Below are 288,358 nucleotides of genomic sequence, written 5' to 3' on the forward strand. Positions count from 1 at the left end.
TTAGATATACAAATTAGATGCAATCATTTGAACTGCGATTGTTATCCATTTGCTCGTTGCAAGTGTAAGGTATGCCAGGATAAATGGTGGACACACTGTGAATATGAATACCCTCCGATAGGAGTTTGCACACAGTGTTGGAAAACCCAAAGAACTCTCACTGAGTGGAAATTAAAAACAATTAGAGTCGGAACAAGAAATTATTCGAGGATCCCATGAATGGTGGAAAGTTTTGCCAAAGGAATAAACCCTTAGTATTATTGTTACCATTCCAATGAATCAATCCCCTTTGTGGTTGAAATTTTGGCTACAAAGTGCAGAAGGGAAGTACTAGCTGTGTCTTGCTTAGTCCCATTAGTTAAAGCTGCAAAGTGGGAGGCCTATATAAACAGGCAGAAAGCCCGAAACAGCTGTTCTCCTGAAGATTTCCCTTGCTGCCGAGAAGATGGTACACCCCGTGGCTCGAAGCAACCGAGTCGACGGGCGAGGCAGAGGAGGAACAAACTGTGGAGAAAAGAACCAGAACAATGAGACGCAAAAGCAGCTATGGTCGAACTTCCCCAAGACTGGTAAGAGTGTACTTAAATTGGAAAAATTGACAGACACCCTTTTTCCTGGTATATCGTTAGTTTTATTATCGATAATAGCCCAAACTCCGGAAAAGGTTAGATCAACGTAAAAAAGATCGTGAAGCGGGCAAGTTATGGTATGAAAGCTGGTTTAATGTTTCACCTTGGCTAACCACTTTGTTGTCTGCTTTAGCAGGACCGCTTATTATGTTGATTCTGGGACTTATATTTGGACCTTGTATATTACGCTGTATTTTACATTTTATTAAAGAACGGTTTGACCCAGCTAAATTGCTTATTTTGACTACAAGGTCCGAAGCAAAATATAAGAGTGTATCTATTAATGAAGATGACGATTGTTGTGAATGCATTATGCCACATAAGAACTATGATTGTAATTGTGAGATATTACCTTGTGAGTGTTATGATAAATGTCGGAATTGTGGAAGAAGATTTGCCTGCAGTGCCGAAAATGAAAGTAGTGTCTAATAAACAATAATAGGATAAAAAGAAAAAGGGGGGATTGTGAGAAACTGAACTAAGGTATTGTTTATTAAGACTTATGTTAAGCTCAATGTAAAGCATGCGAAGAATACCTCCCAGGCGTGCTTATGCAAGATAACCATCAGATGTCCAAACTTATCGACAGAGATAAGACAAGCAACCCCATATCACCAGGAAGCAGGAAACGACCCCCTAACAACAACTGAAGCATGCGAAAAGTACCTCCACTATCTCATTGAACATGGAAGTAAAGATGTATAAAGAGAGACTGTTTGAACTGCTCAGTACGGCAGTTGGCGGAGCGCAGACTCCCCTGCCGTCCAGCGCTGTATTTGCTCATATTCTACTTGCTACAATTAATAAAATTCTAATTGGATTATGATCCATTGTGGTCTCAATTTATGACAAGTATTAAACTGAAAAGATGGAAAACCATGTGAAACATAAAAGCTAAAATGCACAGGGGTGAAAGACACATTAAGATTGTAGATCACATGCAGCAATGTATGACTTTTTTTTCAGCATATATAGTGTGATATATCATGACAAATATCATCAGTGAAATAACATCTCATCTTCTCTTCTGATTTTTTAAATATGATATTGGAAAACCACAATGAAAGCATATAAAACTAAAAAGGGATATATTTATAATACAGTTATATATATATATTTTATATATAGTTAGTCAAAGGCTAACATTTAAAGCAACAACAATAACCAGACTTTGTAGTTTGGGTATTCAGTACAAAATGCTTTAAAATGGTCTGATTTCTTTCTTTTGCAATGGTTTATGATGACGTTTTTAAGAAATCTCTGAGAGATTGAAATAGGTGTGAAAAAGCTAGTCAGAACCTGGGAATTTTAACTTAGTATTCCCAGGAATTTAGTGATTAGCAGAAATAAGTTCATTAATGATTCAGTCAAGATTGACAAGATTAACATAGAGAGACTGTGTTACCTCTTTCTAATTTAATTGTATACTAGAAATGTCAATCACTTTTGTAGGCTGTCCAACGTACAAAAATTTGTGTACCTAGCGTGTCCACAAAAGTTTTCCAGTGAAAATTTTATTGCACTTGGTTACATCTCATGGTTGGTTTTTTCTGCACTACTTGAATAAGTGAGAGTGTTAAAGTTTCAGACCAGTTCAGGTGAAATTCAGATGGCCAAACTACAAGCAGGTACAGGCTGCTCAGGATTGCTCTTCACTGCAGTGTAGTGATGTCATAAAAAACTTAGGTTCGTGAAGTCAGAAGCTTTCATTTGCTTGAAAGGCTCCCAATGAGACTGGCAAATCACAGATGAAGGCATCCTTTCAGCTTTTTTCTCTAATCATTATTATCTACTCGTGAATTCCTTGTCCTCTTGCTAGTAATAGTACAAAGCTATGCTGAAGGTCAACAAGCAGTGCCAAGAAAACTTTGGAATTGATTTTGATATATGTTACTGTTGCAATATATCCCTCATACTTATATTCCTCTCTAAAACTCTACTGTGGGACTAGTTACAGTGATAAAAATCTATCTTAAGCATATTGTATGATTATCTTGCATTTTCTATAGACATTGCTGAAGGAGGCTTATTCTTTGCCCTTGCTTAAATCTCAGTTCTTAGTCAAGTAGACATTTCTTTGTTGAATTTTGTATGTGCGATGTTTCTCATAGTGTGTTTAATTTTTTTATTTCGTGTAAGAATTCTCATTCTCCTTCAGCTGCTTCTTTGTAATTTTGACATGACCTTCAAAGAGGACATGCACAGATGAGGCAGCATCTACAACAATGTCTGTTGTTGAAAGCTTGCTGAACAGAGATTGTGGTCAAACAATTTTCCTTTGTAAAATCTGATAACAATATAACTGCAGAATTACAGGATATTAATCACTAGAAACATTTATGATGGTCAGTATGTCTTCTGTGTATATTGTTATTTAGATGTTAGGGTCATTAAAATATAGTAACTAATGGCTAGAAATGCTAAAATACTCTTTTTATTCTCCCTCAGAGTAAGTTTCTAGTATGTATAGTTCTAAGTCTTGTGAAAAGTAAAGGTCGTTTGGGATATTTGAGAAAGAAGACTTATCTTGTAGAGTACATTTTATCTTATCACAGATCATAAAAAAACACCTAGAGTTCCCAATTCCAGATAACTTGAGACCCATATGTATTATTGGAACTTTTGAAAAGTTATTTATGATAAGGCATAAGATTCTTAATCTTAAAGAAATAGAGTTTTGTTGCAAGATAATGAAATGTGATATAAATTCAACTTTTAAAAAATACGTTATAGCTTTTTTCTTTAAACTAGAAATACTTAAAGGAGATAATGTCTGTTGTATTCTTTATATATTTCAGACAGAATATTTGGATATGTAAGTATTTAAGGAAAAAATGGCATAATGATTGCATGTCTGTCATAACAAGCTCTTCTCTTTTGCTGCATGAATGTACAAAAATCAGTTCTTAAAAATGAAAAGCACATTTTAATATCCATGTGTGCTGTTGTTATCCACTACCTGCTGTTGGAAAAAAAAGTTTGCAGTTGAACTATTTCCTTTCTGTACATAATGCAAGCATTTCAATAGTGGACAACTGCAGTAGCGAGAAAGAAAAAAGTAGTTTATTCAGCTGGAGTATCCTAGCAACTGGGAAATATCAGGATTTTAGGCTGACAGAAGAAAAAATGATACTGATTGAGACACCCATTATAGATTTTGAATATATTATAAATATATTCTCCATCTGTTTGCTTTTTTATTGGTTAACTTGTCGCAAAGAAATCCTTATTTTCATTGAATTATGTGTCATGGGATACTGTTATTGGTGTGGAAAAATGTTTGTTAGCATATAAATGGATATCTCTCTTCATTCTAAATCATACTTTCTTCTAAAGTGTCCCCTCTTAAGCAAATGGAATTACTGAGAAAATAAGCATCAAGTCATGACAATAGATATTTGTGTATATCCCAAACTTTCACTTTGAAAGAGAGGAAGGATGAACCACAACTTTAGAATTACTTGAAATGGATTGAAAGGGCCATCAGTAAGAATAGTAAACTCATTTAAAATTCAGAAATGTTGAACGACTACATTTTTTGTACATTTTCCACATCAGTTTTCTCCCTTTTGGGCTTCATTGAATATTGTTGAAGAAATTATTGGTTTCCTTATGAAATCAGTGGAAAGCTTCTTATTGATTTAGATGGGTGTTGGATTGTGTGGCAGCTTGTGTCTGTATTTCCGTGTCTTTGTGAAGGCAGATCCAAAAAAATCAGTCTGTCATCAGCCATTCCAATTCATAGGTATGACCTGGATTTTAGAGTGTGGTTCAGGGGAAGTATTTCTATTAGTCTCAGTAACCACCAGGTCTTGGACCTTCTTGTTCATTAGGTATTTGACTTTATTTCTCTCCAGCTGAGACAAAACAGAGTTTTAAAAGAAAAAGACCATTCGGACAATCTGTTTTTTCAGTCAGCTTCAGACAATAATGTTTTCTTCTGCTCTCTTCTTTTGATTACTTTTAATAATAGAATGTTTAAAATTCATTTATTAAGCTACATGAATCTGAGAAAGATCCATCAAAGCATAGAAACTATAAAAGTAATCAACAGTCCAAATATTTTCAGTGCCTATTGGCAATTATGGTAAATATTTGGATATAAGGGAAAAATAGTTATTATGATCTTTTTTTCTTTACACCAACCACCTTAGCTTCCAGTTGTTTGAAAAAAAGATATACAACATTATCTCACTGTTTTACAAATTATTCTAGGGATATTCTGCTTAGTGTTGAACACAACTTTTGTATGGTCCAAACTCATATAAAGATACCTTGAAGCAAAGAATATTTTCATAGCACATTACATAATAGACTAGGTGTGAAATTAGTTTTATGGTGAATGGACACCCTGAAGGTTGTTAGCCTTTTATTATGTACAGCTTTTCTTATATGGCTACATTAGTATTTTTTTCATAGATAATAAAGTACACTTCAATGAATGAATTATTCTTAAAGTATATACAGAAGTTCCTAAGTATCTCCTCAGCTATTTTCACACTGTTACATTCACAATAATTTGTTTACAAATATTAAGATGTCAAGAAAAAGATGAAAATTTGTTTTTGTTAAAGTCTAAGTTTTACATTTGTATTGGTTCTATGCTTAGAGTCTCAATATCTCTCTGGTATATCATTTTAGTTATACTGAAAAGGGATCAGAAGAGTTTTCTAATGTTCTAACGTTATATAGAGTTTTTCTAATGTTGTTATGGGACCTCATCTGTGCTGCTTTCGAATATATCTTCCCAAGTTTCTCAGTCCCAGGAGAAATGATTGTGCTATCTGTGTTGTTCTGTAAAGCTGAATTTCAGCTGTAGGCACACATAAGAAGGCACCTATGTAATGTTTTAAGTTGTTTAAACTGGGCATTCGTGTACAGTGTAGTTTCAGATAAAAGTATTTAATCTGAATTCTGATTATATAGCATGAAAAACTGGAAAAGCTCAAAACAAACAGAACATTCCTCTCCAGACAAAGACCAGACTTTCTAACTGATGAGATTGCTTTTTGCTAGAACATATCTATTTGCTAGGACAGAACAATTTCCTGTAAATACACTAATTTTAGTCTAACTTTCTTAGCTTTAGCAGCGTAAGCCTGTAACAAATCAAATAGTTCAGTAATTGGAAATGAATCAGTTATGTGGCAGACATAAGGTTTTTTTAATTCTCCACCTGATTCACTTCTAGGTTTTAAACCACAGCTCATCCTGGCATCTTCTGCCACTTTTTGTGCACCTCTCCCAGTACTGATGTTACATCAGCAGAACTCCTATCTGGTCACAGCTTAAACCCTGTAACAGAATGGATTCAGATGGCTTTTATTATATGTAAGCAAGGTATATACATGTGTGTATATATGTCTTTTCTGAATGTAGATAGATATCTGTGTGACTATGGCATCAGCTGTGCAGACAGGACACCCCACAAAGTGAGGTGGGCTGGCAAGGTGAGTGATGCTGCAGTTGACATAGGAGCTGAAAGCAAGGCTTGTCAAGCCAGTCTCAGTATTTTTAAGCATCGGACCGTTCTGTGATGGCACTTGAAATGGTTTGATACTGCTGTAATGGGAACACTTAAAATCTTAAATTCAACTGCTAGACAATAATTTCTCATGGATTTCTGTTACGCATTTTAGCTCCTTGTCCTAGATTTATATCCAATTTCCAAGTGATGTCAATGCAAGCTCTGTCTGAAGAGTATGCAGAGAGTATGCACTCAGCATTTTAGAATTTTTCTGTATGGATTGGTAGCCAGGCATTAAGTTTGCCTTAGCAGTTGCAAAATAGGTCATAGATAATAACTATAAACCATAACCATTTCTATTTAGGTCATGTAATATCCTATTAAGGTGCTGGTTGAGTGGTTTCATGACATGTCTAATCTTTAATTGAAATATTTATTGTTAATTTGGGAGCATCTCTTGCTGTAAGATGTTTCATGTTCTTTCTGTAATTTCCCTATACCGACATAAATCTGATTATAGGAAAGTCCTGCAGAAAGTCCTCTGGGGAAGACTTGAACAGTCAAAAGCAGCGCACTTCTCTACCTTGAGAAAAATTGCAAAAGGCAGTGCTGTCCAGAAAGCAGGAGTAGTTTGGGCTTGTACTCAGTCAGTGCATACCTTTTGACAGCCTTTGCCTCAAGGGTTACTGTGGAGGCTCCAGTGGAAATTAAAACTGACCCTGACCAGTGGAAGTCCTAAGAAAGGAAAGACAGATTTCTTTTCTGTCTTGAGAATGATTTGGAGTTGAGTTGCCTTTGCACTTCCCTGTACAAACTGCATGAAAATTCACCCTGTGGTTGTAAACTTCAATTCAAACACTTTAACAATTATCTGAATTGAATTTCTCTTTTATAAAGGGACTTTCATGTTGTCTAAGGTACCCCAGTAAAGTGGATGCATGTAAAAATGACATTCCGCATCAGCCTTTCGTATGCTTTTTTACAAGAGCTGTTTTACCATTTTTACATGGTGGGGAAAAAACAAACCAAGAAACAAAAAAAAAACCCACCCAAGCTTTTCTAGGGATTTGGACTTTTCTCTCTGTAGGAGTGTTTGTATGTTACAGAGGACAGTAAAAAAAATCCCAGGCCTAGATATCTACTTTTAAAATAAGTTAATATAAGCTATCTTCATAGAAGAAAAGTGGATCTGTTCTGGCTAGTGCATTTGGAGGGACCATATAATATACTATGTAAAGTGATGTATTCATATAATTAAAAAGCTCTGATGACACAGGGAAAAGAGGTAGGGAAGACTATTTTCATCAGCAGTGTACCTGTAGGAGCTGAAGTTGCCTTTTGAAGTCTTAAAATCTCTAGTCAGAAACTTAAGAGGAAACAAAAAGATAAAATAAATATCTCATTTCCAGCTTTATTGAGAGAAGAAATAAAAAAAAAATGTCTGCAGAGATATGAAAGTTATTTATGAAATATCTTTCAGGAAAAAAGTGATTATACAGGTAAAAGTAATTAATTTAGTAAGTAGCCTAGGAGAAATATATAACAAAAAGTCTTGTTACATTGATCCTTTTGAGCAGCTGCAAAACTGCAGTGGAATTTGCAGGCTGTGTTCCAAAGATGGTGCAAGCTGGGGAAAGAAATTAATATGGTCACTTTAAAGGGACTGGATAACCATTTTGCATTTTTTCTGATGGTTCGCAATGGAGATACTGGTGATCCAGCTGCAGCCTAACTGTAAATCAGCACTCCTTACATAGAAAAGAGCAACTTTCCAGGGTATCTGCAAGATTTTCTAAGTATAAATCTGAAGACAAGACATGTCATGATTTGTCTGGTGTAGGTTTCTATTGACCGGTATTTCCTGCAGTCTCCTTAATTCAGGTCATAACGCTGCTCTTCCTGTTTCCATCTCCACAGCAGATAAGAGTATCTGGAGACTCATGCAGTCTAGTCTCTTTCTAGCAGTTTAAGAACATAATTCCTAATATGGAAACCTTACTAGGAATCTGGTTCTAATAAGGAAATCCAATTCTCTGATTTTATATCATAATGTTGCTACATAAACATTTCAAGGGTAAGACTGATGTCTTTGTTTGAAAAGAAGAGTGATGGAAAAAAGCCATAAAGAATGAAAACTCAATCAGTTCATTTAAGGGAAGGATAATAAATTTTGTTTTAAATAACAGGAAGGCAACTAAACCAAAAAAGTGATTACAGAATTTAAAGCGTCATAGCACAAAACCAAAGAAGTAAAAATCAGGGAAAGAAGCATTAATAATAATCAGGGGCAAAATTAAACTAGAAAGATTTATACATAATTCAGTTCTCTGAAAAAAGGTCCAGTAGAGGTGAAGGTTCATAAATTTTCTTAGATAATTTATAGTATTTCATTTTAAACTTCTGGTGTGCTTAGAAAAAATAGAACAAAGAATTCTTTTCTTTCTTTGGCAGTGTCTGATTTTGGAATTTCCTTTGCATAGATGACTTGATCTCATGTAGATGCAATCTTCCAGTGCAACTTTTACTGCATATGTACAGTTGCACACTGAGGACTGAAATCCTGTATTTCATTATTGTGATAGGAACTTTACATGTACAAAAAAGATGTTATTTACAGAAATATGTAACTTAGACCACCAGTTCCATCACAAGTAAGTCTCCTCCAAGTTCTCTTACTGTCGATATATTGCACAAGCAATATTCCAGTCCCAGTTAGACTTTCTAAGTGCACATGTAATATAAATTGTTTATGCTTCAATATAAAATAAACGATGGCTGTTATGGGTTGGGGATTCTGTTAACTAAGATAAAACTGCAGGAAGTTATATTTCTACAGTTACTGCAAAGTTCTTCACCCTCTACTTATTTTTAAACTAGTTTATTCTCAAACTAATCTTGAATTACAAAGCTCAAAGGATTCATGTGTGTCCTGAGGCTGTTGACCATACATGTGTGATCAGTGGCAGGTTTTCCACTTCAGTGTAAGCTATATACGCCCATTAGTGGGCGTATGTTCTTTATGTCCATACAAAGATAAAGTCAGTATGCGCCATTGTGTACAGTAACACCTTCTGAAAGACTGGTATTGTAGAAAATAGTAACAGTCCTTGCATAGAGTGACAATATTAAAAAGGGAAATTAGTATATTTGCAAGCAGTTTTATTTAGTAATTTGTGGTATGCATGTTACATATGTTGGACATTAACAAAAAAGTTTTTGGTTTTGTTTTTCAGTTCTTTTGTTTTGTTGTTTTTAAATGGAAACTCCATAAAGTGGTGACAAGAGGCTGAGCTTGATGAGATTCTGCTTCTGTTCCCGAGTTTGCCACTCGTTGCTGGATGATTTTAAAATACAAATGTGAATTTATAAACTTCCAATATTTTTAGGAAATACATTATTCTCTGAAGTATGTTTTGAGTTAGATACCCACACACTGTGTTCATGTCTTTGAACTCATCTATTGCAGTGAGTTTAAAACTAGATTATAAATCATTAACTTTCACATCAAGCAGCCAATGCTCAGGATTTCTGAGAATTAGGGAAGATTCTTACTTGCCTAAGGATGTCATTTGAGGCAACTCTTAGAAGGTGGAGAACCACACTAAGGGAAGATCCTGATTAAAAACTTAACAGACTCAAGCATCACTGCAGAATTGAGGTTTTAACCATTTAGTGAAAAAGTTAAAGATGCTTCCAATTGTTGACCAAAGTGAGAGAAATTTTCAGTGCACAATTCATTGTACTTTAACTTTATATAACATCCTTTTTACAGCAAATATGGGGTTTGGGCCTGAAAAAAAAGCCAGAGATGGGGGGAAGCACCAGATCTTATAATTATGTCTTTGATAATTAGACCAATTACTTAATTTTCCCTAGGAGAATGTTCATTGCCTTTAGCTTTGAATATGTTATTCAAGCCAAAATTACTGCATTTTTTAGAAGGAGAAAGTTTAATAAATACAAAATTTAATAATATTTGTATTTCTGTGTGTTATAAATCAATAAGTCCTCAGGGAGAATGCTATCACTAACAGAACTGGTAATAAAATAAAAGAAAAATAAATTAGTTGGAACTAAAACTCTGTAATTTATTCTATCCAGCTCCTTTTCATACCAAGATTACAAACTTCCATTCACATTTTGGATATGAATTTTTCACACAGTAAACTGAAAAATATGTTTTACTTAAAACCTTGTAAAACTCCCTGGAAGTCAGCCCAAAAGAACGTGAGGCAATTTAAGGTAAACTGTAGCACTGTGTACTTAGCTGTGGAGGTCTACAGCTCAGCCTTTTCAAATGTTCACTGTGATCATCCCATAATTGGAGGTTTGATTGATCTGAACCACTGTGGGGCAACATAACCTACTAGTAAGTGAATATTGTGCTCATGCCCTCTCTACTTGATAAACAGAGGGGCAACTGGAAAGCCTCGTTCATTAATTTAAGCAAAGTATCACTCTCAGCACTGCTGTTCCTGGTTTAACCAAGCAGTTAGCTTTTGCACAATCACTCTTTGTTAGACTCTGTACAGACTACTATTGTGAAGAAACACAGGGTGCTTTCTGGGCTACTTTTGTTCTTTGTGTGGTGTCATTTGGGCAGAAGAGGGTTATTCAGACTGAAACTACATTTGTTCTTTGTGTATGAAGAAGTCGGAATCTAAACTAGTAACTTCTAATAATATCTAAGAACACATACTGTGAGACTGTGAAGCCAGTCATGGGAGACTAAAGATTTCAATAAAAATGCAGCGCAAAATTCCCAATAGCACATCAGGTATAAGGGAGAGCAGAGAGAACTGAGTTCTGTAGTAGAGGAAATAATAATGATTAAGGTGACTGTTCTGCTAATAAATAATAAATCAACAAGATAGTTCACAGGTAGTAATACTATTAAAGAGCAGAGAAGAGATGCTACCTCTCTGTAAAGTAAGGATTTTGCACAATGTGAACAATTTAACACACCTCTGAAGACTTTGCTTTAGTTGATCAAAGAGAATTTTATGATCAAAGGTGCTTTCTAGAGATGTAAAGGAGCAGTGAGAAAATAACCTTTATTGAGTGAGCATAAACTCAATACGTAATTCATGACCTCTAACAGCAGAAAATCTTATATTGTGGACAAAAAAACCCATTATGTAGTACATACTAAGGGGAAAAAAAGACTCTTATAGGGAGAAAAGGAATGGGATAGCCTTGGAAGAGATGTACGAGAAAATGTATTTTAAGTGACTGACAGAAGCTACAGGAAAAGAGAAAAGCAGGGGTTTGGGGTTTGTTTTGGGTTTTTTCACAATTGATGACCCTTCATAATTTGAAGGAGGAAGAGGCTGTATAAGGTGACCTGGTAAAAGCTCAGCTTCCTATTAACATGGGTGCTCAGAAACATACAAGATAAAATAGTGCTGTTGGAATTTTAAAGAAATCCTTAAATAAATGAGAATTAACTGGCTTCTCATGAAAGTTCAAAGTTTGGATGATGATTCTTGGTGCAGCACACTGTAAGGAAGTGCCCTCTCCAAGCTCTGTGATACAAAAAGCACAAATTGTTTAATTTTAAACAATATGTTTTAGGATTTCATTTTCATTTATTCTAAAACTAATCACTTATCAAACAAGCAAAATAAATCTCAGGTAATCTCCTGGTAAAATGCACCTACAAACAAAAAAGTCATGGACCAGATAGGATTTCTTTTCAAATAAATAAGAATCCATCCATCTCCTTTATATAACCTAGTATCAATAACCAGGTACAGGTTACTTTTATTCGTGTGATCCAGGTCAGATTAGATGTAAACCTCCTGTACATATTAAAAGAAACTGTGTTACCCCATGCATTGATGCCCTTAATAATGCACTGCTGAATTCCCCAATTCCCTTCTGGCATTTGTTATTTGTGCGGTAGGGTTATTCACACATGCCATGTTATTGTCAGAGGGGTCTGACCCTGCTGTTTTCTGTTCCTACACATGCTCTGCTTCTGAAGATATCTACTCACACCTGGACTCTTGGGAGGTGGCAGGTGGTTGAAGATACAAAGAGACACACACTTGTTCCTCCTGCAGCCCTTCCCCTGCTCCAATAATAATAAACTAAATAAACAGAAAACCCTGCCCTCCTTCCTGTTGAAGCCACTTATTTAGTATTTATTACATGGCCAATAATATTTCATCATATTTTTCTCAGGCCTTTTCACATAATTTATTTTTATTAACAAGGTATTGATGACAGAACGCCGAGTCAGAACCAATATGAATCAAGAAAGCTATTTTCTCAGCTTACATACAGGCAGAACCTGTAGATATTCGCATCCTTGTGTAGATTTAACTAACGTATAGTTACAAACCCACTCTGTGGAACATCATCTTAGTGTGAGAAATATTTCTCCATTAATTATCCCCAGGTAAATTTTTAGGAGAATTGATCCTCTTAAAAAAGTTCAAAAGAAGAACTCATAAATGTAGAGTAGCTGTTGTTTGTAAATGAAAAAGTATCTAAATTTTTATATTTTTATATTTTCAAGCCTATTGTAGTAATTATTACAAAATAATGTTTAAGAAAATGTGCTGGCTATCTCGACAGAAGGATTTTAGGGATTTCATTGTTTTAATGATTTAATATCTTACCAGCTAAAAGGTCAACATCACAAATTATCTAGCAAAGAAACAATGCATATTCTGATTTGTGGAAGGTCATTAAGTGCCAAATCTTCCATTGCAACTTCATGACTGAATAAATTACAAGGACAGGTTTGGATCATGGGAAGAAACAACAGTAGCGGTGTGTGGAAACACAGGCCACCCGTTTCCTGGGCAGGTCATCCAAGGGAAGAGAACAGGTGAAAGACTTCAGTCATTAGCAATGCCTGGCTGACAAGCCTAACACCTGTGGTATATTACAAACTCAGATCTCACCAGTTTTCAATTAGATAAAAAGTGTATATATTAAAAACATGAAATTAGAAGTCCGTATTTTTATATATCTTTATGAAAAGGTGTGTTCATATTTTTCTCTTTTTCTATTCTTTGTTTTTTATCTGTGGGTACATAAGTCTTTAGTAATCCATTTTAAAAAGTAATAAATTGCTAAAGAAATAGACAACAGTTACTCTATGTTAAAAGTAATGCTATTCCAAATAAGTTATTCTGAAATGTCTTAAAATCATCTCTATATTACAAAGGAATGGGATAAGAAGAATGAGGTACAATAACCTGCAGTTAAAGTAAAATTGCCTGATGATATAAACAGAGTCAATTTCTGTGTTTGCTCCTAAATCTATTAAAACTTTTCTCATTAGATACACTGTGTAAAAATAAGTGAATAAATAATCCTGGAAGAAGGAACCCTCCAGCTCCAGGGGAGTGCTCTAACCACCGGACTGCAGAGTCACACCTGTTATTGTGCTCCCCCTCTTTCCAGCCCAATAATTTTTTTAATTCTTTGTTCCATTTTGGCACAACTTCAATATGAGGGTGAAGAATGACTCTGTACTTCTGTGGAGACCTAGGGTGGAAAATTCCTATAAGCCTGTTAAGAAAACTCATGGCTTAAAAGTGAGAGGAAAGACTGAGGCATTAGATCTTCTTGGGCTTTTAGCCACTGGAATATGTTGTTGCCTAACCATGAAGATCCTGTACAAAAATTGGCTAGTGGCAGATATCACTGCAGGCTTCATTGTAAAACAAAGCAGCTGCACCATCACTTTGTGAGGAATCTTGCCCAGTTTGTGTGCCAATCATGCTCTGGAGATAGTTTACTGTACCGGTCATGAGAATCTATTTTCCAGATCTCAATCTGGAGAACCTAGGCCATTTTAGAGTAGGCTGGGCAACAGTGAGTTTTGAAACACTGAATAGCTACTAACTAGGGGTTGTTCAAGTTCTATGACTAGCTTCTTTAGCTTTGAGTCCTATTTCCATCTAGACCAGGGTTATCTTTTCCAGAGAGCGTCTATAACTTATGTGTAATGCTGAATATGAGTCCTGCTTTAGATCTAGTAGCATCGTTTTTGCTTAAAGTACAGGCAAGCAACAGCATCAGCAGCAAGTCATTGACTCACTTTCAAAAGAGGCTGCTATATTCTAACGTGGAGAGAAACACCTGTGAGCTAGGAGAAACTCCACAGTGCCAGTCACAAGTCTCAGCTGAGAGCACAAGGTCCCAAATAAATCTGATACCTGCCTGTGTGAAAGTTTTTTCCCTGTTCCCCTGTCAACCTCTTTGACTCTCAGAGGAGTAGTACCAAAAAGTGTTTGGTCTTAGGTGAGAGGTGTTAAATGTCAGATTCTGCTTGAAGGCATTGCTCTTAATTGTCACTTCCCAGCCCGGGCCAATACTTTGCTATATAAGTACCTTCAATTTGTCCAAATTCCAAGTGAAACAGGTTATCTTAAGCTAGAGCTCCAAAACAAGTAGAAAAGACACTTGACAGCTGGCATGAGTCACAGTGATGATGTCGCAACTTAAAGCTTTGCTTTTGGCAGGCTTGTTCACAGACCGTAAAGACCTGAGCTCTAAGCTGCTTGGCTCCACTTCTGAGTGAATGCCTTAATCTCTGGCAACATTACTGAGAAAGAAAAAAGTGAGCAGTTGGAAGACTGACATGGGAGAACTATGCCCATCACGAGTGTAACTAAGGACCTTCCTTGCAAAATGCATTTGCTGAATACCCTCCTGTCCTACATGTGTTAGCAGAATATCAGTCCGAGAGCTCTGTTGATTGTCAGTTTTTCATTAATATTTTGATTTTTTGTAAGCTCCAGAACTCTGTGTGTAAAAGCCTGTTTTTTATCATGTGCTGGAATAAGTAAGTAGATTTGCAGGGTTTTCTTCATGGAACCCTATGGAGCAAGTTTTTTGTTTCACTCCTGCCATTTACATCTTAGTTTTTAGGATAACATAAGAGATTTTATTTCACTACTGAATTTGGCTCTGAATCTACTGAAAAAAGGAAATGGAACCATAGCAGATCCTTGAAAGATCATGGTAAGTGCACATGAAAATGGACTAGTTTGAAGTTTAGAGGGAAAAAAAAACCCTGCAAGTTAATCAGTGATAAGTATCTTTAATGGAAGCGGAGATAGAAAGGGTCAGCTGAGAAATCTAATAAAAAAGAAATGTCTGATTTAGTTCTCTCTCCTAGTTCCACAGTTTTTGCCCCCTCCCCCCTCTACTAAATTTTATCTTAAAGGTGTAAATTCTGTAAATTTGTGGTAGTGGTTTTGCTTATATTTATACTGAAATATGCGTCATTTTATCAACTCCTTGCATTCTAAACAAAAATGTGTTTATAAAACCATCTATCAAGCTGAATATCTATATATATCCAAATTCTCTAAAGAGTTACAGACTGGGATTCAGACTCATTATTTTTATTCCAGAAGAATAAAATTTTAAGTATAGGGTTGTAAATGGAAAGCAATGACTTTAATTAAACCTAAGGATTAGAAAGAGGACTGAAGGTATTAAACAAATTTGAATGTATTACTGAAATGCCTGCTCGAATTTGGCTCAGTCCATAAGTATGTTCTCAGAGATATTTTCATACTGTAACTGGCAATAGAAGATTTGGAATAGCAACAGTAATAGAGAAGCTGCATTAGAAAAAATATATGAAAAGACATAGCAGCCATTGGTCAACATGGTAGTTCAGAAGAGAAAGTCTACCTGCTTAAAATTAAAGATATGCAGCTGTGACAGTGCTAGGAAGAACACATTTCCATTCAGCTCAAGGCTTAATATTAACATGCAAAGAAGCTGAGGGATGTCTTTTCAATGCATAAAGATTTATGAAGTAGATGGAAATGACTCACAAAGGGTCAAATCTTGCAAATGCTTCAGTTCAATAAAATTATAAGGGGAGTGAAATTACTCAAGGGTGTATTAGAGGACTGAGCCTAGTGAGTGGGTACGCAAAGGACAGACAGGATTGCAGTGGTTGTGGAAGTTTACCTCTCCACTGCCCTCAAAATTGCTATAATTTTATTTTGATTCAGAGAAAGCAAGACAGAAATCTAGCATTGTGATAAGCATCAGCAGAGGAGGGATAAGGCTGGATATTGACTGGTTAATTACTCCACAGCTTTGAGTGGAGCACCACTTCTGTGTTGATAATATTAACTTTAATTGCACATATATGGTTGATATTTTCTTTGTAACATTTCTTTTATAAAACTGTGACTTTTGATTTCGTTCCTAGGTGACTGATTTCAGATGAGGTAATAATTTTGTTATTTTGGTCGGACACAAGGGTTCTTACTGGTGGGGTTTTTTCCCTTTTCTTTCCTTCCTTCCCCCTGTAAGATGGAATAGCTAAAAATGGATTGGCCATTAAAAAAAAAAAAATATTTCTAAAAAGAAATATGTCTTACAGTATGATCCTATAACTCTAAGACAGGCCTGGGCTCCCTGATTCCGTAGTGATTAAATACTACTCTTTCAGTCTGACTTTACATGTTGTTTTGTTTACAGCTACTTGTATAATGAACACTACCAGAAAACCCCTGCATTTTGTTGAGATGATTGTCGATGTTACTGAACACTCCTCTGAGAGATGCTCAGATGTCTGTTTTAGAACAGTTTAAAACCTACAACTTAGTAGATACATGTGCTTTCCTGTTTGATTCAGCTGGTTATTAAACATGAAATTAACATGGAAATATCATACCCATGAAATTTTAAGTTAATAGATAGCAAGATGCATTTTTACTTCCTGGTGATTACCAAAAGGACACAAAACTGGAATCCCTTCTCTTCTTAAAACTGAACAGATGTTTAGAGGTTGCCCTTCTACACAGAAAAATCTTTGAATGTTCCTACAATATTCTGATTTTCTTGGATGTCTCCTTTTAGTCAGTCTTCATTATTTTGAGGGGGAGAAAGGGGAGTAAAATAAAGGGCTTCATCACTTGTTGTGGCATTGGAAAGCAAAGCAACAATCTTCTAGTTACCAGCACTTGATCAAATCTCTCTCTCTGTGAAAACTTTGTTTTAGCTTGTTTATGTGTACTTGCATTTTATCATCAAGATGATTTTTACAATCATGTGTTCAAGATCTTTCTTGTAGTTATATTATTTGTGCAACATTTTAGAAAAATAACAGTATTTATATTTGTAATAGGATGCTTCTGTAAAAATATATACTTCTATATGTCAGTCATAAGGCATACCAACACACTGTATATTTGTTACCGTATTTGCCTTCTGCTATTATAATAATTGGGTCATAAAGAAGCAGTACAAAACCATCAGACTCCACCTGTTATCAAGGAAACTCCAAAATTCAGTATTTTCAAATATTTAATTAACTGTTAGAATTATAATAGTTAAAACATTGAGCAGATACTTCGTTCTTCATTCAGTTTCTTAAGAGAGGTTTTAAGCTGTATGTATCCCAGTAGCCAGGACAAAACAACTTTAAGCCATATCTCTACCAAAGAGTTTACTACAGGGAAGGTAAAAACAAGAAGAAAAACAGATTACAAACTGTAGAAAAGAGAACTATTTAGACACAAATCACTGCAGTGGCATTCAAATTGATTATTCAGTGTGCTGGTCACGTGAAAACATTTTAGGTTGACAAAAAAAAAATCCAATTTTCTTCACAAAACAGAATATTAGATTGTGAAGTTAATTTGGATTGAACCGAATCTTTAATTGAATTTACTCATTGTATCCTGTCCCTTCCCAAATACTTTCTAGGATTTTTAAAATTAACTATTTTTTTCTTCAGTACCAGACATGATAAAGATGAGAACATGAATTACTGGATTTTTAATGTAAAGAATAATGGCACAAATTTAAAAAAAATACTTTAAAATTTTAGTTGAAATGTGCAAAATTGAATATGTTTAATTGTTCCAAAAGAAAAAAAAAGTTAAAAAGTGTTCCCCTAAAAATGTTTAACTTTGCTTACTTTCCTCATTTTTCCATCCGTCAGGAAGGGAATGGGAAGCTAAAAAAAAAAAATAAAAAAGTTACTTAATTTAGGAGATGGAAGGAAAAGATGGTGTCATGAATGCATACGTTGTATTTTCTTTCACCTTTTAAATATTTAAGAAGTAGTGTAGGTAAGAGGGAGGCATATAATTATTCACACCTTACCAAGTATTGTTGAATAGACTTCTTGGTTTTGTCTGTTATAAAACAATAATTTATTAGATAATATTTCCATATAGCTATCCACTGTAGGCAAGTCAATAAGAAGTTTTATACATATATCAAAGTACAACAGGGAGTGGAAAGGAGAAGATGCTACAATTCTACAAGTAAAATGAAATAATAAAAAATGTACTGAGGTACAGATGTGTGTGTGTGCGTGACGTATATGAGGAGCCATTTACCTGTCAGTAATGATCTGAAAGGCAATTTGGACACTCTTATGAGTTATGCTTCAATATTGATAATGAAAATAACATTTGTTACAATATTTTGACCAAATACTAATTCCACCGAGAGGTAAACCTATTTGAATTAATCAGTCTGTTACCCATCAATAGATAGCTCAGCCTGAACAGGAATTCCTCAGGTTTTTTCAAGACAATGGGTGAAGAAACACCTGCACAAGTGATTGAAAGAATTGTTTATTAGAGTAAAGGAAGAGGCAATGAAGTCCAATTCTACATTGCACCTAAAATTCTGGTTTAGCACAATTTAAAGAGTAAGATTTCAAGTAATTGGAAATCAAGGCATATGATTTTCAAAAATATAGATTCCCAATTACATTAACTTCTTACCTGAAGATGCTAGCTCACTTGCCTCTTAAACCCTTCTCTACAAGGCCCTGCCTCATATTCATAGAAAGAATTTCTCAGGTTGTCACAAATTTGTAGGTTAGCATTTGTAGGTTCACATCATCAGTCAAAAATGGTTAATTCTAACTCTCATAATCTTCTAAATTCTGCTTGTGTATGGATACTTTGTGGATAAAAGGGGGTACAAGTACTCAAAATATCATTTTGTCCTGATCTCCAAATATTTAACTGAGATTATTCTTATTTGCTGTAGGTGGGAAACATCTGAGGTAGATGCGTATTAGCTCTGGCACAACTTTTTTTATCGCACCTTTACTGAGACCGAAACTCTAGCGTTTGCTCTTGCTGCGATGCTATCTTGTATACACGTGCAAGTTTGTGCTGGTGCTAGATTGATGGGGGAAGAGACAATGCCTCTGTGCCATCCTCATTGTTCACGCTAGCAGTACCCTTCCAACAGTGTTACCATATTAAGATGGACCTTTCAAAACTTTCTCAGCTGAGGGGAACACCGTTTTTGTAAATAATAAGATAAGCTTAAACTTTATGGGGAGAAAAAAAAATGGAACTGACCTTTAAATGTTCCAAACACCAGTAGTTGTATGGCATTACAATTTATTTAACCTTTGAGAGAGTGTTCATTTAAGTCACTCCAGCTTTATTTAACCGTAAGAAAATGAATATTGTCACAAAAGGTGCTTTTATTCTTATTGGATAACAAACTTCACTGCATTTCATATTTTATGCCATTCGTTTACAAGACGTGAATGAGTCATTTGGTATGTATGTCTCATAATGTTTCTTTTATTTTTAAAGATACTATTTTTAAGACTATGTTAACAATATTTTCTATGCATTTTTCCTCCTTCATGGCATTGCCTCTTAAGATTTCTTCTATAAAAATGCAGGGCTTCGAGAGACCAAGTGACTCTGCTATTAGCTCAGTGCTTGCTTTATCTCTTTACTATAAGATTAACCATGTATTTAAATTGTCACAGTGCTGCCTATCAAAATATTAAAGTAATAAACAGTAACAGTCATAAGGAGACCTATAAGTCAATGTTCTGCCTCCTTATTCTTCTAGAAAAGGGTCTTTTTAATCTCCATTTCAAGTGCAGTGCTCAAAAGGTCCTATTTCACGCACAGTATTAAGCTATTCTTTCATTGTGTCCAAGAAAAGTTCCTTCTGAAAAGCCAAGTGGTGTTTATTTACTAGAAAGAAAGCTTTTAAGCTGAGAAACGATTTGGGGAAGAGGGTAAAATGGTGCTCCTTTGCAGTGAATACATTGTCCTTTCCTTCTGAACAGGAACACCTGGACCTTGTTGGTGAGCAGCACAATCATCCCTCTGGACATTTAGAAATAATACAGTGCTATTGCAATTATTGTACAGGCTTTAAAATGGCAAAAACAACAACAAAAAAAAGCCAGTTTCCATGAACGCAAGAACTAATTCAGGAGCCACAGGATGACTGTGTATGTATTGTGTCTGTGCACCACATCTGCTCTGAGGTCCTTCAGAAGAGGGATTTAAGCCATCCTTGGGAGCATCTAATTTGTAGAAAGCATGTTTTCTGCATCTTTGGCAAGATTTTGAAACTGAGACAATTACTTTCATATTAAAGGCCATGGAGAGCCACGTAAATTTGGGTCAGAGGCATGTAATAGTAAGTATTAGATACATTGTGAAAAATGAGAAATCTCAAGGTAAGTGTTGAAGTAGTCTTCTGTTATTGCCCATGGGTGGTTGGCTCTGGAAGTCATGACATACAGAGCTGCTTGCCTACCTGATCCTATCCCTCAGCTCTTTTATCAGTCTGTGTGGCTGGACTATTATTTGACAAGATCCATTGAAAACAGTGGAGAATTTGAAGCCAGCTGCGTCAACAATTTCAGCGTGTCTGTAAATCCATCTTTTCATGAGCATAATAATGTATGGCTCCAAAACCATCCCTTGTCTTTTTTGTTTAGACAGACAATCACATAACTTCCTTTCAAATGTAGACCTCTCTATGAACAGCTTGCCACTTTAAATTCTCTTAATATTATATGCTTTCCACAAGTGTATTGCCTAAGTTAAATGCTTTTAATGACAATAATAATGTATATTTAATGAATGGGGATTATAACACACTTTTAGATTTTAGCTTGGTCCAATATGTCTGAAATAACTCTGAAATGGCTTTTATCACATGTTTTTTTACACATTCAAGCCATCGGTTATGTACAGTATTTGCCAGAATATACTGGTAACCAGACAGATTTATATTAAAAGAGAAGTATAATAGGACTTTAATTGGTTAATAATATGCCTACACAATTATCTTTTGAGTATGTATAAGTAATATTCCTGACAAAAGAACATACTCTACTAGGTACTTTCACTCTATCAAGTATGTTTTTTTCTAACTTCCCTTTTTATTTTTTACTTTCTATTTTTGCCATTAAAAACAAAAAATCCAATAAATAATCTCAGAACCCTACCTACAATGCAATTCTGATATGCCAAGTGAATATATAATCATGGCATCATTAAAAAATGTTATTTTCTTGCTTTGTTAAGAAAATTTGAGATGTGATAACAAATCTTCTTGTTATTACCTTCTTGTTATTCCTTTAGTAATTAACTAAATTTTTCATAAAATCCAAGCATAAGTTATGTTATTGGATGGACGATACAGCCTTTTCATAGTTTCACATAGAACTGTTTTATATTCTATATTTTATAAAAAGATAGCTGAAGATCAGAAGGAAGACTGCCTATTGGTGCTATGAAGGGTTGCTGTATACTGCCAAATACGAAAGCCTGCAAAGGGAGGAGGATATTGCTCTTTCCTTGAAAATAACAACAACAAAAAAAAAATGCTTAAGGAACTTTCTGGTTCGTCTTTCACAGGTACCAGTGGAAAGATGGTGAATGACACAACGGTACAGAATCCAGCATAAACATGGATCACACTATTCCTGAAAGGAGCAAGAACTTAAGTGCAATGGACAGAAGACCTGATAGCCTCACCACAGCTGTGATACCAAAAGGGCTCAAAGGCAACTCAGTGGAACTGATTTGAAAGTGCCTCCTGCCCTATCCAAGTTCAATCAGGTAGGCCATTTCAGGACAACAGTAAGAGATGGACAAATTTCTGCAGTGCTTGTTCTCTGAGCTCTTCTAAGGTCTCTGCTTCTACTCAGTGTAGGTGCCTGTGCATAGCTAACATTTCATTGCCTGCATTACTGCTTTCTCGCTTCGGTTTTCTGGTTTTAGGCTGGAGAGTATGGTAGGCTTCTCTTTAACACATCCAATTCTAATCTCAGTGGGACTGTTTTACAAACAGATCTTTGTTACTTTTTCTTCTCTAGCTTTCTAACATCTAGAGTAAGGATTAACTCTCTCCAGTGTCAGGCTGTACCTGTCTCTGCAAGAAAAAACTTTTTGTTTAGGAAATATAGGTTGCATATGTAAAAAATATAAGAAATAAATATATGTTTCCTTTAGCTGACTTCTCAGCCTTTTTGTTCCCTTTGTTAACTCACACAGTTATGGCTCACCCTAAAATTATCAGCCTTTTCCTCCGTCCCAACATACTGGTACGATATCTTTCATTGAAAATTGTGCTTTCAGGGGTAGTTAATATAAAACTGTTTAAATCCTCAGAGGAAGCCTGCTTCCACTATTTCACCACCTCTTCTGTAAACCACCTGCTGACATGAGACAACAGACTGGTAAGCAGTACTTTGTGGATTATCTGTACTATTTTCTTTTTTTCTGAACCTTGAGCAATAATACTCTGGGATTATCTCAAATTACTGCTGGAAGCATGACTTCCTTCACTGTTGGTACATGCTTCACTATCTTACAAATTCATGATTGAGTACGCTTATAGAGCTTCTCCTTTCACTAATTTTGGTTTGTTTTTCTCCCTACACTCAACTTCATGCAGCAGACATGACCTTTATAGACTTCAATAAAACAGTTATTACTAGACCCTTTTTCAGTTCTGGAAAATGTTTTCGCACCCACCTGGACCATCAGAATTCCAAACAAGTTTATCTTTCTGTTATCATTTTATAAGGTGGTATAACTGTGTGTATTTGCTACAGGAGTGTCATTTCCAGCTTGAGTCCCTTTGTTTCCAGTTTCAGCTATAAGCTGCCCAGGTTTGTATCTGTAGCCTGTTATCTAATAGCTCATACCTGGGCTTTTGGGTTGGCAGCCACTCACCAGAATTGGAGCACAATGCACTTAAGTAATTTACTAAATCTTTCCTGTGTGATCCTCAGCCAATGCCTCTAGGTAAATTCAACTCACATGTCCCAGCTGTGTTAATCTCTGCCAGATCTTCGGCGGAGCTCTTTGGTAGGTACAGATCACTATTTTGATTTTGTCTAAACAGATCAGAAATGGCATCAGAGGGGTTGGGCTGTCCTTCTAAAAATACTGGTTTGTCTCCTTGCTAGACTTGCTGTTGCTCTACTCTCTTGTTTCTTATATCAACCATCACAGGTCTCCCTATAAAATTGTTCAGGAAAACATTGTGAGCTTAAAAATACAGAATTTGTGAAAGAGTTAAATTTTCCTCTGTTCACATTGCCAGTGTAAACCTTAAGCTTTGAATAAGCTCTCAAGAAAAAGGCTGCAGTTTCTTCCAATTTAATAGCTGTATCACTATTTTCAGGGGAGCCATGCCAGTTTGTCCAGCAAATACTTCACCTCAGATGTTTGAGGAGAAGAGATGCTTGCTGTAGTGCAGCTGTGTGACTAAGAAAAAAGAGCTTTAAAGAGACTTTTTAGCTTCTTAGAATTCCTTATTGAAGAACAAGTTGTTACATATTTTGGGGAGGGAATAACTTATTTTCTGCAAATGACTTTATCAGTTAATAGAAGCAATAAAAGATCTTCACTAACACAATTAAAATTAGGTGGCTAATACAGAAAGAGATTTCCATCTGGCATCTTATTATTAGAAGAAAAACTACAACAATAAACAATTTCACTAGACTGATGTTTTCTTCCCTTCTTTGAATCTCAATACTAAATGTAAGTAGGTTGTCTGGGCTCCAATGACTAATATAAATTTCTGTCTTCAGCTTTCCTTTGTGCAGACTAATGAAGACACCTTTAAGTAAAATATTATCTTCCTTGTCTGCTAGAGAAGTATTCTAGACTTTAGCTTCATGACAGGCATAAATCAACCATCAGAATACTTTATATCCTCTGAATATCCTGAGGAAAAAGAAATTCATCAGGAGTAATACCATTAGTGAATGCCTGGAGGGCAGCTATCTTATTCTCCTAAACCAATGAATAAACTGCAAGTATACAATCAGAGTTTTAATTGATCAGTATTTGCATGGAAAAGGAAAACAAAAAGACTATTGTCACGTTCTTTTTAAGGTTTGAAAAATATTCTGACTCCAAGCTTTTATTACCTACATGTATCATACTTTTTTTTATCCTCCTGTTTCTGACAAATATTTTGTTCCTAATTTCGCGTGTTTGTTTATATACTCATCATATACTTAATAAAAATACATTAAAAAAAATAAGAGGGAGAGATAAGTCCTTATACAAAAGACAATTATTCATTTTAATCTCTTTCAGGACATAAAAATACTTTATAGGGTTTAGATTTGAGTATTTGTCGTTTTTTTTCAGTATTGCATGAGAATTACTTCTATAATCTGTAATTAAAATTACTTTAAGAAACTGAGGAACAAGATATGACGATTCATGCACTTTGCACTTGTTTGTACTTTCTGTTTCAGCATGAAGAGCTATACTGTTGCGTGCCAGGCTCTGATTTGCAGATACTCTGGATCATATTTTAAATGTAACTTGAGATTCTGACTTACATCAACCTAAATATATATTTATGCTCAGATACATCTGTGTGTTTATATGAGCTTTTGCTCACTCCGTGATTAAAAATTTAAGTATTTTTAGTATCAAAAGCTGTCACAAATTTCTGTTCAAATTTTCATTGCAAAGTCTTGTAATACATCATTACTATTTTAATTCATCTATTTAAATATCCAGAAAATAATAAATTGGCTCATGTTTAGAATTATATTTTTCTGTAATCTTGTAGAAATAAATGTAAGGCTACAGTCAGACTAAACTCTTGCAGTATTGTTATTCTACCTTCTCCAAGATACTTCCCTGTTATTTTATCCACATTACTTGACTGCAAAGATGTTATTTACTTTTGCAAGAGAACTCAGACCTATTAACAATTCAGGCTCATAAAACACTGAGAAAAACTTTAGGTTCTTTTTTTTTGAGGGAATCACATGATTTTAAGGGACTTATTTTCAGACATTCTTTTGGTAAAAGAGGTTACAATAGTGTGCTCTAAGGGGATCAGAAATTCCATGTTGCAAGATCCAGCTCTGCTTTAAAGTAATTATAAAGCATGAGAACTAGTCAAAATTGAGAACACCTATTTTTATCAGTGCAGCTATGAAAACATAAAGCACAACTAAAATGAATGGAGAGATGTCAAACTGATCCATAAACCAACAAAACTGTGGGATAAAAAGTTACATAGAGGTCCCACTTTCTGATTTTAAATTCACATGACTGCTCAGTTAGGTAAAATGTCTGTTGCTTCTTTCTACTGCACTCTTGACTCCTGAGCCAACTCAGTACTCTCCATCCTAACACTTTTCTCTGGAAATATTTATTCTACTTTTCTGTGTACCATGGTTTTAAAGCAGTTAGTTTGACCACAAACAAGTCTCTCAAAAAGTGGTGCCTTGAGACTGTAGGAACTGTATAGGGTGTATTGCAGGGAACCTGAGGTGATCACTGTTTCCTGCTCCAGAAGAAAGGTAGAGATTGCTGTATAATCTACAGCTGTGTCTCTGGCAAAGTTTGTAAGTGATGTGGTGCAATCAGATTAGAAGTTCACATTTTAAAAATTATTATGAACTTGAATAATAGTATTATAACAGAATGGCTTAATTAAAAGTAATGTTTTAAAATGCATAATGGAGAAGAATGAGGGTACCTTCATATAGTGCTTCCTAACTTCTGACAGCGTGTGTTTGTCTTTCTAAAGAAAAGAAAACCACATCCATTCTGATAACATTTCTGCTCTCTTTGAAATGCCCATGAAGTATCAAAATGCTGCACTTTTCTCCCCTACCACTTACAATAGTGGATGAAAATTCACCTAGCTCAGAATGTTTAGGCTTATGAGTGATGCCTGTTGGAAGAGGGGCTTCTTATATTCCCCAGACTAATAAATTGGGATTTGGAGCAGCTCAGGGTTAGCTGTTCCTGGTGAGATTAATCACATTAGTCTTGGTTTCTATTCTTCATCAAATGCAGGTCATATACTTTAGCACTGCCTCTTACTCTTTCTACCAATTATATCTATATGCGCTCCCCCCCCCCCCCCCCCCCCAATATCCTTTTCGCTATAAATACTTTTTAAAAAGGCCAAGAAGAGATACTTGGTGTTGGACAGAACCTAGAGATTTAGTATAAGCAAATGGTGACATCTCTTGTTACATAGTCTGTCACTGTTTTCCCTCTATTGCCTGCATAGCCTGTGCAGATAATATGAATGATATTTATAATGCTTTTCAGTGCTTCTCAGAGAAATAATTTAAATACATGTAAAACACATATGAATAATCATGATTCTTCTTGGTAGTTTCTTTTCCTATATTTATTTTATGTCCCTTTGAGTGTACCTTCAATTCAAAGCACGAATTTTGGGTGCTATATAAATTCAGTTGATACACCCATTAGTTTTCTTTCTATGGTACTTAAAATTATTTGTAGTTTAAAATTCAAAATGGCCTTGGGAAAGAGGATAGTCTCTGAAACCAGATCAGTGTACTGCTTTTTGAAGTAATTGAACTAAGCCCTTAAATATCTCTTCCATCTTTAAAATAAAATACATAGATACTTTATTAGGTATTTGCTGAATAAAAATTTAAATCTAAATACTATCACAGGCACTTACTTGGGAAGTTTTTAAATGTGTGAGGCAGTGGTAGGATCAGAATGAGAAACATTCTAACTACTGTATAATTATTTCTTTCTCCTTCTGAGACTAATGTACTTTCAGAAACACATCACTGAAGTTCTTCCCTGATCTATGGGACATCCAGCAATGAAGCTTCAGGGAGGAATAGGATTTTAATGGATACTCCTTCCTATCAAATGACATCTAAATACAGTATTTCTTTAATTTTAATATGTTCTTACTCTGTCTATAATTATGCTGTTCAGTCCTTTGGTTTCACTGTGAAAACTGAAAAGCTGTAATATGCAAGAGTCTTGGTAATTAAGTAATTTGGAGGAGGAAATTCAAAGACCTCACACGATCGGAATGATAATGGTCAAAGCAGGTGAAACCTGCATTTGTAACCTAGCTAAGCTCCTGCTTTGTAAAACTTGTTTGTATTGTTTTTCTGAATGCAGTTTCCTTTGGCAATGAAAAATTACAGTATCTTGTCAAAGGGGAGGGTTATAATATTTTGTTCTTTTTTCCATTCATTTAAGACCATTACTTAAAACATTAATTTGCATATGGTAATCCTAGAAAAATTGTGTGGTGACTTTTTGTTGCCCTTAATATTACTGAAAAGTTCATTTATACTTTTCAGGCAAAAATATGCCATGAAACCTTTTAAATAAATTGGTTAAAAATTGCACTGCATTGATTATTCAACCTTACTTACCCGAGACATGATTATATGAAATAGGGTAATCTGTTCCCTGGCTGCAACTTAGCTAATAAAGTATCTAATAGGGGTTGCCATGGCAACCAAAGTTAGAAAAGTGCTTTTTCAGACAGGAATTCAGAAAGTAGAGAACTCCTAATATTGTGATTTTTCTGGAGGAGAGGTCTGCTTCCAATGATTTTTAGAAGCTTGTCAGAAAAAGTAGTGTGATTCTTAAAAGCTTCACATTTAATGTGTTCTGTCCAGAAATACTTCTAAATATCATGGTAATTACTCCTGCCCCTATTTTAAACCACTCTTATTCTATGTTCCAGTTATCCTGAGTTGCAATATTTTTCTCGACATAGAGGAACTAAAAAAGACATAGGACTAAATCAATAGATTATGAAGACACCTAAAATTAGGGCACTGCAGTTCTTACTCCCTTGCTTGGAATCAGGAACACTGAATTGAGGAATCTTGGCTTTTTACTTAGTATGAAATACAGGGGCTATAGAAACATATATCTGGGTGGTACTTTAGGTACCAATATTTTCATCTGCTTTAAAGTTCAGATTGTAAATAGTAAGGTCAGCAATCTCTGTGTCTCACTCAAGGTTGCATCTCACTCAACTTGTTGGAAATTCCCAGTGACAATATCTCTCCTGAAGATATTGTACTTCCCTATTTTTATGAAATAGAACCCACAGTTAATATGATAATATGTAATAATATTTCAAAAATATAGACCTAACTGAACTGCATTTCAGCAACAGAGAGCTCAGAAGATTTGCAGTGGAAAAGTAAATGTCAGGCAACAAGTCTGGACTTTTTGTCTCAAAGAGAAAAATGAAGTGTAGGAAATACTGCTTTTAAGAAAAGCATAATTACAAGACCAGTGAATTGAAAGCATACATGTAATTTAATGTCATTAAATGTGAGCAAAAGATTATGATTTTCAATTAGGGAGAGGCTATGGTGCTTTGTGGACAAATAAGCTGTGGCAGAGCCCACACTTGTAGAGTCATTATGAATCTAGGATAGGAATAATTTCTGAAAGAATGAAAAACAAAAATAAACAAACAAACAAAACAAACCCAGAGTCACACAGAAAACAAAGAACAAATCAGCCAGATGTAACAGTTTTAGATACCATGCCACTACATCAAAATATTTCAAGACTCGGGGTTTGTAGAAAGATACAACACTGGAAGAATGTTATCTGCTCTTTCTAAAGGTAAAGAATGACTTTTCAACACTGTAAAAATTATTTTAAAAAATCTACAGAATCATATAAACCTGCTAATCATAGTCCACAAGAATAGATAAGAAGTATTTACAATAGTTGCTAAATTGACCAATATTCATCTATTGTACGCTGCATATAATAATATTTCAAATTCTTTTGTACAAATGTTTCTGTGGATCTTAAGAGAAAATTACCAATAATCGATTAAACATTGGGAAAAGAATATCAGTACATGAATGAACAATCAATGTCAATTATTTTTTTAATCTTTTTCTAAAAAAAAAATAGCTCTGCTTCTTGTTCTGCTTCAGAAATATTTTGATTTAGTTATCCAATCTCACAGCAATAATAAAGAGCGAATAGGAAAGGGAGCAATTCGTCAAGAACTTACTTGCTGAACTTTGTTTGCCTACATGATTTAAGCAAATATTAATAACATTCAACATCTGTTCACATCTGGTCTTGGGCAGAAAGCTGGACCAAATTCATCAGACTGTAAGTAGTAATTTGTCCATCTCTAATTAAAATCCACTAAAGTAGTGATCACAGAGCAGTGTTGTCTTGGAATTAAATAGAAAAAAATAATCTTAAACATAAACTGTGAGCATCTCTTCTCCCATTTTGCTATACCAATGAACTGAATCATATTCAACATCAAAAGATTAACATTGTTCTTCAGTTTGTAGGATTTCTTTAAATGATGAAGTGAAAAATGTTTCCTTTATAGTTAACATAAAAGAGACATTAGGAGTGAAGGACTCAATATTCCAGGCCAGATTCCACTGAAACAGCAAGAACTACATTTAAACACTGTATGTGGCATACAATATAATAACGGCAAATGACAAATACCCTACTTGATAATATATCATTGTGAGGTGTCCAGGTTTTGATCCATTTAAAACATTTGCTATTTAGATTCACCATTTCTTTACCTTAATATACAGGTATGTTTATACCAGTAAATTAGACAAGTCTTGAAGAGTTCTTGGGAAGTGAGGCCACCTGGCATGGACAATCTCTCATTTATGGAAGTTACGTGAAGGGTCTTAGCCACCACAGCAGAGTGGCCGCATTCCAACTGCCTATTAAGCATGGTCCATGGAACATTTTGACTAACATATCATATCTGTGAATTCTTTGGGAGACCACTAATTGGCAAGGGCCATAAGGCTACTGGAAAAACACTTAAAGTTTATTAATTTGATGGTTACATTCCAGTTGTTTGGGGGTGTTGTTGGGCATTATCTAATTCACTAACATAGGTAAACTCTGCAAGGTTTTATCTTAACTTATTCTGTGGTAACTTGTTTGCAGGCTGTCTAATTTAGGAATTCAAAATGGTGAGTAATGCCTAATAAGTCCTGCAAAACATACAAACTTAAAGCTCACATGTAAATAAATATATAGACTCTATAAAACTTATTCCGTTTGCTCCTCTCTTTTCAATGATTTACAATAATACATTCTTTTACAAAAGAAATTTTGGTAATTTAGTTTTATGATATATCTTCACACAGTAAAAATATATTAAATTAGTGAACTTCTTTAAATCAGGATTTTTAAAAGGGTAACTCAATTTTGCAGTCTGTTCAGAGTGAACATAGCAATTTTTTCTTCAAATTTAACACTGAGATTCTATTAGAAGGCTCTCTACAGCAATCTGCATAACCTAGAAAATGAGTTGAAGCCTCTACTTAACTCAAAGAATTTTTACTTCATCTTTTACTTATGCTTAAACCAGCTAAGAACTGTTTTGACTTCTACTTCTGACAGGCATTAGTACTTAAGTGTTGACCTTGTATATTCAGTACATAACTAAAAGTGCCATGCTTTTAAAAAGTCAAAAAAATTTAAATCTCTTCCAAAAAATTAAGTCCATGTGATAGAAGATGAGGAAAATTTAAAATAGGTTAAAGGTCACTGTATTTAGTGTCATGGTAATCATTAATAAAATTACTGGAAATATTCTTAAAAATAAGCCATATTCGGAAAAGCTTATGGTACAATGTACATTCGTTAGCAGTTAAATAAATATCCAGGGTATATTTCTTGGATAGGGGTTGGGTGGAAGGTTGTGTGTTATAAGCTGGATTTGATTCTTACCGGTGGGAAGGAAAAAAAATATTTCTCCCTGTTGTTTTTGTTTGGTTGGTTGGGGTTTTTTTTTATATCTACTTCAGGCCAAATCCTCAAGTCCCTAGCTAGTCTTTGCTGCTACAAAACTCACATTATCAGGAGTATTTCTCTTGATTAAAGAATGAGTCAAGTAAATTTGCCCCACTATTCTAATTAGTAAATGTGTCACTTGCTGCAAGGATATCCCAATAGTAACATTACACAGCTCTGTGATTAGACTTGTACATAGCGCGTAGCAGGCAAACGACAGACCGTGGCAATGAAAGTATGGGATTTTAAATGGTAACTATGCTTAGGATACCTAAGCATTTAAGGCTTTATAAAGCCTTCAAGTTAATTTGACTTGAAATGTCAAGCAAAAGGAAAGGTGTGCTATATGTGTACATACATGTCCTACAACCGATAGATGTAGGACAGTCTTCCCCCACAATGTTGACAAGAACTTAAGGAGACAACGCAGAGAAAAGTAACAACACTTGTGTGTAATTAAAACTCATTAAGCTGGTGAGGTGAGGGATGTAAGTGAGGAAGGCACGAGCAGAGCTGTATGCGTACCAAAACACCATGGGTTTTGAGAGGAAGGAAACTGTTTGAGAAGATACTAATATCAGTTTTTGTAACAAAGTTCTCCAGCATCCCTGACTGCTTTGAACACATTATTTTAGGCATGATACTTTTTAGAGATATTTCCATATCCTTAACAGCTACTGTAACTTTCTTAGTACCTTCTATTCTTACTAAGCCAATAATGTTGAAAGATGTTTAGCAATTTCAATCTATTCATAGGATTAAGTCATTTAAAAATACAGCTCAAGATATGTTTTCTTCTTTTCCCTGTCATAAAGCCTTTTTAAAAGTAGCAACTGATTGTGGCATCAGTCTTGTAGCAGTATAAAGGACCACAACCAGTCAAAAGGGATGCAGTCCAGTCCATATATTTGTACACCAAGCAATAAATGGGTAGGGAGTGCTCTGGCAGTTCCCAACAGCCTTAACAGTCTGTATAGGCTTTACAAAAACTCTCTCAGAAGGACAGAAGAGCAGGGGAACTTTAAAGATGTCTTGATGCACACAGTTGTTGTTTATTTTCCCTGAAAATTATTCTGCTATAGCTGAATACCTGGCTCCAAGCTTCCTGCCCCACTTAGCTGACAATCCTGACTTTGTGATGGCCAGTACTGCACTGCCATGAACCTCCTGAGTTACCTAGCTAAGACAGTAAATCTGTTGAGAACCAAAAAATAGGCACTAGAAGGTTTTAAGGGTTTTTGAAGAGGTAAAAGAGAAACAGAGGAGTTCCAGGAGATGAAGACCTGAAGGACACCTGGACTGATTTCAAGTGTTAGCAATTTGCAACAACTGTATATCAATTACTAGGTTGTTGCCAGAGCTTAGCTTTTGGCCAGGATGAATGAGATCTTTTTCATTCAGGTACTTTAACTTAAGCCTAAGGAAGCTTTGTTGACTTGGTGTACGTGTATTTAGAGGTATAATTGGTCAAAATATAGGATAATAAAGCTTTGGTAATATTAAAATCAAGCACAGAAGTAGGACTAAAAATAGTTTCCCTATATTTATTTTCAGACATGCCCACCCTCTCACCCAAATGTTTCTAAATAGTATCTAGTATTTCAAGGCAGAACAGTAATGCTTATCAAATATAGAACAGTTTGCTTTACTTCTGTTTCCTTGTATTACCTCTGCTTACAGACTTTATAACTCAGTCACATCCAAATATCTCAATTTTACAATCTGTCCAAAATATAAACCTTTCTGATGCACCTGTTCTTCCATCCATTATGCATTATAAATTGTCTCTCTTACTCTATCGTTTATTTTAGTTTGGAAGCTTACCCACTGCTCAAAAGTTGTTCCTACAAAGTTATAGCAATGAAAGAAATATTGAATAAAGGCTGTACTACAATTGTAAACATTTTAAACGAATATTTCATCTAAAATCAAATGTACAGTTCTTATTGCATTTGGTTGCTGCGCAGATTGCAAGACTCATGTTCTTTCCCAGCATAACATCAATAAGCTATTTTCTCCAGCAGCTGCTCACAAGTTTGGTTTGTTGTGACTATTAACCATAGAAAAGCTACTTCAGTATTGAATCTTGCTGATGAAAAGACTCAAAGCAGCTTAATTTCTTGCAGTTATTGTTGGGCATTTTCTAGTAAAAGATATTTTTATTAATAGAAATTTCTTTGCCAATCTCTAATATCTATAACTCAAACAAGAATTGCAAAAATTTTATATTGATTTTCATAATCAGGGCTGTAATTTGTGTCATGATTCTGCTTAGGTTTGGAGGTTTTTTTATAAAAAGATTGATGAGGGAAATATTTTTCCCATAGTGACATTTTTACTAGATTCATAAATATGTGTGTATACATCTATGTGTAAATCTACATGTACATACACATATATACACATATGAAGATATATGATTTCCGTTCAATACTTATTTGAAAGGTGAAAATGACCGAAGTGGGAAATTCCGAAACAGTAAAATCATTGATAGCATAGCATTGACTCTAAGAGCATGTCAAGCCTAAGGTGTTATCCCTGGCTTGCAAAAATTTAATGTGAGCCTCTCATGCAGGGGAAATACTCTGGTAATCCACCTATTTATTGTTGCTGAGTTGTTCTCTGGTTTTGATTCAGAATTCTACCTAGGACCAAGAAAGCTCCTGTAATGAAAATTTTCTGGCAAAGCTTAAAAAGATCTTTTTCCCACTAAATGTCACTGCTGTCAAAAGTGCCCACTGACTTACACTAATCCATGTAGTTCAAGGCTATGCCCAGCACAGAGTCACATATACATAGGTTGTTCTCTGTCCTATAAAGGGTCACTTGCAGACACAACAAAATTAGTCTTGGAAGCTGATGAAGCTTTTGATAGTGCAGGGAATGTTACTGTAAAGTGCTGAGAAATGCCTGAGTTTATTCAGTTCCACCTGGTTCAATTCCTTTGAATGTGGTCTAAACACTCCTTATGTGTAAGAAACTGTAGAGGAAAACCCAATGTTATTGTTGAGGGTGAGTAATATGGCAGACACTGACTCTTAGGTAGCACACTTTCCATGCTGTTTGTTTCAGCCCTATCATCGTTGAAAGTTCTGCTTGCTGAACATCTGTCTTTTTTTCCTCTGGAATTACTCTGGTCAGTCCAAAGGCTGAAATACTCTTTTCCCAGACAGAAAAATATTTCCATCAACCAGAGCTTTCATTTTTAAAGGCACACTTCTTATGACAACTCTAATTCCAAATGTTAATAGTTCCCCTTTGCTTCCTTATCATTTTAGTGCACAAGTGTATAAACCCTAACAATTTAATATTTTTTTCCAAGCCCACCAGTCAAAGCAGCACTTAGGATGCAGCACACTTGCATTGGCTGAAACGTAAGAATATATTAAACTCTTGCAGAGTTCCTATATTATTACAGAGTTTCCTACTAATCAAATAACTCTTTATCCCAACTTTAATAACACAAACAAACTTCACTTTTGAGTGTGACATCACCAAGAGGATAATCACAGGAAGCAAAAAGCAAGAAATGTCCTGCTGAGAGGTAAATTTCCTTCTGTATTCTTAGGTTTTGTTTTCATCAGTTGTTTCATGGGACATGTACAGATAAGTAGAGGTATTACGTAGGACCGTTTACAGACTGGAGTTATGTTTTGGATGCTATGTTTTAAGAAAGGCACTTTGTCTATGGGTTTGTCAAAAAATGAACTTTCTAACAATGCATTTGGAAACTGGATCTACTGCAATATAAACACATTTACATTTGTGAATGTCTGAGAGAAGTCTAGACTTCCACTTTATGGAAGTGTCAGTGAATTCTCGTCAGCTCATTGCTGAGAAACTCCTGAACCAGGAGTTACTGTAATGATCAAAATTCATTTAGAATCTTCTCAGCTAATAGGATTATTTTGCTTTTAAACTAATACAACACTTTACACATTTTTATTCTCACAACTCATATATACAAATTAATTTTCTGACTTTAAAAAACACTCTTCCCCCCATACTACAAATGCAGTTTTATAGATCAGAACAGATCAGAACAGATGGTGGTTTAGAGTGAAGATGTACTAAACTCTGAAGGCATAGTTAGTGGGATACTGCGTGGTGACAGATGCTGGTAAGAGCTTATAAGTTTGGGTTTTTAGATTTTCTTTATTGTAGCTTTGTAGTGCATTTCATGCAGTTTGAAGCAACATAATCCTATTTTCCTTCAGAAATTTCCAGTTTGGGTGTTGGATTTTTGCTACATAGAGATTCTTGGATGTTCCCAAGTTTTCAACCACTCTATTATTTATATTTGCCTTTTCTAACAAGTATTTGAGTGCAAAAATAAGATCTAATAATATATACCTCTATTTTTATTCCTGCAGAAAAGAAAGGATATGTCTAAAGGCAACAGGCAGAAGGGTTCCAAAGATAGAAACGTGTGAGAGCAATGGATCTTTGTACCATGCTCAGCAGGCTTGGAGTGTGACAGAGCATAGGGGAAAGAGAATCCTTAACTGTCAAATCTTTACTGAGAATGAACCTGTTAAACAGAGTTTTAAATCCAGGCAGTGTTAGCTGGAGTGCTCCAACTGACCTCAACGTTTTCCTGATAGCAGAGGAAAGTTTTTAAGGGGTTTCCACAACAGAGCTGAACCGAATCCATAAACGCACAGGAAAATGATGCATTTCTTGCAGGACATTTTTGTCGGAATCAAATTATGCCTAGCAAACAGCCAGCTGTTGCCTCAACATAGACTAAACAGGGAACTCTATGCAGAAAAATTTCAAAAATGCAAGCAAGCTAGCTATAAGAATGGTGATTTTGGGATACTGGTTTTGCAGTGGGGGGGCGGTTGCAGGTTTCCTCAATGCAGTTTTGTATTTTCCGCTCTGATCTGTGATCACTAGATCACTCTGATCTAGATCCCCAAATAGCATTGCCAACCAAGACTCTCTTGAGCCAACTTGTCAGGCAGGAAAGATCTCCCAGGAAAGTGGACTAAGTCTCAAGTATCATATTCTCTGCAGTTTTCAATTCACTTAAGCTCCGAGAATTGCAGATAGCAGCAGAAAGCATTCACTTTAAAGAGAAAGGTACAAATGGATGAAGCGGGAAAGGATTTTTCTGACTGTGAGATTTGCCCTGAGAAATAGAAGATGGGTTTCTAAGGAAAGCAAAACAAAGGAACTGCCTCAGAATCAGCAGGATCATGGACTGTAAATGTGAAACAGAAATTGAAGATGGGCTATAGAGACACGATAGGATTTGATGGATGTAAGAGGAAGTTCAGGTAGATTTGTGGGACTGAAAATTGCAAACACATTCAAATTTATGATTTAGCATATGGAAAGAAAGTAAATTTTTATAATGCAAAGAGTAGTCTTTGTCCTGGTTTTGGCTGGGACAGAATTAATTTTCTTCAGCGTAGCTAGTATGGGACTATGTTTTGGATTTGTGCTACAAAAAACAGTGGTGATAATGCTGAGGTCTTTTAGTCGTTGCTAAGTAGTTCTTACACTAGTCAAGGACTTTTTCAGCTCCCCATGCTCTGCTGGGTGCAAAAGAAGCTGGAATGGTCACAGCGGGGTCAGCTGACCCCAACTGGCCAAAGGGATATTCCATACCATATGGCATCATGCTCAGCATGTAAAGCTGGGGGAAGAAGGAGGAAGGGGAGGATGTTGGGGGTGATGGCATTTGTCTTCCCCAGTAACTGTTACATGTGATGGAGCCCTGCTTTCCTGGGGATGGCTGAACACCTGCCTGCCCATGGGAAGCAGTGAATGGATTCCTTGATTTGCTTTGCTTGCCTGCACAGCTTTTGCTTTACTTATTAAACTGTCTTTATCTCAACCCAGGAATTTTCCTCACTTTTACTCTTCTGATTCTCTCCCCTGTCCCACCAGGGTGGGGAGTGAGTGAGCAGCTGCATGGTGCTTGGTTGCTGACTGGGGCTAAACCATGACGGTCTTACAAAGAACAAAACAACAAATAACATTCACAAAAATATGTGTATGCAGTAGAAGGATGAGAGGTGATATTATCAGACAAAATGAGGGACAATGTTTAAACAGACTCCAATGGGAGAGCTGAGAATGAACTGCCTTTAAACTTTTTAAGCTTGTCTTCTTTGTGGACAGTTCATAAGTATTTCTTGTACTCAGCGTCGTAGTCATCTCTATAATGCTGTCATTGTGTATGATAATTGCGTCTATAAAAGGCAAAATGTGAATGCAAACACGGTTTTAGCATTAAACTCTAGACTAGTAAAATTGTATTTTGCTCCTATGTTGGTCATAAGCTGACACTGACCAGCCTAATGGCATTGTTGATATTGCTATTCATAGCACTATTTCATAGCTTAGAAATAAATCCCTGTATCTACCTTTTCTCAGTGAGACTGCAGTTTTAGTTTTGGCAAAGAATCAACGAAGGACTGCAACAGTAATTGTGAAGTTTTAGGCGAAACTTCAGCCATCTAAGTAAGCATCCAGTAAGTATTTTCTTTCAAAATTGTTACACACCCTACAGATCTGGAACTCTGGCTGCAGCGCAGATTTGCACTTGCATTCTTCATTAGTGTTTTGCAAAAGTACATCTTTGGTGGTATGCTTAATGGACAGATTGTGATTCTAACAGTGTTCTTGCTAAAAACTCATTAAGTACCAGTAAATATGAGGGGAATGAAAGAAAGCAGAAAGATTAAAGGGGCAATGATGATCCAATAGAGGAAAAACGTATTTTCATTCACTGTGTAAACAGAATTGCAATTGCCATTTTGGCACTTCCGTATCAATGGCAAATAACTTGTCTGCAAGGAGAGCATTTTATATCTGTATACTGTAACTTTGTGGGCATGCAGGCAGTGGATGACATGCAGCAAGTATTAAATGGATAAATATGCATAGAGATTTTATTTGGCTGGGCAAGATACAGAAGTCTGGCAGAGGGGATCTTGGTGACACAACACAGCAAGCTCTGTGTGTCTTGTTGGATTAAAGACTAGATTTCTGTCTTAGCCAATATAATGTCGTGTTGAGTTATGTAAATCCCATCACAGAAATGCAAACACAATGCAGCAGCAGCATTCTTTGGCATGGGCTCTTCAGCTATTTTCCTGAAACCAATTTGATGTCTTGCTACAGATTGTTTTTCCCTTGTGGCACAACCACGCTGTTAGTTGAATTCGGTTCTTTCCTTGCTGAATTATTATGATGTAAACCCCATAGTTTAATAACTGCAATGTTTATTTTTCGTAAGTGCAATTCCTTAGGACAACTAGAAAGTTGATATCATAGTAAATAATGAAAACTATATTATGCAGCTGAGGAGGCAAGTAACATTCAGCTAACAAATATTTAATGTTTAAGGCAAAAATCCTGACTGATAGTAGGATATAAGTATTCACATAATCAGACAGATTTGTGTCTGTGGCTTGCAGAGACTGAAAATACTGAAGACTAGCATTAACCAGTCACTGAGCTCAGTAATACCATTCCTGAAACAATCGAAGATCATCTTATTTACAAGCTCAGACTGGTTAAGAGTGCATGGAGAAGGAAAAGCAGTGCATGGGCTTATTTCACCTCTTTTCCTAAGTGGATAGCAAGAGGACAGAGCCAGACAGATGATGGAAAAAGACATGCCAGTCCTCGTCTCTGTGCAAAGCAACAAAAAAGGAAATCTTCCAGTGGGAAAAAAGGGGTTGAGGAGCAGAATAAGAGAGCAGTTCAGAATAACTCTGGGTGAGTGGAAACCTGTTCTCTGATGAGGTGTGCTGCGACTGTTAATTTCTCCTTTGCTTAAGGCATCCTAATTATGGTTCTAATCCAGCCCGAAGTACTAGAGCTGTAATACTAAGGACCCAGCCCTACCACCCTGGCATTCTATAACAAACTCTAAAATCATTTTAGGGATTAAGGCTCAGACCCTGAGCACAGCTTTTGGATGCAAGCTTAAATGATGCCCTCAAACTAAAATGCCTACAGGTGTCTTCCTTTTACTTTGTAATATGTTAATATTAAGCCTAATGTAGCTAAAATGGTAGGGATTTTTCTTTTAGGATAACTTTTTAGGGCCTACGCTGTACATGATAGGTGTTTCGAACATCATGAAAAAGGATTTTTTTGAAAATGTCAACTTTAAGCTGTGCAGTGCATCCAAAAAAAATTTAAGAGAACATCAAGATTATAGCATAATGCTCTTAAGTTACATATACAGGAGTTTATTTTCCTTTTTAATATCTTTTACAATAAATGTGAAGTCATTTATCAGTGTGAAAATGTGAGCTTAGCAGCATTTAGTTTGCTAGCACTCTTTAATTTTATAGAGCTACTTACATTTACCTCTGTGTTCAGGAATATTGAATAGCTATGTGGCATTTATAACTTCTCCTTCCCAAACCACTTTCAGTTTATAGTAAAATAAAAATTAAAATGTTATGTTGGGAAAGTCAGTATTTTCCAATGGCACTATAATTCTCGTCCCGTAAATCTTCCTTTTCAGAATACATTGGTTTAGTAGGTTGGTTTGACACTAATCATACGTAACAGTTATCTGCAAATGTGCAGCAACACTGTCTGTTGAGATCTGTAAAAGCACTGATAGCTTCCGGAACTGTTTGCTGCAGGAACAGTAGGTTGATTGCAACTGTTGGCAGTGATGAAAATGGGCACCAAGCTGAGACAGTCCAAGATCGTCCTGATGTTAAAGGATTATCCACCTCCACAAAAGAGAGCTAATTAGAATACCGGATCAATGCTTTGAAGTCACTGGTTCAGGCCACAGGTGAGATGATTTGTCTTGCCTGTAGACAATAGTTCACATGAACCCTACATAATTTAATGGTCCACCACAAAATAATAATATAGTCCCAATTCATACCTGCATCAAGAAAGGTCTCATTACTAGTTTATCAAAGCAATTCAAAGGTGTATTAACATTATCTAGGAATTGACTAGTGCTTTATAAAAGTGAATTTGCACTCCCTTACTATGACAAACACCTGGTATTTCTGGACACATTATCACTTCAAAGACAATGTGCGCAATAGCATCTTCTCATGTGCTTACTCAGCCTTGTGAGAAGGTGAATGCATTCAAATGAAGACTGCCACATGGATCTGAGAGAATATTTTGCACTTAACTATAATAGTTGCAAACTACATGGTATTGCCTAACTTAAGTCAACATTTAATTTGAAATATGTACCTCCGTTACTAATGTTAAACATATACATGACAACCAAACTGAATTTCCATTATTTTTATATATTTTTGAAGTTTCTATTAAGTTTAAAATCAGTTTGTGTGTAAAATATTGTAAAGTCTAAAAATATAGTAGTAGATGCATTGATTTTTCAAGAAAATTATGTCCTAAAGCAAGGAAAGCAAAACCAGAAAAAATTAAAATCCCTGTGTTTCAACTCCCCCATAAGTATGGTAAACTTTAAACGGGTATCTATTAGTCAAAGAAAAATAAAATTCAGAGAGACAACAGGCATTTTCCAGCAGGCCTAAAGAGTAAGGCACCCCCTGTGAAGTACCTGAGTCACATACATAGGGATAGATGTAGCTACCTGCAGATGGGATCCAGAACTACTGAGGGCAACGACTGGATGCATGCTCTTGGCATGGTTTTTCATAGCAGGAGCCAGCCAGCAGATGTCACTGAGGTCACTGAGGTCAGTGAAGTACTTTATTGAAGAGCTTTAAGTACATGGATCCATATAATCTGAAGCCTGACTGAGAAAGTAGGCAGCCTTTCTTTTCTGGACAGAGCTGGCCCTTATCTTCAGAAACTGACAACACTCTGTTGTGTTCACATTCTCCTTTGCTAAAAGGACTTAGCGCTTCTTGGAAAGGAAGATGAAGTTGTGGGTTCATTTACATCCTCCTTTATGTCAAACCTGTAGCTCTGAGGGCGTCCAAACCACTTTTCCCTTCAGTGTCTGAAACTGGAAAAAATCAAATCAATTCATTTTTTGAGGAATCAACTCTATCAGTTACATTCTGAGAATCGCTGCTTAAACCCCAGGAGACATAACAGAGAAATCCTTAGCTCCTTGATCTTTACTGGGAAAAACACAACATGGAAACTGAGCTGATGCTGAAAAAAGAGAGTCATGCCTGAATAGTTGCAGAAACAAAACTGTAGGCATTCAATAGACTTAAGTGAGTTTTCAGGTACTATCAAGTGTACTACCCATGTTAGGTAGGCACTGTAGGGTTGCAAGTATTAAAATTCAGATTTAGATGACAAAATGAAGTCCTACTTTAGAAGTTTGACTCTTTTGATTTATTTTAGTTGAATATTTTCTCATTTTTGTGGCTCTCTAATGTAGTAATGGAGAAAAAACAATAACAGAAATTAAGACCGGGACTACAAGTTAAAAAATTTGACAGCATGAGTTCATACAAGTTATCACAGAAAGAAAATCAGTTATTTCCTTGTTGGTTTAATTTACTTAGTTTTAAAGTGACAATTAGGAAAGTTAGGAAAATCCAGGGGAAAAAAAGTCATGAGGGAATCTCTTCTTCCTGTTTTGCTAGAAATTGGGTGTGTCAGGATTTTTTTATAGAAATCCGCCAAATTTTCATTTGCCTTCTCAACAAGAAAAGTATCAAAAATCTTTTAAAAATTATATGTTAAAAATAAACATTTGTTTATTTTTATAATACCAGTTTATCTTACATTATTTAAAAAAATAAAATAGCCATAACACAAATGCAGAAAAAATAACAGTGTTCAAGGACAGAAAAAGTAAAGATTTTCAATGTCATGAGCTTCACACTTTTATGACATATCACTGTTGGTTTTGGGTCATAAGAATGATAGCTTCACTTGCAAAAGAGCAATGAATCATATGTAGAAGACTTGGGGAAAAAATGAGCTTTCACCTGCACATTACTTTACTATTAACCAGAAAAGTTATTGCCTTATCTTGGAAACCTCCACTCCACCTGGAAGCTATTCCATGGTTGAAGGATCTATGAAGATGTGCTTCAGTGGAAGGAATACATTTATGTGAAAGCATCATACCTGATGTACGATGCACTAAGCTTTGATTTCATGGTCTCATGCAGATTGCACAAATATCACTCAGTACAGCTTTTACTGGGAAATGACAGTCAGGAATGGATGAATAGGAGCTAGATATCCTGTAATTTCAAAAGCTTACTGACTGTATTTTAATTCACTCAGTTGTTTGGAAGTGTTACTTCTCATAGGATTAAAACCTTATTCTAAATGACAATATAATGATACACTTGAATATTTACCTCAGATTTGTCTTTGGTGAAGGGTGATTTTAATTTCCTTGAAAACACAGGCAGCAGTTGGATGCTCTAAAAATCTAGATATTTAAACCCATGCATGAATGAAGAGAGTGATGCTTGGAGTTAACAGCTGAACTACATTAAAAAGAAAAAAAAAAGAAAACCAAACTAATCTGGGTCTAAGGATATATCATATTGATAGGCATTGAAGGTATTACTGAACTGAGAAAAAAATTATAGCAAAGTCTGTAATAGTATATCAGATAATACTTTCACCCAGCTCCCTCGTGAACATTGATTTCAAGCTCTACTGTTCTGTCAAATTTTGGGTGACTTTTCACAGGATTGACACAAGCTCCCCTTTGACAACTGCCTGCCATATTTCAGACAAAGGATTAGCAAACCACTTCTTTTGAAGCCTCATAGTACATTGTATCCCTGTCTCCTTCACCAGAAACAAAGGAATCATCTGTATAGAAAATGCAAGTAACCTGGATGGGCTTATTCAAACAGTGAAACTTAGAAGAGTTGCATGCAACCAAAAAGAAAAGAGTCTTAAAAATGGGAAGTGCTCAAGTACAGTGGTTTGCCTTATTTAATTATCATGGTTACTACACAAATTTGGCAGAATAAATTTCTACAGATGCACTTCAGGACCAAAATCAACACTTTGGGCCTGGCATGGTTTCAGATCAGGACGTATAGATCCATGCTGTATACCTCTCTTGTTCAAACAAATGAAGCAAGTTATTAATTCTTTATGTGGAACTCTTACCAAATCAGATAAAATGTACATTTTGTGCCTCGCTCACTTGATTACTCATTAAATATAAATCAAATACTGAAGCTATTCCTATACTCTTTTTCTAGAAATAAAAGCTAGAAAGCTTCCAGAAATAATATATAGCCAAGATAATTTATCACTAAAACATTGCTGTTGAAAGACACTGTAACAAAGCAATTAAGGCTTGGTTACATCACTGGCTTGGGGCCAGTATTCACAAGCCTTCCGATACATCCTTTTATAAACTGTGCTACACATTTCTTGAAATACAAAGGAATGTTGCTTGGGTTACCTATAACAATATAATGTGATTTCTCTTAACAGCCTAGAAAAGAGCTTGAATTTGAATCTGTGGTCTTTATCTTACTTTCAGACTAGCATTTCTTCTCAGAATTGAAAAGGATGAAACTTACTGTCTGCCCTACCTGGAGATCAAATTTCATGCGGAGCCTTGAATAAGTTCAATAGAGGTACAGTATACAAACATACTAAAACATAGAGTTTAAGGTTGCAGCTATTATCCTTCTAATTATTTTATTCCGGAAAGTAAAATTAGTAAAATTTCAACAAATACATTTAATGTTAGAAAAATATTTTTCTTATAGAATAAGTCAGTTAACTGTGACTGTAATAATTTTAATTTTTCCTGTCTAAAGTATTGAAATGTGCTTTTCCAGTCTTTTCATGGCTTCTCTTTAGGCTTTATCTTAAGAGAAACATAATCAATAATGCAGTTACATCTGGAAAATGTTGTCTTCACTGCTATTGATAAGTCACATATGGGTGGCAGCTGGTTCTATCATAAGATTGTATCTGGTTTGCTGCTACTAAAACTGTGATTTAATATCTCAGTCTATCTGACTTGACTGAATCTAGTTAAAGATGGGCAATAGCTTTTAGCCAAGCGCATATACTTCCTACAAAGACTTCGTTGTGATAAATTCCTCTTCAGTTTTTTTCTATAAACATATGGTTTCATCCTGCGATGTGTTGGCTGTCAGTTGGAATTGACATCTTTATAGGTTGTGCCAGCCATATGATGTCTGAAAACCAGTTTTTCAGCTTTTGTTAACATCACATAAAAACACTGAAAATGTGTTTAGGGAAAATTAATGATGATATGAAAAGTGTTCAATCTCACAAGGAGCATTTACTAAGAAAAAGCTCATAGGTATAGCAAATCTTCCAAATGAGAAAAAAAATATGAAAAATGTAAAACACTCTATGTCTTAAAGTGCTATTGACTTCGTATAAATTTAGCAATTTATTTTTTTAAAGCAAGATTATAGTTTCATATGCCAGACTAACAGAGCAAAGTGGCAAACACACACTGTACATATGCTTAAACTGATGAATTAGTTTAAAAAATACTAACTTCTTGGTGTTAAAGGTATTAATTTATATATTGCTTAGAGTGGAAACAGTGATATAGATCAGTTTTGTCTCTGTTTTCCTTATTCTGTCATAATGCCATGCCTTATATTTTGATTTTTCTAGTGAGTATGGAGAATGACACAAGTCTAATTGATTAATTAAGTCTACTGGAAACTTCATCAGTTATGTTTCACTAGTAGAAAATAGAAAGAAGTAATGTCAAGACTATATCACAATTATCATAATATCGTAATTACTTTCTGTAAATGTTTTTGATAATATTTTGTGCTATGTTATTGTAACATGATAGGCTATCAGTTGAATGAAGTACCTTGTGGAAGAAATAAAAAGCTGTGATAACATTCAGAGCCAGTTGTACCTGGTTTTAGTACCTGAAATCAGTTATCACCCTTTTTTCTAATAGACAATACACAAGCTTTCCACAGTTGATATGTTTATTCATACATCTAAAGAGGCCTGGCTAGAAATTTAACAACAGATTATTAGCTTTACAAGTACAAATTTGTCGGATCTGAGACTTTTTTTTAGTTTCAGCAAAGCATTCACCAGGATCTCACTGGAATCTCCAGTCAAAGTCAGAAGCATACTGATAGACTTCAGTGCTCTCATCCTGTCAGACTGCCATGGACACTAGCCTTTTTTATCTGTGTCTGTCCTCTTCTCTCTCCTTTTAACACTCTCTTCCATCCAGCCCTGCAACTGAGAAGTGAAGGACCAGCCTGAATGAGCTTTGAAGCTGAAGTAACCTCCAGTTCTCAAAGGCAACGTTTGGTCACTTCACCTCTGTGTGCCTGTTTACCTTCTTTTGTTTAGGTAAGCTATTTTACAGGTGGTAAAACACTTAGCAAACACACACCCCTTTTTCCTACTCAGTCTGGAAGTAATATAAGATCTTTCCCAAAAGGTATTTTAAAGGGCATAAGATCTCTATCATTCATCCTTAAGAGTGTCTAACAGATCTGGATGTCCTTTAGCCCCTGAAGAAAAGGAACAGATCAATAGCATCTCCCTGAATGTGTGCAGGCATTTTCTAACTACTTTCCAGTTGTGATCGATAAATAAACTTCTTATATTCAGTCATCCGAAAGTCAAGCAGCAATAGTATTGGATCTGCTATTGTAAGGTGCTAAACACCCTTAGTTTCCTGTGGTGCTAAGCACTTCATTGTTTTAAACAGATTGATTGCAGCCCATTAGCTGCAACTAAGTTTGAAGGCACTGCTGTATGAGAAACACTTTGTACTATAATAGTGAAAGATTCTTATTGAAAAATATCTCTCTATTGTAAAAAGTGGATAAAAATTTAATAGAAGTTGTTTTACTGGTATAGTGAATTACTGGAAGTCCAGTTTGCCTTTTACCTGGATGTGTATCCTATAATCAGGAATATCCCATTTGTAATTCTCTTTTACATCACAATTGCCTAGCATTTCATGGAATGTTCTGTACTCTCATTGCCACAGGGAAAATACAAAATGCTTCAGCAATAGAAAGTCTAGTAGTAATCATTTTTTTGTTTGGGGAAAACATGTGTAGGAAACAAAATCAAATTCCTATTCAACATAACTGACCATCAAAGCATTTATGCAGATTTAAGGTAAGGTAAATAACATGACCAGCTAATAACAGTCTTCCTGGTAACTCCTTTTCCAGTGCTTCTTGAACAACTTTAAGAATTATTTAATATGACTTAAAGCTTTTAATTAGGTTATAAGCAAAAGGAAGAGAACACTCTATCTCACAAGGAATTCATATGCTTAGTTAGCTGTTAAACATTTTATATACCAGAACATATGGTAGATAGCTTTTGCCTTCATAAATTTGTTGTCATCTATTAAGAAGCAATAGTGCCCTATAATAACGAGGTATTGTGTGATGAGTCCTGCTTTTTGGCACTAGATGGCTGCAGTCTAAGAACACTTCCAAGTCTGTAATACTTTATCATTATTGATATTTTTATTTCTTCTGTTTTGTAGCTAAATCTTTAATTAAACATTACTATGCTTCATCTCATAAGGAAAATTTCTAAGCAAGCAGCATAGAAGTAGTAGATACAAGAAAACTATTCTTCACTAAAGAGAAACAAGACACATTCCCCTTGAAGTGGAAAATTATTGGTTTTGTAAGATTCTTTCATGGGAGTCATATTTCCTTGCATTTAGAATATATATTTTTTCAAATATTTTACAGTTCTTTTCATTTATGAAATGAATTTTCATATTCATTTGAAATTTTCAGTTATATGAAATCAAGCAAACAATTAAAGAATGGGTGAGAATGAGTCCAAGATTACTTACTACTCTAAAACATGTGAAATGCAATAACTATAAGCATAAAAACATAACATTATACAAGCACAAACAATAAATTTATTATTGTTTTATTATTTTAAATAATATAAAGTACTGTTACAATAGACTCCAAACATGTTGCAGCTGAGAACAAAACCTGAAAAAAACCACCCTAAAGTAAGTAGCATGTTGTTGAACATGGAAAATTAAAAGCTAGGAACCAGAAATCAATGCCTCAGTTATCACTGTGTGCATAAGTGTTAAAGTTAATTAATTATAATTAATTTAACTTTAATTTATATTGAATAGCTATTATTAATAATAATACAAGTTCTTTGAGTCAAATTAACATAATGCTCATACGTCAATAAACTCAAGAAGGCAAGAAAGAAAATACCAAGGGAACTGTAAAGTTTCATTATTTTCTTTCTGAAGGCAGACCATAAATTTCAAGCATTGGTACTTTGAAAGATTCTAGCTGTGTTCACTTGTTTTGTGCTAACTTTTGACATAAATATCAGTCCCATACTTGCTGGCCTTTCAAATGCAAAATACTACTTTATAATTTCTGTTGTCAGGCCCTTAACAGCTGGAATAACTTAAAGAACACTTAGTTGTAGATATTCTTGTAATACACAGAGTACATGGCTTGCCTTCTTTCAGACGATCTCTGCGATGCACAGTGAACACAGCTAATCAGCATTGGCTTCAGACAGCTTCCCCTTCCCCGCTCTAACTGAGACATGTCAGAATCAAAAAAGTTACTATCATCTCCATTTTTTAAAAGCTACTGAAGCCGTCTTAGCCTAAACTGAGGTTAGGAATAGCCTTAATGTAAAGGTTTAGCAAAGTAACCTATAAGGTAAGTGAGTTTGCTATGAAAGAGTTGCTCCGCTTTTAGGTTCAGAAGAGAATCTGCTAATTTAGTTGCTGAGAAAATCGGGAGTGTTCCTTCATCTTACCTTGTACTATTTTTCAGTCTTGGCTTAATGTGAAGTTTTGCTTAGCATGTGCATTGCTAGCTAGCACGGTGTGAAAACAGAGTAGCACTAGAAACATTTTCCCTAAGTATGTTTTTGTAGTGAGCAAATGATCATTGCACTTCTTTCTGCAAGCTTTCTGCTCACTCTTGGAGAAGTTACTGTTACCATGTCACTTGGAGTTCAACAGCTCATTGCGTTGACATGTGTACAAGAGTAGCAGCAATGGAAAGAAGCAGTGGTGTGGCCAGGACCTTCTAGATTATCGTAGTTTCTTCTAATATTTTTAAGATTACAAGTTACTTCAGTTACTTAAATTCTGCATCATTCTTTCTGGAATCATTGAATTGGATCTCAGATAAATGCTATCATTTGTATAATAAATAGGGCTTGGTAAATAACATGTACATAACTTGAATGGAAATGCTTAGAGGAGAAACCCTTTATTTACTTTAGGACAGTTGCCCTTACATTACACTGTGAGAAAATAAGAAATGCCATTTCCTTGGGAGACACTGAAGGGTCCTTAGGTCTCATCTTAGGTAGAAGTTGGGAATGCTGTAAGTGTTACATTTAGTAAGACAAGGATTTAAAATAATTAGTTTAGCAGAAATAATTTAGAGTACCTTTCAGTAAAATTCAAGATAGAAAATTACTGTGAGAGAGTCTGCAAAGTAGTTTTAACACAATAGCTATTAGATTAATCCATGAAAAATAAAGTATTACATTCTTGCAGGTTCCACTGAACCAGGGCAAAGCCTAGGGTCAGTGTCAGGATGATGGTTAGGGTAAAGTAGACTAGAGATTATGGAATCATGACGAACCTGATATTAGAGAGTGTACTCTGACTTGATTTTAAGACAGTATTCAAGAGGGGAAATAATTATGGCTCTTTAGCATGCCAGCCTGCCTAAGATTGCCTTCAGATTTGGGGTATAAAGGATAAGGTTCTGTAAAGGAACATGTGTGAACTGTACTTAAGAGTCCCATTTTGGAAAGGACCAATAACTCTTTTTAGGCCAGTTCCCACTAGGTTACTTTGCAAGAAAATAAGCAGAAGATTTTCAGACAGGTAAAGTATCCTATATGAACTTCTTACTGAAGTGCCAGTGGGAGGAAAATCACAATAAAATCATTAGGCTGTGTTCTTTGAGAACATAATGAATGCCAGTATTGTGCCTTAAAACATAGTATAAATACACAGTTTGGGCTTCCAAACAAGATACAACGGAGTAAAGAATAGTCACTAATTTTCAAAGCATGGATATAAAATTTGAGGCTTCTTAAATGTTCTTGAACCTGCAAGTCTTACCTTGCAGACCTTAGCCTCAGCAGATTTTACAGTTTTAGTAAGAAGGAAAATCGAGATGTAGGTTGAAGAGCATCATTAGCATGCTCTGAAAGAAGGGTGGGAATTCCTTTTTCTTAGGTACAGCTGATTAAGGGCTGTGTCAGTTGCAGTCAGTTCATCCTGTAGCCAAGCGAATATGTGTAACTGGAATTCCTGCTTAACAATTGCACTTGATTTTTCCCTTTTGCAGGTAACACTGTTTCTCAGTTCACTATCATTCAGGAGGTTCTCCCTATCACAGTACTGTGAATTTCAAGCTAGACAAAAGGCTCCACTTCCAATAAAAGGGACTTCACAGAATTTTTTTTTTGTGTGTGTGTAGGAGAAATGTTACACTGTTTAATGTTGCAAAATGTGGACAGGCCAGTGTTTGGCAAGGTTTATGCCAGAGCATCTCTGTTTCCCTTACTGAATGAACACTGTGCTGAGAAGGATCTGAGCCTAACAGTTTCTTCTTCACTCTGCAGTAGCAGGTGCTGCACTGGGCTGAGTTTTTATGATATCTTAGCGTAGGAAAAGGCTAAGATATCATAAAATATCAGTGAGTAAGAGTGGCCACTGGAAGGGAGAGAACCAGTTAGATTTTGGGCATCTCCCGTTGGGTTACTCCCAGAGAGAATAAAGAATGCTGTGCCTCTCTTTGCCGCTGAACTCCACCTCAGCCTAGGGATAGGGTTTAGGGAAGTGTGAACTATGGAGTGTGAGAAGGCTTTGGAGGGAAGAACATACTAATCACTTTGGGACCTATCCCATTAGATTACTGTGAGAGAAGTACAGAAACACTGTTTATTCAGGTATGATTGAATCTTGTCTTCTCAGACTTCACGTAGGGATAGAAATAGGATGTCTAAACCAGACACTGTGGCACGACATTGAGGCTGATGTAAGGAAATCTACTCCCAGACAAGTTTAGTACAATATTCTTTATATTTCTTAGGGAGATAAGGAATTGTGCTTTTCCTGTGTGCTCAGTTTCAGTTTGAAGTCAGAGTGTTCAAGTTCATTAGAATATATGGAGTGTAAGTAGGTGTAACACGGTTTAGGCGCCATCATCGTTCAAAGTGTGAATTGCAAATGCCATTTGAGGCCGTATCCTTGAACTTTTTTTCTATTGTGGATTAGGATTTAATAAAATGGTAATGATCAATTGATAGTATGTACCCCAAATTACTGTAGGACAGTAGTCAATAGTTTTCTTGGGGGAAAAGTAGATGTATAGCTTCTCAGCCTAGGGTAGATTTGGGGTCTTCTCCTTGAAGTATCTGTCTTTTTGGAGGGTTCCCCACCACATCTGTACTGCTGGGAGTGCTCAGAACTGATGGGGGCTGTATTATGCAGATTACGCTCTCTGAATGGGTCAGACTCCCGCTTACCAGGCACAGTCTAGCTCGATTACTAGTAAAATAAGTAAAATAAGAGGGCACATGGCAGGGTCACACCTAACAGTCCGTCCCTTCCTACTTTGACTGCAGAAAATCTTAGTCACAGTGTCACTATACTGCCATCTCTCCATGTTCTGTGGCAAGTAGAGGCCCAGGCACCATCCACCAAATTAAATGCATCCTGTCTGTCAAACGGTTTCAGCTCTCTCCCAGGGCACTTAGTGCTCACCATGAAGAAGGGCCTCATACAATGGCATATGACTTAAGAGGATTTCTCCAAGCTTCAAACTGGAATGAAGGGTTCTGCTCCTTTGATGAGGCTTTGAACCTGCAACTTTATGCTTGCAAAGCCAGTGCTAGCACCATCACCTCCTCCCCATGCTATGGGTGTGCTTCAGGGAATGTTAATCCACATTCTCATTCCATGAATTTGAAACTAAGGGGGGCTTGCAGCAAGCGTTAAACTTTACCTTAGGTATTCAGTAGTAAGAGCATCCATATGTCACTCTGGTTCCAAAAGTAGATAAGGCACTCAGCTGCATTCTTTAATGCAAATCCCTCTAAAACCTTATATGCTATTAGTAGTCTGCTAGTTATTTGATGAAAGAGAAAATTAACTTTTCAAAGAGCAAGGCAAAAAATAGAACTGAGTCTATTACACCAACCAATCCAATATTCTGCACAATGAGATAGTGTTTCTTTCTACTCATTATGCCTAGCAAAAGCAATCAACAGAAGCCTGAAATGATAATTGTACAGAAATGAGATCTGATTAAAAGTAGAGATCAGCAGGTATTGGAAATAACGCACCTATCTCTGAAAGAAATTGCGAAGTCTATACAGTGCAAGTGTTGGATTGTTTAACTCAACATTGCAGGCCTGGTTTTCTTTCTAGCTAAATTTGCTGTGGATTAAGACAACTGTGGTTGTAATGGACACGTGTCAGTTTAAAACTGAAGTAAATAACATGAGAATTAAACCCATAATGTTCATTCAACTAAAAGACTAAAATGTACATTAATGTTGTGATCTCTTTGCCAGTTTTTCTACCCCAAAGTATTCAGTAAGCTACAGTAAATCAGAAGCTAATTCTGGATTACACCAAGGTTAATCAGAGAAGATTAAAATGCTATTGGATTTGCCCATAAATTCTGTAGCAACAGTTATTAACCATTTGGTGTTTATCTAAAATTACTGGATAACACAAAACTCTGCCTTTCAGGATCCTCTATTATACTTGCATTGGGGAGGGGAGAGGAGAGATATTTCAGATACTGTTATTTGGGAATTCCTGGTGAGTGGCAAACTGTCAGATAAATTGCTCCTTTAAGAATAAATTGGAATAAATGGGAAAAGATAAGCGTGAGACACTTTTGTGTACTTTTTCACATACCCACAAGCAGGCTGGAGACTCAGCATGTTCAAGATTAATTTGATAAATAGCAGCTCCTTTTCCAGCACATGCCACACTGAATCTGCTGAATATAGGGAGGGATGGAGGGAAAATTCATCAGAGGGAAAAGACAAGAGGCTAGATCTAAAGTGTACCTAACTCCTATCTTCCATAATGCAAGATGATTTATTTACATTCCATCTGAACTATATGCAACGCCTCTTCTCTCTTCCAGCACAGTAACTGCATTTGGAAATTATTTTTGTGTTCATATGCTTTTTTACTTCTCCTTCAGCCTGCCTCTCCCTCTTCCTCTCTGCTTCATACAAAGCAAACCTTTTCCTTCTTGGGTCCCTACTGCCTTATCTCCACATTGCACAGGGAGTAAATTCCAGTTTGCTTCCAAGGGAGAGGAAAGACCTGAGCTGAGGGGTCTTCATCAAGAAATCATGGGGGATATGAGAAAATTCTCAGACAGCAGGTTTTTCAGGTGCTGAAGAGCCTGAGGGTGGAAGAATTGTAGGAGCATTGTGGCTAAGAGACTCCATATGACTGCAGCCTGTGTAGCCATACTGGTTTTCAGCAGCAACAGCGAAAGGGTTGTGCAAGCTGGGGGAAAGGCTTTTCAAGTCTCAAAGGCACAGCAAAATCAGGTAGCCTGTTGGCCCCTACACGCTGGTGCCAAAGGCAGCTGAGTTCTACACCAATTCTTGGTGCCTGTTCTGGGACTGACCCATCCCCTAGGTGGATCTTCGATAAAACTGGTATTGCTGGTGTACAAGAAGGGTACAATCCAGGCAACCTCTTTGCTGCGACAGCTCTGTATGGTTACAGTGGAGACCTGATTTATTACTGGCAGCAGAGAACAGATATTTGTTTGAAAACATTTGTCTGAGAGAGAATAATAGCATTAGCTGTACTGTAGAGTATTATTGAGCTGTAATATAACCAAGACAACTGTGGCCACAAGTGTATGATTGCTTTTTTTGTACGCAAGAAGTGTGTAATGGAAAGTATTCAGCTGAAACTTGACTTTAAGAAAACAAAACCTCAAAGTGAAGATGTTTCTGTTAAAGAGAAAAGAAAAATGGGAAAATGCTGCTTATGGAGGTAGAGAGACTGAAGTGCTTAGTTTAAAAAAAGGTGGAAATTTTCATTATATATCCTATATTTTGGGGAAAGTGCTATAGAAGGTAAAAATACTAGGAAACTTCTCACTAGGTAGAGTGTTATTTACATCACATGTGACAAGATCTGTACATAATTACTCAGATACAGGAAGGCTTCCCCTATCTATATGTTGCTAATAATTTCCTTGAAGACGTAACACTTAAAAATATTTAAGTAAAGAGACTAGTCAGGGGAAAGCTGTGAATGTAGCTGTAGTGACAATCAACAGTAGAAATATTCTACAGCCAACAACTCTGTCAGTGAAGCAGCTGGAAGAACGGGCATCAAATCTAGATAGAGACAAGATGGTTGACTGTGCTAAAGATGACAGAAAAATAGATAAAGCCCTCGTTTTCAGAAAGCCTCGAGGCAAGCAGGGATTTACCTGCACAGACACTTGATGTAGTGTTCATGCCTAAGGGCTCCCAGACCATTGGAAGCACCATTTTTGATGCATAGCTATCTACCAACCCCAACCAACAGCTCCCCACCACCACAAAAGCAGCAAAAGCAGCAAATAGGGGTTGTAATCACATGAGGTGTCCTACAGACTCAGGCCAATGATCTGTCAGTGGTCCAGTCTGTTTTTCTGCCTTTGACAGTGACAGTAAACGGATGCTATTTAGGGAGGATACAAGTCAGACCACTACCTACTCTGTAGAGAAACACTTCTTTTGATCTGTTTTGAACTGATCTGCTGAAAGTTTCATTGAGTGCCAATAGTTCTTCTCTTTTGGGATCTGGGAAGCAGCAGTTCTGTCTTCACCTTATAAAGCCATTTGGAAGAAATGGCCACTGTGCATATGGAAAGGCAGTCAGCTGGTAAGATATAGCCCAAGTGGCAACTCCAGGCTTGCTCTACATACGCAGCATATCTGCTTTGCCATGTGCAGGAAGTGAGAGAGTCGCAGAAATTTCAGGTAAGCTCAGTTTCTTTAGATTCTGACTTATTGCCGCAATGAGGCCCATCTCAACATTTTCTCACCGTTACTGCTATTCTTCCTTCAACTTTCATCCCAAGTAGGTTATGATAAACTTGATTATTAATAGAAGTAATTTATTAATTTTTACATGCCTTAAAAATTTTTAATGGGCACGCTAAGAAAATTACTTTGTAACATTTGTATTTACTGCTGTCCTTTGAAATTTTATGTTTTATTTTGGTCTTTAGGGCAGCTGCTTAAAGCTGATCATCCATGCAAAACACTGGAATTAGGCCTGTGAGAGATAAGATAACAGAGTGCAAAAGGGATGTCAGTGGTACCAAATAAATGCTGTTCCTTACAAAACTGCAGGAACTAAGGCACGCTTCCCATAAATATTTACTGAGGACCAAAATTGCACAGTACTTCTGCTACAAGGGACTTGTATTCTAGAAGCAGCATAGGAGAAAACTTCTATGCATTTTTCTGTCTTTCTCGTTCAGACTGTACACATTCACGATGACATCCATTTGCTACATTACATTTAATTTACATATTTGACTGCTTCATCTGCATGAATCTCAGTTATGAATCTTCTCTGTGATGACTTGCTTCATTCCAACTCTTCTGAAGGAACTATAATTTTAAGAAAGAAAGAAATGGAGGGGGAAAAAAAGGTAAATTAAGGTTCTAGGGTCCCAAATGGCAGAGTAATCCTGATTTGACATTCAGCATCAACAATAATCTTTTACAGGCTATAATTTTAAGGTTACACAGTTTGTGTCCTTTTGTCCCTTAGAGGTGCGGATTTTATATTGCTGTAAATAAGAGTCCTATATATGCTGCAATACATATCTGTGTGTGGTACTGAGATATTGTCTATTCTACTCTCATTGCTTCTATATGCCTACCATCTAAATTGTACTGGATGCCTTTTGACAGACATGCAAGGAGGTAGAAAAGAGTTGTTTTAAACTGTTTCTGAGGTTTCTAGAAAAGATGAGAACTTAATTGCCTGAAAGATTGTACGTATTTTTGTTACTTTTCCCCCCAAACATGCTTTTTGCTGAAAAAAAAATAATAATCAGGTTTTATGTGAGTTATAACTCTATTCCCACTTGAGGTCTGTAAAAATAAGCCAACAGTAATTATTCTACCTGCTTTTAAAGGGAAAATAATGGAGAAAAAAGTAACAGAATTTTTTTTTTTAGATAAAAAAATAGTTATACTGTATATTTTCCTGTGTGTGTAGCTTCCAGAATATTTTAAACAAACAAACAAATCCCACATACCACTGAAAAAAAAACCCACAGAAAGTGTTCTGAAAGAGTCCAGATTCCAGAATTGTTTACCCTCTTTAACAAAGGGGAATTACAACACGTTACTGTATCCTACCATCTGTCACCTGTTTGTTAGGGTCATGAAAAAGCATAGGAATGAAAAAAAATAATCTATTTATTTTATATCTTGGTGAATACTAATTATTTAATACTAATAGGATTTGCTATTCTGTTCATTCATTATTTGAGTACTACAGCGGGTTTTATAATTATTAACTGTGAGAAAGAGTAACTTGTCAAAGTTAAATACTTATGTCAGAAGTGGGCAATTACACCTACAGCTTCTGTTTCCTTTTCTCCAGAAATTGCACATAACAAATGGGTACAGTCTGCCTAGTCAATCTCCAAACTCTGCATATCTATTTTAAGTCCACAGGTTCTACAACTTCTTGCTGCAACCTTTAACCTTTTCTTGATTTTACTTTTCCCTGAAGAAACAACACAATATAATTTATATTTTCACTAGCAGTGCTTTTTAACCTAGAGTTATTATTGAAAGGAAGACTAAATCAGCCCATCCTACCTCCAACCTATGCCAGACCTACATAGTACTACAGGAAATATATTAGGAATGAGAAATCATTCCTTACTTATTAACACAAAAATAGACCTGGAAGAGGATCATTTCAGAACCCTAGACCCTACAATGCAAAGAACTACCAGCTGTGATAAATGTATTTTAAGATGTATCATGGTTTCAGCTGGGATAGAGTTAATTTTCTTCACTCTAGCTGGTATAGTGCTATGCTTTGAAATTAGCATGGAAAAAACCTGTTGAGATAACACACAGATGTTTAGGCTGTTGCTGGGCAGCGCTGATACTAGTCAAGGACATGTCTAGCCTCCCATGCTCTGCTGGGTGCACAAGAAGCCGGGAGGGGAGGGGGCACAGCTAAGAGAGTGGATTCAAACTGACCAAAGGGATATTCCATATCATGTAACGTCATGCCCAGTATGCTACCTGGGAGGGGCTGGCCGGGAGAGGGAGGGAGCAATCGCGGCTCGGGGACGGGCAGCGTCGGTCGGCGGGTGGTGAGCGGTTGTATCGTTCGTGTTTCTGCGTTTTTGTTCCCTGTTTTCCCTTTCCTTCCTTCCTTCCCCCTTTTATTATATTAACATTACTGTCATTATTATCATAATAATTTATCATCATCATTCTATTGTAGTTATTAAACTGTGCTTATCTCAACCCACAAGTTCTTTTGCTCGTCCGATTCTCTTCCCCATCCCACAGGGGTGGGGGGGGGGGTGAGCGAGCGACTGCGTGGTGTTCAGTTGCCAGCTGAGGTTGAACCCAGTATATATATTATACCCAGAAAACATCAGGATGTAAAGACCATAGACAGAACAGCCCGTAGAACAGCCCACTGATAACTCGATAACCGTCAGAAGTGTTGGCAGCTAATGTAAAAGCAGAACAATTTAAAGTCACCTCTTCCTATGCGAGATGCTGTGCCCCATTACATGACACTCTAGAACTAAGAAAGTGGGTAAATAAACAAGTAAGCACCTACCTAAGTAAACCCCTCCCACATATATCTGTGTATCTATATAGAAGTATGCAAACACATATGTCAAGTTTACATGCATGATGATCAGGCCAAGTCTATTGGCACTCCTAAATTCCATTTCTTCCAAATTTCCATGTATGTTCACAAGTAAGCAGTCAGATTCTAAACCTAATATATGTTTTGTGAAAATAAGCATTTTCCAAGTTGCTGTTGGATGCTTCAGAAAAATGCATTATGATATGTTTTTTCTGCAGAAAACTGAGGGACACTGCTGCTTACAGGCAGTTGCATTTCAATGTAATAGAGGCAGCCAACAGGGAGCAAGGTCAGAAACAGCCATTCCAACTTGCAAGGCCAGTTGCCAGCTGTAACAGATTTGTCTTTCATGGGATTAATGTTCTACAATCACTTGTACCAAAGCAGGTAATTGAAAATACTTTTTTTTTTAAACTATTATTTTTGGCAATGCGGATTCCTATCCTAGTTTTAGTTGGCTGGTATTCTATAAACATTTTATTTTTGTATGACACATCCAGGATTAAGTGAAAATAAAACAATTTTCTATGACATTAAAGTACAAAAGGACTTTGCTAGAAAAGCTGTGTAAACATTGCAACAAAGATGGTTCCTGTGCAGGAATGGCACAGAAAGAATGCATGAATTAATATGCTGTGTAGTAGTCTTCTTGCCAAAATAGTTGGGGAAAGGTGATAAAAAGGGTAAACTTGAATACTTTTCTGCTTTTAGTTCTGATTGATACATATTAACATATATGTTAAGGTCTTCAGGCTACTTTGAGACAGCACTGCCGAAGGACTGCTGCCGAAGTGTACTTTATTTAGGCAGCATCCTTGAGCTGCACTCTGTGCAATGAAATAATATCAGAAAATCTGGCTGTGTAGGCTGTATGTTCTAGAAAATCTTGATTGCACTGTCTCTTCACTGACCACTCGAAGTTGAAAATAGCTTATGCAAAATCTTATTTTGGATACTCAAGGGGAACATGGTTAAATATGATGAATCATAGAGTCTTAGCAATTACTGTCAGTGTCTTGTCATTTTGAAAAGAGACGTAAAATACATGCTTAAATTTACAAAAGAAAAATAGAAATGGAAAATAAAGAAAAAGGCATTTCAAAGTAGTCTGAAATCAAATAAAAAGAACATAGAGGCAACACCAAGAGTGATGGGGTTTTCTGCCTTCTTTTCTTTGCTATGAGGAGGTCCATAGCAGTTTAAACATGCACATCATGATTCAGTCTTAGTTTCAAAGAGAAATCAAGGAGAAAAGATAATGTATTTCCAAGTTAAATGTAGAATTTCATCCTCTAGCCCTATGGTTTGGATAGATTAAGGGAGCAGGGAGGACACAGCAGGTGATATGCAAGCTGTGGGCTTTAGAATTAATCTGTCATCCTGAACTTTCTGTTTGCTACTCCAGCAACATAAGTGCTCCAGAGATCTATGTACATAAGTATGTTCAGCTTTAGATGTTCAGTTTCAGAAGAGGTGATCATTGCAAACAGCATATGCATAAAGCTGTTTTGTTTAATTTTTTTTTTCATATCCAGATCCCTTTAGATGTGGTTTTATTTTTAAATTCTGCAGTTCAGTGCTATCACGAAGTCTGATTGTGATTTCACTGCACTGTTGTAAACTAGAAATAATGTCATAAACTAATTTGAGTTTACAGGAAAATCCTGCAGCTGAGATTAGCTACGGAGATCAGAGCTACAAATGTATGGAGGCAAGCTTGTACAGATACAAGATTTAAGTCAATAAAGCAACGTGACACATGCTGGCTGAGGGAGAATAAAACCAAGGACATTTCTGTATCCCAGAAAACCCTACCATGGCAGTAGGAAAATCCTGAAAAAGCAAACAGGACCAGACATTAGCTTAGTCAAACTGGGAAGCCTCAGGTCACCTTATCCAGGGGCAGTCAACTACTGTACCGCACGATGACAAGTAGTAAGGCTGTCAGCCTTCTTGATGTGGTACTGAAAATAGCCACTCATGCAAAAGCTGAATGTCCAAAGATCAGTCAGTGTGATCAGAATTTGAGAACCTAAAATTATTTGGAAAGATGCCAACAGATATCAGTGCCACTCACACAAATCCGTTTGTTATCTAGTGCTGACAGGTCGGGAATACATAGGATGGAGGACCTAGGGCTCTCTGCATGTCCTGGAAGTGAATTGGATCACAGGCAGAAGCATGTAAATTGTTGATAAAATGTGGCTTAATGATTGAAATTCCATAATAAGAAATAACTGTGGTCGGATTCTCTTCATGATACAAACACTCATCATCACTGTCAGAAACCATTTATGCAAGAGAAGAAATTAAGAAGGAAGTGAGGAAGGTATTTTGTATTTTCTGGCAAGACAGGTGTTTCATGGGAGAAGGGCATAAGAATGTGAGGACTTCATCCTAGTTCATATGTCAGCACCGCCTCTGAGAAAATGCCAAGTCTTCACTGAGGCACTGAGGTTGTGTACAAGCTATGCAAAGGGCTGCCCTTTGTTTATTCCTGTGAACAGTTTCTACCATTTATTATAAATATAAAATACAAATTAAAAAATAACAAATGTTTCTGGTAACAAAACTGATGTTGTTAACACTAAGAAGACATACAGCCCAACCAGAAAATGTAAAATGTAAAATGTTTTCTGAGACGCATGTGAGTGGTTGTGTCACAAACATTGGTTTTTATCTTTTCTCCTCTTTCTCCAGACCTGTTCATGTTGGGGATATTATCCTTTCTACTTCTTCATTTGGACATGCAACAGATTTGCAGTTCTAGTGGAGGCAGGTAAGAAGTCCTGGGAGATGATATTCTGATTTTCAGCACAAATCCATCTCTAGATTACATTAAAGTTTTAGGGCATTTTTTTATGGTGAACTGTCTTTCAAATGATCGCGTCTATTGTCTCTGGTTGCCAGTGCTGGGTACAAAAAGAAAATCACTACGTTTCAGTGAAGTAACAGTATTTTGACCTTAATTTGAGATTGTTTCTATAGTAATGAATGAACCATATGAAAATTGGAAATAATAATTATATTTTTACAAGGTATTTGATTTACAAAAGTAGATCTGAAAGGCTCCAACTAACACTTTATGGTGTATGGTCAATTATTAACTCAGCTTCCTATCCACCCTGGAGGTTTCATTGCATTTTCATAAACTGTCACATACTGATTCTACTGGTTGTAATTGATTCCTTCACTTTTTAATGATCCCAAATGAGTTGCATGGATCTAAAATGGATCTGAAAGAGCTGTTCATTGCTTTTATCTTTGCACACTCTCAGATATAATATCTCAATCTATTAAAATGGTAATTTAATTTTTTTATTAAACATAGATAGAATGCTATACTCAGAAATGGGAGATGATGAAATACAGAATAAATTGATAAACCTCTGTTTAAGATAGGGGATAGGGGTTCTTTCTGAATGGTATTGATTTATTCGTTTGCAGCTGGATTTGGTGGTTTGCAGTGACAATACTGGTGAATATTTCTTGGGTTACTGAAAATTAAACTGCAGTGAAAGGAGTCCTTAATAGGGCTCTGCTCATAAGAATATTGAATTTATGTTAAAAGGAGGAAGGAATCTATATCAGGAGAAAATTATGTGAACTAGCTACAAGATGAGACTTCAAATGTGTCTTTTAAATTACTTCTCAAACTTGGCATGAAAAATTTTAGCTCAACATTTTAGATTCTTTTACAAGGAATCCCTGGGAATATGCATAAAATATTTGAAATATCAGATCTTTAAATTTTAAGCACTTCAGACCTTTAAATTGTAAGCAATTGAAATTTTAGAAGAGGATTTCCTTTCTTTTCTGTGCATAACAAACAACAGCAGACAATACTTCTAGTGCCAAATGCAACATATATAATAGTAAAACACCTTTAGATTCAAAGACCATCATTATCTGTCCATATTTAGATATCTGGATAACCAATTTGACTAAAATACTGAGCATTGTGTTTTCTTGTAACCAGGCTGCATCTATGTACTACTAAAATGAATTCTGACACCTAGAGATGAACATTTTTGATTATAATTTTCAGAGTTGCTTAAAGCTGTGAGTCACTGAGGTACTGTGTTTTGATACACTGGATTTCCCTGCAAATGATTATGTTCTGGTTAAATATAGTATTAAGACAATATAACTATGCAATTGTAGATTATGTTAAAGTTGAACCTGGTAATATCAACTCACAAAAACATTTTTTTTTTCATATATAGGCAGATAGCCCACTACTCTGTAGAAAGAAAAAATTATGTTAAAGTAGGTGCTGTACACTAAGTACTATTTATATTCTAGACATTTGCAGCAGAGTTGTTATTACTTTGGGGATCCTCCAGTGACCTAGAATAGGACAAGACAGTGGAATCGACCATTCCATAGAGCTCTACTTCCTACCTTGTTTCACAGAGACCACATCAGGAACAGACGCTGATGATGTCGAGAGAGTTGAAAATTACACAGAGTGATGTTAAGTTCTAAGATAGATCTATCTCCATTAGCTATGTTGGGTTATAAACCTCCCCTTATCAACTGTATTGGGGCTGCACACCTGAAATTCAATTGATGAAAAATAGATCTTTGCAGCCAGTACTCTTGACTGAACTACTTGAAGGACTAAGTTTTCTTTTGCATCTTTTATGCATTTTAAAATGGAGAATATATCTGCAATTTACAATCTCAAAAGAGAGGAGATTTTTTGTTTAATTTTATTTTTAATTTTAAAAATATACAAGCCACTACAGCTGTGAAAATATGACCTTTCTAGTATGAATGTCAAGACAAATTGCAACTAATTAAATTAACTTAAGCTATTTCTAAATATATTTAAATAAATAAATAAAAGCATGCATTCCTTTACTGAATGTTAGGATGAAAGAATGCTGTGTCTCAGCTAAGACATCAAAGCCTTGAAAGAGTTTGGAGAAGAAATGGAGTGCTAATTCTTATTGAAAGCAAAAGTATTCCTAAGGGAGCTACTTCTTCTAAACCTTATGTCTTTGACATAAACTGGCAATAAAGGAGAAAACTACTGCTGAGAATGTGAGAAATGCAGCTGAAACACTTGCTCCCTTTCAGAGATATTAAAATAATTTGACCTCATTGGAGATACATTGAGCATCCTTATTTTGAGGCTCATATAATCTGTTGAATTGAGTTTGGCACTATTCACACTGTTGGAAGAAATGGAATACGTTTGAAAGTAAGCTATAACAATAAGATTATAGTATTACTAACTGGAACGAAATCATCAGCAGGGTTCACTTGGAGTTTATTTGGCACGTATTCTAAACGCAGGACTCTGCAGCATTGTGGTGAATTCCCCAATCTGGGTCTATGTGTTTTGGTCTATTACGTGTAAATGTGGCACTTAGGGACATGGTTTAGTGGTGGATTTGGCAGTGTTTACAGTTGGACTCGACAATCTTAAAGGTCTTTTCCAGCTTAAATGATTCTATGATTCTGTGTACATCCTAACTCCATGTGACAACTAGATGATCAACCACCCTTCCTCAGTACTGTGGTTACTATTTAAAGGTACAGAAGATTTTGGTTCTTTTCTAGGTCTGTCATACAGTTTGAAAGAGATTTAAGGCATACCCTAGCCAGGACCCTTTTCTCAGTGTTTGGGTTGGGCATACCCAGACACTGGGATTATTTCCTCCAGTATACAATGGCAGGGGTCTCAATTTCTTTTCACTGGTATGATACAAGAAAACCTCTTCTGGGAAATGCTTGCTGCTGCTCTGTGAGAAAGTGCACCTAGAAAATAACATGCAATAAATTCAGTAAACAAAAAAGATGTATCACGAAAAAAGAAAGTTTTCTGCCAAAAGCTATAGAGCTGTAAATAGTAGAGGTTTAAGAGTTGAAGATGTATCGTATAGTTAAATTATCACATTTCTCTGGCCTTCTAAGTTTTATGACAACACCTATTACCAGTTTCTAACTTGTTAGAACTGCAACATTGGCCATGAACCATTATGTGCATTTGCGGCTGAAAGAGGCAGCAAATGATACATCCAAGGAGTGGCTTTAGTTCCTTTCCAATTTCTGGGTAAAAACTCCAGAGCAATTATATTTTTTACATTATGTTTACATTTTAATATAATTGAAATCTAGGTAAAATCCTTATCACTGTACTATTTCTGCTGCAAACACTCTTACTCATTGGGTAAAATGCAAAATCTTCATTGTTTTAGGGACCTGAAGACAGTTTTCCTCCCACCCCATTAGAGAAATTCCATGACCAGTTCTGTTTATACTCCTCCTTTCACCCTCTGAAGCTTGAATTAATTTCTGCAGAGTAGAATAACTCTAAGGGAATCAACTTATTCCTTCTCTCTTGGTAATCAGCCCATAGCCTTTCGGTAAGGGTGCTCATCTTAGAAATAAGATGAATATTGGAACTCAAATATATAGGCAGTAGCCATGAGGTTTCTCTGTCTACTCAGCCTTGATTTTAGCAGGAAATGGCAGTTCTAACTTTATTTTGCCTGGAGTTTAACCTGGTGGGCCTCCATTGACAATGTCTATCATACCAACCTCCTTAGAGTATGGAAGAGTTCCTTAGCCTAATTTTTAAGAATTCAGGGATGGAATGATCTGAAAGATCAGTCAGAGTACAATCTTTTTACTGATTTACAGTAGTCCTGCTCACTAAATCAGCTATAATGACATTTGTTTACAATTTATGAATGCACAGTTTATATATATTTAGAAAAGTGTATGATTTGAGTGTTGTAAGAGTTGTTGTTGACTGCTTAGGACTCCTACAAATATACAGGACTGGTTTTGGTTTGGTTGGCTTTTTTTAAAAATGAAATTCAAAATCTAGAATTTCCCACTGATCCTATGGATCTATGTGTGCCAAATCGCTCCTTTGTCGAAAGGTATATAGTAAAATGTATTATGTAAGAGATGAAATAAATAAAAAAACCTCCTCCCTTGCTTTTGCTCTCACAAACTTCCTTTAGGATTACACTTTTTAAAAATGGAGTTATCGAAGTCTTTCTTGTAGCATTTGTCAAAGCTGCAATACTGAATTGTTATGCTATGATGCAATGACATAGATAATACAACACCCTGCTTTCTCAACTAATTACCCATGTTTCATTTCAGATGAGAAAATTGCTAAGTAACTAAATGGATGTGCTATTCCTATACAACTTTGATAAGCTGAATTAATTTTATCTTTATCAGTACAGTGATTGGAAAACTTATTTCTTCTTCCTCTGACTACCACCTTCTGTTTTGTAAAGACAAATTGTCATATTTTCCTATTATCCAAGAGTAACTAAAGCAAAGATACTCAAATGAGTCTATCTTTTCAAGATTGAGCCCACAGAGCATTAGAAAGTAGGGATGCCTTCTACTGGAAAAAAAAAATTAAAATAACTTACTTTTAGTTACAAAAATAATTACTACTTCTGATCTACACCTTATCAGACTCTTAATTAATTCATATTTTTATAGTATTTGAGATTCTTGAATAAAGTTAGGACAGAAGCTGAACAGTATTTTCAAATGTTGGACTGACTACGTTTAAAATATGTTGTTATGACTTCTTGTACTTTGAGACTGTGTGCTTATTTTGAACCTGAATCAAACAGACCAGCTGGAACTCAGGAGCAGTAACCACTCTGGCCCCAAAATGGAAAAAAAAATGTGTTGTCACTTGAGCTCCTCAGTAGCATGTTTTATACAGCTATAATCATTGGACAAAAACAATAATTAAATGACAGAAAGCCTAGCAAAAGCAAAGTCAAGGAACTGAAGAGCTTGTATCTGTAACAGAGAAAGACTTGAAAGGAAGTAAAATTCTTTTTCAATTCATATTTAAGCGAACTCCACCTTTTTTGTTCGCAACTTTAGTAAAAAAACATTTCTGTTTCAACAGCTAAAAAGGCTAGTAGTTGTCCTAATTTTTCACTCTTCTAATTACGATTATTCTCATTTCACTGAAAAAAAAGGTGAGGCACAAATAAGATTACGGGGGCAAAATAAGACTGATTAATTTGTTACATTCAAATCCTTGTTATAGGAAAAAGGAAGCACAGCTTAAATATCAAGTCAAAAACTACTTCTTAGTTAAACTAATGCTGAAATGATCTAATAAAAAGATACAGCTACACATTACTATTATTAGTCCACCTACAACACTTAGCAATACAAATTAGGACCAGCATGTACACTCACATCTTCAAATCTGTCCCTTTTCCCTGATGTTATGCTCACTGCTCAAGAGTCCCCTGGGTCCTTCAGCTTTCAGTTGTCCTAAGGGAGAAGTTGGGGGGGGGGGGGGGGGGGGGGGAGAGAGTGACAGGCCATCATCAGTAATCCGAGTCCTACCGCAGGAGAAGTACAGCTCACACTAAAGGTTTCTTCCTCATCAGATTTGCGTCTGCTTGAGGGTATATTTCTGTTTTCTAGCACAGCCTGTTTACTTTCTTCATCGATTGCCAGCCGAAGTTTGGCTCTCTTCACCAGTTGCCTATTAGACAAAGTATCACAACAGCCTCCCCCGGCGCCAGCTAACAGAAAGGGCTGCAGCTACTTACTCTGTGGCTGTGCAGGTTTGTTACACCTCTCCTGTTTGTATTTGATATTTACGGGACCAACCTAGAACAAGTTAGCAGCAGTCACTGTGCTATCCCTGCTAAAACAAGCTAAAATCAGTCTGCCTGAGGCAAGCTCAGATGGCTTTGGATACTTGGCATGATCAGGTCAGTACAAATGGGTGGTTTTTCACTAGTGATGGCAAAACCACATTCACTGGGCTACAAACTTTCTACTTCTCAGACCAGCTATCTAATACTTTATCTGACGATTTGTAGGGAAGCCAAAATGTCCCAACTAAGCTCTGAAATGGAATTTTTAGAGAAAAATGTTTAGGACTTGTTTCTTCTTTTCAGAAAAAAAAAGGTAGAAGTTGTTAATGGCATGTTATTTTTTGCTAGAAAGAAAGATCTTAGTTGTTGAGCACTAATATGCATTGTAACAACGTGAGTGTTGGGAACAGAATTCTAAAACAGTGGATTGTTCGGAGTGAGTGCTAGTTCCCTTTGTCCCTCCAGCATGCCTGTTCCCAAGACTTAAATCTACATGTAAGTGGTGTAATTCCCCACTTAATAATGCGAATATAAATAAAAATAAATACTTACAAAAGTTTGGAGTGGAGGAAGCTTCTAAGCCCTTCCTGCATATTTTTATTCTTTTCTTGAAAGCAAGGCAAATTTCATAGATTCTAAATCCTGAAGTGAGCCTTAAGGACATTAAAAAGCCAAACTGAATTTTTTCTCTTTTGAACGTTTACTTCATTTCTTCCTGGGCACCCCGCAGTTGATGCATACTTTTTCATATGAACTTTTTCTGGTGAAAGGCAACCAGATTTTGTGTAATTCAAAATTTAGTAGTGACAAGTACTGATTAGAATTTAGGTCTCTACCTGTGTTTATGGAAGACTACCATGAACTAGTGGGAGAAAAATACTGGTGCATTTTTTGTTTCTTCGGTGCTATTTACTGGTAGAAACAGGCTGTTGGTTTGGTCTTTTTTTGCTTGTTTGTTACAGGGGTTTGGTGGTTTTTTTGGTGGTGGGTTTTTGGTCTTGTTTTGTTTAGAAATTCTGTCTAGCATTTTAATATATTGCTATATTGTTTTAAAGAGCTGTACTTCAAAAAACTATGGTCTATGAGTAATATTTCTTTAAAGAAGGGCTAAAGTAATTTCCTTTGTAGCTTGAGATCTGTGTTCACATTACAGTAACTTTCAGAATATTCATTAAAAAAACATAATTCCCTTTACTCTTCCCAAAGTCTTATACTTTCAACTGTTCCCAACAGTAAATTGAAACCCAATGAAATCTAATTGCCTGGTGCGCAACCTGAGAGATATTTAAAGAGAAATTAGAAACTCTAATTATCTGCTAACTTTCCTCCATTTATGTTATGTTTGCAAATTTAACCTCCCATACCTTTAATTTTCTGTCTACTGCTTTGATTTTGGCTTTTCATTATTAGTAATGCTAAACTGCTGTCTAGCTGCATCAAAACACTGCTAAATTTTCCTAAATGAGCATAAATCGGTTTATTTTCCCTGATGTTTATGTTGCAATCAGAATTCTCAGAGGCAGTTCGTTTTATGTTATTATAGAGAACTTTGTTACAAAAAGATCAAGTAAAATGACCCATGTATTACTAGAGCATGAAGGGATGTACTCTTTCCTGCGCAGGATTGAAGGTAATTGATTTTACCCCCAAAGTCTGTTTGGCTCTTCATCCTTTCAGCTGTTGCTATAGTTAACGGGACTCTTATTTTTCTCAGTTTACCACACACTGCAGAGGGTGTTGATTTCAGACAGATTTACTTCAGTTGCCCATTATTTAGTTTGGATTTTGAATGCAAAGTGTGATGTACACTGAACTTATAATTTTTAATTAGCATTCCAGTAGTATTTCCCATGTATATGGAAAATATTTGAACTTTTAATATCTTCAGTGTATGTATATAGGTACATATCAATCTCTGCGGAACACTCAAAGCACTAAATTAAAGTACTTCAAGTTTGTAAGGTCAAATTGTAAGAACACAAGACTGTCTGTCTTACCAAAAGTTCAGCTACCAAAGTTCAGCTAGCCAAGTATCCTGTGTCTAACAGCAGCCTACAGCAAACGCTTAGGAAAGAATGAACAAGACAAACTGGGGGTGTTCCTTTCCCCAGCTATCATCCTGGCCTCCAGAAAAGTGCAGTTCAGGGATGAGTTCAGCCACAGAGAGCTCCCTGTGTTCCACAGCCCTTGGTTTATTTGTAGTAACTTTCTTCAACTTCTGTAAACTTTAAATGATCACAAAATCCTGTGGCAAGGACTTAGAAGAGTAATTGCAAGTCGTTTGAAGATGTGCTTTCTCTAGTTCCTTTTGAATTTACTACCCGATAATTTTATGTGATATGCCATTGCTCTTTTATGGAAAAGAGTATAAACGAATCCCCTGCTTATATTGCAACCTGAATGACTCACCCTCTCAGATGAACCTTGCCTATTGGGTGTGCAGCTGTTGGATTAGAGTATGATATTGGAAATAAAGCTGTCTGGGATTTAGTCCTGTGTTTAGGAGGTGTTTTCCTTCAAATTGTTATAGGTTACATTTACAGAGAGAACAGAGAAGCTTGTTGTGGTGGTCCTGTTCAGACAGAAAAGGTAGAAGAAATAAATATTGTCTTAAAATCAGTCTGATCTGTAAGCACATGGCTCTTCCATGACACCACAATAAAGTACAGTTAATGTAGCTTTTAGGATAAAGTTAGTATGTTTAGCTCTTCTCTTCTTATGTCAAAGTTAGTATCAGCATATTTAGGCCTACCTTAATTCTGAATTTCATCAATTTTTACATTCATCATAACATTGTTTTACCCTTTAATTCTTGCAGTCTCCTATATTACTTGTACATAGTTGGGTTTTTCCTTATTTAGAAATATTTGTGTTTCCATGCAGTCTGAACCGTTTAACACTGAAGGGCGAAGCATTATTGAGCCAAATACCCATACTCTGTGGATAGGTGTGCATTTCTTTGTTCATTGACTTATTCATTTCAGTAACTATGTTATGCCACAGCTGCGCTAAATGCTGAGACCTCTGAGCTGTTTCGAGCTGAGCTTGCTCTAGAACCACCAAAAAAAAAAAAGCTGCCTAGTGAGGCAGAGCTGCTAAGTTTAGATGTAGTGCTCTGTTAAGCAGCTAAACTGCTATATGCATCAAGCTACTGCCACTGTACAGAATCTGTAATGTGGATGTGCATGGCTCTTTGTATGGAATATAAATGCCCTAATTACTCGTTTGCCATATATGTATGAACACTTTATATAGAAAATGATTTAGTGGCTGTTGCGTGTACACAGATGTCTTTATTTGCTTTTATTGAAATCTCTGTTTCTGATGATCCTGAAATTTGTTTCTGCATGCACATAAAATAACTATATATCTTCTGCTTTTTATAAGGTATATCAGATACATGAACTATCTATAAAAGGTATTATTTTTAGGACTTGAAAATCTAGATATCTCCCATGATGTTACTGGAAGTACACTAACAGAAAGTAATGCCTTATTCTACAAAAAATTCTTTTTTATTCATAGACAGTTAAATCTGCAAATTGAAGCTATATCTTTCAAAGTTGTTCTGTTTCAAAATTACATTTCTGCTAATCCATACATGAGCTGTGAAAATAAGATTTCAATTTCTACTCTTCTTTTTTCCTTATGTAGTTTTTTCAAAAAGAATTGATTACATGACCGTGTGCTAGAAAGCTTGCCTGATTGTTCCCCATTATATCAGCTGGTCTAATAAAAGATACTGCCTCTGCCAACAAACCTCACTTCTTCCTTCTGAAACTGATTTAGAAACATCTCTACTTGCTTGAAAAATATCAGAGAAATTATGATTACCCAGTGACCAGTTGTCTAAAAATGATGCACCTAATGCTAGAAAACATATCAAACATGAACTATGCTGTAAGTTTACATCAATAACTGATGTGATTTTTTTACAGCTTAGTGATAGGAAAGTTAAGTATTAATAAATAACAATTCCTGCTTACAGGGTTAAGGAACTCACAGTGACCAGTTATACACTAAGTGAAATGCCTTAGCACATAAAAATAAACTTGATTTCTGCGTAGGTATTTATTAGGTGCCAATTACCAGCAAATAGTGTACTAATACTAATACTAAATACAAATTTAATTACATTAATGCTAGGAGATTAATTCTGTAAATGCTACATGATATAAAATATACTTTCAAAGGATTACTTCAGTTTTTCACTCATAATTATTACATATAACCAATGTCAGATAATAAATTAATAGGACAAAAGCATGTGGTAAAAACAAAGTGGTCATCCCCACAGGCTGTAGGCTGAGAGTGAACTCTGGACAAAGTGAAGGTATGTTGATTTACAGTAGAATCTGGCCTCCATATCTTACATTTTGATTCTGCAGTCTCATCTACTACGGAAATCTCCCCCACTAAAGATTTTACATCCTTGTGTTGAATATAGATCTGGATGACATTACTGGAGCTGGAACATCAGGACAAATCTGAAAAAGAAAATAATTTAGACATGTCTGATTTTTAGGTATGCTGTACTGCTATTAAAACCTCTAATTTCTGAGGTCTGGTAAATATCACCCACACGAGTGAGAATTTGTGGTTTAGCTGGGATCTAAAAACATGTCCTAAAAAGAAAGCAATGACAGCAGCCAGTCTTTTAACCAACAGTGCAGTAGTTCAAAAAGCTATTCAAGAGCAGAGATCAGGGGAGGTTTAGACTGGAGATTAGGAAAAATGTCTTTACTGAAAGAGTGGTCAGGCATTGGAACAGGCTGCCCAGAGAGGTGGTGGAGTCACCATCCCTGGGGGCGTTCAAAAAATGTGTAGACGTGGCACTTCAGGGCATGATATAGGAGGCTTGGGGTGTCTTTCCAACGTTAATGAGTCTATGATTCTATGAATTGCAGCTCTGCTATGCAGCACCTGGCACAGGGCCATACCTCCCAGCCCGTCCCGCAGCAGCCACAGCTACCCCAGGTACTGCCCAAGCACCCATCTGGGAAGGCAGCGTATAGGCAGTAAAGGTCAGCTGGGTAAGAAGCATATTTTTTATTTGATGCACCAAATTTTAATTTGATTTGTTCTGATTTAAATTCAAAATCTTTCCTTGGCCTTGTAAGATTTCCTACATGTCTTGATCTCTGATGGTATCTGTCTATAAGCTAAGCATTCCAAGTGCCTGTTGTAATCAGTAGAGTTCTAATCAGTATCATCTAAGGTAATTATTTGCTTCCTGAAGCAGGTATCTAAAAGAGGCTAAATTAATTGCATCTTGAAAGTGACTATTTCTTGCCGTTTGGCCACAAAGAAAATACTACATGACTAATTTAGTGTCTGTAATCTGTATTAGAGAACCCTAAAGTTAGCTGAAATGAACTGCATAATTTGTGCTGTAAAGCTGCAAATAATTTTTAAAAAAATATTTAGAAGTCTTTTGAAACTGATTTTTGTCACTACATAAGTAATTGGTATTACTTCCTTTTGTGGACCCTGTAAGCCTCCATAGATGCACAAAAGAATTTGGCTTGGGGATTTTTTTCTGTCTTGTTACCAAAACCTAATTTCAAAGTTATCTGCAATTTCATATGTGAGAGTGAGACTGGCTCTGAACTGATTACAATATTTCAGTTCATGTTGCAATTACACCAGTTTTTACAACTCTCAGTACCAGATGCACCGTAGCGAGACTTTGTCTTCTACTGGGACCTCCACAGAGAAGTGATGCCTGGAATGAAGTTTAGGTGCACTCTCTATTCTACTTTACAGTGATCTGTGTACTTTGCCTTTTATGATCTGGCAGTATCATCAAGTAGCATGTCCCTTTTGCTTACACTGGAGAACTTCAGTGTGCTTTGCTGCCTGTCCCTGCTCTTTAGGAAGACTCTGTAAACATCATCTTAGTGGGAAATGAGTTCATCCGGGATTCTTGCTGCTCTTAGTTATACACAGGTTTCAGTTTAATCTTTTGTGGCTATTAAGCCAGGTTCTCTCAACAAAAGCCCACGTTGCTTCATTGTGATGTTTGTGTCAAGCGAAGGACCTCAGGCTTTTTCACCTGTGAAAGCCCTGTATTGGAATGTCTGGCGAAGTCTTAATGTACATAGAAACTAATCTCAGCATTGTATATTTATGTTTGTCATAACATGGTTTCAAGGCCATGCTGTGTCTAAGTATTAAATGATGACTCTTAACTTCCTCTCATGGGCATTTTTTTTTTAAATATCCATTCCCTTAAGAATAAAATATTTTTCTACTTTCATTTTATTTACTTACTACCTTTCCAAAGGTCTGCTACTGAGTGAGCAAAATACTTTCCTATTTCGCTGCGGCTAAGCACTGACATAGCCCAAATTAAATTGTTAGTCCTAATACTTAAGGCACAAGGATGCTGTGGTGGCCAGCTGTTATTTCTAGAAGTTACAGAAAATATGGGTGGATAGGTCAACAAACTCTTGAGTTTGTTTATTCAGGCTCACAATCATCAGTGAAAAATACAACATCATATTTTTGCAAAGATAGTGTGAATTCATGGGTCTGCTTTCATCTTAATTTCATTTGCATAATTAAATGTTCCCTTTTATGGGTCAGTCAGGGCCTTACAGCCTGACCCTGCTTTTCCACATTTACACTGACATCTCCAGTTATTCGTGAATAGTTCTAGAAGAATTCACAATATATAATTATGTTAACAAAACGGTGTTAAAATAATCAGTATTGAAATTCACACAAGCCAACATGTTTCTTCAGCCAAGGTCCTTTTTTTTTTTGAATGCTAAAGCGTTTGTTTGCTACACACATCAAAAAAAAGTGTTATTTGGCCTAAAATTCTTCCTCTTCTGGAGGCATTCTTGAGGCTGAAAAAATGGCTTCTTCCAGGGCTTTAGGAAAACATTAATTTTTCATACGAGCAAGCTATTTTTTGGTGTATTCTCTTACATTTGCTCTAGGAACCTATGTTCTCATCTGTATGCATATATACATCAGGGGCTTTACAATTTAAACGTATCTTTAGGCAGAGCTGGAACTATAAAATAAGGTATTTTTCTAAAGTGAACGAAGTATTCTGAAGGTTTGTCCACACTTCTTGACAGAAAAAGGATTAGCACGTCAGCTGAATAGCATGCCTTGCTGCGTGGTTTGCTGTCAGCCTACCTTGCTCCCTATACTCCTCAGTAGCTTGCTTCGCATGCTATAAAACTCCCCAATACCTTGCTGTCTCTGTACTGCACACCTGGCTTGTCTGACTTCTGATCTCGGGATGTTGTTGACTTTGTTATTTAACTACTTAAGATTTCCACTCCATCAGAAATTGTGTGGTTTTAACTGTTCGTCCTGTTTCAGAATTCTTTCTTTTCCCTTCAAAAACCTCTTCTTTTCTGAGCTGAAATTCTGCTTTAAGGTCAGTTCTGAGTTAAAATAAAAAAGCAATTGCACTTAAGCAATGCATTTGCATTCTCTGCTCATTCTTAAGCTGGAAACTTTTTGCAAAAAATAACCTCATTTAAAAAAAAAGAGCATAAGTGAACTAATTTCTTCTGGGATAAAAAGAGACAAAAGATTCTAGAGTCAGTTTGGAAGCCACTAGGTCAGCAGTGTGGCAGCTGTTAGCTCAGTAAAGGCTCCATAGACAGAGTACGAAGGCTTGTTCTCTGTTTCTGCTACTATGTATTGCGAGAGAGGAATTACAATTGAAAGTGGAAATGCCAGCATTGTATTTGCTTTACAGTTACAGAAAAATAACAGGTATTGTATTGACTACAAGTTCATAGAGACAGAATATTATTTCTGTTTGTTTTCTATATGCTGACTTCCATTAGAAACATGGCACAGGATTCTGTGTTGTCTAGGTGCTTTTTTTTTTTTTTTAGAAGCTTCATAGTATGTGTGATTTTTTTTTTTCACTTTGTTTTCACAAGGGTATACTACATCTTCAGTCACCTTCTGAACTGTTCACAAACTTAGCATCTAAGAAACTCTGAGGCTACTCCTTCACTTCTGCTCTGTTTAACGTAGAAAAAAAAGACAACATTAAAAAAAACCCCACCCAAAACCAAACAGGTAAGTATACGGTGGGAGACAGATGTAAAAGGGATGACAGCAAAGTAGTGTGCAGAAGGGCTTTCAAGTCTTCAGCTAGATCCTCAAACAAGTATGAAATATCTTAGGTTTGTTGACCTGGAGAATTTTTTGAAAGGCTCTTCTGTTTGTCATAAGAATCTCGGGTTTGGATTTTTGTTCTGCTTCTGCACAAGAGTACTGAAAATGAATACACATGCAAAAGCATTTCCTTTTTTTTTTGTAATTAAGCAATAGCTTTTGGCCGTCTGGTTAAATGCTTTACCTTTATAAAAAGAATAAGGTACGGCTTTCTACTCTGTCATTAACGGTGAGTATAACGTATGGCAGCGCAAGTTTGTGATAAGACTGTAAAAGAGTAAAGCTGCAGAGCTATTTAAATTTTTCAATGTTTTGAATGACCTTGGAAAAGTCCTTTAATTTCCCTAATTAAGAACATGTGGGTCATAGAATATTCTTTCAAACACAGTTTCTCAATGAAACTGTAGCTTTCTTGAGATCTGAAGAGATTTAGAAAAATTAAGCACTAAATGAAATGATTCTAAGAAACTGGCTGAAAATCAGTACTTAAACTAGTCAGAATTAAATTCAGGGAAAACCCTAAAGAACAGTACATAAGTGTCTGATCATGTATAATGAGCATAGATATTTCTTTCAGCTTGAGATTGTCAGCTATGCAGATATTTAATCCAGGCCACTATCTATAAAAATAGTCCTGAGAATGACCAGTAGCTGCACAGTTAAGGCACTCTTACGGCGATATTCAGATCTTGTCATTAGGATTAAATTCATGTTGAGGGTACTCCACCTCTGGATTTTAAAGTAACTGGACTTTTGTTGATTTGTAAGAGTTTGTAAGAGTTGAATAAAAAAATCTAAAAAATATTTAACAAAGATAAAATAAAATCAGCTCCACACTCCTAATGACTCTCTGCACAGTGGAGGTTCACAGTGCAGGGAGTTCCTAGGCCTGAGCATTGCTGAACTTCAGAAGGCATGTTGTGTCCTGCGAGATCATCCTTGGCACCCACTGCTCTATGTCATACTGAAAGGAACCTGGACATTAACGCAGTTTTCTCTTGTTGTGGTTTAGCCCCAGTCAGCAACCAAGCAGCACCCTGCTGCTTCCTCCCTCCCGGTGGGGTGGGGGAAAGAATCAGAAGGGTAGAAGTGAGGAAACTCATGAGTTCAGATAAAGACAGTTTAAAGTAAAAGTAAAGTTAAAGGTAAGGTAAAGTAAAGTAAAGTAAGGTAAGTAAGGTAAAGGAAAAGCTCTGCGATCAGGCAAAGCAAAACAAGGAATTCATTCACTCCTTCCCATGGGCAGGCAGGGGTTCAGCCATCCCCAGGAAAGCAGGGCTCCGTCACGTGTAACGGCTACTGGGGAAGACGAACGCCATCACTCTGAATGTCCCCCCTTCCTTCTTCTTCCCCCAGCTTTATATGCTGAATATGACATCATATGGTGTGGGACATCCCTTGGGTCAGTTGGGGTCAGCTGTCCCAGCCGTGTCCCCTCCCAGCTCCTTGTGCACCCCCAGCCCCTCGCTGGTGGGTTGGGGTGAGGGGCAGAAAAGGCCTTGGCTCTGTGTAAGCCCTGCTCAGCAGTAACTAAAACATCCTTGTGTTTTCAGTTTTCAGCACAAATCCAAAACACAGCCTCATACTAGCATCTATGAAGAAAATCAACTCTATCCCAGCCAAATCCAGCACACCTCTTCAGCCTTGTCACATGTCTTTCTCAGTACACCAGTGGTCATTTTTGCACTGTGGCTAACCATGCTGCCGCTCTGCAGACTCCAATGGGGAGCTCTTGTGGTACAGAAGCGTTCATTCTGTAAAGGTGAACAGCGTGGGATTTGTAGCTTCAGGTGCTTCAATGCCTTGTGTATATGTATATATGAGTGTGTACACTGATAACATTCTGTCCATGCTCTAAGAGAAACAAACTCCTCTAATGAATTGAAAGCTAATTTCTACCCTTCCCCCAGTTTCCCTGGTTAATTACCTTAATCCTTCAGTTCGGTCATAAATTTCATTTCTCAGGTGACTAAGCAAAGCAGTCCGTGTACTTTTGAGTACTCTGAGTACTTGGACTTGGTATTTCTACTTGTAAAATGGTGTAATGTCCCTGCTCTAATTTTCAAGCGTGTTGAAAGGCTTGTTCTACTATGTCCTCGAAGGACTACGATACTATAGTGTTGAGTGCCTTAGAAATGCCTGTGCAAAAGCAAACATCAGAGGTAAGGCCTTGTGTGGGACCCAAGGGTCCTTGGATATTCTAAGTGTGGTGAGCAACCCTTGGAGAGAAACACGCACAGTCAAGGGAAGGGTTATTTACTGCACTTGATCAGCACCTCAGTGAATCATAACTTTATTATGAAATACAAAACCAACAAAATGTAGAGGCCTAGCCTTTGAATCCAGCGGAATGGATTGGCTACCTGCAGCGAGATCTGTTTGCTAACCATCTGAACAGGTTCCAAGCAATTTGGAACATCTCACTGTTCTTTAAGGCATAAATGGTTTCATGGCAGCTAGGATGAATACATTTCAAATTTGAAATGAATCTTCTGCAATCATGCCAGTGGGGAAAAGAAAAATAAATTACTGTATACCAGTTTATTAAACATGACCATCAGTGCCACAACCAGAGTTTAATGGAGCCTATTCTGACACCAAAGTGTCAGATAACTAACAGATGCAACTAAAATTCCTAAAATATTTTTCACAAACAGTGCAGTAACATTTTCTGACTGAAGTTAAGAAATCATGTCATTTTGTGAAGTCCTTCGTAACATTCTTCTCAGCACTTTGATCTTAGTTCCCTTCCCATGGCTATTTTCATGTTTTCCACCCTACTTTACGAACAATACAAAAATTAAAAACCTTGGATGTGTGTGATCTGGAGAAATGCAAACCAAAACAAGATGCTATTTCCGATGATGTATTTCCAAGGTTTTCAATTTGTAGACTGCAGCCTCCTGATGGGCTGCAAGGTATTTTCAGGAAGTCAGCTATAGAAAAGGAGAGAAGTTCATCTGCCATCCAATGATCATACCTTGTCAAGGTTTCAAGACTACAAAAAGGAGGGACACACCGCCCCCATAGTGTTTACAAAACAGAAATTAAACTAAAAATTACCAGTACAGCCAAAAAAAGGCTTGATGGGTAGATGGACAATTGGATGCTTTATTCAGCATTTTCCAGTGTGTCCAAGAGAATATGACAGGTTTTAACTTCCCTTAAACTAAGTAAATGTTAAGAGAAAATTACAGTGTGTAATCTAATGGTGCTCGCTTCCCACTTGACATTTATGTGAGACTGCAGTCAAGAATAGCAGGAGTTTTAAGAGTATCGTTGATTTCGGTAGGGATTACAGGGTTGTGTTTGTTTGCCATCACTTTCAAAGTTGTTCCTTTGTTAATATCCACTCATAAACACGTGGAGGTGTTTGTCAAACCGAAAAGCAGAAAACAGAATTTTTAAATTGAGTGGAAGAAAAACGCCAAACCACCATAAACTAAGCCCTACACAACCGCTTTCCCAAAGCCGGGTCCATCTGTAACAGCTGTTGCAAGGGTTTAGCAGCGACGGATCTGCGGGGCGGCCCCTGTGGGGAGCGGCGGGGCGGCCCGCGCCGGACATGGCCGGTTCCAGCCGGCTCTGACAGACCTGCCGCAGGGCACGGCTGAGCCCCTCAGCCCGGCTGGCGGCGCCTCGGGGAACTTGCATTTAAGAAAGGGCCAAAAAAAAAATGCCAGACAGAGGAGGAGAGGGGGAAGAGTGAGAAACGGCCCTGCATACTCCAAGGCTAGTGAAGAAGGAGGGGGATGAGGCGTTCCTGGCGCCGGAGTGGAGATTCCCCTCAGCCCGTGGAGGACCCCACGCTGGAGTAGGTGGGTGTTTCCTGAAGGAACTGCAGCCCGTGGAGAGGACTCCACGCACAAGCAGTTTTATCCCGAAGGGCTGCGGGCCGTGAGAAGGACCCACGCGGGAGCAGGGGAGAAGTGTGAGGGGGACGGAGGGGCTGTTAGGGGCCGTTCCCCACCCTCACCCCGCGCCGCTTGGGGTGCGCAGTCGGGAAGGAAGGTGGGAGGTTGAGCCTGCGAGGAAGTGTTGGGGTGGGAGCAAGGTGTGTCAGGTTTTGTCTGTTTGTCACCATCCAACTCTGTTTTAATTGGCAAGAAATTAAACTAGTTTTCCTCGAGTCGAGCCTTTTTTGTCCATGACGGTGATTGGTAGGTGATATTCCTGTCTTTCACTCACAAGCTTTTCCATCTTATTTTCATCCCCTGTCCCTATTGGGGAGGGGAAGTGAGAGGGTGGTTTTGTGGGATTTTGTCCCTTAGCCAAGGTTAATCCACAACACCTATCCAGAGACAGAAACAGAGGGGTTTGGGTAAGCTTTTCATTCTATTTAACTAGTGGTACTGTTTCAGATGTTACTTGCTGTCTTTTCAGTGGATTTGCAAGCCTGCTGTTATAGAGCAGAAAGATACAGGTATGGTTATTAAAAAAAAAGAAAAGAAAACTACCTTTAGATTTCACTTCAGGGTGGGTTTTGCTGTTTTACCTTTGGTTTGTCTTTTTTTTGAGGATTAGGAACATAAACTGAAATTGTCTGGGACAGAAAATATGTCTTGGTCAAAAGAATAGCGACTAAGCAAATTTTGTCTCTCTGTAAGGCTGCGATTTTTTTCCATTATGGCTGAAGAAGTGGGAATCCTTATTGCAAGTCAATGAGTTATCATATTGTAGAAGAAGAAAAAATGCAGTTAATATATTTGGATGCATTAAAAATGGATTTTGAATATTGCCGTTGAATTCTGTTAAACATTTCTCTTTGAGTAGAATTCCACAGACAAGGTAATGGCTTTTCTTTTTTCAAATCTACTAAGATCCATTTACTTCTATATTTGTAGCCTTCCTTTTTATCTTAAAATGCATGGTGTGAGTGTTGACAAGTTATTTCTCCTTGCTATCAAATAATTTGCCACTTTGTCCATTCTGTTGCCTTTGTTTTTGCAGAGACTCTTTAATTATGTAGAGTTTTTGATGTTCTTCTGATAGGTGTTAAGGAAGGTGTTGCGCATACATCTTCCTAATACCTGCGGTATAAGAAGGATGTATATTCATAGCCTTAAAGGCACTTTTACAATGCTGGTAGAGTACATATTTTTTTAAAAAGCTCTTTTAATATATGTCTATGATTACTCAGTAACTCTTAACAATCTATGTAATCTTGCTCTGCCCTTCAAACATAGGTTTGTATATATCTATACCTATACAAACACATCCTCTCACACACTTACACATATGTATATCTATGTCTATATAAGATTTAATTTTCTTGAAGTAAAATTTTTTTTTTTTTCATATGTTAGGGAAAGTTAACTTCCATGTTACATACCTTCTTCATAAGCTTCTGTGTCCTAGGTATTCTTCTTCAGCTGGAAGTGATCAGCTACCTTGTTTCATGCAGTGCTTAATAATGAATATATAACTGCATATTAAACAGACAACATCATCACTGCAAACCAAGTACATTATTTCAGTCTGGCTAAAATTAATGAATTTTCAGTTTTGGCAAAACAAAGATGAGTAAAATTAAGGTGAGGATAGAGCAATGTTACTTGCGCCTCCAGAGGAAAAGTAAAAATTTAACTCCCTATTTCCATTTAATAGTACTGCAGAGCCACACTATTTAAATATATATCTGGCCATATTCCTACCTCCTTATGACAACTAGTGAAAGCACCTACTGTTTACCAAAAGCAAAAAAATATTTATAAGTGGAGAACTCATTTTTTGGTTTTATGCTGATTTTACACAAAACAAAACCTTGCACAGCTGCTTTTTGGAAGATAAAAAGGATTCAAATTGCTGTAGCGGACTTGTGAATGGAAACGTTTTCAGATGTTTAGCAAATCAAATCGCATGGGAAAAGGGCAGATTTTATTTGCCTGTGGATTGTTTGCCTCCAGAAGTATTTTATCCCTTACTTAATTGATTAGCTCTTTCTCATGGGGGAGTGTTTTTGCTACTGTAGAATGTGTGGAATGAAAGAATAAATAGTTTAAGAAGTTCACCTTGTAATCACGAGGAGAGACATGCACAGTGAGAACTTTGCTAAGGTAACAATTACGAACGGTTAGCTCGCAGGTGTTCTGATGTTGGTGCTGTTTTTTGTCCATTATTTACTTTGTTATCTACCAAGGCACTTATGAAGTGCATCACCTTACACAAACAGGTCACTCAACCTTCTCTGAAGTAAACTTGGATATGCGATAAGGCTACTATTTAATATTGGCTGTAGAACTAAATATTTTGTAGTTAAACTGCTATGAGGTTAGAGAGGTGCTTTATTGGAGGGAAATATAACAGGTGAATGTGAGCAGAGATAAGGAAAAACAGTTTATTTAAAGGACTTGTGGAGGGCTTTTTCTGCATGGAATCTAAATGTGCTATTTGAAAGAATGAATTTTCTTCAAAATTGGTGCCCTATTCTGAAATGAATGTAAGGGTGAGCTGAGTTTCTCCTCAGATTCTCAGAATCTCTCATCATCTAGATTTTGTAGTGTCAGCATGATGGGGACTATTTCAGGCATTTCTTATCACTGCTTGATTTACTGGGAGACATGTCAAGAGATTCACCTGGCCTGCAAATCAGATCTGAAGAGGCGGAGGAGGACAATGACATGACTTCTAGCAGTCAGTCACTCATTATATAGAAATATCCTTCAAAAGATCTGTGCCTGCCTCGGGTGAAATAGATGTCAAATTTGCCCAAAGGATATGGATCAAAGACTACTGCCAACTCATACTATATACATAAAACAGCCTGCAGCTGAGTTGCCCTTCTTCTACTGAAGCAAAGTTTCTCCTTGCGTGGGTGTTGCATAAAATACATATTTTAATCAGTTTAAAATGTATTTTAATTACTTGCGCTGACCTCACAATTTCCTCTCTGGAAAAAGAAATATAAGATAGTTGGCAGCATTGGACTAATTCTTGCTGTCTCAGACCTGTGGGGAGATACAAGGTTTAATCAGTCTGTGTGGGTTTTGTTTGGGTTTGGGTTTTTTTTTGTTTGTGGGTTTAGGTTTTGGGTGTTGGGTTTTTTGTGTGTTTTTTTTTTTTTTTTTAACTGGTCAAGGAATTGTTTGGCAGTAACTTGTACTTCTCAACAATTGTTCTGCTACTGATTTTGTCTGTTAGGAAAAAGCGCCCTGTGGTCAGATTCTGCAAATTGGTCCTATCATTTTACTACCAGTAACTTATTTCCTTCAATTCTGTTATGAGTGTTCCAGGCTCATTTGATGTGGGAGCAATGGGAAGTTTATTCCCTCACAGTTCCAGAAATTAGATTCCAGCTTTGGTTGTTAGTGTTTCATGAGATCATTCCCTTATAAAAGTTATAATTTTGGTTTGCTAAGGAGTCAGTGCATCTGGGTGGACCAAATATTCATACTATCTACCTGTTGCTAAAAAGTAGGCTTCTCTTCAACCTCAGACAATTTACCATGCAGGAAAGGCCTAAAGCATGCTAGCTTTATCAAAAATGTATCTGCTAAATGGTTTGAAGCTGTATTTCTTGAATAACTCAAGTACCTTGCAAAATACCACTCTCTTGGCGCATGTACAATTTTGTCCATATACTTCCTTTACTTGCTAACGGGTTAAGACTGTACTGCAAACCTGCCTTGTAATGTGGAGTTTTCAGAAAGGTTAATAGTAAACAAAAGTCCTGGATCAGATGCGTGAACCTCAATTTCTCTCTCCCTCTAGATGCAGAAAAGCCCCCAAACATAGATGTGGTTGCACCACAAAGAGTGTGGGAGGAGTATTGGATAATCCCATGCTGCATTTCCCATTTTACACTGATTTACAACGGCCACCAGACGTGACTCTTGCCTCTTGCTGAAACCAACATTGCACCCATGGGTCAATGTGTTCGCTCCCTTCTCTCTGAAGAGCAGGTAAGAAAACTATGTCTATAGTTAAAACTATGGCCCTCTGAGATGTCTCATCTGTATTTGAATATTAGTGCCCAAAATGCATTTTCCTAGTAGAGCTATGACAGCTATTTCTCTATGCCAGAGTAAGAGGGAGTGCTAAGACCAAACTGAAGTTCAACGCTGTTAGTTAAACAAAGGTACAAAGCCTCTGATGCACAAATGCCTCTGTTTTCATCTACTTTCTAATGCAGGTAATTCATTGTTCCGTGATATTGGATAGATTACCTTTCAGAACAGCATAAATTATTCAGTAGGTTGAAGTGCCTTTTGCCAAGTTCTTTACTGTACAACAGAACTCTTCTCTCCCCTCTACCCCACTCCCCACAAAAGCTAGGAAAGGTGAAACTCCTAAGCTTTGTGCAAAACTTTATAATTCTTTTGTTTTATCATTCCAAGTGTTGTTTTTCCTAATCTAGACAAAATTCTTCCCAGTTCAGAAGATAAGACCTCAATCTTTTATACACAATTCCATGAATAGAGAAACACCTAAGAAATAAAACTGAGGTAATTTTTATGGTAACAGGGAGCAGAGCATGCAGGACTGTTTTGAATACTTTTGAAAGAAACTAACGAATGTGAGAAGTCTGCCCTAAAGCATTTGACTTTGAATTTTGAGAAGAATTTTTCATTTAGATTCTCCTGGCTATTCATTCAGTCATGCTTATTTTAATTAGCTCTTGAACATGCAGGAAAAAAATGTGATGCTGCTCTTTGCCAGTTCACAATGCCCTTTTCACTTCTGCCAAGTAAGGCATGTATGAGAAAAACAGATGATTCATCCAGGAAGGCTGCTGTTAAAATGAAGACTTCTAAGTACAGAAGTTGTTCCATTGGTTTTTGAAATGCTACTCATGTAATAGAGCTGGAGCACAGTGCTTTCCTGGGTTAGGTATGTGATTCGAAGGGGCAGTTCTGAGGACTACCATTGCTCCTACTCGGAAAGGTTAAAAACCAAAGGATTGTTTCCAGTTTGGATTGCTACTATCATTGTGAAAATGCCACTTTTCATAACACATCTAACCATGTTAACACATTAAATGCTTTCTTGCTATAAGATGTGGAGACTTTCATTCTCTAAGGCTGATGAAGATAGCTGAAACAAAGAGCTTCAGACACTGATTTTGCGATGATTTATTCTGTTGTAACCGCTGCCCTTACCGTGGTTGATGATGAGAGTTAATGTTAAGTGTTTTAAAAATACATATTTAATTATAGTAAGTAACCACTTTGTATTCACGCTTGGTGTATTGTACTTGGGGAAATTAGTATGCTCTGGTATTTTTGAGGCCAGGTCTAAAGTGGTGGACCTTTCAGTCTTAGCTGGTCTCTACAGCACTGTCAAGGAAATCTGGCAACATCCAAAAGAGATGGATCAGCAGCGACCCTCCCACTCTCTACCCCAGTGGTTTCCAAGGTTGGATGTGAAGGCTGAAAGGGAACTTTGACAAAAGGGGCAAGCGTCTCCTTGTGGCCAGATGAGATTGCAGTTTCTTTGCTGCGCAAGCATGTAAGGACACAAGTCTGCTAAGTATTTCCTCTGCAGCATTGACCATGAGTTATCCAAGGATTAAATGAACAAAAAGGAAAACCTCACATGTAGTCTTTCCTGTATTTAATTTTGTGCAGCTTAGCCATGGTTCACTGCTTGACCTTGTGTTTACAGGATTTCATTATATGAAAACATTACCCTTAGGAAAAGGTCTAATAGAATTTAATAGCGATTAATCCAGAGGCCCTAACCAAATTACACTAACAGACCTTAATCTGGAAGAATATTTTTTTTTTTCCATGGGTATTCAACCAGAAGACTCCTTTGTAAAGCACTGAAGAAAACTATGGATATGAGCACTGTAGGTATATGTGCTAATGTAGAAGGGCTGCAGATTTGTCACAGAATAATTAATGTCAGTCATCAGAATGTAACAAAGTACAGCTTTCAAATAAATATGTAAATATTTAAATAACATTTAAAGAACTATAAATATTACAGCTCATGACCTTGGGGCATAAAGTTGCAGAAACCTAGGTATCTATACCTAATATTATAGAAAGTAGTAATGAGAGTTATCTAGGAAAATTAAATGTGTTTGAATAACTGAGCTTCAAATAAAATGCAATTTTGTAACTAAGCAATTATTTTTTTACACCATACTGCTTGAAAAATATTTTTGGTTGGTAGGTTACCATGACAAGTAGAAAGGGGCTGAAGAAAAGGATCTGATAATACTCAGCAGTCTTTACTGCAACATGCTATCTTTGTTACATGCATGTGTATCTTGCACAATATGCTATCCTTAGCTATTTATTTCAATTTCAGTCAAATGTCAAAAAGTAAAAAAGTAAGATAAGTTAAACATTTTATAAATGTTTTTGTTAACACACTTCTGTGATATAAAGCACATCTACAGGCTGCAAAGTAGTTCTGAGTTGAATAAATTAACAGTGATGCCAAAATATGTGAAAAATGGGATATAATAATAACAAAGATGAATGAATTGATGGATTAAGATAGTTTTAGTTAATTTCTAATATAGCCAACCATACTTTGACCTCTGGTATTGAATTCTATTAAGTAGCTGTGAAGAGGATCGAGAATAATTTTAATGATAGCTGTCCTATATTCCAAAGAATCTTAAAATGCAAAAAGCAAGGCTGCTATTAGTTAAGTGAGAGTAGGCAAATGTTATCACAGGGCAGCATATTGGTGGCAATACTAGAAGCCTGAATGGCAGAAGGTAATGGATAAGTTTGTTTCTTGTTGTCCCACAGACAAAACAAGTTGTTCTGACATCATCTGCAGAGTATTGCAGCTATGCCCGGGGGTGGGGGAGGAGATACTTCTGCAGGTAATCTGGCAGGGAGTGAGAGTGATGACGTGGAGATCTAGCATGCTCCCTGGTGCCAGGGCAGAGTAAGAGCGGCATGTTTCTTGTGCTCTCCTTCGGATGAGAGTTTTCTGATCACAAGCTTTCCCCCGAGGTTTCTGGGAAAGGGGCTTGTGAGAGAGTTGTCCAGTTTTTCTCTTTCTGTGCCACCTAAGTCAGACCCTGCCTATACCCACAGCTGCCATTGCACCCTCTTCCACAAGAACATTCTGCTGGTATCCCATCCTGAAAAGGCCACATTTGCAGAATAGCACTGAAAAGAGATCTGATCTCATGTTCAGATCCAGAGGTAAATGAAACTAGGTTTGTTTCTCCTCCAGCTGGTGCATGTTTAGGGTAAATCCTGTTTGTTTACAGAAGTGATGTTTTTTTTCTTTCAGCACATCAGTGGGCGATATTATATGGAAGTAGGATGTAGGAAATGGGATAATGTAGTGGAAGCATGAAAATACTACATGTTCCGCGTGACTGCTAAAATGGCTGGCAAGTTCATGTTACACAGAGTTTAGCAAGGCTTTAAGCTTTTATAATAGGGAATCTTTGATGCAACATTTGTTAATTGCTTTTTTTTTGAAAGTTACTTGTTCTAATTATTAGCAATGCATTATTCACAAACTGTTCAATTCTGCATAAACTATCCAGCCCAGTTTCTGAACAGCTAGGATTTGGAGGAGTGCACTTTTCATTCAAATTCAGATGCAACCCAAAAAGCTGATGAAAGACTGCGATAAAGGTTATTCATAGTACTCTTCTTAAACTGACAGTTCTAATATAATTTTATTTATTATTTTCTTTCAGTGTATTAAAGATACAAAGGCTCTTATGTGAGGTGTTAACAGCTTTCATCAAATATCCTTTTCATTCTGTTTTAAGACAGATGGGTCAGTTTTGACCTTTTCGTAGTTCTTGTTAGGGTCTGTTGTTCTGCCAACTTTGGCAGTGCTGATGCCCGGTTTATTATCAGAAGTCAAAAGGGACAAAAGAATGTTTCTAGCTGTTTTGTTTATAAAAATTTCAAGCCTGCAATTTAACACTTTTTCACATCATGCTGACTTTTAAAACTGATCAGAATGTTTGTGTCTTGCTGCTTTTTCCACTTGAATAACAAAGATAAGGTTTGTCTGTTTTTTAAATATAAAAAACCCAATACTGTTTCCTAACTCTAACTGAACATGTAAATTATTTGCTTCCATAATGCAAGTTATTGTATTGGCAACTATCCTTGTGTTGTTTCTATTGTCCTATGGCAAAGTAATGTCACACTACAGTATCGCTTCATTGTTGTAGTCAACATCCCACTTGATGTCATTCATGTTTGGGGTGGAAGAGCGTATCAGTTGTAGGATCCACATGTTATGCTGAGCATAGACATTGAGTTATTGTAAGCTGTCTCTGTCACAAACACAACATGAATCTTGATATTTTATTTCTCTGAATTAATATGCACCATATTTTTGTTTTAAATTCAGTATTTAAGCCTATGCTTAAAGGATTAATGCTTAATGGAGAAGTAAAGTAAAATGGTGCTTATTTTTGTCCTCCTTCTGTGCAGCAACAGTAATCCCACCAGCAGGCTCTGTCCTATTTTCTCTTGGTACAGAGCTGTTTGGAGAGATAAAAAGGTGTCTTCTGTGTCACTTGGCCTACCCTGCTATGCAACATAGGTGTTGTTTTTTTGTGAAATGCTTTCTCAAGTCAGGTGCTGAGGTTTTGTTGCTACATGGGGATACTTAAACTTACTGTTTCATAAAAAGTGAGTTATCTATGTACTTTGTGGTACCTCGTGTTGGGATGATCCTCATGGAACAGTTAAGCCGTATGCATGGAACGGCTTTGCATGGACAGAGCGTGGTAGGAGAAAGAGTGGCCCAAAGTGCTAAGTCTCTCCTGGTAAAAGCCAATGCAGTATGCTGATAAGCATGAGAGAAAATATAAGGCAAGATCATGAGGCTGAAAAAAGTGTCTTTGAATACATATATTTACTGAATGTACTGTATCCTCAGTATGAAGGCAGTTAAAATGAATAATATGAAATGTTTAAAGAAGCTAAGCATTTTTGTTAGGTCAGTAGGACATTCAGCATCTGTGAGAGTAAGGCTGTTTAATACTACATGGAAAGACTTATTAATTCTCAAGGGTTGCATTAATCCTTACAGGACTAGGTATGTGCTAATACTGTGACTAGAAAGCTGTCAGTGTGTAGCGCCTGGCTTGAATTACCTCACTCAAATTGTATTCATATTTCAGAACTTTGTGTTCACGTTTTTCAAAGCAGATCCTGCCTTCTGTAGTGGAAGTCTAATCTTGTTTAATTTAGTGTGGGTAAAAGAAAATGCACTTGTGCCTCAATGAGAAGCTTCTGTGTTTCATTCCAGATTGTTTCAGGACTTAAACTAATTGCTCCTGTGCAAGTGAAGGAAATTTGTGCAAAAGGTTGTTAAAACTTTAATTAGCTGTTTTACAAGTGATCCAAGAGTTACTTCCTTAAATGGATAAAAGCTCTGCAGTAGTACACAGAATGAATGGCAGAAGCATAGTTTAAAGAAGCAGGTAGCAGTGAACCATTCTCTAAATCCTTTGCCCTGAAAACGTGAGATCACCAGTGATCTTTCTGCTGCAGTATGTGACGTGTGTCAGACCCACAGTACTTGAAGACTCTATTTTTATTTTACATTCCTCTCCTCACCTGGACAAACTCATTCTTCAACGCAGACTAATCTCAGAAGCTACAATAAGGCATGCTTTAGGTTTCAAATGTAGCATATTATTTGAGAGCACTACAGTTATGAACATTTGTCTTGCTTTGACATTTTTAAAGGACAAACAGCTGACCTAGAAATTGATCCAGTGGAGACAGTACTGACTATCTTGTATCACATTTTCCTTTCACAGTTTTTGGCACTGCTGAGGAGGATTTTTCTGCATGTTACTGTATTTGACCTAACACAGATACTACCATGTAAGATAGAAGTCCTTTATGAGCACACTTGTCATCTCTGCTAATACATTGAAAGAGCACTGTGATGATTTTATAAGGGATGTTACTTAGAGATACATTTCAGCAAGTATACACATGGATTTAATCACCAGTCCCTTTTGTTAGCAAGCTAGGATTGCTACCTCATACTAATCATTTACATTATAGTAATCATTTACAAACACAACAAACAATTCCCCTTCCTTTTGACTTGGCTAAATAGTCAAAGTTGGTCTTGAATTTGAAGTTAAGGTAATGTCAACACCTTCCATTTTGGGCAGAAATTCTTACTCAATATGCAGAAGTGCTGCATGGAAATAGTAAATGGATTTTATCAGGTTTAAATGTACACCTAATGTTTGCAGGGTATATATCAACAACATAATAAAAAAAATTCAATCTTGCATTCCTATATCCAGTGACAGTCCAGTGTCAAATAAAATACATGCGTTAAATTATTGTTCAAGTACTGTTCTACCCTGAATATTGACCCTCAGGACAATGACTTGTGTTCTCTGTTTTAGTTCTTTCATATGGACTTTTGTTTGAAATCTGTCTTGATTGGAAAGAACAAAGAGTTGTGATCTAATTGGTGGACCTGAAAGTTAACGTGCAATCCAGAAAGTAGTCTGTGATCTTAGACTGAGAGTCTCCAAAAAAGATGCTTTTGGTTATACTCTAGTAATGGCATCTGCCTTATGCCTTATTTTCTTCAGTGGATTCCTGCAGGTGAAGTTATGAAAACTGCTCAGCTTTTTTCTCACTTCTCAGTGCTGAAAAATCACGTTTTTTTTTTTCTGTAGCTATACTACTGCTCTACAACCAATAGAAATATGAAAAAATTAAAAGCTTATTGCAGTTTTAAAGTCATTATCATTAACAAATATCACTTGTGACAGCTATGTGCCTTCATGTCTTCAGGGCACTAAAGTAATTACAGCTATCTTATCACACCTGTATGCTAAAATATTTTTCTGCATATGGCTTTAGTGAAAGGAGGTTTGGAATTACTTACATATAGCACTTCATGCATAACTGTATAACAAAACACTTCTATACAAAAAATTTTTAATGTCAGAATCACATTTTCTTTATGTGTTAACTTATTTGACCAGAAGTCTCATATTAAATAAAGAACTGATTTCAGTAATGCCTTTCTCTGGCCCTATAATGATCGATAGAGTAGTGTTCAGTTACTTGATGTAAAGCATGTAGCCCCTTACAAGTTCTCAATTTATACTGTTTTCTCACCTAATAGAAACAGTATTAGTCAAGATCGAGGATTCTGTATTCATTTCGTTATCCCAGAAATTAAAAATAGTTTTAGCAGGAACAATTCATCATTAGCTGCTGCTGCCATTTAATGAAATGTACTGGGTTTTATTTCCAACTGACTTGTGTTACAATGATAAATTATTCCAAACGTTTACCTCATCTTTGGTGGAAGTACCTAGCGCGACTATTGATTGTTCCTCATTTGCATTTGGGACTTTTATCCAACATTTCATTTGGTATCTCTGTATTTCCTGCCAAACAGATCAATGGTAGTACATAGCTATAACTTGGTGTATATGTATATCCCGATTATTTATTTTAAGTAAACAATCTGTTGTCCTTTCCTTTAGGACTCCTTTGCCTGTCATTTTCCTTCTACTTTGCTGCTTCTTAACCTAGTTGGGATGCAGATCTTACACCAACCTAAATGTTTCAGGACTAATTCTACGATTCAGGTAATGTAAACAGGATTGTGTCTGTCTTTGTATTGCTTAGAACAGTGGAAGATCCATGAAGTAGGGTGTGATTAAACAAACTCATACTAGTTTTGGCTGGTCTGCTTGACTCACGTAGTGTGTCACCCAAGTGTTTGCAAGGTTATGGGAGCCAGGATCTCATGCAAGGCTGCTGCACATGAGCCGAATGTACTGCGGAGGCTTTGTGGTAGTGGTTAACGCCCTTCTTAAAATAACTGCAGCTTCATAGCTTCTGGTTCACAACTCTCTTGTTCTTGGTTCGATAAGCATGCAGGCAAAATAGATAGACATTTCCAGAGACATGCTCAGTCAATTTGTCGGTTATTTTTAGAATTTTGTGTCCCTAAAGGTATATAAATATATATGAAAGCCTGTTTAGTTTCTCTGGAGTGGTCTCTTACTCCCTGCAAATGCAGTGGCTCCAACTATGTCACTTCACGTGCAATGCGCATAAACACTTTCTCTCCTTTAGTTTTCTTAAGGGCATGGAATCCACAGTCTTCTCTCCAAAATCTGCCTGTGCCGTTCTGGTAAAAGCTGTATTATAAACTGCTTCACATGGCTTCCTAAACTTCCTCCTTTAAGTGCTGGAAAGCTGATAGGGCTGGTTTTTTAACTATTGATACTGAAAGTATTCAAAATTCGCACAAGAACTGTGCATTTTTTCAGCAAAATTTGTCAGTAAACATGATTTTGTTAGAAACTGTGTATTTTCTAAATGTTTGAAATAAAGATGCTCTGTAATGATGATTGTCCAGCAATGAAATTAATGAATAAATTAATATGTGAATAAATTCATTAAATGAATAAATGAAAACTCAGGTTTACAAGCTTGGCCAGTCTTCTGCCTTCATCACTAGCTTTTCAGTATGCAACTGTTTCATTGCCTGCATTTCTTTGAGGAGGAAAAGTATGTAACAAGGCGAAAAATCTTCACAGAAAGATCTCTTTCTGGCATTGCTGTCTTTAGCACGTTGTAAGAACTTCCAGGGCTACAATTCAAAATTACATGCTAACTTTTGAAAGGTTTTAGATTGCTGGTGGTGCATTGCCTCATCTCTGTTACACATGCTTGAATTTCTGCAATTTGCTTTTCTTAGCTGTGAAACTATCACCTTTGAAATCGACACGTCTGCCAAAATACAGATATTATGGAACTAACATAAGTGAAAACTTGCTGCTTAACTGAAGGATTTTCTGGGCTACAGTTAGTTATCTACCCAACCGTGTTTGGTGTTTAAATCTATTATACTGCAAGCAAAGTTGGTTTGATTTAAAAAGTATGGGGAGAATACATGATACAAAAAAAATGTTTTATATTGTATGTGGGTTGTCTTTTTTTTTTAACCTGTTATATCACAGTGGTTAGCTAAAGAATGTAAATACCTGGAAACAAGTCAACTTCCCAAAGTATTAATTGGATACCATGTTAAGTTTTAAATCTTCACTGCCAGAGTGGAGTGTAATCTCCCTGAAGTGGCACTTGGATGCAGAAATTCAAAAGACAATTGAAAGCATTTAGAGCTAGTAAAAAATGGATAGCTATGCAATTCTAAATAAGAAATTGTGCTCTGAAATTTTCTGGTTGCTGACTCTGTAACCACATGCATAAAAAAACATATGCTCTAGATCATTGTGTTTTTTTCACTTACAGCGGATACACATGATTAATACTGTCATTTATAAATATGAGTCTGGATTGCTTTTAAGCAATAATTACCTACTTGTGCTTTTACCTTTTTCTTTCAGTGTTACAGAATAATTTGTCACTAGGAATAATCAGACACTGTTCATTTTCTTCAGCTAACTTGAATACTTGAAGTAAGTGGTAAATGATTTCACGTTAGGCTACATCAGAAATTTTTCACTTCCCTCAGTTTCTTTCTTTGTCTGCCAGTCCTCTGGAATATATTCAGGTGTCCTAATCAGAAAACATAGTTTATGTGTGGAAAACCACTTATGTGCTTCTCTGCTGCAGTTAAAAAATTTAAGAAAACCCAAAAAACAAACAAAACCAGCAAAAGCAGGATCTGACTTTATTATGAGTTAACTACGTAAAAATGCAGGTTAAAAATAGGGCTTTTGTGGCATCCTTGTTTCTGTCTCCTGGGTTTTTTTTGTTTGCTTTTCAAGAATGCTTCAAGAGCTGAAAAGATGAGTGAAGCAACTTTATTCAAATCTCTTTGGCTTGTGCCTATACTATATGTGCATTAGATGTTTTAAGTGCTGGGCTTTAACCTGTAAGTGTAATGACCTACTGCTGTCACAGCTGGGGTTGAAGGTGGTGATTGAAGCTTATCTTGGTTCAGTTTGCCTCCAAGGAGATCCACAGGAAACTGCTGATATTTGTTTTTATGGAACTGATGGGAATTTGCAATAGAGCCCGCTCTTGGGTGCGAAGTAACCACAACATGAGCAACCCCAAGGCGTAATTTCTCCAGTGGTTGCTCATGACAATCATGTTCTTATCCTGTGTTGCTGCCCTGCACTGAATCTCTGACTAGTGGCAAACTGTGAAATTCAGAATCAGAACAACTGTGGACCAGACTAAGGATATGGATGATACAGAGCCCAAATTCACATATTAGCTTAATGGATAGTATTCACATATCTTTCTTAAGCCGGGCAGGTTAATTTTTTCTTCTTTTTAAGATGTTTTTAAAATTTCGTTGATTCTTGTTCATTGCTTTCAATTGTTGTACGTTGTTAATGGATCTGTGCATACTCAGAATATCTGTCAATCGTCAGGTAGGAACCGAAGAGATTTTCACAGCTGCCACTTACTCTTATTGAATAAAATTACTCTGGAAACTTAAGTACGTAGTGTTATAAACCTGACCTGGGAGTCTGTGTCTGGAAACAGGTGAGGATGTATTAAGGAAGTAAGGAAGTACTCTTGTTTTGGACAATTTTATTAATATAACTTTAAGATTTTGTCCTACTTCAGAATGAATAAGGTGATAGTTAAGATGGATATTAATTTTATTACCTGGTTAAACAAGTTATCATTTCGGTTTAAATTATAAAGAAAATTAATTTCTTACATGAATAACTATGATCTGTACTTTTAATATTGTGATAAAGGAAACAGAGTTCATAATTGGACAGTGGTCACATCTGCATGGTATGCATTGCTACAGAGCAAATATTCATAGGAAAGAAATACTTCAAATTAGTATCAGGTTTATTTTCAAAGCTGTTATGGCATATATGCATCTAGTGAGTATGTTCCTTCTTTGGTGAATGCTGCTATATTATCACTGTAGACAGCTGCATGATCCAGAAACACTTGATCTATGACCAGGATGAGACCATTCCAAAGCATATGAGTTCTTGTAAGTTTTCCTTGCCCTGAGAAAAATGTCTAACACACACACACTACTAAATCAGCTTTCAGCTTCTGGCTTGACGACAAGCTAAAATCATGTTTGCCAACCCTAGCTTATGACCTGAATGACTGGGCAAGCAGACAAAGGTAAGTCATTAAAGGAAGTTTTTTCAGCTGTGTCCCTTGCTCCCAAAATGCCCATTCTCTGTGCAGTAATTAGCCAGAGCTGGCTTCCAGGGCACTGTGCATTCACTGTCTCTGAGATTTGTGCTAACTTTTTCAGAAGTAACTTTGACTAAATTGCGCTCCACAATCTATGTGAAACTTCTTTCTTCAGTGTGGGTCTTGAGCCTTACTCCATGGTTTGATATAATACCTTTCTCCGTTCTCTCTTATACTGTGTTTCCATGGATGAAACCTCAGGGTATACACAGAAGAAGCCACAGCACTCTACAGCCAGGCATACTGTCTTGATGAGCAGGGGACCAGAACTTGGGGGAGAATGCTACACAGAGTATCTATTTTAAAATTTTGACAAAGCCCAAAGTTAGGTATCTAGGCTTTCCATATGGTGTAGGGAGAATTAAACTTCATGTGTATGCTGGTCTGAAGATTGCAAGTTTGGATATTGGAAACTGAAAATGAAAGACGCGGTTAAACACTAAGTCATTAATTTATTTCATTACCTCGTAAATCACTAACAGCAGCAGTATCCTGGAGTTAGTTAGGATAATTTATTATTGTTCAACATTGTCTTCAGTCTGTCTAGACCCCAGGGGTCCTAGTTAAAAAAATATTTAGTCCTATATAGAAGTAGATAGCTCTTCACAAAATGGTTTTACCACGTGCAGACTTATGTGGAACATAAGACTCTGCGCCAGATTCTTTCTCTGTTTTCCTGATAATCTCTTGAACTGTTATTGGGTCTATTGCTGAAACTTCACCTCAGTGATGCCTGAGGTATCTCCTCATGTGGATGATGTTGCACTTTGTTAAAAACTGCTCCGCTCTGCGGCACAGACTCTAAAAGTCACAGCCATGCTCTCCTCCAGGGCTCCTGAAAAAGTCCTCGTCTTCATATTTCTATGAACAATAGTATAACAGAAGAGCAGTGGTGAACTAAGTGCTGATTAAAGCTCAAATGCTCTAGCTTCTATGACTGGTACTGTGGAATACATTGTAAATGACTTTTGGAAAAAAATAAATTTCAGGGTAGCAAATCAATACTTTCAGTTAAGGCAGGCATCACTTCTGGCTGAGTGACAAGTGTTAGGGCAATACATGAATAATCTTTTTCATGAGTAATTTCTAGGGCACATTGGGCTGATTACCTTTAAATTCAGTATATAATTATCAGTTGAATGCTACTGGAATTTTGATTTCTACACAGACTGGGGAGACAAACTCTTTGTCCAAGAGCATACCTATAAATGTATCCATAATGTTCAAACATAATGCGTTGTCTACAAGAGACTGATAATTTATGAAGACTGCGTGTGTATGTATATACATATTATATAGGTATGTCTGTACATACACATTTAAAGCACTTCTTTCTGTGTGGGTTACATAGCAGACCAATAGCTTTTGAGGAAAAAGAGTTGCAGTGTTAATTTGACACAGAAGGCACAAAGATGAGAATGGGAAGAGGATACAAAATTGTTTAAGAGGGTTGGTTAAGTAGGAATGTGTGAAGTAGGAGAAAATGAAGGAGTTAAGGACAAAAATAAAGTCAGGCAGGCTTCACACTCTTTCAGAGATGAGGATTAAAAGCTTCAATAGATGCAAAATATGGGGGGCTGGGAGTGATGCTAGAGGCGGTGACAAGACACGGTCTGAAGAGATGCAGGAGGGTTGCTCATAGAGGGGGACAGAACAGAAGCCAGGACAGAACTATGCATGTTTACCTCTGCACCATTTGGGTGCAACACCCATGGTCTGTGTAGAAATAAAACTGATAAAATGTGAAGTGTTACGAGTATTACCAGACAAGGTAACACCTGTTTGGGGGTGTGTGTGTTGTTTATTTAATAGCAACAAAGCTTAGAGTGCTGGGTGTAGAGTTCAATATGCTGTATACAAGACACATGAGATGTGTCGTGTTTCTTGTGGATGCATTTTATTTCTGTCTTCCTTATATTGTGACATTTCAATGGACAAATAATGTAAATTGTTCAGAGGACACTGGAGAAACTAACAGTGATATAGAGACCTTCCTTGGCTCTTCAGGGCTAATACAGATTATTTGGAAAAAATCAGTGGAGCTTGTCCAGGATATCAGTGAGCATCTCATCTGTATGATATCCTCCAGTGGTCTTTGAAAAGGCAGAGCATGTGCTTGATGTCTAAAAGGCAGAGAAGATTTTCAGATAGGAGGCATGGAATGACTGTCTTGATAAGATTTCCAGGTACCCACATAATACATCAGATTAAGATGCTATTTTTAAAAGCAGTTTTTTGCTTACTGCTATTTATGAAATCCCAGGCAAAGAAGTGAAATTGAACTGTTTCTTCTCTGATTTTTTTGTTTTCTTTTGTTTTTTAAATTTGGCCTTTAAATTTTTCTAATAAAAGGTGGTATGGAATTGTTTACTGATCTGTATTACAGGGATTTATTTTTTTAATTAATTTACCAATCTAGAAGATGGAACCAGACAGCTCTTGAAAAATAGGTATTAATCTGTGTAGTTCTCAAGTTCCAGTGACCTTAGTTGCCATTTTTATTTTGAAGCTAAGTAGAACTAACATCCATTTATGTGACTTTTCCTATATTGGTTTGCTTTCTGAAAAATGAATTGCACACACGTACACACACATGCACACTTTCATTTTTTTCTCATTTGCCTTATGAAAAAGTCATAAAGAACTGCTCATCTTCCACCTAATTTTTGTGCGTTTTTTTTAGATGTGACTGAGACAGATGTTTATGCAAGAGGCTAACTCCAGTTTCTGTAGCTTCATGCACACACTAGAAGATAGGCTCTTGTCTAAGTAGTTACTTAAGTTGTTTTCAGTATAATAATGGGTATTCCACTCCTTAGATTCTGTGGTTTTATTCACACACTTAAACAATGGAATACCAAAAGTTTATTTGATCTAGTTTAAGTTTTTAAAAACAGAGAATTGAGTTTATATTGTTTTAGTTACTACTTCTCAACAATATTTTGTTTTCTCTTGGGCCACAGAATAGATGAGAGGCTTTTATATCTGCAAATGGGTCATAAGCTATGTGTATCACACTGTTAATCACTTTAGGAAACTTCGTTTACACAAACTACAAAGTCAGAATTCATAAAGAAAATGTTACTAGACTGCACTGTTTAGCAGGGTTTGAGATTTTATTTTCCAATAGTAATGTAATTTTTGACAAACTAACCTTATTCATCAGTTCTTTGCCCTCGGAGTCCTTTATCCTGTGTTACTGCAGAGAGAAACAGAGTTATTTTACGTTATTTTACTTTATATTCAAAAGCATGTATCTCTGTCAGATTATATGCAAATGAATGAATCAAGGGCTCACTCTCACTCGCCTGGAATAAATTAAATATATGTCACTGACTATAAAAAAGGTAAGATTGTATTTAAAAAAATAATAATTCATAAAGCTGATTATCATGGGTTGTTTTAAAATATGCTTTTTGACAAGCCAATCATTTAGTATTATTTTAAGATGAACAGTGTAGACACAGGAAAGTAAGAGGTTGGATCAAATGATGGAAGAGAATTAGGTATCTGATTATTTTAATTAAGTCAAACGTGTTTAACTTTGAAATGCCCCTCAAAATTCCAAAACCTTCATATTGGAGCATTTTCTTCTCTTATCTGCAAAGAGAAGATGTTTTTTCAGTTTTATTTATTTTTATTTTTACTGTGCCCATGCATCTTTAGCTTGCAGCTGTGTATGATTTCGTATTATCATGTTGAAGGTGTTTGTCATCCAGACACTTTAGAATGGACTTAGTTCAGGGAAGTTTTTAAGCATGTTAACTTCAATATTCAGTATAAGCACGTATATGAACATGCTTAGATATAAGTGTGTTATAAGTGCTTTGCCAAACTGGGTATTACACGTCTACAAGTTAAAAAACCTCAGAAGTGTGCACTGCATAATGAAAATTAAAATTCACTGAAATGCAGAAAAGAAATGAACATTGAAGCCAAACGTTCTTTTTTGGTATCAGACAGCTGCATCTTCGGGCAGTTGTTCTTGGCTTGCTGTTTTGATTTAGACCACGCTGATGGAGTAAAGTTAAAGCTGAGAAATATTTAGATAGAAAAAGCATCAGGTTGCATATTTGTTTCATTAAGTATATATTTTAATTTGTACACAATCCAGCCTCTGTTTGAAGATGTCTTGAATTTGGAGACATTAGAGACTGGGAAAATACAGTGCAGAAGTCTCTGTATGTGTGTCCTGCTCTTGGGCTCTTCCAGTGGCCCCTGTTGGGTAGTGGATTCAATGGACCTTAGGTCTGCTTTGAGAAAACTGTTCTTAGTTAAAAGACAAGACCAAATGGCCTTCTGTTGCATTCAAGCACAAAAGGCTATGGATGTGTTGGGCAATGATAACACACAGAATGTGAGAATTCTCAAATATTGTTTCTGTCATTTTTGTGAGACTCCAGTACACAAGTGATGTCAGCAGAACTTGTCCCTCTCCTAACACTAAGGTGCTGCATTCTTTGCCATGCTTTATTAATACCTTCATATTTTATGTGAATCAATTATATAGTAGCTTGTTCTAGCCATGCTCTTCTTAGTAATTAAGGCCAAAAAAATGAACAAATACAGAGGATATTTGTTGGGAGACTTTAAATTGACAAATACAAGCCGCTTTTTTTAATGTGTTGAAACCACTGATACATTTTTATGCTTATGATCCATTCTGAGTCCTTTCAAATGTCTTACTTGAGCATCATGAAAGTGAGCATACTGACCTTGACTTAACAAGTGCCACCATGCCACAATATTCATCTTACACAGACTTGAGTTACAAGCAGCTATGACCTTGAGGCTTATGTGTTCTACAGATCCTACATGATAATGACATATATGTCAGAATTCAACTTCTGCAGCCCTGCTGCCTTTCTTGACATATTCAGCCCTTTTTCTGATTTGTCTAACTGTGGAGTCATACTTTGGAGAGCACTTTTGCGAAGAACAACGTGGCATTTGTGTTTTTCTTATCTTCCAATATTTTTACAATTCCAGTTGATTACTTTAGTTATTCCGTCTCCAAAGTAGCCCCTATCCAAAGTATCCCCTCCAAAGTACAGACCAGATCTTTAAATAAAAATGTCTGGCTTAGCAATCCTTATTAGTTCATGTGCATATGGATTTTTTTTTTTTAAAAAGTACTTCAGATGGGCTTTATTCTTTTTGGAAGGTAAGTGCTGAGCTTGTTATGTTATAAAAATGCAACACTGTTGTCATGGTTTTAGCTGGGATAGAGTTAATTTTCTTCACTGCAGCTGGCATAGTGCTGTGCTTTGAACTTAGCATGAAAACAATGGTGAGATAACACACCGATGTTTGGGTTGTTGCTGGGTAGTGCTTGTGCTAGTCAAGGACTCTTCTAGCTTCCCGTGTTCTGCTGGGTGCACAAGAAGCTGGGAGGGGAGGGGGCACAGCTAAGAGAGCGGATTCAAACTGACCAAAGGGATATTCCATTTCATGTAACATCATGCCCAGTATGTTAACTGGGAGGGGCTGGCTGGGGGAGGAGGGAAGCAATCATGGCTCGGGGATGGGCAGCATCGGTTGGTGGGTGGTGAGCGGCTGTATCATTTGAGTTTGGTTTTTTCCTTTTCCATTTTATAATAGTATTATTATTGTCATTATTATAATAATTATTATTTTTATTGTCATTATTAAACTGTGCTTATCTCAACCCACAAGTTCTTTTGCTCTTCTGATTCTCTTCCCCATCCCACAGGGGTGGGAGGAAGCGAGCGAGCGGCTGCGTGGTATTTAGTTGACGACTGAGGCTGAACCACGACAACTGTGAAGTCAATGTGAGCTACGGAAGCATTTGGCATTCTCTGTCCTCAGAGATATTTTAATCAGGAAAGTCCTTTCGGAATCTCCTTTATCAAAGATGGTCTTTTATATTGTCTTACTTCCATACATAACTTTCCAGTAGTGATCAATAGAGGGAAATGGCAAAGAGACTTCCAGTGTCCCTTAAGCAGCATCCCCTTCTAGTCCAGTGCTGTAGGAAATGTTAAAATCAAGAGGTGACTGCCATAAAAATGTGAAGCCAGACCATTTGCAGGCTTGTGGAACCTCTTAATGTTAACTGTGAAAATTAAAACATATAAATAAAAAGCTCTTAAATAATGTCAATGTGATACAAATCTCTCCCTCCCTTGGGCTCGTGTGTGACACGGAAAACACGTGTAACACACAAACCCAAGAATTTATTGAAAATAATTTAACTGAAGTCTTAATAGTCTAATGCAAGAATTGTAATTAGTCCAGATACAATTACCAGTGATTGAAAAGGAATACATCTGTGCAGAAAATATTTCACTAACTTAATTTCTACCCTTTTTCTTGGTGCTGTACTCACCCTTCTCCAGCTCCTGTGGACTATAAGGTTGGAGGTTTCATGCTGGTAGACAGCAAGTTGGGAACACATGAAGGCCTTCACCAAGAGGAATATGATGTGCATGTCCAGGAATTGTTCTTACTCCCTTTAGGATCTACTGGGGGTCATTTCTTTATGTTCACAAACATGCTTTTACCCCTCCCTCTTTCTTCGTTGGTTCACAGCTCTACATAACATCCAAATGTGTTATATATGTTGCCTCATACTTAAGTTAACTATGATTTATTTGTTCTCTTCATTGTCCCTAAAATCAGATGTGTCCAAGTCTAGGTCTGCATGTCTTTAAGTGACTGTGGGGAGTTGTTTATAGCTGTGGGATCTCCCATGCCTGCACTCCTCTATGCCGTGTCCTTTGTCCTCATGTCCTGGGATTGATCCCTTGTATTTCTCTGCACTGCTTAATTTTGTTAGAGCCTCAAGTATCATAGGCTATGCAGAATAACTGCTTGTAACTGCTATCTGTGTAATCCTGTGATTGTACCATACAAAGATAAACACAAGTAGTATGAATTAGCTGTAGACACCCAGTCAATTAGAGATGTTGCTGCTGCAGCTCAACCAAGTAAAGCAAAGCTGCAGCAGGTCAAGAGAAGTTCAGGCAGAGCAGATCTGACAAGCCTCAGTCCTGAGGCCTCACAAATTCAGTACAAAGCTTATGGCCTGTTTCTAGCTACTGCAATACTGTAGTGCAGGGCTGTGTGGTTACAAGCTATATTGCCTTACATTTGTATTTGGCTCTAGCTTTTTTCCTTGTATTTTCTGGAGATTTTGTAACTGAGGAGAACAAAATATTACTAACGGAAACTAAATAAGATTTTTTTTTTTTTGTGAAGTCAAAATTATTATTAATTCTGTTAACATGTTTGGAATTGTTTAAACAATCTCACTTTTGAAATCATATTTTCTTGCTTTATACTGGGAAATGGGAAGAGTGCAGAAAAGAACTGTGAAGATAAGTTAGTCCTGAAGTTTGGCAAAGCCAAGACTTACGTATGTCTGTACTCTGTGTCTCTTGCTCGCTGCTTTGTGACTATAGAGGTTTTGAAGGTAGCAAAGTATCTTTGCTGAATTGTTGTATGTGGTGAGGAAAACTTTGTCTATGGAAACATCAAAATTTAAAGCATATTTTCTGCTAAAATCCAGATTATTTTCTGGCAATATTTTGAGGTTGGCAAAATACTCAAAAATAATTGTAAAGTGATTTTAGCACTGTGTTCAGCCTATTTTTCAAAGTAAGATCAAAAAATCTTTTTAACTGTTTCCTTATAGAATACTGAATCTTAGGCTCATTGCATGATGGAACAGTTTTGATAGGGTCTGGAGTTTTAATTTTTTTTTCCTTCCTTTACTGTAAATAGTGCTTATCATGTTCAGGAACTGAATGCTATGTCCTTAATTCATAGTAAATTTTTATTGGTGTGGTAAATTAATTGAAAATGGATATTTTATCTATGCTTTTTTTGAAACTAAGAGAAAAGGAGAATGTGAACAGTTTCATGATGAGATAAGAAAGAACATTTCAGGTTCACTGTGAAAGCCTTGGACCACCAGGAATAGAGCTGGTTGTTTTACAAAAGGTGCTAAAAGAAATCAGATGAAATCAGGAAACCCAAACAGGAAATCATGCAGAGGGTATTCGCACCATCGTGTTCAGCTTGTGCAACCGCTGGTCTCCTCAGATTTCCCTCCTCCTTTGCAGTTCACTTGGCACGTAGCATAGAAGCTGAGCCTGAGACTCTCTTGCTCAGTGACTTGCTGGCCCCGCTGCTCTGCATCAGACTTCTGACAAAGGAAGAGAAAAAAGATTTATTCTGAATGTCGTTTTTCGTGGGAGAAAGTATTTCTTTTGTACACTTTGCAAAGCCCTTGGGTAGCATGGTGAAGGTCAGAGGACAGCACTAACATAGTAGATTGCCATGAGTTACGGTATAGGAGGGAAATGAAAAGAGGCTAAACGCCCAGGTAACTGTTAGCGCTCTTTCTTGTTTCACATCTTTGTAGCCCAGCACTTGGGTGTTATCAGCCCATACACCAGGCAAAACAGCATTAAATGTTTGACAGACACTGTAATGGGAGGGCAGCATAAAAAGACTGACTGGAGCTGCTGTAGGCGTAATGCTGGGGTTACATTTGCACACTGATTGTGTAGCCAAAAGGAAGGGGAGGTGTGCACTCCACTTTGAGTACTCACAAAAAAGAATTTACAGCATGCAAAAATGATCGTATGCACAAAGGTACTTATGTCAAGGCAAGGCTTAATTTTGCACTCTGTGATGTATGCAGAGAATGAAAGTAAGTAGGACACTCTCATAGAGAAAAGGGTGAGCTTAGACTGGGTGCTTGAATCATAAGTTTTAATGCTGTGATTTATCAGTATCTGGTTGTTAAGGTTAGATGCTTAAGTACATGTTTTCTTGGTCTGTCTTAATTTTTTTCACAATTTTTTTTTTCCTATCAGTGACTAAAGGACAGTGTACTGAACACTTACCAATGTATCGAAAACCAGAAATCTTTAAGACTACTTTAAAAATAACCTGAATGACTATTAGTTTTAGAGATCACAATGATTCATGTGAGGTTTTGATCTCATGTAAAAATGCATGGTATACAATATGAGTTAATAAATTTGGGTAATAAGGAATTACTTAAGGGTTAACAAAAATTTGAAAGTAAAAGTAATGATCTGACTTTAAACTCTAGAAGATGGGAAACAGTGTCTGGGCTTAAACTGCTGTTTTCACTAAGGTAGATTCTAAAATCCTTCAGATTTATGATCCCAGAGAAAGAAAAAAAAAAAAGTTGAAGGCCAAGCTGACCTTCAGCTTTAATCTAATTATGCCCTTACGTATATGCTTTTTTGTATTGTTTTGGTTTTAAATATTGATATTCTATTAACTTGTAATGAAATAGTGGTTGCTTAAAAAAAAAACCATAGCTTTTTCTTATTCCAGAGAACATTGCTGATATTAAGATTGCATTGTTTATGAAGCTGCTTTTTGATTTAGGACCAGTGCAAGGAAGCAGCATGAGTCTAGTCTATAGTGGAGTTACTATATTATTCTCAGTCATTATGTCAATCTTTTCTTTCCTTCTTGAGCACTTCTACTTGCTGAAGTCAAATAAAAGGTTCCAGTTTACTTAAGGGAAGTTAAAGTGGACCTAGAGTTGGAAACTAAACATTTTTGTGGAGCCTTTCTTTCATCCATCACGTGAGCGGTTGTGTCAGTGACACCTAAACAAGAAACTCTGCCAAGTAAACTCCCACATTTTCCCATAAGCATCAAAAAGAAGACATTTGTATGAGAAAGCTCACTTTAAACTTCTGAGCTGGTAATTTCAGCAGAAATACTCAAGACAATCTCCTTTCCTGAAATTATATAAGATTAATGACATCTAGGTGGTTGTGGGCGGCTGACCCTGGCTGGATGCCAGGTGCCCACCAAAGCTGCTCTGTCACTCCTACACCTGGGCAGGGGAGAGAAAATACAACAAAGGGCTCACGGGTCAATATAAGGACAGGGAGAGATCACTCACCAGTTACTGTCATGGGCCAGACAGGCTTGACTTGGGGAAATTAGCTTAATTACCAATCAAATCAGAGTAGGATAATAAGATATAAAACCAAATCCTAAAAACACCTTTCTGCACTCCTCCCTTCTTCCCAGGCTCAGCTTACTGCTGATTTCTCTACCTCCTCCCTGCCAGCGGTGCAGGGGGATGGGGACTTGGGGTCGTGGTCAGTCCACCCCACGTTGTCTCTGCTGTCCCTTCCTCTTCAGGGGGGAGGACTCCTTGCACACTTTCCCTGCTCCAGCACAGAGTCCCTCCCATGGGAGACAGGCCTCCATGAACTTCTCCAACATGCTGTAGTTGGAGAAGACAGACCTGTCTCCTTCCCCCAGGCTGCAGTTCTTCACAAACTGCTCCAGTGTGGGTCCCCCACAGGGGGGACCTCTGGCACCTGGAGCACACTCGCCCCTTCCTTCTTAACTGACCTTGGAGTCTGCAGGGTTTTTTCTGTCACATTCTCACTTCCCTCTTCGGCTGCAGTTGCACAGTTCAGGGTTTTTTCCCTGAAATGCATTACCCCAGAGGCACTGGCGCTGTTGCTGATGGGCTTGGCCTTGGCCAGCAGCGGATCCGTCTTGGAGCCAGCTGGCATTGGCTCTATGGGACATGGGGGAAGCTTCTATAAGCTATTCACAGAAGCCACCCCTGTAGCCCCCCCCCCGCTACCAAAACCTTGCCATGCAAACCCAATGCAGTTTTGTATTTAAAACCTTATTCTGTATATCGTGAAATAGCTTCAATTATGGAATCAAAAGCTTTTGCTACTGTAACATACTTTTGCCTAGCTCTCTATGATAATTCTGCTACTGTCTTCCTCACGCTGATTGTAAATGCTTTAGGGCAAACATTTGTGGCCTCTTAGTTGCACTGAGGCAACCAGAACAGTTTGGGTAATTTGCTGAAAACATTAAGACAAATGGTGCTGGTCGTTGCTTCACTAGTGGGTGAAGATTATTAGTATGTTAGGGCCAATGTAAAGTTATTAAGATGGCTAGAGATGCAGTATGGTAACTGTATCCACATTCACTTACAGACATTAATGAGAAATCTTTATCTAGTAGGTGAAGCTTGCAAACACTTTTCCCTCCACCCCCTGCTATTTGAAAACAGCAAGGAATGACACAAGAAGAGTTGTGACAACTTTGCTGGCCTTTTGAGCATGTGCTAATGGGACATTCATTTCTTATTTGCTTTTTCTTCACAAGATCTATTCACTTGCACGCTGGGAATAAGCTGCTGTGTACCTGCTACTGCAACAGCGAGCACATTGCAGCTGCGCACTGTAGCTATGGTTCAGGTCTCTGTTTCAGAGAAGTCTCCTTTACAGCTTCTGCTTGAGAACCAGGCTTTGGTTGAGCTCTGTAACAAATTTTCTTTCTCTGCATCAGGCACAGAGGGTGATATGCAATAGGCACTTCGTGAGATCTTTCTGTTCTTGTTAAAAAAATTGCTGTTCATTTTGGCCAAATGTTGGGAAACAAAATCAGGTAGAAAGGGAGAACCACATGACTATATAGATAGGTATGAAATATTGTTACAGTTTTATTATCCAAACGGATATAATGAAATACCTTTAATTTGAAAATACGAACTTATTTCTTATAAATAAGAAGGTGATAGGATTCCCATTTTAAAAGGGAGCTACAGAGTCACAAGAATTCAGTTCACCTACAATGAAATAATGACAAATTGGAGAGCAGTATTTTTCTGCTTCAATGCAAGTATCATTTTATGTTTGCATCCTCTTTTACCTTCTTACGCTGTTTAAAATACTGACATTTTACCTTGTGGCTCTTCTGTTACCTTTGCATTTTAAAAACAGGTTCAGCTCAGAGGCCTGAGTTCTGCAATGTTTACTGAGATCCTGAAAGACTGGAAGACTTTGCATGGTGTTTCCATGAAACCAGGAATGGAAAACTTAAGTTTGAATTGAGCATGCAGTATTTAAGCTAAATTAATAGCCTTTAAAAAATAACAAAATAGCTTAATTCTCTCTTGTGCTATATGTGATCAAAAAAGTTTCTTGTTAAAGTGTGACAGTGCTTTATATTGCCTGTACATAAAATCTCCATGGTTATTATACAAAAAGAAAAGGCAAATGACAGTTGGTGTCAACACTAAACAGCTTAGGGCAAACTATTTTCTCAATACGTATGTAATTTAATTGAAATGCAATATTTCATGAATATTAGAAAGTGAGGCTTTATTAAAAATGGCAAGGAAAGCGAAAGCATGACTGTTTAGAGTAACAAGCAGCACAAATTTATTCATTCAATACATCACTGAATTATTTAAAACTCAGCTTAAGCACAAGGTCATGGAATAATTTTGGCAAGCACGCACTTTTACATGATGCATTTCCATAATTCCACTGCATCTATAAAGTTAATCACAGCTTTGGCATGCAAGCCTGCTTCATGTACTAAGCTGAGCCAGAAAAAGGCTCTGAATTAAAACCTAGGAACAAACCAAACTACTGACACTACAAATGATTTGTGATAGTTTAGAGCAGATGTGAGCTCCATAATACTAGCAATTCTTACAAATATTTCATTTATTAATATCCCATATTTACTTGCAATACATATTTACAAGTGAAAAGATGTTGCTTGTCTGGAGATGCATCAAAATTTATGTGCACGCACACACACGTTTAGATGTCATGAGTCTTCCTGAGGGCATACTCCTTCAGTAAGGAGCGAGAGCTGACAAAAGGTGTTCTTTGGACTGCAGGGAATACAGTGGTTGAACTACCGTTGGATAAACTCCATGGAAATTGAGTTGAGATGTAAGATGAGTACTAGTATTCAGCTGTCCTGAGTCCAGACTAACAACTCCCTGCAGACTACTAAACCAGAGAGGCTCAATGCATGTAATTTTCAAAACTGCATTGTCATTTCTAGGCTCCAGCTAAGACAGAATGATATGTGTGAATTGCATAAGGCTTAAGGCTTCTACCCAAGGTATATTTAAGATTCTAAGATAAAATTCAGGGTATTTTAAAATCTGCAATAGAGCTGGTACATCCAGGATTTTGCAGCTCATTTCCATTTTCCTCCATTATATGGGATGAGTTAATAAGGATGATGTGAGATTGAGTAAGTTTCAATGGACTCCTGTAACCATAATCATGCAATACCAGCTTGAAGATAATCTGTACTGATTCTGGTACATGGCTAATTTATAATTTCTAGTATAGTTGTTAAATGTGTATTGCTAAAGCTTAGAAGATTGTTGTTCCTGAAGTCCTTACCAAATAATTTGTGTAGTTCCGGACTAGCTTCCCAGCAACTTGGTCAGCTTTTTTGGGTACTGGTGCCTCACAGGTATCAACTGCAGGTGTGCACTGTCACTTGCAGAGGTAGCATAGAAATTACCACTACAAAAACCTGTAAGAATGAGATGTGTTGAATAGTGCAGCAGTAGAATTGCTTTTATCAGTGTGACTCAAATGCGAGGCAGAGGAACACCTAATAGTACAAACAGTAATCTAGACACAGTGATACCCTTCTCCTCTTGCATGTTTTGAAAGAACTATATGCCAGCTGGGAATTGCTGGACTTACTTGGTGTTTCCCCTACACTGCCTTCACGCACACACAGAGGAAGTTACGAATCAACAAGACTTTCAAACAAGAACACGATTTTCACTTGAAGGCTTGGTGGACCTAATTCTCATTTTAGATAATTTGCTCAATTTATGTATTGTGCAGCTCAGTTTTTTTCCAAATTAGTCTTGAAATAGATGTAATTTATCTCAATATGCTCTCAGACCAGTGCACAAGTGACATGAAAGGTACGGCATCTGTATTTTGAATACGTGCAGTATGCTGCATAGATTTTTTCAGCACCTTTTATCTTAAGGATTGTCTAGTTGTTTTTAAAGAAGAATGTGTATCCTGGTTCTATACCAGTTGTTTACAATTTGGTTGACTTCCAAAGAATTCTCAGTTTTATTTTTCAAAATGTAGAGATTTTAATCTTGTTACCCTGTTCTGCACTTAAAGTGGGTCTATATGTAGCAATCAGCGAGTTTCTGCTGAGGTGATGAGTATAGATAACTGTGCTGCCTTTAAGAGAAATTGTTTTATAAATTGTTGTGGACCTCTCTGATTAATAACAAAAATCAGTGAGATTTTTATTATGTTGTGTTTGTAGATACTGAAAACTGTATTATAAATTGAAAGTGTGTTAATAGTTATAAATTGCATTAAATCAGTCCTTGAAAGAATTAACAGCTCTAGAAATTGCTGAAAGTTCCTTGTGTTGTTAAATCTCAAAATGGTTTTATTACTGGAAACAAAAAGAGGAAAAATACTAGAAGGTTAAGCGGATTTTTAAAATATTTATTGGGAATAATAAGTAGTCCTTTCTTCCACATTTTTGCATGTACTGAACAATGTCACTCAAAAAAGTAGACACATTAGAGAATAACTAAGTGTTCTATGTGTGAACTTCATTATGTAATTTCATATCACTATGAGTTTGCCATCTATTCAAAACTGAAATAGAAATTGCTTGAGTACAGTTAAAAGAATTTGCCATTTTGTTTGGTGACTTTGTCTGCAGAGAACCTATTCATATTCATCAGTTTCTAATTGCTGTTCTACACAGGACAATTTGCAGAATGACTTATAACCCCACAGATGACTATATTTGTGTAAGCAGAGGAGATACATCCCAACAATTTAAAAGACTTTCTTTAATATTTTAAGGGTGATATGTTACCAGTTCGACCGTGAATTACATATTCAGTGCCACGGACCTATTTTCACAAGCCAGTGGGACTGGCTGTATTAGAGCCTGCCGTGGACAGAATTCCTGCAAGAAGAGGTGTCTTGGATGTCAGTAGTCTGAGAGGTAAGATCAGCCTACTGTTAAGTCTTGAGAAAAAGGTGCTTGAAGAGCATAGTTTATCACTGAGGACTGGATTTGGTGGTGTTACTGTACTCATCTTAGACTTCTGCTGTTGGAGTGGTGCAGGAGTGCACTTTTGAGGAGAAACTCCCGGCCACCCCAGTTACTGTGCTTTGGCCACTATGACCTGAACTGCATTCCTTTTGGGTGAAGATAAACTAGAAGGTAACTCTTGTGGCCACATCAGTATGAACAGATGGTTTCAGGGGATGGGAGGGGGAAATCTTAGCATTATTAGTTTCTAATCTTAACATTTAGAAGAACTGAGAAAAACAACCTGTACAATTGAAACCAGATATTGGCAGTCCAGAGAGTATTGTTGGAGCTTGGAAAGTGAGCACTAGCATGATTTTCACTAGGAATTAATTCTGTCTTAAAAATGTCAAAAGTGCAGCTGTGTCAGGTCTTGGGAACAGTTCACTGGAGGTCACCTTCTGCCTAAATCTGTCGTCAGATTATTGGGGATGATAGCTAAGCCTTTTATTTATACAGTTCCACATCATGATAAACAATAATATTCAGTAAGATAATAGCCATGTAATTGTTTTCTTTTTCTTCCCATCAATCTAATCAAAACATCAGCACTTCAGAAATGCCTGGCATGGTTGGTTTAAGTACCATGGTCACAATAATTAATGTTTATTGTACCATCTCTTGCTGGCTGAAGACACACGAATAATAATTACAGAAATTGAATTATTTTTAAAGTATGGCTGTATATAAAACTCCACTTAACTTTGCAAAAGAAATCTCACCAAAATTATGTGGAACACAAAATAGATCAGTTTTGATCTGTCTTTAACTGCATTACAGTATGTGCCTTATTCATCGGTGTTTAAAAATACTAATTTGGAGCTTTATAGGAGTGCAGCAAACATCATCTGTTTGCCTTCAGCCTAATAGTTTGTTGTTGACTTTCTGTATTCGTTTAGCTGTAAGTACAAAGAAACTGTCAGTCTGATGTGACATTTTGACTCCAGATGTTAGAAAAACATAGCAAATTATGCCTACCAAACATGTAAAGTCTTTGCTGTCACAAGCTATGCATTGTCTTAAGACACACTCTTAACTGTATTGGTTCCAATGGGAAATCTCACTGCAAAGACAGCTGTATAAAAATCTAATATATAAATCATGGATTATCTGATTTTATTGCCCTTTTTACTCACGAGTCTTGCAAGTCAGACAGTTCACAGGAAAGGGACCAAGAAAAGATTATAACGTTTTTTCTAAATTACTCTTTGGCTGTACTTAAGGGAATATGTCCTATCCTTAAGCAACTGGCTTGATGTCATTCCCTGAAAATTCTGCTAAAGTGGTTCTTGTGTGACAAAACAGATAATAGTGTTGGGGTTTTGAGATGCCTGTTCTTCTCACCCATAATTTAAGTAGTCTTAGGAGGAGCACAAACTATGCTACTTTTGTATTTAATGAAAGCCTCTCTTTAAAGGTGAGTCACAAACAGACCAGCTACTCTATCTCAGATCATACCCCCAGCGATTTATGCATGCGTCTTCCTAACAATAATTCCCACTGAAGCAGTTAACCCAGATAACCACCCTCCAGAATCAAAGCTCTGTTCTGTTGGCTCCATTTCTCTCCTTTTCCAGACTCTGCAGATCCCTAGAGACAAAGAGAAAGAATAATAGGGCTAGACTCGGAGGATAAATCACCATTGTCCTTCAGAATCAAACTGTAGGTGGAAAGGGTAGTACAGCCTTTTCTGCTGATTTTTATACAGAGCTGTTCCACCTGTGCTCAGGTACGGGTAATCTGAGTGGGCTATTGATCACAGAGGTTGGAAAAAACTGTCACTGCTTTGAAGAGGATATGATGCTGGGGTAGGAGCCACACTGTAGGCAACCTTGATATCAGACTTTTGGAAAATCCATTCCTTTGGGAATAGAACATGCTGCCTCCTTGGTCGCAGGATTGAAGTTTTTTCCCAGAAGGGTCACATTTCTTAAGATTCCTTCAAGTGCTTTTACAGGAAGAGGCAATCTGAGCCTTGCCCATAGAGCTGCCATTCCCGCAGGTAATGACCAAGTGGTACTTAGGGAAGTGAAGTTGTGACATACTGGTAACTGCTGGGAGGACACAGATGCCCTCAGCACCACTGGTAATGAATGAAGACAGGGCCATAGGCTTTACTGCTTCATCTGAAGAATGCTCCTGTGAAAGGTTGTAAGCAGCTTGTTCAATTTCAGACGGACCAAAGATGTGATCTCTGCCTATCGAACGCAATGCGATTCTCAGGCTGTCCACATTTTAAATACACCATCTAGGGTGTGAAGCCTGCTGTCTTTAGTTCTGCGACAAAATCCTGCACATTAGTGTTAACAAGCAATTGATTTTATGGTCTTGTGCCAGCACAGAGTTGTTTCTCTGTGCGTAGGTTTGTTGTACTCTGTGAAATGAAGAAATGCTCATCTTAAGCGCCTCTCCAGACATTCTGAGGCTACACATATTTCTGTGAGTTAAAATATAACAGAAACAGAACAGGGCTAAAGGGTGGTCTTGCTTGTTAAAATGTTATGGGAGATTAAGCTGTGAAAATACTTTCTGTGACCTTGCTTTATGAATAAAACACTGTTTGTTCCACTGGTGGGTGAAATTAGAAAATGCAGGAGAAAGGAAAATGACAGCTATCAGTTCTTATGTGGTTATGTCCCCATTGCAAGCTCTGTGGGACAAATTGTAACCTATGCTATCCAAATGAAGACCATTTCAATTCTAATGGCCAATATGAATAGGCAAGTATTCTAAATAAAAATCTTCCCACTAGAGTAGAGTACATATTTACTTTGGAGAGTAGCAGACATCCCATTTTTAAAACTTCTTTTTATCGTTTGTACCTTGAAGGCCCTACATCATAGTTCTTTTGCTTACCATTTGTTTTAGAAATAGTCTGTTTCCTCCACTAGCGTGTCAATAACACTGCTTCAGTCAGCAAGATTTCAGATTCCCATTAGTGATCTGTTTCCTTCCCTAGAGATATATGGCCTCCTTGGCACTGCTAGTCTCTGTTCATGGCTCCCCATTAGGCACTGTGTTGTGCTACCACCAGACCCCCATTCTAGTTGGCATATGCTCATTTTACTCTCCATCATATGGATTTTATGTCATTATAATGTATTAGTGCTTTTAATATCTTCACCTTTCTAAATAGCTATGCTGGTGGATTGTTCTGTGAATTTGTTTACAATCCGCTTCCTTGATGGGAGTTGGATACTCTCGAGCCAAATGAAAAGAAAATGTGTTTATATGTCGTGGGCACCCCAGTGGCTGCTGCAATATAGTGAGGAAATGTAAGGAAGTGGGGTTAACATTTACTTCATTTTACATGCAGTTTACATGTCTAGCTCCATTTATGGCAGATGAAGGTGACTGCATATCTTTATTTTAAGTAAAAATGTTGGACAGATGTATTACAGGATCATCATATGATATTCTAATAACCCTGATGTGTAATTCTTTTAAAGTGACAATTACTTTTTAATGGCCATTGTGTTATACACAAAATTAAGGCGAGCCACAGAGGAGTAAGCTGTATTTGTAAAGTACTAACTTATGTTATGTGAACAAACACCACAAACCAAGAAACCCCAAACTTTCACAAAATACTCAGATCTGCTTACTCTGCTCTGTACCAAAAAGTGAATTAGAAGTAATGAAAGGGTATTTCACTAAAACCATCTGTCTGCTTCTTTATCTTTAGAAATATATCTTATCAGAGACGACGCTCCCATTTTATTAGCATTACCCGCAATCTTAGAGTGTTAAAAATGTCTAAGGGTTTCTATGTCTGTGTCACCTAAGTATGTTCTTCCCAACATTTTTATTATACCTAAAGTAAAGCTCTCCTGCAGAATCTGGGTCTTAAAGCTAATTAACCTTCTGACTAGAATTGTTTTTCAGCGCTTTCCTTTGTTAGAAAGGAAAATGGTTGCAAATAGCTGGAAGATTTATCTGTAAGCCTGGATAGATTTTCTAAATATCATTTGTTCAGGGCATTATAAATTTATGCTGTCTAATGTACTGTAAATCAGTAAGCAAGATATTTGGGTCTATTGTCTATCTCAATGATGCCATCCTGTGTGGTATCTAAAAGATGTCTGATACACTTCCCATAGGAATTCAAGAAAAAGGCCTATCTGCAGTCATAGAAGGGAAAATATGATGCGTTTTTGGTTTGTAGAAAATAGTGCTTTATGATGTGCTAAAAGTGTGAAAGTAGAATAATTTCTTTAAATTTAGATAATGTGTGGGATTATGCAAACTAAACGACAACATTGCATTTGTGGAAAAACTTTCTTCAACAGCTTTCAACCTTTTGTGTCCCACAAGTATGACTCTACCTGGAGACACTGTAAGGAAGATTCAAGTGATTTTGACAGCGGGGCTGAATCCTGAGGTGTTTCAGGCCAGGTGTTACACAGCCATGGCAGGGATTGAGCAATTCTTAAACTAGATCCACCTCATAAAGGGTCTCTGAAAACCCCTTTGCCCCAGTGTGTCCTCAAATACAAAACTGCCGCATAAGGGATTAGTGTAGAACTACATAGAATTCAACTTACCTTTACTAATAAAGTCTTCTTTAATCCTTCCTTTCCCTTCCCACACCTGAAGGTGGGCAGGGAGCCCAGGATATTGTCTTGTCTTTCAAAGATTTTAACAAAGTAACAGAAACATACTCATACAGATGCCAGAAAATTTCTTGCAGGTGCCGAGGCATGGATAGAATATATCCCTCTGGGTTTTTTCATTAGAGCTTTTCGTTAGACTATATACTTTCATCTAGAAATTATGTTTCCAAATAATTATGGTTGCATAATTTTCAGGAAAAAGAATCAGTTATAAATCTCCATTGCAGTTTTAGGAATTTTTCACCAGCATTCACACCTTGGTGGCATGAAGATGGCAAATATGTTATCAGCTGTGATGTAAGTTATCAAAAGATTTGCAGTAGAGGATTTCTTAAAGAAAGTGCATCAGCAGACTGAAAAATATATTTTACTTCTTGAATTTTTGAAAGAATTTAGCGTATGGAATAATAATTCATTTGGAATATATTAATAACTTGATTCATTTAATGCTTTAACACTTTTATAGCATGAAATCAAAATCTCGGGGGGGGGGGGGGGGAGGGGGAATGGATCTGAGCCCTACTGAGGTAAGACCATGCTTGATCTTGAGAATGTGCTTGAGCCATCCATCAATTGCAGTCCTGCAGTTAGCTGGAGAAGTCAACTGTATGCTGTTTCCTTGAATAAATCCACTGGATTGACTGAATTCATGGGACACTGCGTCAGAAGGAACTGTTTTTCTTGCCCCCTAAATGGAACTGTAGAAGTTTGGTAAGCTATTTTCCACCTAATAAAAGAACAGTAAAATAATCTGTGTGTCTGAATACTTAGTTGAAACTGGTATGATCATATATGAACAGAGTTGCCTGAACTGGCTAACACTCATTATGAGCAGCAACTTCTTTTCCATCCAGAACCACTTACTAGGAGAACATAGCTGCGTGTTCACAAGCTTTACGTGGTAAGAACAGTGTTTTAATTATTTTATTTATTTTATCTGGAACCATGTGAGAGTTTATGACTTGCTTTTTTTTTTCATTAGCTGGAAATGTATGCAGCCTTTTTACATTCTTGTACTGTGAGAAGCATCAGAAAGCAAGCAGTAGGTAAGGCTCTTCTTTACTGCATGGCCCTATAACACTGAATTCCTATTTAATTCTGGCACTTGATAAATATCAGTGGCCATTACTCATTAAAATTATAATATTGCAGGAGAAATTGCTTTGATTAGCTGCTGTTAATAATATATTTGTAAATATGGGTATTTCACTTTTTTTAATTATGCAAAAAGCTGCAGGCTCGGTTGAGGAATTAAAAGTTCTGAAAAGTTTTCAACTTAAAGATGTAAAAATGTTTTCTTCTCCATTTATATCCAAATGAAACTTTGATATTTTTGTCACATGCACACTTTTCTAGTTCCTGAATGATCATTAACTTCCTACAAGAAAGTTTTTGAAGTTAGGGCTGTCAACTGTAAGCTCTCTTAGCAGCAAGTAAAACTACCTATTTGTTCTAGGATGTATAAAATGCACTAAAATTCACCTAGCTGGTCTTAGTAGGGTAGTTTATAAAAAGTTAGACATGGTTGAGAAGAGTAACAGATTTCTGTTGTGATGTTTGACCAGGTGGAACTCTCTGTTCTCCAAGAAATTGCACTCTGCAGTAAACAAAGAGACAATACCAGTAAATAATAGAATCTGGGGAGAGGAATTGGGTGCTGATTTGGGGACACTTCTTGAGCTAGGAGAAGGGAAGGCAATACTAGATAGAAGAGGCTGTGTTAAATGTTGATGCAAGATGGTGCCAGGTGTTTTCATGCCTCAGCCAACAGGGGGTTTTGGGAGGGGAAAAAAAATTGCATGTTTCTTTGTCATTTCCTTATTACCAGATAAATTACAGAAGCAGTCACTAACTCCGTTGAACTGTCGTTTCAGCCCTGTGCTGCAAGGGAGAGCTGCAAACATAAGGTGGTTGCTATTCTCAGTGGAACAGGAATCAAGTGAGAATTGGAGTGTGAATGTTATCAGGTTCTTCCTGCATTTGCTTCCCCAGATGCCACTGAAGTACCAGGTGAGTGCCATAAACACCTGCCTTGCTAATGTCTGTTTTGGGAAAGAAGATTTGAGGCGCGGGGGGGGAAATCACTCAAGATAATTTGCTGCTGCCTACCCTCAACAGGATTGTACCCCTGTGGAAGAAGATAAATTGGGGCGCTAAATTCTGTCTTCTACAAACTTCAAAGGGTAGAGGTGCACCATACCAATTTAAGATATAGATTATAATCTCTTAATCTGAAGGCAGGAAGTCTATTTAACATAATATGCCAACCAGAGATACCACAGGGAACCAATCAAAGGACTTCATGGGAAGGAAAAGTGAAATTATTTTGCCTCAGTGGCCAGTGCTCAAAATGATAAATCCAAAAGAGAAAAACGCAGGAAAAAAAAAGAATTAGTGAGGCTTCAAAATCAGAGAAAAACAGGATAACTTGAGGCTGCCTAAAGCAACAGTTAAAAACAATCAGACAAAATATTCATGGAAAGGTGAAGTATAACTCCAATTCACTGAGACAAATAGTTAAATTAATCTAATTGCTGAGGTAAGCATCAGAACACCATCTGTATTTTGAACATCCTTTGAGATTTTTCATTTAAATGAGAGAACTTTTCTGAACACAGAAGAGGGTAAAAGTCATGTGTGATACATATCATATCACTGCCCAGAACAGTACTCTAAAATTAAGTATGACTGCAAGATCAAAATCAATACAGAAAATACCAGTGAGGAAATTAAATAGAGGGCAATAGCAAATTACTTTTACTTAGTAAACACATCTATCTTTCCATAGCATTTGTGTAATTTGATGATCTGAACTACCCTAGTATAGACAACTCGTGAATTCTTACCTTGTACTTTGTACATTTCAGTTGTTAACTAAATATTGTTTTTAAAAAAAAAAAATCAGTAGAGCTGTGAAGAAAATTATTTGCCTGTCACACTAACCTTCCTGTACTTTAAAACTGTTGCAATTCTATGCCAAAGATTAAAAGAATTTCTTTCAATTTTGTAATTCAGAAGTAGATAGCTATTGCCTTTAGAATTGGGACATTCTGGGCTGTGGGGCACCTGGCTTTGGATTGTGTTAAAGACAGCTGAAGATCGGAGCAACTGCTCTTTAACAGGTGAAAGAGTCTTCCCAATATGAGTCCAGGTGCCCAGCATCTGGAAGAAAGCTCTACAAAGTCAGTCTTAACCTCTCTTGCCCGGGAAGTACTCAGCTGTTCAAAGGTGACCCTGTCCAGCAGACACAAAATGTCACCAAGGATTAAGTCAAGACGTATTAGCCAATCCACAGTAACTACTAGTGGGGTGCTGTTAGGTGGTGGTAAATAGAAGATATTTCAAGTTACCATTACTTTTTCTTATTGGTCAAATATTTTTTCTAATGGAAAAAATACTGGGTTCAGCCAGGACATTTACTTCTAGGTCCAGTTATGAGTTTAAAGCTTAAACTCTTAGAACTATTTAACATGTGAAAAATGTCAGCTGTTTCAAAAAGACTCTAATGGATGATAACGTAACCAAAGTATGCAACAAGTAAAAGCGAAGATAACAGCTGGTTTTTTTAAAAGTGAGTAAAATCAGGAGCTCTTTACAAAACAAATTGGCAAATTCCTTTTAAATGGCACACTCCAGTGGAAGCATAATTTCATCCTCACTTTAATTAGGCTAATCAAGATAATGGGTAATTAATTGCTTAGAACTGGATGGTGGATTGGAGAAAAGCGGGTAGAAATCTTAAATAACTGTTTACTATTCAAACAGTAGAATTGTTAGGTCTTGTTTTAGGTCTCTAGGACAAAAAATGTCCCCATCCAGCCCCTCCCTGCACAATGCAGTCCTTGATATTCTAATTATATTTTCAAAGGGAAAGTTTCATTGAAGTTGATGATTCTACATATTGGTGCATGTCTCTATATAGGCAAACTGAGTTTTCCCAGTTCCAGAGACCTGTCCATTCAAATACAGCTTTGATGATACTCCTACTAAGATTGTTAATCCCCCTCCTTTGTTTTTAAAGAGTTTTAGGAAAAATTTACACTTTAAAAAGCTTCTAGTGAAATCCAGGAGTAACATTTTGAACTCCAAAATTTTCCTTTTAGGAAATGCAATAAAATGAATACATTTAGTACTATGGAGTAAAGCTAATACTTCCTCTAAAGTGAAATGTTTTAGAAATCACTTACTTCTGAGTACAATATAGGACAAACAGATGTGCTCTGAAAGAAAAGTTTTATTTCCCGTTTCCTGGAGAATATTTAGCATATCTATTCACTTCCTAATATCCGCCAAGCCATGGGTCTGTATGTCATGATGTGAGATTGCATACCTTGTCAGAGAAATACAGATCCTGCAGCTCGGAGCTCATTGGAAAGCTCAACCTCTGTGCAGACAAACAATCAACTCCAAAGGGACTTCGCCTGTGTGAATATAATACTGTGATTAAGTCTTAAAATGTTTTTCCCCTCCTGTAAAACATGATTACTTAAAATGCCTCTAAAAAGGGATGGAGGTAGAGGGAAAAAAAAAAAAGAAGAAAAATCATTGTGTGGTCTTGCAAAATAATCAGAGAGAACAGCTGAAACAAGGATGAGAGACTGCTCGTACTGCACAGATGTTTGTTCTCTTTTGAAAACAAACACTACTTTGTGGATTTCAATCATAAGCATAATGAAAGTCCAGCCCTCACTTTCTTCAGGAATATGTAAAATTGTATTGTTAGCCAACTTAGAAAATAGCTTGGTGGCTGGTTTTTTTTTAATTTATGTTGAATTTTATATGTTTACATTAAAATGGTGGGTTTATATTATATTGCAATTTATAAAGGTTTTTCTTTTTTTAGAAAATCTGCAGCATAAAGAGAGAACTTACGCTTAGATATTGTTTCTTGTGTGGTATGACTGCTGTTGGAGTAGCTGAAAGAGAAAATGTAATGGTAAACAAAGACCAAAACTAAAATTACCCTCTTGAAAGATCATATTACCAGGAGTGATTTAGAGATGAGCAATTACAACTTTCTAGCTTAATGGAGCACCATAGTGCTAGATGGAAATAGGATATGGTTAAAGCAATGCGGGTGCCAAAACATAGGTACCTACATATTTACGTAATGCAGTAAGTGCATTTTAGACACTAACTGGACAGGAGGGCACAAATCTTCTGTAGATCCAGCGTCAAGTTTGCAAGCCCATCAGTGTGGATGTTACTGGTATCTTAATGCAGTTGAAATAAAATTAGTTGGGTGTGTTTAGCATGTGAAGAGTTGTAATCCTATTCATCATCCTGAAAAGTTTAGCTTTTGGTCTTGTTATTTATCTCATACTTGCATTTCAAGTATTTATGGAGGCATGTTGGTGGAACTGTGACAATATCCAACACAGTATTTGGGCAGTGCTCTTAATAACATGCTTTAACTTTTGGTCAGCCCTGAATTGGTTGGGCAGTTGGACCAGATGATCGTTGTAAGGCCCTTCCAACTGAAATAGCCTATTCTAATAGATGTCCGGTGATAAAACAGAAATTGGAACCCATTGAACAATCTGCATTTTGTGGCAGATTAATATCCGTGTCTCTGCATGTGACATTTTGTCAGTAGGGTATTACCTAAAAACTGAAACAGTGTTACGTTTGAGGAAAATAGGCTCTGGAGAGGCACTTAGGCTTTTTGTGGCAGCAGGTCTTCAGATAGCTTAAGGTCTTTGTAGGTTTGTTCTTTTTCCAACCCTGGCCTGTAAACACCTTATTCCAACTCTGGCTGACCTGGCATATTGTTTTGGGTGGCTGATCATGGACATGCTTTAAATTAAGAAATAGATTAGAGAAAATGGGTAGTTTTCAGTCAGGCTGGTTCACCATTCCCATTCACATTATTGCTGTGTCAGTGCAATGAAGATACGGTGCACTATGTAGAGGAATTGGCTTAGATCGGCAAAGGGCGGGGAACTGCCCCAAAAAGTGTGCATTGAATTATGACCTTGAGGTTGTGATGAAAGACTGCAGAGCCAGCACGCCCAGGTTTCACTGGCATCATAGTGACCCTGGACATCTTCAGGCTTGCGTGCTTGGTTTCCTTGTGGAGAGTCAGGCTGAATGATAAGGACAAGGGGGACAAGAGGTTGATACTATCCCACCCTACCTCCCAGGATCCTTCTAAACCTGGCAGCTGTGAAGTGCTCCCATTTTCTGCTGTTTACACATACCCTGTAGACCAAGCAGTCCACAGTCATAGAAGAAATCTATGATAGAAATGGGAATGAATTGTAGGTTTTTCAGGTGAATAGTTTGTAACTGGTTGAGAAATTCTTTGGCAGAAGGGAATGTGTAGGGGCTGCAGAGGCAATATAGCCAGCTTTACATCATTGCCCAATCCCATAGCTATGCTCTGAAAATCCCTGGCTGCCTGACTAATTCCTCTCAGAGCGATCAGAATACTTTAAATTGCTTTTTAGGAGCAGACTGACTCTTGCTAGCCTGCGATTCAGAGTTTAATCTCTTGGTGAGTTTTGTTATACTTAAACAAAACTCACTCATGGATAGTCAACCCATTTCTTCTGTCTCAAAAGCTTATTCTTTATTTCTGAGAACTTTTCTTTCCATAACTCCCTGTGTGTTTCACTTCCTTCCTCTATGTATTTATTTGTATTCCTTTTTTTCTTTTTTCAGCTGCATGGTGTGGCTTTTACTTGTTATATGCATTACTACACATAAAGTCCTTAACCTTTAGTATTAATAAAATGTAAACATGCTGCAGGTATAATTCATGGCCAAAGTTTAACTTACTAAAATTATGCACGTCTGTGTTCAACAGTAGGCTTCTCAGGCTAATTTTTGTGAGTGCTATTTTTGGGGAAAGTTTTTATTGATTTTTTTTTTCATATTTGTTGCTAGCTGTGACAATCTCTTATTTGTTTAAAAAAATCCTCAAATGCAGTCCCCATCATGTAAAAACTTGTCTGCAGCCATTCTCTGCTAAGCCACTATGTGTGTGCGTGTGTATATATATCTATAAAATAAACCACTAGTCTTAGAAGGTAGATTTAATGAAAGAATACAAATGTATCTTCTTTAAGATAATGCGATATGAGATCATAAATTGATCTGAAAGGGCTGCTGGCAGCCTACTGTTAAACTATATTAGGTTTGTCTCCATTAGATCAAAATACAGGAGACTGGATCTGTGTCTGAATGTCAGATTCTCATTCAGTAGCACAGACACAAAGTCTGTATGAGTAAACGTGCCTACCAAAGATGAGATTATTAAACTAACAATAACAACAAAAAAAGCAGCAGTATAAAAATGTCCCCTCCTTGTTGCATTTAATGTCAAATCATGATGTTATTAACGGTGCTGATTATATCAGTGACATCCTGCCCTGTGTTGTTCTGCTCTTCTTATATCTTGCTGAGTAATGGTTAAAATACCATCAGAGATCATAGTCCTCAAAAGGACTTTCATTTATTAAAACTAGGAGAAAATAGTTTTCACTCTTGTCAAGGCCCATGTCAGCTCCAGAATGTAGATTATCCTCTGCCACAGTCTGCCCTCTCCATTTCTCTTCCTTTCTACTAAATATATTTTTGCCTGACATAAACCAGAACAATTTTGGAAAGATAACGATGTTTTGCTTAATTTCCCCCATGTATAATTCTCTAGAAATCAGTCCAAAGCATTTTACACAGAATGAAATGTAATCCTAGTAGTAAGGCAGATGGGATGCACCAGGATTGGGAAAGGCATTGGAGGAAGGATTCTGATTGCAGAACAGTGAGAAAGAATAAAAAAAAAGGAACTTAGGTATTCTGAGTTCCATTCACCCTCTTCACAGCTGCTTGTTTTGGACATAGGTTTTGTACAGTAGAATAGTGAAGAAAGGATGATTTCCCTGATGGCAACAGCTGGTAATTGTTCCTGCATGATGGGATGTTCTGCAGTTTCTGCTACACTAACAACTTAAACCAAGTCTATTGCATCCACTGGTTCTGCTTTTTTTTTAACTGCCATTTATGATGCTAGGCATAATTAAAACCATTTTCAATCTTGTTTGCCTAACTTATTAAAACTTTTTATTCCCCTTCAGTTGTGGTGGTTTTTTTTTTCCTATTACTTTTTCTTTTTAACTAAGTTCTCTTCCTTTAGCTTCTTTATGTCAGCCTTTCTTGATGCACTTGGAGCATATGCTTCCATTCTGTTTTCTCTCCTACAGCCACTTTCTTTGTCTGAGTCTAACTTCTACTGATACGGTTTTCAGACAATTCCAAGCTTGCCTCAATTTGTGCATGCATTTTCTTCCATTTATAAACTTGTATCTATGCAAATCAAGTATTTAGGTGCTATGGACTGGGTTCATACAAAGGACAATGACAAAAAACCACTCTGCATTACAAAATTTAATTTTAGGTACCCAACTGCTTTCTAAAACTTAGGTTTGGTAGCCCTACTCCCCTATCCACCACACAGGAAGCTTAAGCAGAGGTCGCAGAAGTCAAGCAGCTCACTGGAGAACCTTTGAAGATAAATCATGAGGCGGAGACAGCAAAACACTCTCAAAAGACAAGATTCATTCTTGAGCATGCAGAGGTGCTTATGCTGCTTTGGAAATCACTGTGAAATTCTTTTGGCCTAATACAAGGAATATTTTTTTCTTTCTTTTCTCTTTGGCAATAAACCAACCAAACAGAAAATAAACCTCTGTGCTGCTAGGCTTGAGAATTCCCTTGAGATTGATTTTGAACAGACATGTAAAATTCTGGCTTTCCAGAGGAGTGATGAGAGTGTGGGAGGTGACTGGGATGGAAGACATTAAATGTACTCTCTGCCTGTTTAAAGGTTCATGCTGTAGTTGAAGATAACTTGGTTTTCAGACCTTGTTGACACTTAGCAATGAGGTGGATATCAAGCTGCTCAGCAGTACCAGCAGTATAAAGCTGTAATGTCCATATGATCAGTGTCAGAAGCATGTGTATCATGTAGTTTGCCTAGCTGAACCTTGGACAAGAAGTGAATTTTTGGAGTACCTGATGAAACGTTAGCGGGTTTGGTGGCTGGCCGTTGGACTAGGCAATCGTAGGTCCCTTCCAACTGAAATAGTGTGTTCGAAAGTAGGAGGGCTACAATAGTCTGTTTGGTGATAGTTGAGACTGTAGACCAAATGGAATGGGCACTGTGGAGTTTGACCTATGTTTACCCATTGTCTTCAATGTAACTTTTAAATTAGATTTTTGGGTTTTGATCTTTTTGTGGGTTTTTTCCCTGGGTTTTGTTTGTTGGTTTATTTTTCCCTAAAGCTGAAGTCCAGGGCTAGTTTCTGCCCATCTCTGAGTTACATAACGGTGAAAGCCAGACTACTCATAAACTGCATTATATAGAACCCATTCTGCTCTTAAACAGTTCTGGTGGAAGTCTAGTGACAGTTATGATGCTGCTGTACTATGGATGTAAGAACGTGCATCCTTATGCTTTTTGTTTCTGTTAATTAATTTTCTTTCTAGCTGTAGGGATTCTTCCAGGAAAGGGCAGGGAAGCAAACCAGAAAGGTGTTACAATAGTCTCATTTCTTGGTACTTAGCTATTGTCTGAATTCATTTCTTTTCCTTAAGAGATCCTTCAGGATGTAGAGTTTGATTTCAGACACAGAAGGTAAATATCCTGCCCTGTTCTCAATTTGTAGAATAAGTGATTTTTGTAAATTGAACCTGGAAATAATGAGTTGTTTTGTGCCATTCAGCCTTGGTTTTCAAGAATGAGCCTCAGAAATCCCAGAATCTACCAGTGCAGGTTTGCTAATACAATATATTGTATTGTATTGCTAATACAATATACAATCAGAGGCCTTCAGAATGGTCCTTCTTCCTTCTTGCAAGGTGTAATACCTGCTAAGTTTAAAAAAAAAAAAAAGGATTTTGTGATCTCAATTCTGATCATCTTCACCTAAATACTGTATTAATAAGCATCCTTATAAGAAAATATCTACTTATTTCTGAACTGTTAAACAGAGGGCTCATGGTCCAGAATGCTCATGTATTGTGATCTGCATAAACTCAGATCTGTGAAATTGCTATTCCTGTCATAGTTGCAGCCTGAGCCAGTGGCCATTGTCACAAATCGTGGCCATGCCGAGATTAGGGTTTAGCGTGGGCCAAGGACCATTTGCAGTAAGCAGTTTGGATGCAGCTGTCTTGTTTCAGAGGGTAAGAAAATTTTGTGATGTATAGAGCCAACCTACTTGTTTCCTGTCCCACCTCATCTACAGCTATTCCCCCTACTACCACCTAAATGCAAGCAGACCCTATAGAAATAATAAAACTCTTCTTGATATTGGAATTCTCTGTTTTAAGAGCATGCATGGACAAAGTCAGAGAAAGGCCAAAGCACAAAATGAAATATAACTACAAGGGCACATAAAAGATAATAAATAGTTCAATGAGTCATTAACAGTAAAAGGCAAACTAAGGAAAGTGTTGGTCTGCTGCTCAGTGGTCCAGGAAAGCTCTCTGAAAGATCATGTCAACAAAACTGATAAATACTTTCTTGTTCAGTCTTCTCCAGTTTATGCAGTTAGATGTTCTCAGTATGAGTAGCACAATTATTATCAACAATAAATATTTTATATCTGACTGAAGAAAGATAGATTTGGATACTTAAACAAATGGTGTTTTGAATGGGCTAAATCAGATAAAATTTGATTCAGAGGTTTCCAAAGTATGATTGAAACAGTCCGAGAGGCTGACTGTTTATCACTCAAAGACAACAGGAAAGGTTCCAGAAAACTGGAAAAAACCCCTTCTTGTTTTAAGGGAAACTTCCAAAAGGAACAGCAAGAAAATTAGTGTGCTGTCAACATAATTTATGAGAATAATTAAGCTCCTTGCCAGCACCTAGGAAAAAAAAAGCATGGTAATGAGTAAGAGCTAACAGGGAATATCAAGAAGAAATCAAGTTAAACCTACTACATTATCTTTCAGGAGAAGGTAATAGGTTATATGGATAGATAGAAGTAGCAGATGCGTTATAGGTGATTTTTTTTTTCAACCGTGTCTTGGTAAAGGGCTCTCCCGGGAAAGGATATGCCATGGATTTCCAGACAAAGCATTGAAATGAACGGGTATGGCCGCTATTCAGAGCCATCACACTCAGCCTCCTCCAGCAAACATATCCTTTCACTTTTTGTGTGGGTTATTTTGTCACAGTAATAGTAGATGATCCATACACAGTATTGCTGAAACCAGATATTAAAAAGTAATCATCATTCTAGCCACCCAAGATTATTAACTTGCTTTTATAATGGTGTCTAATAAACACATAAGGTTCATTTGTGCACTATTTTTAGATATTTCTGCAGAATTGTGAATACTGAAAGCTTTTTAAAGACAGGTATCCTTATTCTAACAGCCAAGGCTTAGGAAAAACACATGATTCATGATTAAATGTAAAGTGTTAGCAATAGTCCATTTAGTTGCTTAATGATATGTGAGTTTTGATTTAGATGCACTGACATGAAGGTCTTTACCCCAGAGTTTTGATGTACATCAAGGTTTCAGTCACCAGGCTGAATCACTGTTGAGGAGGAAGTACCCTTGTAAATGTAAAGCATGGTGTTGTGAAGACATCATTTACATGGTATCTACTTGGTAGTTAATAAGAAATTGTTGGATGAAATTTTTCCAAAAGTTCACATTAATTTTCTCAGGAAGTGCTGAAAGGGGATTCATAATGCTGGTGGTTATTCAGAAGAGTCCTCTTGTTAAAATAATAATCACATGAAAAAAAGTTGAAAGCACGTGACACAATTTCTCATAAGAAGCCTTAGAACCAAGATTTTGAGTTAAACTATATTCAGTGCTTAATCCTATAAATGACAGTGCCCTCTTCTCTCCCTAGACTAGCAGAAGACTAAAAACTGCTGTATTTTTAGCTAACAATCTCTAAGGACTGTTATTAACTAGCCACCTTGGGTATGGAAAACCTAAATCCTTTTAAATGCTGATGGTCTGGGTAATAGACATCTTGTTATAGTTAATGAGATGAAATAGTCTCCTTACGTAGTGAGTCTCGTATTACAGTCTTGAAGGCTAGGCATTACATTTTAATCCTGTTTGCGATACTGAGATTTATCCGCTTTTGGATTACTGGGTCTGTAAAAGGTAGAAATGGTCTTGCTTAAGAACTAGAACAGGAGAATTACTAGGCTTTCTTTCAGTCTTTACTGAAAACTACCCTCAGCAGATCAGTTTTCAAAATTCTTTAAATCAGTTACTGGAATACTTCAGAAGATGAGGACTTAGCGCTTCTTAAACTAGTCGAAAGTAATAAACAAGCCTTGTTTCTTTGAAGGACTCTTTTGATAGATCCATATGTATATTGATTTAAATGTCTACACAATAATACTACACTAATTAAATTTCAAATACATATTTTATAATTATTTCAGGAAATGTTCCTTAATTGCAATTTTTATTGTGGTTCTGTTAGTTCAGGTGAAAAAAAAAAATCATGCAGTGTCACTGGATCCAGTACCATCCAGTCATTACATTGACATTTTAAAAATTAAGTAAATAACATTCTTTCACTGCTGAGTCAATGTGTTCAGCTATTTACATCTGATTTTTATGGAAGAAGTCAAAGCTGAATATCAGCATAAATACAGCAGGCTTCTTACTAGTGAGTGATATGACATTTTCTATTGTGGACAACGATGCTATCAGATATAGCATATAAATATCAATTCGTTGGAAACTTTCATTTCTGAAAGACACTTCTGAAGAGTCCAGCATGTCCAATCCACTAGTCGGGTGCAATCCCTTGCATATCTAAACCCTGATATTCTGGTGGTTACCATAAGATAGCATTATAACTGTAAAAAAGTTGCAAATATTTTGCATATAAATGAAAGAATAGGGGTCAAACCTGAAGATTGTTTTTGTAGTCCAACTGCTTGCATGATAAAGTGCATAGCTCTTCAAGTGGTGCCATACAGCAGGGCTGTGCTAGGAGTGTTCTGTTCCTGATTACGCTTTCCTGACAAATTATCTTGAGATAAGTAACGTGTGATGAAACAGTATGTGATGAGATAATGTTATGACAGTGAATGAAACAGTAATTTGAGGATTTTATTTATGTCACTGGAAAAATTATGAATAAGGGAATAGAAGAAGGAAAAAGACTTTTGCTAAAAACAGAAAACCCAAAGGAAAAAAAACCCTTTGAAACAAGCATGCCAGCTTATGGTTATGTAATGTAAAAGGATGTTAGAGATATATGATTCAGATTGCAAAAATGAGAGTTTCATAGTCATGAAGTTGTTTATTCCCTGCTTGTTTGATGTTTGCTGCATCAAGGTTCAGCATACCTAATAAGAAAAGATTATTTTTAGATTTAATAAATCGATAAAAACATGCAATAATTATTATAAATGTTGGCATTTGGAAAAGCATATGCCACCAAAACTCTCTTAAGGTACTGAAAAAAACAATCAGCAGCATGTAGCTTATTGATGACATATTATTCTCTCAGCTGCCTGTGTAAAATAGTACTTCAGATAATGTTTTTCAAATGTATTTTTTCTGACACTTCTAAAATTAAGCTGAAAAACAATCTTTTTTGTTGCTGTTAAGCACAGATGAAACAAATGCTTTAATTGATTACCTGCTTTGCCACAGAGAAAACAAAATTCTGTCAACAAAGTCCGAAACTCTGGTCAAAAGCAAACACAAAATATGTAATTGGTTGTTGGTCAGCTGGTCTTGTTTTGAAAATGAAATGATCTTTAAAAGGTCTTCAAATCGGAAACCAAAATTAAAGCATGGAATTGAGTGGACAGACCAACATGACACACTGTATTATGCTGTTATGAGTCACTAGACTAGTCTTGACATTACACATGCAGTTTTTAAGGGTTTTGTCTAACAGTCTCATCCTTAACTGTATTTGCATTGTACCTGATCTTCAGTGGTTTAATTATGTATTTCTTATTTACAATATGTGAGCAAGTAGCAGGAAATTAGAAATTAAAATATTACATGCTAGCTTAACTGAAGTCCTTTTCCTGCTTTCTTGACAAATGATCCTTTTTGCTATCCAAGCACAGGAAAGGAATGAAAAAGCAGATATTGCTCTTAGAAAAGACTTCTTAGTGACAAGAAGTAGGGAGGAAAAAAAATACGTCCTTCTCAAGAATCTCACAATTCTTTTCTATAATCCAGTGCCCCAGCTTCTACTAGCTACCCTACACAGGACAGATTTCTGGCCTGTCATAGCAAGGTGGTTTGTACCAGTAACGCCACCATTATTTAAGCTGTATATTCTTACAGGATGGAAAAGACACATTTAGACCTAGGTCCCGAGTAACTCCATTTGGGCTAGTAGGCTCAAAGTACATAATCTTATTTTATTATGTACACAAAGCCCTTAGAAAGTACCCATGCCATCATCTAATTAGTTTTGCTCATTTGCATTTCTAATTTGAATCCCATTGTTATTTTTCAGAGATGACTGTTAATGTACTTAGTGATCCTGTATAATTTTATTTGTTTTTTTAGCAAAAGAAATAGAGGTCCAAGTAGCTTACTATAGATAAATCAATTGAATAAAGTGTACATTTAGAAAGGATATAGTACCTTCATTTATTAGAAGATGAAAAATGAGGAATTATACTTTTGATAATGTAGTACATATTTTGCTTACTAGATCAATTGTGGCTAATATGTGCAAAATTAAATTCTAATACTGTAATTGTGCTGAGGTAATGTTTGTTGATGAAATTTGACATAAGTATAACTGAGTGGTTTGTGTAACCAGTAAGAATTAGGTATTTATCATCCTTGAAAAGGATGATAATGAAAGGTATAAAAGGGATAACTGAGGTGAATTAGCCAGCCTGATCTAGTCGACTGTTATAACACAGATTAAACTCTGGAACCATAATGGAAAACACATGTCTAAACTATCCATAGAATTGAGGAATATTCCATAGCTGCACTGTCTCGCAAGAAATTCTCGTTTCACTATCTGCCCAGGTTTCCAGTATGACTAGATCACTTCTGTACAATTTTTCCATCTTCAATAATGATCACATAGCTTTGCAGCTTAGTATCAGTTATAAATGTCACTAGCATGCCATTCACTCCTTATTGCATGATTTTAAATGTTAAATAAAACAAAATCTGATATCAATCCTCATACAAATTGGCAAGACCTTTTTCAGGTTTTAGCGCTATTTCTGTTTACATCCTTTTAGCTAGTTTTCAGTCTACATGATAGTGTTGCTAATTAAGACAATTTGAATTAATTATCAGTCATTGCAAAGTTTCTGTACTGTACCATTTTAAAGAATCTTCCTCAGAAAGAGCAGACTGCAAGAAAATAAATGTACAGATGCAAAGTTTGTATTTGAAGATTGTAAGTAACACTTCACATTGCCATGCTTAGAGTCACCCCAAGATTTCAAAACTGTCTGTGGTATATTGTGTGCTTTTGGCTTTAGGAGACCCTGAAAATTGTATTCATCTCACTTTCTTTGTAGTTTTAATTGCATTAATTTTTAGTTTGCTGATGTGACTTTGACATGAATTGCTGCTTTGAGTATGATTTCACTTAGATAAAACCAGGTGTTCCTGAGTCTTCAGTTATTCATGGAGTACACATTCTGTTCTCATGTAATCTTTAGCATTATGGAAAAAATAGTTATTCATGAATACGAAAGTACAGAAATTTGAAAGATTGTGAGTACTTATGTGGCAACATTGTGTTTTCAGAGCCCTATTGCAGGTGTAAAAGGCAGGTGAGTAAGTATTCTGGTATCTTTTAAATGATGGGGAAACTGAGTTGTAAAGAGGTTAAGAGAAGTGCTTATGGCCATTCAGTGAATTATTTACAAAGCCAGGATTGTCTCTCTAAAAGCTCTGGCTGTTAGTCCAGTCTTTCTCCATCTTGTTCACGCTGCTCATGAAGAGAATCAGATTAATGTTAAGAGACTAATTATCAGCATCTTAAGTCATCTGTTATTTTCTTTCACGCAGTGTAAATCAAAATCGCTCAATATGATCTACTGAATGAAATAGGCATGCTGCAGTTAAGGTATCATTAACAATTACTGCATTGTCTTCTCTGCATATCTCAGACATGGATAGGAGGGATGGAATGGGCAGGAGTCAAAATAATACAGATTTTTTTTTTTTTGAGGATATAGCTGCTAAAGATTCCACTGTGATAATGAATATATTTCACAAGAACTGAGAAAACCCTGAACAGCTTAAGACTGTTCAGGTTTGAAAGTCACATCTACCCTTTTCCAGGAGAGGAAATGGAATAGGAACATTAATACTTCTCAGTAATATTCAGCTACTTGGATGACATTCAAAATGTCTTTTGGATTTTAATTTTTAACATTTTTAACATCCCCTATATAATTTCTCTAGTATTTGGGATATTTCCCAAGCCCTCTTTCCCAGCTTCTAAAACCAGGCAGTGAAGATGTTCAAATACAATACTCTCTTCAGGGTGCGCTCTCAGTTTGTTTAAGGAATCCTCCTACCTCAGTACTATCTGCTAATACAAATACTAATCTTAGGGTACAGAACTGTTAGGGGACACATGTTGTGAACAGAAGTTAATTCAAGTGTGAACATTACATTTTAGGTGCTGCTTAGAGTTGGATTTGTGCCTGGGCTAGACTGAGTTCACCCCATTTCAAATCTGGATTCTCCTTCCAGATCCAACAGGTATGTGACTTCCATTGTGTAACATTTGTGGCAACCCTTCTGGTTTGCTGCTGAGGATACTATTTACTGTACAAGGATCTGGTTTTCCTTTAGTGCAGAGGTTTTGTAAAGGATGAATCATAGTAATTAATGTAATGGCTTTTTTTTTCATGGTAGTGTAATTCTCAGTCTATGTTTTTGTGTGGTTTTTAAGGTGGCATAGTCAGGTGCTATAGCCAAAAGAAATGGTCCTTTTCTGAATTGCTGGGGGGGCAGGCAGGCAGGTGGGGGACACAGGGCACAGTGAGGAATAGGGAAGGGAAGGAGAAAGAGCTGGTTTGAGTATATTTTATACCTCAGAAAGGAGTACAGGAGTTCACACAGTAATGTGCTGACTTTGCCTGGAGAACAGATGTGGCACAGCCTTTTGTTTTCTAAGCTGTATGATCTACTCAGTTTGTGTGGAGGTAGCAGTGGTGTGCCAGGAATCAGCATTAGGCTTGATCCTTAATTAATATATGCTGTAAAGTTCTGAAACAAGTGAAAAAAACAATATGATGTTGGCATTTGAAGGTGCTAGAAGTATAGAAAGTGTTGTAAATACCAGGCATATTTGAGAAATAGCTTTGAGACTCCTCTGTTAAATATCTGTTTCTTTTTAAAGCCTCATCTGAACTTTAAGCAGCACAGAGTAGCGTAACTGTGTTTTTTGTTTATTCTCCCACAAAGTAATAGATTGTTACCTTGAAAAAATATGATACTTTTAAAAATAAATTTTTTTTTTTTAATGTTACTAGAAAAATAGCAGCCACTACAGGTCAGCTGATCACTCTTTCCACCTCCCCTGTTTGCAGTAAGATCACATTTTTGTGGTGAGACAGGAAAATCTGCAATGTATTAGAAGAGAAGGTCTGGTACTAATCATGAGTTCATGAAAGCCTTTCAGTAAGGTCCAGTCATCATTAACACTGTTGAGGAGCACTCCAAGTCACAAGCAGAAGCTTTGTCCTGTGTCCTGTGATTTTTATGAGGTATCAAAAACTGGCAATGTACTACAGTTGTTGCCTCCTCAGAAAGAGCCTTGTTGAAAAATACCTTGTTTATAGAAAACTGTGGGGTGTGAGTGGACTTCAGTTCTGCCTTCAGATGGAGCTTCAGGAGTCTGACTGAATGTGATGTGATTGGGAAATTAAAATTAGTAAATATTTCATATGTCATTGTCATAAACACTTAAAAATCAGGTGACTGAGAAGCTCTTTGTGCTGCACTTGTCCCTTTGCTTATCTTCTCAGTGCAATAGTACAGTCTCCTCAGTGTCTCTGAAATGTCTGCCAGCTTCAAGGCGCTCTGCTTTGTTGTCTAGGGCCCATTGCTTTTCAGGTCACATCTGAAAATCTTGTGTAACTTTAATTTTACTCTTCCTACTCAAGTAATTATTATTATACCCAGAAAATTGTATTAAAAAAATATTAAGGTCATGAAGTCAAGCACTTAAATTAGAAAACATTAAAATTAAAGTTGCCTGTGCAACCTTCATTTGGCTCCCTTGGGCATATGCATTATAATGGTCTTTAATTACATCATCACAGTATTGTTTTTTTTTACATGGAATCCCTGACTCATTCAGTCGGGGACGGTACTTCCTTAATTAGGAGTATTCGGTATTTCGTTCTCTTGTCCTTGTTCAGTGTGCGGACACGCCTTATTGACTTCAAACTATTCAGACTGCACTCTTTAAGCAGAAATTATTGATTTTTCTATGCTATTTTTTAAATGGAACTCATTAATATAATGTCAGGCATTAATTTATATTCACAAAATCCTCATAAGGTTAAGGGATTTTATTATCTCCATTTTACAGATGGGTAGTGGCCATGCAGAGAAATTAAGCTTAAATGTATTCACTAGTTTTGGGTGCCCGGTTTGGGGTGTCTGTCACCTCCTATTCTTCAGTGTGCTTTGCGCAGTTTAATTCTGTACACACTCGGGATATGGGCTCTACTGAATTCCCTGTTTCTTCTAAATACTCAGGAATTCGGCTTGGGATCTGTAGTGGAAAAACCTACACAACAACAATTTAAGAACTAGCAAAGGAAAGCCTTTAAAAAGTTGTTACAAAGTTTGGAATAAAACTTCACAGGGCTGCTAAGGAAAAGACTAATGTCTAATCGAGATCTGCAGTGCAGATACAGCTGCTTTATTTTTCTTTCTAAAGCTCCTTCTTCCTTTCACTACATATTCAGCAAAAAGTAAATAGATGGTATAAAGAGGGTATATGACTATGCAATGTTAGTACATCATCTGTAAAGGTCTTGTGAATAGAACTGATTTTCTGAAGTGAAGAAGGGAACATAATTGGCAACAGCAAGTAGTTTAATAACAGATATGTAGAATGAGATTAAATTTTAGTTGTAGACATTATCTCATTTTTTCTATTGCTTTGAATTTGATTTTATTTAGATCTTAGAGTAAGCTTTTATGTATGCTTGGGACAGAAGGGTTTATTATGTTTATATTTATTGATTACATAAATATCAAATGACAGTCAGCGTAATATATACATTTTGGACATCTATTCAAACAAGGAACAGAAAAGCATTCCACTATATCTCATAATCAGCTCGTCAACAGCACTGGAGCCTTTAAATTCCCACCACAGGCCTCTGGCCTTTGAGCTAACAGAGCAGATGTAGTGCTAGGGGCTTTCATCCCCCAAGTGTATTGATTCTTTGGCAGCCATGACCTATTCATGTTGCTGGAAGGATTCACACATCTTCACTGCTGATGGAGGACATCAGACTACCAGGATTCACTGGGGAATCTGGACGGATTCTCACTGTAATCAGGAGGTTACAGGGACTACATACTGACTTTGGCATTCCCCTTGCTTCTCCTTAGTCTGAGTATGAGCTTTCTTCCCCTACAGCCTATCTCGGTTCTCACTCACCAGCTCCCTTCTCGCTTCCTGTCTCATTCACAGGATTTCTTCCTGTAGATCCCATTTATCTTTGTGTTCCTTTCCACGAACAAATTTTTGATTCTCTACATTTGAACTGAGCAACATTTTCCTTTATGATGTTTGGATGCCAGAGGACAGTGACAGTGCAAGCACACGACAGGCCTTTTATTCCCTTGCTACGTGTAGGATGTGGAAATGTTTATTTTAGTAAGATTATCTGATTGAGGACCTTGTCAAATAGGATAATAAGGAAAAACAGGTAAGCCATAGACAAAATGACACAAACCTGACAGGCAAATGTAACAGAGGCAAAACCAAGAAACCTTGTCAGTCACACTAATTGATGGGCTATCAAGAATCTGCATGCAAACCAGGACATGGCAGCCAAATAAGGATGGAAAGCTGAGGGGTCAAGATGTTGGGGAGGGGAGTTCAGCGGGACTAGGCAAACTGATGAGAGAACACACAGGGAAGGGAATGAGAGATGAACAAAGGAGAAATAGAGGGATAAAACGGCTGGTCATGTGTAAAATGGTGTCAGTTGCTATGATTGTTTGATTAAGCACTGTGCCTGATGACCACAGTCCGTCCTATCTTCTTGTCAAATTCTTTCTTCACTATCTCTGCATAATCTCACTCACTGTCGTCTGTGTGTGTGTTGCAGGGACTAAGTGCCAACTACTGGGGGGTACCAGTGCGAGTGGATATGAGCCAGCCACTGGTTACATGCTCAGCTTCGCAGGTTGAACCTGCGAATGGGAAAGCAGCAGCTGCCATGTCCCTCAGCCTGGGCAGAGACCCCAGGTCCCTGAATGCACTGGGCTGGGCTCCAGCAGCTGGGCAAGGAGGGAGTCCTGGGCCAGAGCTGCTAGAGGAGGCGTCTGCTCTTAACGTCCCTTAACAGAAAGGTTTTCATTTGTCAGAAGTAATTCCAAAGGGTAAATTGAGCAGCAGATAATTTTCAAGCATTATAATAATCTAACCTGATGCTTGGTGCAAGTGTAATGAAAAGTTTTCCTTTCATATGCAGGGCTAATGAACCCATTTTTTAGTAGAAAAGCTTTTTGTATTATTTATTTTCTAGATTACAATACCTATACATGATAATCTTTAAAAAGATTGTATGATTATGAACAAGATGATGAGAAATTTCAAGACAAAATGAATATGTGGTATTCTTCATCTTATTTAAATAAGATTTGGTTCAAATTCCTATTTAAGATCATAATATGACTGAGAAAATCTCCATTTCACTTATCCAGGCATGGATGGAATTCAAATTTATACATATCAGTTGTTTCAAGGTTGTGCAGGGTTATGCATAATGTTCTTTACTGTATATTGCTGCAGCAGAAAAAGATAGCAGAATCACTTCCTTATGAGTATTGAAAACAAAGGGTAAACTCGCTGCTTCCTATGTGCTTTGATATGTAGAGTTTTCCCCACTGTAACACTTGCTCAAAATATTATGGTTTAACGTCGAGTTGTTTTTTTTTTCAATAAACAGTGAAAATTATCTCTACAGTAACTGGTAGCTCAAGCACTAAGGTTATCTGAGAAAATTGAATTGTGCTGAGGGGCAACTGTGGTTATGAAGTGTGTAGTGCCTGTAAACAAACAGAAAAAGATGCATATTCCCTCAGCAAAAGCTACTTCCAGAGAGTTGAGAACATCAATAAGTAGGCGTATGAGGTGGCTATAGCAAATAGTGCAGACAGAGGAGGAAAGCCAGATGTTGTAATGCTGTGACACTGCACAGAAGACCAACATGTAACATTAAAATAAGTGCTTTTCCTGTTACAGCTGGCCATGCATAGTACAGTGTGCAGTTGGAATATATAATGCTGTGGCATCTGCTTCTCTGTAAGGCTTTCATTTTTTTTTTTTCAGGTTGTTATAATCTCAAATCTTTTATTTGATTCCTCAGATGTACTTGACAGAAGAAAAATGGCCGCAGTGTCGTCACGGTCTCTTAAGTACCTTCCTTTGGCAGTGAAGAGACCCCAGAAATTATATACAGTGCACTGCAGTGAAAACAAGAGAAGCATTTGCTTTTCTGCCTGCTGCACCCCAGTCGTTGTCTTCTCTTGACACAAGGTAGAGAATGGGGGACAGGGAGTAGTCAGAATGGTAAAAAGAAAGGCATTTCTTCTACTGTTGGAGCAAGTCACAAAAGAATGGACATTTTTCAGAGCTGGAGTTTGTTGCTTTGCTTATATTTTTGCTCTTTCGGGCATGTAAATCTCTTAATGAGATTGGAACCAAAATTGTTTTATACAGATTTTGTTTTATCGCAGAAACCTTGGGGTTTTTCAACATTGTTTTTCCTAGATAATATTTAACAGAAGTCTTAAATATACTTGCATGTAGGCACAGTCTTCCGTTGTATATGTATATATTTGTCGTACTGCAAAAAGATCTTGTGATTTTTAATGTATTGACAGATAGTAAGGAAATTTAAAATTAAGAATGCACTTTAATACAGTTTTCATGCCTGCAGGTTCCACCCCAGTGAATAAATGGTGAAGTTTGTTTAGTTTTCTGTGGTTTCCAACAGTCCTTCCAGGCTATGGCAGCTTAGTCTTTTTAATAATGTTACTTCACCTTTGGATAAAACCCTGCTGCATATACTGATTCCACAAATGAATGTACAGATATTAAAAGGGGAAAAGAGATTTATACCTGAATATTGGGTTGATCTAATTACATTATAGAATCAAATCAAATCACTTCTAATTTTCATACGTAATTGTATATCCATTTTGCAAAAGTAAACCAATTATGTCACTGGCATATTCACACAGAATGTGATTGAAGGTCCAGCCTTTTGGTAAACATACATGCCTTACGGAAAGGTATAGGCTTTTTACTTCCTAATGCCACGCTGGTTGTACACAGCAGTGGTTTCTCCCTTGGCATTTCTCCCTCTTCAGACCCCTTGCGTGCGATCTTTCCATCACCACCTTTTTTCAGGGAATCCTTGCAGCCTTTCCTACCCATGTCCTTTGCTGACAATTTCCTCACTCTCTCCAGAGTATCAGATATATCCTTCCTCCTTGCTTTGTGTATGGTTCTCTAATCTCCACCCATTTTTTCAGCAGTTCTGTCTTTTTTCTGCAACTTTTTGAAGTATACCTGTCATTCTGCTAATCCCGTAAGGCTTCAATTTACCTGTAATCCTGACCAATTCTTTTATCATAATTACTTGTTTATTCTTTTTCCTTTATTATTCTACACAGTGGAGGAACGAGCCTAAAAAGCACTGCAGCGTGATGCCTGAATGTGCAAAGCATTGCTTCTGTGTTATTGTGCTGCAGGATACAATGATGAACTCCAAGGTCAAAAACTCACTGAAGCAAGTATATGTGAAAGAAGATATACATTCCTTCCTGTGTAGAAAAGTCTGGGGCTTTCTTGTGAAGCAGTTAGAGAAAAGTAGAACACAACATCAGAACGGCAAGTAGCCCAAAGTAATTTTATTTCTCTTATCTTGCTAGTCAGTGTTTTTCAAAGAGGGTAATACTTGCTGTCAACAACACAACAGTAACTTTTAATGTCTACATCAGTTGTGTGATCTCTGGTTCTTTTGCCGGAACAGTATTCCATTACATTTTTACTGTCTTAAACAATAAGTTTACTTCCATCCTCCAGCTATCCTTTCTCATTTTGTCAGGTAGGATAAGAAAACTGAAACCCCACTGAAAAAAAGAAAGCAAAGCAGAAAAGTTAACAACTCAGGCTAAGATAGGTTATTTTCTCACATTTCCTGCAGAGACAAGTTACAAACCAAAGAAGGATCAATCCTGAGCTGCAGAAGTATTGTTCTACCTTCCACAATTTCTACAGATTTGCTTCGTATCCCTTTCAGAAATACATTTGGCTGGTTCTGCTGAGGCAGTACTATTAAAGCTGAAATTAGACTTGAAAAAAATTAGACTATAGGCCAAGTGGAAGAAAACTGATTGAAATCAGCTCAGAGGAGGAGAGGTTTCAAGTTGATAGCCTGTCTTCATTCCAGTAAGTTGATGTGGTTCCGCAGATGACTAGAGCTGTATCAAAGATAAGAGTAAGTAGTCAGAAATATGAGGAAACCCAGTAAAAAATAGTGACTGAACCAAAACTTTGCAACATAAAAGGTGTGTGGGTGTTGCGGGGTTGGGGCGGGGGATGTTGAAGAGATGGAGGGGAAAGTGGTATTTGAGAGTCTGAATGATTAATAATAAAGACACTTGAAAACAACCTTAGGAAATAGATGTTATGTTTCTAAGAGTTCAATGCCATAATAAATTTAACAGATGAACATTAGGGAAAAGGCTAAGCCCTCAGGAATCGGGAGGAAGTTATATAGCAGGTAATTTCTCAACCTCTTTTATCACAGGCTGAATAGGAAGGATTATCTTTGCTACAGTAAGTTTATTCCTAAGTCCTGACTCCTAAAAACTTTACATGGAAATTCGAATAAAAAGAACTCTGGAATAGCTGTCACCATCCTGAAAAAAACTTAATGGACAAGCAAGTAGATGTCATTTAGTCACCATTTAATAAACATTTCTGTTGTCAGCTATGTGCCATGTTGAACTGGACTCATTTACAGGCAGAGGAAACTTAAGTCTTCTGAAGATTCTTAACTGAATATGCAATAGGAGACTTCAGGCTTACCTGTTTTTTCCAGAAAACTTTACATATCATACTGCAGGCTAAGAAGATAAAACAAGAAAATAGACCAGAAAAGATAAATTTTGTATTTGTTTTAACTGCACTAAAGGCACTAATTAAGACTACAGTAGGGTAATTAAGTACCTGGTTTAGTCATGGAACTAGTTTAAACTGCTGTTGACTACATAATGCTGTGATAAACTGTTCACCTCTCTTCCTTTTGGTCTATATAGGATATGTACAATGCTTAAAAATATTTTTCTAATATATGATTATAAGTATTTCCTGTAATTAAGTCAGGGTATTTTTTATCATTATATCAACCAAACTGAGAAATATATTCATGACTAAAGCGTCTGAAAAAGTGCTAGTATTAGGGACCATAATTCATGAATGAATTATGAAAAATTGTCCATTGTGGTCATCATTCTGAACTCAGTTGCTGTCTATACCTGAAATATGGTATTAATATTACATTGATATCATATTAGTGTAAGCACTCCATTTCATCACATGCTAAGAAGTCACCATAAAATTATTACAAGATTCTTTGAACCTCTGAGTTATTCTGGGTTAGTTGGTGGATCTGGTCAGCCTAGGTGTTTTCCTGCTAATTTTTCTATAACCCTTTACTCCCTGAGATCTTTTTCATCTAAACAACCCCAGCTGAAAGTCAGCAGAAACTTGGCCTGGCTTCCTCCCAGGAAGACATTCTTCTTTGAAAACAGATGATCATTGCTATTGGTACTACCTTTTCTGAAGAAACTACAAAAGCATCAAGATCAGACTGTTACTCGCTAATGCCGGACGCAGTGCTCTTCTGGTTTCAGTCTAATTAACTGATCATTGATGTTCAGAGAATAGAATCTCCTGATGACCAGAAACTGGGAGGGACCGTGGCTCTGAATCTAGAACATAAATGAGAATATGAGGGTAGGGTCTTGCTCCAGATAGGGTAAGTTCATGTTGTAGCCGTAAAGGGAGTTAATTGTTTTTCTTTACAATACTAGAGGATCTGATTTAATGGTACATAAGGATATGGAAAAGGTCAGTTCTAGTCCTTTCTGCATCTTCTCTGCGCTACCAATCTAAATCAGGTAGTGAATAAGCTACAAATACCTGTATATATGTGCAGCCAGCTATAAAGTTTTTATATCATGTAATCCATCTGCAACAAATGGCGGACTTCTATCTGGTAAACTCCTTGAAGGTCCACACTCGTTTCTCTAGGTGTCACCTTTAACTCTTCTGCTGTTTCTCATTCCTCGTGCAGCTATCTATACCCTTCAGCTACACTGGAAAATAATTAGACAATAATATTTGTGAGTGATAGAAGAAATGCAAAGTGATCTGAATTCAGGAAGTTCCTTTTGCATTGGCAGTGATGTGAAGATGCAGATAGCAAGAAAGAGTGATCACCAGAGATGAGGAACGGTTGAATGATTCTTTCAGATGAGATAGAATATGCCTTTCAATATATAAAGTTTCCTTTCCAGGAGGCTGGCAAAGGATGATAAAGGAAATTTCCACCAAAGACAGTGGACTTTCCATATTTGATTGTAAAAATGTAGGAAGACTTGCATTATTACTTCACCATCCCTGAAAATTAGTTCTTTTACTAGACTGTGTAAAGTCATTTTGGTGGAAGATGAGGTTGCTGCTTCAGTGCCCAAGCTGTGGTCTATAAGAAGAAAAAGAGATGTACAGTGAAGTTACACAGATGAAATACAGTGCTTGACGTTCATTATTTTCCTATTTATAGCGAAGCATATCCTAGTACATAGCAAATTATTGCCTTCTGATATGTAATTTATAATACTGTCAGTGATTCTAACTTTAACCTGAGCTTATCATTAGTTCTTATCTTCATTTATGTTCTTGCTCTTACTGTTTTCCTTCTCATTTGCTGTATCTTTTGATAAATTAGATGACAGGCTCTTTGGGGCAGTAACCATATTTTGCTGAATGCTCTCTGTTCTGAAATAAGCCCTGCTTTGGACTCAACTAAATATTTGCTGACACTCTAAAGAGAAAACAGGTAGCTTCAGAATTAATTGTGGCCCCTGAAATGGGCCTCATCCTGCATTTACTGCAGATGTTTCACTTAATATCATACTTAATATTTTGTGTGTAAAGAATGGTGTATAGAGGAACTCAGTTTGCTCAAAAGCAAAAGGAATTTCCTGTGTTTGACCATCTTTGTAACTAGACATCCAAAGGCATAAAATCTCGCAGTTTGATTCAAGTTAGCTATTCCTTAGTCCCATGTCTCCACCGTCATTAATATCAATATCTGGTGTTATACTCCTTAAACATATGAGAAAAGCCCCCCTGCTTTAGACCTAATATATTTGCCAAGCGCCAGATATATTTTTCTGTCCCCCTGCTTTTTTTTCCTTCACTGAAAACACCAGATTGTATTTACTCAGCTGAGTCTTTTATGCCAATGAACAGCAGGCGTGCTGACACCTTACCACAGGTCACTGGGGATCTAGTTTCTTGAATGTATTTAAATATTCTGTTGGCTGATCAAAATACTGATGTTGTCAAAAGTGGAATATGGATGTGCACGTTCTGCAGCTCTTCTTATCATGGGATGTTTCACATGAAATGAGAAGCAGAGCAGAGTTAGTCATGTGAGAATCTCTCCTGCTTTCTCTCTGTGCTTCACTGCTTCTTGTCTCCATCTGTGAAAGCTATACATAGCCTTTGAACACCCAGAGTGAAGTGCTCAAATAGTAAAAGATAAACTCTTAAATGAATATGTGGAAACAACCACCAAGTATGAAACCTTATTTTCATAAATCATAGTTTTAAATGGGATACACTGGATATTTTTAAAACCTACTATATAGCTAAATGCTGTTACCATTTTTAATTACTGAAAATTTTTAAAGTTGAAACAACATAAAAGGTATTAGAATTAAGCATTTATTAGAATGCTGTCAGGCACAGTATAAAAAAATTCTACAAGCAATTACAAATGAAAATGGCACTTGCAACTCATCTTCTCTTTATTTCTTTGTAACCTCAAACTTTTGTTTGGCAGTTCAACAGGCTGGAAGAACTGAGTAGATGAGGAATTGTCTAGGACAGAGGTTATAGTAAAAATAGGTGGCATGAAAAGTTAGGAGGTATTTTTGGTGGGAGTTGAAAAGGCTATTTGTAGGAGAAGCATAAGATAGTTCAATTGAAAAAAAGGAAAATGGGGATATACTGAAGGATTGTATTAGACCAAAAATTTAAAATAATGTGGTTTATTTACATGTTGTGGTGTTGTTCTAATTTAAGTCAGGGTCTGAAAGAGTGGTACTTTGAGATAAAGAGCAAAGTTTCACTTTGAAAATACTGAAACGGAATACTTGAAAATCTGTTTGAAAATGTAAAATAGACACTTACCATTTCATATTTTTCCACATCCTTTTTTAAGCTAAAACTGTCTAACAGAACTGAAGTTCATGCCTGTGACATGACATACAGCAGTTTTATATATACAGTTTATGGTCATCCAAGAGTTTCCATATTTTAGTTTTAGCTACAAAGAAATTTTTTTTTTCTGTACTTAATGAGTTGGATAAAATTAAAACCTAGTATGCAGCTTCTGAAATTAGTAGGCCTAAGCATACTTGCCTAAGAAAGACTTAATGAAAACCAAAGAATTTCCATATTGTGAATAGTATTCAGGGTGTTTTGTTTAATTGAAATATATTTCAATGACATTGCCAACAAAATTTTTCAATAGTGCCAGTTCAGTTTCACATTATTGACTATTATTAGACATCATCACAAACTAATATAATGTTTTCTGACAAATAATGATGGATAGTCTTTTTAACATATACTTTAGAATAGATATATAATTTCCAAGTAAGTGTGGAGGATTTAATGTGTAATGCTAAATATTAGGACTAAGTAAATGGGTAAGACTGTGTTTGATTACTTTGTAAAGTTCAGTGTTTTGTTGGTATTTTACCTTTTTATGTTTTTCATGTTTTCTTTATTTTCAATTTTGGCCTATTTAACTTCCCTTAGTACGTAGCAGATTCTATTCAAAGTTCTAGAGCGTAAACTGAACCATTATTTTCCCCTGATGTATCATTCCCATAGCAAATATTACATCTCACACTTCCACTGCTGCACATACAATGTGTGTTAATGAAGTCAAAAGCCTGACTAGCCACTTCCTTCCTGTGAGTTCGTTTATTAAAACCAGACCTTGTAGGCTATCTGTTAATCAGTAGAAATCTCTGTGATAAATGTTATTCAGTAATATACCAGTTGAAGAGGAGGGAGGCAGAAGAAGCTCCAGAGAGATCATTTTCTGTGATTTGAATGTGATTCGAGGGAAACTCCTGCTGAAGAAATGCAGCTATGCCAGCTTTATAAATCTGAATGTTATGTATGAAGTAGATAATTTTTTGCTTATTTTACACACGTGATTTTGTTTGTGTTGCCCATTTAAGAGATGAACCTCTAGTGTGCTTTTTTATCCAAAAACATTGTAAGAGAAAATGTAGTCTGCATCTGATCTGGAAAATAAATTTGGGCAAGCATAGAAAGAGAAACGTTATGGGCCAAAGTAAAAGTTTGTGTCCCTGTGCCTCAAATTACCAATACATTTGATTTTGTGACTCCACCACATCTTTCAGTTTGTTATTGACTTGTCTTATATCCAATAACTATGTAATATAGCTTGACTATGAGGAAGCATGTAAAAGCAGTATGTGGTCATGGCTTCTGCAATAGTTTCATGAAAAGAATAATTGAATAATCCTCTTTCACTGAAATAAATTCTTGGTAAGTAATGATACCTTTCTGGGTATTTCTGTAATTTAAATATTAATTATAAATTTGAAATATACTTTTATTGTTTAGTATGTAGGTCTTTTAAAAATGAAATAGCACACTTTGAGCATGCTTTCTTTGAATTCTAATGTTATTCATCTCTTACAAACAACACATTCATTTTACAGGATTGTGTTACTACTATTGTTTTTTTCTTCTTCCCTTTGCCCAGCTCCCTCCCCCCACCAGCTGCCCATAATTGCAAAAAAATTAAAAATCAGAACAGAATAGTCAAATGGCCTTACATAAACTTCTTTGGAGCAATTTAAAAATAATCCCTTTTTCTGCTATTTTAATTCAGAAGTGAGCCTTTTTCCTTCTTAATTTAATTCCATAAACTCTCAGTTGCGCTAAAGGTTTGTCTTAATGTTTTTTTTAAATACAATTGTCAGGATGCCCAGTGGCAATCTGGTTGTGATTCTTAATGGCATCCTGCTGGGCAAGAATGGTTGCATCAAGGTGTCCACCAAAATCAAAGAATCTTCTTGGAAGTAAAAATCCAGTGTTAATTTTTTCGGTGGCTCTCATCTGCATTCCAGTTTCCTTTATGCAGCTTGTTGAAGGCTGTCTCCAGAAAAGCTGTAGCCCAAGTAGGTGAGCTGACTTGGAGCTTGAGGATGTCAAAAACTGATGGTTGGATCTGATGATCTTAGAAGTCCTTTCCAACCTTGATGATTCCATGGAAGAGGTATGTATCATGGAAAAAATGTCAGAGGGAGAAGGGGGAGTTTTTAAGTTCTCATTGAATTGTAATTCCTATAAGAACAAAGAAAATTCTTCCCTTGCTTTATTCCTGATAAATTGACAAGAGCGAGGAAAAATAGTATTTTGAGGCAACTCTTACTTTCCCTTCACTACTTCTGTGTTTGCTTGCTCTTAGTGACACCCTTGCTTTTATGTGTAATAGGTCTTACACCGTGGTATTAGCAGATTGCTAGCATTACAATTCTATATCATAGCTTCTTTACTATTTAGGCACGAAAAGATTGGGAAAAGGCCGTTTGTGTTCACACACGGTTATTTCAACTTTTCAAAGAGCCTAGTGTGGTGAAAAGACAAAAGAAGTTACACTCCCTTTGAGGATATTCAGTTAAAAACCCCATCCCTATCTACAGAAAGAGGATTATACAACCCACACTTTTTAATTGTGGAGAGATGAACAGTTTATTGGTTCACTAATGCAGATTAGTATTTTATCCCAGGATTTTCCAGATTTCTAAATTGAAATCGATTAAATATGGAATGTGAACATGTCCCATGTATGCAGAACAGAAGGAAAGGAATTAGTGAGCACACTGAATATTTTGTGAGGAGGTTTACACGTCCATACTGGTCCATAGATTTGAGAATTGTTTATAAAACGTGATAAACGGTATGAGTCAGAAAGGCTGCTGTAACATGAGGTTAATCCTCATTTTCACTTTTAATGGGATTTGATAATTGATTATTGTTGTTTTGCTTTTCTGATGGTACAGATGAGACTTCGATCAGCTCAGATGAGCAAATCATGATATCATTGCTCTGTGTGCAGTAAAACTGTTTTTTATATTGGTAAATGTGCAGATTTCATTTTTATCAAATCCACAGCTGCAAGCAATAGCCCCGTCCTATGATGCACGATAAAATAATTGCTAAAAGCAAAGAGACGATAAATGCCCGGAATCTCTCCAGTTACACAAAAAAAATGTCATATTCAGATTTAACATGGAACAACAGTGGTATTCCTGAAAGATTATGCATGAGCATATTGTAAACCTATACACTGTTCTTTTTTATTGAAATGACAGTCATGGACAGTGAATGCATGTGAATGTGGAGGTGCCGTATAGAAATAAGTAATTTTTTTACTAGATAATTATTTAAAATGCAGTTGAAAGTGCAAGAAGACATCCTTTGGTTGCACAAACTGGATTTTCTGTTGCTTGGTACAGGCTGAGTTCCTGAAATAAAAAACTATGATATGTACAGGTCTGTGCAGCTGTGGATAGCATTAAGTACACTCACTAACCTTTTTTTTTAAGTCATTTCATCTTCAATATTGGTTTTTTTTTTCGTTGCTAAGCTCTTTGTTACTCTGGTCCTAGTTTTTTACATGCTGAAAATCCTTTGGGCTGTGATTTTAAAAGACACGTGAAGAATTAAACACCTGTTCTATGAAACAGAGGAAAAAGCGCTAATCACCACCTTGCTTCTTTAAAACTCCCGCGTAATGACTGTAGAAATATAGATTTAGAGACTTTTAATTTTTGAATTTTCCCTAGTTACTAGACCATCAAATACATTTTTATTTCTCATCTTTTTTTTCCAGATTTGTTGTAACCTTTAAGCACTGTCTTTTCTTACTTCCAGTATTTTCCTTTTCATTGCTAATCCTAGTTTTCATTTCGATTTTAATTCAAATTTAAATGCCGTTCTTTCTTTCCATGCACCCAAGAGTACTTTGATCAGTAGTTACTGTGGCATCTTAAAACAACATCGTTTATTTTTTCTGCTACTTTTCAACACAGAAAGTAAAATTCCTTTCCCCCCTTTCCATTCCGATTTTTTTTCCTTTGAGTTCACAAGCTGCACTGAATAAACTGCTTTGACTTTCAAATGCCACACTCTCATTTTCTTTCCTTGTGTATTCAAATGCTTGGGACAGCTTTGCGATCAGTGCTCTCTGCTAAGGACCAAAGGCATATTTGAACATACGGTAGCACTCCTAAACCATGCAGATAATTCACTAACCTACTGTTTCTACCAACAGTCACTTGTATTTCTCATTTATTTCTATTATATGGACTTATTAAGAAGTGTCAGTTTCCAAATGTACCAATATCTGAAGCAATTTACATTATTTTATTATGAGTACAAACGTAGAGTTCATTGTCCTGTGTTGGAGCCCAGAGTAAATTTTTCTCCATGTTTACCCCATATTTTAGCATGAGCTAAAATACTTAGTCTAAAATGGAGAAAGATATTAAGCAATTATCTTTAACTCTGTTTTTAATTGAGTCATCAAATCTGAAACAAGGATGATACGCAGCTTGAACAACTAATAAGCTCCCTGATAAAAATGGACACAATATTGGGTTGACGGTCTATTTTAAATAATCATCAGTGTTTTCTTTCTCTCTTCATGAGAAGCCCAAATCATCTTGACTCAGCACAGGAAAGTTTATTGTTTGTTAAATTAAAAACCAGAAAAAGCACCGTTGTTTCAGAGCAATTGCTTTTATGGTAAGATAGCTGTGACTGTATATATGACTGCAAATATTTTCTATAAACCAAAAATGCATTTTAATAATAGATCTCTGATCAAACATAGACTCTGATATAGGAGACAAAAGACTTTGATCTTTTAAGTGAAGAACAACAATACAAATCTCACATTCAATAAAAAACATTCTTGATTTGGAGAGAGAACAAATCAAATCTATGATAAACAGCTTACTAAGTAAAGAGAAAAATTACTCTTCTGAAAATATGTTTAGAATTTAAAATGATGGCACAGGTAAAAACTCACTGTATTTTCTGCTGATGGAATATTAAGAAAATTACCATTGCTTTGTGGCATCCATTTATCTTTTACGTAGCGTACGTATTAGATGCTGAGTAAATTAATGTTTATTATTTTACTTGCTGCTTGCTACATTATATATGATTTTGTGCTTGTCATGGACACTGCCAGTAAAGAAAGGGTACAAAACACAATGGTCTTTTTTATAAATAGCATGTTTCTCCAGCTGATAATGGCAAATAACGTATTGATAAACACACAGGTTCTGAGCATATTTATTAAAATGGATACCTTATAATTAAATTTAATGGGCATGCCATTTTCAGTGTTTAAAGAGTGACATTACAGAGAGTAAGATAAAGTACATAAGAAACGTACACTTTCTATGAATTATGTTCCCAAGACTGCATTTCATAAGAGGCATAGTACAAAATAAAGATGAAGAGATCTTAGTAATGATGAATTATTCATATTGTAGCAACAGGACAATATTTATTCTCAGTAATGCACTTGTACCTCTGGAGAGCTGAAATGCATCAAGGCTTGTTCATTGTTGATTTATGATCACAAAAAATAAGAAATACTGTATCATCATAATTTTGGAAATGATCAGAATTTCTTCCTAGAAGGTGAAGGGGATGTTCGTGGTAAGGAATTCCACTGAAAAAAATCAGGCTTATGACAAAACAAAACACTAATCATGACCTACTTCTGGCTGGAGCTATTAAAATTAAGTTTCTCTGTTCTGAATAGAAGCATATCTTGTGTTTTACTTCTCTGAGTAATAATAACTGTGTTTCTGGGGTTTTTAATTCTGTGAGGCTAAAAATAAATAATGAAATGTTTCACCACTGGAATATCTGTAAAATCTGGCAGAGTTTTATGCGATCAGGCCTGCTAAAGTGAGCACAGGTGTACTCACTAAGGCTGCTTATCACTGACAAGAAAACCAACCTTCCTCAGAATATTTCACAGGCAAGTAGATGTTCAAGGCTGTTCAATACCTGTGAAGCTCAACTGTTACCAACAGCAGATGTGGGATTAAGGGCTATGATTATGAGAAAGAAATAACTGTGTGTTTTGGATTTTTAGAGCTGCTTTAATGACTTTCAGGGTCACTGCTTTCTGTGGCTGCCTCGCTCGGCTGGTGATGGGACTGGAGGATGGCCTTCGGCAGAGCCGCCTGCTGTTTGCACTGATCAAAGGTAGTATTTCCTTCCTTTGCAGAGGAGGCGGCTAATTCCAGGATTCTGCAGTGCATACTATCTGCTCACCATCTTCACTTGTGAAATCTTCACCCTTGACCGTCCTTGTGAGATGTGACATTTCAGCTGGGTAAGCAATTTGCTTATAGCTCTATAAAAAGAGGTGTCTACGCACCAAGATTAGGGGCTTATGGTGGATTTCTCCCTCTCACCCCATCAAGATGTATCTTGTAGAAGATCAAATGTGTACAGAGTCTCAGCACCCTAGGAAAGTGAAAGTTGTTAGCAAAAATGTTGGAGAGAAATGTCTTTCATATGCGTGAATAACTTAGCATGATCGACATAGCAAGGAGGATTGAATGGTTGCTGTCTATAAATACAAACAGGGTTACTCACTGTCAAAGGGAAAGAACTCAATAAAAATATTCTAAAAAGATGAATAGTTGTAACCTGGTCATGAATAAAAATAACTAAATTAGAAGGCCCTTAATGTCTTCCTAAAGCTTCCTAGCAAGTAGAAGCTGTCTTTACCTGGAAATCCTGGAAACAAAAGTTGAATAAGAGGCTTCTAAGACATGGATCAATAATTTTATGAAAGCAGTTTTATGACATGGGTGTCTGATGTGACAGAATAACTCAGGAAATCCATTTCTGTTCAACAAAGCCCATATTGGCTTTTTTAATTGGGTCTGTAAAATATAGCTTTCTTTAAACAAAGAACAAATCAATAACACTGGAGAACACTAATCAGTAATAAGGGAGTTTATTAGGTTAAGTATTGTGGCTTTATATGGGGTTACTGTGGGCTAAAAACCAGATTTTTTTCAAGGCAAATTTTGAACAGAAATCAGCAATCATTTAGAAAGATCTGAACAAGATGTCAGCTGCAAAATATCCTCATCTGGTGCTGTGACTTTCTTTGATTTCAACTGAGGCTAATGGGCTCTATTATTATTATAATGAACTATTAATAAAAATAATATCTTGAATAGCCATTATATGCATGAAAGTTTTGAACGATTTGAAGACCACTGAAATGCTTTGCTACAGTGTTTATACATGCTTCAGTTTCTCTGCTCTCCATGTTGTAAGGTTGAATGAATTAAGCTCCACCCTGGATTTAACAGTGAAGAAACAGTTTTCCAATGCAGTGTAAAGTCTTAGAACTGGAAAAAAGGATTGAGAGTTGGAAGGGACCTTGGTAGGCAGAAGCAATGGACATCCCAGAGGGGAGGTGCAAGCTTTGCTTCCTTGTGGGTGCGGCAGAAGTGTGTTTGACAATACGGTCCCACAGAACTGAAGGCTCAGCATAGAAGCTGAGGGTTTCTGTGGGACTTCTATGGGACTCCTGTGACCCTGACCATCTCCACCTTGCAGCACGTGTTGGCACCACCACTTGTGTGACTGCACAGTGAGACAGCTTGGGAAAGCAATCCAGCTGAAAATGGGGGATTTTTGGGGGGTGAGGGTGGAGAGTGCCTATACTAGGGGGGGGAAGGTGGCAACTTTCATTTAGAAAACGATCCCTCAGCTGTCATCATATGAAGTCACAGTGGCATTTGTAGTGACAAAAGGGTGATGATGGGAATGCATAGTTGAGGGTCCTGCATTGGCTGGATAGACTAAAATCTGTTTAAATTGCTATGGAAAAAATACAGTGAGAAAAAGTTGCAACAGGATAAGTGATAGCTCCTGCCCCACTCGCTGGTACAAACAGAAGTGGATTGAGCCTGCTGTGCAGTAACTGGCAAGTACTGGGTCCCTCATTACAGTTTACTGTTGGTCATACATACTTCTATTCAAAGTCCTCCTTAGGAACTGTTTTTCAGCTCACACCAGGATTACTGGGTTAAAACTATACTGTTGAATACAAGCCTTACATTGAAAGAATCTGAGCATTTTACAAGTTTGCATCTGAGATTTATTTAAAAAAGCATCTGTGAAAAGCTTCTTAAAGCAACCCAGGAAAAAAATTTCAAGATGTGTGGTCTCATACTTTATGAAGTTTATAAATTAGGCCTCTGGCTCAGCAACACACACTCAAGACTTCAAGCACATAAATAGGCCTTTCTTTAAGGCATATGGACAAGACTTCGCAACATCAAACATATCAAACACTAAGTAATAATGACTGCAAAACAATAAAATTAAAGTTAGTACATTGAAGGAGGGAGATTAAATTGATACGCATTTACTCACTAGAAATCTGGTATGCAAAACCTTTCTCGTATTGTTTGGTACTTTTTGTTCTGATCATCTTCTGAATTGACAAGACCAAAGGAAGCTGTTAAAAGTCTTTAGTGAAACTCGACTAGTATGTAGATTGGAAGTTGTCAGTGGGATGTAGGCAGCAAAACCGTTACCAAATTGGCATCAAAATCAGGAAACAGAAAATTTTAAGTTTGAAAACTCTGAATTATTATAGGTTTCATAATTTTAAAAAAATTCAGTGTTGACACCACCAAGAATTCTGAATTCCTAATTAAAAAAAAATAAATCTCATTATTCTGCTTTATCTTTATCAAGCCCTAATTTCAGAAAAATTGCACTATAGCATGAAATCTTCATAGCCATTTCAACATTAATGCAAAAGAACTTGTCCAGTATGTGTAGGAAGTGGAAATCATATGCAATGACCATGTGATAGGAGAGCAAGCGAGATAATTTTCAAGGTGTTTAGCAGTCATAAAGTTAAAGTCTGGGAAAAGAAGAGAAGGGAGAGCTGCATCAACATTCAGTTAGAGTAAGTTTCCTCTCAGAATTTGAATGAAACACAATTGGTAGGTTTTTGGTTTGGTTTTTTCTTTTTTAGTTTAGACAATACCCAATGCGTCATTGAGCATGGGGCAAGAGAACAGGAAAAGATGAAGAGTAATTTAGTGCTGTACTCGAAGAGGGTTCTTAATGGTCTAGAAGGACACTGAAAATTTTTGTTAAAAATCCATAAATCAAAAATCCATGAAGAGCAGAGACTAGAAATATTTGAACATATACCTTCACACACACAATAAAAATGATGTTGAAATGATAAAGGAATCCATTATGTGAGCTTTTTCTCGTATGCTTATGATAGCATTAAGATCAGAATATTAAACAGAGAATGCTTAAATGCTCTGTCTTACTGATTAAATTAGATCAAGAAGAATGGCAGACATAAGAATACAATTGCGAGAAAGCAATCGATGTGTCCAAACCCATAGGCAAACCTGTAAAAAAAGGTGAATCAACTTTACAAAAAAAAGAGATCAGAAAGAAAGATGGGATGAAATGTATGTAGTGATGGCATGTATTACCAAGAAATAAGCATTGTTTCTTTGGATCTCAGTGCCAAAAATATGGCATGTGGACTCATATCCTAAGGATATCTCAAATGAATTAAGTGAAGAAAACAATGTGGTAAAACTTCTATCTGAGTAAGGCTGAAGGAAGCAGTGTAAGTGATGTTCTTACACACAAAATACAAAGAGCAGCTTCTCTAATGAAGGACATAAATCACTGTTGTCTCCCCCACTCAATTAAGAAGCATGTAGGTTCAGCTCTGGCCTACTGTCACATATGTGTTCTGAAACTTCCTGAGCTTAGTGAGCAGATCTAAAATCTTGAAAGCTTTAACATCAGGAAAACACATGGTTCATAAAAAGAGAACGTGGTAGATAAGAAGTGTTTGTCACATGGACAAAAAAAAAAGTATGCTGAAATACATTGTTCTTAGAAGATGTTTGAAAATTTAAAAAAATAATTCAGAAACCCAAGAACTAATGATTTTTTCATGGGAAAACCAGCTTTTGTTTGAAAAATCACTCTTACCAAAGGGATTTATTGTCTATTTAGTAGAAATTAGCAGGGATGGAGTAAGCTTTGTGTTCTTCCACAATCTCACTTCTGCAACATAGCATTCGCACAGTAGCAATTGCTTTCAATTGCTGGTGGTATTTCTGAGGTGGCTGTCTTCTCGTGGAGGCTGTTGTATTTCTGTGCCCCTTGGGACTTCTGTACCCAGTGGAAATGAGCGTTAAAAGGCTTTTGACTAAGGGTTCTAGAAAACATTCATGTTGAATCTCAGTTACACTTATATTTTAATGTGTGGTTGGTTCTCTTTCTGTGCTAATAGATTTTAGTTTACTAGATAAGAAAAGTCATTGGTGAGAATGGGAATGCCAGTTTTGCTTCACTTGGATTCTCAGAGTATCTCAACCAGTTTCAGAAATTTTTCTATAATGGGGTGAAGCAAAAGTAAGGATTTCCTGAAAGACGAATCTTGAGGAAACCCATGTAGATAGGTAGTTTTCTGTGATTCTAAATCAAGTTCTGCAGTTTGGCTTTCCAAACCTGAAGAATAACTAGCAATCATAGAAACCACAGTATGCAAATACGTTGCTTAATTTGAAATGCTAAACTAGGTGTTCTAACAGTTGAAACGATATCACAGTATTCCTTTCGTAAATCTGCAAAACATTTTAAGTTGTGTGAAATTTTATACTTACATTTTTGTTGGGTTCCTGATGGTTTCTCCATCTGTTTTCTGTGGGTTTACTGGATTTCAATGAAACATGAATAAAACTGTGAAAACCTGTGAAATAGTTTTTCTACAGTGACATTTGGAGAATTTCAAATGGTAATGTGATCCCTATAGGTTCCACATTACTATTGTCATACATGGTTTCTCAGAGCCCCAGTTTGTTCTCAGACATTTTACCCTTGTTACCTGTAGAGTTCTGCAGAAATTAATCTTGTGGCAGAACATCCAGCACCCCATTTGAATGCCTAACTTAAAATGAGAGGCAGCTGTTCTAGGAAAAGACAAATACATGAAACTTGATGTCTTCATAGGACATGGAACATTTAGGGCATAGCCAAGTATTTATCAAGCTTGATTTTTGAGAAACACTTAGTAATTATTTTACATGATGGGACCTCTTTATATTTTGTATTTAAAAAAAAACCAAACCAAGGTGATTTATTTATGTGTTTAAGATGTGTTTGCCATTAAATCATAATATTTAAATTGCATGTTGTAATACAGTTTAGGATAGATCTGATTATCTTACCAGGGACTCTTTAGGCATAGCACTTGGACCAAACACTACCTATGAAGCCCCGGTGGTCACCTTCAGGACCAAATGCTGCCGGTAGTGGCTGCTGAAGTTTGGGGAGGGAAGGGTCAGGACTAATGTTGAACCGCCCAGTAGCAACAGTCATAGGTGGTAGGAGAAGGAGGAAGGGAAGCCAAAGAAAATGAAACTGCAAAATTTGTCACATACGAAAACATTATCAAGACTGCTCATACCACGATGGAGAGTAATAATGGGGTACTGGAACAGGGATTCTGTGAAATAGCCCAGTATTACCTTGGAGATACATACATACTCTGCAGCTATGTCTAATTTTCTCGCAATCTAACTCCCTTAAAAGCAAAAAAGCCCAAATAAACAAGGACTGTCATTGATCTTGTTTAAGAATATTCGTAATATAACAGTAGCTGTTGTCCTTAGAAATGACAAGCACTTAAAAGAGGTTTGACATTTTTAGTAGTAGATGAAATTAATCTTTGCTCTAAGGGGTTCAGTGTGTCTGTACCTTAAAATCGGTATGTCTGTTTATGCTGGTGGTTTCAGTTTGTATAGTGTAATTTGTAGAGCACTGGAGGCAATATTTCTTTCAATTGTGTTTGGTCTCTCTTCTTTGGAAATTGCTGTAACTTTTCATAAACATAGACTGAACTGAATCCTACCATGGTTTCTGGAACTACTAAATTTGTAAAAAATTGTTTCCCTCTTCAAAAATTTTCAATTTCTGCTGTTTCCTGGGTCCCTTATGCATTTGAAAGGTCACTGTCAAGCATCTGTTTTTTTCCATAAATTAAAATCTCTGATGCAAAAAAAATTAACAGTACTCCTTCACATTGCCTGAAAAAAATGCAATGTGAGAAACAAAATATAAAACACGCCCCATCTGAATGTTTTTCAGTGTTTAAATCAATAAATATATTTTGATAAATACTTCACTAAAATGGCACAAATGAATATTGCTGTCATTTTGGAAACATGTAACATTCTGAAAAGCAATAAAGAGAGCTTGTATTTACCCAGAGAAGGAATTCCCCCTCCTCTTTCCATTTGCTTGTTTTGCATAAGAAAATGAGCTTTAATAGGGGAACATTTGATAGAAATAAATTGGTGTCATTTTATTTGACACTTTTCTTAGTTTTTTCTATCTGAAGTAAAGAAAGAAAATAGAAAAGCAAATTATGATGCTGTCTTACATTGTGTGAAACTGCTCTGCCACTGTAAAATCACAACAGAAGAACATTATTCAATAATCTGTGTTATTTAAAGAAGCTCATTAGTACCTTTGTAAATTGCAACATTGCCTGTGTTGTAACTTTGCATCCAAAAGAGTTATCGTAGGAAAAGAAGCATGTCCCTTGCGCACTTAAGAATTGAAATGTTTTCTGAGTAGTTTGAAGTGAATCCTACGTTGTACAACTTGTATTTTCTACTTGAAATAAGGCGCTAATGGTGGTAGGGATCTATACTGCTTATCAGGGTTTTTTTTCTCTGAGTAAGCTAAAGGTTATAAGGTTTTCGAAGGCAAATAGAGTTCACGTGGGCAGCTCTGTAAGAGTCAGTGGTCTCTGAGTGAGTCTTACACTTCAGCAACCCATATACAGTCTACACTATCACTGTACCCAATCACTGTACCCAATCTGCTATCAAATTGAGTAAACAGAAGTTTTTAATTTCAGAACGATGACCTTTCTTTCAAAGTACACTATTGGCTTTTTTCACACTGTCATGAATGGAAAACGAAGAAATTACACACAAAATTTGAAAAATATCCAACTATGTAATTCTTAGGAATGTTACTTCTATACATTATTATGCTGACACAGTTTTATCAAGTAGATTATTTTTACTAACATATTTTTTCTGGATTAAAAAAGAAGAGAAGGCCTGGTTCCCTTGGTGAGTAATTTTGTATACTGTATACAGTTGAATTGAATTTTGTCTTGCAGCTTGAGAAACCTCCATCAAGAACCATTCGATTAGCCAGTTATTGCACGAATACAAACAAAACATAGTCTCTGCTACCTTACTGCACAAATTAAATCACAAAGGATGGCCATTAACCAGTTGAAAAAGATAGCAGTTTGAATACCAAACTTCTGTTCTTTGCAGCAGAGTTTATCTGAAAAGCCAAGTAAGGTAAGCTTTTTGAATTATTTTTGTATTATTTTGTATTTTTTTCCCTCCCTAAACTCTTCTTAGCCCTGTAGATTTTCTCCAGTAAATTTTTGTTAGATACTTCTTTATGGCAGAGATTATATGTTTGTACTGTACTTAGTATAATAGAATCCTCTCTTAATGGATTCAAGGTATTGGTTGTTGTCAGGACGGAAAGATAACAATGTAGCTTTAATATTTTACTTCACAAATACAGTGAGAATTTACTTCATCTCTGAATTAACAACCAGAAGTGCTAGAAACTGAAAGGGCGCACCATAGAATGAGCTGGTTTATACTTTTGCCTCTCGTACACCTCAGTACCTATTACTTACTGGTTGTTCTCAGATCAGAGTGTGCAAAATGGACCTTTGGCTCTGCTGAGTACGGTGGTCTTGAATAAGTTTTGTAATACACTTTTGGGGTACTTTGGTGGTATTTGTCTGTATTGTTACTGGTTATAGCAGTAATTTTAATTTTATGCACCCAAAAAAAAAAAAAAGGAGAAAAATTCAGGCTATCCTAACAAGCTCTCAGCATCTTCTTGTGAAATTAAAAGGAAATGAAATGAGGACTGAACTGCAAAGAAGAACCTTAAGGTAAGCGCAAGTATAATTACACTTACGCTGTTCATGGTACTGTATGCTATACTGATAAAATTTGTGGGTTTGCATCTCAGGCAAAGAAAAACAGCATATGTGACTATATCAGAAAAGAAGTGTCAATCAATGCAAATTAAGTTGCAATCCTTACTAATTTTAAAATATCTGGGTTTGTTACGCCCATGGCAAATAAAAGGGAGAAAGAGGAGGGATGACCTGTCTCAGCACAGTATGGAAATCTGTTCCTTGGCTGTTACATCTGAGCCAGTTAAGACCAAGTAACTGATCTGGAACATACTGCATATTTCTTGATTAGATGACCTCAAACTTTGTATTGAAATTCCAGTATGTGCAGTGTTGTTTCTACCTCTTCTATTGATTACTTTGTATTTACTTAACACACTGTTTAAAACGAAGGTGAGTGGTGTGCCCCAAGAATGGAAACTTGGCATATCAAATGCACAAAGTCAGAGAAGAGGTAGATAAAAGCTTGCTTTTAGTTACATATTTCCAAAAAGGGGGGCAAATGCTCCTGCCTCCACAGAGTAAGGCAAGAAATGTGAAATAGGGATGAGTGATGCAATGATTGGACCTCATCAGTGAAGTGCTCTTAGATTTGATTCTCTCAAGAAAACAATTATACTAATGTATTATAGGAGCCATATTTAAAAAGACAGTTTTTTCAATCAGCATATGTCTTTGTAAGTAACTGGGGGATGGGAGAGTATTTTTTGAGTGAAATGTGAGTTTTGAACATTTTTAAACCATGTCTGTAAATGGTCACAGTGCAGCTCTTTGGGAAGATCATGTGTTACCTGCCAGCTATTTAAGCATTTCTTCTACTCTATGTCAATATCTTTCCAAAAGAAATTCAGAAATTAGTTTTTCAATAACCCACATATTTAGCCACTGTGATTTTAGTTAAGAAGGGATGCAGATTGCAAATACCGAATCTAGCTATCAGAAACCAGATAAGCAGTTTTTCTTTGTATTTTCTACCTTGCCTAAGGATCTCTGCATCATCATCATCCTTCAGATAATGCATTCTTTGAAACATTGCTTTGTTTAAAACCGGTTGAGCACAAACATATTCCTATAATGTTATGTTCTGTCGCAGGTTACCAAGTAAAGTAGTACGTCCCTGCATTTTTTTCCTGGATTAAAATGTTTTATGTTCTGCTCTCTGAACATAGGCATATTCTGAGAAATCTAAAGAGCATGAGTATGTCCTGAGTAGTCAGGTAGCTTGGAGAAAGCAGGAAGGAGTTCAGAAATGTTTTTTTCAGCAGTTTTTTGTCAATTACTTTCAGATACTGGGAGGATGGATGAAATAATTTTGAGAGTATTTGTCACTTCCTACCAAAGCTACTGTCATCACCCAGCTGTGAGTTTCAGACATTTTCCTTGTAACACCATGCACTGTTTGAAGGCAACATGCTGCACAGTATTGCTACGCTGACAATCTCTTTTATGGTCAAAAGAAAGCACACCTCACACATAAATTTATATATCTAGGTATATATAAAGTCTAAGTTAAAATTGTTACATGCACACTTTTTAGTGCACACTTCTTAGATTTTATTCCTTTTCTTGGGTGTTATGCTCACACTTCTGCTCTTCGTGGTCCTATTACAAAAAATGCCGGTCAACAGAAAAAGTACCATCACAGCAAAACTTAGACAACACCACAGGCAGTTCAAGAGAAGTTGAGACAGGACATGTCTGAGAAGCCTGAGCCCTGAGGCCTTGAAAATTCACTGCATAGCTTATAGCTAGTTACTAGCAATCACAAGACTGCATTACAGGACAGCATGGTTATGGTACAAATATAAGGCCTCTGCATTGAGTCTGGTTTCATTTTTTTTGTGATGCAGACAGTTGTTAATACATTTTGGTAATACTAATTCTCATAGCATCTCTCTTACATGTGGCGTGATGGCTGAGTGCAGGTATCTCACAATGACGGGAACTTTGATCATTTTGGTGGAGTAGCAATATCGTTCACCAGAGATGTGAAGATACAGTGTGAATCAGCTAGGTGGCATTTAGAACTGCAAGGCTTACAACTGTTTATTGATACAGGTTTAAACAAGTATTTTTGTGTGGCATAAGCTTCTTTCGTCTTTTATACAGACACATTTTGAAATGCAGGTCCCTGAACCTTATCATTAGGATGATTATTCTGGTCATTTTTTAAGATACTTTTTCATCTCACTGTGGGATTTTTAGAGGTAGATAGCAAGTGAATGTTACAAGGAGTTCTGTCCTTCTGGGTTTTGGCCACAGCAATAGATTTTTATTATCTTTTGATACATACTTCTGAAGACGTATATCTCACGGCATAATTATAGAGGCTCTTGCTGCCTCTGTGCCTACATCTTGAGGTCTGTTTAAACACATACTCCAGCTATGCATTTATACTCTGTATATAAAAGTCAGTGGGGCTTTTGTGTGTATGTGAAGATTAAAATCTTAGGTTCTATAGAAATCTCAATATGAAAAGACCACCAACGCAATGAATGTAACAGCTCTTGAGTAGCAAATATTTGATAACCACAGTACATATAATTTCTTAAGGTCTGATTACATTATCTATATACTGTTTAATTAAGTACCCTTCCACATAAATATAAATTATTTTTTCAGTCTAAGTCTAGAGTTAATTTATTTTAAAAAGCTAATATAATAACCTAGTAATTCAAAAGGTTTATGTCTTACAAACAAACAAAAAGAACAAAAGCGAATATCAAGCATGTTCATGTGTGTGATTTAATGAAGGCAGGAAGAAACATGAATTAGCAAATTGATAGAAATATAACCAGTGCAAATGAAAATAGCTCTACAACTTACAGGAGACGAGTTGAATAACAGTATATTTTAAAATCTGTATTTTTAAGAGAAGTTGTAAATCAGTACAGTTCTATACTTCACCCCGGGTATAAATTACGCCTTCTGGAAGCGATGCATATTTACTCTAAAAAAGCAGCGTCTGGCCTTAACAGTCAAAGAAAGTAGGTAGGTCAATTTGACTAGAGAAACCAATCTGTCAATAAAATGGTAGGTAGTAGCTCTGAAATGACCAAACACTTCTGCAGCTTAGTGTTCTGAATATTTAATTTGGAAACTTAAGCTTGATCCTTGTATAATTTTTTCTAACTGACTTTGAAACAATGAGGCCAGGGGAGATCTAGAATTTTAAATTATTCTAATTCTTGCTAGTGTAATACGTTTGTTAATACACCAGTAATGTAAAATCATTTCAGAGATACATAACCTGGGGAAAAAATGTAATGTAGATTCTTAACTTTTCTAGTTATTAATTGCTTAAAAGTCCTTAGACATATATCTAATAATCAAAAGCTGTCCTCACCAATGATTTAGGTAGTCTTCATTTTAGAAATATTTTCCAAAGAACAGACAGTTATCAAACGCATCTAAGAACTTTCACTGAAAGAAAGTAGAGCAAAAAATGCAGAAAATTCAGGCATCAGCCAAAAAAAAAAAAAAAATCTGATAAGAAAACCAAAGGAGCTAGGTAAGTGGTCGCTAGCATAGCTGTGGTTCTGTTAGAGTCAACAGTGATTTAACAACACTTTTGGAAATTGTGTACATAGAAACTCAGAAAACTTAAAAGTTAGCAGATGATTAGTGTAGAAGCTCTTTTGCAAATATAGCTCCAACAAAAAAGCACCCCATACAGAAATTATTATTAATTTTTGTTTTCAGGACTTACAAATCTAAGAACTGTCTTAAAAAAAAGCACAATATTAAAACAAAACCAAAACACCTTGTATAAATGATGTAACAATACGAGAACTCCTGTAGTTTATTTCTCCTAAGAAGAGAAATCATAACTCTTGTTTCCTACAACATCTGATCTGGATAAGGTGTTCATCTGATGAGAATGTAATTGTGATATTTCTGAAAAAGCGGTCCCTGAATTAGAGGTGTCCAGAGAACAATTCAGTTCCACTGCAGTTTTCAAGGTTCTTGTTTCTGTTCTGTGTTGGAATGAAAACAAACCTTTCCAGTGTTGCCCTATTCAATATGGGTTAAGTTTTTTGTGTTTTTTCCATCTTAGTGGATCCCTTAATGTTCTCCTTCAGTCTCCACACAGACTTACAGAGCAACACAGAAGCCTTCTCTCCTTTCTCTCCTCTCATCCTAGGAGGTCTCTGGTCTCCGCTTCAACATGACACTGTGAATTTCCCCTGCACAATGTGCTTCTGCTTCTGTAAGTCTCTGATCTCATTCCATGTAGCCAAATTCTAGTCGCTCACACAGAACGGCACTGGTCTTGTTGGGTGGTTTGTGATTAGCAGTCATTGTTAACCCTTGGTCAGTCTGTGTAATGATGGGTCACCTACTGCTTAAACCCAGGCCAAATGTCAGTGTGTAATGTGAGGCATATCAGTTTCTGAAATCATATTGGGCTGTTGCTAGAATTTCACTTTTGTCAAGGTCTACTTTTGTTGAAAATATTATGACCCTCTCTATCCTCAAAGTTATCTTATGCTCTTCTTGTAGCAAAAGAAACTTTAAAGATGGTATTTTAAGCAACCTTGATAGAATGCTTATGAACTGGTTGAGGATAAAAGATTTAGGAACTTCTAGGTTCTCTTGTACTTCTGTAACCAAGATAAAACAAAGTTCGAGGAATCAGAAGATGGAGAAATAAAGATCACAGAACAGAAGCCTCTTGAGATAAACGTACACTCACAGCTTCTTTTATCACCTATCCTTTGGAAATTTCTTTCTAGATAGTATTTCAATCAATTCAGTGTTGAAATACCAAAATTTAGATCTTTCCAATTACAAGAAAGTTGGCGGGTATAATTTAGTTTTTATGAAGTCTTTTATAAATCCACAAAATCCTAATGCTGTGGACATAGAAAGAGTGGAAGTAACTATGTATGGTCATAGGAGAAGAAATACATACCAGCTTTTTACTACATAGTGTGCTTTTTTGTGTATCTGATATTACCGGAGCTAGTCCTGAGTGATAGTTCCATTGCTGCTCTCAAGACAGCAATTAATGACAGCAGACTGACAATGCTGAAACTAATGCACACAGTGTGCTTGACATTTAGGCAGAAATTCCAGCCCTATTGTGTATACAAATATAATGAAAACCCATCATTGTCTGCGGAAGCTTATTTTCTAGGTTGTATGTGTAATATTGCAATGATACAGGAAAAAACCTAAGGTTGAATACTGCTTAAAAATGAAGACTTAGTATTTACAGTGGTTTCAAATGCCTCATTTGCTTATTTCTTTACCTGTGTACTTCTCTCATACAAGAAAAATATCTAAAAAACAAAACCAAATCACAACACCCCCCCCAAACTGATTGCCACTTTAAAAGAAATAAGGTGGTCTTTACTGTGGCTTAACTGAGTGATACATTATCACAGAAACAACATTTTAGTTTTTCTTCTCTTCAGTGTAATTTTTATAGGTGTATATAGATAATAAGACCATTATCAGAATGAAAGGAGTGTGAAACTGCTTAAGGAAGTATTTCAGAATATTTCACATTACCTAAATTTATTGTTTAAATTGAGAGAGAAGTTCACATGCTTTAAGAAGTACACATTTAATGATAGCTTCTTAGGTTCATATGTACATATCTTTGAATGACTTGATGTTCAATACAGATGTTCACTCAGTTACTTCAATTGATTTCAAAAGGAGAAGTATTAACTCGAGTGAGAGCTGCTTTGTGTTCAGCTGGTATGCAATTAAGCATATCTATGCATGCATTATCTATGGAGAAACTTCCCTAGTTTCCACTTTTCTTTTTTTAATATATAAATTTGTTTTACAGGTATATGTGTATATAATTCATGTATGTGCATACGGGTGTGCAAATTTATATGTATATAAAATTATAAATATGAAAGCCAAGTATAGGTTTAGGAGAATAAGTTGAGCTTCTTTTTAAATTATAGTCTGTGCTTTCAAGATTAAAAATAACTGATGTGGGGGATGTAAAGGAAGGGATGTCTGTAATATGTTATTTTTGCATTGAAGTGAGCGAAGAGAGAGGAGAGTGTTTATATGAAGAACTTCTTTATAGAACACATTCGTTGCCCTGTGTTATAGGGGTACCTCTGACATTTATCCTCTAGATCCGAGGTCTAGAAGAGATTTATTGCATTGCAGTGGAGGCATAGAAAAATAGTGACAGCTATTTCATTTAATAAGTTTGAATAATGGGCAGTAAATAACAGTCTTTTACTCTCACTTCCATTGGCCAAATTAAAGTGGAGTAATTTATGCCTTGCTTCCTTGTTGAGTTCTTTCTGCTACACTTCATCCATCTCAAATCAGCCTTCACTCAAACAAAACGAGAGTGTAATTTTATGTGAGAAAAATGGTACCTGCATCAGACTGATTGTATGTTCATCCTTGTTTAATTCCTTATTTCATATTTATGAGAGGGTAAAAAAAAAGTAGGTATTTATTGTTTAGCAGAAGTAGATTTTTCCCCCTAAGAACTCAATATAATTCTGATTAACCCAGTATCCTGAGGAAATTGACATTCTAAGGGTCTTGTGTGCTTGAAGATATGAAGGGTTGTGGATTGTTTAAAGGGGAAAAAAAAAGCTAGATCAAACAGTAACACATTAATCAGGATGGACACTTACAGAATGTGTTCCGAAGAGATACATTTGATTTTGCTGAGAGTGAGATCTTATTGTTTGCATCACTGTCATTACAGAGGGAACTCAACTAATTCTTCTAGAATGAAGCAGCGGTTTATAAAATAGTTATTAGTGCGGAGTAGTGTTAAGATACAATACTTCTTTAGGGCTTGCTTCAAAGAGATTAATTGAGAAAGATTTACATTACATGAATAGAGAGCAGGGGTTTGAAACAATGCCATGAAGTAAAAAAAATATTCTTTCTTCTTTCTGATGAATAAGTGTCAATTCAATAGAACAATCAAGAGGAATAATTATGCCAAATATGGTTTAGATACCAACAGTGCAAAGTGAGTAAGAGGAAATCTGGTTTTAGGAAATACAAGCTTGATTTGTATCTACTGCTAAAAGATTAGGTAATTCTTTATGGGAACACTATATATTGTTAGTTACAGTCAGGCTGTGGTTTATCAGATAGCCCGGATAAAGAAGGCAACAAAACTTACTCTGTTTATAGACCACTCCAGAAACAAAATAAATTAACACTGTGAACCCAAAAGTCCTCTTTCCCCACTATGTCCTTTTTTCAGTGAAGGAGTAAATTTCCTATTTACTCAAAAAGAAATGTTGTCTTCATATACTGAGTCACTACACGACACATTTAGAGCCAGTCCAGCATTTTATCATCTTTGTGTTAGAGGCCAAGGGAGGAATTGTGGCCAGAACAAAACTTTTCTGTTTCCTGAACCTTTTCATCTTCCTTCTTACTTGTCACTGCTAACAGTTTCACAGAAATCCATTCCCTGCCTCTGCAATCTGGGGATTATTTTGGGTTTCTTTTTCTCCCTTGTCCAGAATACCTAGGGTATTTCTAATTATTACTTTCCACACACACACACGATGAATATTTGTTGTTTGGCTCCTGTCTCACCATTGTTTAAGATGATGGATTCAACACACTGGATTCCATTAAGCAGTTTCACGATATTTCTGAAAATATGAAACCAGTTGGCGATAACTTCCGTGAGCTCTGAGTGTGGAGGTGGCATCAGTACGTTATACTACAGATTTATGTAACGTTTATCAGGTTGAAAGCATGAAATCTATGAACTGATTCAAGATGATGCGACAAGAGCTCACAAGTAACAAATTATGACTGAGTTCTGCTCAGCATGATGACAGCTTCTCTAGCCTGATGCACTTCGTATTAAGTTTGTAAATCTTGAAATAATACTTTCCAGATTGCTGCTCTTGGACTCCTTATTCCTGTGTTGCACCTCTTTTCTTAGGAGCATGAGAAAAGTTGGAGAAGGTGAAGGACATCTGTTCAGGAGATGATAGTGAATTTCAGACAGCAAAGGGGTAGGCAAAGCAGTGAGAATGAAGGATTGTGATGTATATGCTTCTTAGTTAGTGGGTTTATTCTTTCTTACCCATATACTTTTCTTTTCAACAAAATAGGTTATGTTACTGCAGCTTTTTTTTTCCCCACACTTGAAAAAAGTCTAAAGTCACATTGGAACATGTAGTACTTCAAAAGTTTCAAGATATTTTACAAAATAAGTACCATTCTAGCCATTCAACAAATGGAAAGATTCCAGTAATCACCTGGAACACAAGGAAGAGAAGGAAATGAATGGCAAAATAATTATATGTACTAATCTCTAAACCTGATAATCCTTCCAAAGAAGACCAGTTCCTACTAACAGACAGATACTACCATCATACTGCATATTAGCACGTCCAGAGAAGGGCAGCAAAGCTGGTGAAGGGTCTGGAGAGCAGGTCTGATAAGGAGAGGTTGAGGGAACTGGGGTTGTTTAGCCTGGAGAAGAGGAGGCTGAGGGGAGACCATATCGCTCTCTACAGCTACCTGAAAGGAGGTTGTAGGGAGGTGGGTGTTGGTCTCTTTTCCCAAGTCACTAGCGATAGGACAAGAGGAAATGGCCTCAAGCTGTATCAGGGGAGGTTTAGGTTGGATATTAGGAAAAATTTAAGGCATTGGAACAGGCTGCCCAGAGAGGTGGTGGAGTCACCATCCCAGGAGGTGTTCAATAAATGTGTAGATGTGGCACTTCAGGGCATGGCTTAGGAGACATGGTGGTGTTCGGTTGACGGTTAGACTTGATGATCCTAGACGTCTTTTCCAACCATAATGATTCTGTGATTATCAGGAATCTTATTTTTTGTAAGGTTAGCTAATCCCAGCCTTGGTTTGCACAGTTTGTAATGTGGCGCACTTTATGGTTTAACATCAGAAGAACTGAACTGTTTTGCAACATCCAGGAAAGTGCTGGTTGTTTTTAACACATCTGTGTAACTAAGCAGATTTCCGTTTTAAAGTGTTGTGTTTCTTTTTTAAAAAATTGCCTTGGATGTATTATTACGAAATTGAATTCTCTCTTTATGCAGAGTTAATTTTTCATGCTAAAATTAATTTTGTATTTGTAAAAATAAATAAATTATGTCAAGATAATTATACTCTAAAAATTAAGACCGATCTAGTGAAGAAAGCTACTTGAGATTGGAATTTAGAATAAGGAAATAAGGCAGTTCAGTTTCTTTCCACTCACAAGTGAGATCTTTCCACATACTAAAGAAATTACATACCTTTGAAAGGATTGAGTGAATGTTATGTCACATTCCTAGCTTCAAACAGAGGTTCTTGTAAAATCCTAGAAGTACAGAGTGAGATACTTCCGTACTCTTATTATGCATATTTTGATGAAAGCAAGAAGAAAAGAAATGACAGGAGGCTGAGATCAGTCGTACTAAAGCTACATCAGAAAAATCTGGTGAGAAATGCAGTTAGTCATTTTGCTCTAGAGATCGTGCTACCAATTGTGTAATAAAAGAGTCTTGTTATGTGTCCGCTCCATAGAACTGTGGAGAATACTTCTGCTGTTTCACAGCAGGACTGTTTGACAGAATTAAATGTCCACTGGAGTTTTAAAGAAGTCTTTTCAACCCTAAGGACTGATTTATTCTCTCATTAAGCAAACCATGTTAAACCTGTTCTGAAACTTTGTATTTTTTTAACGTTTTGCAAGCATCCAAACCTACTCAGAAAAAAAAATAATATAGCCAAATACATTCAAAAGATTATAGAATAGGAAAATATTTGGAAAAAATAACATCACAAACCTCTCTGTGTTCAAGGATGATTGGAAGGGTAGGTACATGTAAGTAGATAAGGATTAAAGGTGCTGGTTTTTATACTGTGTGTTGACATTTCTGGGTGCAGGAAGTACCCCAGTGCATGCCAGCAAATAGATTGAAGTATTTAATCCATTTCACCTTCTCACATTTGCTATCCATCCAGCAAACCAGAATTGCATTGTACTTCAGGAAATAGTGTGGTACAAGCCTGTGGTACAAATATTGTGGTACAAACTAGTGCTGGTACAAACCTACAGCATAAACATAATATATCCAGAAAGATCCGGAACTAGTTTATCCTCTCAAGAAAAGGAATTTTATTTTGATGTAAATGTGCTAATTGCTACAAAGGTAATCTTGGTATAACTGGGAGGCAAGAGAGGCAGCGGGAGAATGCCAGCTCTTGGGAAAAAACACCTCTTAATGAGAGGTTCTTTACAAACATATATTAAGTAGAATATCAAGGTAGTTCTTTCCGAATTGAACAGGAATTAATATCAGCTTTATTTCATCTCTCTGGGGGATAGTATTTTAATGAAATCTTTTGGACAATGCGGACTCTGATTCCAGCTGAGGCTTAGTCAGCCATATTTTAACTGCAAGACATTTTAGGAGATACAGTCTTGAGATTGATCATCCTAGAGGTCTTTTCCAAGCTTAATGATTCTATGATTCTATAATTCTATGATTGTCTTCTTATTTTTACAGTTGGGGAACACTGCTGATTCCCTAAAGATGAAAGGAGAGTGTGAGGACATAGGGAGAAAAAAACCCACAGAGGTGTGGAAAATTCCTTCTTTTTCTCTTGCAGACTCATAATTTAAACTTTACTACTGAGGAAGGAGAGACATCTGGCACACAGCGCATGACACAGTTGTACAGGTGTCAGGGTTTTTGTTTGTTTGTTTTTGTTCAAGTCATCTCTTCTATTATTGCTTCTATATCCATGGCCTCGGAGCTGTGTCAAAAAAATAAAATCTCAGTCCTTTCTGACAAAACCAGGAGATGAAAAAACCAGCTACAAAAAATGAATAATCTAAGAGAGTCAAATAAGGAGTTTTCAGAGAAAAGGGAAAAAGCTAACATGCAAATATTGCACTGGGGGTGGTCACGCTTGAGCTCAGCCTGGTGAAGGTTGATACCAGACAAAAAAAAAAAAACATATAAAAAAGTCGTGTTTTTTAAACCTCCCACTCGTTGGGAGTATCAGTACACTTTGGCTCTATGAATAAGCAATAAAGAAAAGGTGATATGTTTGGGGTTTAATTGATCAATGTACTTTCAGAAGTGTCAGAACAGAGTCACATCCTTTCCCTTGTCAATACATTCTTTGATTCAATTTTGTATATATTTTGCAAAAGGGATTGAGGTGCAGATCTGGAACAGTCACTAGACTTATGCCATATGTTAACTCTTCATTACTCTTCTGTACTTGTTGCAGATGCTCTGAACAACAAAGAAATGACTGACTTGTCAGAATTATCTTACTTGTTTGAGAAACTGGGTGATGATAACGCAGAGGAAGCCATGGTGATTATAGAAGAGCTCTTGCAGATACAACTGGAAGACAGTAGATGCTGGAGGACTGGGTCCCCTAACTGCAGTATCGACGGGCACTGTGCAGGGCTGCTGGTGGCACAGGTATAGGTGTCTGCTGCTGTCAAGGCAAGAAGACATTTTCATTGTAGAGCGAGTACCATAATGTTCAGTTGGATATCCTGGGATTTGTTTTGTTCGCTCTAGGAATTTAACAAGGAATTTAATTGAGTTACAGTGAATCTTTTTTTTTTAAATCAACTTCTTCCAAAGAACTGCTTCAGAAATTCTTGGCATTTTCTGAATCAAAACTCTTTTACTGCAAAATCCTTAACAAAATTTAGTTTCCACTGTTCATCTCTGACACAGCAAATCAGAATGCAGAAGTGCTAGAAAGCATTTAGTCACAAAATTAATCTTCAGAGAAAAGTTAATGTAAATTATTACATACAACTTGTTGTTCTCTTTAATACTTACATGTAACAAGTAAGTTTCATTTTACAACTGAAGATGTCTCTTCTGATTTTTCCTTAATTAGCAGGAAAAAAAATTTTAGGTGCTTTTCAACTAAGAGGAAAGTGTGATGAGGAGGTCTTAAAAGTTTCCTAGATAGGAAGACCATTACAAAGCTCTGTCTTATCATTCTGTTTAAAACCAGTTTTTTTCTCATGGGTTTGGTAGCTTAAATATCAGAAAGATTTATCTGCATTTTTGGAGCTATGCTAATTTTCTTTAAGGGAATACAAGGCAATTGATCATTGAAACAGAGTTTTACTTGGCAAAATACCAAGTTATGTCAGCAGTATAAAGTGGAGTTCTTAAAATATTTAAAACCCTATTCACTTAACTTTGAAGGTCTATAGAAAGGCCATTTGTACTCAAGAAGGAAAGATAAACAGATTCATTTCTATTTTCTTCTCAGAAATGTAAATGTATATTGGTTTTGAAATTCTGGCTGTCTCCTTATGAATTTAGAAACCATAAAATTAAAGTCAAGCATTAAACTTTTATGAAGAGAACAAATTAGAAATCCCCTAGTAATAACTAAGCTATCACTACTGTTCTCAGTCATTTTGGCTGTCAAACAGAGATCTTTCTTTGTCTGCCAAGAAATACATTTAAAATTCAGAAGAACAAACTTATTTTTCTTTATTTCTGGATATAAACTGTGTATCAACTTATGTTCAACATCTGTAGTAACTGTACAGTTGGCTGAAAGAAAGTATTTAGATGGGAGTTATAGTCCAGAAACTGTTCTTTAAAAAGTAATTTGCACTGATTTATGGTATTCTCATTAACATAGTCATTTTTCAAGTACTAGTATTAGCTAATTGCAGGTGTGTTCATACTATTTGATCACAAGAAGAGTAAGAGAAAGAGAAAATGCAAAACCTTTCTCTACTTGATACTATTTCCTACTTTCTGGTATGTTTTGCTGCTTGACTAACTGCTTCCATTAAATCTAGCTCTCAAACTGTACAGTTTGTCTGTATAGTCTGGTCTGTAGACAGTACAGAAGACTGGATGTATTTGTTCATGTCAGTCATTAGCATGTTCTGGGAAACCAAGAGAGCAGGAGAAAAGGAAAAACAAAGGTTTGTCCTGTGTGGTTGATGGTGTTTTCTCTTCAAGGCCGTGTCTGAGTGACAATGTGAAAGATTGGGTGCTTTATGATTTAATGATCATTCAAAGGCTTGTATATATGTCAATATTTCTTTTTCTTCCAAAAAAAAGATCATGCAATCCCACAGCTATTCACAGGAGTGTATACTGATAATAAACTGGTGGCCATAGAGTACTAGATTTTGTAGAGGGATATCTACTTTGTGTAGTAGATACCAATGCCATCTGTTGACCACAATTTTAGATACATAACTCTGGTGGCTAATTAACATTAGTGTGCATTCATAAGAGGAACTGGCAATACTGTGGACTTATTTTTAACGCATTGAATATCAACACTTTAATAAGATCCCTGTCCATTGATGATAAGAACACTTGAGGTGAAATCGCAACTAGTTGGAAAAGTAGTTGATTGAGACATGAAGTGGCTAGTTACCTAAACTAACAGCAACTTTGCAGCTTTTAGAGCTTGCTGAAATGAATATATTGAATATATAACATAATTGTTATAATGGAAGTCATCACATGGGAATGCTAACTGTTTTTATTGGCCCATTAGTCATCCTTCTATAATCTATTTCTTAAGATACTCTGATCTGATAGAATTTACATCAATATAATTTTCTGGAAGTTTGAGTACTGCAAGAAGTTTCTCTTACAACCCTTTTTCAGCTAATTCTTTTGTCAATCCTTCCTGACTTTTAAGTAACATATTCTTCAATATCAGTTGTAGGGGCCACGTAACATGAAAGATCATTCTTTCTTCTCAGTATAAACAAAGCATCCCAATGTCCAGAAAGATTGTATAACAATAACAAGACACACCAAACAAACAAAGGCAGAAAGAAAGAAAAAAAAAATCCATTAAAACCACATAGCCCTTAGTTTCAAAATGTCTTCCATGATCTGAAAATTGTTCACTTTCCACTGGGGAGGTGACTCTTTAAAGCCTGTTGAAGTCTGCAGCTCTCTAATTAATCCTTTAATATCTCACATTAGGAAATTTACTACTTATTGGTAATATTTTCTGCTGAAATGATCCACCTTGTCTGCAATTTATTTTGACCCCTTTACTACAGATTCAGTTGTGGTGTTCTTTCAAGGTTGTTTTGATTAAGAAAAAGCTAGAATCAAGATTGCTTGTGTTCTGATAAAAACAGAAGAGGAACTTGCTGGCACTGTCTCATTGTGTTTCATAGGAATCAGCCCCATTTCTCTTTGTAGATTTTTATCACTGAAATCTCAATAGTCTAATGCTATACTGGAAACCCAAAAAGAATCAAAAGTGTTTCTCTGTCTGAAGGTCAGAGTGGTTGTTTTGTTTATTTTATTTTATTTTGCTTTAGAGGTCTTCTAGCTCAATACAAACTGCTTTCCAAAATGCAAAAAATCAAAATGCAAATTCAACTCTTGATGATGAAGGATGAACAAATAAGTTCTTAATTTTTTAATCATCCATATTAATAGTATTCATTTGGCATGCACATAATGGCATTTATCAAAGCATGTGAAAATACTTGACAGACCCTTTATTGAACCTCTTAACACTTTGTAGGATTAAATCCATCTTCTAGATAAACGTACTACTAATAATAATAATGCGAGAAATACTTCTTTTCACTTCTTTCTAAGCTATAATCAAGATTCTTCACTCAGTCTGAAAAAATAAAATGCTTCCGGTGGTCCCAGTTTAAAGTCATCTAAAGTGAAATGTGGTGATACAGTTACTAGATAAGATCTGAACAGATGACACTTTTTGTTCGACAAATGAAAAATTCACTGTGTGACCTATTTAGAGAGCTCGCTTTGTGGGAGGATCAAAAGGTAGGGAGAGGAGTTTGCAAGCAGTAGGGGAGGGAGCAGGAGTGAATCAGGTTCTCAGCTCATACAGAGAAATTCTTCTGTTTTGGAAAATGGAATATTCCAAGGGAATAGCTAAATATTCTAGGGAATAACTAAACGGACAGGAAGGCTCAACTCTTTCATTACTGCGCAATGGTTTATGTTGGTGAGGTTTTGAGAAATACCATTGCACCTTTTTGGTTTGGGTCTCCTTGGTATCGGGCCTTGCCCATTCCTAGGCCTTGTAGTCTACTTGGTGTGTTATTGCTGTTATTGTGAGCATAACGATAAGCTTCTCTGAGGCTAGAACAGTTTAATCCTTTTTCAGAAGGTCACTGAGCAGGTATGACTGGGGAATGGGTTTGAAACACTCTTCTGAGTTATAATCTTGGTCTGTAAGCCTGTTCTTTAACGCTGGCTAAAAAACTAAAATTCTCAGAGAGATGAGGTGGTTTGCTTACATGAAGTTGAGCAAGAATAGAAAGTCAGAGTTAAGAGGGAAAGACCAGGGATCCTGGGCTGACTACAGATCACTGAATCAGAGTAGTGAATAAAGGTTTGGAGAAACTGTGGGAAGCATTCAAAGAACATGTCCTGTTTTAATGAAGGAGGCTCTTTAATTGCTTGCATGTTTACTGGTAACACAGTAGACATGAACAAGTTGAAATCGTGGAGGACAGTTTCTTATCTCAGAGGAAACAACTAAGATGCAAAGTTCACTGCAAAGGTAAGGGAGTGCTTATGGAGCACATGAAGGCTGAAAGGCAATTGAAGAGAAATGGTTGTCCTGTCATGCAGTTCACAGTTCTAAGAAATGGAAAAGAAGCAAGAACAGTGGGATGCGGACAATTCACTTCAAAATTTTTCGATACTGTCTTGAGAATTTAAACTGGGTTATCACCCTTTCACTTAGAATTACTGCAGGAAAGTGTTCTCTTCTGAGTACCTGTTAGTACAATATTCAGTTGTTAAAACTGTGGCCTCTGAGAGCACTTGGCATGGAATTGCAGAAGAGATGGTGTTTACAGGAGAAGGCATAGCAGAAGAAAAGGGAAGCATTAAGGTCTCTTTTTGAATCTGAAAATAAAACCGAAGGAGTCGCGTAAAAGTAGACACAAAGAAAATATGATCTAGTATTAAAATTAAGGCTAGCATAACTATGCGAGGATAACCAGGAAGTCTAAGAAACAATACAAAGGAAAACTAGCAAAAGACATAAAAACAACCAGGAGAGCTCAATAGATACATGAGAAATTGGAGGAAGGCAAAAGAAAATACAGTTCTACTGCTTAATAACAACCAGCGTAGGTAACATGAGAAACAGAAGACAAGCTGGGTACTGAAAGGCAGGTGAGGGAACATTTATGTGAGTTGGATGATTTAAAGTACTAAAGTAAGGTCAGTTCCTTACTTCACCACAGAGTATTTAAGGAAGTAGCCTAAGAAGTCTCTGAACACTAGCAATTAACCCCTTGAACTAAGGGAGGGTGGGAGAAGTCCCAGGGGAGTAGCAAAGGGCAAACATAGGGACTTTAAAGAAGAAAAGGATGCTGCTTGGGAAATAAAGACCAGTCAGCCTAACTGGGATACACAGAAATTCACCTGGGCAAATTATGAATAAATTTATAAGCATCTTGGGGATGAAAAGGTGATAAGGACAGCCATCATAGCATGGATTTGTCAAGAGCAAATCTTACTGAACCAATCTGATTTTCTTGTTCAGCCAGAAAACTGGCAGACTGGGTAAGATAGAAACAGTAGATCTGATATATTCTGACATTAGTAGAACTTCCTGCAGAGTTCCATATCACATTTTGGTAGCTAAGTAGGGAAGTGTGGTATAACTTTTCAATTTAAGATGAAAGTGCAAATTGGAAGAAAATATCTCCAGGGCTGGTTACTAGTTGCAGGCAATCAAAGTGGAAAAGATTTTCAAGTTAATTATTACAGGTATCTCTTTAGGAGACATAGTTATGTTGGGTCGACAGTAGGACTTGATGATCATAGAGGTCTTTTCCAAACTTAATGACTCTATGATTCTCTGATTCTGAACATGGTTCTGTTCAGGGGTTTTGTTCGTTACTTGTATGTTGGCCTACCTTCAATTACATTTTTTTTAACATGTATAAGAAGATGCAGATAAAGGTGCAAGTAATTCAGAGGCCAGATTTCAAACTGGCGATATTCTTTGTATATTAGAGTAGTATTTTAAAGGGCTAGGCAAAGTACTGTATTTAAGAGAAGAGAATCAATTGTGCGCACAAAATGTGAAACAGCTGGACTAACCTGAAAAGGTACGGATAAGTATGGTTCTATTGCATAAAGAGAGTTAATTTTAATTTGAGATGCATATCTCATAGTTATATTTACTAGGAGTGTTATTTTAATATACTGCCAGTATTATTGCAATCTTTTTCATGCTTGTAACAGTCTGGATGAAACAGAGTTTGTATTTTGGGCATCTCCATTTTAAGAAAGAGCTGGACAAGGAAGATAAACATACTGCCTATGTTTAGGTGTTCTTGCTTTTCTTCTGGAAGTGTTTAACTCTCCCTCCACATTAGATGGTATCTGGGCGTTGGTGAGACTTGTTACCAAGATAAATATTTTCCTTCACTACCTAAAGCAGACACCTTACCTACCAATGTTGGAGGCAGCTGACTAGCACAGACCAAAACTGACTGCCGGCTCAGAAAACTTGAGCTCTTTGGGGAATTTAGAATACTTTAAAAGAGAAAGAAGGAGCAGACAAGTCTTCTCATATGCAAAGGTTTACTGCTGGCTCCACAAGGCTTAGGAAAAGACAAAATAGGTTTGATTTGTAGAGTGATTTATGTTACATACCAGAGAAAACCTTTTCGCAAAAAAAAAAGATAATTAAGCAGGATGAAATAATTCCCTAGGGAAATTATTAAATCTCTCCTTTAATAGGAACTTTTTAAAACAAACATCTATCAGAGGTACTCCGAGTCTATCTAACTGTGCTTCAGTGCAGGAGGATGGACTGTGTCAGGCTCCAGATCAGTTCCAGCCTTACTCCTGTGATTCTGTGACATTGTGGATGATTTTTCTCCCTGACTGCACAAAAACGTCTGCATGCTCCAAGCTTTTAATTAAAACATCTGCCCAACAAAAGCAGGGTTGTGAATTTCAACTCATATGAGACAGTTAACTCTGTCAATGTGCCAATCACCTTCTACTGCAAACTCTTCTGGAGAAGAGTTTCTTTTTACAACACTTTAGCTCATCAGTCACTAATTTCTAATAATACATTAATTGATTTAATATTTGCCTACTAATTTAATAACCACATCTTGCCCTTTGGCAAATATTTGATATGAAAAAACAGTTATCCTCAAATAGTTATCCTGCCATTCTGACCCAGTTATTTTGATTCCTGTCTTTACTTCATAGTCATACAAATGGGATTTTCATACAAATATAATCCATTTGTATTGTAATGCAAAAACAATTTGTTTGGCATTCAGTGCCAGTTGCCTGGCTTAGTGTCTAATAGTTACATGCCCACCATCCTCTGAATTTGCTGTTATTTGACTGCTGTTAGTTTTCATTCTGCTCTCTCTGCAAAGGTACAATATCTGACACCTCCTGAATTAGACACTGTGGGATTCATGTCTTCTTCCTCACAGACTGATCATGTTTTCTTTGATCAGAACAACAATGAAATGGTTTATACTTTTATGAAACATATAAAAGTAACATTTTTAAATTATACAGGCTCAGTCCTTCAATTTACATGAGTTATTTTCAATAAATCGTTATTATGAAAGTAATAAGTAAAGTGATTATATATCATTAATGCTAGCTGTAGAGAGTGATGTTTCTGTGAAAACGTGATCTTAGAAAATACATTTTACCATTTGCATTTCTCAGGAAGGTGTTCATTCATAAGACTATGTGGTTTTCAGTATGTTTGATCATTCCAATCATTCAGTTGGCGTGTGTTCTGCCTTGACAGTGGAATAGTTAAGCATGCTGAGAAAAAGAAAGAGAGGAAGGGAATGAGAAAAAGTAAGGGAAAAGGGGAAAAGGAAAGCGGGAAAATGAGAAAAAGAAAAGGAGGAAAAGAGAAAGGAGGAGAAGGTTCTTCCTAATCCCAGTAAAGTACTGGGCTATTGTAAAGAAGATTCTTATCAGATTCTATATTCATGTCCCGAGTCTTGCTATGTAATAATAATGTATTAATTAAGGGTGGGCTTTCAAATTATTTCTGTTGGTTTAACAATGGTTAGGTTCATACTGACTTCCATGGGATCAGAACCAAGTCAACAATGAGCTCCTGTGTAAATATATTTCTAACTGAGAAAGATTAAGAGCTCACAATGCAGTGTTACTGTACATGTCTAATATAATATTTGCATTATTTCTGATAGAGCATTTGATAATATTTGCAAAAAAACCCAATCAAAACAATTGAAATAGATACTACTTCTCAACTGTTGAATAAGTTCTATGGAAAGACTGTCTTTTTCTTCTGCCAAGCTTAACAAATTACTTACTTTAATACTTGCCCTTTCCCACCCTCATCAAACTCATTGTGCATTGTGGGTTTTTCTTCCCCACAAAGATTGCAGCTTTTAGAAACAAGTCATAGAAGATAGGTAGTACGGGAGAACTAACTCCTAGTGAATATGGAATGTGGACTGTTGTAACTTACTATTCCTACTACTAGTTTGTATTCTGCCAATATCTGACTGTAAAACTGAGAAAAAAAGTGTTGGTAATCACACTGTCATTTTGTAGGCTTGTGGCAACCTAAAAGTTTACAGTCTATAAAGGCACAGCAAAGAAAATAATCTCATGACTCTTACGATCTCTGACTGCTGCTCATAGTAGGACTATCAGACCCAAACATGACTTCAGTGTTAGTAAGCTTGTTTGCCAGATCACTTCTGCCAGGTGAGGGTCAGTTTGTGTGCTCTTTCTTTCCTGGTAAAACCCCATTATCTTAATTCAGTGTTGCCAGTGATACCTTACAGCTGCTTGCAAATGCATGTCTGTGACCAGCAAGTAAGTGAAAATGGAAATCACACTCTTCTGTTGGCACCAGCGGCTTTCCAGTAGAAATATTTTTATATCCAGGCAGTCTTTTGGCCAAATGTATTTTTTTGCATTATGCTGGGGAATGCAACTTGCCACATTTGATGCTCACAAAATCTTTAATGAGCTGGTAAAAGACTTTTCACTCCCTATCTCTTTTTTTGGACGGGAAGAAAAGCCTCAATATCCTACACTTAGCCAAGTACAGATATGATAATCTCCCTGAGAAATATTTGTATTATTTCCCTGATTAGTCTTTGTATCAAAGCATCAGGGAATGCATGGAGAATATACACCTTTGCAAGGAAGAAACTGCCCTGGAAATTTTCTTTTTTATGCCTTTCACTAGAAGGCTATGAAAATAATAGAGACAGAAAAGGTTTTTTCCACTGTTAGAATTATTTCCCAAAATCCCTCTCTGTGTTTCATGTAGCATAATAGACCACTATTTGCTGCAAGGCTGAAATAGATCTTATGGAAACATAGGATAAGGCTTTCTTTTCTTATTTACTGTATTTTGCTATGGTGACGAACACCTAACCTAGAGCTCACCAAGCATATAACATATTGATTATATGGAACAGTTGGAGAATGGCACAGATATTTTTAAGCTGAACTGCTTTTGGTGAGTTACTGTTCAAGGTCAAATAAGCAGATCCAGTCTACCCGAAGTGTCTTGGTGCTACAAAGTGAAGCTTCAGTGCCTGTCTCGACCCTTAGTAGAGATGCTCACTGCATTTGCCTAGACACTGATACATTCAGTAAGGAGCGGAGTCTTAACTCCCACTTTTGGCAAAACCACTACAATTTGTTCTTAAGTTACATGACTAAAAGTGAGACATCCAGCAGAACAAAGTGATAAAGCACACCAAAGGTTTTGAAAAAGCATTAAAAAATTCTCTTATCGCTCTATGTATTTAATAGCTTTTTTCAAAAGGGAGTTATGGGCAGCAAATTAGAGCATTTTGTTGTGTAAATGTATCAGCATACTTTACACAAAATTAAATTATTTGAAGTTAAATGTTATAACCTACAAACAGAAAATTAGTATGCCGTATGTTTATAATAAACAGTTGAGATAGTTAATTTTGTTTGCTTAGTAAAGGTCCCTGTATCAACTGTATATCTCAAGGCATATGAATACAGAAATATTAGTTATATTTTAAATGTATATTCTGTTATACCTTTGTTCCAGCGAGAACACTGTTTGTTTAGAAACATGCACGTCTGGTATTTACTATACTTTCCTCTTTAAAATGTCTTTGAATGTCACTTTCAGTTCAAAGAAAAGAATTTCTAAGCTTTTCTGTCTGGAGATAGCTTGCTTCATACGATCAAAAAGACATATTTATATCCTTTGTTAAGTAGTCCTTTCCAAATAGCAATGTGAGTGAACATTCAAGAACCGTGAGCAAGTCAAGTTTTGCATATAAAAACACTATTCTGTGGACAAAATTAGATTTTTAAAAAAATCATTTAGAAGACATGGAAGTGTTTTATTGCACTTTTATTTTTACTCTTGTTGCTAAATAAAAGCCATTATTTGTACATTTTTTATAAAACTGATAAGAATGTAAATTCAGGGGATCATGATAAAGTATGAATGATTAATGATAGAAAAAGTTGAGTGTTCATAAATAAACGAAAAAGTCTGTTATAAAGAAAGTGAAGTAAATATGAGGAAAGTCATATTTTAAAGTTTCCAAAAGTAGCATAGGACAAATTTTGCCCTTGGAAGCATAAGCAGGTCTCCTGTTGAGCTCAGTGATGCATGTGAGGGAAAATTTTGACTTAATGTGCCTGAAATGTGAAAAAGAAAGTTTAAGAAAGAAAGGGCATTAACTTTGCTAACCTACAAGGCTGTCACGCTGCTCACCTTTTTTACTCATGATGAGCAAGCTCCCAGAACAAAAAACTTTTCCTCCTCTGTCCTACTTATTTCAGTGAGATTTTTCATCCTTATTTTGTTCAGGAATTAAGTTCCAAACTTTATACCGGATGATGTGTATATTTGATATTATTTAACTATTTGCAACTACCGCCTTAAGTAGCAGAAACTTGTTCAACACTTGTTGTCTGAGTACAAGCAACATACTTATGAAAGATGTACTAATTTTTCCATTTGTTTAGATCTGATGAGTCTACAATAATAGAAGATCTAAAAAATTACGGAAAAGATGATTACCTGAATTCTAAACTTATAGTCTTAACTACCAGGTGGCTTGGAAAAAAAAAAGGTGTAGTTAATGGGAAGTGACAAAATGTTCAAAAGATAAGACTCCCAGCTCATCCTTTTAGTGTTTATCAATTTTTTTCCTTTCTGAAAGGACTTTTGCTATGAAGAAGTTTCAGTGATTTGTGAAAACTGAAATGCTGAAAGTAGAAGAGGAATAAATGCCTGATCTTTGCTGTACAGCAGCAGGCAGAATGTATATGGGGTGTGGGTTTTAATTCAGGTTGAAATCTACGGATTCAGCTTTGTCTGATTCTGAGGCAGCCTATATTCACAGATGCCTCAATAGTCTGGCTGCGTAGCCTGTTCAAGGGTGAGGAGCACTCTCTTGTTGTTCAAAAGGGAGTTTCACTTTTGTAAGAGAAATTACGTATATTGGGCCAGAGAGACACTGAGAGATAGTGGGTAAGGCTATGTCCAAGTACTTATATAATTTTAAGTGAAATTGTATTCTGTTCTTTTATTTACAGACACCTGGCTTCTTAGCACAAATATTAATATATTTGCCTCTTGTATTCACAGCAAGGGGGGAGGGAGGAAAAAAAGAGAGAATAAAATTTGAATTAAAATACTAAAAGATACTTTAAACAAAGAAAAGTCTATTATTTATGCATGGAGAAGGGTTATAGACCTTTACATCAGTGCAATACTAAGTCTGAGATGTGGAACCAGTAAGATTAGGAACATCAGAATTAAGAATCCATAGATACTAAACTTGTCACCTTTTATGCAAATGCTACATGATATGGAACTTAATCACCTGCCTCCTCTCGTTATCTGAGTTACCTGAATATCACAGGAGAGTGGTGAGACCTCATCAGACAGGGGCATCTCTGCACAGTTTGGAGGTATCCCAGCCTGCTCAAATCAGGAAAGTATTTCACACAGCAGAGACACCCAAGTCTGCTTGTCTCTATTTCTTTTCAGTAACACGGTTAAATTCCAAAGAATTGGAAGGCAGGAAATAATAATCAGCTCTCTGAATCTGAATCAGCATTTCAAAATCTACAATGCCTATTATGTGTGCATATACGACAAAAGAATGAAGCAGAAGGGAAGGAGAAGGAGGCTGAATACATTGGTGGTCTCATTTATAGTTTTTTTAAGAGCTTGGTAAAGAAAAGGAGGAGGACAGGTAGAAGAGGCAGAAGAAAATAGATGAGGAAAATGAACACTTCAAATGCAAATTATAGTTGCTGTGAATCTGAATTTTACTTACATGATTTTTTTAAGCTTTCAGATAGTCAAGTGATAGCAGAGACCTTGTAGTCTAAAGAAGACCTATGAGTGTTACAGAATAAGTACTCTAACCTGAGCCTTACTATGCTGAAGCCAGTGTTCCCACTACTAACACACTTCCTTCCCAAACCTATTCTTCTTGTTTTAAAATAACGTACAATGCTGTAACATTAACATGTTAAAAAAAAAAAAGGGGTGAAACAAAAAAATTTAAATAAGTCCACTCTTTCAAAAAAAAAGAAAGGTGGGGGGGGAACATGAGAAGAGAGGGAATTTTACCATGCATTTAACAAATTGCTACATTGAAAAATAGATTATTTACAAATGGATTTGTCATTACTAGTAATGTATCCCAGGTAGCAAATCTGAGATTATTATTCTAGCAAATACTGGCCTCCTACAGATGTTACTAAAGACATTTTTTAATGGTTATAAAACATATTACATTAGTTGCTTTACTACTGTGGTAGTGTTGTATAATACCTCATTATCATAGGATTTCATACTGATGGCAGGAAAAGTTGAACAAATTACCTTAATTAACTTAATGTTGAGTCAGCTGTAAATGTTACCTATGTAATTTGAGTGTTGTAGCTCATCAAGAATTTTTTGAAGTATTTCATGTAGTGCTGATGTTTAAGATGATGGTATGTTATTTCTTTGACATCTCCCTCACCTCCAATCTGGAACTGATCTATTTTTGAAAAGGTAAATCAAAACACTCATGTCCTTTCCCATTACAATATACTGATATTTGCCGCTCTTAGAAGTATACCTTTGCTCCATATTAGTTGTTTAAGGTAAGAGGGCTTCCACATAGCCCTTACATTTTTTTTCTCTCTCCTTGTTTAAATGCCATCTAAGTGACATGCAAGCAAATAAAGTTTGCAATTGTATTAGCAGTGTGGATGATTGGTTGAGACTTAGTGAAGTTGAATTTAATTTTTAAACATCTGAAATATGCATGACCATTGCAACGATTCAGCAGAGCTTTAGATCATGGATGTAGATTTAATAAAGTAAAATGATGGCCATATATAAAGTAATTCTATTTTATTGATGAAGCTGATGCAATAACTTGTGCTATAGTGCACAAATTATCATTTTTATTTCTATTGATTTCATCTGTTCCTATTAAAAATGTCAAAAGTATGTTATTTCTTTATTCTACTTAAACCTGACAAACCTAAAGAGACTTTATTGCAGATACAGTAAATGCAAACATTAAAAGTGACAAAGAAATTACGACATTTAGATTTAAAAGAAAAAACAATCTTTTAGGTTAAATTGCAGTTATAAAGCATTAACCTTGTTTCTTATTCTCCTTTAAAAATTTCAGTGTCTTATCTTCTTTATGTTATGACATGGTTACTTTTAAATAACAACAGCTGCTTGCACCATCAAAATTCATATTAAAAAATCTGTGTTCTCATGACAAAATAATATGCTGTCAGGATAATCCACTCCAAAACCAAAAATGATGAAATATAAGTTTAATAAAGTATAATTAAATGTGACTAGGCAAATCCAAAATATCAATACTGGCTCAGTATAAAGGAAAAATTTGTTTCACAATAAATATTATACCCTATATATGTAGCTGGGGGTCTTACTGCTGGAAAATATCTAGGTAACATTTTTTCCCTACAACGTGGGGAAAATATCTTCCACCTTCTTAGATAATACTCCTTCACTATTGAGGCAGCAACAAAATCTTTTCCCGAAGGATAGCTTAAGTGAATGGTAATGGATTAAAAGACAATTAAGTTCTTGGTTAAAGACCAGCACAAATTGGCATGACTAAAACTTTCCACCACCTGTTCACTTTTCTTTAGTAAATGATTATAATGGACTCAATCCAACTCCCAAAGGAATAGTGTCCATATCAGAAATATCAGCATAGCTGGCATTAGTTGTCATGTTTTTTGGCAGTTCCAGGGAGAAGTTAACTGGCATGAAGGCTGAGCTAGCTCTCCATCCAGAGGAAAGTTACCTTAAAGCTGGAGTTCAGTAATATTGGCAGAAAGTCTGGTGACTGCCTGTTGGTCTAACTCTACCTCTGTCAACAGAACGAAAACAAGCCACCTCTCTCCAGGCATCTGAGTCTCAAAGCGTTCAGTAGTCGCTATACTTGCGCACAAAGGGAAACAAATCATTTGCAGTCTTTTCAGTCTAAGCAGTAGCTGGAATCATCAGCTCAGAATTCTTTAGATGCTCCCAAATGGTTCCATAAATGCCTGTGGTATTGTGATTGCAACTAATGCTTTTCCAAGGACCTTGATTGGAGCCTGAATGGATGAAATCAGGTGTTGGAACTACACTATTTCACGTAAATATACCTTAGATATAATCTGTGTTGCCTTTGTTATGAAATATCTGAGTCAGTAACAACAGCAAAGCTATCGCTCCATAAAAATAGCAAAGGGATGTTTGTTTAAAATGGTGTCTACTGAGAGTAAACCAAAGCCATAAAAATAAACTGTAAAAATAAGATAGCTGGGCAGCCACCATTCTGACACATAGATTAAAATAAGGAAATATGATAGGACCAACATCAAACATTTAATAAGTAAGCATATGAGAGAAGATGTATCTAGTTCTAGAAAAAAATCATTCAATAATAAATAAAAAAAGAAAATAACAAGCAACAGAGAAGGCTCAGTGTTGTTTTTCCTAATGGTTTCATTTCTTGAACAGTATAAGGGCAATTTACTCTTTCCTCAGGATAGTATATATTCATTCTATTAAGAAGTAGAAGAGTCTGTTCAGATGTAGGAGATAATATGAAACTATTAGGCTTTATAGATTTTCTTGTTGAGCGATAGTGGACACTGTAATTAAGGCACAATGTATAAATCAGAGAGTCATAAATTATGAAATTGAAGTAGTGATGATCATCAAATTAGAGCTTCTGAATATCATGGACCATAGGATTCCTCCTTAAGTTTTATGTTTCAAGCAGATCTTTTAGAGAAAAGTCAAATTTTTGTTATGAATTAAAATAAAAAATAAAAAATGCAGCAACAGAAATTGTAGCTCAGTCCTAGAGGAACAGTTGAATGGGTGATTATTAAAGCTTTTATGATTAATTAAGTTTTGGATTGGTGATGAAAAAAACTTGAGTCCTAACCAAAAATGTTCAGTTCAATCTTAGAACAAAACATATGGTGTTTCTCTATCTGTATTAAAGAAATGGAGACTGAAAGCTGCCAGATATGTACAATCTGTATTTTGGTCCTTGGCTGAAGAATGACCCTGGGGGCTGATTTCAGCCTTTTTATTACTGATCATCTAGCAGCCTGATCATAGCAGCAAGTAGGAGGGGAGGATAAAGAAGATTTTCTCTTGATCCTTCCTTACCCTTTTGTCTTGTCTTTTCTGTCCTTAGGCTTGTTTCAGTTCTTTTTTTGTTTCTACCAATTGTGTATTGTTGGGATTCTCTCCTAAGTCTTGATCACTTTCTCATAGGCACCCTGACAGCTCTCATGTGGCAGATGCAAATCCTAACCAAAAGGAGGACAATATGTCCCAGCCAAGCAGTCCAGAGGGACAGGGATCAATTCCACTAAGGCACACTGTATTCCTTTCTTCACATACAAACTATGAGGCATTCCAGCTGAATGTCTCAAAGGCATCTTGTCTTACCTGGTGTCATGGATTTTAGTCCTCTGTAGTTTCGGTTTTTTCCAAAGAGAATGTACCTACCTACTAGAGATCCAAATGAAACTAAATAATCTACAATAGATGTGTACTCATTGAGTTGTCATCAGCTTCTTGTGCATTACTAATTATTTTAACAATGCTAACAGTTCATTTTGATAAATTTCAAATGCATTCTGACATGAAAAGAAAATTCAATTTAAGGATTTTTTAGGAGACACTGCAGACAATTGACGTGAAAGGAGGAAGAAAGCCAAAATCAAACAGAGGGAAAATGACCAGAGAAAATGCAGTAGGCAAAACAGATGTAGAGCCAAAATTAAAAGTCTGAAAGGGTGATGAAATATGAAACAGCCCCACACTCACGCTGCATCCTGGAACCAGGATTGTGGGGAGCATTGTGAAACAGTCCAGCCTCGGCTATAGAAACCCCGCTGTTTTGGAAGTTTCTACAGTTGCGTGAGCCAGAAGGCATGTCTAGCCCTGAATTAAATAAAATCAAATTACAGCAAACAGAACCAATCTTCTAACTCTCTTTGCTCATTTCTCTTTTTTCTGTAATTTCAGAATATTTGAGTTTGGAAATGTTGACTTAAACTGAGTTTAATTTAAAAATCTTTTGGACACTACATGTCACTATATTAGCAAAACTATTTTCTCAGCTTTAAAAAAAAATAACCTATTTCTAGCAATTATTAGTGTTATTAGGACACAAAAGTGTCCTAATTTAACACTTTCTGGACTGTCTTGGTTAAAGCATTTCAGGGTAAGCTTTTAGTTGAGAAAAAGAAAGCTGAGAAGATAACTATGAAGATGTACAAAACCAGAAAGGTGGTAAACGCAGAACTGTTCTTCACTAAATTGCACAGAACTAAAACTAAAGGGCAATCACTGAAGCTACTAAGAGACATGATTAAATTAGACAAAAGACAGTATTTTTTCTCAGTGGGCAGTAAACCTGTAGAATTTGTGGCCACAACAGGTTGCACAGTAAACAGTTATCAGGAGATTCAAAGCAGGGTTAGACATGGATAGGTAATAGTGGGAGCAGGGAAGCGTGTCTTTCACATCCCTAATTTAACCTGTATGCTAAGCAGTACAGGGGCAACGGATTGCACACAGTGACCATGTTGTGTGTTCTCCCTAGATGGCTTCTCTTTTCTTTCTTTCTTTCTTTCTTTCTTCTATAAAGCAGACCAATGTTCTAAATCTCTTCAGAAAACTGCAGAAAATATAAATAAATTGTTTGTCAATTTACCTGGACTTCTCATCAAACACAGCAAAAATTCAAAGGCGAAATTTCTGGGGTTAAACTGTAGCCAGAAAATAAAATAAAACAAAGCAAAAAACATTCAAGTGTTTTTTCTATGTTTTCCCAGACATTACTGGAAATGACAGGAATGAGAAACAGGACTCCCAAATAACTGTCTTAAGTGTTCAACTAACATCATAAAATATTTAGCTAATTCAGTTGTCTTTTATTTTAGGTTGCTTGCAGTCTAGATTCTGCTATTTGCTTCTGTCATCATCCAGAAACTTGGAGGTAATTTATAACTAAATCAGTTTTACTTTGTTAGTTATTTTAACATTTGAGTTAGCATTAAAGAAGCGCCTCCTACAGACACATGAAAGTCTCTGCCAGCTGAGACTAGAATTACAGGGTCAATAATGCAGCAAACCTCCTAAATCTCTGTCTGTGTCTACTTCTAGGAATAAAAAATGCATTCATTTGCTTTGCTCTTGTTTTTTTGACCTATCCACAGTATTCAGTGCTACCTGGTTTTGTCAGAACAAGTCCCTCACAGTCCAAAGTTCATTTCCTGAGAAATTCCTGAGAATGCAAAGAAGAGGTATACCTGTAACAGTAGGTACAGATGGCTGCGTTGTGCTTGTCACTAAAAATACTTCTACAAATTGCTTTAAGATGAAAGAACATTATTAGGGAATTATAATTCTTCATTTCTATAAGAAAATGGCAAATTTGGATTTTTATGTTTTTTACGAGGGGAAGTGATATGCAGTCTGATAAATAATTTGCTCAGGCTCATGTCATATAATGTCAAAAACATGTGGCTTGTGTATTCATTTTAATATAACTTTGATGATAATACCACTGTTGGTCGTACTTGGCAAAACCTTTTTTATAGACAAGGCCAAATCATTCTTACAGGCAGAAGAATAAATATGCCACGTGTAAACTTTATCTTGGATTTAATGTTTTGGTCTTATTAGGCAAGATGTCCAGAAGGGGTCTCGGATTGTCGCTTCCTCACGTTTTATCTTCTGGCTATCTCATGGATTTATTGCTGTTTGTGTTACTTCAGTTGTAACCTGGCCAGTGTTGTCAACTGTGACTCAATAAATCAGTACAGCAAAAGGCAGACCTGTGAAGAAGACTTCAGATGTAAAAAGAAGTGAAACAAAAGGGATGGAAAATGGTGATCCCATGTTTGCCCATCATTTTTCTTTATAGATTTAAATAGAGTGTGTTGCTAAGGGTGAGAATATAGGAATATTTTAAAATATATTAATTCGTTTCCAGAAATTTAAATTTTCAGTTAGCACCATCATAGCAGAAGCTGAGATACTGCGTTGTTACCAGACATCTTTCCAATATCTTCTAAATTTGTATAGATCCTTCTTGTTCACATGCTTATTAAATTATCTGTTATTCCAGTAGTCTCTGGCAGAGAATGAGTTTTAGACGATTGATATCATCTTAAAAAGCTGGAAATAAAACTCAGTATGTTGTTGCTTAATTTGGCATTATATCACGGTGTTTACATTAGCATGAATAATAGTAAAGAGCATCTGAGACAGGAGCATAAGGACTCTGACTGTGATAAGTGGAGTCTCATTATACAGACCGTAGCAATATAGCATGCATTTTCAAGGTGTAAGTGTTGTAAATTATGCTGCCATATTTTTCCATGGGAAAGGAAAATTTGGGGGGATTCTTCACTCTTTTGTCTGTGATACCACGCTTTGGCATTTGCTGTCTAAAAATCTCCATTTTAGGTGATTCTTCTCCTAAAGTGAGGTGGTTTGATTAAACACTTCTAGAAAGATTTTATCTTTCACTATCATAAAAGCTCTAAGTGTGAATACAAGGACATAATTAGAACAACGTATTTTTGCAGAAAAGCAAATGGTACTTCAAGGTTTGTTGCAAGTTTGTAATCTAGACTCGGTTACCTTGTAATTATTATTGATGGTATTTCTTTTAGAAGCTTCGATTATCGTTTCAGTTTGTAATTAAGAACAAGTATACCATTACGTTTCAGATTGCATACCAATAAAACAATGTGCAGGCCATTATTAAAAAGTTCCACTTTCCTGTGACGCCTCTGAAAGTAGACACGAATTTTTAAGAGAACGTCTTGAGAGACAGATTTCCCAAGATGTACTTCTATATTTAGGTTTCTAAATAATTTTTTAAAAAAATCTAGGTTTAGCAATTTTAAAGGTAAACACAAAAGGAAAATAACCTGGAGCCTGCATAATGATTTCCAACCTTTTTTACCTCCAGTGTAGATCTGGCGAAGATAATGTTCAAAATGAATTCATATTTCTTTTGTTCACTGTGTGTGTTTGGTTTTCTTGCTCTTAATTATCACATCAGCACTATGAAATAGAAAGTGAATTATTTTAATAGTATCATAATTAAGAGATTAGCAAAGTCCAGTTGATACTTTATCTCCTACCCTGGTTTACCGTCACATTAGAACTCAAAACATTAAATTTTATCTTCTCTGTAAGTGCTAGGAATACTTTTCAGCTGGGAGATGGTGCAGAACATTTAGGAGTTGTAAACCACTTGGAACACCTTTTCTATGTCCTTATGCCTCCTGGAAGCTTTCTCAGGAAGGCCTGAGAGCAGTTCTGGAATGTTTAGATTAGCTTACTTTTTCATTTCCCTTCTTTGGAGGAGATGATCCAAGGATGGAAATGCTTAGTCCTGGTATGCCATGTGCCTCCAGATATAAATTACAGGGCAAATCAAGCATATGTTTGATGACGTATCTCAAAAAATTTTCTCCTACTCATAGTAGTCATTTGAAGCATCAACAGTAATTTAAGTAGATTAATAATTAGATCTAAGGTATACAATACTGTTAGACAAGGTGGTTTAGTTCTGCTTGCTTTAACTGGACAAAATTTGAAATGTTTCTCTAGTCCACAGACTTCAATGGGAGTGATGCAAGATAAATGAATTGCATTTTGGCTGAACTCACATTTATCACAGCATCATAGTAAAATAATTTGAATGGTAAATTTTAAATAATAAAGAATAATATTGTGAAATTATAGTGAAAAGCAAAGTATATTAAATGCATGCATCTAAATAAGGTAGCATTGCAGTCATCTAGCTGATTTTAAGGTGATAGAGCATTATCAGGTAATTTCTGTATAAAGCTCATACTCTAGTTTAGCTGCAGCTTTGCTTTTCTAGACAGAATGAAGACCTATTAGAGATTTTGCTGTGAAGTCTTGTTTTTAATTAGTGAATTAAAGTGCTTTATTTCTTCTCTAGTCTTTGCTAATCTCACATTGCTGCACATTAAAATCCTGTCATACCTCTTTTAATGCAGATACATGTAGACTATCATAAAACTACAACCTAAATTTGTCTTGAATAAGCAAAACCAGTGCATTTGCCAAAACTCAGCTCTTTGTTTCAAATAGTTTGTCTGTCATAAATTAAGAATACCAGAACTACTACTTTTCTGACCCTTATTCCATAAAAGTTTCAGTCTGTTATCTAAAGAGGAAGTAGCACTTCCTACTTGCTCTTCTCCTTATACACTGGAGAACTGTGTTTTCTCAGTTACAGTTTCATGCTAGAAACTCACATACAGTCAACCATCTACCATGAACCTGAAAGTCTTAATCCTTCACCCCATGCACTGTGAAGTGACTTAGATTGCTTGTTCCCAACAAGGAACTTGTTTCTAGATGTGGAGTATAACCCTGGATCTTGGCACTAGAAATGCCTGCCCCAGTAACTGAGCTATGAATTCTGCAGTGGTGGGTTTTCATTCCCTTTTGACATTGTATCCTTATTTAATTTGTTATGAAAGCAAATAAATGTTAATTTCAGTTATTAAGGGCTGAGGGGAGTGGTCATTTTTTTCTTTTGTTTTCTACCATGAAAAGTATTCATAAGCCAGTCAGTCAGGAGGCTCCCCTCTGCAGTGAATGGAAATTATCGAGGTGCCTTTTTTCCTTCCCTCTTTTGATATACCTTTAAAACTTCACTATTTTCTATCTCACTCAACACCAGGCTGCCATACCTCATGGAAAAGTCTTATTGAGTACAACAGGGATAAAACCTGGTTTTAAGGACATTGGTTTCTAGAGAAGCTAGATTTATGAACTGCTTTCAAAGTAGTAACAGCAACCAGGCACATCAATTAACAATTCCCATACAATAATAAATAAATAAACAAATCCACATGAGAGAGAAAAAGTTTTGGAATTATGAATGCTCAATTAGTTAAAAATAATATGTTATCAATATTTTCTAGAAAATATTTAAAATAAATAAATTAAATTTAAATTTAAAAATGAAATAAATTTAAATTAAAATTTAAATATTTCTAGAAAATCTTTAAACAATAAATCCATAAGTGCTTAACTAATATCAGTTCAAAAATAAACACTAAAAAAACTTGAGAAAAATAAATAATACCATACTATACAGTACTATATTAAAAGTTTGGGTTATTTTAAACACAAACTAACTTAGGAAATTGAAAAAAATATTATACAAAATTTCCTGTCTTATCTCGTCTTTTAGCTAACAGTACTGATATTTCTCTGCTTGTTTCAGGTTTTTGAGAAAAGCAGTATGAATTCTGCAGAGCCATGTTAAGTGGGAAAAAGAGACTGTTGAAATGTTTGCCTTTTTGCCAGGGGAAAGTTTTGCCACATGCAGTGCTTCAGCATTGAAAGAGTTGAATAATTCTGTTTGCCAGGATTGCGGCATTTCAGTGAACAACTCACATCACTACGTCCTGAGGTACATCAACAACAGGTGATCTGTAAAAGAATCCAAATGTTTTCTCTCACTTTTTTTGCCAGTTTAAGTGGGGGTTTTATTATCTGGAACTGTACAATTTCAGTTTTTATTGAGTAAGTGGAATTTATTGCTATAGCCAGACAAATAATACAGGTAACACGGTGTTCGTGGACTTAAAAACAACTCGTATATTTTGTTTCTAGGTTGGTGACATGTCTCTCTCTCCCCCCTAGATGTAATGGCAAAATATTTGAGACTCAAGAGTAATGTAAGTCATAATTTAGATGCACAGGAAAAACCACAACACCCCCTGCCCCCACCAAAACCCTGATCCAGTAATTAATTCGTCCTGAAGTTAATTCAAACTGTATATGAGGTTTTTGGGGGTAGGAGGGGAACAATAACATTTTTTTATTTCAGTCAGCATTGTCAGTGGTAGAGTATGGTTAAATATTTTGAAAGTGTGTAGAGTACAGTAGAAGATTTTCCACAAATACCTATTGTGTTACATCCATGCACAATTAGATAAGTGTGCAGTGCTTTTCTGAGAGACAGAGAAAGCCAGTCTTGGAGGCCGTTTTTAATTCTTTTCTCTATTTGTCTCTAAGCTGCTGGTAGCAGAGGGTATGACTGAAACCTTATTTTATTGATAAGGAAGTCACCTATAACAAACACCTAATTTACTTCATCTTGTGCTGTAAATTAGCAAGGATTCTACTGTGGATTCAGTCATGCGCAGATGACCTCATATTTATTTCTTAATTACAGCCATGAAATTCTGAAATGCTACTGAGGTGTCACAACTCAGACTGGAATAGCCCAAAATGTGCCTTTTCAGTCCGCTGGTCACAGTGGAGTCAGTTCAGGGATACTGAAGTTCTTACGGTGTAAGCTGTGTTCCGTTACAAATCCACTTGACTCCCTTCTTGGATTATCGGGTTGTGTGGATTTACTCTCTCAAATCAACCTGAAGGTTTGAGGTTCTCTGGCGTTTGCTGTTAGCCATGCTTGCTCTTTTTAATTTATATTGAAAACGTGTTTGCCACGTACGTGCTTGTGACAACCTCAGTTTATAAAAAACTATCTATTCACTGGAGGTACAGAGGAAAAGAATCAGTAGGCTAGTAACACTGATGTCATGCATTGCCTTCATTTCTGATGTTTGTAGTGGCAGAGCTGCTGCCCAGGCTCCTGTGGGCTTCAGAAATATGCTCGAAAAGAAGGTTCCCTCCCTGCAGTTCCTCTTGCATCTACGCAGATAACTTTTCCACTAAAGATATTCCTGCCTTTCTTTCACAGGACTAAGGAATCATTTTGTCCCATCAAAATTTGTCAGACTGTATGTGTAAGTTTTCTGTGTTTGGAAAACAAATTTTAAATCTAGCCACCATTAACATCCACAGATTTAGCAGCAGAGAACCTTTTGCTACCTGAAGTGAACGTGTCTAAAGTGGTTCCTTCGCTGGTCCTACAAAACACCTTCACCCCTAGAAGTTCTTCCAAACCGCTGCTCTCATGTTGTTTGTATTGATCATATGTGGCTTTGTAGAGAAAGGAGTATGCTGCTGATTCCCTGCTGTATCTGCACCATATGTGGATATTTATTAACGTTCATAGGCATGCAGCCATTGCATTATCCCAATATTATCTTTGCTTTGTTATTTGTGCTGATGCTTTGGCCAGAACTTTTACACTTACTGTACTTCGAAAAGGAATCAGGTAAGGGGTACTGCTGCTGCAATACGTTTGTTGTGATACTTTTAGAGGAGTTACTGACTATTACAGTTAGCAGTCTTAGGGCAAATAGAGTTTGAAAATTCTATGAAAGCACACAGCATATCTAATTCTGCCAGTCCTCTTTTGGTTTGATGAATTGCATGTATCTAACAATTCACTGAGTCAGTCTGAAAAGATGGGAGAGGGAGGGAAATGAGTACTTTGGGTATTAGCTTAGAGATAGAGAGTTTCTGCAAGTGACTAAGAGAAAGAAACCTTCATTAACATGAAGGTTAACAGGTTGCTCCTTGCATCTGTGACAAGTAGATGGTTTAATACTGAACTCAAGTAACAGTCAATGTTACTGGCAGTCAGTGTGGTTAACAGGACCTCCCATTAATAGGGTTAGTAAGTGAGGAACACTAGAGATTTTAGCATTCAGGCATTAAATGAAGTGAGGCCTTCCTACCTAGCAGCGGAACAATGAGTATCTAAAGGTTAATTTTTAAGATCTTCCTCAGGGGCAGCAAATCAACCCAGACATCAGCTGTATTTCTTAGACCAGATACCATATTCCAAGAGGGATATAATTGGGAGTGGGGAGAAAAATTGAAAGGAACCTGCAAAAACCCTCAAAACATAGCACCTGGGAACCTTCAGATGCATGCAAGATTGTAAGAGAAGGCTACAAAAAGACAGCTGAAGCCCAAGTGTGAATGAAGAACAGCTGAAGTGGTGAAAAGGTAACACAGCTGCTCTTATTGCTTTGCAGTTAGTTCCAGGATGAGGGTGAGAATTCAGCTTGCTGATGGATCTGTTTCTTGGTTACTGTACATTGTCTATCTTGTTCCTTGTCTCCAGGACCTGAAAAATAACAATTTGCCAGTTATGTGGTAAAGAATGAGATAAGTGCCAGTGGAGCGGAGGAGCTGAAGGTGTGTTCATTTTTGCTGATGGTCAGGTACCGTATATTGTTGATGTTCTCTGGGGTGCTAGTGTTGTTTTCTTGCAAGTTTGTATGCTGCTGTTTGGGTTTGTTTCTTCTTCCCTTTCCCTTTGCTGGGACTTGATGCTTAGTCTGCAGGTAAGTGTTGCCTACTACTTGCCCAGGCTTCTGAAAGGGGGAGAGAAGTGTGGCAGTGCCATTTAAAACTCCAGCACTTAACAAGTAGAGAAGTGTGATCTAACTACCTCTCTGTGTCTTTCACCCTCCTGGTTGTAATTCTCTTACATAGACAGTGTGTGGCAAAGAGATATTCTTTTATATTCTTCCTTTGTTTTTTTCCATGTCTCTGTGTATTCTTTTTGAGAGAGGAGATGAGGGCAGATGAAGTTAATTTAGAGAAATGGGTATTTATAAGATTATTTTGTGATTGTTGGGAAATCTGCAAAGCTCTTCCGTATCACTTATATCTTATAATTCTTGGGGTTTTGGGTTGTAGTGTTTTGGTTTGGGGGCCTTTGTGGGGTTGGGGTTTTTTGTTTAGGGTGTGGTTTTGGTTGGAGGTTTTTTTGGGGAGGGGAGGCAGGTGTGTTTCATGAAAGAATTTTAAGTGTTCAGCCCAGGTAGTGAATTTTTAAATTATTAAAACCTACATTATGTAGAGTATTCAGGTGTGGGCAATAATCACCCCAAAATGTCCAATTTCTGCATGCTGCTGTGGGTTTTACATAGAGAAGATACATCAGGATGAGGGAAAACGTTTCAGAAAGGTATTGCATCTAGGATGAATGATTTGGCTACAACATCAAAGATAATGAAAACCGAAGAAAGTTGTAGTTGCATCAGGAATATGTTTCAAACAAAAGACTTGGTATTTTGCTTCTTATTTCATTGCCTGTCTTGACACTTCCCTCTGTCTGGTCATCTGTTGGAGTGCTGCAAACTATATTAGCTCAGAAAGGTGCTATCTAGGGTTTGATCAAATTAATTGTTATTTTTATATAATTAAGATTCACTGACCAGAACCATAACTGAGGGATTAAGATAAGAATGCCTTGCATGTTTTTGTGTCTGTAGGAGACTGGTAATTTGTGCCTCTGGTTAATCATATGGCTTTCTTCAAATTTCGGGTTACTGGAAAACATAAAGTGCATTTTAATTCTGTATGGACCATATCACATACTGTATAAAGTGTTCTTTCTTTGTTCTTATACTTTTAATCTTTGATTTTATTTTGAAACGTTTTGCTGAATTTATTCATTTGATTTGCTTTTTATCTAGATTTGGAGGGGGTAGGGGATATGGTAGATAAGAAAGCGGGGGGAGTTATTAGGATACACGATATAACTCTATTCTCTCTTTAAAGACTATGGAAAATGTCTACTAAGAGTTAATTAAACTTAAGGTATAAGTCTTCACTATTGTGCAATATGTCAAAAGCATGTTACGAAAAGTTCTGAGTCATTTTGTTTTTAAAATTAAAACAAATCTTTTGGTGAATGTGCACCAATCGTGAGTTCCATAGGGAAAGACAAAAATAATCCCTTCCTTGTGAAAATCAGTATTTCTTTCTGAAAATGTCCACACTGATTTATCTAGTGGACAAACTGTCGTTTGATTTGTTCATGCATTTTGTTTGTGTTTATGTAAATATGCTGTATTTGGAGATCTAATCTGAAAAATTCCATCATACATGTTTTTCTTATGCATGAGAATAACTCCTACAACAAAGGAGCAATAATAAATATAGGAGGAATTTCATAAATGGCTTTTTGTTTTCTGAATAAATAATTTTATTTCTTGCTATTGTTCTCTTGTGTCGCTCCAGAAGCAACTTGTTAAAATTCTGAAGATAGCTACAATGACTTTATTTTTTCCTCCCCCTTCTTGTGATTGAGTCTACCTGCTAGGTACTGCAAGCTTATTCTGGCTGATTGTAAGCCCCCCATTCATTTCTGAGAAGCAAATAAAAACTTTCAGGTGAACCAGACTGTACCTAAATCAAAAGTACTTAAAAAAAATAATAAATAAACCAGGAAGAACATATCTTTCTTTCTCTGCAAGGTCAGTTGCTTAATCCTTTTCCTGCGATACACAAATTCATCAGTACCCATTGGGCCTGGCTGTCACTGCCCTGAACCTTCACTTAGCTGGTACAAAATAAGTGAAGAGAGATGTAAAATGCTGTCAAATCAGAATGGTCCTTTTTCACATCAGTTCTATAATGGCAAAAATGACCACATAAATTACAGCAGAAAGTGGGATTTTTCCGTCATGGCACTTGAAATGAAGTGCAGCCTCGGTTATAAACTTAGCAGTTCCTTTCCATTTTTGTTTGTTTGTATAAAAGACTTGACTTTTTCAGAGGAAACACTAACCTAAAGCGTTAAAACCTGCAGTGCTCTGGCTGAGTCATGCTGACAGGTGAGAGTAAACAAGTATAAAAACGGAAGGTGTTTCTCTTCAGGCAGGGGAGGGAGTTTATAGCTGAGTATGGAAAAAAGAAAGGACTGTCCTCTGCTTGGTCACTGTTAAATCTGAGTTTGGGTTGGACCTATCTCTAGCTGATGATTTTAGTATACCTGTGATTAAACTTTATTATGTAAACAAGCACTTTTCCCAGGAAAATTACTAGATGCTACAATGCAAACCTCTGGTGAATTAACTTGTTTAAAAAGGACTCTTCTAACAGAAAATTCCTTATCATTTTGTTGTTATAATCTTACAGAGAAAGTATTTTAAATACTTCTACTCCTTTAATTCTATGCTTTTTTTTTTTTAATAAAACTAGCTATTTCTCAAAGACTTATGATCTTTTTTCTGTTAAATGTCCTAGGACAATGAACATCTTTCCCTGCAACTAGAAGGGACTGAGCATACTCCATCCTTCTTTGTAGGGTGCAAATCATAAATCCATCCTGCTCATTCTCTAATGTAACTTGTAATCTTGTTACACAGGAGAGGTGAAATGTACCTTACAAACCAGTTGTCAGCCAAAGGGAAGTGGGAAGGCAGATGCCCGAAATGCATTCAGGTCCTTGGCCTGCTTTGATTGTCACAGATACGCATGACTGATGCAGTGGCAGGCTCAGCAAGCCATGAAGTAGTTTTATTTAACCAGGGAATTGTCCATGTCTGAGAGTGTTACTTACATGGTGTGTGTCTAAGAATAAATATTTTTAAAGTTAGTATGTTAATGGTGCTATTACAGCTGAACTAAATCTCTCGCCAAGACTGCAGCGCATGATGCGTATGTGCTGAACAATGAAATGTTGTACATCAAGTGTCTCCTTGATGTATGAAGAGCTGATAGCAATTCGCTTCAGCGCTTAACTTGAGCAAGCTCAGTGTTCATAAAAATAAACAACTTACTTTGAGGTTGAACAAGTGCCGTGCTAGTATCGCTTATGTTTGCCTACAGATGAAGTAGCTCCTACTCTCCATAGTAGTATGTGGTGTGCTTTTTTTCTGTGGCTTTTTTTTTTTTAATATATTTTGGGCTTTCTTTTTTTTTAGGTGTTTCACCAGGGTCCATCTTCTGTCCATAAGGCAGTAGAAAATTATTGAAGTACTGACTGAACACAGCTTGAGCAGCTCTTGTCTGTGTTAGGAAACAGTGGATTTCTCCCAGTAGTGGATCCTGTAGCATTATCCTAGCTAATCCAAAAAAATCCCTTTCCTCTTGTACATGCTGCATGATGGTATTTCAGGCTTATCCTGTACCATTAAGGTGATTAGGGTACCTGCTTCTGAAAAGTAGTGTTCAGAGCCTACAGTAACCCGAGGGGGAAATGACAGAAATATAGCAGTGAACAGAAGGAAGAAAACCAAGCCATTAGTTAACATAGCATTTAAAATAGAGCACTTGAGTTCTTGAAATATTTAAGCATTTTAGATAGCTGCCGCACCTCAGCTATTAAATACTGCTCCTTTACTGAAACATGATAACTGGGTGAGAACTCCCTGTTTAGTTAATGTAGGGCTGGAAGTTTTTTTTAAATGGTGTTTTCACCTTTGCTAAGATATGCTAGGAGTGCTCACTGTTGGTTATTATCTTTTGTCTTAGGGTAAGTCTTTTAGACTTGCATTTACAATGTACCTAAGGAGCAGTTCAACTAAGTGCTATTTTATTTCAACAAATTAATACTTTCTCAGCTTAATCCTTTCTGTTTCCTTGTGTGTGAATGTGTGCAATACACTTAAGCAGTTAATAGCTTAATACCTCATATTTTTATGGATATTTTGATGATGTATGACCATTTGAAATTGCTTGGTAATGTTTATTATTTATGATATATGAGTGAAAATAATACAGGTAAGGATAAGTCTGTGACAGAGCTGTCATTGCAGATCTCTTCTGAACGTTTTATCCCCGGGATCTGGATAAATCTCTTTTCTCCAAGAGTCACATAAATCAAACCTTTCTGAATGCTGTGATTAGTGCCCTCATAGTAGGTATTTCTCTCAACTGTAGCTCCTAATTCTGTACTCTCCCTGGCATCTGCAGTGTGTGGCTGTGTTTTTTAGAAACCTCTGTCTTGTTTTGTGCATCTCTTCAGACTTACTAATGCTGGCTGTCATCTCTCTACCTTTTGCACCATTTCAAGTACTCTCACCTTTTCTATCTTCTGCTGTTTCCACAGCCTGTTTGGATTTTTCCTGGGCTACCTTTTACCCTTCACCCTTCTGCTGCCTTGCAGACCTGCCTATGCTCCGCTCACATATCATTTTATTATCTCAGTATTGAGCATCATTTGGAAAGTGCAATGCCATTTGAAGTTGTAGTCTTTGCTGGCCAATCTATCAGGCTGAGGGATAAACATTGCTTGGCAAAAACTATGACCTTTGTAATGATAAATATGTCATCCTATTCATCACAATAATTATAAAGCATTGTCCTGACTTGCTGATAGGACACTGCATGTACTATGAAGAGCAATGTTATTCCATGTATGCCATTTCTATGTATGCAGGTCTCAATTAAATAGAAATAAAAACAAGCAGAAAGGTTGAATAAGACAGATTCATGTAATTTAAGAGGTGTAATTAAAACACCGTAGACAGGAAAGTTATTAAAGTTAGTATAGAAAAATGCTGTGTAAAATAAAGAGCTACTTTGTATTTTTACAGCTTGATTTATATACTGTGATAAAATTCTAAAGCTGCAAAGCGTTAATTGTCTAGAATTAAGACTAAAGCCTAATATTTTAATTTTAATGTGTTCAGAGCATTTTAATGCTGTTCGGTTCTCCGTGTCTCTGTGTGTTTTAAGCAGATAAAGCATTCTTTAAAATTAGGTAAGACTAATTGTTTTAAATTTAAGCAGGTCCAAGGAATCCAGTGGACTGTGGCTTAGAATATCATTTCAATCTTCACACCTTTTTACTGCTCTCTAACGTGATATCTACATCAATTTCTAACCCTCATTTTCTTTGCTGCTTTTCTGTACTTTCAGTGGGCTCTGCAGTTGTCCTTTCAATGTGTTTATAAGAGTCCAACCACCTTGGGGTCCTGAACTTAACATCTTATAGAAATAAGGGAGAAAACAATAAATATTATGTACAAAGGTGAACAACTTCTATATAAATAGAATACTGATATTAATTCACTATGTTCTCATGATATTTCTCTCTTCCTTTAGCCCCAAATTGTATTTCCTTGAAGGTTACACTAGGCAGTTTAAATTTCTTCCAGCTGTCATAAATTTTAAAGAAAGAGGGAAATACACTGTGATTTTAATTTTATTTTTGCCAGTGCAATTCAAAACTTTCTCCAAGATTAATTAAAAAAAATTCACTGAATAGTAAACTTTATAGTTACTCAAAATTGAACGTCTACAGCACCATGTTTCTGTTAGTGACTCTTTATGGCAATTTTATGCAAGGGAAAAGCGATCACCCCTAACTTTTCAGTACTACTTTGTACCTTGAAAGAAACCCTGATATCACATTCTAAGCCTGCAAGACGTTTATATTTATGTGTGTCTTTTCTGGGATCTTTGTGCTAAAGACAGAGGGGCTTTATAGTAAAGAAAACAGAAATCATGTATATGATGAAGGAATTATGGGCTGAAATCTCTTCATCAACGGTACAATGGAAGTTAGAATAGATTGTAATGTTGTTGTCTGATTTTAAGAACTGAGTTACTGAGCTGATTGTATCTTCCTTTGAGTTCAAAGAATCATCACTTTATGATCCCTTGTTTTTGAAATGAAGTATTAAAAAGTTTCTAATGTGTTTAAAATTTAGGAAACTCTAACAACAGAGGTTTTTTTATTTGTTTGTTTTTTTCCAGTATACATGATATACAAAGTTCTCAATTTCCACATGCAATGATTTGAACTCATTCTCCTCTTACGCATTTTCAATCCAACAAAATTTGTCAAGTGGAATCTCTGTGCTATTATGAAATAGCATAATGGTATTTTCTTTCTTAGTTCACAAGTTTTATCTTCTTGCCTGAGCCACCATACTTGCAAAAAAAATGTCAGGGGAAAACATAGGATTTTTCCTCAATTTTCTTTTTTAGTAATAGTGGAACATACTGGAGGGGGAGAGGGGAGGTGGGGGGTGTTGTTTGGGATTTTTTCCTTGAGGGGGCAAGGGCTGGCATTTTATTTTAAACAAAGGAAAAAATAACATTTTAAGCAGGCTACAGATCTCAGATGTTTTTACTATTATTAGTTTAGTTAAAATTTTTAAACGGGAGATCATAGAAACACCCAGTTGTCTTTTTCTTTAAATAAATCAGACTTCCCAAGCTTTGTTTTTACTGCTTAAAAGTGTGGAAGTATTTAATGTTCATTTAAGATTTGCTTCAGGCAGCTTCTGTGAGTTTATCTGCTCATTAAAGAACAACAGAGCTTTTCAAATAAGCAGTGTTGCTATAGTGTTTGATACAGAAAGATTTCAGCTCTATATATCTATATCTACCTATCTATCTTCTTTTTTCCCTGGAGCTTCTATCATATAAGTAACATTTGAGATAAAGCTAGGTGGAAGAATAATAAAACTGGCAAAAATATGGGGGGTGTTTTTGATCAAAAACCATTATATTTTGTTCCTTAAAGGTTTAATTAGCTCTGATTTTCTTTGAAATTAAAAACAAGTTGTTCTGTGGTAATATTCTCCCAACAGCTACTTGATGGCATGTGTTAAGTCTATTGTTCAGCATTATTGAGGAATATTTTATAACTGAATTGTTCTAAAGTGTTTTTCCCTCTCTCATACCTTGAAATTTTACCAGAAAAAGAGCATTCAGGTTAATGAAAAAATATTTTAATTGGCTACCAGTCTATTCTTAGTGCAGATGGGCTCCAAATTATGAAAATGGTTTACTAAGAGGGTTTATCTGGAGATACTATCAGTCTGATGAAGGTTGAACAGAATACAGCTGCAGGCATAAACACTCAATTACCTGAGCAGCCTTTGTCCACCATTATTTTCAATTTGAGCCAGAAACCCTGCACCTGATAACTCATAACCCATCACCCGGTCTCTTTAGTTATACTCACCTGAGGGGAGAAATCAAATCTCTACTGAAATGTTAAAGAAAATACGAAAATATTCTTTCTGACTAGTATGTGATCCAGGCAAATTTTCTCGCTCTGCTGGGACTTCATTGCTGTGAACCTTTTGACCAAATTTATCAGGCTGATGGACATTTGGTAAAGCTTTAGAGTGCCATTAAAATCCATATCCATTGAAATTAACATTACTTTATCTTCTTCCACAGAAAGTGAATGCAAAGTTGGTAATAAGTACCTTCTATTAAAGAAGATTGCTTATGTCAAAACTGCGTGCTTTAATCTGACTGCCTTTGAGCTCATTAGGTTTTATCAAACTTGAATATATGGGAAGCTAAGGAAAAAAAAAATGAATTTTAAAATGAGGTCTAACCCTGAGGTAGTGTTTAACAAAAAAGAAAAGCAGAGAGGAGTCTATACAAAAGCTATGTGTTCCAGAACCAAATAAAAAAAAATGGCTTGAGGTTAGAAAATGGTTTGAAGGAAAAAGATTGTGTTAAAGATTATGGGACTTACCTGTATCATGCTTCATCGTAGATGTGATGACAGAACTCGGAAGCAAAGGAAAGCAGATAGCCAGGTAGGAATAACTTCTCCAGGTTGTTTCACTTGTTGTTTTGGCTCATACCTTGTACTCAGTATTAAAAGTACAAAACCCAAAGATGGTGCATAAAGGTGTGTTCTGGAATATCTGTAACCAATAAATGTAAATATTAAAGCAGCACATGATTTGGCTTGGTCACGTCACTTTGGAGCATCAGTAAAACTTCTGTCCATTAGGTAGATTTCAGATCAACCAACATTAGCATACTGACTGTGTAGAAAGGATGATGTGGCTGAAAACAGGTGGAGATAATGAGCACTGCTGGTGAGACAGGTTAGGAATTTCAGGGTACTAAATATAATGAGTGGAACAGCTGGGTTTTGGTTAGGCGGATTGAGTTGTACCAGGGAGAGTGTGGGGTTGTGGGTTTTTTGTTTTGTTTTGTTTTGTTTTGTGAACGTGACTACAATGCAGAAATCTTCCCCAACCCAAGAACATGTTTTATCTGGTGAGACAACACAGATTTCTGAAGTACTTTGGATTTTACCAGTGCTAAAGGAAGAATTCTGCAATGACTTTATTAAAGTAGAGGTTCAGACCTTTTTTTCTTTTCTTACTTTTCTTTCTGTTTTAGTTACTCCCTGTGTGCTCTGCTTCTTGCTGAAATAGAAATATCGGTACCAGAAGAATAGTCATCGGCAACTTCCAGGTGCAGTAGTCTGGTTTACTGGCCTTTTGTGTACTGCTGATGAAGAAACTGAAAATTAAAAGCTTTCCTGTGCAAATAGTTTAAGGTTGTTGTTCTCCTATTGCAAGTTCAGAAAGGTTGATGATTGAAAGATATTAGCAGAATATTGTATGTCATTGTTTCTAAGAGGAAAATTCTGCTGAGGCATGGGATAAGTTTCATCTCAGTCTTTAGGAATGGGTGGGTAGGAACTGCTGAACTCTGACTACTTTCTCGGGGTTTAAAAACATCTCTTCTATGCCACTGACATGGGTGACTTAGGACTGTCTGGAGATCTTGCTGAGAGGTAGGAGTTTATACTGCTAATGTCTATGGCTGGTTAAGATGGCTCCTGTTTGAGATCTCCTAAGAGCGGACATAATGGGTATTTCCCATGTTGCTATAATTTTTGGTCATTGGTGGTTCAAAAAAACCAGATGATCCCCTAAACCTCAAACCCCCACCCCCCCAAAAAAACCCCACAACCCAAAAAACAACCACCAAAAATACTGTTTGAGAGAAATTACATTGTTTCGAGGGAGTAGATTTAAGCAGTAGACAATGACAGAAATAGCTAAAGCCCTCTGCTAGGCTGTGAAGAATATGTAGTTTTATCGGAGGGGGATAAATATGTGAATATTGTCCCCTTCTCTGTTGGGAGAAGGTGTTTATATCCTTCTGTGTGTACACACAGGATGCAGGCTAAAACAAAAACCTCCTTGAATGCCAAAATCTCTTTAGGCATTTAAGAGAGATAAGACAAATCCAGGAAACCTTAATAAAAAAGGACAAATTCAGACTTATTTTGAGATTTATGTCCTGTCATCAGTTGGATAATACTAATGCTTTTGCACAGATTAAGCAAATACATGCAAAATAAGAAATAGGTCTTTATGTGGATCTTTGATTCTACAGGGAAACAGAATATGAATGGGATAGCTAAAGCCATATTTCATTTGCTGGTGGAACTCACTTCTGCTTTAAAATACTGTGGCCTCTGTTGAAAATGAATGCTTTGCATCATCTGTATTGTAGAAGGTGGGAAATTCCTATTTATTCTGGAGTATCACTTGCTGAATTTAGGTTTGTGTTGGATACCACTGTTCTTAGAAACTGTTTTTCATGTTACACTCATACTCAGCTTATGGGTAACTTGCTTTTTACCCCATATGGTTTAAGACTACTTCCTTAAAGGAGCAATCAGCTAAATGTATTTGAAGGGACTCTGTGAAGCAGACTTTTTCAATTTCATTTAAAAAAGCATAAGCCTGTGTTATAAGGGATGGAAAGTCCCATCCTGATATCGTTTATTCACAGTCTAATATGTATCATAATTCACCTGTGGGAGCTGAAATGTAGCCATGCTGTGCAGTGGCAAATGACTGCAGATTGGCAGAGTGGGAAGGAGGTGGTCTGTAAGATAATGAGATCCTGCAAGTGACTTTTGACATACGTAGGTGTGTGACAAATGTGACGATTAATAAGCACACAGTTCACGTTCCAGAAAGGCTTGGAAATCATCTGTAATACACTTCATTTTTCTCTGGGAAACCACTTCGTACTGTGTTTTGTTTATTTATGATGATAGTAATTAATATTTATACAAAGCGTGGGTAAAACAACAAATCTCTTTTGAATCCTCTGGAATGGAATTGATTTGCCCCTGAAAGAGAATTGATTCAATATAGAGAAAATCTTATATTTCTGGCAGGGCTGCGAAATCCTCAGAAGGCTATATATGTGTATGCCCTAGATAAAAATAGTAAGCGTATATATAGTTTTTATTACTGAAGTCCTTTCAGCATCTCCTAGAGATAAGAAACATTTGTCACGTTTTGAAGGGGTTTTCATTGACAAAGGCTTCAATCATGCAGAAAGCTGTTTTCAGATTTCCATAAAACAAAGCAGACACCATTTACATGATAAATTGCTCCTAGACAACAATCTTAGCTGACTACCCAAGTGCTTGATTCTGTTATCACTGATTTGTCCTTCAGTTTTCAGCAGAATGAAAATGAAGGACTTGCAACTAATTGTGCCAGGAAAACAGAGCTAATTTACTCATACTGCCAAAAAAAAAAAAAAAAAAAAGAGAAAAGATTAAGTCATTAGAGTTGAGCATAAATCATATCATATGCAATAACAAAGCATTATTAATGGCCATACTGTCCTACAAAGACCCTGAGGGTGATAATTTGTAGTAAAATTACTTCTTGAAAGGTCTAACACTTTTTTTTAAAGCATGGGGACATGTATTTCTAGATCTCGCTGGAAATTGTCTTCCAACAAAAGCTATGAATCTGCGTTATTTTTAATCATTACCAGTCAAGAGGAGGAAATAATGTTTAGTTATATAAAAATGGTTTGGACCCCTGTTATTACCAAATTTTAGTTTAATGAGGGTACCAGAAACGGGATACGTTTTTAATTTTAACCTATCGAAATGCAAAGCAAGAGGCTAATTGATATTTTAACTAGTATCGTGTTGAACTACCAGTCTGCTTTAAGTATCTCTTCCCAGCCAGACTGACAGTTCAGAATATCACGGTTGTTGAGTACGCCAAAGGAGAAAGTCTGACCTCAGCAGAGAGTTCAGGCCTTCCCTTCTTAAAGATGCCAAATTTTTTTTTAACTGTTTTTGAATAAGGTTAAAGGAGCTTTGACACTCATGTAGACACTTTTAGCTATTTTGGTCACAGTGAAATATTTTCCCTGTAAGCAGATATTATGCATAATGTTAGCTGTGCCTTCTGTTCAATGATTATCTGCTCTTATACTTTCAACTTGCACCTTTTTATTGTGCCAGGGAGTGTGTGTTATTGTGGGTTTTGTTTAAAAAAAAAAAACAAACCGCCATTTCCTGCATTCTTAACTATCATCTTTTTCTGCTTCTTGCAGTTTCTGTTATTGTAACCACACTTATGATTAAGAAATAACATTAGGACAATAGGCTTGAAGATGAAGCAATACTGCTTTTCACTTCAAGAGGTGATCAGTGTAATTTTGGTCTGTATAGTCTTGGTTTTAAATGAGACTGGGATTCTATTGCTAACACAGAGATTCTGAAAGAGGGTTATGTTGTGGTCTTGTCTGAAAACAAATAGGGTAGAAAACAAATAAAATGGATCTGGGAGGGAGAAGTAAAATAACAATGAAAAGATGTCATTTCATAACTTTGACCTAAACAACTGGTTCCAAGTCATCTATTAATATTCCTGTCTCTGTTACTGTGCAGCTAGTTCACCTTAACTATCATGATGAAAATAGATCTTCAGAAGAGATACTTGGAAGAGTAGCAGCATAAAGACAAATTTATTTTTTTAGCGTTCTTTCTTTTTTTTAATATTGGTGATGATTTTGTGTATATTTTTCTTTTGAATTTCCAGAACATAAGAAAAAAAATAGCCCCTGTTTGGACTTGCAAATAAACCAAAAAGAAATCTAAAGAGAAATATAACAAGGTTTGAGTTTCAGGATTATTTATTTATTTATTTAGTGTAATCAGTTCTGCAGAGATACGAGCCTGCCCTGTGTAGATTTCTGCTCAGATACTACGCTGTAGCTGTTTAATCCTAAACTATTCAGAGGCTATTCACTCTTACGTAGGTATGAAAAGGAAAAAATTAAACTCAACAGTTGTGTTTTGGTTTTCTTGGTGTGGGTTTTGGTTTTGCTGTTGGTTTTTATTTGTTTTGGTCCCTACCCACCCCCCCACCCCCCCACGACTTGCATATCTCTCTCAGCTCACTGTGTAAACATTGACAGGGTGCATGTGTGACTTCAGGTGGAGTTGTCAAACTTCAGCTTTAAGGTCAAATTCAAGTCCTTATATAGTCTGACTCATAAGTGAAAGAAATGATAGCTTTTAGTAATAAATACTGATATTCAAATCTAAGGCATTTCCACATTAAATTCAATGAATGCATGATTAGGAGGAAGACTGACTTAGTGGTAGTGTGGTAATGGTAATGTAGCCTTCCTCCTGTACCATCTCACAGCACATGTACGGGATGATATTCAGGCTAGAGCTTGTAAGGGCTACTGGATGCACATATATTTTAATTAAATTTTGTGAGTAGTCTTTCCTGCAACTTTGTATTTAGTGTTAATATTTACAATGCTGATAATCAAATTAGACCATAAAATTCACTATAACTCACATATATGACACCCAAACTACCTCTATTTAAAAATATCCCTTATCTTTCTCCCTTGCATTATTAAGATGTAATAGGCATAGCTAGGCAACCCTCCCTTACGGCTTTCTGAAATTCTGTTTTCTTATGTGAAAGATCAGTCTCTTTCAAATAACTTCGCACAGTGTCTAAGAAAACAAATGTTCATAAGGACAAAAAGGCCAGGTGGATTTTCTACCCTGTAGTAACTTTAAAACATATTTCAGTCTATGTATAAACGTGGGCAATAATAATAATAATTATTATTATTTTGAAAGAGTCTGGACAATGTTGCAGCTTCATGAAATGATTCTTCAGGACAAACTTAAAAATAAGTAGAGTGCTTTCTAACTGGAGAAACTGGTTCACATATTACAGAAATTACACTATATGCAATATGTCATATTAATTCTAGTCACATTTGTATGGAAGATTTGAAGTTTTAAAAAGATGGAAGGCTAGAAATAAAGTAAATCAGAAAATTTTCAGCAGACACATGTCCACACAGAGTTGATGAGACTAAATTTATTTGTGTAGAGGAAAGCTTACAAATAGTTGTTGAAAAATTGCACAGGATATCGGAAAGATTTATAGTAGTTACTGAAAATGGCTTTGTAGGATTCCACTTGATTACTTAACAACAATTACGTGCAATACTTAGGTTATAATATAAATGCTGGTAGTCATGCAATATGTATTATTAAGAAACTGTATGCATGTGAAATTTGAACTAAGACCCTTTCCTTCCATTCAGCATTAGGTATCATCCAGAAACTGTTATTTAATGTAATCTCAGGCTTCGGATTTCCCGAAATCCCTTTAACACATGATGGGGAAATAGGGTTTATTTCATTATCATAAAGAGAATTCTGAAATCACAGAAGCCATAAAATAGATTAAAATGCTTCCAGAAGGAAGCATCAGAAGTAGATAAGGACTACTAAATCTAAGTGCTTTGAAGGGTAGAAGTGTGGCAGATGACTTAACCTCTGCTCAGAAAGCAACCATGGGGTCGAAGGGGGAGAGGGGAGGAGGAGTTTAGGCGGTTAACTGAACCGAGTGAATATTGGAATAGATCACTTCTGCCAAAACGTTGGGACAGGATATCTGAGTTCTGCCAGAACTGCAGAGGGATTACATGGAAACCTGTGTGCTGCTAAAGGAGATAACTGCACTAGGATGAGAGAGTCCTACTTGCCTCAGTCTGAAACTCCAGTGACTATGAAAGCAGGAGGGTGAGAAGAAGAAGGGAGGGGGAAGAATATTCAGCAATGTTTAACTGATAATCTGAATATCACAGCCCCACTTGATTTGCTGTAGCCCCATTCAATTCAGTGGTGCTTTGCGTAAGAAGCCATGTTTTCCTTTGGACAAAACCTAACTACGAGCAATCTAAATAGCAGAGAAATAGTTATATTTGTCTAGCATGTTTAAAAAGCACACAGAAGGGCGATGGATTGGCATAATGCACTGACTACGTGTGCACATTCTTTCCTACCTATGTAACACTTCTCTGTGCTAGGTAAAAACAGAGAACTATAAAGATGAGGACATATCTGTATAAACAATTTTACATTCCCCATCTAAAAATGTCTGGTTTTTAAATAATCTATGATGCCCTCCATAAATGTACAGATTAGTTGTGTCAGCTGTGCTTAGTACATCTTGGTGGATATGTGGTTATCAAGCAGCTTGATTTCCTATTTCTCCCCTAAGCCTTCAGTATTTGATTCTTTCTCTGCCATCTCCTGGCAGACATGGACCTGGGAAAAAAAATTGGAACAAAATTTCTCTGTACTCAGAAGAAGCTGCTAAAATACTTCTTTCCTGATTGAAGAATTAATTGAAAATTCTGTTGGAAAGCAATCTGATGTTGAAAAGAAATCTGATTTTTATGTTGCTCTCTAGGGCTGGAATTAAGGGATTTTCTGTGTGGCATAGTAAAAGAAAATCTTTTACTTTTGCTGTCTTGCATTCTGCTATCCCAAACATTTGTTCTCCAAAGCACTGCCTACTACGTCTTTTGTTTCTTCTTGACTGTTGTTCAAGCCCGAGTTAACTTATCTGGGTGCCAGTTATCTTCTGAATTGCCAAAAGACTTAAATATTCTCTGATCTTAGAAGAACAAAGTTTGGTAATCTAAAGTAATCAAATGTTTTTCTCTGTGATAAGCTTCATCAAGATGTGGAAAAAAAAATCCTTATCCCAGCACACACACCCCAAAAAATATATGAGAGACTTTTAAAACTGAGTACTCCTGTAGTACAAGGATTCAGCTGGGTGACAGTTTCCAGTCTGGAAGTATCTGGACCACCTTGGCCTGCCCACATTATATATGGGCTATATGGTGGTGTCACAGATCCCTGTGAGAAGGCTAACAAAGTTCAGCAGCAACCTGGGTTTGCTAAAGGCTGATTCACACCCTATGTGAAAGGGCAGAAGGCATAAGCTTCCACATCAAATGAGTGAAGAGTCCCAACACCTCAATCAGAACCACTTGCAAAGACTCATTAGTGTCCTTTCTCGTATTTTTGACCTTTCTTGAATTGTGTCTGATAGAAACAAAACTGCCTTCTTCATTTGCTGAAACAATTCGATCACTGTATCATTAAATTATAGGATTCAGAAAGGCATGTTCCCAACTGTGTAACTGATTGATGTTTTCTGGTTTGATTTTCTTTTTCTTAGAGAGAAGCCAAGGTCCCATTTCATTCTCAGTCTTCCTCTTGCCCATATGAAAATTTCATAGGAAAGGAAACTTTATACAGGCTAGAAGAAAACCTCCCTGCGTGATAGATAGGACTGTAATTTGGTTGTGTGCTTGACTGGACCTCTTGGAGCAGGTCCAGAGGAGGGCCACAAAGATGATCTGAGGGCTGGAGCACCTCTCCTATGAAAAAAGGTTGGGAGAGTTGGTGGTGTTCAGCCTGGAGAAGAGAAGGCTCTGGGGAGACCCTACAGCAGCCTTCCAATACCTGAAGGGGGCCTACTAGAAAGCTGGAGAGGGACTATTTACAAGGGCATGTAGCAGTAGGACAAGGGGTAATGGCTTTAAACTGAAAGAGGGTAGATTTAGATTAGATACAAGAAAGAAATTCTACACTGTGATGGTGGTGGGGCACTGGAGCAGGTTGCCTGGAGAAGTTGTGGATGTCCCATCCCTTGAAACTTTCAAGGTCAGGCTGGACAGGGATTTGAGCAAGCTGGTGTAGTGGAAGGTGTCCCTGCCCATGGCAGGGGTTTGGAACTAGATTATGTTTAAGGCCCTTTCCAACCCAAACCATTCTATGATTGGTAGGAGTTAGGGGACCTGAAAAATTTCTCTATTCATGTTCCCAAATCTGTTGATGTGGTTTTGATTAGGCTATTTTACTTTATTTTTTCTCTTCATTTCACTTTGATGTCATCATATTCCCAATGCTTCTTTATTTACAAGGTTGTCCTCTGTTTTCCCTTGTCTATTACTACTTACACTATTTTTCTAAGTAGTAATGTTTGGGTAGGTCTTCATAAAATGATCTATGTTAAAAAGCACAAGGATTAGAAAACTGTCAGTTCTTGATATTTAGTTCTGCCATATATAAAAAATTGTTTATTTGTGGGGAAAATTTCTGGCATGTTTCTTGCCCTGTATCGGCTCTATTTGGGAATGGTATAGTGATCCCTGGAACTGAAAGTAAGAATACACTGAACTATATATATACACACAAATATATATAAATAAAGGTGTGTGTATATATATGTAAAGAAACAGTTTATGCGTAAAAACACAAATTTAAAAAAATGAAGAGAAAGTAAGTTCTCTAATGAAATAGAATTCTCAGATTGCATGGATTTGTCATTTGCTGGTAATCTAGGACGGTGATTCTGAGACTGTCCTCTGTAGAGCAGTTTTATGTAGTCTGAGGAGTTACTTTTGTCAAAATTGTGTGGCAATGATGAAAAATTGAAATAAGAGGTCAACCCAGCATCCTAGGAAATTTCACTTGGGTCTGGCTTCAAGGAGAATTGCCACTGTTCCCTTCTATTTCTCTGTCTTATGGGGTTCCTGGACAAGAAATGAAGTTAGTTTCTCTTTCTTTAATATTTCTGTGCTGTAAGGACAGCTGAGTTCAGTATGCTGTAGGTACTAAAATTGGAAGGGAGAGACAAAAGAGAGTAAGCTAAATAACAGAATCGTCTGAAGTCATAAAATTGATAAGTCTATTATGTACCTCAAGCAATTGCATGAGAATAAATATTAGTACATGTAAAAATATTAGTAAGTGAAATAACCTGTTATTTTAGCGGGGCATAGGAAACATAATTAACATATGACTTTAAATTTACCTTCCCCTCACAACAGTGAGCAAAACGAATTCATTCCTCATGTTAAAGTTATTATTGTGGTAACAGTATTTTTCATGTAACTCCCAGAATGTTGCTTTGCAAAAAAAACCTGCAACCAGGACATGCATATAAATTACTGAATAGCAGCTGACATATAGGAAGGAGAGTAAGGAAGACTCTTTGCTCATAAAAAGAGATTTCCCCTCGATGCAAATACAACGCCAACTGAAATGCATCATGGAAGTCAAGTAGGATTATGAATTTAGTGCGGTGACAGTTTCCTTTCAGGTGAATTAAATCTGATGGTGAGGCCCTGCATTATAGAAGAGAACAAATTGTGTTGCAGCTGAAGATACACAGGATACTGAAACGGAAAAACATTATGGGAATGGAAGATGATAAGAAACCTCTTTAAGGGAAACTTGGGAATATTTATTTTGTGGAAAAGTAGCATAAATTAGATGACTAGAGGGGAAATGACTAAATAGTCACAGAATGAATGCAATGGCCACAGCTATCAAATGTTTCAATTAACCATTTTTTTTCCAGTGTGCTAAATTTCATCCTGCATGTTAGGCTAGAAAGTTTTCTCGGGAAGCTTTCTTGTATTTTGGCTACTATGCATCCTTTGAATTGTGTCATCTTAATTATGCATTTCTCTGTCATCTCTTGTTTCTACATTGTTTTTCCATACCAGTACTCATATTGGAAAAGAACGTTTAACTCTGTTATTTACTTTGGAGTTAGAGAAAAATCTCTTATCCATTAATTTTCATATGTGGAAAATTTGCATTGGTGAAGGGAGTATAGAGAGGCAAGCCCTATTTCTGTAACATAGAATTGAGGGATGGGACTGCTTAGATTAAAACGAACAACCAAAAACCCAAAACTCTGACACCTTAAAAGGCTGATAATGTCAGTTACTGAAAATGTAGTCATGCAATCTTGCTACCAGTGGTGGTAGTTTCACTAATGAAAATAGGGTTGGTTCTAACCAGTTTTCACACTTTCCCCACTACTGCATCTCAATAACCTTTTAGTAATGTTTGTAGAAACTAATGCTGCAATCTTTAGTGAAGTAAAACCTTCACTTAAGACAACATAAGTTTTCTCTGTTTTGGAAGGGCAGGCTTTTCCTTGAAGTGTCTCATTTGTAATGCTTTCCATTCATTAGCAGCTGTTTGAGTAGTATGTCATCTCTGAACATGCATCAAATGCTTCCATCCTAATGTTGAATTGTTTTATAGAGAAATGGTTATGGCTGTTTTTACCGATATCTTTGTTTGCACTGATTTATTTTTTGTTGCAATAAATAGTTTAAAAAAAAATAAATTGGGAAGTTGAGGGTTCATCCATGAAAGTTTATGAACTTAAAATATTTTTTCTAGATCATATGTTGCAATATTATATAGCTCTACTTAAGATAACTGGGCAAGCATGTTCGTGCTTCTCCATTGTCAGAAAAGAATAAATTTCAAAGGTAAAACCAAAGAGAATGAAGTGTGTTATTTCAGCAAATTGGACATCTTACTACTCAGACATTATAATTTCTACTAATGGCACATTATATCCTAGGATATAAAATAATTTTTTCTATGCGAAATAAGTTTATTTCTAGAAAACATTTCATATTCAATTTTCAATTATATGTATTTTATACATATAAAGAATTACAACACCTTCAATCCCCTCTCACCAAAGTCTGTCATCAAAAGGAAACTGGGTTTTTCTAAGGTAATGAAAATGCTGTTCATTAAATATTGTGGGTTAGCTCTGAGGGGCTGCTAAGCACCGCACAGCTGCTTGCTTATTCCCTCCCACCCCTAGTGGGATGGGGAGGAGGAAGGGAAGAATAAATCCAAGAAAACCTGGGAGTCAAAATTTAAAAAAAAAATGTTTAATAAGTGAAGGGTAAGTGGAAGACAAGAGACCAAAACAAGTGATGTAAAGGCAATCGTTTGCCACCTCCCATGGGTAAAACAATGCCCAGCATATTTCCAAGCTAAAGTTGGCTAACCATCCTAAGGCTCCATATTTTCCCTTTTATTGTTGAGCGTAACTTTATATGGGGGCAGGGCATTGTGGGGTTTTGTTTGTGTTGTTTTTTTTTCTTTCCCAGACTATAAGGACAGCTTTGGTACCTACATGTACCTGTGTGTGCGTGTATATACATCTCCATTACAAGCAGTGCTGCACTTAACAAGTGTACAGTGCTAGGCGATAAGTCCTTGTAAAATCTGAAATGCCTTTATAATGGATTCTGTTTGTCTCCCTTGTGGGTGGGGTAGAGTAAATGTCAGTTTCCTCTTGCACATACGCAGAATGCACCTATCATTCAAGTACAATTAAAAAACTAAAATTTTTATGCCATCTCATTAATGGATGCTCTTAAACTTTCCCAGTGTTAGAAAAGCAGCACAGAAATAGATTTACAGCAAAGGAACTGCTACAAATAAGGAAAAGACAAAAGACATAAGGCCTTGTCTGTGTTAAATTATGAGTTTCAGCTATTGTCTGGAGGTGGTTTGCTTCACTCATTACCATCCTAGCCAGCTGCAGAGGTGGCCTCTGAAATCTACATAAAGGCAAGAGTTCAAAGGTTAGGAGATAATGAAAAGATGATGCCTACAGTCTAGTGAAGTGATAGCTTCTTCCTATTGAGGGAAGCGCATTCAATCAAAATCCAGAAATTACAAGATGTCGTTGAAATAACTGTTTTAAGTAGCATTAAAGGGGAGAAAATTAGAGAAGATCACATGAAGGGTATGGAAAATGATGTCTGTTAGGGTTACTTGTGGTTACAGCACTAACAAACTGTTCTTTTTAACAGTTCGTTCTAACAGTCCTTCTACTGTGAAATCTAATGCAATGTTTCCCTTCATCTCTTTCCTCCTTGCATCCCATCTCTCCACTGCAATGCTTCCAATCTTCTTTCTACCTGGGCGATAGTGGTAGCCCTCTGGGATACTTTGAAATGTGGCTGGTAAGCAAGATATTTTGCTGTTTACAATGACTAGCAATGCTTGCAAGCATACAGAGAGCTTAATTAGTTTTTCTTTATCTCTGTTTCTGTGTGTCTCAAAGTCTCTCAGTGCTGAAATATATGCTCTCTCACGCACACCAAGAAGAGAGAAGCACATTGTGAATGAGCTCATTTTGAGCATCACCTTATGGTTTCAGCAGCTCAGCTGGCTCTGTGCTTGGAGCAGTGGGAGATGTTTGGCAGTTCAGTTGTGTGATTTTTCTACATGCTCATCAGTTTGATCCAAATGGGTGAACAGCTGGGACCTCACCATCTTGAAGACGATTGCTTACTGGATTTCGTTTCTCTGTCAGACATTATGCTGTAATCATACTGAATGGTGCCTTGCTGTTTTCCTTTCTTTCCTTTTTGCCTAATGAAAACAATATTGAAGCTCAACCAGAGGGTCTTTATCTCTAGCAATGCATTTTTACAGTAAAAAGCATATTATATTTCAAAACTTTCAGGGAAGGCGTGACAGATGAGATCTCTTGTGGGTATAGTTTAATGGTGGGGGGACTGTTCTCCTTTGAAAATGGAAATAATTTTTTTTTTTATTTGAAAAAATACCCAAACCATATCAGTGAAGTTCAGTAATTATAGGCAGTACACCCACAGATGACCTCATTGAGAAAATTCCTATTTGTAGAAAGGATGACAGAAATCTTGATTCTCCCAAAAGGAAGGAAGTTAAGGCAATCGGGCAAAGATACTCTTTAAGTATTTCTGGTTGATTGTTTTGTGTGTTTGGTGAGGTGTATGTTTTGGGTTATAAGTACATTAATAGAAGTAAGGGTTATCCCCCCCCAAACATGTACTAATACTGTGTTGTTGATTGAAGGACACGCACCTCACTGCCACCAAGTAGCTCGAAAAATGTAAGTGAAATTTCAAATCTCGGATTTTTCTTACGTTTTATTTCAGACATCAAATTATTTTATTTTTTTTTAACATTTTTCCACCAAGAAACCTTTATTAATGTGTTTCTCTTCTGGAAGAGAACACAAAATACACTAAAGTCGCTAAAACTACTTGTCACTTAAGGGGGAGCAGGCCTGTTCAGGTATCCTGGTTCTTCACAGAGGAAGTACATTATCTGTTTCTTAGGTTTTGTAATGGAGAAGATTGAGGTAAAAACAGATGGAGTGAATCGTTGGTGTTCACATAGTTAGGAAACAGTAGAACCAATTTTACTTTTAGAAGTAATAGACAGATGTTAATTTTCTGGATGACTGCTGGTTATTTGCAGTCAGCTGATCTGATTACCCTAATATTACACACTATAACCTTTCTGTGTAGTCATCTCTAGAGGAAAGGGAGCTGTTTGTCTACATCTATTGATAAATTAGAGCAAGAAAGACAATGACTTCTTTGTATAATTTGCTTTGCTTAATTTAAGACTTTATCCCTGGTGTGATAAAATACTGTTGTTACTATGTGCCTCTTCGGACAACAGTAGTATATTTCATGTATCCTGAGTAAGGATATAATTAGAACTGCAATCTCTATTATATTGCCCTGGGTAATGGAAGTGAAGAGCATGAGGACTTTCATGCACTTTAGCCTCCCCAGAGACATGGTGGAGTCCCCATCACTGGAGGTTTTCAAGACACAACGTGTCAGCGTGCTAGACGATCTCGTTGAGGCTCTCTTGTCCATGGACTAGACTGTTCCAACTTGGGCTGTTCTATTTCTGTGGTTTAAGAGAACATTGTGGCTAGTGGGCTTGCAGTGAGCAGAGGACAGTAGAATCACAGAACAGTTTGGTTTGGAAGGGACCTTTTAAAGGTCATCTAGTCCAACTGCCCTGCAATAAGCAGGAACTTCTTCAACTAGATCAGGCTGCTCAGAGCCCTGTCCAGCCTGACCTTGAATGTTTCTAGGGATGGGACATCTACCACCTCTCTGGGCAACCTGTGCCAGTGTTTCATTACCCTCATTGTAAAAAAAATTCTTCCTTATTCCTTATATCTAGTCTGAATCTACCCTCTTTTAGTTTAAAACTGTTACCCCTAGTCCTACCACAACAGGCCCTGACAAGAAAGTCCGTCCCCATCTTTCTTATAAGACCCCTTTTAAGTGTCAAAAGGCTGCAATGAGGTCTCCCTGGTGCATTCTCTTCTCCAGGCTGAACGCCACCAACTCTCCCAACCTTTTTTCATAGGAAAGGTGCTCCAGCCCTCAGATCATCTTTGTGGCCTTCCTCTGGACCCGCTCCAACAGGTCCATGTCCTTATGTTGGGGGCCCCAGAGCTGGATGCAGTGCTCCAGATGGGGTCTCACCAGAGCAGAGCAGAGGGGGCAGAATCACCTCCCTTGACATGCTGGCCACGCTTGTTTTGATGTGGCTGAGGATACGGTTGGCTTTCTGGGCTGCAAGCGCATATTGCTGGGTCATCTTGAGCTTCTCATCAACCAACACCCCCAAGTCCTTCTCCTCAGGGCTGCTCTCAATCCATTCATCCCCCAGCATGCGTTGATTCGGGGGATTGGCCCAACCCAGGTGCAGGACCTTGCACTTGGCTTTGTTGAACTTCATAAGGTTCACACACGTGAGTAGGTAGGAAAACTGAGGAGTTCTCTCCTCTCTTCCTCCTAATTTTTATTTTTATTCTCTGACGTTAAAATAGACCCAAAATCATTCCATCTGAATTAGACGATGGCGCATTAGAAGAGAAGCGGTGTGTTAAGGGTGACTAGGGCTGGATCAATAAACTATTGGTGGAGGTTTACCTTGACACCTTGAGCAATGTACAAGGAGGGGAAATCAACATGGGAAGGAGATATCCTTGGAAAAATCATAGAATCAGAGATAAAGGATTACTTCACAAGCTGCTGCTGAAATAGGAGGTATGCACACTGATGATTTTGTGATTCTTTTTTCTGAGTTTTTTCCTTTGTTTTCCATCTAAACTTGGTACTTCTGTGAGGAAGAATCAGGCCATCTAGGGTATGTAAGAAACATATTTAAGTCTCTTCCACCCAACTCCTAGTATTTAGGGTGGGGACTAAAATTCTTTGATCAATTTTAGAAGTCACTATATAGTTGAACCTAGTCAACCTTTGCTGCAGAAAAAAGCTGGCAGAGAGGTTGCATATGTATTCTCAGTCCAGCTAGGAATAACCTTTTCTATTAATAATTTCCTCTTCCCAGTCTGTTCTCCGTTAGTCCAATCCAGAGTGCAATATTCCTGAAATACTAGTTTTCCAAGAGAAACAATAAAATCTCTACAGTGCTGCTTGGAGCAAATACTTTTTCCCAGACAGGAGAGAAGATGATCTAGAGAGTTTCTACTTGCAGGTGCTTCTGTCTCTTTCTTCTTTTTTCTTTTTTTTTTCTCTTCTCCTCATGTTCAATATTTTTATGTAAAATATAGCTACATCTTTGGGGTGGGGAAAGAAACCTTTTTTCTTTTTTTTTTTTTTTTTAAAAAAGCTTTATATTAAAAGCCTTAAATTAAATAAGAGCTTATTAACTGTGTTCCACATTGTTCCAAAAGTTACTGTGGTCCAAATAGATACCTAGTAGAAGTATGGAAGCCTTTGTTTGTAAAACCTAAATACCTCAGCAATCAGATGTTCAACTTTTTTCTTTAGGCTTTGAGCATCAGTCCTCTTCTGGTGCAGCTGTGTTGGTAGAAAAGGTCACACCTTTCTGTAAATGGAGTGGATCATGTGCTAAATTAACCTTGCTAACTTTTCCTGAAGGAAATTAGGGAGAAATCTCATGAACTGGTTTATGACAGCGCTGTACATATCAGACCAAGTCATAAATGCAAAGAATTTTAAATTTTTGTGTACTGTTTGGCTGACTTAATACAACTTCTGCCCTGAAAAAAACAGCTTAAAGTAGCTGGACAAAGTGCTTGAGTAAGGACCTCAGAACAGGTGGAACTGGGTCTGCCACTGCTGCTGCTGACTGCGTGGCAGCCTCAGCAGCAGAGGAAAAACTGCTTAGTTCAGATCAAACCAAAATCAGGATCGAGTGGTTTATGAATTTATTAATGACTAGTAATCAAGTGGTAATTGGTGAACTATAAATTCAGGATCAATAGCAGTAATAGAGCAAGTAAACTGAAATATTAGACACTTGCAAAATGAGAATAAAACCTAAAATTTCAGGACTTAGTCACAGATCAATGGCTTAAGAAGTTACTATTCCCTTTGTGCAGCGACCTGTGTTGGCCTCTCCTCTCCCAGACCCTGGGGTTACCAGCATCCCCCTGTCCTGGGAAAACCTTGGGATAAGGATCTTCAGAGAAGAGTGTACCAGATTCTTTTTTTTTTTTTTTTTTTTTAATCTGGATTTAGAGTGGGATAAAAGACTTGTTCTGTCCCTTTAGGACTGTGTCTAGCTAGAAGGTAACACTGGGAATAGTCCAATTCACTGTATTTACATGCACATTTCCCAGTTTTGCTGAGTTAAGAAACAATGCAGCTGTGGTGCTCTTTCTCCAGTGCTTGGACACATGAAAAGGCTACCTTCGTGAAAACAAATAGATCATACAATTTGCCTACTGCAATGTCAAGTTGGCTTACTACAAAATGGTTTCAAATAATTTGCTTCAAACCGCAGGGGACAAATTCCTTGAAAACAATTTTCAGTATGTTGACAGACTGCATGTATGGCATTTTTCAGAAATACAGATTGCAAACAGTGGCAGCTGATCTCCACATGACTATAAACTGATCACAAAGGTCTGCATGTTCAAGACTGTGTGCTTGCTATGCAAATGCTTCTGCATGATTCACAGAATCAGAGTATATTTCTAGCAAGGAAGTTGGGATATATTTTTGCCTAAGGTTGATTTGGTTAATTCATTTGGAATTGGGTTTTTCCCCCCATCCAGGAAAGCAGCAGATATCACTTCCATAATCAGATTCAATAGATGATGGGCTGCTGGTACTCCCAGGTCACATATGCACAGTTTTCATTGATATCTTAATAACAAATTGCATTTCTGCATTTTCGTATGACTGACCCTCAAGATGTGGTTGTTACTCAGGTAGTTGATTTGTATCTGTATTTGTGTTTGTCTATTTGTTTCCCTTACTGTGCTTGGGATGTATCCATTATAATAGTGTCACTACAGTTTGCTAATACAGTACTTCCTGGTAACTTGCCGCTGTCACAGTGGCTCCGATACAGGTCTTGTTATTTCTAGCTGCTTTTTAGCCACTTGCTTTTTTCTGTTTTGATTGGTTTAATTTTACCCCATAGTGTCGCTTCTTACTCCACTTGTGTCTCCCTCATTCAGTGCTTTCACCAGCATCTGTAACAGTTTTAGTAAACTCAGTTTAGCTAGAACAGAATAACTTGGATGGTTCAGTCCCATTAATAAGTAATGGCTGCCATTGGTTTTCCTCTGGCTTTTTATGTCTCAGTTTTTAAATATTCTAGGTAATTCCTTAGAGATCCAAGGTTTTACCTTGGTTGTGATGTGACTTCTCTGACTTATTGACATCCAAGCCTTACTGTTATGTTGTAGAACTGTAGCAATGCTGGACCAGAAAACCCGTGATGGCTGTGAGGATGAAGGGGTAGGTGTGCAGCTGTGAATCTACCATAAGCAAGGAATGACAAACTAATAACAGAAATAAAAAATTACATATTTTTAAGAGATCTTATATTTACGTCTTTGTAGTCCTCAGAAGATGGAGGAACTTGTGTGGTCTCGGTGTTGTGTGCAGTGCCTCAGTACTTAGAATCATAGAATCGTTTAGGTTGGAAAAGACCTCTAAGATCACGAAGTCCAACTGTTAACCTGGCACTGCCAAGTCCATCACTAAACCACGTCCCTAAGCAGCACATCTACATGTGTTTTGAATACCTTCAGGGACGGTGATTCAGCCACTTCCCTGGGCAGCCTGTTCCAATGCTTGACAACCCTTTCAGGGAAGAAATTTTTCCTAATACCCAGTCTAAACCTCCCCTGATGCAGCTTGAAGCCATTTCCTCTTATTCTGTTGCTAGTGACATGGGAGAAGAGACCAGCGCCCACCTCACTGCATCCTCCTTTCAGGGAGTTGTGGAGAGCAATAAAGTCTCCCCTCAGCCTCTTCTTCTCCAGGTTAAATAACCACAGTTCCATCAGCCACTCCTCTTCAGACTTGTTTTCCAGACCCTTCACCAGCTTCATTGCCCTTCTCTGGACACGCTCCAGCAACTCGATGTCCTTCTTGTGCTGACGGCCCAAAACTGAACACAGCATTCAAGGTGCGGCCTCACCAGTACCGGGTACAGGGGCACGATCACTGCCTTGCTCCTGCTGGCCACGCTATTGCTGATACAAGCCTGGGTGCTGTTGGCCTTCTTGGCCACATGAGCACACTGCTGACTCATGTTCAGCCAGCTGTCAACCAACACCCCCAGGTCCTTCCCTGTCGGGCAGCTTTCCAGCCACTCTTCCCCAGGCCTGTAGCATTGCCTGGGGTTGTTGTGACCCAAGTGCGGGATCTAGCACTTGGCCTTGTTAAACCTCATACAGTTGACCTCAACCCATTGATCCAGCCTGTCCAGAGCCCTCTGTAGTGGAGTATCTGTAGAGTTGCCTGTTCCTTGGTCATGAACTCTCCTTTTTTTCATGAGTTCCGGCTAAAGCTGTCTGTTCAGCCAGACCAGTGGTCTTCCCCACTGGCTTGTCTTTTGGCACATGGGGATGGCCTGCTCTTGCACCTTTAAGGTTTCATTCTAAAAGAATGTCCAGCCTTCCTGGAGTCCTTTGCCCTTCATGGCTGCCTCCCAAGGGACTCTGTCAATCAGGGTCCTAATCAGGCCAAAGTCTGCCCTGTGGAAGTCGAAGGAAGCCATTCTGCTGACCCCTGTCCTCCAAGAACCAAAAACTAGCAATTTCTTGGTCGCTATTCCCAAGACAGCTTCCAGTTGTCACATCACCCACAAGTCCTTCTCTGTTCATGAACAACAGGTCCAGTAGTGCACCTTCCCTAGTTGGCTCCCTCACCAGCTGCATCAGGAAGTTCTTCCACACACTCCAGAAACCTCCTAGACTGTTTCCTCTCTACTGTATTGTATTTCCAGGAGATATCTGGTAAGCTCAAGTCCCCCACAAGAGCTAGCAATTGTGAGACTTCTCCCAGCTGCTTACAGAATATTTCGTCTACGTCTTCATCTCGGTTGGGTGTCCTATACCAGATTCCCACCATGATATCTGCCTTGTTGGCTTTCCCCCTGATTCTTGCCCATAAACACTCAACCCTATTGTCACGAATGTTAAGCTCTAGACAACCAAAACACACTCCCTAACATACAGGGCTACCCCACCACCTCTCCTTCCTTGCCTATCCCTTCTGGAGAGTTTATAGCCATCCATTGCAGCACTCCAGTTGTGCAAGTCATCCCCCCATGTTTCCATTATGGCAACTGTATCATAGTTTTCCAGCTACACAATGGCTTCTAGCTCCTCCTTTTTGTTGCTTGTGCCATGTGCATTGGTGTAGATGCATTTCAGTTGGGCTGTTGATCCTGCTACCTTTTAGGGTTTCTCCCCCAAAATTCCTACATTCTCAGGCACTTTGGTTGTTCCTAACAAACACATCCATAGCCCTTGTGTCTTTGCTGCTGCATGGATCTCCATCCCCTACCTCCACCGAGATGGCAGATTGAAGGACCTCGCCAGCACACTCAAACATTGGCATGCCACACCTGGGCTGATCTCTAGCAAGCCTGATTTTATCTCTTTCCCCCATCAAATCTAGTTTAAAGATCTTTCAATGAGCCTTGCTAATTCCTGTGCAAAGGTCCTTTTCCCCCTTGAAATACATGTACCCCATCTGTTGGCAGCAGGCCAAGCGTCATGTAGACCGACCCATGATCAAAATAAACCAAAATTCTGCCAGTGACACCAGGATCAGAGCCAGGTATTGATCTGCTGTCTTTTCCTTCCCTCATCCCTCCCTGCAGCTGGAAGGGTAGAGGAAAACACTACTTGTGTTCCTGATTCCTTAACCTTCTGAAGGCCCTGAAGTCTCTCTTAATTGCCCTTTGACTTCTTGTTGCAACTTCATTGCTGCCTATCTGAAAAATCAATAATAGATAGTAATCTGAGGGCTGTACCAGGGTAGGAAGTTTTCTCTCCACATCTTTAACCCAGGAAGGCAGCGGACTTCCCTAAGAAGTAGGTCCAGTCTGCATATTTGGCCTTCTGTTTCGTTCAGAAGGGACTCTCCTATGACAGTGACCTGTCTCTTTTTCTTTATGGAAGCAGTTTTTGCATAGGCCAACTTAACCTTGGCGACACCTCCAAGTTAGATGAACCGTCATCCTCATTATTGTTCGGTTCCACTTGCAGAGCCTCATACCTATTATGCAAGGGCACCTGGGAATGTGGGATAGTCACTGAGGAGATGCATGCGTGGCGCCAGGCAGGAACTTGTCGCCACTGCCCCCTACACCTCAAGTTACTGTGTTCAGCCAGGCAGAGAGAGGGTAGGGAATCCTCCATATCATGTGTCCTGTCTGCCTGTTGGGCCTGTCTCAGGGAAGATATGGTGTGATTCCTGTAGTCCATCTTTCTCTCACTCTCCCCGATCCTCAACCTACTCACCTCCTCCTGGAGCTCTGCCACTAACAGGGGAGTCCCCCTACCTTGGGCACATCTCCCACAGGTGTGCTCACTGCTGCCGTCAGGTACTGGCAGAAGAGCAGGGCACACCCTGCAGCCAGACACCTGGGTGGTGTCATCCCACGTCTGTGGGATGCTTTGTGTGGCACCTGAAGCTCATACAACGTGAGTTATTTTCCTTATTTTCTACCAGTAGCAACTCCTAAAACATCTTTAAAGATAATTCCTCCTTTGAGTTTCTATTGATCACTCGTCTTCAAAGAAGTGATAACTTTCAGTCAACCTTTAGGGGTCAAATGGTTCTTATTTCCTGTATTAAAGCATTTCTTGTCTTAAGCCTTTTTAATTAAGTCACTCTTACAGAGAGTTCTTGGACTTAATCCCTTCTTGAAGACTGTTTACCTTTACTTGGTCAAAGACTGTTGGAAGAAATTCTTGTCCAACAATATTCAAAGACTCCCTATCAAATTCTGAAAGATAACTAATCCTAGAAATAAGGCTAAGATTTCAATGCTTAAATAGTTCTCTTAACTTAGTTACCTGTTCAAATTGTGTCAAATGACCTTACTGTAACTGTCCATAAAATATCTTCATTTTCATAAAGCAGAAGTATTGGACTCATCTGTGCTCAAAGGGCATTAGATCCTGCAAAACCTGTGATGGGAATAGATACATTAATTATTATATAGAAAAATGAATGTGAAGAACCAGCAATTTCCACAGGCATATGCACATATTTATGTGTAAGTGTACATTAATGTACAGATTACATTTCTGCCTGGGAAGTTTTCCTTAAGACCTGGAAAAAGTAGTTTTTAACATTAACTAATTTTTTATAAAGAAATGTGAGAGGCAGTATATTTGTGTGACTTTGTAGTTCTGATAACAGATCATAAGCACCACTGACTCTGAAACTGGGAAGATAGATTAAACTGGAACATAGATTAAATGGCTGACTGCAATTTCATTTCAACTGCTTTTAAACCCTGCATTGGTCAAATAGATGCCTAAGTAAGCTTTTGCTGGGATCTAAGGAGTTGGATGTCACATAACACATGCCTTGCAGTTGGCAAATGTCGATTCATCTAGTCCAAAGGAAACTGAAGCAGAATGCCAAATTGTTTCCATCTAGAGAGTATGTTTGCTGTATGTCTTTTACTTAGTTATATCTTTTTTAAAAAAATATTTTATCCTGTCTTAGAGGTAGAAATATGGCTTTCCAGTAGCATAGGCAACATTGAATTTTTGTCACTTGAAGTATGCTTGTCTCCCATCCATCCAGCATCAGCAGCAGTTTCTGGAATGAGTTTGCCCCTGTTCTAAATTTGGAGTATGAAGGCATAGAAAATACACAAAAACTACTCTGAAATGTGATATTTGTTTATGCATAACAGGAAAGATATAGAAGTCAGTTTAAAAGCATTGTTCATTCTAATATGAAAGCATTCAACAGAGTGGTAGAATAAAGCTGCACGTTTTATTGTGAAGACTCTGTTGCTAATTCTGGTTGAAATGTGTTAAAGTAACTGTGGAAGAAAGAGGTAAATGGTTAAACAGAGTCTGAAAGCAAGCAAATAAAAATATGCTGGTGCTCCTTAGACTACGACGTTTGAAAATATACAGATGTGTCGTCAGGCTTGAAACTGTACTGCAATTGTAGCTGTCATAGGTCCACTCAAATGAAACGTGTACAGGTCGATTCACTTAACATTTTTTTTCTAGCATATAGGAAAAAAAGTACATCAGTGCTTCCTGAAAATAAAGAATTTTGAGTCTAGGTTTTGCATGAGCGATCAAGGATTTCTTGCTATAACAAAAAGCAGTCTAAACAAAACAGGAAAAAATTGCAGATAGTATCTGTGCGGTTTCATACTGCTACCAAATATGCACATTGAAAAAGACTTTTAAGTGGGATTTAGTCTTATGTATAATACCCGTGTTGCCATATTCATTCATTTGAAACTGTATCTTGCTGTAATTTAGAAGGTAGAATCTATCCTAAAACTTATATTCATGAAAAATGGCAAGGAATAGGTCTGTGAATGGCTTCCAGCAATCACCCAGTCCACCCATCTGCCTCAGAACAGAATCAGGTACAATTAATACCTGCTTGATATAATTAAGTTGTTCATAACACCTGCTAGTGATGGAGTTTTCAACCACCTCCTAGATAACTTTTTAGCATTTTGCATTCTTTTCTCTTGATGTCTTGTGCATTGAAATAGCAGGATGGAAGATACGATTTCTTCACCTGTGGTCAGTGAACACGGAGATCCAATTTTATACCATTCCTCCTAATCATTATGTAAAAAGAGAGGAAGGGTTAGGAGGAAAATGGAAGATATATTGCTTTATCAAATAAATACAGGCAGCCAGGAGCACTAAATAGATGTGTAAAACGAATATATTATGAAACAGAGCAGCAAGCCTGAATAATTAAAAGCTTTATCATCTTATTCAAAAGATTGCATGGAGCTATATGGGTCTGTGCTAATATACTACATTATCTGCTCTTTTTATTCTATTATAATGCAGAAATGGTATGTAGTTATTGCAGTTATGTACTTAAATTGCTGTACCTGAGGTTTTAAAAATATTGTAAAATGACCCCATATATATATTTTGGGTTTTGTTGGGGGTTGTTCTGGTTTGGTTTTTGAGGGGGGAGCATCTTCGTTTGGGTTATTTTTGTTTGTTTGTTTTGTTTTGGGTTTTGTTTGTTGTTTGGTTTTTTTTCCAGTTGCATGTGATAGCATTGGTGTTTCGAAAAAACCTCTAGGATATTTGAGTTTTAGGAAGCATAAAAAATACAGCATAGATTTTTAACATGCGATTGGTGAGTATCAAGGAAAGGTTTAAGTCTTTATCTGTGGTTGTATCACACTGGAAGCAAATATCAATCTATAATTTCTATTTTAGAATATGGACAGCAGATTAAATAGGTATTTTATCTGTATGCAAATTACATTTGACTTTACAATATAGTTCCTGTTGTAGCATATTATTAGCTGAATTGTGCCATTAAGCATGCGGCATTTTTCAACATCAATTTAAACAGAACTAAATGTGTCCTCTTGAACATAGTAATTGCATCCTAGCATCTTTTTTATTTAAAATAATTCATTTTACAGACAATAATATGGTTTATCTTCTAATATAAATTCCTTGGGGCACAGATAATGCATTATTCTCTATTTGGAAGACAGGCACATCATGGGAACTACTAGAAATGAAGGATAGTAATTACATTCCTTAAGGGGAGAGGGAGAAGCTTAGTTTAAATTTTAGGAGAGATATAAATGAGTACTCTGGGCAGAATGAATTTCAACCCAGATAAGCAAAACCTTTGTCTATATATTTAAAAAAGCATATTGTGAATGAAAGTTCCAGGCTGTTTTAAACAAACAGCTTGAAAATATGCTGAATGTTGGTTTTGAGTGTGTTCACTATCAGATAAAATGAAACAAAGTGCTATTATTCCATACTGTTATGGTGTTGAAGGTAACTGATCTTTTGTCTTAAAAGAAAAATCCAGTGAAGACATATTTAGTTCATTGATTGAAAGAGGAAGGAAAAAAAAAAAACCCCACAACAAAAAACACCTAGCCAAATACAAAAACCCGTAGGTTTTTTGAATAAACTTCTGTACCCTTTTAGGAAGGCTTTCTTTTGAGGAAAAACGGTAATTAAGTATGTCTGTCTGTCTGTCAAAGCTGACTGTAAGCTGTATTGCACAGTGATTTTCGATGCCACTGAAGTCCATCCATGTTAATGGAGGTATAATCAACATGTCAACCTCTTTGAAAACTGAAAAATGCAACACTTCAACAAAGAATCAGAAAAATGAAAGGAAGAATTAATGCCTGTTTTGTGGCTAACCTCTGCCTGTTATAACTGAATGCAGATGGCACCATTCTGAATGAGTGAACGGTAAAATCGGAGGTACTGACCAACTTGTCATGCTGCTTTACTGATAATGTAAAGCCACAAAGCAAAGGATGAGCTTTCTACTTTGGTTGTCATTATTCTGGCGTCCTAGAAACAATTCAGCATTCTTATGGGAGCAGTCAGTTATTTTGTAAGAATCCATATTCATATCTTGCTTTTCCATCTAAAAGTAAATGAGTTAGTTACTTTCATGGTGGTTGATCCCAAGTTTGGCATAATGTTTATTTTACTAGCAGTTGTGTTGTATGATTTAAATACCTTTAGAAAGAAGATTGTTACTTGCATAGTAACTTCATTCTGCTTCATTCTTAAATGACTTTTAGACACTTTGAGGTACCTTTTAAACAGCATGCCATGATTAGCCACTATCTTTACCAGCTGCGCCTTCCATGGCCTTTTGCAGCCTGAGGGCATGAAGTGCTTCATGTATGCATTTCTGTTCACGAAGGTGCGTTACCAGGTCCTCTAGGTGTATGTAAAACATAGGTTACTTTGAAACAAACTGACCTTGGTCGATTAAGGAAACAAGATCATAAATAACTAAAGCACGCAGGTTATTCTTTGGTAGAAAGACACACAGCTGTGTACAATTGCCCAGTAAGACCATGCTGGAGCTTTACAAGCCAACAGCTGCCTGGGTCATGACAGCAAAGAAAACTATCATTTATTGTTTGTCTTTACTGATAGATAAAAACCATCCACTTATGCTTGAAATAAAGTGGAAGTCCATGTTCAGATCAAAGATGGGAAGAATACCGCCTGGGGTCCAGTGCTCCATATGCTACAGGGAATGATTTATTCCATTCATACTGAATTATTTGTAGGAGTCAGGCTCCTATTAGTGCAGACATGCAAGATCTGATCCACCTTTTTTTTTTTTTCTGTCCTGCTGTTTTGTGGTATTACAAAGAACATTAAAGCCAGTTTAACTTTTAGGTTGGATTTTTTTAAACACTCTGGTAATGTAAATGATAAGTTGGCCCTTTAAAAAAAAAATTGTAACTTTTTATAGCAGTATGGGAATTTGTATTTTGGGGGTTTTTTATTTCTTTTGGTAGAACAAATGTTATTTGACTAGTAATTTGAGGGTAGAAAATTCTTGATCTGGTCGAAAGCTGGGAAGAGTTGAGTCTACATTGATAACATCAAACAATCCCAATGTAAATGTTGGTTCTTACCCCTGAAACAAAAGGAAATAGTTAAGATAAAATATAGGTGCTTTCTTTCAATACAAGTATTTTAGACACCCTTTTGAATTTTAATGGAAGAGCTATTTTTTAATTCATTTAAATGTAATCACTTAAGGTTGCATTTTATGACAAGTTTGACAATCAGTCACTGTAAAGGAAAATTTTCAAACCATAAGGCCTTGAATACATTAAAAAAACAAAGGTAGTTTTGTTATCAGGGAAACTGATATTGCTGAAAGCAAGCCAAGGCGCGTGCAGAAAAAAATCCTTTCAAGACTTCAACCTTTAGAGATCAGCTCATCTGAAAGAGTTCTGCCCTGGTTATGTTTTAAAGCGTGCACACACAGAGATACATAGACACGCACAAATTCAGAGGTGCCCTCAGGGTGCCTCCGTTTGTATTACAGGGCATCTCTTTCACAGTTCACCCAGGATAGAACTGCTCAGCTTCCCTTTGTGCTCTCAAAGCCACCTATAATAATACAAATAGAAGTACCCTCAGGGCACTGCATACAATGCATCTAGGAAAGCCAGAGATCCTTTGGGGTATGAAGAAAATCTAAAAAGTAGGAAGAATTTGTTTTCTTCCATGGTAAGTAAAACCCAAGTATTTGGCAATTTTTATTTTTGAAGTTGAGCTTGTCATTTTCTAAAAAGTTGAGACTTTGTAGTATCTTTTAATTGCAACAGCCAAATGATTGGTCACAGCCTGAGAGATGTAGGTTGTTTCCTGGGAGACTTGCCTGTTTCTGTACACAGAGAACATTTTCAGAGCAATTTACATTTTCTTTAATAAGAAACCAGAAGCTTCAAAATAAAAGGCCAGGCAGTACCAAGTAAAATTCATAGCTGGAATTCTGCATTACAGAGACTCCCTTTACAAAATAAGATTGAGTCTTTATTAACGTGCTTGTTTTTTCACAGAAAATAATACAGTGCTTTAAAAAAAAGCTATTTCAAAGCTTCCAGTTTTCTGAGCTACTCCTTGTCTTGTCTACCACATTAAAAAAAACCCCAAGCAAACAACCAAAAAAACCCAGGAAGCTTTATCTAGTCACTCTACCTCCGTTTAACTCCATTTAACTTAGGATAAATTTATATTATATCAAAGACATCAAGGTTACAAAGTTTTTTGTAACAGAATTGTTACAGAATTGTATTGCCAACAGTTGTATTGTAACAGAATTGTATTGCCAACAGTTTTAGCCTTTTAATTTTAGAAAATGTGTAGAAGAGAGGTGCTTATCTACTCTTATTTCTGCAATACTGAATATTTTTATTTTCATTATAATTATTTTTATTATAAATTTTATTATAATTTTAATAATTATTAAATAATTATTAAATTAAAATATAATTATTTTATAATTATTTTTAGAAAATGTGTAGAAGGGAGGTGCTTATCTACTCTTATTTCTGCAATACTGAATATTTTCTTCTGTTTCCTTCTGAAATGCAGGGGGCATATTTCATGCTTGTTGAGGCCACAAGAGAGTCTATATCATAAGTTGAGTAAAGTGCCCTTTTGTGGGGCACTTACCTTGTGTTTTGGATTTTTACTGCTGTTTTTGAATGCTGATTATGAACAAGATCATCAATGAGCTTGATTGCTATTTCCAGTGATCTGAATTTATTTAAGGTGTCCTGCAAATGTTAATAACTGGATTCCCCAGCTTCAGTAAAGGGTTTCATTTCCAGTGAAACAAAGTTTCACATTGCTACTTTACCACTCGTACATCATCTATTTAATTTTTGAAGTTTCTTTTATGCATGAATTTTAATCTGCTTACTAGTTACTTATTTTTTAGAAATTAGGTATTTTGCTATACCTCAAGTACATATTGCCCTGACATTTTGAATAAATGTATAATTTCTACATCAGTTATAATTCTAAAAGTGTCTTTCTAGCTAAAATTCCCTAGCAGGTCAGATGCTTGTGTTTCTGAAGCCTGGCCCTTTGGGTATAGTGCTCTTCTGGTGGAGGCAAATATCTCCCTTGTTTCCTAAGCCTGTACAGACTGGAGACCACACTGGGAACTGATGAGACCCCTTCTTAAGGCTTTATTTGGGTAAGGCATTGCAAGGCAGAGCTCCCGGCCCTTGTGACCTGATGCCCAGCCACACAGAACAAATAGCAGGGCTGATGCTTGAGCCCTGGATGTCCCAAAGCGTTACCCCAAGGTACTGCAGCCATCAGAAGTATCACCTTCACCTCCTTGGTTCCTCTCTTGGGCTGAATAGTGGGGTCAGGTCAATAATTGCCACGTGCTGCTGGACCATGGTACTGTAGGTTGTTGTGTCAGCTTTTTCTGTGGTAGGCATTAATGTAGTTTACCATAGACAATACTATCTTTCAGCTAACCACAAGCCTGAAGAAAACTGGAACTGTAAGGAAGGAAAACCAATTTAAGCTAATTCTGGAGAAGATTGGAAAGCTGTCAGCAAGAGGAAAACAATTTGAAGAAAGACAAGTATTTGCTGTCAAGAGTAGTTATCCTTTAAGGGGGCTCCTCTCAGATTGTTGCAGTTCCTTGACAACTAAATAAAATCAGAAAGCCAAAATACATATTTGGCAACTCAGGGATTTTTTTGTTGTTGTTTGATATCACCTCTGGACTCAAGCAGCAGCATGATGTATGTTTTCTTGCTTCCAAACACTAACATATCTGAGATTGCAAAAGCCCGAGGAAACTCCTTTAACTTAAGCATGCTTTCTGAAGTATAAAATTATAAAATATTGGTTTCTACCTGTTTCCACTTTTGCTTCAGGCTGACAAAAAAGGGAAACAGTGTTGCTTGAAAATTTAAAGTTGTTATGCAGAAGAGTTACAGCACCCCTTGATTAAATGCTACTAGAGTAATTGTCTAAATCATTATTACCCTGACTGAATGTTGTGATTGCTCCTTTAAGCATCAGAAAAATCTAACTTACCTGTAAGCACAGAGTCAAACATGAACATAGTTTTTGAATATTTGGATATTTCCATGTAGTCCATGGAAAAATTAATAAAATTCTTAAAGCAGGTGTTACCAGTTACCCTTTATCAAAAAGAGTTTTCTACTGTAGCTGATATTTTTTCCTTGCCATGATTTCACATACCTATACCAAGATCCAGGCATAGACTTTTTTTCCTCGTTTCCATTCTATTCCATATTCTGTTCTTAGTTTTCATTTTTCATGCTATGTGTACTGCAGGTATGATTTGTTTGGATGACAAAAATGGACCATGAAGAACAAAAGGTAAAGCTAAGAGTTTTGCTTTGCTGACCTGGTCTGAATTTTATGTCTATCTGTGATGACCACTGTTTTATAGATGAGCTAGAGGAGTGATGAGGAATTGAGGAAGAACAAACTTTCCCTCATGTAAAATGCAAGTTGGTGCCCTCATAAGCCACACGATGTCTGAAGTAAATCAATCCATCGTTGTGGGTCAAACAAATTTCCTGTGGCTGAAGGGGAAATGATGAATTGACAATATGAAGTTAAAAACACTACAGTCATAAAAGAAAAAAGTTCTGTATGTATTTCCTCAACATGTTGGGGCATCTTTATTAAGAGGGATTAACTCTCCCATTTTTATATTATTCAGGAGGTTTTAATTTGATGCAACCTGTGGAACTTACTTTTTCAGTGTTTAAAGCATGATTTGGAAACTTTGCTGCTAATTAGAAAATACACATGATATTAACTGGACCATGACTCAAAAATATAACCTGTCCTTGTTTCTTACAAGTGTTTGTAGGTAGCTTACTGAAGGTGTCACTATGCTGTCATCCAAACTGTTCTCAGTTTGAGATTTGATCCTTGGAGAAATGCTTATATGCTCATCAGTTGAGTCAAAAGCTGTATGATTTACTTCATTTCATGACAGTAAACATTAAGTGAGTTTTTACAAACTCCACACTAGGTCTGAATTTTAATTTATCAGTCTTCAGGTACATAAGCACAGTGCTTTAGCCCAGTAAAAATATGTTTTGCCTCAAGGAGAAGTCCAGAAGCCAGTCCCTGAAGAAATTCCTCTGCTTCTACCTCTGTGATTAAATAAGTAGAGCTTTGGTTGCTATTGAATTTCTCCTGTATTTATTTTTCCATTCTGGGATTTTTAGCTCAAATTAGAGGGTGGGACTGAGGGGAGTGGATGGGAGAAGTTTTCAGTGTAAACACAAGTACATTTAACTACTGACACCAAAGAGATCCGAAAATGCTTGTGCTTGGTACAAATCTCTACAGAGAAGAGCAAGAAATATGTTCAGAAAATCTTTGATGGCCAGAAAGCTTTTTATTTTACATTAAGCTCCATTCTACACATGGTAAGGGAGAAAATAATATTTGTTATAGTTGCTAAGGTTTGTGTTGTCATTCACTTTACAGGCAATTCCTAGCTCAAAAAGGCAATATATACTTCACATTTCCGAAGGTGTTTCTTTTTTCTGTGTGGATAATCCTCTATGAATCATTGACTCAGACAGTCACTGCAAGTTGGCATCCTCTTAGATATTCAACATTGATTTATTAATGCATGGTTGGGCTGGCTAATTAGGGTCTGTGTCTTCCACATTTACCACAACACTGAGCTGTGGCCAGAATCAGTTGTCTTGTTTTGTTTTGATTGTGGGGTGGGGGTTTTTTGTGTGGTTTGTTTTTTTTGGTTGGTTGGTTTCTTTAATTTTTTTGTTTCTGTTCCTTTTCTATTCCTAATTTGCAGACATACATAGTTCTACTTTTTAAGGCTAGAATATTGAACTATGTTAAGAGAAGGAGAGAAAGCTTACCATGTGTCAGCCTTGATTGCATTGGAGACCATATTGATAAGAATCTTGAAGTAGATATATTCTATGGCAATCATATTGTACATGAGTATGTACTTATCATCCCCCCCCCAAGTTCAAAACAAAGATTCTGAGCAGAAAGCTAAACCTCTTGCTCTGTGGGTTAGATCATTATAAACTGCCATCACTGGTGAATTAGAAAAAAAAAATGTATACTAGCAATGCTTCAGAAGTTCTTACAAAGAAATGAACCAAGGTTTCTGAGGCTTTGAATTTCATTTCCTGTCTCTGCATCCTACAGGAGTTTTTACTCCCTTTTATTTCTGTTATTTCATCACTTCAGCTAAACCTGCTTTACTTACAGTGCCTGTAATTTAGCAAAATTTGAGGGTTAGAGACACACAAGTGGGCTGAAAACCCAAGAAAAATATCTATGGCTTAAAGCAGCTTGAAGCTCCTTCTTCTCTGTTCTCCTTCATAGCCTAAGACATTTTGCAGGCTTTATATTTTTGCTGGATTTCACCAGGACAGAATATTTCTCCTGGAAAGACCCTATTTTGTATGCCTTGTCTCTCTTGTTTCTCTTTTGAGCCTGCAGGTTACAACAATTTTCAATCTAAATTTCTGAAAGGAAAAACCACTGTATGACTTCAAATTGGAAGACTATTTTCTACATGAACCTAATGGAACACCATTCATTTTGTTGAAGAAGCCAACACTTTATGCTAGGCTTGTGCCAGATTTTCAGCTATTCTTTTTGTTTGTTCATATTGTCCTTTCTAGGTCTTCAAGCAATTAGTTTTTATTTTGCATGCATCATTTCACTTTGCACTGATTTTTAGTTGCTGGCAGGTTGACCTGCTTATTAATACAAGAAGGCATGACACCACATTTTTTTTTTTTTAACTTTAGGGTCCTTCTTAAATCATCCGAACAATGACAGTAGTTACTTACACTGCTTTCCCAAAATGAACATTGCCTTTTTTAATTATTCTTTATTCATGTGACTGTTTCAATTTTGATTGGTTCTTCATTCTCAGAAATTCTGTAGGAAGGAAGAAACAACAATTTTTGAAAGAAACTAGTCACAGAAAAGAGAGGTTTTTTGTTATATATTCAGGAATTTCACAGGTTTTCATAAATGTTGACTGATTTTTAATTTTGTCAGGACTGGTCTTGGCATTTATTTGTGTTACTAGAGATTAATCTCTTCACAAGGTGATATGACTGGGTACTCGCATTATATTCAGAGGCAAACCTCAGGAAAGGATAATTGGAAAAAAACCTAAAATGTAAAAGAGCTTGCGTTTAAAAATGAGTTGTTTCCTTTCAATATCTATTTTTAGTTAGCATCTGAATAGTCTTTCACATAAATATATTTCATCTGTTGAAAATATTTTTCCACCTCAATCTAAATCAAATTGTTATCTAAGCATTAATTGTATAATTTTAACTAATACTGTTATATTAAAAATGTTTTAATAACAATTTAGTACATATTTTGTACTGTGCACTTATATTTAACTTTGAGCAGGTATTTATAAATTTAATAAAACGTTATGTACTGAATAGTATTAAATTTGAAAATAAATATTTCAGAAATTATAATATGGACATTAATTGTGATAATGTTTTTACCCCTCACTTGAAGTAGTTTTACATATGTGAGAAGTTCTTCCATTTAGATGTTCATGCATATAAAAAATTACGATATGAAATGGTTGAATTGTGTTTTGTCACTTAAGGGCTTTGCAGTAGGAAACTTTTGGCCTCAGTTGAGCAGCTCTCTGGTGTCTGTGGAGTTACCCTGTACTTACTCTGCACATGTATGTTAAATGTTTGCAGAATTCAAAGTTGATTCTTGAACTGTTATCTTTTAACTTCATTCATATCTCACTTGAACTGAAACTTTGGGGGGGTTGTGCTGCAATAATAAATGAAGAAAAAAGATCATAGAGTATTTATAAAACAAAATAATGGTGTTTTAAAATTGTTCCCAGGAGTGAATAAATTTTCTTTTACTATATTGATGACAATTATTAGAATCAGTGATATGTATTGTTGGGGGGGTGGGGGAATGTAGAAAATACGAAATATATAGTTGTTTCCTTTTTTTCCTCTTCTCCACATATACTGTATTCTTTAGGCATTCAGTTATTTAATTTCAAGGTTTTATTCAGCTTCAAAAGGTTCATGTCCTTTGACCTATACAGTCCCCTTAACACCAGCTGGAACTAAGAAATGTTTTTGCAGGACAAATAGACATGAAAAGAACAAAGAATTGCATGCAAGGTGAGAACAGGACATTCTGGTGCTGTACTTGGGCTATGGATATCTTTTGAAAGTAAAAACCTGATGTTCAAATACAACGAAACTTTCCAAGGTGAAGTTTCCTGATATCTGAACTTTTTTTGTCACTGGGAAAACTAACCAACTTTATGTCATAAGTGCTGCTTAAAGTATTTGTGGATTGGGGAAGAATACTCTTCGTGATTTAGAACATACTTTTCTAGTTATTTGTTCTGAAGGTCTATTTAATGAGTAACTGGACATAGACTATTGATCAATATCTCATCTTAGTACTACACTTGATCCCCTGTTCCCATCAGTATTATACACATTTCATTCCATTCTTCGTGTTGAAGTTTCTTGTGAGCTGTAGCAATGGACAAGATAGAGGGATTGACACCATTATATTTTCAATTGACACCATTACATTTACAATTGAGAAGATAGACTAATTGGTGTGCCAGGTAATGACCATTTACCTTACAACTATGTTTGTGGCAAAATATTTTTTCATTTTAATTCATGCAAAGTTAAATATGAGAACGCCTTGTCTTTCCTTTACTTACTCGTTGACTTGTAACTGGTATACGTACATTTCCAAGAAAGTTAGAAATTACCTCTCACTTTCATCATAGCAAATTCACAAAAAAACATAGCAGGCATATGTTTGTCAAGCTGACCATTGCTTTTTAAAATATTTATTCTTTCCTTGTCTGCTAAGGTCCCAGGTAAAACTAATCCTGGTGCCACAGTGTGTGTGGTCAGCAGCGGTACAGCTTTAGAAAATTAATCTTCATCTTGACAGGTGTAAGGTTACCTTTAACTTACAAAATAAGAGCAGTTGGAGCTAAGTAAGTACAGAAATGGTTGAAAGAACTTACAAACATATTAAAATAACTGGACACGCTAGTATCACTTATAGATTCACCAGGATAATTATTTCAGTTTGTACTCTGATGGTTGTATTCACAAGTAGAACTAAAAAGTCTAGCTTCATTAGATTACATTAAATTGCTAAATGTACCCAGACACACTAAACCAGGAATTACTGAAGATTTGTCAAGGTTTTGGATTTCTCTTGTCCCAAATCACTATTTTTGTCTTTTTTTTTTTCTTGCTTTCTTTCCTACACTTTTCTTTGTCAAAAAATTGCTTGCAAATTTAAAAAAGTTAAAAATAAAATTGAGCATATTAACATGTTAATGTATATTATGCAAAGGTCTTTTCATTAATGTGCTGATAACGTGTTTTTGTAGAGTAGTCTGCTGAGTTGAAGTACTGTAGTAGCCTTTGCGTTTGGCAGCTTGGGAACCATAGGAATTACAAATAGTATGTAGATGTTCATTTGCATATCCTTAGTACATCAAATGAAATAGAGTTGCTGTCTCTTTAAAGCATTTGTAAAATGGCATATTTTATTCTGATGTCTTCTACTTTATTATTATTATAGAACAGAGAGTACTTAATATAGTACTAGAATTCCTCTACAATTATTTCAGATGCCCACTGTGCATAAAAAATATTTTTTGAGGAAGTTTAACATACAAAGTAGAAAGGTTTTTAAGGAACTGTGCAAGACTGAACAGTGTAGATTCCTCCTTTTGTCAGAGACTGCTCCATAGCTTCACACTCATAGCCTTTTATCTCCCCCTCCCCACCCCCAAGCAGGAAAAAATGGTAGAATTAGACACTGCTTTCTTGCTCTGATTTTTCACCAGACACAAAAAGACAGAGGTATTAGGCAAGAAGGGAATGGTACCTCTGTATGTGTATTGGGTTTTCTTGCAGGGTTGCTGTTTGCAGAAACTTTATGGAACAAGGAAATAGAATTCAATATTAAATGGTTTATTTAAATAAAATATTTCAGACAACTTGCTGAAAGAGGGAAAAGTACAAAGACGTGAAATGTAATATGCCCTCTGGGAATTTTACCTCAGTTATCTTTTGACTGGCATGTTTCTGCCTTTCCTAGTCTGATTCATATACACAAAGTATACAGATATGCCTATAAATAACAGTTTGTATGGAATACATGTTCACAGTTTGCTAATTAAACATAATAAATCTAAGATATGTTTATAGCTGAGTGCATGACATAAAGGGTCAGGAAGTGCACATGTTGCCTGATTTACTTGACTTTGGAGAAATTAAAATTTAGCATGTATGTAATACTATTTTAAAAACTGTTATTTCACAACTGTTTGAAGAAGGAAAAGTGGATATATAATTTCCACTATGTTATGTTCTGTTATAAAGCATTTCTTGTTTGGAGCAGCAGCTAAACCAGAGTTATCAGTCTGGATTATTAAATGGAATATCACAAATTATTTTAATTTGGCATTCCAAACATTTAAGACCAGTGAAGCAGGAAAATAGCATGTTTCTTAGTCAACATGTTTCAGCTCTGATATTCATCAACAGTAATCTGATGGGACAGCTAACGAGAGACTGCTTCAGGTTTACTGGTTCTGTGGGTATGAGACAAATCACCTGATGGTCATTCTTGCAAGTGTTTTGGTCCTTACTTAACCTAGATCCTTCCCTGGAGATGTCTTCTGTCTGTATTTTGAGAGTTAGTATTTTATCATATTTTACCAGAAGCTCAGGGAAGAAAGATTATGATTTTACTAGCTTCTTTCCTCTTCCTTCTTTCTTCCCACCTCTCTCTGGGTGAATTTGTTTGATGTTGCACTAGCGCTGTAAAGAACAACCTTCAGTAATCTGAATCCATCAGAAAAGTATTAGATGAAATAGACATCTTTTAAATTCCGATTTGATCTTCCTGTGTATTGCTATTCATATAAAGTTTTCTGAATTGTAATGTATGGAGTAGAATTGGGTTTGGTTGAGTGTTTTAGAAATACTCTATAGGTTAAACAATACAACAAACAAAGTCTCTCAACCCTTAAATTAGGTAAAGGTGCTAGAACTAGTAATTCCTCACAAGGAAAAAAAATGCCTTTTTTAATAAAGAAAATAAAATTAAGTGGCTGAATATTCTGATAGCTAGTCAAGTTTTCATGGCTATTAAGTAGGTGGTTCTCCTACCCAGTAAAAGAGAGTACTTCATAGAGAATTTGTTGAGACAGTAAAATGTATGGCCTGTAAGAGTAGGTCAGCAATCTCTTTGGGTTATTGCTCTGTAACAGTGAAGAAGAAGCAAAAAGACATCTTATCAGGAAAAAAGAAATGGGTTCTAGAGTCCTGCCGGTAACCCCATGTTGCTCTCACCATTATAATTACCGTAGTTTGGCACATAAGCATTAAAAAAAAGAGAGAGACTGTTGAGATATCAAGGCAGAAAGTTCTCAGACCAATACAGATGTTCTAGTATAGTGCAAAATCGTAAGCTGAACACCTGAAGATGCATAGGCTTAACTTCTTACAGACTGGTGAACGCTTACTATTGTTGTTTGGTCATTGATTCATAATACAATTTATATAGACAGATCAAACCGGCTCTTTAACTACTACTTTGATTAAATTGTGATGGAAATAAATGATCCGAATAAAATTTGTAGGTTTGAGGACTGCTGGATCATACTGTATGATGGGTTTTAAATAATTCAGTCCTTAATGGGCATCCAATATGCTTAAATTGTATTTCTAATTTTCCTTTAAATAGTTTGCATCGCTGATTTGCTTCTAAGAGATTTCTGCCAATCAAGTTAAATACTTTCTGCAAACTGCTTACATTCCTGTCAAAGCGTACTTGTTATCCTGAACACCCACATTCTGTTCTAGTTCCATTTTAGTTTCTTTTTTTTTTTTAATCTTTCCTCCCACAGAGTACTAGAGACCTCTTAATGATGGGCATCTAGGAAACTGAACACAATATTTATTTTTAAAATATATTCACTGAATCAGAGCAGATATAGACAGTACCTAAAAAGGCAAATCCCAGGTTTTGAAAGCTGTGTGTGGGTGTTCTTGCTTGCTTCCTTCCGAAGCTGCTGTTCTGCACCAGCAGTTCTGCCACTCTTGCAACAAGGCATAGCACACGCCAAAGCCAGCAGCACTGCTGAGAAGTTCTTGAAACCCACTTACTAAATATTCCCTTCCAATGTCTTGCTTTCCAGGTATTGAAAACTGTCAAGTAAACAGTGGAGTTTGAACAGTTCGTAAGCCCACATGAGAATAAATGGTCTTTGGACAGAATACGTGCTTTTGAAATGTAGTGTGAGGAAGATTATTTTTTTCTTAGCGGATAATGCATTCGTATTCATTTGTGTATTATGTTAGTGTATGGTAACAGTCATTATCCCGTGTAAACATTATATTGGGATAATAAGAACATTGTTAATGCTTTAAAAACACTCTCTATGCCTCATTCAGGGAGACATTAAGAGATTTTAGCTGTAACAAGCACCATTTTCCCCTTGGGAACACCAGTATAGAAAGCAAGCCAGCTCAGCTAGTTTGTCCACTCTGATAATTTAAGGCTAATATAATCTCTTAATGCTGCTATTTTGCATTAATATAATTTAGAATTTTCAGGCAGGTTTTCATTCTGTTCAGAATGCAGAAAGTGCAGGCAAAGGAAGGATTTTTTAATTTTATTTTTTGGCAGTGAAGCACCTAATAAAAAGTGAAGGTGTTGACCCACTATTCATTTCTTATTTAAATTCTCCTTAGCCTAACAAAATCTCCTTTTGAAATTCATCACTTGTCTTCCATTGAAGTTTTGATAAAAGAACTTCTGTATTTGTTCCCAATGGAGAATTCTTGCATTTTTTTTCCTTCTGCTTTTTAAAGGGAGCTTCATGTGTTTTGTTCCATGATATTACATATGTGCTATCCACAATTCTGCAACAGCAGCTTCCACCATGTAATTTCCCATTCATCCTTTCAGCTGGCAAAGAAGCTTTCAGGGACTTCAAAATGTGTATTTTGTGGCAATTTTAGAAAATTTCAGCTGCCAACTTGTACTCTGAGGTTCATCTTCATTAACAGTTTCCCTGTCTGCATTTCTTAAAGATCAATGTCTGTAATGTAACTACGGAGTTAGTTTGTCCTCTGCCTCTCAGACTTTAGTTCTAGTGACTTAAAGGGGAGTTGCATCTCAGTAAATGGGAACAGAAGTGCACCTCAGGGGCCCAAATTCCTTTTCTGGCTGTTTGGATCACATATCATCATGGAGGTGGTGTACAGCCAGAGTTGTCTGAATTATGAGGGGTTTTTTTCTTCTTTAATTTTTGCCTTTGTTATTTTAAATGGATGTGATGTTCCTCTTTATGTTCTGGTGAGTTTTTGTTAGGTTGTTTGGGTTGGGTTGGGTTTTTTTAACCCTAGCTCTTCCAGTCCTTGACTTTCATGGAGCTTCATTAGTTCATACCAGGTAAAAAACTCTCCTTGTATTTTTTTATATTATTCACTTTAACCTCATGTATTTGAGTTTTATTTTAAAGTATTTCAGTGTATTTCTCTGTAAGTTTTACTGGGTAAATTGTCGAAGGTCTGCCTCATTTAGTGTTTGAGTTCTCATCCATTCAGTTGCTTCTCCTGCTACAGTTGTTTCCAGCCAGCTCTTATGCAATGAATTGAAGTGCAGATCTGCCTAATATCAAGTTAATAGCTCCACAGAAATTATTTTAGCATGCACTAGTGTTAAATAACTTGTACTTGCTGTACGGAATCCAGGAATTATTACGTTCTTTACCATTGTGTATTCAGAAGGCACACATAGGTACCTGCCCATACAGGTCCATGCTTTAATGGTAACCAGTACAGAAAATAAATGAATAAACAGGAGTCTGTCAGGATTATGTCCTGTGCTATGTACACCAGAAAGACACGAGGTAGTGTAAGGGCTTCTTCTGAGTAGATATTTGGAAGGTCTACTGAAAAATCTGCTTGGAATCTCAGGGACAAAATGATTCCTGATGTCTCCAGGACTATGCATCAGCTTTCTAAGTGTGTTTTGGGGGGTTCAGGGGATGCTTTTTTTGGTTGGCAGTATGTAGTTATTTGGGTTGCATGTGTCATCTACTTTTTCTACTACTCTTTAAAAATGGTAGGTTTAGTTGATGGTTTGTTTGCTAATTGCATTCTTTCAGTGGTTATGCTTGTTTGTTTTTTCTTTTTAAATTTTATATTAAATAATCATCATTTGAAGAGTTCTAGTTCTGGAGAACAGCTACCAATAGTAAAAATCTTTAGCCCATTATACTTGGGACAAATAGAGAATTGCTTCAAGAATTCAATTAACTGCAGATGGTCTGTTGTTAAGCAAGTTTTCATTACTTAGCTTATTTTATATTTTAAGCTATGGGCTGAGCCCATAGTTGCTTCTTGCATTGCCTTATGTCTCACCTGTTTGGGGAATACCAGACCCTGGGACAAACACACTAGAACTCTTGATCTTACACAAGGACACGTTACTAGATTTTAAAAAATGGTAACTATTTTTATTCCGCTTCCTTAGTCCACTGTTTAAGTCACCATGTCTAATGCTCTTGATGCGAGAGCCAAGCCCTTACCTTTAAAAGTAGCAAAACCTATGAGAGAAACCAGATTTATTCATCTAGGTTTTGTAGCCATGCAAAATTTATGGCTCTGGAGGTTCTAGTAAGGACTTGATTCATTCATGTGTCTTGGCTTCAAGAATATCTTTGGAGTGTTTGCTGTGCTTTGTTTCCCTCAATGCAAATAACAAGGTCATCATTCTGATATGCTTTTGCTTTTGAAGAATATATTCACTGATATGTGTGGTTTTGAATTGCAATGCATGTAACTGAGTGCAATTTAAATCCTGATACACCATGGTAGTTATTTCCATTACCTGCTGTCTTTCACCCTGCCAATCTTGCTGAAGAAGATTCTAGACAAAATTAAGTCTTGATCTCTAATATTGCTATAGGAGGTTTTAGTATGTTAGAGGCAGCTGCAAAATGTCCTTTCAATTTTCTGTTTTTGTTTTTAAATATGTTGAAATTCAGATATTTTAGAATTAATCAACAAAAGCATTGTTACTATGAATTTAAGATGTGTTGGGACATGTATAATCTTCTGGTTTAGATTTATATTGTTGTTCAGTTAAATCTACTTTAGTCAGTTGGGGTTCACTGAATGTGTGCTTTGCCTCAAAGTCATAATTCTCGTGTCTCCTGTGATTCTCTTAGTTATTTTGTATGGCTTCAGAGTGGCAGATTTAAGTCTTTTTATAGTTATTGAAGTTGAAATTTATCTTGATTCTCGCCTCTCACGTTTTAGTGGAATCTGCAATAGAAATAAAGTTTTACATCTAGGAGAACTCTCTGGTGATCTTTTTTCTAGTACATCAAATACAGAGTTTGGCAAACTTCTTGTAATCATCTGCTGTAGACAGATCACATGAGAGACTTCACCTTCCTATAGTTTCATTTCTTGTTAACACAGGCATTTTAGTTCGTCATTTGAATTTCTGACTGTGATCGTATTGCTGGTTTGCAGATACTGAAGCGTACCATCATTGATTACTGTTGATGCCTTGGTATACCGTTTTTGGTGTCCACTTTTGGTGCTGGACAAATTCTTCAATGGAGACTTGAGGAGTACATTATGCATTTTACCTGAGTTATGGAAAAGAGGGGTCTTAGTGGGGTGTTTTGGTCATTTTTCTCTTGCATTCATATAAACAGCTTTTTGTGCTGCCTTAAGTAAGGTCCTGTAAGTACTGGGATTTTTAGTAGCTCTTATAGTAATATTATAGTTTTAACAACTTATAGGGAAACTTTAATTTGCTGAGTGGTCTCTTGAGTAAAATTGGGCTGTTTATTTCTTTTCCATGCTTCACATGAATGGGTACACACTTTCTTTTGAAAGTCACTAAAAGGATAATGAATGAGATTTGTGAATAAAATGAAACAAGGATGAAAGAAATTGGTGCTCTAAAATTTTTATGAAAACCCAATAACTTTTTCTAAAGGTCATTGTATCTCTTCAGTTTTGCCTTTAAAATAACTGACTTTAAAGCACGTGAAAAAACCATACAACTAAATGCTTGTCTGTAGTTCTGCATGTATTTAGCAAGCTGTAGATTTTCTCAAGCATAAATGTAATGAGGTTTATCAGGCCCAAGAAATCTTAGAGGAGACAATTATTTTTCTATGTGAACAATAAAACCCCATGTTTGCAACACTTAGTCTAACTGAGTATGAAAGGACATGGGTTTAGATCTTTGATTTGTGCCTATTAACTCCTAATGTTTTCCGTTTGTTGGTAAAGTGGTTTTGAAACCTGAAGTGAATTGCTTCAATCAAGTTCATCACGTTGTATTCTCAGAAGAGGGTATTAGAGCTTCCATAGAAGGAATATGACAACTGATTATATCGTTTTAGAAATTTTTTTGAGCCCCAGTCACAACTGGCAAAATTTCTTGGCAAAACCATGAGTCACTTCTTGTTGCATTCCTTTAGGTATGGCAAAGCCATGATTCAGTTTCTTTAACAAAATATACTGATAGTGAAAATTCTACCTGTACAGCACGTTTTACTAAAAAAAAAAAGTCTTGAGGATATCTAAAGAATTATGGTAATAAAAAAAGCTTAGGAAAATGTGCCAAGCATTTTATTAATGCATTTTATAAAAACACATGGCTTTTTCAAGGTTCTGAGCAGACTTCAGAGTTTCTGAAGTAACAGACAGGGATACTCTCTTAAACAGCAATCAGTCACCTTTTGCATCTAAAGACTGCAACAGAAACTTTATGCACACATTTAATTCATAATTATTATTTTATAAATCCTGATACAAAGAAATTAATAATTTAGCTTATTTGCTCAAGGGATGCATTTCTTTTTGAATAGGATAGAAGATATTAGCAAGTTAATATCTTCCCACTGTGGTGGAAAGTGAGTGAAAATTAATGAAGATAATAGGCTTTACTTAGATCATTTCATTATTGTCATAGCTTTACCTGCCCTGTTTTATGACTGCCTTATTGTCTGTAGTGGAATTATTATCTTAGCTCTGCCTGAATTACTTTATAAAACAGCTAAAAGGGATCAAATTACATAGATTAAGTATTTTTACATCTTGTTGCTTTCATTAATTGCTTATGTGTGTTGCAGGGTGTTTTTGTGTGGCTTCCCTGATGTTCGTAGAAGTAGAGGTGAGGGATTCTTATTTTTTAGCTACGTGCTGGATACATACATTCAAACAGAAGTTTCTACTTGTGGACTCTGCCAATTCCTCATTTTTCAATGGACCGTGTGACTGTAGAGAAAAGTTAAGTTCCCAAAACAGAAATTGAAACTTTTTCCTTTCTGAGATGATTGGCTCTTCTGGGGCACTCCTCTGAAGGATGCCAAGATTCATCTGTCTCCACTAGGACATAGGAATTGTTCACAGGAATGCTCAAAGACTCTACTAAAAATGCCACTAGATGGTGACAGGTTCAAATTATGATCCTAAGAGCATGTAAAGTTCATATTTTTACTTCTAAATTTTGCTGAAATATTTAAATATCTCAAGTAATGCTGCTCTCGTGAAATGTCAGCTTCAGACAAGAAGCTCAACCAAAAGGAGAAAAATACCCGAACCAATCTAAATGATCTGTTTTATTTTCCACCATCTAACAGAAAATGGGGGCATTTAGACAAAAATTAACAATGCCTTGGGAAATGTTGGTTTTGTGGGAAATCCATGGTTGGAATTGAAACAGCTTTTGAAACTGAAAATTCTCTACTAACTCTCTGGGGTAGGTTATTAAACCTTTCTTGTTGTTGCTGTTGTATTAGTTCAATAAAATACAGTAATATCAACACATCTACCACATTTTTCTGCGTGACACAAAATGCTCCCTTAACACTTGAAACAAGAAGCATCGCTACTTGCCCGTAGTAGCCAGGGCTTAGCTGGTGTTGCCAGCCAGTACGTTTCTGTATTTAGTTTGCTAGGCATATTTGCTTTCCCTTCAGCTCTTCTTCTCTGTATGGCATGCCAGTGTTTCTTAGTTCCATCACATCCTTATGCTTGCTTTCAGTTTTCATTTTCTCTCATGCCAGATTTTTTGCCAAATGTTCCGTTTCTTCTATGGATGTGTTTGCAGCAGGCTCCCTCCGCGTGCCTGTATTTCATATTTGAACAGCTCATCAGCGGGCACATCAACTACTCTTGCTGGGAATTTGTTTTCTTCCTCAAAGAGATCTTTGCAGCTTGATGTTGACAGCTTTTGTCTTCCCCTGAGGCAGTTTTCTTTAGGGTCTCTGGGTAGCCTGTCAGCTGCTTTTGTAGAAATAAAAAGGCAAACAACTATGCTAATTACTTCAAATATGGCTTGCATGTAAAAATCGCTACTAGTGGTGAGGACATTGTTTTGACCCTTTTTTCTGGACCTAATCATTCAGACTGTGTATGCTTCTTTATGCTTTGCAAGTACCTAGGATTCTTTCTGAAAAAATATTTTAAATTATAATATTTACTGGTCTTTTGATTTCTTTATAAAGCTTGCAGCATCTGTTGATTTGAAATACTCCTTTAACCAGGCTGAAAATGGAAAGGTTTCCGCTCATCTTCCTTTCTCTTCTTCTGCACTTCGATCAAATAAGTGACAAACGCAGGCGTAGGAGGGAGGAAGGATCCTTAACACACTGGCAGCCCCGGATCACATTCCGTTCAGATTGACAGAAAAAGCTCCGTGACAAAAACGGGGGTAGGACCAGGAGAAGTGCGAACAGAGTTTGACTTCTTGGTGACATTGGAGGAGGTGTTATGTGGCAGGTGGCAATGTAGCAGTCTTGTGGAGACCAGTCAGGAGTAATGGGCTGGAAAATCCAAGGTCACCAGTGCAGTATCTTCCTGGTGCTCAGTACTGGTGTTGCATAAAGCAGGGGCTCAGATTATTTAAAGCACAATTGGAGGGGGGGGAGGGCATGATGCAGCATGATGTTCCTTTCTGCAAAGACTCTGGTTTTTAGGTAAGACTTATTTCTCTTTTTAAAAGCAGGTGCTCTTTTGGTCTCTCCTTTGACAGCTGGACACTGTTATACACGGCAACTGTCACCCTTCCCTGAAGTCATGTAGGCTTTGGTGCTGGGTAATGGGGAATCCAGCCCAGAGTCTGTTAGACTATTCAGAGCACTATTGATTACACACACACCCACACACACCCTTAATTTCAGAAGTGTTTTCCTTATCTGAGCCAAGATTGAAAGGAAAATTAAGTTACAAGGGCAAGAAGTACCTCCCAGTGAAAGGTCGTGGACAGCCAGCTCTAGGTAGCCCAGCTTGAGCAGGTGGTTTGGACCAGATAACCTCCAGAGGTCCCTTCCAACCTCAACCATTCTGTGAAGTTCAAAATCCCAAAGGATTTTTTTTCTGACCAACCCTTTTTCTTCCATTTGTGCACAGTGAGCTGCTTACTCTTAGCTTGCTCCCACAGTTTTGTGTGGGCTGGATGTCACTGCATAGCCTGATGTGTTGTTGTGTTTCTGGAGACTGATGGAGCATGTCAGACTAAAAAAAGGGGAGAGTGATCTCTGCTGCAGATCAGTGTTTTTGCTTTTCCTGTTTGAAGAGCTAATTATAAAACATTTTCCAAATTTTGCTTAACTGTAATGCCAGATACTTGCAAATTCTAGTAGTAGATTATATAAACCATAATCGTATCCATTCAAGTAGTTCAGAATATTTTTTGTTTGGGTGGATTTTTAAAGATTGATCACTTCTATATTCTTATAGGAAGAGTTAAATAGAAAAGCAAGGAACAATTTTGCCGTAGACTTGTCAAAAAGGAGAACCGGTTTCAGACTAAATCTGAGAAATCACACATCTGAATTCTCTAACGAATAAGAACTTTCTGTCCCTTTAGATTTTTAGTTGAAACTGATGTCCTTGTCAGCATCCCAGATGATACCAGTAATGAAACTGCCAACGTTATCAACTCCATTGGGCTAGCTGCCTGTTTCCCTCAAGGTCTCGAGATCCAGAACAGCCCTGCTAGCAGATTCTGTGGAGCTATTGCTCTGTAGCCTTAGGAGGCCCTGGGGCAGACTAATAAAGCATGTGTCCCTTAAGCCAAAAGGTGCAGTTATATCTTTGTAGGGGTCAGAGACATCAGGAATCCAGGTAAAAGATTAAGCCAAACTGATGATGCCCAGTATACTTGAAACATAGTGTTTATGGATCAGCTCTTCTTTGAAACTTGGTTTCATATGAATATCCCTAACCAGTCCTACCTTTCAAACCAGATCAGACAGACCTGGTATGGTTGTGAGGGCTGGACTGTGCAGCAGCAGATGTGTGGTACCTCTGTGCGTAGCTAAAGAGGAGGAAAGATGCTCAAGCTTATCAAGCAGATATTTTTTTTTACCTTTTAAATCAGATCAATTCAGCTCAGTAGATATTTGAAGCAGAGAGACCCTGCCTACATTTTGAAGCTTATGCAATTGAAACATATTTTTGCTATATTCCAGATATGTCTTTGACTTGACTTTTGATCATCTCCTACTATAACACAGGGAGGGTAACATGAGCTCACTACATCATTCTGTCTCTTACCTCTGCCTCTGTGGATTTTCGTGTTCTCACCTGAATCTGTGTACTCAGAAGATGAAACAAAGTTGTCCGACAAACTTTGTCTCTCTGGATCAAAAGACTCAATTCTTCTTTAAGCTTCGTCCTCCCCCTTTATTATGCAGCCTACCAGCCTCTCCACTTCCTCTTTTTGACTGTAGTCCATTCATGTCTTTTACTTTTTACTTTTATTAATGTCAGTCATACTGTAGCCTTCATCATCTCTGTTATCCCACCTTTTCAGAATTCACTTGCTTATAACCTGTAGGTTTCCAGAAACAAACTCTTACTGGCTACATTTTCCTGTTCTCCCCTCTCCAATACCTGCAAGCAGATGCTCTTAAAAGACATTCTTTAAAGAAACTGAGAATAATAACTCCTGTGGAAGTTAGCAAAATTTTCTTGAAGTTCAGAGTACTTCTGCAATTGAATTCTGAGGCACTGCATGCAGTACACTCATGCTATGTCTGTGTTGTCTTGGCTGAATATGCCATTCAGCAAAATCACGTAAAATTAAAAATTAAAAGTAAGAGTTTTATTTCTTTAGCAGAAAATTAGAGAAGCTGAGACAGCTCATTTGGCACAGCAACATTCCATTGAGCCAAAAGGTAATTTTCAGGGACTGCATCTTTGCTAAGTGTTCCTGCTGCAGTGGGGTAGTGATTTTAATGTGCAGCACTGCATTTTAATAGCCAATTGAGATGGCTGTTAAGACAGAGCATTGTATATTAACATCACTGCTGCACAGAGAGCGGCTGGAGACTGCTCCTCAGATGACGGCACTCTCTGCATTCTGCTTCATAGCAGTGGTTTTCTTGGTAGCTCCTCTGATCTCCTGCAAGGGAAATAAAAATCATTATCTAGTTAATATTTCACACTGTGTTGGGCATCCAGATCCCAGGGAGAGAGAGCAGGAGAGTAGAGATGTGATGCTGGGGGCAGGGGGGAAGGCAGAGGAGGAAAGAATGTGAGAAAGAAAATCCCCTTGTGAAAGGATCGTTTCTTGGTTTTCATCTAGTAGACTCACTTTGGCTCAGTGAAAACTGGGTTGGCTAGCCCTGAGACTTGGGGTACAGTGCTTAGGGGAGGACTGTGTAGCAGAAGTAGCTGTGTGTAGCTAAAGAGGCAGTAGAATACTGAAAATTCATAAGGCCCTGGGAAATGTGAGAAACTGCAAAGAAAAAGGTACAGCTGAAAAATCATATATACTGGAAAACTTACCAGAAGTGTTTAAGAAAATCATTGAACTTCTACCCTTTGCACATAGACGAAGCTAATGGACAGTAAGGGCCTAATCAGCTACCTACCGTATGATTAGGCATTCCCTTGCCTATAGTTTTCTGCTCTGTTCTGCTGTGAAAATGTTTTGCTTACTGTCATTCTATGCAGTTCACAGGCATCTCGCAACATTTGCATTGGTGAGATTTCAAAACTCGGTTTGCCAGTGAAAAGAACCTGATTGCAGCTGAACCACCTTCCTCGCAAAAATGCGGAAATTACAGGAAAATAGTCTGTGACATTACGGTCTTCCATCTCTCTCGTGAAATGACTTTCACAACAAGGAAAAAAATTAATCCCTGTAACTGCAGATAGCCTAGGATAGGGAAGGATGCTGTTGCAAAAGGTTGGCATAACTGAGAGAAAGATGTATTCAGAAACTCTTTTGAATGGCCTTACTGAATCCTTTTATCTCTGCATTTTTCTTGGGAATGAGCTATGGCAATTTTCTATCATATGACTTAGTTTCTGAAAACTTGCTTGAAGCAGAGCTACGGAGGACACTGACTGAGATCAGTAGCTCTGCCTTTCAAATTCTGGTAAATTCATATTCTGTTGAATAGAAATATTATTTTAATTGTTAACAGATTTTTCTTTAGAAAAACATGCTAGAGAGACTTGCCAGGAGATTGTGAATTGCTTTGGTTGAAGAAAACATACATATTATTGCTTAAAAACAAATTTGTATCTGTGATTTCTCATAATATTAATTCTAGGAATACGTGAAACTCTTAAGGCTGCCTGAGACTTTGACCTATAAGTGTTGACATTTTTGCTAAGCATTTTGAAAGACAAAATCAAGCTTTTTGCCATGTGGAAATAAAAATATCAAAACAAATAGATTTAAGAGGGCATGCACAAAGAGGTAGCTGTGTAATATTTAACCTAATAAAGAATGTATTAATGTTTAATTGTCTGTCTGTACTTTCTAGTATGATAGTAAATCCCATCAGCTGTGTGAGCCTTCTTACAGTTCTCTGGGTTATGAGATGCCATTTGTAAGACAGGTTAAATGAGTATGGTAAAAAATTTTTTTGGTGTATTCATTGTTAGGAGTTCATTTATCAAGTACTGTCTTTCTCTTTAAAATATTTCACAAATACAAGATTAAAGTCTTTTTAACATGAAGGACTAATTCAGGCCAAAGAATATCTACTCTGTAAGCACCTTCTCTGTGGAAAATCATAGATGGATTTTATCTTATTCGGTATCTGCATTATTCCCAACGACTTAGTGACTCACAGTACTAGCAGGCTAAAGCTTAACTGTGTAGAGTGATCAAAAGCCTGGGAGAGAGAAAACAATGTGAACTGGTAAAGATTTGGAATATTTTTACAATTAGTCTTATGTAATAACATTGGCTCAAGGAATTGTTTTTGTTACCGAGCAAAAAGTGATTAAATGTACATATTCTTTGCTGTGTGCCATATTCTGCTGTTCTTCTAATTCAGAAGATCCAGTACAAGTGTATATTTGTTTTTCTTACACGCTATCTTTGAAACTATGAGGAAATACAGCAGCAGTTCAGCATTTTCATGCTGATATGCACCACTAGAGGCCATCATATACCTCCTTAAATATTAGATAGATATGCAAATTATTTTAGAGATTATGTGAATACCTGATGAATGTAAAAGTATACATAAAAGGGCATGGGAAAACTTCTTATTTGAGAGAAGACTTTATCAGAACTGATTAGTGTGAACACCACATCTTCTCAGGCCAATTCTAATTGATTCAGAGCACCTATATTCTCTCGTACGTGCCTGCATAACCTTTTAGTAGATCATTGAGTACATAAGGTAAGTGAACTCTGGAGATGGTAACTGATCAGCGCAGTCTGAGGATCGTCTAAATCAGTATATACAGTAAAGTTTAGAAAATAAAATGGAAATCTTTTAGGCTGATTTCAGTATGTTTGCATTGGAAATCAAATATTTTTTCCCTCAGTCTTCCCATCTGGAAAATAGGGGATCATTCTTGATCCCCAACAGACTTCTTATCAGGATTCAGGATTCGTTAGTGAGCTAACGTGTAGCTACTGCTTTAAGTAACTGACTGATATGCAAAGTAGTCACACAGTGATGCTCTTTTGGATTGTGGAAACAAATAATTGACTTTATAGATGAGAAATGACAGCACGATTTTAATTGGAAAAAATTAAAATTAGCATTCATTTTATACAATCAAGAGGTGCCACCAGAAGTAGTAACACAAAAGGGTGGTAAGTAAAAGAATTAGTTTTACAGTGGGTTTGGATGATTTTATGAAAGGGCTATGGTGTGGCATGGACCTTGTCCAGGAGATCTCTTCTAGTCCTTTGGTTTTCAGTGTCACTTCTTCAGGCAAACTAACCATTCAAAGAAATGTTAGCTTATTTTACTTCCTTTTGCAGACTTGCTGTAAAGTACTTTTCTTTATATAATATATTATTAATATGTGAAAGCTTTGCATGTGTGTTTGAGAAGTAATTTGAAGTGTTGCATTATTTTAACCAGTTTGCTGTACAGTATTTTCTCATCAAAATGTTGAATGGAGAGAGAAGATCAAGATAAATAACAAAAGTCAAATACTACTGTAGAACCTCCAAACTACTTGTCTGATAATACAAACAGCAGTAATCTACATGCTCTATAGTGTATTCAAGTATTTTTTAAATAAGAAAAGGTTAACTTGTACATAGCCAAAACCGAAAACCATCAAGAATAACAGAAGTGATACAATAAGTGATTTTGTCACTATTTCTGCTAATTGTGAATTAGCTAACATGCTAATTTCTGGGGTTTTCTTTGGGGGGTGGGGGAGGGGTCGGAATCTTTCATAACTCTTAGTGGTTTTATGAAAATGAATTTGTGCTTCAAAAATTTTAATGGAAGACTACTCAAAATTATTACAAAGGATCATTAGATATCCTGAGGTTATCGGGGAAAAAGAAGTCAAGCAGAAGACAAGAAGGCACTCTGGCAAATTATATTTTTTTTTTCCACTAGATTTGGGGGGATGGAAATTTGCAAAGCTCATTATCATTGATAAATCTCTTGATAAAATAAAATTTAATCTGGTATCAGATTAAAGAAAAAAGCAATAGAGAAAAGAGACTACTAGGGCAGCACAACTCAGTATCCAGTGGCCTCTGAACTGATGAATAACGCTGAATAATATTTATTCAACATACCTACCAAGTGTAACTTCAAAAAGACAAGTGAAATCTCTCATTTCTGGTATAATATATTTGAAATAAGTTCATTTCAGTAACATCTTTTTCCTCAGATGAATTAAAATTATATACAGTTGTCTTGCCCTTTAGCTTGCCATATTATTTTTCAAATATGTACAATATTCTTCATTTTAAACAGGTTTCTCAAACTGATATATGGCACACTGATGCACAACGTGCCATTTGGCTTCACTTTCAGATCTTTACTGCTATGAAAAAACAGAGTGATTTTCTGCCCATGCTTTGGAGGCCAGCTCAACAGGATTGCTGAGAAGACAAATCTGCAGACAAGGTCCACTTCTCACCTTGGGGCCAAGCAATGCCGTAAAAGGACAGAAAGTGGATTTTAAAGAAATCTATTTGAGCCTTGAATAGTTTCCATTTCTGCACTACATACTTTTCATGGGTACGTGTGCAGTGCATCCTAAGTCACCCAGACTGAATGGAAATAAAAGCGTGGTGCAGGCGTCCGAACTGGTGTACTGGTAGTGTGCTTCATACAATGCTTCCTTTCAGGGCTTCTTGTCTTGGCCAAAATGGTGCAATCTGTAGGCCTTCTGGACCTAAACTAGCACATCAGCATTTCTTTCCACTGTGTCAATTTGTCAGCTTAAATATTTATTAACTCCAAGAGGACTGAACCATGCTTCACTATATGGTGTAGACATGCGATTTGGAGCATGTTGCTTTTCATCTTTGTGACTCAATTTCCCACCTGGGAGATGGTGATAACAATGCTAATGTGTCTCATTATTGTCTTGCCTATTTAAACTGTAAGCTCTTCAGGGCAAGGACTGTCTCATACCATATGTCTTCACAGAGACTGGCAAAACGAGTCACTGATTGCATTTGGGGTCTCTTGGTGCCACTATAATTAAAAGAGAGACAATAATATTAAAAAGGAAGAAAAGGGGGAAGGTAGGTCTGGTATCAAGAGGCTTGCAGATTTCCTGGTAGCAGCCCAAAAGCAAGAGAAAAGTTTATCTCCAAGGAAATCCTTGCTTTTTCAACTTTCTCAACTCCAAATGTCATATTGTTTTTCAAAGAAGTACAGTAGGGGAGTTTTGTAAGCAGGGTAATCCAGAAGCTAATGGGTGGCATTTTACCATTACAGACCCTAACTGCAAGAAGGATTAGTAGTTTGAGCTACTGCAAGGGTGTGGGTTGGAGAATTGCACCTATAAAGAAAGAGCATTGCCTCCTTCCTAATTAGAGGATGAACAGATGTTTCTGAGAGTGGATGAGGTGTTTGCACTCACAAGTGGAGAAAGGCAAGCTGATGTGAGAGAGGCACAGGCTGATTGACATTCTGCTGGAGCACATCACTGAAAGAGATGTATTCTGTCCCAGTTAATGGTAAGAAGTCTTTCACCAGTTGGTTTGTGCAGTAGGATATAAGGCGGCTAATGAAAGGTAGCCCAGTGGTTACTGGAGATGACTGCTGAAATATAAGCCTATATGCTAATAGCTCCTGCTCTGGTATTTTTAAATCCATTTTTTTTAATTTGAAAATGTTCCTAAGATTTGGGTCTAGTGCCCGTTTTGCATATCAGGTGAGGACCTCTCTGCATAACTGGCATTTCCCCTTCATTCAGGACTTGATCAAATACACCATGTACAGTACACCTCTGTTTACACTTTGTCTTTCTTTGTTGAAGTCTTCAGATTACTCAGTGTAGCCTGTTTTATCTCTGGCTGATGGTAAAACTATTATGTACCTTCTGTCTCAAAAGGCGAGCTTTTTCTGAGTTTTTTTTCCTGGCAACTATTTGGCTAGATCTGTTTTTACGGCATGTAGGAATACCTGCCATGGATTATGTAAAGTGGGCATCAAATTGATATTTGGTCTGCAGACTTTTATGAATTTCTGTCTACACCCAAGGTTTGTACCCTGGCACAGAAAGAGAGCAATAATACATATTTTTTACTTAATTAATCCATGCAGTTCACATTTTAGACTCTTGTTTAATACTCAGATGTCCCAACAATGGCCCACAGTGTTAATACAAAGTAGTAGGACAATGGCTATAAGGATATTCTGTGCTGAAATGATGCAGATTACAAGAGCCAAGGTTTCATGTCACGATGTCCCTTTTATTACTCATAAAAAGCTACAAGCTTATGTTAGAGTTTTGACAAGCTTCGTCTGAAATACAAAACTCTGGCTGTGCATTTAGATTTTCCAAAATGGGGTTACTGTGTTAGTAATGAACAACTTATTTGCTGCACTGCAATAGGTCAAACTGGACTTGCACAGAACTGAAAAACTCTAAAAATTGTTTTCTGCCATAATGCAGTCCTCAAGACCTGGGCAAGACAACCTTTGGACAAAGTAAGCTACCTTATGTATCTGAGATGCAAACTGAAACATGAGGGGGGACAAAAAAGCAAGCTTGCCTGGAAGAAAACTTACTTAAATATTAAGAGCTTGAACAACCCTTGATGGCCATGCGCTCATGCACTTTGCTTTTGTTGCCCCTTCCTTTTCGAAGTGTATTGAGCCTTATAAATGGAAAACAATGCTTGTTGTCTATCAGCAACTGTTTACATTATATTGGTAATCTTACTTTAATATCTTGATCCGAATTTGTGTCCTTATCTCACTGAAGTGAGAATTTTGACTACAGGCCATTAGAAGTATTTAGAGCAAAGTTAAATTACTGAAAGTAACTTTTCTTCCTGACTTGGATGGAAAATTATTGTAAAACAAATAGTAAAGAAGTTATGTTTAACAGAGAGAGCTCTAGAACTGTTTCCTTTCCCTACTGGAGGTGGGATATCTTAAAAAAGGAATGACTGGTAGTGGCTCTAGTCCTTCCTCTCTCAGCAGCGCTTGGGCAGGCAGCATGTACTTCTGCATCCTGCAATCCTTTCCAGCATAGCATTCAGCCTGAGGGAGTGCATATAGAGCTGGTTTCACACTCCTCTCAGGAGGTTCTCAGAAGAATTTATCTACTTTCTGGAAACTTTGCTTCTAGCTGGCTGCAGCAGCATCCCCATGATTTATGTTTACTTATTTAACAAGTAGCTCCATGCCTTTAGGAATTTTTAAGATTCTGTAATTGTCTTTGTCACATACTTTGATTTTTTTGTTGTTCGTTTGTTCTTTCTTTTAGGATAACAAACCAAAAGCCCAGTCTTGCACTGGTGACACTCAAAGTGATAGTCAGAGTTGCAATTTATAAGCAAGTCTAGGTTATCCGTGAAAAATTATATTATAGTTCAGTTTTATATGTAAACAAAATATTCCTTTCCCTATTATTTCTAAATTAAATTAATTTCTATTCATTCACCATCCTGTGCCAACTGAAACATTTTATGATTAGCAGTAGAAGCTGTCCTTAAATCTTCCTTTTTCCATCATTTCCTCCTTACTCTAGAGAAAAAAAAAAATTCTCCTTAGGGAATATACCTACCTCAGTGCAAAGATATAAGTGAAAAATAAAAGCAAAGCATATGTTGAGTGGGTAGGGCACAGATACAGCATATATGACAGTTTTGCCCTTTTTTGTGCCCATATTTACAAAAAAGATGACAAGTCTTTGTAAGTGGAGTTGGATGTAGGCTGGGAAACAAATCTTAAGTCATGTATGTGTTCTGTTTGTTTATGTGTAGGTTTTTCTTTGGGTATCTCATCACTATTATTTGGGAATCTTACTGATACTTCTATAGTCAATAATACTATTTAAATTTTTATTCATGCCTATAAAAGAAGAATCCTTTATGCTAAGTTATGTTTGACTATAAGTGAAGGCTGCAGAGATTTAGCAAAGCACAGTAATAGTACCTGTGGCAACACTAGTCATGACTAAGATCTTACTCTGAATTTCCATATTGTCTAATGGAATTAACTGGTTTAGATTTGATTTATTAACCTGCAGTTGGTAATATCAGTTATTTGCTGAGTCCTTTTTTGTAATTTATCTCCTTCTCTAGATCATAATGGCTTGTTATTTTCAAGATAGGTTTCAAATAAAAAGTAAGATCCAAATTATTCACAGGATCTAAACACATGCTTAAGTTAATATTTTACTTTTATGGGAATTTCTATTGATTTCAATAGAACTACTTATTATGCTCAAAGGTGATTATTTTCTGGGTCAGGGGCTAGTATGGCTCAATTCTTAGGAAAAGAACCACATTTATTAGGTTCTTTCTAGTTAATAAGGCTTAGTTAAATTTTATCTGTGAAGTTTAGTTTAGCAGGCAGATTCAAGCTTCCCCAGCATTTGGAAATCAGTAGTTTTGTTGAAGATCATCTGTGTAATAAATTTCAATTTTTAAAAAGCATCTATTATCATGCACATTTATTTATCTAAAAAGATCCTCTCTTAAACCTCTAAGAGCTTAATGCCATAATTGCTTTTAATGTCTTGGCCAAATGTGAATTAACAAAACCCATCGGAAATGTGATTATGTGCATCCTTAATTGTAGGGTAACCCCTCTCTTTGTGAATTCCAAATCACCTCATTATATTCAAGTCCTACATAGGTACTACCACTGGGAAAGGTATTATGAATCTCCTATAACAATGATAATAATAAATAATAATTAATAAAGAAGATGGACTGGTTAGCTTGGTATGTAGCCAAGGCACTTCTGTAGGATTAACAGTTGTTTTTTCCATTTTTATCATATTTCATCTACTGTGCTTAATCATTGTATTATATTTTACCACGTTGAGAAGGGGATAGACTCTGAAACCATACGTATCTTATGTGAAAAGAGTTCCAGCTAAGTCCATACAGTGAAAAAGTGAGGCATGAAGGGCATAGGAAAGCTCCAGTTTCTGGCCTTTTTTACCCTATTTGATCAAATTTCTTTTTCTAATGAATCTCTGATTATCCTACTAGGCTTCCACTGATTTGACTGGGAAGCCAGGATATGAGCCTGCATGGGTCAAGAAGATCAAGAATTGATAGAACTCAGGTTTTGGGAACACAGTCTTCGGTTTTGTTCTGCTCCTATCCAAATATCTAATCCAAAACAGTATTACTAGATTTTTAGAATCACTATTAGGGAATAGATCTGCTAATAGTGTCACTAAATGCTCGGCATCCTGATACCCTGTTCAGACTGGACCTGGAGCACATCACAGTTGTCCTTCATCCTCCTAGTCTGTATGAGCTTTCTTCTCTTGAAAACTCAGCTTTAGCAGACAGCCAGAGGGAGATCTGGTAATTCTCCTTGTTCTAAAACTGAAATTCATTCATGATGCAGGCAGGATAAACGCCTACAACTGGGTGTTCATGTTCTTTCTCTTGTATACAGCCACTAATGACCTTCAGGGAAAACTACTGTTTTTTTCAGTGTGTTATATTAAGCAGCCAAATGCCACACTAATTAATTTTAAAAAGAATCATAGGGAAGAGCAGTGACTGTTAGGGTAGGGTACTGCAATAAGCAAGGGTAACGTGAACGTGTTTTACTATGAAAATTACTGAAGCAATTTACCCAGAAACTCTAGCTATTATCAGAATTCTTAACACACAGATTTCTCATTCTCTTTTGTAAGCATTAATCATATTTTATTTTTAACCAAGAACCTCAAAGCAGAATTAAATTAAGTGAAACTTTAATAATGAAATTGCATACAGTATTATTCAGAAGTTAAGCAGAGGAGCTTTAATATACTCCATTAGGCAGAGAAAAATGTTGAAAGGATATGGTTAATGTTCATCTGCAGTCAGTTTCTCTTTTTATTACAAGAAATTTGCTATTGACTTCAATGGGAGGAAAACCAGCCTCTGCCGAGGTGGTGTAATAGTGTGGGTTAGTCTCCTGAATCACTAGAAGAAGCATTATAGAACAAAGTCAAACTGAATGATGATGCCTGTTATCACACAGGAAAGAAGATATTTCTAAAAAGGGCAGAAGCGTGCTTGTAGGGCTGAACTGGGGCCAGCGTTTGGGTGATCGGCCTCAGCAGGGGTGTCGGGGTGGCACCAGCAGAGCAGAAGGGAATGCACCTGCGGGGCTGGGTGCTCAAAATCTTGTGTCAGCTCTGCCAGCCCCAACCAGGGCGAAGCAGAGGCACCACTCCCACCAGCTGTCAGGTGAAAATAAACCTGGTGAGGAGGCTGGGTTTAGCCTCACTTCGCAAGCATTCTCCATAGGGTTGTATGGAAAGGGGAAGAGGAGGAAAGGGTAAGATGTAAAGAAACATAGAATGAGTTTTCATCTCTTTTTGAGGATTAATTAAAGCTATAGGTTTGGTAAAGTCTTGAAATTACTGGAAGCATGGAGATCAGTGGGTAAAGCTAGCGGCTTCAAGGAGCACTATGTCTGAAAAAAGGTATACTCTGCTGAAATGTGTTATGGCAAGTCTACCACACGCTTCAGCAGCGTGTAAACTATGTGCTCCTTTTTAGTAATCAGCTGTGTGGCCTTAGCCAGACCTTCCGTCTGCTGCCTTATAAGATTTCTGGCAACGATGTAATTGTTAGATTTTTAAAGACTCTTCTCCTTAAAGGGGGAGGGGGCAGGAAATGGCAATATTTTTCCCCAAAACTGAAGTTATCTATTGTTCTCAACATTCACATTATGTATACCAATATCTCCAATCTGAAGAGAAGAATGTCTGTAGGGCCTATATTTACCACCCTTGTTTCTTTATGTGCTTATCTTCTTGTTGTTGGTGAATCTCTTACAGAGGGTCAGAAAGAGTACAGAAAGAAACCATAAGGAAATGCTGCGCAGAGGCAAAGCACTTCCAGTAGGGTGGCCCTGGAAGCGCACCTCGGGGCGGAGACCTTGATAGAGCTGCTCGTCAGGCTGAGTAAAGATGCTCTCTCCTGTTCTCTGACCTCTGATTGCTAAGCAGAGGTAAGACAGAACAAAGACCAGGTTTTAAGAGGATGAAAAGAAAGAAATTAACAACTTAGGTTTTTAAAAGAGAAAGCAGGTACTTAACTACTACTGTGTGCGCATCTAGGGAAGGAGGTAGTTGTGTTTACAGCCACAGAGGGAAACTGGAAGAACTGGGAGAGCATGCTTCCGAGGATTACCGTTACACAGCAAGAGGTGAGCGGATTAATGGGAGACAGAAGATGAGACTGTCTCATGAGTTTTTAATGTCAGAATTCCTCGCCCTCCATCTCCTTTCTAATAGCGGTGGGCTTCAACTGATACCAGTAAAGCTGTAGAATTTAATGGAAAAAATGTATCTAAGCAAGTAACCTGGGCGAGGGAAGCATACGGTTGCACTGGCAAGACAGAATACCTGTGGAAAAACTGAGTGTATGTGCAGGCATTCTGCAAATTTCAGACATTTGATGAAACACATTGGAAAAGAAATGCTTTTTTCATGTCTCTTTTCCTGCCCCAGCAAAAATCCTTAAAAAATAGTAACAATTTTACATTGTAGTTCTCTTCCCATCACATATATCAGTAAAACGGGTTCCTGATGTTCTGATGTCCAGAATGGCACAACTTCTTCCCTGTTAGATTTCAGCTGCTGTTTTTCCCTCCTTTCACTCTGTGCATACTACTAAGAAAAAAAAATGAGATGTTCAGTGATGACTAAAGAATAAACAAAAACAAAGCTCCTAAGAGGTGGAATTCACAAGTCAGCTTGAAATGAACAGGAAAATCTGAGTTTCCCGATAACATATGAGTGTTTTTTCTTCCCCGTTAATTGAAATCAGCGTGAAGGAAAAGCAACTGACTTGGAACAAGTAGTCAACAGCACTTCATTTTCATATAAAATATTGCTACTGTCAGTGGCCCAAACAGTGATCAAGAGAGGATGTTGAAACTGGGAAGACGACCAAAAAGAACTATTAAGACTTTATGTGGGAACCAAGATAAATGAATAATAAGAAGTGGGCTATAACATGATGATAGAAGGGCACAAAAATTGCTGATGCTCCTGCTAAATAAATCCGTAATGTCGCTATGGTAGTTACAGTACTATTCTTTACATTTATATTAGACCTACTAATAACTCCCTGCAACATATGGCCCTAAGTTCTGTCTTTAAATGGCACCTTAGGCAGCATGTGTATAAATTCCGTACCTGTTTGAGAACCATTTCTTTTATTAAGTTAAAATGAAACATCATATTCTTGTAGCAAAAACAGGGGTTGAGTTAGAGCACTTCTTTGTGTTCAAATGAGAGAAATTGCTTAAATAGCACCCTTGAACTGTGAAGGTTTACTTTGAAGCCATACAGTGGAAGAAAAAGCACCATTTCTCTTACTCCCTCTGAAGTTTCAAATACTTATTTTCACATATAAAGTCTTTGACATTCCTTGTTGGCATCAGGACAGTAACCTTGTCATATTTCAAATACGCAATCTATATAGGAGCTCTTTTTTCAAATGGCTTATGGCTGTGACTTTCCAGATACAGCTGTGATTTAACAGATCAGCTGTTACGCAGATGTCTCATGAAAGGTAAGTGGCGTTGGTAGGGTTGGAGGTGAAATGTCTTTGAAGTCCTAAACAGCAGTAACAGTGGTCAAATAATACATGCCTTGTGAGAGCTGATTCTTCTTTCTATATATCTTGATAAAAAGTTGGACTACTATATGAGTAGTGCTGCAATATGAAAGTATTGAAAAATCATCTTGTAAAAAGTTGTACATTTCTATTCTGGAGCCCTTATATTTATGACAGGCCACAGCTGGCATCCCTCAATATGGCATTAACAGATAACATTGTCAACTACTTCATCTGTTACCAGTGTTTAGAGATACCTGCTTTATTTTAAGAGTTCAACTAAAATAAGCCTATAAATGTAAACTAAATCATTTAGTATGTAATCCACGGGGATAGGAGGAGCCTATTAAAGTACATTAACCTTTTGAGTTGAATAAGCCTGGACAGAAGTATTTGGCCTGATACAGGAAGTAAAAGTATTTTTAGCTTTGGTGGAAATTCAGTACCTAGGACAAAATCATTAACATGCTGATTTTGTCTTAGTAGAAGGAACTTTTCACTGCAGATGAGGTTGTTTCTATCAAGTAGGAATTTTTACTTTGGGTTTATTTGGTAGAGGTTTTTTTCTCCTGAAAATTGATGAGAAAAAGCAGTTTTTCTTTTGCCAAGCTGTAAAATATGAGGACAGATAGGCATCTGGTAAAGCTGTCATTGCTCCAGAGAATTCTTTGGAGCTGTAACGGTGTCTGAGTTTGTCACATCGCTTCTTTCCACCAGTAGTTAGAGGTTTTCTGTAATGATCAATTAGTGTGCATGCAATATGTGTGTTTTGGCATGTGCCCAATATGAAATTGTGCCTGAGTTTTTCTGTAGATTGCCCTGGAATTGGCTTCTGAACTCTGAAGCTTTTTTTTTTTTTTGGCAGTCAGAACTGTACGTTTCTGATGTTACAAATAAATGCAAAGTTATAAACACCAACAGTACTTTTACCTTTTTTTTTTTTCTCTGAGGGAGAAGCAATACACAGTAAAAATACATGTGCCACAACAGACACTGCTTTTGAAACAGAGCGATTCCTTTCAATTGTCCATCTGGAAAACATTGATTTGCATCAGTGAGAATATAATTGTTCTACCAACAGGCTCCATTTTCTATATGATCAAACAACAAAGGCAGCTATAATGCTTTTTAATAAGATGAAAGCTTTGAAAGACCTAATAAAATGAGAGGGGAAAATCCCCCAGCCTTGTGTAAAATATGGAAGCATGTTCACACAGGTACACACAGAGATGCAAATACAAGGCTCTGTTATATGGGTGACCTCTAGTGTATTTAGAAGTTTTTAATGACACCAGTTTGATTGCATATGGATGTGGATTCCTCTACTAAAGTTTAAAGGTAGGACTCTATTACTGGAATGTTAATTTTTTTATTCACATTCGTCTTTGATCCTGTTTTTTTGTTTTCAAGAGTAAATGTGATCTTCTGATGATTTTTAACATGAATTATGTGAATTACAGAAAAATACTGTAAGGCTTTTAAAACCATACCTTTATAAAGAAAGGCACATTTGAACGCATGTGCATAAATACTTACTCTTTAAATATCACTGTCTTTGAGAACAATTAGGAATGTTATAGAAGTTCTAAATTTTGGGAACAAAGTAAAGGTACCCTTTAATTATAGTCCTGTTAAGGTCAATACATTGCTAATAATTAAAAGGATATGGAAAAAGTCATAAAAAAACCCAATGTACGTGTGATGTTATTTTCAAGGGAGAGCAGGACTGGCCCAGAATACATGGGGTTTAGGAATAAACTTGTAAACAAGCAAAAATTGTAGAAGAACAGACTGTCATGCTTTAGTTTTGAAGTTAGGTTTCCCAAGTTCAGAATAAGTCAAGTTACGCTCTACGTTCTGGGCAATACAGGAAAGAATCAGTGCTTTTCCCTGAATCACTTTTTTCCTTTTACCTTGTTGAAACTGGCATCTTTTGCATATTTTGCACTTATCTCTCATTACCAATCTAAACATTATTTCAGGTGATGTTCTTTGAACTGCTCCACTGTCTCTTCCCTGCCTGTAGGAAACTTTCTGTTGTCAGTCCATTAAAAGTGCCATTGCTGCACCTGGTTCACCAGAGCTGGGACCGCACTCCCGGATGTTTGAAAATGTTGCCTTGCCCTGATCTTTGTCATGCTTGTGTCATGGTACACCTGATGATGCTTGCAACTATGCTTTATTTTAAAAATACTTTCTGGCATATCATATGCCTATGTCTTTATATGGATATAAGTTTAAGAGATTGTAATAATGTTTTTTCCACCATTCCACAACAAATTGGGCTAGAACTGTATTCTTGGTATGTCTGCCTTTTTTTTTTTTCCCTAATTTTGGAGCATGTGATTTTTTTGTCTTTTTCAATTTTGATTTTTGTTTTTTTATCCATAATTTCATAAATCTAGATATGAATGACTGGTCCAACTACAGATTCATCTTAACTACCATTTGCTGAACAAGGGGAGGCTTTACAGCTTCAGAACTCTGTAGCTTTTCTTTGAGTATCATTCAGAGTCACAGCAGGATAAGTTTGTCCCCTCTATGGATTTCCCATCAGCAAACTCTGACCCACAAACAGATGCCACTCTGGCATAGGAGGACTGTGAGTGCAGTTGCCATCTGCTCTCTCGCTGTCCAAGCAGCTCCAGCTCTGATGCCTCTTTGATCAGAAGTCTGTGCAAGCTCAGACAGAAAACATTCAGATACTATCTTCTTTATCCAGAAGGTCTCTCACTATCGCATATCCCCCTGGAGAAGATGATGGGCTCAAAGAAGGTGAAAACACTGTGCAGAAATTGTAACATGCTCTGGAATGGTGGGATACACTGTATGCTAAAAGGAAGAAGAGAATTAGGGGAAAGTATTAAAAACTTGCTTTGAGGTTACCTAGGTCAGGAAGTATAATACTTGCTCCTCACACTGGTTGTAGAAACCAGTGAAAAAAGTGTTAGACTTGAAAGAGTTGAAGGGAGCACTGAGGTTATCTCCAGTACCAAAGCCCTATCGTGAAAACAAGTACCTCCACAGCAGTAACCAAGTACCTGTAGCACCTATTGGTGTACGGTTGTGTAGACATGACTCCTTATGGAGGCAATGGAATGACTTTTTGGATACGTCAATCCAGTTTGGAAGCATGATTCCTGTACTCTTGCATTTGCTCTCTTTTTTTAGAGCCCTGCATAAGAATGTCTTGTTTGATGTGGTGCATATTGTTAGTTGGGTGAATTTTTCCAAGTGATTTGAAGTGATCTGATTATTGCAGTGGGAGGACAGGGAGCACCATGGGGAGCAATTTACAACCCTGCTGGAAGTCATTGCCTGCATCAAGGGTAAACTGAGATTCTGCAAAGCAGAGCAAGCTGCTTGACAGGAAACTGTCTGACCTCAATCAGGCTAAGAGGGTAAGGAGGAAGTTTGAGATTAAAAGGATGGGAGAAAGAGCACCTTCAATTATTTGGTGTGTTGTGTGTATGTTTGATGTGAAGCTTTAGCTTTTGGCTTTTTTTTTTTTTTGTAACATCACTGGAGACCAACTGTGCAATTCTGCATAACTGTGTCAAGATGCTACACATTCTTTTTTTTCCATTTTAGTTTTTAGAATGTTAAAAAGTCAGCCTTGCATCAACATTGGCTGTGCTATACGTACAGCATGTGGTGTGTGTACAAAAATACCCCAAGAAAACAATCCTTAAAATAATGCATTGTCAAACTAGTGCCTAAAAAACTATTAAATCAATCTTAAAATGCAATTATTTAAGAAAGGTCCTAAATTACTTCCATATTTAAAAACAGAACAGTACAATACTTAGCTGTTACATGTAGTACATTTGGTTTTAGGTATGCAGGGATTTTGACAGAATCTACTAAAGGCGTGAAAATATAAATGGTTTTGTGAGTAGGTTTAGGACAAAAGCAAATACTGAAGGTGGAAATGCTCTGTCAGAAAGAAAAAGGGGAAGAACCAAGACAGGAAAATATTCTATTTTTCTAACTTGTGAAAAGGAGCTAAATTGTAGTTAACCAGATCTTATTTGCCTCACAAACATGCCTTAATATTTTTTTGAGATTTGGGTTCCTTAGTTTACAATAACAAGTAGCTCATGTCATTGACAGCCATCAGAGACTAATGAGTTTGGTTTTTTTTTAATGCTTTCGTGATGTTGTTCTAACGTGCAGCCTAGGTGATTATAGAGGTCCTTCTTACTCTACTTTCTTATGATTAGTATGAATTGTAGAAATAATTCAATGGGTTGCTACCTATACAGATATAGTCATGCACACTTTAGTGGTAAGTCAGTGAAGAAGCATTTAGAAAAAGAGAAGAGAGAGGGGTAGGGGTAAAAGAGAGAAAACATTTTGAACTAAATTGGAATTCAGTGTACACCTGATTATGCGAGGGAAATCTGGGAAATGTCTGAGAAAATGCAGCAGTTGTAGAGTCAGTTTCCTGGGTGGTGGAGAGAAAAAACTCTACAGTTTTACCTAGCTGTAGGGCCAATGTGCATAGACAAAAAAAATTCATTTAACTTACCCACAGTTTTCATGTCCCTGCTGGCTTTCTCAAGGAAATTAGAGTCTGAGAATTGACACTAAAGTATGCTTTATCTTTAGGAATTACCAGATCCAGACTGGAGAGAACTAACTTTCATCTGGGTAACAATGGATATTGCCCCCTCTGATTGCTCATAGCACTACCATTTCCTTTTAAGCTATGAAAGGCTTTGCCCAGCTATTGTGGCTGTTCAAATTTTGTTTCCAGAGTACGTCAGTGAAATCTCCTATTCTGGTACCTGTACTGTAAGAATTGTTCCTTCTTTCCAAAAAGTGCCTGGAGCTTTCTAGTCCTATTTTGATTTAGCTTTCATGAAGCTAAATTTATTATATCCAGTAATGGCTGAAACAAGCATTCTGAATGTGACTTGTGTGTTTAAATGATAACTAGATCCCTATAACTTTATGTTGTACATCCTTAAGAAACTGCTTCTGAAAACAATAATAAAAAGGAAAACAAAGCCCCAAACTTTTCTTTAGTGATGTGCTCTGTATGAACATGTGTATGATAGTTCTTGAAGAACTATGATAGTTCTCTGTGAACGTACAATATGTCCATACATTAATATTTAATATTTATAGTTCCAGGCCAGAGAAAAGAAAACAGAAAGCACATGAACTGTTCTGTTGATTAAAAACCATCAAACTAGTGGAGATTTTCCCAAGGTTAAAATTCTGTCACAGATTTATGTGCTCTCAAGTTTACTTGATTGAATAAAGGGTGCTTATCTGGACCTGTGAGTTTAAAATGGAAAAGCTCGGTGACCTTGGACAGGCCATGAAAGGTTTCAGTTGAAATTTGAGTAAAAATTTTTATTGATTTTCTTATTTTATTTTATCAGGTTCAAGCTACTGAAAGAATGTTGAGCTATTTACAGATCCTTTTTTTCCATTTTTCATAACACAAGGACTGAAAATATCATGAGGATTACTGAGGCAGTGCACAAATTATATTTCATTTTCTAAGTGGATAAAGCACTGAGAGCTTTGTTTCTTCATTTTCATGTATGTCATGCAAAAATTAATCATACTTCTACAAGATTGTATTTTCTTTTGTTTAAATGTCCCAAATTCAAATGCAGACTCAGATACAGAGCAGCAATATTCCAAAATTAACATGAAAGGAAAGTGATAGTTAATTATCTTCTCTGTTTCCAAAAGCTTGCAAGAAAAAAGTTTTTCTTCTTAGAATATCATAGTTTAGAAAGCAGGAAGAAGCTGGAGAACAGCCATACACATGACATAATTCCCTGAAAGACTGGAGGGTGTCCAGATAGGAACATCAAGAGGCTTTTAGTGCTGTTAAATTAGAATCAATTTCCCTTGTGGGAGGGGGCTAATTTGCAGACAGAAAAGAAAAACAAGCTGCAGTAGAGATTATACCTACTAGCTATGGCATAGTTGATTACTGAATTTCTCCATTTCCAACCCTTCTCAAGATACCACTGCTATGAAAGACAAACAAACAAATCCACTGCATTTTGGGGGGGTTGTTTGTTTTTTTTTTTTTCCCAGTAGTTAACCTAGGCAATATAATAAAAATGGCAATAATTATAAAGATCTTCTTGCAAGTATAATCAGTTAATTATTTCATGTGGATTCAGGAACACACTTTCTCAGGATCATGGAGAAGGATGTTTCAAGAAAGACTTTAAGTGGAAAGAGAATACATCTTTTCATTGCAGAGTATGAAGGATAGAAGGTTTCCAAGGTGTTGAAAAATTGGTCATGAGTATTTCAGTTATTGTGCCTGCTACCTAAAACATGAGCAGAGCATCAAAGTTAAGATATACTGGTGTGAACATTTAGATCTAAAGGTCCTCCTCCTTGTCTGAACCTTAGGTAACAGGTACTTGTATAGTGAACTGCTAATGGTGCACATTAAATTATACAGTGACTAAGAATGGAACAAACCAGATAATTGCAATGTGCATTGAAAGGTTCCCAGGTCCTCGTGTTCTATAGTAAACTGTTAGAGGTTTGGGAAGAGGAGAAGAAACATCTTTCAAATGTGCAAGAATGAAACATGGAAAATAGGCCTCCAATTGTATAGATTTCCCCTGCTTTTATTCCACGAAATTATTTAGTTGGGGACAGGGATTTCTATGTTGATAAACTTTTGTACAAATTTGTATGGTTTCAGTTAACATTCTGTCACCTTAATTCTTTGATACAATTCATTTAAGATGGAAAACCAGATGTTGCCTTCTCCAACATGGGGCCATGTATTGCTCTGCAGTGCAGTCTAACTATGGTGCCTTATGTCACTTTCTTCCACATTACTAATAAAGATTCTGGATATTAAGTGATATGTACACGTCCTTAAAACTGTTGCCTTAGAATTATGCTTTTAACCACTCATGCAAATCTGTGTGCCTTAAGCATATTTTTATGGGTAAAAATGAAGATTTAAATGGGAGATGGCAAGATTTTAGAAGTGTACCTGCAGATGTAGGGCCATATAGCATCTGGTATTTGGCAGATGTGGATGACTAGTAAAAAGGATATCTACACAGAGATTATTAACAAAAAGTCTAGTACTCTTTAAAATTTACTTCTATGTTAATATCGGCTTGATATCTTGTGTTATTTAGATTCAGCAATTGAGTACCTTACTACTGATCAGTGAAAGAAATAATCAAATGTTTTCAAGCTAAAAAGACATGTAATAAATGTTTACCCTATGACTCTTGCATTCAGTTACAGGAGGGGGCAGTTTTATGCCGGGACATGTCCTCATCACAGAAATAACCTCTAGGCCCACTCCTCATTTGATAGGCATCTTTATATGTCAGGGCATGCAAATAGGTTGTATGAGTGTGTTTGGTGACATGGTGGAACTCAAGAAATTCTCAGAGCAACCTGATCTAGTTGAAGATGTCCCTGCTCACTGCTGGGGGTTGGACTAGATGACCTCTAAAGGTCCCTTCCAACCCAAAGCATTCTATGACATTAACCACATGGATTTGCACGTGTCCTCTTATATGGCAGACTACATGGCCTAGTCATGTGGTGAAGGACAAGGTCACCCCACGCAACCTATCAAGAAATCCAGTGCATTCAGTTTTGACCTATTGCAAGTTCGATCTAAACACCACACATAATAAGAATTCTCTGTGTCCCTAGAGAAAGTTCTTTCACTGTTTGTCTGCATTCAGCATGGTTTTTGGTGTTTGGTCTTTTTTCTTTATTAGGTTTCTCAGCATTCACCTTCCACTGGGTCTCATGTAAATACTGGACTCTCTTAAACCTGTGAGGTAGTTCCTTATTTTGATTGTGAAATATGACAAGAATGCTTTAAAGAGTTGCTTGAATGGGGCGGGGGGGTGGTGAGAAAAAAAAAAAAAGACATATTTAAAAAATATGACATTTGAAAAGCAAATTAATATCCGTGTTCACATCAGCTGTTTATAAAGACTTAAATTCGACTTTCTCATTTTACGAACAGTTAGAAAGTCACGTCTGTAAAAAATTGCCAATCACCCCAGTCTCTAAATAAAATTATTACATGCTGAGATAAAAGTTCTATTTTAAAATCAAAAGCCATCACACACAATGTCTCTAATGTGTTACAAAACCAAGTTCCATAATTATAAAGCAGAAAGTTACATTTTCAAAGGTTCTCTTCCCCCTCCCCCCCCCCCCCAATCAAAACTGGAGGGATGAGAAGATGACCCTGGCAGACTTCAAACAGGGCTTTTAAATAGAACAAGACTTGAGTTTGTGTACGCAGGAGCTGTCCCTCAAAAATCACGTCTCAAAACCAGGTAGATATTGAAATGAGCAGGTTGACAATATGCAGTCTGTGGGATAGTTTCTGACATTTTTCTCTAGAGGTAATAGCTGGGAAATCTGTCTGTGTTACAGAACCCATCCTCGGGAAAGCCAAAATTATCTGAGACAGTATACGTAATGTTTAATCCTAGAAATTAACTTCATTCAGTTGGAAAATGCCTATCAGCACTGTATTTTGTTGTATACTGTAATTACAAAGTTAATTTTGCAAATCTCATAAGCTGAGCACTTTGAAGATTCATTTGAATTCTTTAAATGCTGGGCCTAATAATGTTGCAGGTATTTTAATCAACTTTATTAAACTCAGGAAAATTATTCTAAAGGCTTTAAAAAAGAAAAAAACCTAAAACTATTTCTACTTTTTCATCATTAGATAGAATAAATTTAGGGATAAAAATACAAAAATTTTGAAGCAATCCAATTCTATTTAAAATTGACATTACATTAATGGATATTAGAATTCCTTTTATCTGCATCCCGTTTTATACAATACAAAATATTTTAGAGAAGTATGTTGTTTTGCTTCTTAACCCTCAACAGAACTGAGAAATGTTGCTGAAAGGACTTGGAAGCAAGAAAGATGGTTTGTCTCCAGCCTTTGGAAAGGAAAGGAAAGGAAAGGATGCAAAAAGGCAAGTAATGCAGCCAGAGAAGATTAGGATGTCAGGTTTAGCGTTGACCATCTGGGTTCTGATGCCTGAAAATGGGTGACAAGACCTTAGACAAAACCTGCGTCTATGCACAGAAAGATGAAAGGCTTTAGCTGTTCTTCAGAAAGAGTCTTGAAGTTGTAGGTGACATACATGAAGACATAGAGGTGTCCAGGTTAAGAAATAAATGTCTGAATGTTATCTTTAAGTCTGTGCTAAAAATATCTTTTTATTGACAGAGGTTGTCAAGTACTGGTGGAGAAACCAATATTTATGTTGGTATCATCCCTATTATAATCAGCAGAATTTTAAATGAAATTTTAAAAGCCATTATTCTAAGTGACATGGAATTATTACCAAACTGAAATAACTACTTGTATATTGTAGGTCTGCATGCATTTTCCCTAGAATTCCACTGCTAAAAGCTGTAACATTTTTTGATTATGTCTTGCCTTGTAGTATATAAGATGGAATTTTGGATCTGTGGAGAGCTTAGTATCTCAAGTGTATTTCTATCAGAAGCAGAATTGTAAGGATACTTGAAATGCCATATAAAGGATGCAACAGAGGAGCTTTGAAGGTTTCCTTCAGCCTTCCCGAGGCAAGAGTGGCCCAAAAAAGATAGCTATTGAAGTGCTTCTAAGCTGCGCAAGAATCAAAGATGCAGATTTCATCTTCAGATGGAACTCGCTAGATCTGATCAGAGGCATTACAGAAAAATATATTTGGGAAAGCACTGATTTCTTTTATACTGGATTTTACTAATCATCAGGAGACTTTGCAAGAAAGGGTATGGGTAAGAAGAGGGAGCTATTGGAATAGCCAGTTGCAAAGAGATTGGGTTGCAAACTCGAGAGCAAGAGCCTGCTTTCAGACTAGGCAGAGCAGGTAACTGGATTTTGCATAACTCATATAGTTACAGAAATCCCAAGGCTATAGGTCCACTTTTTCCTCTTTCAGTGATTGTTTCTTTATGCAAACAGATCCCATTAAGGAGCATGAGAGTAAGACAGTGGCTGTGCAGTTGGTAGTATATACATAGGTTAGGGGAATAATATCTGGATTAAATAAGAAACCTTTTCTTGGGCAAATGTTATGATCGCTGGGCAGCTAGGAGTATTTTCTGGAGTGAGTTTTAAGAGGATCTTTTTTTTTTTTTTTCCTCTCTGATGAACTGTGAACCCAAATTTTAAAGTGTTTCCTGTTGCTTTTTGAGAAGCATGAATTTTTTTCTTTATTTTTTTTTAAATCCATTTAAAACAGGCTCTAACCTTTCAGCGCATCAGACCATTATGGCAGTCAAGCCTACACCATGGGGTATGTTTACATCTCAAAATTCCTCTGTTCCTCCCCTTCCCAGTGGAGGGTTCACAGCTTCTGGGATTTACATGCTATGCAGGAATTAAGAACAAAAGGAGGGCAAAGGCTTTGAGACTGTATGATGGTACTGATATTCATGTGGTTATAAATCAAGGAGCTCTATCCATCCTTAAATAATGGTTTCTGAGATAGTAATCTCTTCTGTAAATTTTTATATATATATATATATGGTACATAAAATTTTATGTCCTTGATGAGGGACCCCGGTTTGTCGAGACCTCATTCAGAGCCAAGACAGCAGCAGAGGTTGTCTTGTTCTGTCTGTGGTCACACAGAGCAATATTATGTGATGCGAACAAAATAGCACAACTACTTGGAACTGAGCTCAGGAGAGCCTCTAAACCTACTGTTCTGCACAGTTAGAGTAGCAGAGCTAAATAAAACAAAGCTTTTTGAGAAATTGTTTTTCTAAACTGAGGTGGTGAGGATTCTGTCGTGACGTTAGGGGAAGGCCGCTGCTAACTTCTTCTGTTAACTGTACATATGATGTGCAGCTATGGAACAACCGTATGTCAAAGACATGGGATTTTACTAAACAGGTATTTAATCAAATACTGGAAACTGTTACTTATGTATGCTTATAGAGCAGCTTTTTACTGCCTCCTCTCAACTCTTCCCTCCCTCCCTCCAAATCCTGTCTTATTTTCTCTCTTCCATGAATGATGCTACAGTGTGTGTGAATTTTGAAGTATACCTTTTCTCTGGATTTTAAATTTGGTTGAAAAAGGGACACAAATCTCCTTTAAAAAAAAAAAAAAAGTCTGCTACTCTGCTTTACTAGATCGATTTTAATTTAAAGGTACCAAAAGGTGTTGCACTCTAGATTTCAAAGGAAGTTAATTTTTAAATACTTGCAGTTCAGCATTCCTCTCTTTAAGAATTTAATTACAGATATAGTCAGGCCAAACCATTCTTTCCTGACAAACTCTTGCTTTTAGTATAAACCTAATTTTCGTCTCTCAGTGAGGAGAGACAGCATCGCATGTTGTCCCAAATGGAGATGAACATGTGACAAGCTGGGAAATAAGTGGAAATAAAATCAATTTTTCCCTATTAGTGTCAAATTAAAAGCAAAGTAAGCTGTAGAAGTTGCAATAGCAGAAGTGACAATTGAAACAAGTGTTCTGAACAAACAAACAAGACCAGTAGAGAATCAATTCTTACTTTGTTAGGTAAAGGGACCTTTGTTGGTGGTGATCCTACAATGCACAAAAGAGTATCTGTTTAAATTCCAAAGCAGCAGCCAAAGACTCCATGTCAACAGGCAGGAAGTTAAAGATGTAAAAATGGTGAAAATTAATGGGAAAATATTTTTATAGAATTTAAACTGTTAATACAGTGTAATATGCATAGCATTAAGATTTACAGTTTGTGGTATCATTAAAAAAATTGCTGCCTTTTTCACCTTGATTTGAACTCTCTTACCTTTTCACAAATTCAAAGAAATCTTTGCGTGAAAAAGAAATAACATAAAAATCTGATTTCTTTATTTTTCTCCCCCCTCTCACTTTCCCCATCTTCTTTCCCCTTCTTGTAATTATCTTAATTTCCTCTGTGTGCCTTGAGGCTATTAAACATTTTTTTTCCCCTTCTCCTTCCCCTTTTCCTTGTGTCTTGCCCTGCATATGGTGCCTGACGCTCTCTCCCTACATTGATTTCTCCTAGCTGACCGCCTTTCCCACAGTGGCTCATGGTTCCAGCTGATGCCTCCAGTCATTTACAGCAGCTCTAGCTTCATCCCTCTCTTCAAGCCCCTGGTGGCACTACCTCCTCTTCCTGGCTTTCATCAGTGTGTGCCAGCCTAAAAAGCCTGGCGCCACCAAGGGTGTAAGAACCAAAGGCACGTGGCAGAACAGATCTTCCCAGATGGTCTGTAAGTAATCTGAGAGATGCTTAGCTGGGAACTCAGGGAGGGGGCCGTGGCTGGGTGGGAGCTCACTTGCTATGCGGATCTGACGATGAGAAGCTGACTCTTGCCGCAAGATGTGGTGTCTGTTAGGGCCACATCCTGCTCTCTGGTGCTCTGTCAGAGACAATAGGCATCAAATGTTTTTCCTCTTATGGAAGATCAAGAGTAAAATCTTGTATTTGCTTCCAGATAGTTTTCTTTCTGGTTGGGACAAGCTTCGCACTAGTCACATTCCTGTCCCACGCAGGGATGGGTAAATATTCAAAATGTTCTAGTTTAAAAAAAACCTAGAAATCTCTGAGCCTGTGACTAAACATCAGCCATACAAAACGTTGCCAGTCAGCCCCTGTTCTGCCTTGGTTGCCTTGCACAGGCATTTTCCGAGCCCAAAACGTAAGGAAATACCTATGATCTGTGTAGTCCAGGCAGTTTTATGATTAGTGTCCAGGATCTCACTGGTCCACAAATGAAAACAACAGCACAAAAACAATGAGGAAAGTTAATTTCTTGAGTTTATGGAATACTTGCCACATTTAATATAGAATATTTTCATAACTGTACTTTTAGAAAAATACAGAAAAATTGTTTAAGATTTTATTAAGAGATTTGAATAGGTGGTTGTCATTAAAACTATGCTAGAAGTGCTCCTCTTAAATTTTTTTGTTCAGTATCATGAGATTGGACCAGTGATTCTACACTATCAATCTAACTTTTTTTCCCTTTTGTTACAACTAGAACAGGAAAAAACAAATAACACATTAAATGCAAAAATGTTAAAAATCAGGGAAAATTTTAAAGTGCTGTTGAGGAATGAAGGAATTTTTCCGCTATAAATTTAGTTGTTGCATAATTAACATAAATTGACATAACCAACATTTTGTAATTAGATTCTTTATTAATAAATTCTAATTGTAAAAACACATGGATTTAATTGACATTTAACATGTTAGCTATTGCAAGCTTGATATCAATTAACACAGTTATCAAATGTCAATTACCAGTTTTTCAGTTTTAATTGCTGTGAAATTGACTTGCCATGGGCTACCTTTTTAAATGTTAATGTATTAACAGTGTTCGCAGATTTGATGTAATAAATACGACATCTAATGTGCACTTACTGCTTATGCAATTTGACTACGTTATATGAAAAGTGTACTTCCTTCATACTTATTAAGCAACAGTAAGAATCCTTTTACTCATTAATTTACCATACAATTAAATTTGATGCCAGTTTGAAATAAATATCCCACAGCCTTCAGAATAGTTAGTCAAATAGGCAGGTCACCATTGTAAACCAGCATTAGCAGACATTATTAGAACTATTTCTGAACACTGTATTGTGCTGCCAACTTGCTTTTTAATAGAAAATTCTCTGTACACTTCCTATATTTTCCTGTTACCTATATAAAGTAACACTGTGTTATATCCCGTGTTCATTTAAAAAAAAAACCACAAAACAAACCAGCCCTGCAAGTCCAGCTGATGATGATGATCCTGTCAAAATGAGGGAACAAATGTGTCTCTTCCCTTATTTATGGCCCTACTGATGGCACTGGGCAAGGGTGCTGATATAAGATTTGCCTGCCAGGAGCAGTTTTGGTTTGACAGCTTTGTCATTGGCATCATCTTAAAGGGTGAAATTTCCATTGTGTGTAGAATAATTATACTAAGTTCATCCATAGCATTTTATTTTAATCTGTAGGACTGACATATTTTATGAAGCTAGGCACTATCCCCCTTTTAATGGAGAGGAAAGTGAGATGCAGTAAGGTCAAGTGATTTGCCTAAAGTCCTGAAGCTTGTCGGTAGTGGAAGTAGGGAAAATAAGTTGTGGTTCAAGTTACATTTTTGGAGTGGCAAGAGGATCAGGCTTTCCCAAAGGCAGTGTATAGTGGTGACAGATGAAAGCAGCGTTAATCACAAGCCTCCTGGAAAGGAGGGCTGCTTATTTAGCAGAATAGAATGAATATTTAAAAAGACCTTTCAGAGTATTGTAGAATAAATGCATATATCTGTAAGTTATTATGGCTTAAGGGCTAGCTATTAAGTGAAAGGATCAATGCATCAAATAGTAAATGCAGAACTTTTAGAACTAGACCTACGTGAATCATGATCTCCAGTCTGCTAACGAAACACACAAAGTCAGGGATCAAACTTTGCGTCAGACCAAACTGTTGGATTGGATTTCTCTTCCCTCCCTTCCCCCCAAGTAGGAGTAATCTGCACTGCTGACAAAGCTATGTTTTCTTAGTAATGGGGCCAACTCCCTCCTCAGCATCTGGGCTCTAGGTCAGCCCCACCGGGAGCAGCCAGCCCTCACTGTGAGGCCGTGAACAAAATGAGGTGCTTTTCAGGGGTCAGGTAGACCATTTAGATCAGCACTTGGCCAAAGGACATCAGTCATCAATGAAGTCGTGGCCTGCAAATCAATCCTGTATTTGCCAGTGTCTCCATGAACAACATCTAATCGAGCTGTTAGTCAGCTGTGCATTCACTCCTTGCGGTCTTCATCTGCGGTTTCTGCTCCTGTGCAGTCAGACCTAGCCAGCCGAGGCTTTTAGTACTGGCTACTGAACTTGCTATTCCAGCTGACAGGCGGCACTTAGGAGCTATTTGCTGAAGTGTTATGGTTACTTGATGGATCTATTGGATTGGCTCTTTTGGGATAAAATTAGATAAAAATTCCATTTTAAGCACCATATATGAGTTGGTAGCCCTGCTGGGTCCAATAAAGATGTTATCCCTGTAAGAGTCAGAAAGTCATCCCGTTCAGACATATTTTTTTAATTGCCAGAATCTAATCGTACACTAAAATGCACAAATCTTAACTTTGTCATTGCCTCATACGTGTATATTTTTCCTTCAGGACCAGTTTGCCTTCTTTCAGAGACTCATTCCCTGTCTTTATGTTAGGATGGAGTCTACTCAGCTGAAGTTGCTGGGTGAATCTGTAATAACTGATTATGCCTCTTTGTGGACTTCCAGGCTATCGCCCCTGCTGACAGGAGGATCCCATCAACGCGTTTCACATTAAAAACCATTCTGGTCTACTAAAGTACTGAGAGGTCATCTGTCTTGCAGTTCTTCTCAGTGACAGCCAAACCCCACCCCCTCACCCCCCCAAAAGAAAGCTTCTAGGGGTTTATAAGGGTTCAAATACAGAAAGGGAGGGAGTAAGAGGGAGAATTCAGAAGTGACACGTCATGATGCCTTCCTAAAGATGAACAACTCTTCCCTCTACTGATGAATAATTTTCTAAATTTTCCCACCTGCTTTCTCATCTGTCACTTTCACATGTGCTGTATCATGATTGCATGTGAGAATTATAAAAAGAGGAATGTAATGAATTAATGAAAGAGTGATTTCCAAATTAATCTATTGTCTCCTTCCAGTTTCAGAAGTCTCTGGGTGCCAATAGAGTTTCATTACATCTATTAGTTTACTATAGCAGTTTGATTGCTATTATTTTATCAAAAATATTTCAGGGGAAAACCTTATACTCCAACGGTGTCAAGTCAAAGAATAATATTAAACCATCAGCTCTACAATGCTCTTGTGTCTCTGATTATTAAGAATCATGTTTCATCTGAACTTTTTAGTGGAGTTTTTGGAAGTGAAAATGTTGGGTTGCCGTCAACAATGAGTACATTTAATTAGAATGTCTCTCTTTCCCTATTCCTTCCCAAAAAAGTCTCAGAAATAATAGTATCATTTAAGATTTTATTTAAAGGTAATATAATAGAAAAAGCGGAGGGTACTACAGCAGACTTACTGGCTGGAAGAAGGCTTGTGTGTCAGGCAAGAATTCATAACAGTTTTTATAAGGTATAAGATGGTGTTTGGCATTTGCATGGTTTATATGATAATGTCATCTTTTAAAAATATTTGTATTAGAAAAGAACAAATCAATAATGCAATTATGTGGAAGATTCCATAGTAATGAGTATTCATACTGCATGCATGTGAATGCCAGCAGTATGAAAGGAAGTGTGTGTGTGTGTGTGTATATATATATATGAATCAGGATTGTATCAAACAATTATAACCAGCAAATGACAGACTGGGAAGCTTTGTGATAGATCCTCAGAGCTATAGGGTAAACCACTGATATCATGAACCTTTGATTGACTTGCTGGCATTCTATCCTCTAATCCATCTCTCCTGAGACTTAATTTCACGCTCCAAACACTGAACAGCTTCAGACAGCTGCCATTTAAAAATAAACAAACATAAATAAACCATCAGTAACAAAGTCCTTCCCCTCTTCAGACCACCACACTGAAGCTCTGATCAGAAACAGGGCTGCTTTTTCCTTGATAGGCAGAATTTTTCCCAAATGTAAGCAAAATCCAGGCACATATCTTCTGCTCATCTCACACTTGTGGTCTCTCACTTAGAAATGGTGCATAAGCTTGTCTGTTGCATACTAGAAGGATGTAGGTGCTGCAAACTAGCAAGGCTCACTCTCCTAGGAAAGGAGGGTACTGACAAAGGGACATGCTGGGAGCGCTAGTGATCTCTCTTACTTTTCAGATTACTTAAACGACCAGGTCATAATTCACTGAATCACCAATATTCCAGTCTTCACCTGGAGCAGGGAATTGTTGAGCTTTTTTTACTCTTCTCCCTCTCCTCGTTTTTGTCTATCGCACATAACAGATTATGAACCGTAAAATGTTATGCTACAGAAGAGACTCCAAAGTTTCCAGTAAGACAAACAGCACTTGTCTGTGACGTTGTTTGAGGTGCCTTTCCGTAAGTATGACATCCTTGTCAAGCTCATTTACATTCTTTGGGGGGGTCAGCTGAGGTTCACTGTGAACGCAGATAGACACTGGGTCAAGTACAGCCACGAAAATCATAGCCTCAATGACCTTTTGGAATTTCAGGCAGAATATGCAACTCGGATGGCAAGAGTGTCATTACCAGTTTTACTTGAATTCTCAATAAAACCTGAACTATGTGACGGTTAACAAAATGTTACTCTGATAGCATGTTGCATGACAGGACTGAGTATCCACTGATTCCAGGGTCGACTTTTAGAAATGTGTTATGATAGAGATGTTTCTGTCGGTGCTAATTAAAGACAATAAATCTCTCTTTGATTTTTCTGCCTGGACTAAAATTGCTAAAAAATGGATGAATGTCATAAAACACCATTGCCTCTCCTGTACTGTGTTTACACATAAACATTAGACATATGCATCCAGAAGCCTGTTGGGTATACAGGCATGAAGTGTCTCACGTTTATGAAATTTGTGTGATCAAGTGAAAAAAAAAGTGTAGTTTTTTACTTAGGCTGCAAAAATATGTTCAAGAAATATATATTTCATACATGCTATATGAAATCTATGCATATTCAGGAAAGATCAAGTTATAGTTCTGAGCTTCTTTTATGTGTTAGAAATCTCTTATTTGCTCTTTATCCAATTAAATTTGATGTGGTTTTAAAGGACTCTCTGAAATTCAGCCATCTTCCTTTTCTCACCTCTTACACAATTACATTACAGAGAGGCTAAAACAAAGAAACAGATTTTTCTTTCCCTGTTCTCAGTATATGCAGTTAGGGTGGGCCACAGTGGTAAGAGATGTGATCCTTAAATTCCTGACCTTAGCAGTAAACCAGATAAAGTAATTTTATCCATTCCTTCTATGCATTTTTATAGACCAAATAAAAAGTACATAAATTTTGTTTTACTGTAGATATAATCATAGCTATAAAAATTTATCACTAGATTCAGTAACGTAGCCCAAAGTGCTGGGACTAGGACTAGAGAAAGCAATAATGTGCAACAAGCAACCCTTCCTTATTTTACTATTTATTAATGATGTTACTTAAGTACTCATGGTAATTTATTTTGAAATAAAGCTTTAAGAATGGCATGGAGGATGTTAAGGTGAAAGAAAGCAGAAGTTTATACATTGCAAGTATAATCTTGGACGTGTTGTGGCATCAGGTTATGGAAGGTATTAATAACCATACATCTCAAAGGTTTTTTTAAATTGAGTGCTTAATTTTACAACTAAGAAATAAAATCTTTAGAAACTTTTATGCTAGGTACAATGCTTTTCATTTTGACATTAAAAGATGCATAACTACTCAAGTGTTAAGCAAGGAAGAAATTAATTAGAGCTGAAGACAAATGATATATGTCTTAAGTGGTGAGTGCAGAAGTTGTAGCGAATACTCTACTGGCTCCCAGTACTTTTTAAGGAATTTCTTGCTAATGGTTGTAATTATTTTTCAAAAAAACTAATGTGTAACGCCACTAATGTATTATTGTTTCTGTTAATGATCAATTTTCAAACAATATTTTCTTTGCTAGTTACCATTATTATATTAGTGCCGTCACATGCGAGACAAATGGCAGAAACTAAAGAATCCTTTGTTGCATGACCTGACTTATAAAAATACTAGAAAGGTTTAGACGTGTCATGTATCTGCATCTTTTCCACTAAAATAAGGTGATTTTGGGGAATTTCCAGGAAGAAGTGTGTATTTCTGTGAATACAGCTGTAGTTACTGTGTTAGAGCAACAAAATTATCTGAAAATGGAAATGACTGACTGCTTTCATTCATCTCATGATAATGATGAAAATAAGGGTGAAAAGGGAAATTTATTATTATGTGCTAGGTGCTGTATATATGCAAACAAAGCAGAGGCTTTGGTACGGGTCTGGGAACATTCTGTTTCAATGCTAGAAACTGTGCGTGCGTATTTTATGAATACTGCCCAAAATCCAGAGACTTCAGCATGTGCTATAATACTTAAATTATAAGAAAGCAGTGATTTGGTAGCTGTTTAAGTACTAAGAATTGGTTTAAACCTTTCAAATACATAGTTAAAAAAATTAGCATTTTGAATATAAACTGTAAATATTTGCTATTATTATTTTAGGTTATTTAATGTCTGTATTTAGATAATTTTTCAAGACCTTTTTTGTTGTTGTCCTTGAAACTTTTAATTATTCAAATCACTTCCCCCCCCGCTTCTTCAGCCCCTTCTTTTATAAGTGCATACATACAATGTGCAAGAGGATAAATGAAATAGGAGCATGAAGGAAAATAAAAAAATAACATAAGAGACAGAGTAAAACTTCCATATTTTAACACATGCATGACACAAGTCCGTGCATTTCTTCTGAACGTGTGTCTTAATTTTCACAAGTTCTGGCTTATTCTCATGTAATGGTCAATAACACATTGTGAGGGACAAGCAGAGTGTACACAGTCCATTACCATGTCTCACTTGGAAGGCATGTAATTATAGGGGAATAGTTTCCAGCTGAGGGGTGGCAAAATGCTGCTTGAAGAGGAATATAAGTATGCTTCTGAGTATGTTTATCAGGTAGACTAATACCTGATGATGTTTTGCCTTTTCAGTGTCTTACCTACTACAATGCATTGGAGGTATCTTGGTGGGAAAGCTGGCAGAAAGTTTCTGATAAAATGAAATATCCTTTTTGAGTATAATGCTGTAAATTACAACTGTTTAGTTTTATATACCTGATCATGGTTTTATTTCCTTTAAAACAGCTAGTCTGTTACAGAGTCCATTATTGGAATAGTCACATGTAGATTTAGGTATTTTCTCTGCCTGAATCAGATAGAGATTCAGGGAAAAACAGTAGAGGGACACCCATGCATACAGTTATAACTACATGTTCTAACTTAGCCAAAAGCAAAATCAGTAGAGCCTGTGCAGTTACTGGCATTGTTGCTTGCGTATGACAGTTTGACTGGATCTCAGTGGTGGATGCGCCTCTTTGGATCTCAGAAATATTACCATTAATATTTTCTTGAAATCAAGCCTGCTTTCTGAAACTAGTTTCAATAAAACTGCTTTTTCCAAGAGTAAACTTCACCCTATGTGCCCCTGCATTTTTAGACCGAAATCCAGTCTGATAATCAGTATTTCTTTTAAACAAGAATGAGGCCAATACTTTCAGATTCAACTATCCTTCAGTTTGAAATCAGACTGAAAACATTTCACTTCATAAGTAATTATTTTCTGTAAGAAAATCTGAAACTCTGATATTTTAATTGTAAAAGTTTTATATATACATATAGGTATATATACATGTATGGCCGGAAAGAGGAAGATAATGGAATTCTTAAGTGGTTTCTTAGGTTTCATTTTGTAATGAGAAAATAATCTGGTAAGCTTTCATTTTCATCCCAAAATAATAACTTTAATTTGTAGCAGTGTTTTCTCTTAACCATTATATGGGAGAAGATAACACATCCTTTTGACTCACATTATGTTACTGGTAGAAATGCCTATTGATCACTAGAATCAAGTTTAAGACTTTCCACCAACATTAGGCTATTTTTTGTCCTTGGGGTTTGATTGAGGATTTCTTTATCTGCTTTTTTTATTTTACCTTTTACTTCTGTTTTCAATATTTCACAGTCTCCAGAGGGAAGCAATGGCTACTGTCACAAGTGTGAGTGTACCCTCTGGTCTGGGGAAGAGGAGAAAAGAAAGGAGACGAATAGGGTAAGTAAGCAAATATAAATAAGACAAGACAAATGTTTCCCTGCTGCCATTAAACCTGATCTATTGAGGTTGTAGCGTAATTATCTGAGAGACGAAAATACCAGAGCATGGTCACCAGTGTAAACTGGATGAAAACAAGCCTTACCCTTGACAGAAATTTGAAGATTAGTTCTGGAAAAACTATTTAGACTTCTAATTCTGCTCTAAGGATCTAAAAATGGCTGAATTAAGTTTTAACTTGCATGACAACAGATTGGTGGTCCTGTATGAATTATCAAATAGATCTGATAGCTCAGTTATGCCTTATTGTTGTTATTATACTGCCTAATTATTCTCAGCTTTATGAATTACCAGGCATACTTAATGGTGTATAAGAGGAGAGAACCCTACAATAATGTCCCTAGGCAAAATTGGGATCTCTTAATAATGATCATTGTAGTATCATACATTATGGACATCACTGTGACCTTTTTTAGTATATTAAAATTGCCACTGTCTTGGCTCAGGATCTAAATGCTTTCACCTTTCCTGTGCTCAAGCAGGTCTGGGTGTTAATGAAGTACTAGAACTGTGCAATTTATATGAAGGAAGAGTTTTATTAAACTCTTTTTTTTCTTCCTTCTTTTTGTTTTTTTTTTTTTTACTGCTTTAAAGAGTATATTAGGAAAATTTTAGCATTAGTATTGATTGACGTAAAAGAAAACAGGAAACAAATGATACTTAGTTCTTCAGAGGAAACCTGTTGCTTTTACTGTTGTCTAGTAGTACAAAGTTGTATCCAAGTCACAGCTTGGTGGAGGAAGAGGAGACACACATAACAGCCTGAATGCTGCTGCTGTATATTCTGGAGTCAGTCTCTCAGGCTACATTTGTGCTAACAAGTCCAGGATCCCCTCCCAAGTATTGAAGCTAATGTGGCATGGAGCTCCCTAGCTGCCAAACCCAAATGACTGTGCAGACTAACAGTGGGAATGGAGCCTTGTGTTATTCAGGCTCCTGAAACTGGGCCAGGAACTGTTTGAGAGAAAGCTGGTTGAAAGGAGCCAATTCTATGCTAGGAGTATTCTCACAGTTTCGGTGGTATTTGTTTTCCAGTGCACAGCACTAACCCATGTCCTACATACAGTCGCTGGCTAGTATGGATGTAATCTTCATGCAGTATCCAGGACAGATCAGCTCAGAGCCGTATCCTGATACCCTATAAAATCCTGTGATTGTGCCAGTTGTCAAACTCTTCGTCATCCATAAGTCCCTACTTAACAGGCTTTTAGTTACACCAGACACTTGGTGTATTCACTATCTTTTTTAATTTGTTCTTACTAGATTTACTCTTTCTTCACCTTGTTTTTAGGGTGATAGCCTGAAATATGTTATGGTACCAATAAATAAAGTCTGAAAGACCATGAATATAAATGAAAAGGATTCCACTCAGAGTTAAATTTAGCAGACCACTGACTGGGCTGATTATTTTGTTCCATTTAAGTTCATTGTTCTATCATTCCATAAATATTCCATTTCCGTTTCCAGCTCTGTTCTCCCCTTTTGTCCCATATATACTCTGATACATCATACATTGCAAATTTGTCTTAAAAATTTCTAATACTTCGGCTTCTAATCTTCTTCTATAGACATAATGATTTCATTTTAGTTCTTGTTCTCTGTTCTCTTTCTTAATACTTCTTTTGAGTTAATGCTGTTAATTAAGAGCTGAATTGGCCATTTCTTCCAGAAGAAAATGAATTATTTCCTTACAAAACTGACTGACGCCTTTTCTCAAGAGATTGCTTTTTGAGTTTGTGTTTATTAATGTCTCTAAACATATTTCTTTGACTCAGTTGAGTACTTATTTTATTACTATTTTTTTCATAGAAAAGGAGTTTGGGATTTTCATACTATTTCTGCATAAGCAGATCTGATCTGATAACACTGCATGATTTTCATGTGTTATTCTGAAATGGGTTTCTTTAATTTACTTCTGTTAATAGATAATTTTTTTTGCAATTAGCAAATATATTAGGAAAAAACCCTTTTGCTCAGCAACTCCCAAGCTTCTTGTATGATTGTTTAACAGTACCCAAGAAGCATCATGCTGACACCGATATCATTCTTTGTTCTCCCTTTCAGTCTCAGTCTTTATTTTTTTTAATGTTCTTCAGCTGGGAGCCCCACCAGAGGGGTCTGATAACACACTTGCCTGCAAGTCAGGATTTAAGGAAGCACTACCTTAAAGTGTCTTCACCTTTCATACTGCTCCTTCAAGACATGATAGAATTATTAATATAAGCTTGTCTTGTAGTGTAAGCTTGTTCAACCCTTCAGTAGCAAGTGAAGTCCCCTCTAGAAGTCTTCTTGAACATGTAACAAACAGCTATGCTTACCTGTCTTTATTAGGCTTTCGCCGCCTCCTGCTGTGATGAAAACAGGGAGAGATCTGCAAAATCAGTACTGTGTATCTCAAAGGTAATTAAAACTTTTATTTTTGTAAATGATTCATCCTACTGAAAAATGCCACAGTGAAGTTTTCTTCACACAGTATTCTGTACTGAATGTTCTTGCCCTGAAAGTCTTGATAGACAAAATGCTCTTTAACATTTTCCAGCAACCTTTACATGGCAATTTGAAGTATATCCATACTATCTGGTAGAAAAGGTTAGTACTTTAAATATGTATCCATTATTGGGGATTTTTTTCTGTTGTTAGAAATGGAGAAGGCAATCAGTGTATTTGTTTTTAACTCTGAAGGAAGCACAGATGCCTCACTGATAGCTATCAAAAGTCCTAACGTTCATCTACAGTCAAAAGGGTTATATTTAACTAGGGATGGAGGCCAGAAAGCAACAGAATGAGAAGGCTGTAAATAAATACAGGTTTTGCTGGAGAAATTAAATGCAGCCTGCAATAACAGTGTAATTGTTTTTTGTGGCATTTATATCAAATTACAGTGAAATAAAGGAATATTATTGGAATCCAACAAGGCAGTCCAGAAACTGCTTTTTATTTTGCTTTTGACTTCCATTTGCTAGTACAAATAAAAAGCTGTCTCTGCCACAAGAAACACAAAACTCCTAACATTGTTTACAGCAAAGTGTATTCAAATTATTTAACAATGTTGTGTAGAACTCATAGAAAGCATACACCAGCCCATGCTTCTGCGTTCTTCAATGTATTATGGTTTTTTTAGATATGTTTTGTTTTCTCCCTTTCATATTGATTGTCTTCTTCCATTTTAGGTTTCATCATAGTTTAACCCATTTCTCAAATCAGGGTTATTGATATATACAGAGAAGATCCATCCTAATAATACCGAATACTGTGCTTCATCCCTCAGATTAAACTGTTTCCATTCAGGACCAGCCTCTGCAAGTGAAGACTTTTCTTCATATACTGAGGTAATGACCCTGTTTAAACTTCTACACATCAGTGGAACAAAAGTAAATGTGTGACCTTGTTTTCACTAGCTTTGTGAAAATTTGTTTTTTGGAGAGTTTGAACAATACTTACTCTCTTATGAAAGAAATAAGAACTTTTTTTTGTGACCAGGGAAAGTAATTCTCACCAGCAATTGTTCACTTTTCTGCCGTGTTTATCAGTAAATACCAAATACTGTTCCAGGCTACCGAGAAAGCAAGCAATAAAAGAGCCAACATTTAGTGACCTTGTGCCATAAAAGAACTGTAAAATTTCCTCCTTCCCTGTGGAAACAAATTAAATCCCATATAGACCTTCTGGAATATGTATAAGATACTACTCTGAAATAATTTGTCATTACCACTAAAGGAGTTAGTGATAAGTGACACAACCTGGGTGTGTGTGCATTGAAATACATAGTGTTTATGACTATGGGCCAGTAATGTATTTTGACACGGTCACGGCCATTCCTCATACTTACAAAATTAGTGTTTTGTAAGGGTGATGGCAGGCCTCTGAGCTCTCCACAGTTCTCTACCTGACTTCTGCTTCCCACTCTTAAAGTTGTGATAGATCCTTGCTAATTGCTGAGTCCTTGTAGCCAGGGCAGAGACAAAGTGCAGGCGTGAGCCTTTGTCTCAAGAGCCATGAAATGAATGAGCTGAATGGAAATGGAAATTAGTTGGGCCTGTACCAGAAGAAACTCCTTTCAGTGGGACTGGATCTATACTGGCAGGGAGTCAAAGGACACAAACCAGTGCAGAAGCCTCCTGCCAGAACTGACTTGCATGTTAACAGTCCTCCTGGGAATGGGGGTACTTGAGGAGGCAAAGCTTTCTCCTTGCCAACAGTTAAGCTAAAGACTATTCTCTATGGTAACCTTATAACATTTTTCCTGTTTAATTTTCTCACAAATGAGCCTGGGGCAAATCAAATGAACAGGCAAGTGCCCATTTGATGACTGGACTCTTGATTGGACACGTTAACAAAAGGCATGTTGGGAGCTGAATCAGCTGAAAAGTGCATCTTTTCTGAATAGTCAGTACTTATTTCCATGATAGTTGTGTTATTAATTTACATTGCAAATGCAACTTACTACAAGCAAAACGTGTACTGCTTATTTATCTTGGGTATAAACAAGCTCATCACTTAAAAAACAGGAGGACACTCAGTAGGAAATGGAAATAGTAGTAATGGGGAAGTGTTCACGTAAAAGTACAAGCACTCCTTTTACATAGCGTATAGCTGTGTCTTTTAAAAATTTTGACAAATTGTCCTCTTCAGAAGTTCTAGACATTAATATATAAATATATATATATATATATAAAAAGAGTACCATGCAAGCTGTTACAAACCACAGGATAAACTATTTCTGTCCAAATATTGGGAGTTCAGCTGTTATTCAGTCAAAATGTGCAATTCTGAGCAATACACAGAAAACTGTGACCTCCCCTAATAATCCAATCCTTGACAAATTCTTTGAATTGTTTGAAAAAGAACATTTTTCTTCAGGGAGTGTTTGCAACTTCTTCAAAGTATATTAAGTATATGGAGCAGCAGTTCACTGCATCTCTGGTGGTGGTACAGTCAAACGAGAACAAGCTAATCAGTTAAGGTGAAATGCACTAAAATAAAACTCTTCAGCATTTTCTTCTCACAGAAATTCTTTCTGCTCCCTCCTGATTTCCTGACAGGTTTAAGTCCCTTACCTAATGTTAATTTTAATCACATTTTCCTAGAGCATATTAAAAAAAAAAAAATCTGCAGTTCATCAGCTTTACGGAGGACATTGGGAATAGAAGTGTTCAGTTGTGTCTGCACACAAGAACACATAAAATGTAGATCAGCTTAGAAGGTTTCCAAGGTTTCACATCACTGTCCCAGTTCAGATTTTACCCCTGCTAGAGTTCAGTACAATTTCTTCTTTACTCTTCCTTATTTTTCTTTGCTGTTTGTTAGATATCCTTCTTCAGAGCATTGCCAAGCTGGGCTTATGAAGCTTTTGCACAGCTCTGTTTCTCATGAACAAAAGAAATTGGGCCTCTTTTGTGGCCTGTAAGCACTACCTAAACTAGTCACCTAATGTTCACCTTGTGCATTGGTAACTGTGCTTTTCAGTGCTCATCATTCCTTTACTAGATAGTCATTTATATACAGCTTATAAAAATAAACAAAAAAACCCACCCTGACAGTGGAAAAAGGGACGTACTCTTGCTTTTTTCTATAAAACAGTTACAAATATTTATAAAGAACTATTTGAAATACCTTTGTATAAAATTATATTTCATTTTTATATAACATTGTAGAACAAAAAAGACCCTTAAAATTGTTGTATTTAAATTTAACATTTAATTTTTACCTTCAGAAAACTGTGTTTTTTTTAAAGAAAGAAAAGATGTGGTAACACTTTCTCAGCTCCGATATGAACTTATGTTTTGGCTAATTGGTTAGGATTTTCTTATCTGGGAAGCAAGGCCATAAAAAATAAAAGAAAGCTATGCATCTGGGGTTTGCCTTAGTAAGACGCTGAAATGCTGCTATGGGGTCTGCAGTGGGAGCCAGAGACTAGAATAGTTTCCACTTTCTGGACACAAATATTGTCAGAATGTCCCTCAAAGGCTCAGTATCTATGGAATGCATTCTGGGGAGCAGTGTGTTTTATAAATTCTAATACTGAAAGGAAATTATTTAGAAAAAGTATCTTTTATTTTTTCCCCTAGCATTACTTTACCAGAAGAGAAAGTATTGGCATATTATGCTTACTTGTGAACTTTTGGTTTGCTTCAGCTCCAGTCTTATGGAGTGGACTTGTAAATAAAAGCCTAAATATCTTTCTGAGTTGTGAGTAAAGAGAGAGATATCTGATATGCTTTGGCCATTTTCAATGTTATTGTTTGTAAACACAGTAAATAAGTGTGCATATGTCATTGTCATAAATCAGGTTGGCAGCGGGTCACGAGTGGTGTCCCTCAGGGCTCAGTTTTGGGCCCAGTCTTGTTTATTTATCAATGATTTGGATGCAGGGATTGAGTGCACCCTTAGTAAGTTTGCAGATGACACCAAATTGGGCAGGAGTGTTGATGATTTGCTTGAGGATAGAAAGGCTCCACAGAGGGATTTTGACAGGCCAGATCGATGGACTGAGGCCAATTGTATGAGGTTTAACAAGGCCAAGTGCCAGGTCCTGCACTTGGGTCACAACAACCCCATGCAATGCTACAGGCTTGGGGAAGAGCAAATGGCCTCAAGTTGTGCCAGGGGAGGTTTAGACTGGATATTAGGAAACATTTCTTCACTGAAGGAGTGGTCAGGCATTGGAACAGGCTGCCCAGAGAGGTGGTGGAGTCACCATCTGTGGGGGCATTCAAAAACATGTAGACAAGACACTGCAGGGCATGGTTTAGGAGGCCTGGGGGTGTTGGGTGACAGTTGGACTTGATGATCCTAGAGGTCTTTTCCAACTTTAATGATTCTGTGATTGTGTGTAGGGGGTTACATTGCAATAGAAAAGACAGCCACTGTCTCATTATTTTGGGGTTTGTGGCAAAATGGAAGATATAAATAAAACAATTATAGATTTATAGTGATCATAGGATTTCTAACATGAGTGCTTTAGAAAGTTAAATCCACACATTTAAATACCATCTGCTTTTATGTTTTTTATGGCATCTGAAGAACTGGATAGGAATTGTCATGACACCTTACTGTATCATTCCAAACAGCTTTTGGTGGTTGGACTTGATGATCTGAGAGGTCTTTTCCAACCTTGATGATTCTATGATGGTCTTAACAATTCTAATACAGCTTAGCAGTTTTTCTGTTTTTAACAATACATGCACACATGTTCTATTCCTTGCTTTATTTGATTTCTATTCATTAGGACAGTCCAAATCTTATTTAACACAAAATTAATTTTCAGCCGATTGGTTTTTTTCATTTCCAGATATTCAAAAATATATTTTTCTTGTACATTCTGAGCATCTCATATTTCAATTTCAACTAATTTATCCTTATAGTGAGTAGGATTGTATAAAGAGCAGCACTTCCCATCCCTCTGCATCCTCTTAAATACAGAGAAACTGGAAGACAGGACAAGAAGAATTTGTTCTATCAAACTGAAGAAAATCTGTAGGCACTGCAAGAAAGGCTACTGTCATTATCCATCCTTACGGCTTCCAATGTCTGGAAATACCAAGGGAAGGACTTCAATACTCCCAGTGAAATACACGCTATTTACTCACCTTTGTGACAAAAGTAAATCTTCCAAGGAAGTTGTGTTATGCACTTTCAAAACTGTGGCTGTGTTTCTTTAAAGGTAAAGCTTCTTTCAAATGCTAATAAGTAAAATCTTTGGAGATATTTTTGAGAGAGTCAGGATTAATAACAGGGTGATGCACTTCAAACTCTTAACGAGAAGTTTAGTGGAAAATGCCAGTGAAGATTTAGACAGAGATTTGTGAAATCAGTCCCCACTGACAACTAATAGGGAGCTGTTTCTGACAAGTCTTTTCATAGGCAGATGCATCTGAATTAAAATAAAATGCCAAGAATTTCAATGTTTTCTGTGTGTCACACCCTTTGTTTAATTTTTTTTGTGTGTAAACGCACAGAAGAGGTTACTATTCTCTGTAGGACTCTTTCTGTGAAATGCGAGAATGATGCAGTTGAGAATTGGGATGATGGAAAAATAACATGCAAACAGCATAATGGGGCATTTCTCGTGAACATAGAAGAAATGTAGCAGTTAATAAAGTTCAGAAGAAATTTATTTTCTTCTACATGCAGTTTTCTCAATAGTAGAAAATAAGTCAGACAAATCCCTAGCTTTTTTTCCTTTTCACAGAGAGAAAAATTTCCCTTACTTTTTTTGCGTTCAGTCAAGGTTTTTTGGTACGGATATTACTCCAAGAAGGCTCAGAAGATACTGAGTATTACTTTTCAGCCCCATGCCTCAACTATGAGTTCTCAGGATGTAAACCAGAATATCAGGAAACAAAATATTCCTCTCATTTCTTTGTCTTTTAGAAGTACCTAGTAAAGGAAAGAAATTTAATAACAGCAATAATTATATTTTAATTTTCACTATACTTGTGTTTTACAACAGGAGGATACATGAGGCTTATTTGTAGCTGAGGCATAAAGACGTTACCCAGCATCACACAGAAGGTCAATGCCAAAGCAAGAGCCTGTTTGGTGCCTTGCACATAAGCCTATATGATGGCAGGCTGAGTGAGAGAGGAATTTGACTGTTGGCTTCACTAGTTTCAGCTGTGCCTTTTGTTCCCCAGAATTCCTACAGCAGACTTCTCGTGTCCTTTACTAAGCTCCTTTGTTTAGTTGCTTGTTTGTTTTAATAAAGCTTCAATTTTCAAATGGCGCTTCTTGTGCCTTTTCAGGTGTTAAGGATGAGCCAGGTGCTCCACACTGTCTTTAGATGTAGTGCATGAGAGTTCAAAAAAAAAAAAAAAAAGCAGTAGTAAGGAGGCTTAGTAGTTTGCAGCCTATCACTATGTAATTTATCGGGAATTGAGAGAGATGTATAAAACCTTGCTTAGCACTACCAGGATAAACAGGATGTTCAAGGAAACAAGAATGAACTTATATGTTATACTTTCTAAGTCCAAACAAGCAAATCCCACAAAAACCCCTGGAGAACTTCAGCAAAGAGTGCTGATAACTATTTATGCTAAATCTCTAAGGAATGAGCCTTAATCTTGGCACTCTGTCGGAAGTAAACAGAAAAGTAGGCAGGTTCTGCATCCTGACCTGGACGAGCTCCAGATCTTGGTTTTTTTTTCATGTGCAAGTTCCCCAAACAGCTGCTGCCATTTCATTTCCTACAGGTAATGATTCACCTGCTTACAAGTACTGTTCCTCAGCCCTGAGTTCAGGGTTCCCCTCACAGCCTGTATCATTTTTCTAAGAACTTATTCAAACCACTTGGCATAAATTTCTTCCATTTTTAAAGACCACTGGTAGGACTCATCAACAGTTTAGAGCAGAGGACGAATTGCAAACAGACATAGACAAGGTGATGAGATATAAAGAAAATTCATGGTAGTTGATTTCAGAGCTTGAGCCTAATTGCTTAAAACCATCTCCACGTAGAGATGTCTAATATTCTGTATAAAATGCATTTCAGTTGCACCTTATTCACCATTTTGTTAAAAGAAGCAATTTCACCTCAGTTTTTTGAACAGATATCTAATTGGGGCTGAAATATTGACCATCTCTTTTCTTGCCCTTCCAGGGGTTCAGGATTAAAATGTGAAATTTTCATTTTAATGGAACAAAAGTTTTCTGTTTGCCTGCATGTCATTTACATACACAGAACTTTTTATTTCCAAACCTTAGTATGTACCTTATAATTATTTTTTTTCTTTCCTTTTCCTTTTTATTAATTCTATAAAGCAAATGATGTGTCTGTTTCAAACAGTAAAAGCAGCTCCTGGGTTGGTTAAATATAGAAATATATATTCATGCATGTCTTAATAGGTAAATGTGTATCCTGAGACCAATTTTTTCTTATATATTCCTTTATTTTCCATAATATTTTCATACAGTGAAAAGGGGCTCTCCTCTGTGATTAAACCCTTGGCATCAAACAGATTTAAATACAGAAATGTTTTTTCCCATCCTGTTTTAATGAACCATGCTTCATCTTTCCCAAAGGGTCTGAAAATGCCTTAGAACCAGTTTTGATTAGCTGCTTATTAAAATGTATGCCTATTTTTGAATAATATTTATGTTTTCTCTTATTTATGTATGGTTTAGGAGTATTTTCTGTGACCCATGTCACCAACCTAAAAGTACAAAATACAGCTATCAAATACTGTTCCAGAAAAAAGTATTAGTGCCCTAATGTGCAATCTTTAGTGCCTTGAATATGTAGCTTAAAAACGTAAAAGATAAGATGTAAAATTTAGGGGTGCATTTTTTCCAGACTGCTGTAATTCAGCACTTGACTATTTAGTATGCTATCTGTTCAGCTTGGATGAAATTAAAAATTACTGAAATTATTTCTATGGGGAAAGTCAAAAAGTCAAGTTATTTTTTTAAAGCTATTATTTCTTTGCTGCATTTTGTACTCCTGTTTTTGTGAGCTAAGTAGACAGACTCTATCTAATAATGCCTGTAAGTATAAAAAAAGCAGACCACAATGTATTTTAAAAGGGGTGGTTTGGAGAAATGCTCCCAGTGCAGTGTTTGATGGATACATTGTAGCCCCTGGCTGTGGGCAGGTGGCTCCAGCCAGGGCTGTTGCACACATAGAGGAGGAAATAAACCTTTATTTCAGTTGGAAAGTGTTTGCTATCAGAGGACAACCCTAGGTCCCCTACTTTCTGTGTGAAACGCTGTGTGGTACTACCTGGGCACCCCCCAGCACAAAGACCAGCCCTCTGCCACTCCCAGGGCATCTGCTGCCGTCAGGAAATCTCATCATAGCGAAATGTGAAACAATCTGATTTGAATGAAGTTTCTGTGGAAATTAAAGGCCATTTACAGTTTTCTGATACAAATTATGCTTTTACTTTATGCCTAACAAAGCAGAGAGTTTGGCCTTCCAAAGTCTTACGTTAAATAATATGCACACATTCATAAATTTTTAAGTAGGTATATATACACCTAAGTAGATTATAAATAGATATATATATATAAAATGAAGATATATTTGGAATTGTATAAGTTATGGTTTTAATGGCTCCCTAAGGAACGTCGTCTTTTTTTTTTTTTCTTGCCTTCTTTTTTTAAATTCAAATAACCATTTTTCAGGTTAAAATAAAATAAAATAAATCAGGCATGCCATATGTCTTAAAATATTGCAAACAGATAATCCCCAGAATTCTTCCTTTTATAAGTCTCACTGGGTCCTAGAGTTTTTGTTCATTTGTTTTACTGGCAATGACATATAATGTGATGGATATACATTATAAAGCTTCCACATATTTTTAGAACTTTTGAGACGGTTGACACACTTTATCAGTATGCGGGGCATTTTCATGCATTCAATTTGTGATGGGGTGTATTTGGTTACAGCTTACAACTTGTGTAAAAGAAATCCAGGTTTCAACCTGCGTGTTGCCTTGTAACCTGGGCGTGA

Source organism: Phalacrocorax carbo, chromosome 4 (assembly GCF_963921805.1).
Source record: "Phalacrocorax carbo chromosome 4, bPhaCar2.1, whole genome shotgun sequence".
Lineage (NCBI taxonomy): Eukaryota > Metazoa > Chordata > Aves > Suliformes > Phalacrocoracidae > Phalacrocorax > Phalacrocorax carbo.